The sequence below is a fragment of the Euleptes europaea genome, chromosome 21 (assembly GCF_029931775.1).
Source record: "Euleptes europaea isolate rEulEur1 chromosome 21, rEulEur1.hap1, whole genome shotgun sequence".
Taxonomy (NCBI): Eukaryota; Metazoa; Chordata; class Lepidosauria; order Squamata; family Sphaerodactylidae; genus Euleptes; species Euleptes europaea.
Genome location: NC_079332.1, coordinates 10928767 through 11214621, shown reverse-complemented (window position 1 = coordinate 11214621; position 285855 = coordinate 10928767). Strand labels below are relative to the sequence as shown.

The 285855-nt window shown below is 46.1% G+C and overlaps 10 protein-coding genes across 10 annotated transcripts; 6 read left to right on the top strand and 4 right to left on the bottom strand.

Annotated features, from left to right (window-relative positions):
• Positions 1-49842: 49842 nt before the first annotated feature.
• On the top strand, positions 49843-58136 carry LOC130492831 (parvalbumin beta-like). The gene is made up of 5 exons (XM_056866616.1): positions 49843-49862; positions 51362-51429; positions 53648-53780; positions 56474-56583; positions 58053-58136. Exons 1-5 carry the CDS (start codon positions 49843-49845, stop codon positions 58076-58078), a joined length of 357 nt encoding a protein of 118 aa, XP_056722594.1. The 3' UTR covers positions 58079-58136.
• A 3271-nt stretch (positions 58137-61407) lies between these two features.
• LOC130492767 (parvalbumin beta-like) lies at positions 61408-69037 on the top strand. The gene is made up of 5 exons (XM_056866550.1): positions 61408-61527; positions 62071-62138; positions 65470-65602; positions 67613-67722; positions 68455-69037. The coding sequence occupies exons 2-5, from the start codon at positions 62078-62080 to the stop codon at positions 68478-68480; spliced, it is 330 nt and encodes a 109-aa protein (XP_056722528.1). The 5' UTR covers positions 61408-61527; positions 62071-62077; the 3' UTR covers positions 68481-69037.
• A 6849-nt stretch (positions 69038-75886) lies between these two features.
• On the top strand, positions 75887-82208 carry OCM (oncomodulin). The gene is made up of 5 exons (XM_056866551.1): positions 75887-75934; positions 76532-76598; positions 79001-79133; positions 80763-80872; positions 82183-82208. The coding sequence occupies exons 2-5, from the start codon at positions 76538-76540 to the stop codon at positions 82206-82208; spliced, it is 330 nt and encodes a 109-aa protein (XP_056722529.1). The 5' UTR covers positions 75887-75934; positions 76532-76537.
• Positions 82209-90136: 7928 nt separating this feature from the next.
• Positions 90137-107403, top strand: CCZ1 (CCZ1 homolog, vacuolar protein trafficking and biogenesis associated). Its single transcript, XM_056866549.1, has 15 exons — positions 90137-90206; positions 92044-92141; positions 92501-92594; positions 93804-93878; positions 94626-94673; positions 95101-95184; positions 95939-96114; positions 98705-98786; positions 98904-98965; positions 99240-99351; positions 99628-99661; positions 101360-101477; positions 104603-104761; positions 105346-105473; positions 107120-107403. The coding sequence occupies exons 3-15, from the start codon at positions 92586-92588 to the stop codon at positions 107173-107175; spliced, it is 1143 nt and encodes a 380-aa protein (XP_056722527.1). The 5' UTR covers positions 90137-90206; positions 92044-92141; positions 92501-92585; the 3' UTR covers positions 107176-107403.
• Positions 107404-108435: 1032 nt separating this feature from the next.
• On the bottom strand, positions 108436-131764 carry LOC130492829 (radial spoke head 10 homolog B-like). The gene is made up of 20 exons (XM_056866615.1): positions 131526-131764; positions 129994-130069; positions 129737-129805; positions 128780-128953; positions 128247-128332; positions 126601-126721; positions 126282-126458; positions 124313-124454; positions 122540-122661; positions 121050-121239; positions 120600-120708; positions 120196-120275; positions 119942-120090; positions 118252-118359; positions 117955-118131; positions 116482-116616; positions 115416-115512; positions 114277-114411; positions 110594-110792; positions 108436-108643 (listed from the first exon to the last, which is right to left on the bottom strand). The coding sequence occupies exons 1-20, from the start codon at positions 131762-131764 to the stop codon at positions 108436-108438; spliced, it is 2793 nt and encodes a 930-aa protein (XP_056722593.1).
• Positions 131765-134799: 3035 nt separating this feature from the next.
• On the bottom strand, positions 134800-149487 carry PMS2 (PMS1 homolog 2, mismatch repair system component). The gene is made up of 15 exons (XM_056866202.1): positions 149451-149487; positions 147880-148019; positions 146766-146852; positions 146123-146225; positions 144331-144514; positions 143343-143510; positions 142860-142954; positions 141898-141997; positions 141610-141694; positions 140579-140731; positions 139078-139936; positions 138280-138447; positions 137462-137562; positions 135567-135736; positions 134800-134964 (listed from the first exon to the last, which is right to left on the bottom strand). Exons 1-15 carry the CDS (start codon positions 149471-149473, stop codon positions 134821-134823), a joined length of 2580 nt encoding a protein of 859 aa, XP_056722180.1. The 5' UTR covers positions 149474-149487; the 3' UTR covers positions 134800-134820.
• Positions 149488-149952: 465 nt separating this feature from the next.
• On the top strand, positions 149953-153252 carry AIMP2 (aminoacyl tRNA synthetase complex interacting multifunctional protein 2). Its single transcript, XM_056866316.1, has 4 exons — positions 149953-149974; positions 151686-151892; positions 152095-152326; positions 152867-153252. Exons 1-4 carry the CDS (start codon positions 149960-149962, stop codon positions 153250-153252), a joined length of 840 nt encoding a protein of 279 aa, XP_056722294.1. The 5' UTR covers positions 149953-149959.
• A 332-nt stretch (positions 153253-153584) lies between these two features.
• Positions 153585-179729, bottom strand: EIF2AK1 (eukaryotic translation initiation factor 2 alpha kinase 1). Its single transcript, XM_056866314.1, has 15 exons — positions 179621-179729; positions 176695-176853; positions 173338-173474; positions 171339-171370; positions 169774-169876; positions 169002-169082; positions 168107-168206; positions 167025-167082; positions 165422-165701; positions 163282-163387; positions 162567-162673; positions 157246-157366; positions 157037-157116; positions 155486-155719; positions 153585-153716 (listed from the first exon to the last, which is right to left on the bottom strand). Exons 1-15 carry the CDS (start codon positions 179727-179729, stop codon positions 153585-153587), a joined length of 1839 nt encoding a protein of 612 aa, XP_056722292.1.
• A 5304-nt stretch (positions 179730-185033) lies between these two features.
• On the top strand, positions 185034-211978 carry USP42 (ubiquitin specific peptidase 42). The gene is made up of 17 exons (XM_056866212.1): positions 185034-185095; positions 193431-193677; positions 194987-195187; positions 195395-195505; positions 196046-196148; positions 196272-196339; positions 196453-196523; positions 197755-197837; positions 198736-198847; positions 199254-199394; positions 202599-202699; positions 204324-204474; positions 205026-205778; positions 207313-207404; positions 209141-210619; positions 210862-211178; positions 211884-211978. The coding sequence occupies exons 2-17, from the start codon at positions 193440-193442 to the stop codon at positions 211976-211978; spliced, it is 4116 nt and encodes a 1371-aa protein (XP_056722190.1). The 5' UTR covers positions 185034-185095; positions 193431-193439.
• An 8843-nt stretch (positions 211979-220821) lies between these two features.
• On the bottom strand, positions 220822-273724 carry CYTH3 (cytohesin 3). The gene is made up of 13 exons (XM_056866614.1): positions 273700-273724; positions 244989-245071; positions 244597-244661; positions 243292-243358; positions 240542-240660; positions 236494-236574; positions 235292-235404; positions 233102-233250; positions 231664-231775; positions 223461-223537; positions 223281-223352; positions 221660-221814; positions 220822-220894 (listed from the first exon to the last, which is right to left on the bottom strand). The coding sequence occupies exons 1-13, from the start codon at positions 273722-273724 to the stop codon at positions 220822-220824; spliced, it is 1191 nt and encodes a 396-aa protein (XP_056722592.1).
• Between the last annotated feature and the right edge of the window lie 12131 nt (positions 273725-285855).

The window sequence follows — 285855 nt, the reverse complement described above, 5'->3', positions numbered from 1 at the left end:
CCATGTGAGTTATCTCGTATGGAGAAAAGTCCAGGGTTGCTATGCAGAGGCAGCCACGACAGTTTCCAAACCTGCCAAACTACTGCATCATGTAATTCCATAAATGTTATTACAGGTCAGTGAGCACGCAAGGGAAGCATCCTGTACATGACACAAACATTTAAACGCCAAACATTATCCCTGAAAAATTATAAACACAAGTAAAATATAATATCATGAGGATCTCACACCGCCTCCCTACACCAATTATGTTCTTCAGGGTCTAAACGAAGACATTTTCTGCTGGAAACTTGTGACAGCTTTCTCCCCCGTGCTCAGCAATGACTCAAAGACTTAGCATAGCTATCCTTAAAAATAGAAAATGGTTTGATAATTAATGTCAGTTGAAAACAGGTCCAAAATGTAAAGGTATGGGATTGTAGTCAGTAAGAGAGTGAGTTTGAAAGAACCTTTTTTAACTGAAATTATGGAAGTGGTGGAAATGAAAAATTAGCATGTTTTTTTTTTTAATTTTACAGTTTGTATTTTCATCAAATTACAAGAGGCAGATAAGCGACCACTTCTCTACCTGCCTCTCATGAGTAAGAATCACCTGCATGGGAACAGGGAGAGCATTTTCGAGAGTGGAAGAGAAGGGCCTCCCCCCTCCGCTTTTCACACCATCTATGTGCCACAAGCACATGTAGGTGGGCTAATTAGGTTGGGTGTGGGCTAGCAACATGTTATTCGAAACTGGACTACAAGAACCAGCCAAAGTTATAGCCCACTAATGCTTCATTCAGGAAACTGTTCTATAAGTGAAATAACTGTGGTGTAGTGGTTCAGAGCAGTGGACTCTAATTTGGAGAACCAGGTTTGATTCCCTGCTCTTCCACGAAGCTTACTGGGTGACCTTGCGCTATTCACAGTTCTCTCTGAACTCTTTCAGCCCTACTTACCTCACAAGGTGTCTGTTGTGGGGAGGGGAAGTGAAGGCGATTGTAAGCTACTTTGAGACTCCTTGTGGTAGAGAAAAGAGGGCTATAAAAACCAACTCTTCTTCTAGAGAGAAGGCTATGGCTCAGTGGTAGAACGGCATGCAGAAGGGTCCCAAGTTCAATCTTCGGCATCTCCAGTTAAAGGGACCAGGCAAAGAGGTGATGGGGAAAGACCTCTAGCCTGAGACCCTGGAGAGCCGCTGCCAGTCTGGGTAGACAATACTGACTTTGATGGACCAAGAGTCTGATTTAGTTTAAGGCGGCTTCATGTGTTCATGTGAGGCACTAGCCAATTTAGGAAGCTTAGTACAGTCCAGGGATTCACAGATCGTCAATTTGAGGTTACTGGACCAAATCAGACACCGTACTTGGTTGGTATAAAGCCTCTCCTACAACCCTTGCAAGTGACCTTCAGCAAATACCCTTCCCAGGATGTTTGGATTCAGTACACAGCCAAGAATCCAGCTCCCCACCTTTCCAGCTCCCAGTCCTGAAGACAGTAGGATAAGAGCGGCTCGGCATCCCTTAACCATGTCTGGACCCAGCCCAGGCTAAGATCTAGAACTCGCTTATTTCTCTTTTGGGCGGTCTGTGGTAGCCATAAAATTCTCCTCCAACACCACATTACAATGAACACAAGACAATATTAAAGGTAAAGGTCCCCTGTGCAAGCACCAGGTCATTCCTGACCCATGGGGTGACGTCACAGCCCGACGTTTCCAAGGCAGACTTTGTTTGCGGGGTGGTTTGCCAGTGCCTTCCCCAGTCATCTTCCCTTTACCCCCAGCAATAATATTAAGACACCTAGAAAAGTATCACAAGAAGGAAGGGAGCAAGCAGCTAGCCTTTGGCAAAGCAACCAATAAAGCCATCCTGCAATATGAGGTCCATGGAAGGAAAAGAAATAACAGAGTTTAAAGCACAGGAAAGTAGAGAGGCAGAGGGAAAGGGCTTGTAGGGACAATTTGGGGCTCTGCAACATAGAATAACAGTGCAATCTTAAAGGGAGCTACTCCAGTCTAAGCCTATTCATTTCTATGGGCTTAGACTGGGTTTACTCTCCATAAGCTTGCACTCTGAGCTACAAGCCCAAAATGCAAGCTTCAGTCAAGGAAGAACCCCAGAGGAATCTCAAAGCAAGGGGGGGGGGCACAGGAGTACATGAATGAACCACATAAATCGTGGATCTCAAGGAAGCCACTCAGCCCATCAAGGACTGCAGTGTGTGCAGAAGCAAAGCCTTACAGCATTCAGTCTGACACAAAGACGTCCCTTGCGCCCAAGAAAACATAAACCAACCCCCCCACACACACACACAGGAAAAAGCATCTTGGCTAACAGTGGAACTCATGAGTGCAGAAGTGACGAATTCCTTTCTGATGATGAAGATTTCAGACGCAATATTCAAGAAGGGAAAAGCCACGATGGAGCATCTCTACTGCTGTTTGGGTCCAGTGCCCATGTTTGGGTCCAGTGCCCATGCAGTTCACCTCACCCCTCCAAAAACCCACAGCTTTCTGATAGCACTAGTTTAGAATTCTTTAAGACCAGCCATTCTGTACATTTCCATCAGGCGAGGATACCTTTGCTCAGTCACTCCACCGACTCCGCCTTTGTACATTTCATCCACATCAACACAGTGTTTATTCCTCTTCCCACCCACTTCGATCTAGCTCTTTGCTCAACCATCACCTTATTTCCCAGATCCCTTTGTCTGGAGTGGGATTTCAAATTACGTGAGCCGTCAGGGGATGAGGGGCGGTGGTGGTAATTATTCCAGATGGACAGATTAGGAGAGTATAATGTTGTTTATGAAGGATCTGTTCCTCCACCTTCCAAGCACCCTTTCGGTGGCAGGCGCCATCTCCCTAATCTGCCTCCCACCGCCAACTCTTTCCCCAAGCAGAATTCCGAAGGGACACACGTGGGGCTCCATCCTCTGTTGGAAGTCGCACCATCGGACCGGAAAGCTCCATTTCCTAGCTCAGATGAACCGTCAATTGTGCTTTTTCTACGACGAAGCGCTCTGCCCAAGCTTAGAGGCTAGTACTTCCAGAGCTTTCTTCCATTCTTTATTCATGGCTACTAGTAAAAATGGCTACTAGTCATGATGCATACCTATTCTCTCCAGGATCTGAGGAGCATGCCTATCATATTAGGTGCTGTGGTACACAGGCAGGATGCTGCTGCAGACATCTTGCTTGTGGGCTTCCTAGAGGCACCTTGTTGGCAGTTGTGTGAACAGACTGCTGGACTTGAGGGGCCTTGGTCTGATCCAGCAGGGCTTTTCTAATGTTCTTATGTTGAGCAACTCTCCCCCTGCCCATAACCAAGGATGAACATTTGACCCTCTGGGCACGCTCTCAGAACACAATAAGGTGGATCAGTTAATAAATGTTAGTTTTTCGCAGTAATCCCTCCAGGGTATTTTGGTATTTTCTGTGACTCTAGCGCAGACATATCAGCTAGAAGATACTTTTGTTTTTCTATTCTCCATTAACTGTACACACAGTACCAAGAAAGGCTCAAAGTGCTTCTCGGTGTCACGTGAAAATGCCCTTTGGCCACCTGGCAGAAGCCTAACAGTTCAGATGAAGAAGTGGAGAGCCGCTGCGGTGGCTGCAAGGACTGCCAATGCTGGTCCAAATGCGGGCATCATGTTCCTTCCAGATGCCCACCAGGCAGAACTGCAGCCAGAGTAACTTCCCTTGCCAAACTCTGCACCTAATGAAATCCCATCTTCTACACTGCCCCTGAAGATCCTCCGTACTGAACCAACAGGGTGGTTAAGTTCGCCAAGTGAACATAAAGCACAGAGACGTGATGTCCTTATTCGTAAAGCAATTTTGGATAAAAACGGGGGTGGGGAGAAAGAAACTTTTAAAAAATAAGTTTTTGTTTTCAGGACACAGGCAGGTTAACAGCGTAGTTTCAAGACAAACTGTACTTCCTGTTTCCTTATTTACACAGCAGTTCAAAATGAAATTGAGGCAAAAACTACCGTCCAGGCACCGTATATTATGCTTCCCTCCCTGACCTGGATGGCTCAGGCTAGCCTGATCTTAGAAGCTGAGCAGGGTGCTGGCCCTGTTTAATAACTGGATGGGAGACCACCAAGGAATACCAGGGTTGCTGTGCAGAGGAAGGCAATGGCAAACCACTTCTGTTAGTCTCGTGCCTTCAAAACTCTCCTGGGTTGTCTTAAGTCAGCTGCAACTGGACAGCGCATTACACATACTTCTGTCGTGTACCTACATACCACCTGAACAATCTTAACTCAGACTGGGAGATCACCCTCATATGAAGGAAAGTAGACATGCTTTGCTGTTGACCTGTGGACATTTATATGTCTGTTTTGCTGTCCTGGTATCTAAGGCCTGGGTCATGTGCTGGCAGAATCGATACCACTTGAGGCTGCAGGTGATGGCCCTCCACCACGTGCTCCAAATGTTTCTCCATGTTAAAAAACAAATCCACACAAACAGAATCTAGTCCCACAGGAAGAAAGGTTCTAGTCCTTCTTGCTCCCTTGTAGTGCTTTGATTTTCGGTTCAGAGGGAATTTTTAAGCACAGAAGCATTTCAAAAGACGACCATCATCCTCCACCGGCAGTTTGAAGTGGAGCAACTTGAGAGCAGGAATTAGATCAGGGAAAGTGTGGGAAGCAGGTCACCTCCTCTCCCACCATGCCTCTTTCCCTGGTCCAGACACAGGAGTTCTGACCATGGACTTTGCAGAGTGGTGCCTGGCTTGGAACCATGGCAAACACAATACTTCTACTTCCTCATCTGCAATGTGGAGATACCTAGATCTTGTTCTTATTTTCAAAAAGCCTTGTTATCTGTTTTTCAATCTGCATACTTATAGAACAAAGAACCAGCGAGGTCCCAAAACCAGGCTCAAACCAGAGGCATACAGATTTGAAATCCAACTCAGCCATGAATTGCACTGGGTCACCTTGGGCCAGCCTCCCCCGATACCAACTTAGATCACAAGGATGTTGTGAGGAACAGAATAGAAAGAGAACAATTAACACACCTTACTGGTTAATTTGGGGCCAGTTGCTCTCCCTCAGCCTCATCTACCTCACAGGGTTGTTGTGAGGATCACATGTGGGAGAGACTACTTGGTGACTTGGGCCTAGCCATTCCTCCTAGACCTACCTTTCTTGCGAGGATCAGATGAGCAGGGGGAGAACCACAAAGCACACTGGGTGATTTCAGGCCAGCCACTCCTTCTCAGCCTAGCCTACATCACAGGGTTGTTGGTGTGAGGATCAAATAAGAGGCGAACCAGGAAGCACACTGGGCAACTTGGGGCCAGCCATTCCTTCTCAGCCCAGCCTACATAACAGGGTTGCTGTGAGGATCAAATGGGGGGGGGGGGGAACGACGACCAAGAAGCACACTGGGTAACTTGGGGCCAGCCATTCCTTCTAAACCTAGCCTATGTCACAGGGTTGTTGTGAGAATGAAATGGGGGGGGGGACCAGGAAGCACACTGGGTAACTTGGGGCACAGCCATTCCTTCTAAACCTAGCCTACCTCACAGGGTTGTTGTGAGAACCAAATGAGGGGGGGGGAACCAGGAAGTACACTGGGTAACTTGGGGCACAGCCATTCCTTCTCAGCCTAGCCTACCTCACAGGGTCGCTGCGAGGCCCCAAGGGGAGCGAAGCCAGGATAAAGCCAAGGGAGGGCAGACATAGGCGTGCGATGACGTCACGCGAGCCGGGCCTTTAACCCTTTCCGCCGCCCCCATGACAACGACCGACAGGCCCCGCTTCCTCCTCCTCCTCGCCCGGTCCACCCCTGGGCCTTACCTGCACCTGCTTGCGGAAGTGGGGCGGCCGCGCCGCCTCCCAGGAGCAGCAGGAAGAAGGCAAGGCGGGCGGCCAGCCCCAGGCCGGGCCGGAGGGGCGAGCCCCCCCGCCGCCGCCGCCTCCTCCCGCGCATGCCGCTGTCAAGCAGCGCCCGGCCGGCCGCCAGGGTCTCTCCCTCTCTCTGCCCGCTCCTCAACGCCGCCCTCCGCCAGGCCTCCCGGCGGCCGCCCTCAGCCCGCGCGGCTCAGCCGGCCCCCGCATCGGTCTCCCCGCCAGAAAGGGGGTGGTGGGCGGGCGGGGGGGGGGAGAGAAGCCCACCGCCGCGACGGCCGCTCGGACTCCCCCGCCGGTCACGCGCCCCGGCCGGCCGCATCGCCACGGGCGGCGGCGGCAGCCCCTCGCCTCGCCGCCATCTTCCGGGCTACCTGAGGAGGCGGGGCGGGGCCCGGCGGCGCAGTGACACCGGCCGGCAGCCAATCGGCGGCCGATCCGCTCCCCCGCAGAAGAAAAAGGGAGGCGGCGAGGAGAAACGGGGGGGGGGAAAGAGAGGAGGGAGAGAGGCAGCGCGCGACAGAGGGCGGGGCCGAGCCAGAGGGAGACGGATAAGCCGGGCGGACCAATCGGGTTCGCCCTCGGAGACCAGCGCAGAAAAGAGTTTGGCCAGGGATGCTCCAATTAACCCCCCCCCCCAATAAATCTCTCTTCTTTATTTTAAAAAATTCGACTTTTTTTTTTTAATTGGACTCTCTCTTTTCTTCTTTTAAAACACGGCATTCTGCAGAAGCTTTAATGAGCAGCCCAGGTCCAGCTTCTTCCCGATTTTTGTTTTAAATCATACATATAAAATTATATATAGACTAGCAGAGTAGTAGGCGAAGGGAATTAACTATATTAATATTGTCGTGCTTATTTGTGTATGTTTTACACAAATAAGCGTGGCAATATTAATATAGTTAATTCCCTTGCCCACCACCCTTATACTTATACACAGTATATACATATAATGATTTGATTGTAAGTATGTATTGCAATTAAATCGTTATATGTATATACTGTGTATAAGTATTAGAAAAGAGCAAGAGACCGGTAGCACCTTAAAGACTAACAAAATTTCCGGCAGGGTATGAGCTTTCGTAAGCCACTTGTATAAGTATGTGTATAAGTGTGACATTTATATTGTTATGTATGTATAATTCACATGTATGTATAAATAAACATTTTATATGATACTCTGCATCAGTATAGATAAAACAATATTTGGAATTTATAATATTTTGCATATGTATGTAAACGTGTATTACACTGACATATATGTATATATTGTTTATTATATATGTTATAATTATGTTGTATTATATATGTGTGTGTATTTCCTGAGGATGTGTACATACAAGAAAAAAACTTTACAAGTATAACACTTTCCATCAACATAGATATAAAATAATTCTTTACATTTATAAAGATGGGTTCATTCAATGTTTAGTCAGCGGAAGATGCTTGACAATGACAAGATATTCTTGAACTAGCCCCACCCAGATCAGTACAGGTTGAGTATCCCTTATCTGAACTGCTTGGGACCAGAAGTGGTCCGTATTTCGGGTCTTTCCATATATTGGAATATTTTCGAATTTTTGCATATACATAATGAGGTATCTTGGGGATGGGACCCAAATTCAGTTATGTTTTATATATACATACATAAACCTTTATTGGCAAAACAACAGTATTTTAAGTTTTATATACACTTTATAGCCTGCATGTAATTTTAAACAATATTTTTAATAAGTCTGTGCACATTAAACCATCAGAAAGCAAAGGTGTAACTATCTCACCAGAATACCTGTATCAGCCGTTCAACAAACCAACTAACAACGGAAGGCTTTCAGTCTTCACCTACGATGTAGTGTTCACTGTATTTTATTTTATTTTAGGTGAGGGGAAACACTGAAAGCAGGCAGCACGGATCTGCCTGCGTGCCGGCTTGAACGGTCCGGTTTTTGGATCAGTCCGGATAGGGGATAAGGAATACTCTACCTGTATTCTCATAAACCAGCCCGACAATTCAAGCCAAGCTGGTTATCAAACCATGGTGTGTGTGTGTTTGGTTCCTGATTTTCAGCCAGTCATTATCATCTGTAATTTGGAGGCGCTGTGCAGCAGTCAGAATATTGGACAAGGACTGGGGTGCCCAAGTCCAATCTTTACTCAGTCGAGAAGCTCACGAGATGTCCATGGGCCTCAGGGTCACCTACCTTGCTGGGTTGTTGTAAAAATCAAATGGAGGAGAGGAGAACCAAGTACAGGGCTTCCAAGAGGGGTGAGAAGGAACGCAAAATCCCAGGAGCCCTGATCACCCTGGGAAACTGCGTAACTAAGCAACGAGCAGCTATAAATCAGCATCCCCTTTATTCGGGGGAGAGAATGGAAAGTGGGCTCTGGTTGCTCTCTCATAGTCTAGCCTACCTCACAAGAATGTTGTGAAGAAGTTGGTTTTTATGCCCTGCTTTTCTCTACCATATGGAGTCTCAAAGTGGCTTACAATCTCCTTCCTTCCCCCCCCAAAGAACAGGCACTTTGTGAGGTAGGTGGGGCTGAGAAAGTTCAGAGAGAACTGTGACTAGCCTAAGCTCACCCTGGTGGCTCTATGTGTAGGGGTGGGGAAACCAACATGGTTCACCAGATTAGCGTCCGCTGCTCATGTGGAGTAGCGGGGAATCAAACCCGGTTCTCCAGATCAGAGTCCACCGCTCTTAACCACTACACCACGCTGGCTCTCAGGATAACATCAAGGCGGGCTGCGTACTGCCCTGGTCTCCTTGGAGAATGATATATAGCTAGGCATTGAGACCAGGCTGATGGGAAAGTTTGACACCTCTGAGGTTTGTTTCGTATGTATCTTGTATTCTGAAGCTTCTCCCTGGATTAGTCACACTCCAAGTCAAAGCAAGGACTGGTTTAAACCTGTTTATGCTGGCATGTGGCCTCCACGGTTTCTAAGGTGTGGGTCTGTTAAGAGACGATCTGCAGATGATGCATGAACAGAAGCGGCTCAGAATTCTTTTGGATATATGTGAGTGAATAGGTGGGTCGGCTGCCTGAGAGATGCCAAAAGACGTTTGCCTTTAACATCAAAACACTCCTTATACAACTAGGTAACCTTTAGAACCACAATGCGGTCGACAAATTAGATTCTTGGTTTCAATGTGAAGTTAAAAAACTACCTAATTGCATCAAAGGTTAGATAACAGCCCAGCGAGCACACAGATTCTTCCACAGACATTCAGGGATCAGCATGCAGGGACATTTCAGCACAGAATGATTATCTGCTTTACGTGGAAATCAGAGGACTTCTGCGCAATTTAGAAATGCTGTTGAATTTCTCTTACCTGCTGTTTTGGCCTGATAATCCCTGTCTGAATTTCACTTCTCCCTTGTATGACTCAAATCGGGGATTCTTCGTGTATGAATTTCCAAGGTTTGTCTGTGTATCAATAAATCAGCATTATACATTGAAATTATGTATACCATGTGTAATAAATTTCATATAAAAGCTGTACACCAGGCGTATGCAGTACAAACAAATTTACAAAACCAAAGTGAAATAAAATGAAATAGGGAACAAATTTCTCATCTAAAAAAAACAGGTAACCTGATGAAGAGCTCTGGATAACTCAAAACTTGTTTTACATAGTTTTGGGTGTGACTAATAAAGCATTACACAATTTTTTTGCTTTGGGAGTTTGCTGTGGACACAAGCAAGGTTTGAAACTTTTTAATAGGATGTTTGTGGACCACTATGATTGATTACTAGCCCATACTATTATATTTCAGTGTCAGACACATGCTGAAAGTGGATCATCCAAACTGCCTGCTGAAATGGAGAAATTCATTCATAATATCACACAAGAACATAAGAATAGCCCTGCTGGATCAGACCAAGGTCCATCAAGTCCAACAGTCTGTTCACACAGTGGCCAACCAGGTGCCTCTAGGAAGCCCACAAACAAGATGACTGCAGCAGCATTATCCTGTCTGGTCCACAGCACCTATTATAATAGGCATGCTCCTCTGATCCTGGCGAGAATAGGTATGCATCATGACTAGTAGCCATGGATAGCCCTCTCCTCCATGAACATGTCCACTCCCCTCTTCAAGCCTTCCAAGTTGGCAGCCATCACCACATCCTGGGACAGGGAGTTCCACCATTTAACAATGCATTGTGTGAAGAAATAATAACCTCTGTAAATTCCTTCTATTCCAAGTCAATATAGCAGCTGTCTCAAGAAGCCAAAAACAACCCCACTTTAATTTTGCTAGGGTCCTTGAATAATCCAGGAGTCAGATTTACAGCGCATTCCTAAAAGGAAAGCCTGTGCCGGGCTGAGGAGGCAAACTAGCGATGTTGCCTCCTAAGGGGGTTTCGGCACTGCCAAAACCTCCACCCGGTGCAAAAAACCCATGCAACCCTCATAGGGTTGCATGGGAGATACACCAGCAAAAAGCTGACGTATCTTGACAAAAACAAAAAGGGGCGTTCCCGAACCGAAATGGAACACCCCGGGAATGCCTCTCGGCTCACTGCCACAGCCTGTGCCAGTGGCTAGAGGCCAGTGGGAGGCTGCGGCGGCATCCAGGCCCAGCGCTGACGCAGCGGCGGCCAGGGGCGAGTGTCCGGGCCTGCACACCGGCACTGGGGCCACTCACGCCGGCGTGCGCCTTCTGGGGGGCGGCAGTGTGGGCCCCTGCGCCAGCTGAGGCCTTTGTTGGCCTCCTAAGGCCTTTGGGTTGGGCCGCCAGTGCATTTCAGGAATGCACTGTTAGGCTGAGTCCCAGCATCAAAAAGCCCCAGTTTGATCCCATTTGTGATGCCTGAATATAGACAGTCCATCAGCTGAGGTTTTCTGGTTGGCACTTCACTAAGGTTTCAAACAAGAGGTGAGATTAAAGTTTGACTGACAGCTCAGCCCCTTTGCTCCCACACTACACTGGCTTGCTCTTACTCCACAACTCTTGACACATGAGGCTGCCCTATACTGAATCAGTCCATCAGTATTGTCTACTTAGACTGGAAGTGGCTCTCCAGGGTCTCAGGCAGAGGTCTTTCTCATCACCTACTACCTGGCCTTTTCAACTGGAGATGCCGGGGACTGAACCTGGGACCTTCTGCATGCCAAGCAGATGCTCTACCACTGCACCAAGGTCACCCACTGGCACATATCCTGTTGTGCTCACATCTTCAGGGGGAAAAAACCCAAACAGCCTGTGCTGCAAAATCTATGCTTTGCATTTTGCTGTCAGCAAGTACAACCGATCCATCTTCCCCCCAGCTAGGTATGAAGTACAAAAACTGCAGGCTAAATACACTGTTCATAGTGCAGAAATAAAGAGGCTTTAAAGATGTCCAAATAAGTATATCTACTTAAACTCAAGGAAAAGCTGGGGGCGGTGGGAATGGATTGTACAAAAACTGGGTTATCTAACTGAACAGCTGCATGCTTCCTAATTATGCGATGCTATCACGGTCAAACTGCTTGTGCGTGGGAAGTGTTTTTTAAAAAATCTTTTTTTAGACTGGTTAAATGGATCAGCTCAGGGGAAGCAGCGTATTTTACTGCCTTTATATTAACTCCAGCACATTTCAGCACTGTTTTCTGTGGGAAATGAAAGCCCAGCATCTGAAACATGAAGGCAGTCTGGTGATAGTTGGTGTGGCATAGTGGTTAGTGAGATGGCCAGGAAATCGAGGACCCGGGTGCAGGTCCTCAGGCCTCCACGAAGCTTGCCAAGTGGTCTTGGGCTGGCCATTCTCTGTTTATCTTTACTATAATCTTATAATTAATTTTAATTTTATTATAAATATACCGTACATACGCAGACACCTTCTCTCTCTGAGACGAACTACAACTTAAGTTCCTAGTTTTACATCAAGAGATGAGATCATATACCCAAGAGTACAATGCTTGGCATTTATTACATCCCCCCCACACACCATAACTAGCTGGCAAATGCAACCCTAGAGGTAAATGACCTACCAAATATTAATTCTGAAATAGTTACATTCTATGATCTTTTCCTTAATCTCTTCTCCAGCACATTATTTGGGTTCCAGTATTTGCTAGAAGAAGAGTTGGTTTTTATATGCTGACTTTCTCTGCCACTTAAGGGAGACTCAAACCAGCTTACAATCACCTTCCCTTCCCCTCCCCACAACAGACGCCCTGTGAGGTGGGTGGGGCTGAGAGAGTGTGACTAGCCCAAGGTCACCCAGCTGGCTTCATGTGTAGGAGGGGGAAACAAATCCAGTTCACCGGATTAGCCTCCACTGCTCATGTGGAGGAGTGGGGAATCAAACCCAGTTCTCCAGATCAGACTCCAGATCAGACTGCTCCAAACCACCGCTCTTGACCACTACACCACGCTGGCTCCTCTGCGTTGATCAAAGGTCGCCATCTACGAAAAAGCTAATTTCATCCAGTTTTCCTTCTTCCATATGTGTTTGTATATGCTTGCACCATCGCACAACCATCCCATCATACTTTATACAACAGTTTTCCTTATTTATTTATTTTTACTATTTTGGAATCACTACTGCCTCCAAATTTGTGCTAGAGCCATCCATGCGGCAATTGTTAAATCCCTAACTAAATATATACTTTCTTAAATGCCTTGGAATTCTCTCCCAATAAATATACAGCCTACCTTTTTTTTTTTTTTTGCCCTGACCTGGATGCCTGATCTGATCAGATCTTGAAAGCTAAGAAGGGTCAGCCCTGGATAGTACTTGGATTGGAGACCACCAAGGAATTCCAATGTTGCTACGCAGAGGCTGACAGGCAATGGCAAACCACCTCTGCTCCTCTCTTGCCTTGAAAACCCTCCAGGGTCACCATGAGTTCATTGTGACTTGACAGCACTTCCCACCTCCATTTTAAAAAAAATGATATTCGGTGCAATTATGAGAACACTTCTTGGGAGTCTGCACCACTGAATAGACCTGAGTAGGATTTTGAGTACGCCTGCTTAGTATTGTCACTACGGCTGACCGTCGCTAATAGTCTAGCCCTCCAAACAGTTTCCTGGGACACCGCCACCAAGTCCCGCTCACCAGAAACACCATGGCACTCACTAGGAGGTCAAAAAATACTGCGGGAGTTCTGGACTCCAGCCTTTTAAGAAGCCCTCCTTGGCTTCAGAAGGTGGGGCTACAGGAAGGAGGGGGAGGGGGAGGGGCGGAGGAGGAGGAGCTGAGTTTTATATGCCAACTTTCTCTGCCACTTAAGGGAGAATCAAACCGGGTTACAATCTCCTTCCCTCCCCCTCCCCCTCAATAGACACCCTGTGAGGTAGGTGAGGCTGAGAGAGTTCAGAGAGAACTGGGACTAGCCCAAGGTCATCCAGCTGGCTTCGTGTGTAGGGGTGGGGAAACCAACCTGATGTAGGTGAGCCTGCCCCCACTCTTCCCCCCCCCCACTCACCCCACATCCCATTTAAGAGCTCAATGGGCTCTAGCAGTGCTCGGAAGGAGCAGTCAGCTGGGGCGCTATCCAAGGTTCTGCAGCTTTGCCTCCAGCCAAGCCGGATTCCTGGCTGGCAACAAATCCGCCCTTTAAGAGGGCGCTCCTGCATGAACACAAAGCTGCCCCTGTGCTCAGCACCTGGCTAGGACTGGAGACCCTTCCCTGATTCTTGTGATTTACTATTGCCTCCCGCCTCTCTTCTTTTTCTTGCTGCATCTTGCCCTTCCTTTTCTATCACCTTCCCACCCTCCTTTCCCCCTTTTTTTGGGTCTTTCTTCCAGTTACGGTGTAGTGGTTAAGAGTGGTGGTTCGGGGCGGTGGAGTCTGATCTGGAGAACCGGGTTTGATTCCCCACTCCTCCACATGAGCGGCGGAGGCTAATCTGGTGAACTGGATTTGTTTCCCCACTCCTACACACGAAGCCAGCTTGGGTGACCTTGGGCTAGTCACAGCTCTCGCAGCCCCACCTACCTCACAGGGTGCCTGTTGTGGGGAGGGGAAGGAGATTGTAAGCCGGTTTGATCCTTAAGTGGTAGAGAAAGTCGGCATATAAAAACCAACTCTTCTTCTACTACTACTACTATTACTACTATCTGCTATGTGTGCATGTGGGGATGCACATTAAGGGGGTGGGGGATGGACACCCTGGACCAACAGCTTGCTCACTGGAGGGGAGAGAATGCTTAGAATAACCCTTGCCATGCTTCTGCAAATGGGTTCTGGCACTTATGCTGAGCATACTTGCATAATGCCGCATGCCACTGCTTCATTCTTGTCCTTGTCCCCCCATGACATAGCTATATTACCATCTCCCACTTACACCCCTCTCTGCAAAACGTCACATGAAAGCCAATCCTTATGTCACTTAATGGAAATCCCGACCGTTTCCTCCGCCCGGACTACTCAGCATTCGAAGCACATATTTCATGTCAGTAGGATCTGTGTTACAGAGCCCAAAGGAATGCGTTCCTTGAAATCGTGCCATTTCGTTCCAATTCCATGGGGCAGGGGAACCACTGTCATGTAGAAAGCACGCACAGGGAAATCATGGAATGCACGTACACGAAAGAGCAAACCCTTAGGAATCTTAAGTATTGCAGAATAGCTTACAATAAGGTAGCTGACATGAACCTGCTTGCCACTGAATAGGTGATGTGAAAGTTCTACCTTGCTGCATTGCAACAGCTGATTCACGCTGGCACAGTTTCTTTTCCGAAGTCATCGCTCAAAATTCAAGGTGTCATCCCATAAATGAGTTCTGCACAGACCTCCATCGTGAGGCTACCACTCCAAAATTGCTGGGAAAGGGCCATGTCACCCCAAAGTCACTTCACATCATGGAAGAATCATAGAATCATAGAGTTGGAAGGGACCACCAGGGTCATCTATTCCAACCCCCTGCACAATGCAGGAAATTCACAACTACCTCCCCCCACACACACACACCCAGTGACCCCTACTCCACGCCCAGAAGATGACCAAGGTGCCCTCCCTCTCATCATCTGCCCAAGGTCATAGAATCAGCATTGCTGACAGATGAGCATCTAGCCGCTGCTTAAAAACTTCCAGGGAAGGAGAGCTCACCACCTCCCGAGGAAGCCTGTTCCACTGAGGAACCGCTCTAATGGTTAGAAAATTCTTCCTAATGTCTAGACGGAAACTCTTTTGATTTAATTTCAACCCGTTGGTTCTGGTCCGGCCTTCTGGGGCAACAGAAAAAAACTCAGCACCCTCCTCTATATGACAGCCCTTCAAGTACTTGAAGATGGTTATCATATCCCCTCTCAGTCTTCTCCTTTTCAGGCTAAGCATCTTTCAATTTTACACCCCCTCCCCCGTTTAGTGTTTACACCTCACGACCTTCTCCACACAAAGCATTTCTGAATCACTGAGTCATCACATGGATGTGAAAAAAACGTTCTTTATCATGAGGAAATTAATGCGATCTCATATGGGCTCGGTGCTACCTTGCTTCCATCCCTTCTCCTGTGACACTTTATCTTCTTCGTGTCCAATCTGGGTTGAGGAGAAGGAGAAGAAGGAGGAGAAACCACCCCACACCTTTCTCTACCTTTAACGAATCTCAAAGCAGCTTACAATCACCTTCCCTCCCCACAACAGACACCTTGTGAGGTAGGTGAGCTGAGAGAGTTCTGAAAGAACAGTGACTAGCCCAAGGTCACTCAGCTGGCTTCATGTGGAGGAGAGGGAAAACAAACCTGGATCACCAGATTAGGGTCCACCACTCATGTGGAGGAGTGGGGAATCAAACTTGGTTCTCCAAAGTAGAGTCAGTTGCTCTTAACCACTAAACCATGCTGGCTCTCAATTACTTCCCCAACACACACACACAGTTCACACACACACACACACACACACACACACACACACACACACACACACACACACACACAGTTCTTGTTGAAAAGAATTCTCCAGGATGGCATTTCTATAAACTGCACAAATCTTTTGAACAATGGAATAAAGGGCGCTTTTATAACAGGAACGTGATTGTAGCCTGTCCCTTTGCTTGTTGTATGTATTATCTGGCTCTTATTGCATTGTTTTCTATGTTAGTATTTCCATTTTTTTGCACTATGATATACCATGTTGGATGCTTTTTTTTTTTTTTTGCACTGGTTCTGATTTTTGTGATCTGAGTCGTACTGCGTTGTTCGTCATGTACCCTCATGCTGTTGGACTGCATCGTCTTACGCTGTGCAACCCGCCTCTCACCTCCGCAAGAAAGGCAGGCTGTAGATAAAGGAGACAAAACCAATCACTGTCAGTTCAGGAATGCTGGCAGCCAGCAAGAGAGAAAAGGAAGTAATCAATTAAGCTGAGGAGAAGAAACAAAAAAGAGGAAATGAGAAAAATATAGACGGGACAGTTGCGGGAAGAAGCGCGACCTTTGCTGAACAGGACTTACTGTTAGGTAAAAGGATCGGGAATCGGCAGTGCTTGTTCTGTTTTTTACAGGGAACGCAGCGCATTTATTTCATGCCAAGTGGGAACTACTGTTTTAATTTACATTGCAGCCAGCTGTGGAAAAAGAATGACTGAGCAGCACAAACCTATCCTAGAGTGCAAGCAGCCCATTAAAAATGTCTCCTTTGAGAGGTCAACACACACACACACAAAGTGTTTCTCCACAGTGCAGATGAACTCTGATAGCCATTATTTTGCATCCCATGTCAATGGCAAATGTGACTCAGTGGAAGGTGGTCAAAAGCCGCAGGGGCTAATAATAGAGCCCCTTTCACATCAGAAGGCCATTGTGAAGAAACGTCAAGCCGAAGGGAGGCAATACTGAGTTTCTAAAGATGTGAACTTAACCTGAAAGTGCTGAGAAAGTTGATTCCCGAAAGGAGCGGAGCTATTTCTGAAGGGAGGGGCGCGCCTGGCCTTGGATGACTCAGAAGGAAAAATTATTACTTTGAGAACCATGTCAAAGGCTCTTAAACTCCTCTTTGCTTCCTCCTGCCTGTCCTGTGTCTGGTTTGTTTGTTTTTTTACACCTCAGAGTCAACTGCGATAGACAGCCAGAAAGGGGGGAGAGAGAACAAGCGCCAAACGGAAGATGAGTTCTAACCTTTTGACAGAAGCCTAAATCTTTCCCCGAATAGAACATCACTTCCTCCACTTGAGCAGGTCGCTCCACAAGGGAATCCAGGGCCTGTTCCAAGATGCCACACGGCAGGGCTCCCCTCCCAGGTACAACCCTGAACCAGGTACAGAGGGCAGAGGACGGAGCAGGGAGGCAAGTAACAGGCGTGCCAATGAAGAGAGGAGGGCAGGGCAGGCCCAATTCTTTCAAGAGAGCTGATTTTCTCTGTTTTCTTCCGGGGTGTATGGAAAATAAGTATGATAAAATGAAATACAAGAGAGAGATCTGATGCTTTACTGCAGGGACAGTAGGAAAGGACGTGTGTTCCTCATTCATACAGTGCTGAGGTTTTTAATCTTCCCGCTACCAATCTGTAAATGATTTCAATTTAAGAGAGCCGGTGTGGTGTAGTGGTTGGATCATCAGGTCGGGACCTGAGTGATCCCAGTTCAAATCTTCACTCTGCCGTGTAAGTTTGCTGGGTGACTTGGGGTCCATCACTCTCTCTCTCTTTCTCAGCTTAAACCACCTCACAGGGGTGTTGCTGTGAAGATAAAATGAAGGTGGGGAGAATGATGTTGTAAGCCGCTTTGACTCCCCATTAGGGGGAGAAATGGGATATACATATATATGAAAAGAAACCAATCATATTTCCTGACCCCCTGCTTCTTCCTTCCTCTCTCTGAAAAGTGGGATTTGTGAAGAATTGATTGAAAGATTATGCAGTCATCTTTCAATAGTAATAGATAAAAGAAGGGCAGAATTCTGGAGTGCACCACTTTAAGATTGCATTAGCAGGAAGAGTCATAATTCTGCATGCTCCTCCTGTAAAAGAAAACCCATCCTGCCAGTAATAAACTTGCACAACACAGGGTAATGTTTCAAACAGCATCACAGGGCAAATACAAAAATACTGCATTCGGTCTCAATTTTTCCCTCTTCTCTGGAGTTTGCCGCCTTAATGGTTCCGGCTTTCCTGACCACAGTCTTTAAGGGCAGCCGCATCCAGAGGAAATCTGCCCACCAGCAAATATACTACTAGAGGCCCTGCGAACTGCAGTGCTCTGCCTTATTAGGTGAACGCTGTCTCTTATATATAGGAACTGATTTCACACCAGATCTTCTCCTTGCTGACTCTGAAAGAGTCCCGGTATCCCTCCAAGCGGTGGGGACATTTTCAGGCCCAGATGAGCCACTAGGTGGCGCTCTGCAGGCGTTCTGGTTAGAAGCAGCCTCTGGCAAAGGAGGACAGGTGGGCGGGGGGTGGGGGCTGAAATACATGAATATTTATGGTGTCTGCAAATGATGCCTGCCAACATTTGGCCAGATGAAAATAGGGTCAAGCTGACCACGCCCCAGTTCTCACACTCAAGATCACTGCTCAAGCTCCCTCCCCCACCATTCCAGCTCGCTGCTTCAATTCTGGAGTCATACACTCCAAACTGGCTCCTTGTTTTCCAGAAAGGGTCCCTAAATTCCATCCCTTACTAAATAGACGTCCCCTTTCTTGTCACAAACACGGCCTCTTGATGCTCTGTGCAGCACATGGCCCACTGCTTCACCTGCAGAGGTGTATTTTGGGTGGGGAAAGTCCCACGGGGCTCGGGCTGCCAACCTCCAAGTGGAGCCTGGAGATCTGCCAGAATTACAAGTAATCTCCAGATGACAAAAATCACTTCCCCTGGAGAAAATGGCTGCTTTGGAGGGTGGACTCAGTGTGGGAAGGGGCCATGCCTCAGTGGTAGAGCCTCTGCTTGGCATGCAGAAGGTCCCAGGTTCAATCCCCGGCATCTCCAGTTAAAGGGACCAGGCAGTAGGTGATGGGAACAGACCCCTGCCTGAGACCCTTGAGAGCTGCCGCCGGTCTGAGTAGACAATACTGACTTTGATGGACCAAGGGTCTGATTCAGCAGAAGGCAGCTTCATGTGTTCATGTGTCATTATACCCTGCTGAGGTCTCTCCCCTCCACAAACCCCACTTTTCTCAGGCTCGGTCCCCAGATAGCCAGGAATTTCCCAGTGCAGAGCTGGCAACCCTAGCATGGGCAATTGTAATTTACCTAAAACGCTGCTGAGTTTTAAATTGGCACAGTGCAAACCATTGCACGGCAAATGACAGCATACAGCAGGCGGGAGCCGAGCCCTCAGAAAGACTTCGTCTGGGGAAGGGCCTTAGGGAGTGCCCCCCTCCCTCGGAAGCACAACCATAGTCCAATCAAACAGAGCTGCCCTCTTCTAAGCCTTGAAAGGACTTAGAATGGTATAACACTGCTTACACTAATTGAAAGTCCCCAACCTGGAGAAGGGAGGCCATGCCCAGTGAAGTCATCCAGACCAGTGAGTTATGACTGAGGGGGCTTGAACCTGTGTAGGGTGACTCAGAAGGAAGTTCCAGTGAGTTCAATGGAGGGAGGGAGGTTTATTCCCAAACAAGGCCCGCTGGATCCTCATGTCCCCAGCTACACAGTGCTCAAGGGTCAAAACAAGGCGCAAGAACAAGAGAGCGGTTCTTTCTGCCAGCTTTTACAGTTGGGCCTTAAATAGGGTTCAAGAGGAACAGACATGGGTTTAAGCCCTTCACTCCTGCATAGGGTAGGGTGGCCAGATCCAGGTTGGGAAACTCCTAGAGATTTGGGGATGGAGCCTGGGGAGTACAGGGACCTCAGTGGGCTACAATGCCCCGGAGTCCACTCTCCAAAGCATCCGTTTCCTCCAGGGGAACTGAGCTCTGTATCTGGAGATGAGCTGTAACTCCAGGTCCCACCTGGAGGCTGGCATCGCTAGGAGGGAGGGACCTCAGTGGGACACAATGCCACAGAGCCCACACCCTCCAAAGCATCCGTTTCCTCCAGGGGAACTGATCTCTGCAGTCTGGAGATGAGCTGTAATTCCAGGGGATCCCCAGGTCCCACCTGGAAGCTGGTGACTCTACTCTTGCATGGGATAGCAAGCTGAAACACACACACACCCACTCACACATGGCACGCTAGTAAAGCCCTTTCAAGAAGAAAAAATAATGCGTGTGAAATAAGGGTACTGATCTCCCCCAGCCCCCTTAAAGGGCTAGCAGAGGCACAGGGTGGTGATAGCTGCTATTACCAAGACCATGCAGAGGTCTAGTGTGCTGTCGAGTCACAACCAACTCACGGCGACCCCCTGAAGTGCCACCTCATGGGGTGTTCCAGGCAAGAGAAGAGCAGAGGCAGTTTTTGCCACTGCCTGCCTCTGCACAGCAGCCCTGGTCTTCCCTGGCAGTCTCCCATCTAAGCACCTACGATGCTTAGCTTCTCAGCTGTAATGAGGGCAGGCTAATCTGGGCTACCAGGGCTGCTCATGCAGAGGGAGAAGGGGTAGAACCTTCCTCTGTCCTCTCTACGTTGCCGCAATTCGAATAAAGGACACACAGCACAGTCATTTTATAAGACTAACAAAGATCCGTGATCTCCGCACTTTAGCCCGAGCCTCGCATCTGTGTTCACACACTTTGCACACTTGTGCACCCAGGAGGACACACAAGAGGGGCAGCTCTTTACCAGGGACAGGGGGGCTCAAAAACAAGGGCCGTCCCTGGCAAACAGGGATTGTCTGGGCACACGTAAACCTTCTGATGCCACCAACAGATCCCCCTCCTAAATCCCAGTCACGTGAGGAATTGCCAGTTAGTTTTGTCCGTTCCCCCGACTGCAAATGGAGATAATCCAAGCCATCAATCTCTGGGGCTTTGAAAGGGAGTTACGTGGGATGGGATGCAACCCACCACACATCTGCAGTGGCATTTGCACACGCCGTCACAAACACACACACACACGCCCTTCCGAACACTTGCAGCTCAGGCACAACCAGATATTAGATTGCCCTTTCATGCAAAGCGGAAAGGCGAACCTGTTATATAGTTTTACAGGCACAGGCAGACTCAGATGAGGCATTTTAAAAGGGGCTCGTGGAAGTGCGATGATCTGATGTGTGCTATTTCCAAAACGTGTTCGTTCGAAGTTGGCTGAATAGGAGAATGCCCTACGAAAGACTAGATTATTTTTTCCCCCACTGGCATCAGTTACAGTGCCATTCTACGATTGAAACACACGTCAGTTGTACAGTTTGGAACACAGCTAGACTCAGAATGAGAGGAAATAGATCTCGTACTGCCCCAAGTATCGATCTCCGACAAGTCCAGTCTTGTCTAATAAAAAGGGACTTGGTACAAGTTGTGAAATATGTTTTTACCTTAGAAGCACATTCTCCAGCAACCTTCCTACACAGATAGGGAATATGGATTAAAAGTGGCTTAGGCAATGAGAATCTCTGGAACAACCTGGTTGTGATGAGGTACCCTCATTTATGTGTCTGCCTCATTCATATAAAGTTTGTGTGTGAGAGAGAGGCAGGCAGAAGAAGAGTTGGTTTTATATGCCGACCACTTAAGGAAGAATCAAACCGGCTTACAATCACCTTCCCTCCCCCTCCCCACAACAGACACCCTGTGAATAGGTGGGGCTGAGAGAACTCTGAGAGAGCTGTGACTAGCCCAAGGTCACCCAGCTGGCTTCATGTGGAGGAGTGGGGAATCAAACCCGGTTCTCCAGATCAGAGTCCACCACTCCAAACCACCGCTCTTAACCACTACACCATGCTGGCAGAGACACAGAGAGAGTATCTCATCTGTACAACCTTTTCTTCACCATGATTCCCAGGAGGCAATATGCATGCTCCAGCAGCATCAGGACGCAGTCGTTAACACAAGAAGCTGCAAAAGAACTCGGAAAAAGAGCATGCTCCCGAGGAGCCAACTGATGCCAAGCACGCTCCAAATTAAACCAGTCAAAATGGGTCTTCAGAATGCTTTCCCAGCTAGGGCACCAAGACATCCATAATACACTGTGGCTTAACAGAATTATATTATAACTGTGTGCCACCGAGTCACAACTGATTCTTGGCATCACCAGGACCTTGAGGTTTTCAAGGCAGGAGATGAGCAGAGGTGGTTTGCCGCTGCCTTCCTCTGCATATTCCTTGGTGGTTTCCCATCCAAGTACCAACCGAGGTGGTTTGCCATTGCCTGCCTCTGCATAGCGACCCTGGTATTCCTTGGTGGTTTCCCATACAAATACTAACCAGGGCCAATCCTGCTTAGCTTCCAGGCTCTGGCAAGATCAGGCTAGACTGGGCTACTGAGGCTTAAAGCTGACGTTGAATTGCTACGCTGCCCTGCCATGTCATCACTTCATCTTAGCTAGTGACTGAGCCAACCTGCTGCCGCAACTTGCTCCGGAACCAGGAATGGCTCCTAACCATTGTGCCAGTTCCAAACAACCACAGGAGTGTTGCTGGTACAAAGACAGTCCTTACATTGTGCGGCTTTCCAACCTCATGGTATCCTTGATGACGCCGATCGCATCAAGGAGAAGCACAGCGCCCTAAGCGTACGGTGCAGCACCGCAAAGGATGAATTGTGCCCCTAGATGGCAGCCCTCTGTAAGCCATCCTCATCGGAAGAGACGAGAGGCCAGTAATAGCGTTTAAAAGATAAACAATAAATGCAAAAATCAGCAAATGCAAACAGAACCACCGGAACGCAAGTGCCAGAATGGCATTGGTGCGGGGGGCACATTTTTCCTCCTTCTTGAAGTACAATCTCTTTGCCTGTGTGTGTGTATAATAACCACATGATCACGGAGAAATACATCTGTTCCTTGGAATACTGGTAGGGTATTCCAGAATGGTTCGCAACTCCTGCTGCAGTTAGCATTCAGCCCCTATAGAGATTGAGGCCATATAAGTACATAAGCAGAAGTCGCTGCACATCCTGGCCTAAACCAGAATGATGTTTGCATGTGTCTCCCAGTGAGCGAGGGATCCTATGTCTGCCTTAAAGAATGATTCATTTCAAAAGAATGCGGGTATCAAACTGCACGGATCTCTCCAGCTCCGCACCAGTAGCTGCTGGAATGTTGGTTTCTTGCTGATACGAATTTACACCCATGGGGGGGGGAGTGCCATTTTCATGCCTCACTTTGCACTGGATGATGTCCCAGTTACTCTGCTTACCATTATGCAACTTAACCCCAGGCAACCCAATACCGCAGGACAAAATTAGAATTGCACAAATGTGTTCGCACAGTCTGTTATCAGTCCGGAATAAATACTTTTTTTTCTCTCTGCAAGTCAGAGCAAACTCGCAAGACGTAGCTTACATTGCTATATACATGACACTTTTCCAAAACATATTTTTCTCCTCAGGGTTTCCTTAAAGGCCTTCAAATCAATTCCGGTAGCGCAGCCTGCAGATAAATCTAGTTATGATATCCTTTATGTCAAACTCCAGAGGTCATAAATCATTCGCAGCACAAACCCCGTCCCCTTCCAGCGGGATCTTCACCGAGGAAGGGGCAGAAAAACCAGCTTGCCACTCATGAGCAGAGTACCCCAAACCCATTCTAGACTATTTTTAATTGGACCCGGAGCCTGAAGCTATCAAACTATTCTTGACAACCAATGCCCGTCCACAGTCCAATCCTCCGTGAATATTGCAGCTTTTACAGAGCTCCATTTTTTCACCAATGTGAAGATGAACAAACTTGACCCCTGGTTTAGCATTTAAATCACGATTTCACATTTTTGTGTTGACAACTAGACCTTTGGGAACAAAATTATATATGTGCAATGCAAACATCAAGAAAAAAATGCAGAAATAGCTACTGTGTGCAGAATTCAGCTTGTTGGTAATCTCCATTTTTGATTTTGGTTTTTAAAGGGGAATGCTAGTCCTTACGGCCATGAAGATTAGTCTTGAAAATGTGTAATCCATACCTGCTGAACTGTCAGAAGCCATAGAGATGGCTGAATACGATTTTATATTGTGTATACAGCAGCAGTAATCAGTACGAGTCCAGAAAATTAGCCTATATTTGCTTAGTTTGCTTAACCCAGGTTGCAGAATTTATCTTTTCATGATGCGTCATTTGGCACAAGAAATAGCTTCAGTGGGTAGCCATGTTGGTCTGCAGTAGAAGAGCTAGATTCAAATCTAGTAGCACCTTTGAGACCAACATGATTTTCAGGGGATAAGCTTTCAAGAGTCAAGCTTTGGTCTTAGGGTGAGACCGGACTTGAACCTAGCTCTCAGCACAGAAGGAGTAGGAGAAGGAGGAGAAGGAGAAGGAGGAGAAGAAGAAGAGGAGGAGGAGGAGGAAGAGGAAGAAGAGTTGGTTTTTATATGTCGACTTTCTCTACCACTTAAGGCAGAATCAAACCGGCTTACAATCACCTTCCCTTCCCCTCCCCACGACAGACACCCTGTGAGGTAGGTGGGGCTGAGAGAGCATGACTTGCCCAAGGTCACCCAGCTGGCTTTGTGTGTAGGAGTGGGGAAACAAATCCAGTTCACCAGATTAGCCTCCACTGCTCATGTGGAGGAGTGGGGAATCAAACCCGGTTCTCCAGATCAGACTCCACCGCTCCAAACCACTGCTCTTAACCACTACACCACGCTGGCTCTCATAGATGTCATAGCCCTCCCATCTGCCCATTGGCTGAGCTGCTGCGATTTCTTAGAAGTCTTGGATCATGAGACAGTTAAGGGGTAAAGGAAGTTTGGGAGACCCTAGAATTTGAATTTCCAGGTAAGCAAGGACATTTTGTTAAATTAAGATGTATCATAATTGCATGGATGCTATTAAGTTCTTTAATGACACTCTGACAGCATGGATCAGCTGAATGATTTTGGAGTGTTCTCATTAAAAAAAACAAGCAATGCTTGCTGCTTATAGATCTAAAACATTTATACCCCATCTCCGTCTAAAGGTCTAACGGAGGCTCTTATATAAAAACAAAAACAGATTACATAAAAATAATAAAACTGTAAAAATTCCTTCCCCTAGATTTAACAGCCATTGGTTATTCATCTGCCATTTCACACTTTACAAAAAAGGGGGGAGATGAAAATTATTTTTTTCTTGACACTGTAGAGAAAAAGGTTGCCATGTCTCTCACACAATTCATTAAACTAGTTAAAGGAGAAAACAATGTCAAGAAAGCATGAAAATTAATGAGAAAAGGCTAGGACGTCAGTTGCCCATCTACTTCCCCAAAGAAGTAAGGTTTCAGATTGCCACCCTAATCCCATCCACAAAGAAGGCAGGCAAATCTCCCATACCAGGTGCCACTACGGAGAAGGCACCGTATCGCACAACCACCCGACACACCTCAGATAGTGAAGGGATGCAAAACACAGTCTCTGAAGATGATCTGAGTGAACAAGCAGATTCACATGTAAGCGACGCTCCAAATTTGGGATTAAAATACAGTTGCAGTAAAAGGCCAGCAAAGCAACAACCTGAGCACATGTTAAGAAAATGTGACGAGAGCCAGCATGGTGTGGTAGTTCAAACGACAAGGATCCAGGGGGCCTGGGTTCAAATCCCTGCTCTCCCCTGCCATGAGATTCACGGAGTGACCATGGGCCAGTCATTTTTTGTCAGCCAAGCCAACCTCGCAAGGTTACAGTGAGCACAAATATGGGATGGGGGGGGAACTATGTATGCCACCTGCAGCTTATTCTAGGAAGGGTTGGATTAAAAATGCATACTGTGACATAAGAACATAAGAAAGGCCCTGCTGGATCAGACCAAGGTCCATCAAGTCCAGCAGTCTGTTCACACAGTGGCCAACCAGGTGCCTCTAGGAAGGCCACAAGCAAGATGACTGCAGCAGCACCATCCTGCCTGTGTTCCACAGCACCTGATATCATAGGCATGCTCCTCTGATACTGGAGAGAATAGGCATGCATCATGACTAGTATCCATTTTTACTAGTAGCCATGAATAGCCCTATCCTCCATGTCCACTCCCCTCTTCAAGCCTTCCAAGTTGGCAGCCATCACCACATCCTGGGGCAGGGAGTTCCACAATTTATCTGTGCGTTGTGTGGAGAAATACGTCAGTGTGATCTACCTCACAGAAATGTTGTAAGGATAATAGGAGGGAGAATTGAACCATGTTTCACCACCCTGGGCCCGTTCATTCCCAAAGCAGCAGGCCAGATCTTGCAGGGACCGACGCTAAGGGAGAGGGCAAGCTGGCCTTTGATTTCCCTGGGGCAACGTCACCTGCTCGTGCGTATAATTTATAAGGGCTCGCCCTGCCGGTAAACCCTGGTTCTCACTGCCGCGAGCCCATGGCTCCGTCCAGAAGCAGTGGAATTTCCCTGGCTCGGGTCTGGGAACACTGTGGAGACGGAGCACCATATTTGTCCCTGAGGGAAACCTCATCTCACTCTGCAGCCTCATTCGCGGCCTGGGCAGCAGTGACCCAGCCAGCGCTCCTCAAGCGGACTTGCCAAAGAAGACTTCTAATTTTAGGCACGTCTCAAATGAAGGGAACCTTCCTTGCCTGGGAACCTCAAAGCTCCGTCAAGTGCAAGGGGCTTCCTGAGAGACAGCGGCGCAGAACACCCATCGTCCAACCCCCACCGCTCTCCCCGGGGTGGGAACACCATAACAATATGCTGAATGACGGCCAATTTGCAGCCTTTCAGCAATACCACCAAAAAGCAATGCTTGAGGGGAAGCCGAATCGCCCTGCCCAACGACAACGCCAGCCTCGAGCTTCTTTCTATCGTCCCAGAATCTCAAAGTTACCCGGGATTCAGTCTCCAGCAGCCATGTGGTGTAGTGGTTAAGAGCGGTGGTTTGGAGAGGTGGAGTCTGATCTGGAGAACCAGGTTTGATTCCCGACTCCTCCATATGAGCGGTGGAGGCTAATCTGGTGAACTGGATTTGTTTCCCCACTCCTATACACTAAGCCAGCTGGGTGACCTTGGGCTAATCACACTCTCTCAGCCCCACCTACCTCACAGGGTGTCTGTTGTGGGGAGGGGAAGGAAAGGTGATTGTAAGCCAGTTTGAGTCTCCCTTAAGTGGTAGAGAAAATCAGCATATAAAAGTCAACTCCTCCTCCTCTTCTTTTTCTGATTAGTTGGAGGTGGGGGGTTTAGAAACTTTAATTTCCAAGAGATCCAAAAGTCAAAAAGTGCTTCCTTTTTTTTCTCCCATTGGTGGGCGACAAAAAATTATTTAAAAGTGCACGTTAATTAAGCCAACTGGATCCACAGAGAGCCAGCGTGGTGTAGTGGTTAAGAGCGGCAGATTCTAATCTGGAGAACTGGGTTTGACTCCCCACTCCTCCATGTGAGCGGCAGACTACCATCTAACATCCTTTCCAACATCCTTTTCATGTGGAGTGGGGAAACCAACTTTGTTCTCCAGATTAGAGTCCGCTGCTCTTAACCACTATGTCATGCTGGCTCTGAACTCGAATCTGTTCTACTGCAGACCACCACGGCTACCCTCTGAAACTAATTAATCGAGTAATCCTAAACCATAAGCATCAATTTATTCAAGTAAGTTTATATAACACATAGGCTTTTAGATGAAACAAAAATAATTAAAATACAAGAGGAAAGGAATCTTCAGCACTTAAGGGAAAGTAGATATTAAATAATATTTTAAAATACCGAATCAAAATAGCCAGAGAAACGCAGGATATTTAACTGGGCACTGAATTAAAGGCAGTAGCTCGATTTTTTTTAGTGGAACCGAGATATATTTGGCAACTGCTAGAGAGATGTGAGTTTCGTTTCCAGACAGAAGACTATGTGATAGTCCTCCAAATGACTGGGAAGAGTTACAAGGGAAATAACCATGGAAGCTCTTAAACTGTCATGGAATTTGCTTTTAACACCTTTATAAGCACTGTTGACTTAAATGGACTTAAGACAGGTGTCACTCAGCTTAGGACTACAGTTGATACACTGTTTGGTTTGTACATTTAGTACCTGACTCCCCCCATATTGATTATTTAGCTTAAACGGATTTAAGATTCTGCTTAGGATGCACTGGGAATACAATGTGATTATTATACCCATGGAATTAGCACGGAATCCTACAGAGTACAAGGAGTCCGGTCTCCGCCCTGAAGAGCTTACCAATCTAAAAACCTGAGGGCAACAAAAGGAAGAAAATCAGCTGCCGGGACCAATGCAGGACAGGACATGCCTTCATTCTAGGAGCCAAGTCAGGTTCACTAGGGTGAGTGATGACGAGGTCTTTTTCAAGGCTTTCTGGGAAAAGAACGCTTTAAGGAGAGGGGCGGGATGTGAGAGAAGCTAAATAATGCACCAGGCAAGGGGGAACAGGTAGAGTCAAGTGAGAGATGAAGGGATTTATGGATGGCTTAGGGTGGTGCACCTCAGAAGGTGAAGGGCAGGTCATTGACTCTAATCTGGAGAACCGGGTTCGATTCCCCACTCCTCCACATGAGTGGCGGACACTAATGTGGTGTACCGGGTTGGTTTCCCCACTACTCCACATGAAGCCAGGTGAGTGACCTTGGGCTAGTCACAGTTCTCTCCGAGCTCTCTCAGCCTCACCTACCTCACAAGATGTCTGTGGTGGGGAGAGGAAGGGAAGGCGATTGTAAGCCAGGCTGATTCTCCTTAAAAGGTAGAGAAAGCTAGCATATAAAAACCAACTCCTTCTTCTTCTATTCCACACCACTCGCATGTATAAAACTCAGAATGGAATGTGGCACTGCAGGAATTTCATAGCATCGAGAATCTCTCCCACTAAAAAAGGAGTCCAGAGTTTGCGCCGGTTCATTGGTTGTGATAAAACTGCATCACCAACCTCAAGCAACTGGAGTTCACAAAGACCCATACAATAGGATGGAGTTCTAGAACTCCCATATCCCCAGTTTCTCTCTTGGACGCAAATGCCAAAAGCTATGGTCAGAACTCCTTTTTGTTTTTTTTGTTAAATATAGCCCTAAACTCTCGCTATGTGTGAAAAGTACGCGTCAGCTTGAACTGCATTGACAAGCATGTAACACGACACCTCCGTCAGATATCTACAAGTCACCATAACGCAATTTAGACTTATTTGGATGGGACCAGGCTTTGGTAGGGTTTTCATTACCGTGTTTTCCAGCTGTAATTAGAACAGGTTGATATTAAGCACAAACTGGTGTTCTGATACAGCTATTTTCCAGCTCTGCAAACAGAGCATGTTCCTTCTGTATGGGACAAACTGAAGCAAGCTCATTAGGAGGAGGTTATAAATGATGACTTTTAAAAAGCGCCACAAAGAGGCATAGGTAGGGGCTGCTAACCTTGTTGAACCTTTGAGAATCTTAAGAACAGGCAGTGGTTAGAGTGTGGGACTAGGAGCTCGGAAACGCTGATTTTAGTCCCTGCCCTGCCATGGAAACTTGCTGGGGGCTCAACCTAACCTACCTCATCTGGCTGTTGTGAGGATAAAATGGAAAGGGGGGAACGCTGTCAGGCACTCTGGGTTCCTATTTGGGTACAGATAAAGCGAATAAATACAAATAAGTAAAATGATGTGCCATGAAGGCTTAGGCCAATCGCAAAAAGTATTTATTGATTTAGAAGAAGAAAAAGGAGAAGAGTTGGTTTTTATATGCTGATTTTCTCTACCTTTTAAGGAGAATCAAACCGGCTTGCAATCTCATTCCCTTCCTCTCCCCACAACAGACACCCCGTGAGGTAGGTGGGGCTGAAAGAGCTCTAAGAGAGCTGTGGCTAGCCCAAGGTCACCAAGCTGCCTTCATGTGGAGGAGCAGGGAAACCAACCCGGTTCACCATATTAGAGTCCACCGCTCGTGTGGAGGAGTTGGGAATCAAACCCGGTTCTCCAGAGTCCAGCGGTCTTAACCACAACACCACACTTCATTTATACCCTGCTTTTCTCCCCAGTGGGGATGCAAAGCAACATACATTTCCCCCCTCACCTCCATTTTTATCCTCACAATAACCCTGAGAAGTAGATTAGGCTGAGAGCATGTGACTGGCCCAAGGTCACCCAGGTGAGCTTCCATGGCAGAGTGGGGATTTGAACCTGGGCCTCTCAGGACCCGGTCCAGCACTCTAACCACTACACCACACTGGGTCTTAGTGTTGGGAGGTTCCACAAAATGTTGGGAGACTCCAAAGTCAAGGGTGCTCCTCTGTCGGAGGCAGCCGTTTCCAAAAGGGTGCTCCCTGGTGACCCAAAGGTGATGCCTCCTGAGCTCTTCTGAAGAAGATTTTTCTGCACCAGTGTGGTAGCTGAAAGCCAAGATTGGCCTTTGGGGAAGAAGAAGCAAGTGTGTCCCAGGAAACACACCAGCACGCGCCAAGTTTCTCAAGGCTTGCAGCCTCCCACTGACTTCAGTGATGCTAAACTGGCTTAAATTTAGAAGGAGGAGGAGGAGGAGGAGGAGGAGGAGAGTTGGTTTTTATATGCTGACTTTCTCTACCACTTAAGGAAGAGTCAAACCAGCTTACAATCACCTTCCCTTCCCCTCCCCACAACAGACACCCTGTGAGGTAGGTGCGACTGAGAGAGCTGTGACTAGCCCAAGGTCCCCCAGCTGGCTCCATGTGCAGGAGTGGGGAAACCAACACGGTTCACTAGATTAGCGTCCGCCGCTCATGTGGAGGAGTGGGGAATCATTTGATATGAACAATGCACCAACGGCCTGAGCGGTAGAGTTAGACATGACTAGCTTAATCTGGGGTTGGGGGGTTAAATTTCATTGCACTGCAATGTGGCTTACTTCCAACCAAATGGATTTGGAATTGGGCTGTTGAGCTGTTCAGGTCTCCATAGTGGATAAGGTTGCCTATATCTTTTACTGAGGCTGCTTCTGCATCTTTAACAACAGCCTGATACTGATACAGAGAAACAGAACAGGGGAATCTTTTCTTGGCATGCACAGGAAGCAACAGCAAACATCAGGCTCTTTTTAAAGACACCAGAGCAGGACCATATGAAAACGTTGGCAATCGTAAACTGGCACACACGTGGTATAAGAGGCATGCATTATGTTGTCCAAAACCGTGCCTTTTTGGTAACAATACTTTACAAATATCCCACTGAACTTGACCAGGTTTATGTGAATTTCTCTGCAATACAGAAAGCAACAGCTGATCAATGATGCAAAGTTTGTTTGTTTTTAAAGTCCAAAATGACTGGGAGGAGGGCAGGTGACTGTTTAACGTTTGCACGGCAAAGTGAAAAAACAAGTCTATAAACCCACCCAGGTCTGAGAAGTTCCCTAAGAATGGTACTAAAGAAGGCATAGGGGATTTGGGTCAGCTGAGATACAGGATATCTGATCCTGCAGATCTGGGGTGGAATTTCCTTACTGGCTGAAACAGAAGAGCTTTCGCTGAATTGTCAGATTCATCAGATGGCTTGAAAAGGTCTTAAATTAAGCAGCAGAAAGAAACCTAGAGAGATTTTTTTTTGAAGGGGGGAGAGGGAGGCTAAAGGGTGGAGACAGGCGATTACATCAGGAAAGCATTAGTTAGGTCAAATCCATTTAAATTCTAAGTCAGCAGTTCTTACGTAAACGGAGGTTCTCCCCAAAATAGCCTCTGTGTACCAGTGAGATGCCGCCGCAAGGGTGAACATTTACTATCTTTTTTCCCCTCAGCCAGAGCGCAAGCACATCTGCCCTTTTAAACCTGCTGTGTGGGGAACGCTGGGGTTTTATTCTTGGGGAGGGGGAAAAGAGAATTAGTTTCCCTGTTGGCAACCTCGCTTTATAAAATGACGTAAGAGTGCAATTCCGCATGCAACTGGGCTTCTCAAATTCCGACAGAATTTGATCAACCTACCTCGCAGTCTAAGGGGGTGGGGGTGTAGATGGATGAAAATACGGGTGGAAGGGGAGAAGAAGAATTCTGCAGAGTGCCTGGGGAGTTTTCAGGCCTTTTGAGGAAACACCCCAAAGTGGGGCGTCCCCTCTAGAACATGTAAAGAAGTGCCTAAATTAGCGGTCTTCCCCTTTTTGTAATTTGATTATTGCTTACTCCTAGCCCGTACTTGTTGGACCTTAAAAAAAAAAGGTTGACCTGCAGTACACTGCCTATGCAGCCCAAGAGGTAAGGTCATTTAAGGGGAAACTAACCACCACCATCTCCAGGCTGTAACAGTTCGGATTCACTGATGTAAGGAAGAAAGGAAGAAAGCGGGGGAGTGGAGCCAACGGGGTTTCGGGAGGTACCAAGCACCAGAAGTCCTTGGAAAAAAGAGAAAAAAATAAAAGGATTAGAACCTGAGTAGCTTAGAAACCCATGAGAAAATGCCTTCGTGTGGCAGGGCTCCCTGTGAGGCTGCACCGACACCCAGTGAACACTAGGGGTCAATGGAGTTGCTGGGGCTTACCAAGGACCAAAAACACCCTTCCCCAGAACAACCCCCAGAGGTGGGGGGGAGAGAAGGAAGAGGGTTCGCGTGTATCAGGTTTAGAGCGACTCTGCATTAATGGGAAGGTGCAAAGCAATTGGAGCACAGCTTGCAAGATGGGCTGATGCTTTAGGCCTTGGGTGGGCATTTCTTTTCCGTGCCTTGAATCGCGAAGGACTGCTGCATCAGGGCTGCAATGTTGGTGTCCATTTCTAAGCTTTTTGCATGTTCAAAAAGGTCTACTCTTCTAGAGCCAGCGTGGTGTAGTGGTTAAGTGCAGTGGTTTGGAGGGTGGACGCTGATCCGGAGAACCGGGTTTGATTCTGTACCCTCCATATGAGCAGCAGGCGCTCATCTGGTGAACTGCATTTGTTTCCCCATTGCTCCACATGAAGCTAGTTGGATGACCTTGGGCTAGTCACACACTCTCAGCCTCATCTATCTCACAGGGTGTCTGTTGTGGGGAGAGGAAGGTGATTGTTAGCTGGTTTGATTCTTCCTTAGGTGGGAGAGAAAGTCAGCATATAAAAACCCACTCTTCTTCTTCTACCTGGGGGCAGATGTCAGTTCATATCTTATTGGTCTGAGTGAACCAGGAACCAACCATTCCAAATATTGGTTCTTGTAGGTTATCCGGGCTGTGTAACCGTGGTCTGTGTAACCGGTCTGTGTAACCGTGGTCTATATTACTCTTCCTACACACTTGACACTGAGAGACACTGTCCTTCAGTGTTACTCCTCTGAAGATGCCTGCCACAGCTGCTGGCAAAACGTCAGGAAAGAAAATACCAAGACCACGGTTACACAGTCCGGATAACCTACAAGAACCAATGAACTCTGATCGTGAAAGCCTTCGACAATATTCCAAATATTGTTCCACTGGGTTAGAGAAATTTGTTCACTCCCGTTCTACTTGGGCTTGGTTTTATCCTCTCATTACAACTTGGGGCACGTTGGTTGTGTTGCTTTTGTGAGATGCAAGACCATGCGCAGGGCAAGCGCATCAATCATCCCTTAGCTGAGGAGTTCTAAATTCTCACTGACAATCGTGGAAACCCGTGGGAAGATCAGCAAGAACCCAAGCCATAATACTACCAATGGTGGTGGGGAAAATACCATTGGTAGTATTATGGCGTAGATGACTTATGATTTTCAAGGCAAGAGACAAACAGAGTCGGCCCTGGATGGGAATAGCAGGGTCGCTATGCAGAGGAAGGCAGTGGCAAACCAGTTCTGTTAGTCTCTTGCCTTGAAAACCCTACTGGGTTGCCATAAGTTGGCTGCACCTTGACTGTACTTTACACACAGACAAAGGCACTGCTGGGGTCAAATCTGGACATTCACTGTAGTACTTTTGGTAGAAGAGACAAAAAAAGCTTGGAGAATAAAGAACAAAGAGCTGGTCGATGACGGCTAGGGAGAAATACTGTGGAGGACTTCAGTTCTCTCTTAAATGAGGGCACAAAGCTTTTGCTACGAGGCTACTGAAGGGTCATTGGTTGTGGTGCAATCTGCCTCTCTTCCTTGCACAATAACCAAGCCAAGATATATTAAACCTACCCCAGGATTGGCAGAATGGGAAAGAACACTCTCTGTTTGGAGCCTGGGACTTCCCTTCCATTGCATCAGAAGGTCCCTTTCTGTTGCATCAGAAGGAGCTGTCCCCTTGATGCATGGGGCTTGACTCATGGTACACAGGTGGCACGCACATATGCCACTTGGATGCCACTGTACACCAACCTCCCCCAGTTCAAGGGGCTCCAACCTCAACTGAAAACGAAACCTACAGCAACCAATCATTGTTTTGGCTGTATTGGTCTTTTCTAGCAAGACAAGGAAGAAGCGGAGAAGCACCCTCGCTAGCCTGTAGCCTTTTTTTCTTTTTTTAGTAGTGCTTTAGAGGGGGGGGGGTGTCCACCATCTGAAGCACGTAACGATCACTGAAGACAGAAGCTACAACAAATTAGCGTAATTAAAGCTATTTATAAGTGGTCAAGGAGGCAAGGGGAGGGTTAAAAATGCTCACCCGTAGGTTATTATTGGGTGATGTGCTATAGTCTGTGTTATGTGGTAAGTTCGACCATAATAGCTCCCTTCTTGGGCTCCTGCAGTCGAGTCATGGGACCAAAATGCCGCAGCCTCCATTAAGGAGGAAATGCGAGGAGTGGCTTAAACGAGTGTGTTCTGAACGAAAACAATGCACCGGCAACAGGCTTTGCGCGCAGAAAGATACAAGTGAGGCTTGCCTTTTGCCCACCCGTGGAGGAGGTAAACCCTGGCCTCTGCCCAATCCCCAACCCCTGAGAATTCAGGCGCCGGCGTACGGGGGGGGGCGGGGGGAAATGGCCTGAAAATGGCCTCTATAGTGACACTCTAGGAATTTTCCAATGTCTCTATGGTCTTTACCATAAAGATGAGGGGAATTTCCTAGTGTCACCTGGAAATGACATCAGATCTTCCCCAGGCACCACCCTCAAAATCTTCCAGCATTTTTCAAGGAAGCGCTGGCAACCCTACCCCAAGTCAAGCCCCTTGACATGAAGGCTAAGGAAGAACCCTATGCCCCAGACCTTGGAGAGCTATTGCTAATCAGAGTACATCCTTACTGGGTGAGATGGTCCAGTGGTTGAGCAGCTCTCAACATATTATGTGTTTAGCGATTGGCCCATAGTTCAGAGGCAGATTACCATGCAAAAGGTCCCAACTTTGATTCCTGGAGTCTCCAGAGAAAGGGTCTTTGGTAGCAGGTGTCAGGAATTCCTTTCTTTGCGTCAGACCCTAAAGAGTAATTGCTAGCCTAAATAGACCAAAAGGACTGGCTCAGTGTGGGCAACTAGATACTCACACCAAAGCAAAGGTGCTATCAAGAAAACAGAAGTGGGCATAACTGGTTAAAGGACCAAGATACTGTTATCTTTGTTTTTCACAAGGGGTTTAAAAAAAATTCAGTATCTTGTTCAGTCAGCTGCTGTCTTCCTTCCTGTGCTTCTCTCTGCACATTTGTTTCTGATGCCCCAGATGCCCCTTCTCATGATGCTCTCACAATGGGCATCTGGAATGTCCATGTCAGCAAAGTTAACAACCTTTGCAGTGACGATTCTGCCCGAGTGTCCAGTGTTTCTCCTGAGATAGAAACACAGCTGGTTTGTTTCCAAGGCGGCGGCATCCCATACATACCTATTTCTCAACATAAGACAGGAAACCCCTAAGTTCAGAAGCAGTCTACCCATGAACATCATGGGTTGGGGCAGGAGCAAAGGGAGGTTTAGCTTTTTGCCCTGCCTGCGGGTTTCCCAAAAGCGCTGGGCCAGCCACTCTTGGAAACAGAACATTAGATGGACCTCAAAGCTCTTAGAGCCCCGTGGCGCAGAGTGGTCAGCTGCAGTACTGCAGCCAAAAGCTCTGCTCACAGACTGAGTTCAATCCCTACGGAAGTCAGTTCCAGGTAGCTGGCTCAAGGTTGACTCAGCCTTCCATCCTTCTGAGGTCGTTAAAATTAGTACCCAGCTTGCTGGGGGTAAAATGTAAATGACTGGGGAAGGAAATGGCAAACCACCCCGTTTACTAGGCAGACTATGTCGTAAACGTCGGGATGTGACATCACCCCATGGGTAGTAATGACCCGGTGCTTGCACAAGGGACTACCTTTACCCTTTTTACCTTTTACAAGGCTCTTGGTGGTGGAAGGTGCTGTCGAGTTGCAGTCAAATTATGGCAACCCATCAGGCCCAAGACAAACAAAGGTGGTTTTCAAACTATTAATATTGTTCTGCTGGATTAGAGAAATCTGTCCACTCCCATTCTACTTGGGCTTGGTTTCCCCCCTTTCATTACAACTTGGGGCATGATGGTTGTGTTGCTTTTGTGAGATAAAAGACCATCCGTAGGGCAAGCACATCAATCATCCTTTAGCTGAGGAATTCTAAATTCTCAGTGACAAGCCTAGAGTTATGTCTCCACCTGTCCTGTCAATATAAAACCCTAGAACCCGTGGGAAGATCAGGAAGAACCCAACCCATAATACTCCCAAGGGTGGTGAGGGAAAGTGGCATCAAGGTGCAGCTGACTTATGGTGACTCCATAGGGTTTTCAAACAGACAAACAGGCAGTTTGCCATTGCCTGCCTCTGTGTAGCAACCCTTGACTTCCTTGGTGGTCTCCCATCCAAGTACTGACCAGGGCCGACCCTGCTTAACTTCCAAGATCTGATGAGATCAGGCTAGCCTGGGTCATCCAGGTTACGGCAGAGATTAACAGAGATGGTTTGCCATTGCCTTCCTTTGCGTAGCAACTCTGGACTTCCTTGGTGGTCTCCCATCCAAGTACTAACCAAGGCCGACCCTGCTTAACTTCCAAGATCTAATGAGTTCAGTCTAGACTGGGCCATCCAGGTCAGGGCCAAGGCTCTTACAGACTAAAAATACTTCTTCCCTTATTTGTTTTTCTTTCCCCCCCCCCACACAACAATGCAATCTTTGCCCTGGGAGGTCTTGTCATGTAATATAACAAATTATCACATGGAAACTTACGTCAATTGCATCTCGTTGAGGCTGGGGAGTCTTGCGGCGTCTTCTGCCTGCTGCCCGTAGAGGAGTCAACACTTTCAGCTTAAATCTGGGAGAAATTTAATACGAGTTCAGTCCTTTCCACACATCCAGCCACTCATCTTGTTTCATTTGCAAATATCATATGTATTCTCTTGGGCTAAAAATAGAGCCGGTTGACTACTTCGACAAGTTCACCCGACACCATTCCCCCACCCTTTGCGATGCTGAAATCTAAAATCTTTACATGCTACACAACTTTGAAAATATATACAGAGATATATAAGCTAGCTCAGGCCTGGTGAAGACTAGATCACTTCCTTTCACAGCCAAGACCACCACCAAGACAAGAAAATGGCCCTGTAGGTTTTTGAGGAGAAAGACACTGTAGAAACGCAGAATTATTAAAAGGAATGACTTCAGCTGTAGACTGGTACTAGGCGTTGAATATTTTTTTGACTAAGCCATGTAAAGAAATATTAGTTTGACGCTTCCAGTTGACGCTGTCAACAACCAAAGAATTAAAAACAGAAATTAAAGAAAACACATAACAATTAAATAAAGCATATGCAATTAAAACACATACTCAGGAAGGAGGGTCAGTGGGAGAATGCCAAATGAAACAGCTAAGTCTTTACCTGCTGGAGGAAGACAATGAAAGAGCGGGGCAAAGACAAATCTCCTTGAGGAAGGAATTCCATAATTTTGTTGCCATGACTGAGAAGGCCCTTTCTCAGGTTGCCACTCATTTCAACTCAGATGGCGAGGGAACCCAAAGAAGAGCCCCTGAAGATGACTGAATTGGTCGGGCAGGTTCATGTGGAAGTCAATGGCCATTACAACCCAGGTGAATGTTACAATCCCCCCACCCCCAAGACATCTCTTGAGCGTCAAGGGTAAATGGTAAGCCAGGGCTGGACTGAAGGAGAGGGAACATGTATTCTGTAATAGCTCCCTTCCTTTGGAGTTCTCTGTCAAGGGAACCCTGTCAGGCTAACTCATTGGCAAGTTTTTGAAAGCTGGTGAAGAACTATTTGATTCAATAGACCCCCTTGCATGGGACCCTACTAGGGCTGCAAGCGCAAGACAGGAAGTCACACAGCATCACAGTCATGTGACAGGAAGGCGACGAGCCAGCGTCTCTGAACATGCCTAAACTACAAGGAATCATCTCAACTGATACATGACTTTGCATGGTTGCCTTACTGCTCCTGTTAGCATTCGTGCCGGGCCTTTCTCTTCACAGGTACACCACCACTAACAAACCACCAGCAGCTTTAGAGGGGCACATGGCTCAGAAGACAAGGCTCTAGGCCACCTGAGGGTCCTGACCCACAGGATGAAGACCCCTTCTTGCATCTTGGCCTCAGTCCAAACAGGGGGGCCACATAGATGCTGTTGGCCTCTAGAAAACACTATTCATTGGATTTTTATACCATCTTCCCTCCAGAAAGCAGTCAAAGTCTTCATTTCTGTCAACTTAAATGTCCTTTCCTGCTTTTTGGCAGCTAAAATTGAAATTGAATTTAAATGTGCCCAGTTGTAACGCACTGTTTTAAAATGAGACCTGGTCTGCTTTTTTTTTTTTTTTTAAATCATGATTACACATTCCAAAAGCAATCAAGCAATAATAGTTTTGAAACAAATATTTAATAGGATATTTTCCAGCACCCCCCCACTCTGAATTTCCCAGTTTTCCCACTGGAAAAAAATGGGGGAAAGTCCTTGGAGAATAACTACGTGTTCCGTTTTTTTCTGCAGGCCTTCACATGGAATGCACATATATACAAGACAAGTTTATATCAGGTACAAAACCCCATACCTGCTAAAGCAGCCATATATAAAGTGATATTTTAGGCTATCACCCTGCCAAGATTGGCATCTATTTTTGTGCCAAAGATCCCACTGTAGCATCATCACCATGGAGGGCGGGTCTTGCCAATCACACAGGCAGCAAAACCGAGCCTTTCATGGATTTAAAAAAAAACCTTAAAAATATACTGGTGTGTCCACAAGAGACTTTGTCCAGCAAATTTACCAAAAAAACAAAACACCCTTTATAAGTGAACAAAAAAGCAAACATGTTTTTAAAGACGAAACCAGGTAGCTTGATGAGGACCAAGTGTACTCAGTAATGGTTCTTTTTATTTATGTACACTTGAGAAGCTACTATTTGGGCCAAGATATGTTTTTTTAAAATAAATGTTGGAATAAATATATATGAGAAGACAAAGAGACACTGGAAAAGACATGCCAGGAAAAGCTGAAGGCAGCAGGAAAAGGCAACAAGAGATAGATTGACTCTATAAAGGAAGCCACGACCCTCAATTTGCAAGACCTGAGCAAGGCTGTTAAGGATAGGACGTTCTGGTGGACATTGATTCATAGGGTCGCCATGAGTCAGAAGCAACTTGATGGCACTTAACACACACACACACACACACATTCCTGTATTTGTTTATATTTAAACTATTTTAAACTATAGATATTGAGCCCATATTTATATTGCCGTAACCTTCTTTGGTTCTTAATTAAATTGGGTTATTTCCCCTTTTTTTGCTTTAGTTGTGCTCCAGGAGGTACAGAATGTCAAGAAGCAGAGAGGTAAAGGGGAGCAACCCAGAAGAAGAAGGGGGTAATTGACCGAGGAGTTTTAAAACCTTGGAGGAGGAGAACCCTTCTGAATCCTCGCCCTTCGACAACTCCTCATGAGCCACCAAGCTGTTTCACTTACCCCAAAAATGAATGAAAGGCAGGTAACAGATTGCAATTGAGCAACTGAACAGTGTTAGATAAATTGCTTCCTGGAGGGGGATACTCTTCACCATTCCCACCGCCCTGCCCCATGCACTTGCTAGACATAATAACCATGTCGTCCCCTGGGCTGCACATATTCTCTGGTGGAATCCGCCGCTCAGTCCCCATCCTCAAGTGGAACCACCTGCCGCCGACATCTGTTCCTCTGCACCCCGCTTACAATTAGAGGGACGAGGGATCCTGTATCAGATATTGTCACGGTAACAACCTCAAACACGAGCCTTTGTCCGGGGGGGGGGGGCGGCCCGAGAAGTTATTTTAATGGCTAAATAGCTCGCTCGCTAATTCACATTTGTGCAGCTCAAGCAACGGCCAGTGTGGACTACATCAAGGAGCCTTTCTTCAACTTAAGAAACTATTCCATTGGAGGAAGAACCACTTAAGTTGGAGAAAGTCTCCTTGGAGGACAGTTGAATCCACCCAATTGTCTTCATTCGTGGTCCACTGTTTCCAAATAGCAATACAACACATTCCTATGTCAGTATACATAAAACAGAAGAACAGAGTTGTTTTTTATATGCCGACTTTTTCTCCCACTTAAGGAATAATCAAACCAGCTTACAATCACCTTCCCTTCCTCTCCCCACAACAAACACCCTGTGAGGTAGGTGGGCTGAGAGATCTCTAAGAGCTGCGACTAGCCCAAGGTCACCCATGTGGAGGAGTGGGGAAACCAACCTGGTTCACCAGATTAGCATCCGCTGCTCATGTGGGGGAGGAGTGGGGAATCAAACCCGGTTTTCCACTGCTCCAAACCACTACTCTTAACCACTACACCACGTTGGCAGGATCTTGTAGCCTGAATAGATCCTTAAAAACAACACCCACAAATGAAATTTCAACATTGCCAGTAAACTATAGCTGTCCCATTAAACAAAGAGCCTCTGATATTCCTTTTATAGATCAATTTCTAATAACCATAGCAGTTTTTAAAAATCACTAATTTTTTTCCCAGTTGAGTTGCCATAAACTGCCATAAAAGTATAAAACTATCTCGCCAACACTGGCTTGCCTTCGCCTAGTTAATAATAGGACATCTCTCTAAAATTGCCAGACTGTATGAGGAAATCTAAGGGCCAAAGGAGGTGGGAATGCTCATAGAAGGGAATGAGCCACAGGTGCCTAGGGGCCAATGCTAGAAGCCCCTGAGTCAAGACAGGGGAGCTGGACTGCTTGCTACTACATGACAATTTAAATATAGCAGGCGTTTCAGAAACTTGATGGAAAGAGGAAAATTAATGGGATACTATTATCCTAGGATATAAACACTATAGACAGGACAGGGAGAGACATGTTGGGGTGGGGGTTCGTCTGTCATCTTGCTTGCGGACTTCCTAGAGGCACCTGGTTGGCCACTTTGTGGACAGACTGCAGGACTTGGTGGTCTGATCCAGCAGGGCTGCTCTTATCTTCCTTCGTTCTCTCAATCCCTCCTTCCTTTCTTCCTTCTCTCCAGAATCAGAGGAGCATGCCTGTTCTATTAGGGGCTGTGGAAGACAGGCAGGACAATACTGCTGCAGTCGTCTTGTTTGTGGGCTTCCTAGAGGCACCTGGTTGGACACTGTGTGAACAGTGCTGGGCTTGATGGGCCTTGGTCAGAACCAGCAGGGCTGTTTTTATTTTCCCTCCCTCCCTCCTTCCTTCTCTCCAGTATTAGAGGAGCGTGCCTATTCTATTAGGTGCTGTGGAACACAGGCAGGACAATGCTGCTGCAGTCATCTTACTTGTGGGCTTCCTAGAGGCACCTGGTTGACCACTGTGTGAACAGACTGCTGGACTTTATGGGCCTTGGTCTGATCCAGCAGGGCTTTTCTGATGTTCTTATGAGCATGCCTATTCTATTAGGAACACAGGCAGGACAATACTGCTGCAGTCATCTTGTTTGTGGGCTGCACCTGGTTTGGCCGCTGTGTGTACAGAGTGCTGGACTTGATGGGCCTTGGTCTGATCCAGCATGGCTTTTCTTATGTTCTTCTTCTGTTCAATTCGCTTCTTGAAGCTCACAGGGCAAGAAGAAAATAGGGCATCCTGCCCCGTGTGCTGCGGGGAGGTTTCGCTAAACGCTGGGCTGTCTCAGCCAAACTGGAACAGGTGGCATCTCTAGTTGGCGGGCATGCTAATCTTAGCCAGAGCTGGGGAGAGGAGGGGGTGCAGCTGCAGGAATGTGCTTCCACAGCAGCTCCCGTGGCTTCTACTCAGAAGCCCCAAATAGGGCATCTTGCTCGGCACTTCGCCGTCTGACTCTTCCACCGTGCTCCCCTCACCGTGGCAACGCCGCCCGTCAGCCCACTGCACCTTGTCGAATCTGAGAATGAGAAGGTGCAGAAAAGAGCGACCAAAACGATGGGGGGGGGGGGTTTAGAGCAACTGCCCTACGAGGAGTGGCTGAAATGCTCAGGGGCTGTTTAGCTTGGGAAAGGAGGTGGTTAAGGGGAGACGTGATAGAGGTCTATAAAACTGTACGTGGGGTGGAGTGAACAGGAGAACCCCAGAATGCGGGTTCATCAGCTGAAGCTGGAGGGTGAGAGATTCAAAACAGACCAAAAGGAAGCATTTCTTCACACAACGCATAGTTGAATTGTGATGGCTGCCAGGATGTGGTGATGGCTGCCAACTTGGAAGGCTTGAAGAGGGGAGTGGACAGGTTCATAGAGAAGAGGGGTATCCATGGCTACTTATAATGATGCATACCCATTCTCTCCAGTATCAGAGGAACATGCCCATTATATTAGGTGCTGTGGAGCACAGGCAGGATAACACTGCTACAGTCATCTTGCTTGTGGGCTGCCTAGGGGCACCTAGTTGGCCACTGTGTGAACAGACTGCTGGACTTGATGGGCCCTGGTCTGATCCAGCAGGGCCTTTCTTATGTTCTTATGTAGATTCTGGGAGGAGGGAAGCTTTGATCAGAGGGAGGGGAAAGGTAGTCCTGTGCTACTTCTTGCGTTTTTTTTTCTACCATGTCTCTGTCACTGTCCCCAAAGTTGGCTGGAGGTTTTTGCGATCGCTTGAAAAACAAGGCACTGTTGGCTGGGGGTGGGATTCATGGCTGGTGAATGAACCAAAAGTAACTCAGAGATTTCAGGGTTGCAGTGCTAGCGGTGGGCCACTCAATCGGGCCTGGGACTGGCCAACTGTGCTCAACCTTGGCAGCTGCTTTTGCAGCTTTCCATCAGGCCGGCTAAGGCCTGGTCTGATACCCAAGCCCAAATGATGCAGTCGAATTCTCAAGTGGGAGAGCAAGTGGACTGGACCTCTTCAGACTACTGTAGGATTGTCAACCTCCAGGTGGTGGCTGCAGATCTCCCACTATTACGCCTGATCTCCAGGTGACAGAGATCAGTGCCCCTGGAGAAAATGGCCACTTTGGAAGGTGAACGCTATGGCATTATTAGCCAGTTTTAGCCAGAATCTGGAAAATGCGGGCAAAACATGCGCGGGGGTGGTGGGGGAGAGCGAGGTGACCTCTGAAGGGTGGAAAAGGCACGCATAATCCAATTACAATTTCAATTTCAATACCTTTATTGGCATACCCAGGCATGCATAATCAAAAGGAAGCCCAAAGCAGTTGGTGGGGGTGAACGCAGGGAAACGTCCCTGAATAAAAGGCCTCAGTCTCACATTCTCACCACTGTCGCACAAAGGCTCCCTGTAAGCTCTTCTCAATGCACATGTTCCACATCTTCTTGGAGTCGATTGCTTGCTTTAAAAAAGAAATATGAAAATATGTCACGCTTTAAGGGCAGGGACGGAAGTGCCAAACGGGACCCAACAGCTGTAAAAAAGAAAAAAAGATGCCAAGACCAAACATTTAAGTGCACCAGCTGTGCAGACAAAAATATCTTTAATTCCCAACATGTTTTGACCCCAACTTTTTGTCAAGGGAAGTTTGCTTCAACCAAGTTAATAACAAAAGACCACAGAAACAGAACAGTTCTGTTTTGAATCGTTTTAGAGGGCAGCTGTGCCAGGCTGCACCGGAACAACTAGAATCCAGTCCAGTAGCACCTTACAGACCAACAAGATTTGGGGGGTATCTGAGGAAGAGGAGGAGAAGACAACGACGAGTTGGTTTTTATATGCCGACTATCTCTACCAGTTAAGGGAGACTCAAACCGGCTTATAATCCCTTCCGCTCCCCACAACAGACACCCTGTGAGGTAGGTGGGGCTGAGAGAGCTCTAACAGAGCTGTGACTTGCCCAAGGTCACCCAGCTGGCTTCCTGTGTAGGAGCATGGAAACAAATCCAGTTCACCAGATTAGCCTCCGCCGCTCATGTGGAGGACCCCAGCACCTCCGTCACTGCACCCAGGTGCCAGGCCAAAACATTTTTCTTTACCCAGGCTTTTAACTGAATAAAGCCACTAGCAATAAAATGCTTGTGTGTGTGTTAAGTGCTGTCAGTCGCTTCCTCTTTTCCAGCTGCCCTCAACTTTTCCTAGCAATAAAATAAATAAAGACAAACAGTAGGAGGAATCAGCAATGAACCATTATAACAAACCAGATGATCCCCAAAATTCCAATGAACCTCAAATAAAATTTAAGCGCCCCCACAAAATCAATAACCAAATTAAAAAAAATAATCAACAATAAAATGTATCAACTGGAAAACATCAGCCGATTCAAACGCATTTCTCTGCATATTTCTGCTGCAGCCACACCGAAAAGGTAACACCTCCTGCCCTTAACTGCACCATTTTGCTAGAGTTCGATTCTTGTGATCCTTAAGGAAAAGAGCTGCTAACAAGGCAGCTAAAAATAAAACAGACTCTGTCCCAGCTTGGAGACGATATTTAAGAGGAGATGAAAGATGGCTCATACCAGGGAATAAACTCCTGGCTCTTTTTAAAAAAAATTTTTTGAAAACCAGCAGAACATTATAGTATTGCCACTGAGACGAACTATAGTTTTGCTAACGGCAAACAATTTTCAAACAATACCTTGTTTCATATTGGAAATTTAGTGACTTCCCAGGATAATGTCCCAAAATATGGCTATAAACAGATTTTTTATCTATCAGATTTTTATCCCCATCTTTCTTTCAGATGAGTGTGCAAAAGTATCCATAGGGTTCTTATTGATACTTTATTCCCTCAACAGCCCCGTGAAGTAGGGTTACACACACATGAAGATATGTAAAGCTGCCTTATACTAAATCAGACCCTTGGTCTTTCAAGGTCATTATGGTCTATTGGCAGCAGCTCTTTAGGGTCTCACGTAGAGATCTTTCATATCACCTACTACATGTTCCATTTGAACAGGAGATGCTGGGGATTGAACCTGGAACCTTCTGCATGACAAGCAGAGGCTCTTCCACTGAGCCTCAGCCCAAATTGCATGAGAGAAAGAGACTCATTAGACCAAGGTCAGTCAGTGAACTTCAGGGTAGAGTGGGGGGTTTCAACGTGGGATTCCCCCTAATACACATCTGATGACTAAACACTGCACCACACTGGCTGTTTTCTGACCAGTTCACTTAGAGGCAAGGAATCTGGGGAGCTAGGTACCCTCTTGGCAAAGCCAAGAGTCATGTCCGGTATCCTCATTTGCTATTTGTGGAGACAATCCTGTGTGATGCAAATCAAAGAGCCAGCGTGGTGTAGTGGTTATGAGAGAAGGTTTGGAGTAGTTGACTCTAATCTGGAGAACAGGGTTTGATTCCCCACTCCTCCACATGAAGCCAGATGAGTGACCTTTGGCTAGTCTCTTAGAGCTTTCTCAGCCCCACCAACCTAACAGGGTGTCTGTTGTGGGGAAGGGAAGGGAAGGTGATTGTAAGCTGGTTTGATTCTTCCTGAAGTGGTAGAGAAAATCGGTATATAAAAACCAACCCTTCTTCTCCTTCTCCTCCTCCTCTTCCTCCTCCTCCTCCTCCACCACCACCACCACCACCATCATCGACAAGACCCCCAGAGACTTGAAACAAGAACCTTATTATAATTAGTCCAGCCTAGGTCAGTGATGCTATCTGGAATTCTGTACATTGAGACATCATCAGACTCCTCTTTGAGTACAGAAGGAAACAGTGCCAACATCAGCCCTTGTGATTGGTCAGGCTTACTGCAAATAGTAGCACCTAGTCCACCAAGCAGAACTTTCTGCCTCCTGCACTTCAGGTCCAAAATTAAACCTCACATTAACAATCTCTCCCATTGCACAATCTGGGCGCACTTGTGCTAAAGCGAGAAACGTACTTCTGAGCCCCACGAGAGAAGGTCGCGTTTTATTGCAGCGCTGCGATTTCATAAGCCGCCAGCAAGAGATGATGCAGGCTTCTGCTTACAGACACCTCATCCTGAAAGAATCCAGCAATTCTTTGACAGTGCCATGAGATAGTTAAATGACTATCAGCACAAGGCCATCCAGATTAGCAGCCAACGCTACCTGGTCAACTGAAGACGTGCAAACAAACGAGCAAATGAGACTCACGAGAGGCCACCAAGATTAGCAGACAATGCTAAGCTGCCTTGTAAACTGATGCCAGGGGCTTCTGTTGACAAAAAGGCTCATCTAGGAATAAACCTGCTACCCTTGAGGGTGCCCTGGGACCTTTAAACACATGGGATTTCGACAAGGCCACCCAGATTAGTAGCTAATGCTAACAGAACATTGGTTTCTAGGACAGCCTAATGTGGACCCCAATTCAAAGTAGGGCTTGAAAACACCTTCTCTGTACTCCATTAAAGGCCCAATGGCAGCCTCCTAAATCCAATGCTTCTGTGCCTCTGTAATTTGGCATCCCTTGCAAATTTGGCACCCAAGACAAATACTTGCCCACTCTATGCAAAGGAGAGGGAAACCAGCAGTTGTTTCAGAGTGCCATGATGCCTAAGGGCAACCACCTTACACTTCCATCTGAAGAGACTGCCTCTCCACCACCTTCCAACAGGTTCTAATTGGGTTCCAGCGTACTCTGTCATTGTTATGGTCTCTTCTAGAATTTGGATGCGGAGTGCAACTCGGAGGCAACGAACAGTTGCCAGTTGTTTTTAAAAGAACTGCCGAGAAACAAAGCCCATTAGGACATTTATATAACTGTCGTTATTGGCATAGCCACGAATTGCTAGCAGATCACGTCATGCCTAGAGCAGCTCAATTACCGCCAAGAAAGAAGCCGGGTCGTCTGGCAGACGCAAGACTGCAAACACAGACAAGGAATCCCGGCCAGTCCACATCCCTTGATGCCTCGGCACTTGAGCATCATGCAGAATTATCATGACTATAAACCCTAAGTCTCTAGCCCAATTGCTCTGATGTCAAGCCTTGCCTGAAATTACAGCTGGCGCAAAATATCAAAAAATGCTTTGCAAACTCAAAGTTCGAAGGTATTTATTACGGTCCACAACCAGCAAATATAGTAAAAATGTAAAAAATTGGAACAATTAAAAATAATAATGGTACACATCAACCACAAATACAGATAAACGTAATATATTTAGCATATTAACACTCCTTAATGAATACTAAACATAAAATCATCCCAAGGATTTTAAAACCTGTATCGCTTTTTAAATTAAGAACACTTCTTAGTTTTTTTGAGGTTATAGACCTTGGCACAAAACCTGGCAATCCTTCATGTCGTTTGATGGTTTTTATCTGATAGGAGATATTCTATTTTGAATTTATTAAATATCCCTGGGAATCGTTCCAACAATGATTGGAATAGTTTCACTGCAAATTTTGTTGTATAAAGCACACTCCAGCAATATGAGCTCAGTTGATTCAATCTCTCTTTGTGGGCAAGCAAGAATAAGAGCCAAAGTTCATTTTATTTCTAGGTGATTTACAGATAGGTGTGCACTCCTTATTAGCTGGAAACAGGGAATCAGTCAAGAGATTCATAGATTAGCACACTCCTTATTAGCTGGAAACTTATGAATCAGTCAAGAGACTCAAAGATACTTGATAGAGGCAATAAGGAGTGCATCTGCAGCACAGACAGACTAGCTAGAACCATTACGCTGGGAAAGGCAATGGAAGTTGAAGGAAAAGGGATTGCACCACCTGCCCAACCCCACCAAAAAATGGCTAATAGGAGAAGCAAATTCGTTCTGAAAGATGTCACAGGAGAAGAAGATCAGAGAAAGGGAAAGAGGATATGGGGATAGCCATTCCAAACTCACACCCAGACTGGTAAAGTTTCTTCTTTGACTTAGCAGCCAGCCCACGTGGGACAGTTTTACCACAGCGGCCTAAAAAAACAACAACCCCAAAAAACCTGGAACATTTCACACAGTGAGGGAGACGCCGAGGGAGAGGGGGGGTCAACAGGGTAAGCTGAGGGAGTCCTGGGTTGGACTTATATCTTGGAATGAGAAACTAAAACAAACACCTCTTGCCTACAAAGGAATGCTTGGCAAGGCTGAAGACTCAAAGCCAGAGTTTTTGCACTTTCCTTTTCTTGGTTTACCTGACATACCGTACTTGATGCAGGTGTTTTTTAGTAATATGCCACCCTCTTCTCTGAGGCAGTTCAAGGTTCAGAATGGCGGTTTTGACCTCACAAAAATCTTAAAGAGGAAAGGCAGGGTGAAAAAGAGGGGTGTGTGTCAGACTCTGAACCTGATTAAATGAACATGGATTTCCCACACTCCAAGTGCAGCATGGCCCCTGAGCCGATAATGGCCCCTGAGGAGCTACAACTCCACCCCTCCCCACCCCTGTTGCAACCCCAGAAATGAAGAGGCAATATAGGGGACAGTCGTGGCTGTGGTAATGGGACGTCTCTATGTCCCATTTTGTAGGTGAGACCTGCATCTAGTGAAGAGAGGTGATGATCAGGGCTTTAGTCACTACTCCAAACTGCCTCTCCTGGATAGCCAGTAGCATAACGACCACCATATATATTTATCTTAAACATGGAGAAGGGCACACCATTCTGTTGTGTAACTTGCTGATCTTAGAAATGTCCCCCGCATCGGGGTACATTAGGATTACATTAGGGAGCCAGTGTGGTGTAGTGGTTAAGAGCAGCGGTCGCTAATATGGAGAACCGGGTTTGATCCCTGCTCCTCGACATGAAACCAGCTGGGTGACCTGGAGAATCTCTCCGAACTCTCTCAGCCCCACCTACCTCACAAGGTGTCTGTTGTGGGGAGAGGAAGGGAAGGAGATTCTAAACAGGTTTGATGCTTCTTTTTAAAAAGGTAGCAGAAATTGACATATAAAAGCCTCCTCCTCCTTCTTCACCACCAAGAGTTTCAGATACAAGCTTTTGAGAGTAAAAGTGTCTGACTAAGGGAGATTTCACTCTTGAAAGCTTATACCCTGAAGCTCTTTTTGGTCTCTAACATGGTACTACTGGACTTGAATCTTCTTCCACTTCTATGTGTTAACAGGGATTGGAGGGAAGACCACAGACAGATTCTGAGGAAAAGTCAATGCGGGCTGAACTAAGGACATGGAGACAACGTGCAGACAAACATCCGGCCATAGGCTATATGGCAAGAACTCAGCAATGAGTTCTTAAACTAGCTGTCAAAAGACGACTTCAGATGATGGAGAGCAAGGGCAGGATGGGGGGAGCAAATTTCAGTATTGTCTTACGGTATGGAACTTTCCTTCCCCTGGTGCCTATCGGCATATTGCCACCTAATTAAATAACATGTTTATCATGTCACCAGCCTTATCTCTTGTTAATGAAACCAATTGTCAAAGCCAAAGTAGCTACCACTCGCTGGAAAGGAAGTGTCCTAAATTTAAAAGGCTGTGGGTCCTGCTGTTTCAACAACAAAAATCCTAAATCATAGCAGAGGGATCTTCCCACGTTTCCACATCTAAGCCAGAAGCAACATTCAAGCAGCTGAATATTCAGCCCGAAGCTCTGGCATAGTCTGACTTGCAGCCAGAAGAGGTTCAGGGAGTTCCTTCTAAAAAAGCTGACATAGTTCTGGAATGCCCCCAGAGCTCCTGTCCCTTTACTGCCAGGAAAAGCGACAGGAAGCGGGCAAACGGCTTACTCCATAGGGTCAGCTGAGATGAAGCCAGGAAAACAAGGCAGCAAAATGGCACTAAGAGAGCCAGCCAGGTGTAGTGGCTGAGAGTGGCAGACTCTAATCCAGAGAACCAGGTTTGATTACCTACCCACTCCTCCACATGCAGCCTGTTGGTTGACCCGGGGCCAGTCACAGTTCTCTCTCAGCCCACGTGGAAGCAGGCCATGGCAAACCACCTCTGGCAAACCACCTCTGAATGTCTCCTGCCTTGAAAACTCTGTGGGGTCGCCATAAGTCAGCTGTGCCTTGACAGTGTACTAATGGTACTAATGGTACTAATGTCAAATAATCAGATCAGAGCTTGAGCACAGAAGCATGGCGGGTGGTAGGAGATGGTAACGCTCAGGCCTGGTTGAAGGGCCCACTGTCAGCATTGATACAATTGTAGGGTTACCAGGTCCCTCTTTGCTACTGCTGGGAGTTTTTTGGGGCAGAGCCTGAGGAGGGTGGATTTGGGGAGGGATTTCAATGCCATAGAGTCTAATTGCCAAAGCGGCTCTTTTCTCCAGCTGAACTGAACTCTATCAGCTGGAGATCAGCTGTAATAGTGGGCTAGTACCTGGAGGTTGGCAACCCTAGACAAGACTGGATGACACCCAGGACCAGACTAGGAAAACAGCAAGAACGCTGTTGGCAACCCTATACATTTGTGGTGCCAGCTGAGCTGTCTCTGGCTTAGAGCACCAGGTCAGACAGAGTGTGCTCCCCTGGAAAACTCGGGGGGGGGGGGTTCAAATTCAAATCATGGCCATCAAGTTGCAGCCACTGTGCATGAGCTCAATGCGCACTGGGTTAAGGAAGTCAAAAGATGAAGCGAGTCCAAAAGGTGGACCCAGAAGCTTGAGAAAAATTGCCTTGCTATCATGATGTGTAAGTATTACGTTGGTTCCCCCACCCAGGGGAGTGACTTTTCCTTTACATCGCAATTGCAATCCAAAACATTTTATGCAATTTATAAGAAATCATCTCAAAAATGAGTGAGAAACTGCCGTGTCTGCAAAAAGGATACACCCCCTCGACTACAGAGGCAAGAATTAACCTAAGTCTGGGCCAGTAGAAGAGTACTGAGACCATGGGAATGAGTACACATCAAACAGTTTGGGACACAACAGCCTACAAAATAAAGATGAAAGGAGGAAAATTAAAGGTACAAGTGCCCTGGGAAGCCTCCACAAGAGGCAGGAGAGCAACAATGAGAACACAAACCAGCAAGTTGGTGGTGAATACTGGGTTGCTTCTTTAGGGCTTAGAAGGAGGTGGATGCAATCCATATTCCCATGCGTGTAACGGTGCTTTGAATTGAAAGGGAGTTGATTTATCTCGTAGGATTGTTTGGCGAGTTAAACGGATTGCTTAGTGATCTGGTTTTGTAAACAGGAGGGAAATGTCATTTAAAAACGACTGAGACATGAGAATTGCGGGGGGTGGGGGAGAGATAAGATTCACTGACCCCAATTCTAACACGTATTGCTGCAGATCCATCCACTGAACCCGGTTGTGCAATGCGATCCTAAGCAGAGTTACACCCTTTCCACAAAAGGGTATAGCTCTTTTACTTCATTATATTGTCTAAGACCTCGTGTACATTCCTCTGGAAATATAAATATCTTTGTTCTCTCTGTTGCTGTCACTGCCGTCTCCCTCTGAACCGAGGGAAAAATCTCTGCCCCACCTGGCAGCTGCGGAACAACCAGGATCAACTTGAGCTCTGGAGGCTACCGCCACCTATCCTGAGAGCTCATGAATCATACATCTTCTCCTGAGAAAAAAAATGTCAAAAACTTTCCGGTTTGTCTTTATAACAAACTAATTCTCTCTCCCTCCTCCCCCATAGCTTCAACAAGGCTATGTCTGATATCTTCACGGATGAAGAAATGGCTGCTGGAATGGACAGCGCCAAAGGTAATGCCTGACTTGACAAAGGCTGTTACCGCACTTGTATTCCCAGCGATGTATTAACAGTTTGAAAATGTTATAAAAAATACTGTTCGCACTTTCTATGTATTCCCACCAATGTATTAAGAGTTTTAAAAGGTTATAAAAAATACTGTTCGCACTTTGTTTGGCCCCTTTAGATGTGAAGACGTTTTCCAACCATTTATAAGTCGTGGTATCCAAAAACCCTTTCAAAGCGATGTTTTTTATAACATTTTCAAACTGTTAATACATCGCTGGGAATACAAAGTGCAGTAACCCCCAAAGACTTCTGTTCCCCTGAGATAATGTCTCTGTAAACTTTCGCTGCATTCTTTTGTTCGTGGACCTGATCCCACAATGCTGGAGAGCGCTCTGCATCCTTTTGTTCATGGACTTGATCCCACAATCCTACTCCCCACCCCCAAGTTGACTTGAGAAATTTGACCTGCAGGTAAATTCTTCCCTGGAACTAAATAAGGTACTCAGAACCTAAGGGCCATTTCAGACACTATGATTCTCCTAAATAGGGGTAGTGGAAAGGGCTGTCAAGTCGCAGCTGACTTATAGCGACCCTAGAGGGTTTTCAAGACTAGAGAAGAACAGAGGTGGTATGCCATTGCCTGCCTCTGCGTAGCAACCCTGGTCTTCCTTGGTGGTCTTCCATCCCATCCCAGTACTAACCAGGGCTGACCTTGCTTAGCTTCTGGGATATGACGAGATCAAAAAGGAAAGAAAGTCGCACATAGATGATCAAATGCGACGAGGAGTGTGTTTTTTGCTACACGTACAACTGATGAACCCATGCTGGGAAACTGCAGCCCAGTGTGTTCGTGCAAGACCAGTGAGCTGAGTTTCCCAAGCGGGTCTTTTGCTTAGCTGCGAGCTATCCAGACACATTCCAAGGCAAGTGAGAGGCAGAGGTGGTTTGCCACTGCCTTCCTTGGCAAAGCCTGCCTTGGTGGTCCCCCATCCAAGTACCGACCCTGCTTAGCTTCCAAGATCTGACAAGACTGGGTGATACCATGCCACCTTCCCTCCTATAGGACATCCTACTCTCCAGATTATCAATGACAAGCCAATCTAAAGAGGAATATTTTTTATCCCCTCTGTGGAAATTTAGCCAAGAACTTTCTTTCCTTATGTCTCTCAGGAGGAAGTTCTAGAGGCACAGCCCCCAGCAATGGTTTGTAGCTTCCCCTCACTGCCCTATTACTCATCAGCCAGGTCTTTCAGGTGGTAGTGGAGACAGGTCCAAATGACTGCATTCACCTCTGTTTCCAAACGGGGAGCAGGCATTTCCTTCTGCTTCAATCTGCAACACCTCCTTTACTCCAACTTAAAGACTTTTTACAAAGTGCAGCCTTTGGAGCTTTTTCATCATATGCCCTGAGAATCAGCTTGTTCTTTCCACCACTACCCCGTCCTTTTTTGCTTTTTGTACTAAACATTTTGCCCAACAAAAAGTTCGGCCTGCCCTTTGCTCTAACACAGACATTCTCAGCCTCTCAAAACGATGACACCTTGATGCATGTTCAATGATTTGAAATCAATTGTGCGTTGCAAGACCTGTGTGACTGTTGAACTGCACACCCAGCTTCAAACTGAGTTCGAATTTATCATGCCTTTATGGGAGGGGAGCTCAGTCACTAAGCAAGTCTCTAACTCTCCTTTGAATCCAAGGATCAAGAAGAAGAGTTGGTTTGTATATGTCGACTTTTTTTACCACTTAAGGGAGAATCAAACCGGCTTACAATCCCCTTCCCTTCCCCTCCCCACAACAGACAGCATGTGAGGTAGGTGGGGCAGAGAGAGCTCTAAGAGCTGTGACTAGCCCAAGGTCACCCAGCTGGCTTCATGTGTAGGAGCGGGGAAACAAATCCAGTTCGCCAGATTAGCCTCCGCCACTCATGTGGGGGAGTGGGGAATCAAACCCGGTTCTCCAGATTAGAGTCCACCACTCCAAACCACCACACCACACTGGCTCTCTCAAGTACGACAAATGCTTACCCATGAAATCCTAAGCAGAGTTTACGTCTTTCTAAACCCATTAAAGTCAATGGTCGTAGAAGGATGTAACTCTACTTAGGATGACCCTGTAGATCACCCACATTATAAGATTGATAAGATGTTCTTTTTTGGTTATATCAACCTTCTTCGCTCCCAAGAATCCACCTGTTTTTCTTCTTTTCTGATCTAATTCCAGCTGCCAATTCCTTCAACCACAAGACCTTTTTTGCCAAAGTGGGCCTGAACAGCAAATCTAAGGAGCAACTGGCAAAAATGTTTGGAATCCTTGACTTGGACAAGAGTGGCTTCATTGAGGTGGATGAATTGAGGTGAGTTGTTGTTGTTGTTGTTTAATTGGTTGAATTGTAGTGTGGCCCGAAACACAGTTCTAGCCTTCTAAGTCTATTGATGGCTTAGAAGGGTGTAACTCCGCTAAGGATTGCACTGTCGATCTGCATACATTCTCTTATAAAAGTTCATTTAACAAGTCTTTGTTGTTAGAGGCTGAATACATTTTGGTGTAGGCATCATCCGAGGAAAGGCATTCTCCTTTCTCTCCCACACAGAAGAAAATGCCTCTTCCAAGTGGGTATCCGCAATCTGCAGTTTTTATAAGAGCTTACATTAAAAACAATATATATGTTTTAAATAGCCACTACTCAATTAATGGGGGTACTTATTAAAAATCTAACCAGATATTTTTTTGCAACCTTATAGTGCAGTCCTATGCAGTTACTCCAGTGTAAGCCCATTGATTTCAACAGTCACTCTGCACAGGACTGTTTCCTGTGCTGAAAATGTACTCCCCAAAACTCAATTGAATAGAAGTACTACAGGCAAGTCTCTTTCATGGAATCTGGTGATGGTATGTAACACAAACATTCAGCAGCCTAAAATGATATTCATGAAACAGTCCTCAGAGCAGACCATAAAACAATTTTTTTTACAGGCAAAAGGTTTTTGCTTGGTGCCCAGAAGAAAGTAAGGTAGGAGCCCGGTGAGAGTCACATTTGAGGGCAGTCCAAAAGTGTGGTGCCACTGCTAAAAAAATCCCCATCTCTGTATACTACCTGCCTTACCTTTGTGGGCAGGAACAAAGATGGCAGGCGTTCAGAAGAGGATGTGAACTGACAGGTTGCACAGTATATGTCATGGGTCAGCCCAAGGACAGTTTGAGAGGAGGCCACGCTCCAACAGCAAAACAAGTAAAAACTCCACAAACATATACAACTAATGTATATGGATAAACCATTCCAGCTCAACCTTCTCCATAACATGTTATTCCTGTATTTATAGGGAGATTTTTTTTAAATGATGTAGGCATTCAAACATGTAATCCCCACCCTCCTTGGCATTTTGAAGGGCTCGGTCCAGCAAAAGTTACATCACATGTTTGCATGTGGAATGCATCGCATAGAAATCAAGGCTTTATAAACTCGGTCAATAAAATAAAATAAAACAAGACTTGAAGAGATGGCAGCTCCTTTGCAGAGCGTACTTCAGAAAAGGAATATGCTCTGTGGCTCCTCAAAAGCCTAAACTGTAACTTCTAACATTTCCAACTAGGGTTGCCAGGTCCCTCTTCGCCACTGGTGGGAGGTTTTGGGGCGGAGAAGGGCGGGGTTTGGGGAGGGGAGGGACTTCAATGCCATAGAGTCCAATTGCCAAAGTGGCCATCTATCGGCTGGAGATCAGTTGTAATAGCAGGAGATCTCAAGCTAGTACCTGGAGGTTGGCAACCCTAGACAAGACTGGGTGACACCCAGGACCTGACTAGGAAAAGAGCAAGAACGACTCAGTCTACTCGGGGGGGGGGGGGGTTTGACTGATTTCACAAAAACTACAAGTAAAATATATATCCTGCAGAAATTTGAGTTATCTTTTCATCGGGGTAGAAGTACAGTGACACAGGGAGGACACATCCAACTAATGGATTCTATCTGGATACTCCCAGGGGAAGGGAAATCCTATTTTCCCCTCTTGCCTCAATGCCTGCTCTGTCTCCCCGACACACTACTGCCTCCAGTTCACCTCCCCACTCCACTGGCTCTGGTTCATTTTGTCCATGATCTCTTCTTGGAGCGGTGGACTCTGATCTGTAGAACCGGGTTTGATTCTCCACTCCTCCACATGAGTGGCGGAGGCTGATCTGGTGAGCTGGATTTGTTTCCCAACTCCTACACACAAAGCCAGCTGGGTGACCTTGGGCTAGTCACAGCTCTCTGAGCCTCACCTACCTCACAGGGTGTCAATTGTGGGGAGGGGAAGGGAAGGTGATTGTAAACCGGTTTGATTCTTCTTTAAGTGGTAGATAAAACTGACATATAAAACCCAACTACTACTCCTCTTCTTCTTCTTTTTGGCTGTCGACACCTGGCCACTGCTAGTCTTCGCGTGCCATTGTGGACTGTTCACCCAAAGGGCCCCCAGCCTCCAGAACATTGCAGATAAAGTGTTGGGGGGGGGGGAGGTTTCGCATCAAAATGAGCCCTTTTAAAAAGAAAGCTATTTACCCCCCTGCAAAGCAGGGGTTTCCTGGTTTTGCAGACTCCTACTTGACAGTCGCCCTGATCTGGATGGCCCACTCTTGTCAGATCTCGGAAGATAAGCAGGGTCAGCTATGGTTAGTATTTGGATCAGACACCACCAAGGAATACCAGGGTTACTATGCAGAGGAAGACAATGGCAAACCACCTCTATTAGTCTCTTGCCTTGAAAACCCCATAAGGGGTTGCCACAAGTCAGCTGCGACTTGATGGCGCTTTGCACACACACACACACAACAGTCATGGCTAGTCCTATTGTATGGATTTAGCTATACACACTGCGGGGCAGATACAATGATGTTTCTTTGTACCCACCCTGAGATACTGGAATAAGCTTTGTTTGCCTTGACCCATGGCACATAAACTTTTCTTGAACTAATGAGAAGTTCATTTTTCAGCAAAAAGAAGAACAGAATGTGTATTAGACCCTTGGTTTGCTGCCCTATCACTAATATGTCTCTTCTTCTTTTCTTTAGGAGATTCCTGCAGAATTTTAAGTCAGGTGCCAGGGATCTGAATGATAGGGAGATCAAGGAGTTCCTGAAAGCAGGTGACACCGATGGAGATGGCAAAATTGGAGTGGATGGTAAGGATCTTGAGTAAAATTGATACTTTATCTCATAAAACACTGGAATGCTCCTTTTAGTGTTTTGAGGAATCTATGGATTTTACCTGTTTTATCACATTTATTGTTCAGTACTTCTCAAAAGGATGTTATTCCCTTTCTGGTACTAGACAGTGATCTGAATATAATGTTATTGGTTGCTAAATTCCTGTCTTCATAGTTTCCTTTGGAAACTTATTCAGTACTCTTTTAGTCATTGCTCAACATCTATCGATCAGAGGAGTTCAGGAAAGGAGAGGAAAGGATCCAATCATAATTCAGCAGATTATCTTTAGGTAACCTTTATCTTGAGTATCCTCAGTCATCAGGGGTCTCTAACGTTGTACCTATAGGTGCCATGATGCCTACCAACACCTTTCCTGGTGCCCACCAAATGTTTTTAGGAAGTGGACAGGAATAGGTAGGGCTTTTGCCCAGCAAGGCTTCTGATTGGCTATTGGAGATTTGATTGGCTGTGCAGATGTCTTAAAGTGGTAGCTCACACCACAGTACAAGGATCTGCACTGTGTTACTAAAGTTAAGCTGTGGCAATCATGTTGTGGCTGACTGTGCCTCCTTTGTAAGCCATTTTGTGGCATCCATCTTGTTGCTGTGCCCACGTGCCAGGCCAAAATTCCAAATGTGCCCGCAGGCTCAAAAAGGTTGGGGACCTCTGCGCGATTCCCTCAGCAGTTAGTGGAATCTGGGAAATTCTGGGGAATCCTAGCAGCCCCAGAGATTTCTGCATTGGGGTAGTCTCTCAAAACATGCCCAGAGGCCACCTGCACAGATACAATGCAACCACATCACCTCATTACATCACCTGCACAATATGCACATATGGTGTCATCATATCGTATTGGTGCAGGAAGCCGGTGGTCACATACAGTGAACACTTAATGCATAGCAGAAACCTCACGAACCATTATGGAAAAGTGGCATAGTCCCCAGTTCACCCTGCAGCCACTGAATTGCACCCGTGGCAGGACTCAGTGGCACCTCTGAGTGGCATTTTGCCTCACTGAAAATAGTGAGGCTGCGCCAGCAAAAAGCAACGCTGTCCTCTCCGTCGGAGTACCCAGGGCGAAAGGGGTCAAGAAGCTCTCTCCTGCCAGCTTTGCCCCAGCCCGCTCCAGGAACGCCCCCCGGCACATCAGCACTGGGCTTTGCACTGGTGGGACACCGGCAGGAGGCCCAGCTGACATCCCTAGGTGGCACTGGGAAAATGGTGTCCGGGTCCCCCCGCCAGAATCTGTGCCACCCTGGACGGTGTAAGTGGCACAGGCACTGGCGCAGGGGGACGAACGCCGGCGCAGCCCCTTCCTGGCTTCCTAAGGACTTTTGTCCTTTTGGGTCAGGAATGGGCTGATTGTTAACTATATTTAAAATGCAAAAGTTGATCTTTCGAGATCCACCATAATGAAATCTGGGCTTTTCTTTTTCTTTCCTAGAGTTCAGGGTCCTGCTTGAAACTTAAAGAGATCAAGAGGAAGACCAAGCTAATTGTACTGCAAAAAACCCTTTCTTATCGCAAGACTACTGTTTATTTACACATTTTATACAGTGAAACAGCATTGACAATTGCCAGTATATCGTTTTGTATTGTTAGAGAAATGTGTTAACTCGCAATCCGCTGTTTGATCTTTATTGTTGTCTGATGTCATCACTAAAAGGCTTCTACATAAAACAGACAAAGTTGGAATCTAGAGTTGGAAGAACTCTAAACTTTATGTTTCATTTGCATTAGGAGCTATTAGGAATATTCAATAAATGTGGGTTTTCTAAAGAGATCTGTGGATACTTTCTCTTCAAGAGTTAACCAGCATCTATCTCCCTTCCAATCAAGGTGGAAATTGACATATAAAAACCAACTCTTTTGCTTATCCAGGGAAAGCGGTGGACTCTGGAGAACTGGGATTGATTCCCCACTCCTCCACCATGAGCGGCAGACTCTAATCTGGTGAACCCAGTTGGTTTCCCCACTCCTCCACATGAAACCAGCTGGGTGACCTTGGGCTAGTCACAGTTCTCTCCAAACTCTCTCAGCCCCAACTACCTCACAAGGTGTCTGTTGTGGGGAGAGGAAGGGAAGGAGATTGTAAGCCGGTTTGATTCTACTTTTAAAAAGGTAGAGAAAATCGACATATAAAAGCCAACTCTTCTTCCTCTTCTTCTTCCATGTGTTAAGAGGGATTGGAGGGAAGACACAGACAGATTTTAAGGCAAAGTCAAAGGACATGGAGGCAACGTGCAGACAAATATCAGGCCATAGGCTGTGAGGCAAGAACTCAGCAATGAGTTCTTAAACAGGCTGTCAAAAGATGACTTCAGATGATGGAGAGCAAGGGTGGGGTGGAGGGAGCAGATTTCAGTATTGTCTTATTGTATGGAACTTTCCTTCCTCTGGTGCCACCTATGGGCATATTGCCACCTGGTCACATAACTATTTGTTTACACAAGTGCTCTTAAAAAAAAAAGCTTCACCTTGAGGGTTCGTTTGGCCTCAGAAAAGAGACAAAGAATAGCAGTTAATTCCTGGAACTTTACAGGGGTTACGTACATCTGTAATGCCTGACGAAGCATTCCCCTGAAACTTGGGACCTGCAAGATTGTCTCTCCAAAGAGTACTGGCATAAGACCCAGTGTTTACCATGTCACCAGCCTTATCTCTTGTTAATTAAACCAATTGTCAAAGCCAAAATAACCTACGCTCGCTGGGAAGGAAGTGTCCTAAATGTATATGTCTGTATGTCCTGCTCTTTCAACAACAAAAATCCTAAATCATAGCAGAGGGATCTCCCCACGTTTCCACATCTAAGCCAGAGGCAACATTCACGCAGCTGAATATTCAGCCCGAAGCTCTGGCATGGTCTGACTTGCAGCCAGAAGAGGTACAGGGAGTTCCTTCTCAAAAAGCTGACATACTGCTGGCATGCCCCCAACGCTCCTTCTAACATGCGTACCAGTCCCTTTACTGCCAGAAAAAGCTGCAAGCAGGGAAGCGGGCAAACAGCTGAATCCATAGGGTCAGTTGAGATGAAGTCAGGAAAACAAGGCAGCGAAAAGGCACTAAGGGAGCCAGCCAGGTGTAGTGGCTGAGAGAGGCTGATCCTAATTCAGAGAACCGGGTTCGATTCCCCGCTCCTCCACAAGCAGCCTGTTGGTTGACCTGGGGCAGTCACAGTTCTCTCAGAACTCTCTCAGCCCACATGGAGGCAGGCCATGGCAAACCACCTCCAAACGTCTCTTTCCTTGAAAACCCTATGGGTTCCCTAGAAGTCAGCTGTTCCTTGACGGCACACACACACACACACACACACACAAATGGCACTAATGTCAAATGATCAGATCAGAGCTTGAGCACAGATTGCCAGGTCCCTCCTTGCTACTGGGGGAGGTTTTGGGGGCAGAGCCTGAGGGTCCAATGGCCAAAGCGGACATTTTCTCCCGCTGAACTGATCTCTATCAGCTGGAGATCAGTTGTAATAGCAGGAGACTTCCGGCTACTCTCTGGAGGTTGGCAACCCTAGACAAGACTGGGTGACACCCAGGACCAGACTAGGGAAACACCAAGAACGCTGTTGGCAACTCTATACATTTGTGGTGCCAGCTGAGCTGTCTCTGGCTTAGAGCACCAGGCCAGAGTGCGCTCCCCTGGAAAGCTCTGGGGGGGGGACTCTACCTTTAGGTTCCCCTCTCTCTCTTTCATTGCCCTCAAAAAACGTAGTGTCACCCCCGAAAAAAACTCAAATCCAAATCATGGCAGTCAAGTTGCAGCCACTGTGCACAAGCTCAATGAGTGAAACAGACTATTGGCTGTGGGAATGACTGTGGGAATGAATACACAACAACCAACTAGGGACACAAGCGACTATAAAAGAAAGAGGAAAGGAAGAAAATTAAAGGTAAAGTGCCCTGGGAAGCCTCCACATGAGACAGGAGAGCAACACGGAGGACAACACAAACCAACAAGCTGCAGGTGAATATTGCTGAGACCCTCCAGGTACAATAACTAGTTGGATTAACACATTCCAAAGGAGTGTGGTTTCAAAATGCGGGGTTGCTTCTTTTGGGCTTAGAAGGAGGTGAATGCAATCCATATTCCCATGCGCAAGGGTGCTTTGAATTGAAAGGGAGTTGATTTAACTCGTAGGATTGTTTGGCAAGTTAAACGGATTGCTTAGTGATCTGGTTTTATAAACGGGAGGGAAATATCATATAAAAATGACTGAGACATGAGAATGGGGGGGGGAGAGATATAAGATTAACTGCCCCCAATTATAACATGTACTGCTGCAGATCCATCCACTGAACACGGCTGTGCAATGCGATCCTAAGCAGAGTTACACCCTTTTCAGCCCACTGAGTTCAAAGGACTCTGCTTAGCATAATGGTTGTTACTCTCCCAGGGAGCATCACTGAGGACAACCGATTTGCTTGCCGGGTTAAAATAAAACACCTCCAGTTCTGCAGCGTACAATGTCTAATTTTGAACTCTTACCGTTTTCTCCGTTCGCAGAAAACTAGATGAAGTCAAAATGTTCAAAATGGTTTCATCTTTAAATTTGTAAAAATCCCATTAAAAAAAAACCTGGGGTGTCAGTAGGGGCTAGCAATTGGGGGGGGGGAGATTTTGTGTAGCTCTAGTTCTTCATTATATTGTCTAAGACCTCATGTACATTCCTCTGGGATATAAATATCAATTTGATTAGCTAGCAGGTCTTGTCAGCTACAGTATCTTATCCCCTGGGGCATTTCAGCAATGACGTGGCCACAGGACTTCTGTAAAAGGCATGGGGGGTCTTAACTCAATCCTATATAAGACAGGGTCTCTGCCCAGTGTGACTAGCCTAAGAGAAGAGCTCTCCTTAGATCTTTCTTTCTCTCTGCCCTTTCTCCTCCCAGCTTTGGAAAACAACTAACAAGGTGAGTTTAAGCCTTTCAGCCTTCGACAACTTAACCCCATAAAAATAGCCAACTGCTTCGAAAGCCTATCAAGATGCAAACAAGCTTGGTCGAGCAATAGAATTTTGTACCCGAATTTGGGGATTCTTTTTTTGCCTGCACAAAACTGGGAAGCCGACTTTGAGAGAACAGCATTTTAAAAAAAACAACCCAAAAAACAAATCCACTCCGTGACTATCCTGGTGGAGAAAAAAAAATCATCTGGGTGGACAAACAGGATTTTTTTTAAAGGAACAATGCTTACTGGTTCTGAGCAACAGCTGCCTTGCCTTGGACTGTAATCTTTGTTCTCTCTGCTGCTGTCTCCCTCTGAACCAAGGGGGGAAAATCTCTGCCCCTTCTGGCAGCTGTGGAACAACCAGGAACAACTTGAGCTCCGGCGGCCACCTATCCTGAGATCTCATGCATCATTCATCTGCTCCTTGGGGAAAAAATGTCATTAGCTCAATAACTTGCCTGTTTGTCTTTATAACAAACTAATTCTCTCTCCCTCCTCCCCCATAGCTTTGTCATGGCTTTTGCTGGTATCCTGACTGATGCAGAAATTGCTGCTGGACTGGACAGCTGCAAAGGTAATGCCTGACTTGACAAAGTCTTCTATTCCCCTGAGCTAATGTCTCTGTAAACTTTCTCTGCATTCTTTTGTTCATGGACCTGATCCCACAATGCTGGAGAATCAGAATGATTTCTTAACAGCTTTAGCCTATGGCCAAAGCAATAGAGAAAAACCAGTGCTTCGAACTTTAAAACTCCCCCAAAAAACTAAATATTAAAAAACAACCAATCCACAGCGCAACCAAATTACTAATATCAAACCCCATGGGTAGGAACTTAATTCTTTTCCAAATCTTTCCTGCAGTTAACATGCGCCTTCCTAAATAAACAGGAATCTTGTAACACCTTCATGGCTGGTGGTGGAAAGTGCTATCAAGTCGCAGCCAACTTATGGCGACCCCTAATAAGGTTTTATTTGAGCGTAAGTTCTCACTGCGTCAGATGAAACAGACTGACTTAGCTACCCTTCTGAAAATGTGCCAGCATTAAACATAAGAACATAAGAACATCAGACAAAATTGAAGAGGCAGATGTGTACAATCTTTTATCCAGATCTAGAGCTAAAATTTGGGTCTAATCTATTTGCGAGAGCCAATACACAAATAATTGGAGGCCATCCTCACCACAGTCCTAGAAACACACAAACTCTTAGGAGATGCCATAAAAACATTTATCCAGCACCAATTTGATGGGCAATGCCTATAATCTTGAGAAAATGCTCTTTTCAAAGGCCAGCATATTAAATCAGACAGATCATTTTCTATCATATTTAAGTGAAAGGAAGAAATGTTATATAAAAAGGTTTTTTTAATTACTGGATATAACTGTAACTCGTACGCAAATTTAACATGACCTCATATCTCCCTCCCCCCTTTCATGGCATACCAGGGGGAGAACTTAGTCTTGCCATTTGAGTAAATACAGTAATTAAAACAATCACTACCAAAACAGCTAGTGGAAAGCTGGGGTGGCATCAGTGAGTTCTGCAACTGGACTTTTCAGTTCTCTAGACTTCTGACATTCGCTTGGTGACTTCATGTTCTGTCTATGCTTTCCTGCAAAAAGAGTCTGCTATGCAGGACTCCGGCGTAGCTCCATAAACAGAGAAGCATGCACAAACTTAAATGGCTTCAGCTGAGTGGGGGTAAATTAGTGGTTTTGAACGTCCTTGTAGACCTCGCGCCTCCGTGAAAGCAACATTCCCAGAACTGTGGGAAGGCCAAATTATACCTGAAGGTTTGTTTGAGCGCACAAAGCGGTTTTACAGTGGGCCATGAGGCCTTTTCCTAGCCCATCGTTGTCTAATGTAACCTGGGCTCTCAGGCACAGAAAGGTCCTTCCTAACAACAACTTCCTGAGTTCCTTTAACTAGAGGTGTCAGGGATGGAAGCTGGGAATTCCACAGCCTGGTCCCCGAGTTTATACAAGCCTCAAAGTACAGAGAAAAGGTATTCTGTAGACAGCTGCAGGTGGGCAGCCATGTGGGCCTGTACTCGAAGAGCAAGATTCGAATCCAGTAGCACCCAACATTTCCAGGATATAACCTTTTGAGAGTTAAATCTCCCTTTGTCAGGTATTTCACAAAGGGAGCTTTGCCTCTTGAAAACTTCTACCCTGGAAAACGTTTTAGACTTTAAGGTGTTACTGGACTAAAACCTTGCTCTTTTGTAGACAGGCTATTTTATGCTCTTTAAATATCAGCATGCCATATGCAGAAGGAAGAAGTGAGGCATATTACAGGAAAGGTGCCTATAGGATTACAGTTAAGGAAAAATCCTGAGTCCTGGAGCATATTAGCTACACCATGCCTTCAACTAACTAGAAAAAAAAATAGTCAAGAAAGGTCACTCTCCCCACCCCCAAGTTGACTAGAGAAATTTGACCTGCGGGTAAATTCTTCCCTGGATCCAAATAAGGTAATCAGATCCTAAGGGCCATTTAAGACAACTGACACTATGATTCTCCTAAACGGGGGTAGTGGAAAGGGCTGTCAAGTCGCAGCTGACTTATAGCGACCCTAGGTTTTCAAGGCTACAGACGAACAGAGGTGGTTTGCCATTGCCTGCCTCTGCGTAGCAATCCTGGACTTCCTTGGTGGTCTTCCATCCCATCCCAGTACTAACCAGGGCTGACCTTGCTTAGCTTCTGAGATGTGACGAGATCAAAAAGGCAAGAAAGTCGCACATAGATTATCAAATGCGACGAGGAGTGTGTTTTTTGCTACACGTATAACTGATGAACCCATGCTGGGAAACTGCAGCCCAGTGTGTTCGTGCAAGACCAGTGAGCTGAGTTTCCCAAGCGGGTCTTTTGCTTAGCTGCGAGCTATCCAGACACATTCCAAGGCAAGTGAGAGGCAGAGGTGGTTTGCCACTGCCTTCCTTGGCAAAGCCTGCCTTGGTGGTCCCCCATCCAAGTACCGACCCTGCTTAGCTTCTGAGATCTGACAAGACTGGGTGATACCATGCCACCTTCCCTCCTATAGGACATTCTACTCTCCAGATTATCAATGACAAGCCAATCTAAAGAGGAATATTTTTTATCCCCTCTGTGGAAATTTAGCCGAGAACTTTCTTTCCTTATGTCTCTCAGGAGGAAGTTCTAGAGGCACAGCCCCCAACAATGGTTTGTTGCTTCCCCTCACTGTCCTATTACCCATCAGCCAGGACTTTGAGGTGGTAGTGGAGACAGGTCCAAATGACTGCTTTCACCCGTTTCCAAACGGTTAGCAGGCATTTCCTTCTGCTTCAATCTGCAACACCTCCTTTACTCCAACTTAAAGACTCTTTACAAACTGCAGCCTTTGGAGCTTTTTCATCATATGCCCTGAGAATCAGTTTGTCCTTTCCACCACTACCCCTTCCCTTCTTGCTTTTCGTACTGAACATTTTGCCCAACAAAGAGTGCTGAGGATTTCCAGCCTGCCCTCTGTTCTAACACAGACATTCTCAGCCTCTCCAAATGATAACACCAAGGTTATGTATGTTCAGTTATTTGAAATCAATTGTGTGCTGCAAGGCCTGTGTGATTGTTGGAACTGCACACCCAGCTTATAATTGAGTTTGTATTTATCATGACTTGGGGGGAGGGGTTCAGTCACTAAGCAAGTCTCTAACTCTCCTTTGAATCCAAGAATTAAGACGAATGCTTACCAGTGCAATCCTAATCAGAGTTTACATCTTTCTAACCCCACTGAAGTCAATGGTCTTAGAAGGGTGTAACTCTACTTAGGATGACCCTGTGGGTCACCCACATTATAAGATTGATAAGATGTTCTTTTTTGATTAAATCAACCTTCTTCACTCCCAAGAATCCACCTGTTTTTCTTCTTTTCTGATCTAATTCCAGCTGCCGATTCCTTCAACCACAAGACCTTTTTTGCCAAAGTGGGCCTGAACAGCAAATCTAAGGAGCAACTGGCAAAAGTGTTTGGAATCCTTGACCAGGACAAGAGTGGCTTCATTGAGGAGGATGAACTGAAGTGAGTTCATTGGTCTAATTGGTTGATTTGTAGTGCAGCCTGAAACACAGTTACAGCTTCTAAGTAAGACCATTGACGACTTAGAAGGGTGTAACTCTGCTCAGGATTGCACTGTCGATCTGCATACATTCTCTTATAAAAGTTTTTTTAAGTATTTATTGTTAGACGCTGAATACATTTTGCTGTAGGCATCATTAGAGGTAAGGAATTCTCCTTTCTCTCCAACACAGAAGAAGATGCCTCTTCCAAGAGGATACCCGCAATCTGCAGTTGTTATAAGAGCTTACATGAAAAACAATATATATGTTTTAAAAAGCCACTACTCAATTAATGGGGGTTACTTATTAAAAATTTAACCAGATTTTTTTTTTGCAACCTTAGAGTGCAATGCTATGCAGTTATTCTAGTGTAAGCCCACTGATTTCAATAGAGTCACTCTGCACAGGATTGCATTGCTATGCTGAAAATAAATACTCCCCAAAGTGGAGCTGAATACAAGTACTACGGGCAAGCCTCTTTAATGGAATATGGTGATGGTATTTAAAACAAACATTCAGCAGCCTAAAATGATATTTATAAAAGTCCTCAGGATCAGAGCAGACCATAAAACAATTTTTTTTACAGGTAAAAGGTTTTTGCTTGGTGTCTAGAAAAAAGTTAGGTAGGAGCCCGGTGAGCGTCAAGTTTGAGGGCATTCCAAAAGTGAGGGGCCACCCACTAAAAATCCCCATCTCTGTTCACTACCTGCCTTACCTTCATGGGCAGGGGCAAAGAGGATTTGAACTGGCAGATTGCACAGTACATGTCATGGGTCAGCCCCAGGACAGTATGAGAGGAGGCCACGCTCCAACGGCAAAAGAAGTAAAAACTTCACACACATACACAACTAATATATATGGAGAAACCATTCGGGCTCAGTCTTCTCCATAACATGTTATTGCTGTATGTATAGGGAGACATTTTTTTTATGATGTAGGTGTTCACACATGTAATCCCTGCCCCTGCTTGGCATTTGTCCAGCAAGTTACAGCACATGTTTGCTTGTGGAATGCATCGCACAGAAATCAGGGGTTTATAAACTTGGTAAAAAAAAAAAAAAAAACAGAATTGAAGAAATGGCGGTTCCTTTGCAGAGCAGGCTTTAGAAAAGGAAGACGCTCTGTGGCTCCACCACGGCCTAAACTGTAACTTCCGACATTTCCCACGCTCATCTTTTTATTAAAAATAAAATAAACATGATGGTTGACAATGGCAAGGATGCTTTTGCTTAGCAATGTTTTTAAAGACGAAAGCTGCCCAGCCACATTCCAAGTGTCATGCTTGTTTAATGTTTAAAAATGGTGCAAACCATCTCAAAACACTGCAACAAAAATCAGCTCAGGTCAACCGGAAACAACCATCACAAAACATACTACATACGCATGTATGTGCTGTGAAGTTGCAACTGACTTGCGGCCACCCCAGCAAGGGAGAAGCAAAGGTGGTTTGACACTGCCTTCCTTGGTAGACTGCCTTGGTGGTCCCCCACCCAAGTATTGACCCTGCTTAGCTTCCGAGATCTGGATGGCCCAGGCTAGGCCCAATCTTGTCAGATCTTGGAAGCTAAGCAGGGTCAGCTATGGTTAGTATTTGGATCAGAAACCACCAAGGAATGCCAGGGTTGCTATGCAGAGGAAGGCAATGGCAAACCATCTCTGTTAAGTCTCTTGTCTTGAAAACCCCATAAGGGGTCGCCACAAGTTGGCTGCGACTTGATGGCACTTTGCATACACACACAACAGTCATGGCTAGTCCTATTGTATGGATTTAGCTATCCACACGGTGGGGGCAGATATAGTGATGTTTCTTTGTGCCCACCCAGATACTGGAATAAGCTTTGTTTTTCTTAACTCATGGCGCGTAAACTTTTCTTGAACTAATGAGTTCATTTTTTCAGAAAAAAGAAGAACAGAATGTGTATTAGACCCTTGGTTTGCTGCCCTATCACTAATATGTCTCTTCTTTCTTTAGGAAATTCCTGCAGAATTTTAAGTCAGGTGCCAGGGATCTGACTGATAAGGAGACCAAGGAGTTCCTGAAAGCAGGTGACACCGATGGAGATGGCAAAATTGGAGTGGATGGTAAGGATCCTGGGTAAAATTGATACTTTATCCCATAAAACACTGGAATGCTCCTTTTATACTGTTTTTAAGAATCCATGGATTTTACCTGTTTTATCACATTTATTGTTCAGTACTTCTCAAAACGATGTTATTCCCTATCTGGTACTAGACAGTGATCTGAATATAATGTTATTGGTTGCTAAATTCCTGTCTGTCATAAGTTTCCTTTGGAAACTTATTTACCGTAGTACTCTTTCAGTCACTGCTCAACATCTATCGATCAGAGGAGCTCAGGAAAGGAGAGGAAAGGATCCAATCATAATTCAGCAGATTATCTTTAGGTAACCTTTATCTTGAGTATCCTCAGTCATCTGACTACATCTCAAACATCAGGGGTCTCTAACGTTGTACCTATAGGTGCCATGATGCCTACCAACACCTTTCCTGGTGCCCACCAAGTGTTTTTAGGAAATGGACAGGAATAGGTAGGGCTTTTGCCCAGCAAGGCTTCTGATTGGCTATTGGAGATTTGATTGGCTGTGCAGATGTCTTAAAGTGTTGCTTTGGCAGTAGCTCACACCACAGCACAAGGATCCACTGTGTTACTAAGCTGTGGCAACCATGTTGTGGCATCCATACTGTTGCTGTGTCCACTTCTGGAGGGAATCCATGTTAACTCTGTTTCAAATACAAAAGTCATCTTTCTAGATCCACAATAATGAAATCTGGGCTTTTCTTTTTCTTTTCTAGAGTTCGAGGTCCTGGTTAAAAGTTAAAGAGATCAAGAGGACGACCAAGCTAATTGTACTGTAAAACACCCTTTCTTATCGCAAGACTACTATTTATTTATACATTTTATACAGTGAAACGGCATTGACAGTTGCCAGCATATCGTTTCGTATTGTTAGAGAAATGTGTTAACTCACAATGCGCTGTTTGATCTTTATTATTGTCTGATGTCGTAATTAAAAGGGCTCTACATCAAACAGAGACAAAGTTGGAATCTAAGGAGAAGAACTCTGAACTTTATGTTTCATTTGCATTAGGCGCTATTAGGAATATTCAATAAATGTGGGTTTTCCAAAGAGATCTGTGGATACTTTCTCTTCAAGAGTTTACCAGCATCCATCTCCCTTCCAATCAAGGTGTATGAAACTTTCAAAGGAGAAGAAAAATCACATTGATTTTTGTTTATTGTTTAAACAAAAATGTTTAATGAGAATGTTTAAACTGGTCTTTGCCTTCAAATAACCAGCTTCATAAAATGCCTTGCTATTGTAACACCAGTGGAATTGTTCATTCATACATATAAAGTAACTTCATCATCCATGAATTCTAGGGTCATTCTTTACTCATACCACTTATTTTGTTGCTTTTTATTTTCACTTTTAATATGATGAATGAATATTTGATAACCAAATTGTGCTAATTCTCTGGCATGCTTTTGACACCTTAGTTCTTACATATCTGGAGTAAATGGGGGGAGGGCAAAGTCTTTTGAGACCGGAAAGGGGAAACATTACCAATTTCCCCCCCTCCCCCAGAGGTGACTACAACGGGAGATGGGTTGCCAAGTCAGATATGGAAGCACTTGAGCAATTCAACAAGTTGGTAATCACTACTTGCTCCTGGGAGTCTATTCTCAGGGCAGCTTGACTGTACAAGCAAACCCTAGCATTTACTTGGGGGGGGGGGGGCGGTTGTCCTGTTTTTAAGGAAGTCTGTGAGGACAGTAGGGAGTAGGTGATCTGGAGAAAACAGGAAGCACAAATTGCTTCTGCTCCCTGCTCCCCCTCGCCTCTGATAGTCCCACCTCTCATTTGTGCTTCCGATTCTTTGCCACCTCTCAAGGAAGAACTTTTACATTTCCCTGCCAGCGCTGGGGAACAGGCAAAAATTTCCACTCTGGATGTTCCTAATGATTGAAGAAGACCCCTAGGCAAGCCACCTGAGCAAAACCAAAAACTATGGTGAATCCGAAGGGATGGGTCTCAAGAAGGGACTTTCACATACTTTCAGGGAACTTCCCCCCCCCCAGAATCCTTTGCATGTGGCTGGCATAACAACTCAGTCTGGACATTCAATGTGCTCAACTCCATACCAGAAATTTTGTTAGTCTTTAAGGTGCTACTAGGAGCCCCGTGGAGCAGACTGTTAAGCTGCAGTACTGCAGTCAAAAGCTCTGCTCACGACCTGAGTTCGATCCCGATGGAAGTCGGTTTCAGGTAGCCGGCTCAAGGTTGACTCAGCCTTCCATCCTTCCAAGGTCGGTGAAATGAGTACCCAGCTTGCTGGGGGTAAAGGGAAGATGACTGGGGAAGGCACTGGCAAACCACCCCGCAAACAAAGTCTGCCTTGGAAACGTCAGGATGTGATGTCACCCCATGGGTCAGGAATGACCTGGTGCTTGCACAGGGGACCTTTACCTTTTTAAGGTGCTACTGGACTCTTGCTCTTTTCTACTGCTACAGACAAACACGGCTACCCATTGTGAGCAACTTCCTGTGCTAGGTCAAACAAACATTGTTCAGTATGCAATCTTCCCTTTCCCAACTGTGAATCTGTCAGCACAGGGTTCAAATTTACCTTGCAACGTTTTTTCCATGTGGGGTACAAAGAACACAGTGTGTGCAATTTTATACCCTTGTAATTTGTTGTACATAGGCATTAGCACCAGAGCAGTGCGCACCCGAGTGATAGAGCACAAATCCAGAATACATTCACACATTATAGATGCCCCATTGGTTACCCACGACATCGAGAAAGGACCCCCACAGATATCTGTTTTTTGTATTATGGTGCCTTAAAAAATCTGGACATAACCAAATCAAGTCTAAACAGACCAGAATGATCATAATGGAGGGGGGAACAAGCCACGAAGCAGAACTGGCAACCACATCCCTGGTTTAACAGGCGTACCTTCCTGTTTTGCTTCTGGACTTATCGCTATCAATGTAAGGCGAGTCAGTGTAAAAAAGCATGGAAAAAATGAGGGATCGCAGAGTAAAGTACAAACCAGAAACACAATACACCGTGATAAAAAAACTCACACAGTTATTTACTATGCCTAAGACTGAATGTGTAACAAACAAATGTCTACAAGAATAACAAAACGTGGCCAAATAGTAAATAGCAAAAATGTCTACAGAAGTAAAACAAAATGTTAACAGTAGTAGGGTACTGGAATCTGGATGTAATGAGCCGGCACTTAATTCTTAATATACTCAAGGAGTATCCTAAGACGTGAAAAGGGAGCTCTACCTGTCTAACTGTTGATGAAGATTTGAAAAAAGGCAGGAGCACAAATTGGCAAGAGCTAACGCTGACTGGGCTGCCAAGAAATGTTTGCTGAGTCAAGGTTACAGGGCAGAAGGAAGAGTTTGCAGTTCCATCCTTTATGTTTTAGGCTTCTGCAAGCATGTTTTACCTAGCTACATAAAATGTCATCTCTGTATTGACAATCAGAGCCCTTGAGAGGATGGAAGTCAGGGGAAAGGCCTCAGGACCCACCTATTCAGGGGCTGGCTCCTCTTTCCCTCTTCCCTGAGCAGTTTGAACACAAGAACACATGAAGCTCCTTACACTGAATCAGAGCCTTGGTCCATCAAAGTCACTATTGTCTACTCAGATCGGCAGCAGCTCTCCAGGGTCTCAGGGTGCCTTTGGACATGATGGTCCACATTTTTACTGGTCCCATCCACATAGGCCCCAATTTCTTTGCTTTAGGCCCTGCTTCCCCCCCTCCCTATTACTGAAGGGATTTGGGGGAGCTTTTAAAAAATTGACAGATTGCTGTAACATCATAATGACATAACAAACTACTGTTCCCACCTTTCACTTATTGGAGACCTCTGCTCTAGCCTTTCTCGTTGTGAAGTTAAAAGGGACAATGTCCCAATTCTTTGTCTCCCCTATACACTCACACAGACCCTTCCTTGGGGGTCCTTGCCTTATTTCCATCTAATCAAGAACAGACAAAGCACCATATGAGTTAGACCTCTGGCCTATCAACCCCGGTGGTGTCTGAGTGGCAGGAACTCTCCCAAGTCTGGGGAAAAGGTCCTTCTCAGACTGATAACAAGGAGATACCAGGGACCTTGTATGTGTCAAGCACATGTGTGCTACCTCTGGGCAGTTAACGTTAAAGAAATAGTTAGATTAAAAAGGTAGTAGAATTCCTTCCTGTGAATCAACACCACCTATCTCTGAGCTATGGGCATGGTGTAATAAAGACAAGGCTGGAGTTTGCCGTCTTAATTATTTTAAGATGACAATTGAGAGCACCGGAACCCTAGAAGATGAGCCAGTAACAATATACAGGGCTGGAGTCCTTCACTTTATCCACCGCTTTTAGCAAACGCAAGAGACATTTCCCCCCCTAAACCTTCAATCATCCTCTAACCTTTTGGGCAGAGTTATTGTTAAAATAACAGAGAAAAACCTGAATAATTCAGCGGCACAAAGATCACCCTCCCTGATTATGCTGCTGACAGCCACCAGAAGCATCTTAGACAATTGCCTGCAGCGTCCAGGTCACGAGATAGTGTTACTGGGTCACCGGTGACACCTGACAATCTGTTTAATGATCATCATGGAGTATATCGAATGGTAGCTGCGGACTCACCTTGAGCCACTTTGAAGTTGCAAGCCATTCTGGGACACAAAGCAGACAAGATGCTGGGTGATCCGCCGACGGGTCTTGGGGGTAAATTACTAGTATTTCCGCAATCGTGGACCCCCTTCCCCCAATTCACAACAGGGCCCTGGCCCTGAAGGAGGATGGCTTAATGAGAGCCAGCTGGATGACAGCCAGCATGATGTGGTGGTTAAGTGTGGTGGACTCTAATCTGGAGAACCGGGTTTAATTCCCCACTCCTCCACATGAGCGGCAGACGCTAATCTGGAAAACCGGGTTGGTTTCCCCACTCCCACTCACATGAAGCCAGCTTGGTGACCTTTGGCCAGTTGCAGTTCTCGCCAAACTCTCTCAGTCCCACCTACCTCACAAGGTGTCTGCTGTACGGAGAGGAAGGGAAGGAGATTGTAAACTGGTTTGATTCTTCCTTAAGTGGTAGAAAGTTGGCATATAAAAACCAACTCTTATTATTGTTATTATTCCCCTTCCTTCCTCTCTGTTGGTGTTTTCTCAACCTCGAATCATGTCTGAGAGATGATATTTCCCCTCTTCACCGTGTATCTGTACATCTCCCCCAATGAGGCAGTCCATTTAGGGAAAACGGCACAGTGGGAAAAGGTCACCTAGCACCTGGCCTGAATCAGGAAGGCTCTCAGCTGCTATTTATCAATTAAAAATGCTCAGAAAATTCATTTGTGGTTCTCCCATCATCTCCTCTAGTTTGCTCCCCCAACTTATAGAGGCTCTCCAAGCTCAATTTAAGATTCTGATTATTGCCTTTAAAGCCTTTCATGCCCCTCCTTGTAGGTCTTCTAGGAGCATCTGATTGACCACTTTATGAAACAGGACTAGGTGGGCTACTGGTCTGGCCCATGTTCTCTGCACCTTACTACACTGTTGCACCGGAACATACGGAAAACATCATTTAGAAAAGAGGCATTTCCATTCAGTCCTAGTAAAACGCTATGCATTAAAACCACATGCAACTTGATGGGGTAATTTCGGAGCCAGCATGGTGTAGTGGTTAAGAGCGGTGGTGTAGAGCAGCGGAGTCTGATCTGGAGAACTGGGTTTGATTCCCCACTCCTCCACATGAGCGGCGGAGACTAATCTGGTGAACTGGATTTGTTTCCCCACTCCTACACATGAAGCCAGCTGGATGACCTTGGGCTGTCACAGGTCTCTCAGCCCCACCTACCTCACAGGGTGTCTATTTTGGGAAGGGGAAGGGAAGGTGATTGTATGTCAGTTTGAGTCTTCCTTAAGTGGTAGAGAAAGTTGGCATATAAAAACCAACTTCTTCTTGCTCAGGTTTAACGTCTCAGTCCAAAGAAAATGCTACCATCTAAAGTGCCACATCTCCTGATGTGTTCTCTGGTATTTTAAGAATGGCCCTGTGGACTAGGGAAAAGGTCCAGCGAGTTCAAGCATCCTGTTTCCTAGAGTGGCCAACTGGGTGCTTCCAGGAAATCCACAAGCAGGGCATGAACACCACAAGTGGTGTAGGCATCTGAAGCTGCCATAATCAAACCTTTGGCCCAGCTAGCACTGCAGAGTGCCAGACACCAGGGGTCCTTCCCAGTCGAACCACCAGACCAGAGATCCTTTTCAATGAGGAGATGGCAAAGCTGGAACCTGGAACCTTCTGCACTCAAAGGACATGCTGAGCTATAGCTTCTTAACCAGTTTTTTTGTGTGTGTCTTGTTTAACCTCCCATGAACACATGAAGCTGCCTTATACTGAATCAGACCTTTGGTCCATCAAAGTACTGTCTACTCAGAATGGCAGCGACTCTCCAGGGTCTCAGACAGAGGTCTTTCACATCACCTACTTGCCTAGTCCCTTTAACTGGAGATGCCGGGGATTGAACCTGGGACCTTCTACATGCCAAGCAGAGGCTCTACCCCTGAGCCACAGCCCCTCTCCTCTTTCTTGATTCTGTGGGTGGTGGTTCATGGTCACTCTTAATTGGTGGAACCTCGTTGAAGACAAACTGGGCAGATGACATTTGACACCATGGAAATGTAGAACAAGTGATTTCAGATTTAGGCTTATGTGAACCCCTCTGCCCCTGTCCCCCAATTAACATGCCAAGTTCCAGCATGGTCATTAAAACCCCTCTTAGAAAGGGGAGCTTATTTACCCCCACGATTATTTCATTCATTCTAACTAAAGCAGACAGGTAGCAACGCTTCAGATGAAGACTCTCGTTAATGAATTAATAAATGCCAGTAACTGTAGATTGCCTCTTGTATCGCTATACAGTGGCATGGGCCTTCGCTCTGAAATCCAGTTCGTTTTTTGTAACCAACCTTTCAGCCAGGATTAGTATCACTTGGGGTCTCAGTTTTCTTTTTCAAACATTCAAGGATACCATCCTGAGCAGCCAGCGACTGGCTACGTCACCTTTATCATATTTTTAAGTGATTGTAGCATCTCTTGGTTATGTGGCTCTCTTCACTTATTGAAGTGTTTCCAAATACATGGAGAGAGGGATCAGGTGGGCTGTGGGAATGCCCACAAGGGAAGGGCATTCCAAAGGCGAGGTGCCACCACTGAAAAAGCCCCGTCTTTGGTGGCCACCCATCTTACTTCTACACAACCACACAACGTCATTTGCAATAGTTTTCCTGCTCTTGCCTTCCTGTAATTAAGGAAGTGGCTTCCAGATGAGGACATGGCGCTTAGTGAGGAAAGTTCATCCTAAAAAAAGAATATCAGGCCTTTTATACATAGGTTGTTTCCATCGCGACCCCCCCAACTATGTCGGGTCTTTGTTTTCATTATACACATCTTTTCCGACCTTTAGAAGTCACTTCGCTCCTTCCCCGCATTTCCCCCATGTTTCCTGCATGCTGTTTCTGACGGCATCCAGAAAACGCAGGGAAAATGTGGGGAGAGAGCGAGGTGACTTCTAAACGTCGGAAAAGATGTGCATAATGAACATGAAGCCCCGAAGTAGTGGGGGGATCGCTATGGAAACAACCCATGCATAAAAGGCCTCAGGCTTGCTTCTATTTTACTGACAGCTTCTCTGTCAGGCCGACACCATTGCCGTTAGGTGTCTTTCTCCTCCATCTTCCTGCAAAAAGGCGCAGAACAAGAGAAATAAAACCAGCTTTCTAATTCCACACACCAATTACCTGTTGCAAACTCAGCCTTCATTTGGGACCGGGAAAAAACCAGAGAACCTGCACCGGACTTTAACTTGATGGCCCAGGCCAAAGCTTAATTAAAGGAAGGGACATTACTTTGTCAGGACAGGAGAGTCGGCAGCTCTCTTTAATGTACTCCTTGGGTATAAATAGAAGTGTGGGGGGGGAAACCCAGTTCATTAGTTAAGCAAGACATCTGAGCGGTGTCTCAAATGGAGCATCTAATCCATGAAAAGGTAACCCAAGCAGCCCCTGTCACCTTTAGAATCCTATATAAGTTAGGCAGATAAGTCCGAGCCAGAGGTACCATCCCGCTTGATAACTATTCAGCTCTTTAAAAAAAATCCCCCCTCTGCCCTACCTGAGAAACCCATAAAGGTGAGCAGCCGGCATAAGAGTTTAAAGGGCAGAAACATCTGTGGCCAGGCTGAACAGGTAGTAAGTATAACAGCTGCCTCTCTCAGAAGATGGAGCTATTGTATTATATGTAATATTTAATCTGTGATGAGCTATTTACCTATTATTCTCTTCCCTGTTTGGGGAAACCATCAAGGTGAGAGCAGACAGATTAAAGGACGAAAGCACCTGTGAAGACACCTGTCTCTCTAGGATGGATCTACTGACCTCTTATTTCTCTGGATACCGCTGGACACTGGAATGGTTCTTTGTTTTAGTGGAAACATTCTATCCTTCAATTTTTCAACTTGGATGCTCTCCCCCACAATTTGCTATTTCTCTGTGAAGTCCCCCCCTCCCGTATACCTACAAAATATGGCATTGCTCTAACTACTTTCCTTTTGCACAGAGAGAATACATCAAAATATTTCATATTTCTATTTCACTGTAACTGATTTTGAAAGCCTTGTAAAAGACAGAGGTTTGGATGCAAGGCAGTTTTAGCGGAAAGAAGAGACAACCAGAGCTAGCTCCAAGACAGATATTCACCTCTTCCCCTCCCTTCCCTGTGACGGAAGAAGCGCCTCTTGGTCAGCCGCCTGCATAAGCACCTTGTGTTTGATTTTTCTTCCTGCGCAGGTTAATATGAGCATCACCGATATCCTGAGCCCTTCGGATATTGCCGCTGCCCTCAGAGACTGCCAAGGTAAGAACACCAGGCGAACTGACCTAACAGATGCTTGGCTGGATTAGAGGAAAGGTCCATTTAGTCCAGAAGTTTGTTTTCACCAGTGGTCCGCTGTATGTCTGTGAGAAACTCATAAGCGGGTCATGACAGCTGAGGGCCATTCCTTGCCTACCCCTCCGAAGATGGAGCGTCCCTTTTTCTAGCTACCATGGACAGATAACGACGAGTCCTTTCCTTCATTTATTTATGGCATTTCCCCCCCAAAGCAGTCTGCATGGTCCCCTCCTTCCTCCGTTTCATCTTTACAACAGCCCTGCAAGGTAGGTTGCTGAGAAAGAGAGAATGATTGGCCTAGTGGGTTTCTTGGAGAGCTGGGATTTCAATTTGGACTCCCCAATCCTAACCAGTAAGCCACGACTGCATGGATGCGTCTAATGCTTTTTCGAGAGACATGAAAGTCAGTCGCCAAAGCCACATACTGTGGTTCCATGGTCCATAACCTAATTATTCAAAGCATGAAAAATGCCTCCTTTATGTACCCTGAACCAATGGCTCTCTGGGTTCACCTGTTTCCAGAAAGAGAGTAATTTCTCTTTATGCACTCTCTTTGCATCATTTAGAATTTTTCTATAGTGCCCTGAGGTCTCCCTAAGGAACAAACTAGACCGTGTGGAGCCCACAGATCATCCTGTGCCTTTTGAAGAAAGATTTCAGTTTTTAAGAGTTGGGATTTAGGTTGGGGCTGTCAAAGGAGGAGAAAAGGGGTTTAATCCTTTCACCCTGACTCTGTCCCCCCTACCCGACGACAGGTACTTGCCGGGCAGCATAGAGTCTGGTTTCAAAACCATGCAGGGGTGGTAGTGCTAAACTCTCTCCCCTCTCAGCCCGTTCCTGAAAATTGGGTCCTCACAGCTGAAATTACATGTGTGTGCGTGTGTTAAGTGCCGTGACTCATGGCGACCCTATGAATCAATGACTTCCAAAACGTCCTATCCTGAACAGCCTTGCTCAGGTCTTGCAAACTGAGGGTTGTGGCTTCCTTTATTGAGTCAATCCATCTCTTGTTGGGTCTTCCTCTTTTTCTGCTGCCCTCAACTTTTCCTAGCATGATTGTCTTTTCCAGTGACTCTTGTCTTCTCATATAAATTACATGGATTACCTCAAAAGTCATTTCCTTCCCAAGCAGAAAACTCAACATTTAGTATTTCTGCATAGGGAAGCTAGGTCATCAGCCAAGAGCCAGCCGCTGATAAGGGCTATTGAATTGCAAGTAGCTGTTTTGCCCCACCAGAAAAAAAAATCCAAATGCAGCAGTAGTGTGATACCTGCTACTAGGGCCACTAAAAGGTCACAAAATAGCGAGCAAGCTTCTGAATTTTCCCCAAAACATCCAGCCTTAAGATGAGGTCCAGAGAACCTGAAAATTTTCTCATTTACTTTGTGACATTTTAGTTGACTTTAATAAAAGAGATTGACAACTTTCATATAAACCATATTTTAAAAAAATTCTCCTCTCATACCTATATGATTGTGTTGAGTCTACACATGCTATACAGGTTAAAAAGCTGTAATTTTCAGTGTATTAGAACATTCCAGGGAGGGGGGGGGCAATGCATTTTCTAGTGTAAGAGAGACATTAAACTCCTAGGAAGAGAATCGTGCTACTGGTTATGTTTCTCAGTACAGGAGAAGGGCATGTTGCTTCTTCGGGGGTGGGGGTGTCTATATAGCAGCATGGCCAAAGCAGTCCCCAGAGCAATGCTAGATCCTCCTGAATAAATGTAGGCGAAATGCGTAGGAGCAGTGTAACTGAATGAATATTTTTCCTTCCCACTGCACCATTGTTCTTTCGCTATGTTTCTCGGTGACAAATAAATTATACCTGACTAACAGCATTAAAGTCACTCTTGTTCACAGGATATGTAACCATCAGATCCACAGCCACGTTTCTGGGGACCACCGTTCCATTTAAAAATAACTATTTTCTAATTCACGTGCCCTGCTAAACACAGTTACACTTCTTGCAGATGCCACTTTGTCTAATAAAGTAAAAAAGACACTTGAATCTGAATACAATTTAACCCCTCATCTCTCATTGATTCATATCACTCAATGGTTTGCACTTGAACACCGATAAACTACTGCGCTGGAAGTGATGTCAGGTGATGAAAGTCGGATCTGTTTGAACGGTAAGAGCTATTTCACACATGCAAGAAATCTCGGTCACCCAGTGATAAAAAATTTATGCGCAACAACAAAAAATCTAAACATCACTTTTGAGCACACACCCATAAACACACTATTTATGAGAACAAGCGTAAAAGCATTGAAGGTCAGATGCCTAAGCGAAAAAGAAGTAGCTGTCATCTGTTCCCCAAGCTACAAGGTAACAGCAACTTTTTCTTTTTTTTTCTGTCTAGCTCCAGATAGTTTCAGCCACAAAAAATTCTTTCAGATCAGTGGAATGGCCAAAAAGAGTGGCAACCAAGTAAAAGAAATCTTCCGGATCCTAGATAATGATCAAAGCGGCTTCATTGAGGAAGATGAACTCAAGTGAGTTTTTAAAAAATATTATTATTATTGATTTGGTTTTGTCTCTTCTGTCCTTCAAAATGGGTTTAGGACTAAACTAGAAGAAATTGCAAGAAACCATGGATGGATCTCCTATGCTTGCCTGTTTGTTTAGCAGCTGGGGATGTAGCTTAGATGGGAGGGGCTCAAATGATGAAGGTCATGGATCTCCACTTGTCGTTAAAGGCAAATTATGTATGTAGCCCCAAAATGGATTGGGAACATGTGGGGATGGGGGCATCAAAACTACAATCCCTGCACTAATAACCTTCTGAAAGAAAAAAAAGGATGCTTTTTCTTTAAGTGTGTGCATGTGTATATGTGTGTGTGTTTATATGTGTGTATGCATGTACGTATGTGGTGGTGGAAAGTGTAGTCAAGTCACAACTGACTCATGGTGACCCAATAGGGTTTGCAAGGCAAGAGATGGTTTTGCCATTGCCTGCCTCTGTGTATTAACCCTGGACGTCCTTGGTGGTCTTCCATCCTAGTACTAACCAGGGCTGACCCTGCTTAACTTCCAACTGTGTGTGTGTGTGTGTGTGTGTGTGTGTGTAGGCTTTTTCCTTTAAAATGTATAATATGCATTCCTTTAACAGCAGCACAGGGAGGCCAGTTTGATTAGCAAAACTGAGCAGGGAAAGAGGACTTAACATCCTCTTCCCCTCCTGATCTGAATCAGGGGCAGTGCATACATAATATGCCCTTTGGAAGCCAATGGAGATTGATGCACCTGGTTAGTTGTGTTTGTTTAAGCTTGGGGGAGAATGTGAGCAGACCTCTTTTCACTGTCTGTCAAAACCCAATGTTTACAAGGAGATAGCTTTAGCAACAGAAGGCAAAATGTGTTTGTTTTGATTTGCAATCCATTATGTGATGTGCAACATCATTTCTTTAATCCTTTTTTGGGCCAGGACTTAATTATTCATATTTTCCTTTTAGATATTTTCCTTTTAGATATTTTCCTTTTAGATAGAGAGATAGCGAGAAAGTCAGACAGACAGACAGACATATTCACAGTTCTACCAAAGAACAAGCAGCAAAATATAATTCAGGTCTCATCATCGAAACTTGGAGAGTCCATCAAGCCCCCACCCAATGACTCCGTGATCTGGAATTTGATGTTCTTTAAATGAGCATTCGACATTTTTGCCATTAGACCACACCGGTTCTCAAAAACGAGCACAGGAAGACGGTGGCATAACTATACTGCAGCAGTTACTCCCACTCCATATGGAATCCTAGTACTTGCTGTTGGAGAGCTGAGATTTTGTCAATATCTCTCCAAATGGCAATTCCCACAGTTCCCCAGAGGAAGCCATGACCAACAATAATAAATAATAATAATAATATGATACAGGTTTGTAGTGTAGAGACTGCCCATTGTACATTCTATCGGGATTCTGTTTCTTAAACTTTCCAGGAGAAAAATGGGATCTATTTATTGTAGGTTCAAAAATACTTTGGACGCATCTTATATTGGACCAGCTGAGGCTAGCAAGCTTTTGTGTTGCACTGGATTCTTGTCTGGGCAGACAACTTCTTAGCCGATTGATAACACCCAACATCACAATCTTTCCCAGCCAGATGTAATCGTTTTCTCCTCTCCAGATTTTTCCTCCAGAGGTTTGAGTCTGGAGCCAGAGTGTTAACAGCGGCAGAAACCAAAACGTTTTTGGCAGCAGCAGACCATGATGGAGATGGAAAAATTGGGGCTGAAGGTATGGAACCTAGCTGATTTTCAATTGCCCACTAAAAGTTACTCCGCTTCGTCCTTTCCTGACCCCCGCTGCGACAGGAGAGCCAGGGAGGGCAGCGGGAGGCTGGCTGACCCTCTGCAAGCTGAGCTCCCAAGCACAATACCCCATTCAGCCCACTATACAGATTGGCCTCCACCTCAGGGAACCTAAAAAGTTTCATTCACTGTCCCTCCAGGAGAACAGCCTGCAATGCCTAGCCAGGTGGGGCTCTTCTCTGCAGCCTAAACAGCACTGTGCTTTTCTGTTCTGTTCTGAACAGGCCAGGAGAGAAAGCACAATAACCCACAGAATGTTTTCCCTTGGCTTGAGAGTTGCCAGCCTCCAGGTGGGGCCTGGATTTCTCCTGGAACTAGTTATTTGAGCTGAATGTGCCAGTTTTACAATAGACATGACCAGAAAGGCAGCGTTAAGATAGCAAGAAAGCTGAAACCGGGCTCCAGAAAAGGAAGGATTGACTCTAGATAAGAGAGTTTAACTTTTCCTGTTCTCTCAAGGCCTTTGCCTAGAAGATGTCTGCTAAGTATTAACAGTGCCTTCTTAAGCAGCACGACCCCTTTCCACGTCTACTGAAGTCAACAAACTTGCAAGGGTGTAGTTCTGTTTGGGACGGCGTTGTTAGATACTTTTGTTTGTTTGTTTGCTGGTTTTGCCCCCCTTTGCCCACACAGCTGCCCTGGAAAGGCACCTGTAGGGCTGCCAACTCCAGGTTGGGAAATACCTGGAGATTTTGGGAGTGGAGCCTGAAGAGTTTGGAGAGGGGAGGGACTTCAGTGCCATAGAGTCCAATTGCCAAAGCAGCTGTTTTATCTGGGGGAACCAATTTCTATCGCCTTGAGATCAGCTGTAATAGCGGGAGATCTCCAGCCACGACCTGGAAGTTGGCAACACTACTCATTTGCCATAACAGGGAAACTGCATTCCCTGTCAAGCCAGACAGCCTCAAAGGGAAGAAAATTAAGCAGGAATCCAGTGACACCTTAGAGACTAACAGTGCCATCCTAAGCAGCGTGGAACCCTCCTATGAATTTTGACTTCATTGCCCCTAGAAAGGTATAACTCTGCTTAGGATGGCACTTAAAACGTTTCCCAACGTAAGCTTTATGTATGCATAGCCACATTTCAATGCAGCTAAACTACTGAAGGGCCAGATTGCCTTTTATAAATATATGACTGTGCCAAAAGGTTTATTTCTTTTCTGACTAGTATAAGCAGCCGCCTGTATGAGTTCAGTTCACCTTGCAAATCATCTTTCCCCTCCCGCTTTGGTGTAGAATTCCAGGAAATGGTGCACTCCTAAAAGGCGCTGGAAATGACCAGGCGTGACGAAACAACTGACGCATCTCTAGGAGACCCTTCTCCCAAACCTTGTAAACCCAGGAATCTCTCGTTACCCCCTTTTTTTTTTTGCCTTGACCGTGTGTTACTGGTTTATAGATTTCAGTGAGGAACCACGACCGCACTAGTCAATGCATGCAATGTCATACTAGTCTAGATCTCTGATAACCATCTTAGTAACTGTTGAATTGGAAAATAAATAAATAAACGGATGTTTCTCACTGCGTTCTTGTGGCAGAGTATATCCTTTCTTGTAAGAAGAAGAGTTAGTTTTGATATGCCAACTTTCTCTACCACTTAAGGGAGAATCAAACCGGCTTACAATCACCTTCCCTTCCCCTCCCCACAACAGACACCCTGTGAGGGAGGTGGGGCTGAGAGAGCTCTAAGAGAGCTGTGACTAGCCCAAGGTCACCCAGCTGGCTTCACGTGGAGGAGTGAAGAATTTTGAATATGCCATACCCGGAAGGGCCTGTCCTTGCTCTTCTGGCTCTATTGATTCATTAGCTCATGCCCTCTTGGAATGCCGCTTTTATGAGGAACTTAGATCACATTATATCTTTCCCCTTTTAACATATAAATCTAATGCCTCTGGGTCTGACATAATGGCTTTTTTATTAAGTGACAGGGATCCCAAGGCTACATTGTCAGTGGCAAGATTTATTTCAGTCCTTATATCCCTCCAACATTAGATCTAAAATTACGCTGCTCAAGATCAATGGATCAAGGAGCTTCTAAGGGATAAAGGAATAAAGGAAAGATAGCAATCGCATAACATATTGTAAAAAGCAACAACACAAGAAACAGCTCTCCGTGAGCAATGTCCCTTCATCTGCCATTTACAGGCATTTGCCAACCTGTACATGAACCCTCATGGAAGGCAAGAGAGCTAGACCCCTACTATGCTGCCTGGAGAAGAGACGGCATCGAGAGATGATGATGGATAATCATATGCTTTTTGTTCCCTTTGCACTTGCTGACTGGACCATGGCTGGAAAGATATTAGCAGTGCCACCCTTCTAAGCGACCTTCTAAGCCCAGACGGATACAGCTCTGCTTAAACTATCACAATGATTACAACTCTTAAAAACATGATAAAGAATCTCTTCAAAAGACCACTTCCTTGCCATTTCAAGGATCAAATGTTTGCTCTTTCCTCTTTAGAATGTGTTTATAGGGGAAAACACTTTATAGCCATATATCATTCATAACCATTACAGATTTCAAAATTCCCCTGAAACCTACGACAGTGAAAGTAGAGGGGACGGGATATTCATGTAACTTTCTGCAAACCTTTCTGGCATTCCTGTTCCTCGTTCTGGACATGTGGGACTCGCAAATGACAAGAAGGTTCTGTTTATCGGGCTCACTGAACACGCTGACCAATGTTTCCTAAAACACATAATATGCCATACTAGAGTCAAATAAAAAATACTCAACATTTAAGATAAAGTAAGATACATTTATAAAATTCTGCATATATATGGTGGTAGAAAAGAGCAAGAGTCCAGTAGCACCTTAAGGACTAACAAAATTTCTGGCAGGGTCTTGTGAGCCACAGCTCACTTTTTCATAGGGTTGCCAGGTCTCTCTTCACCACCGGCAGGAGGTTTTTTGGGCAGAGCCTGATGAGGGCGGGTTTTGGAGAGGGGAGGGACTTCAATGCCATAGTCCAATTGCCAAAGCGGCCATTTTCTCCAGGGGAACTGATCTCTATCGGCTGGAGATCAGTTGTAATAGCAGATTACAAGCTAGTACCTGGAGGTTGGCAACCCTACTTCTTCAGTTCACTTTGTGACTCACGAAAGCTCACACCCTGCCAGAAATGTTGTAACTCTTTAAGGTGCTACTGGACTCTTGCTCTTTTCTACTGCTAGTGACAGACTAACACAGCCACCCATCGTGATATATATGGTGGAACTGTCATAAGTTAGAATATGGTTATTCAAAGATGGTAGGAATTCTGCCCACCCACAACTCTAAATTCTGGCCCCTCATCACCTTCCCAGTCCCGGGTAGCTCAGGCCAAGCCAAAGATTGCAGCCTTGTAAATTGACTGCATCATATAATATAGGTTTTTAGTGTTCCTATTTATTTGCCTAATTTATGCCCCACCTTTCTCTCCGATGGGAACCCAAAGTGGCTTACATCATTGCCTTATCCTCACAACAACCCTGTGAGGTAGTTTAAGCTGAAAGTGTGTGACTGGCCCAAGGTCCCCCAACAAGCTTCCATGGCAGAGCTGGGATTCAAACCTGTATCTCCCAGAGTCTAGTCCTCTAAAAACAAAATTTTACCCTCTTTTGTGCCACTTGTCTGGATACTGTTACTGTGAAACAGAAAGCGGAAATGGCTGATTTTATGTTATATTTGCGTTCCAGCCAAAATAGCCTTTACACTATATGCCCATTTAATATGCTACAGAATGTAAATTTAGAGAAATCTGGGAACATTCAAAGACACCTGGTGGAATATCAGGTATTATATGAGGATGATAAGGGAGAAAATTCAGTATAAGGCAGCTTCATGGGTTCATGTGCTCAGTATGACCACCCTGCTTGGGAGGGGCTGTGGCTCAGTGGTAGAGCATCTGCTTGGCATGCAGAAGGTCCCAGGTTCAATCCCTGGCATCTCCAGTTAAAGGGACTAGGCAAGTAGGTGATGTGAAAGACCCCTGTCTGAGACCCTGGAGAGTCCCTGCCAGTCTGAGTAGACCATACTGCCTTTGATGGACCAAGGGTCTGATTCAGTAGACGGCTGTGTCATGTATTCATGTGTTCAAAATAACACCTTTAAAAACTGGGTTGGAGTAAACAGCAGAGGGTGTAAAATGCTTTGCACGCACTTTCCTGACTCAGTCTCTAGCATCACCAATCTAAAGAATATCAGGTGGTGAGACTGAGAAAGTAATCTGTCTGAGGTCTTGGAGTGTATAAAAACTCGTAATCCTGCCATAGGTAGAAAAGGGGGCCAGGGTTGGGCGAGGGACCTCCTGAAAGAGAAGCGATATTAAATTGCTCCAGCACTGCTAAAAGCAGCACTAAAACTGCTGAGGATAATTTCACTTTTCCTCACCCTTTCAGGCTACAGGCTGTCGATGGACTAACTATTTGACCAGTCAGCTGTATGTTTACAGCTGTCAACACCCAGAGTGATTTATGACTGGGGGTGGGCGGGGTGTTTTTTTTTTATCTCTGGTATTCTGTAAATGGCCCTGACCTGGATGGCCCAGGCTAGCCCGATCTTGTCAGATCTCAGAAGCTAAGGAGGGTCATCCCAGGATGGGAGACCCTTGAGGAAGTCCATGGTTGCTACATAGAGGAAGTCAATGGAAAACTACCTCTGTTCGCCTCTTGTCTTGAAACCCCTACAGGGTTGCCATAAGTCAGCTACAACTTGACGGCACTTTCCTGTAAATGATGAAAATGCTGGAAACACAGCCAGCCAACTTTAAAAGCACAGTGCCCTTTAAAGCACAGTGCCCTGTTTACTAAAATATTCCTATTCTGTTTACTAAAATATTCCTAAATATTCCTGTGCCTTCACAAAAACTGAACTGTAATAATTCCAGAGGGGTAGCTGTGTTAATCTGTTGCTGCAAAATCAAGCCAAACTCCAGTGGCACCATAATGTCTAACGAATTCACCCCAACAATTCTAGCAGAAGCTTTTGTAACTTAGAGCTCACATAATTTACATACAAGTACAGATGCATACATTTCAGAAGCTAAGCAGGGTGGGTACTTGGGAGACCACCAAGGAAAGGTTTGCAGAGGAAGGCACCAGAAAACCACCTCTGCTTCTCACTTGCCTTGAAAGCCCCTTGCTGAGGTTGCCACAAGTTGGCTGTGACTTGATGACACTTACATACACACGTATGGATGCACCGCCAATGCATCTGATGAAGTGAGCTTTGACTAATGAAAACATAATTTGGTCCGGGATAAATTAATTCTTTAAAGTGCCACAGAACTTCTTTTTTTTATTTTACCAAATGGGAGAACACTGATACCGGCCTTCATTCTGCACAGGGTTCATCCACTTCCTTGTTTAATTTTAAATACATTTGACAAGCACTTTAATTTTGTGTAATGAGAGGGCTCAGAATCAAATTTCAAGCCAGGGACCTATCTAATGTCGTTCCACAAATGCCAAGGTGTGGTGTTACTATGCACACAATTAAGAAAATGGGATGAAATTGCAACCTCAATCATACTTCCCTTGGGATCTGTTAATATGTATATCAGGATTATAATAATCCATCTAATGCTTTATAACCGTTTGTAACAGTGGCTGGGCCCTCAGGGGTGTGGGGCTTTCAGATAACATTCTTTATTACCATTTAGTAATGCCCTTTGGCCTGGCATTTACTCAGCTGTTCCTACGTTCCTGGGACTAACTCCGGCCAACCCTGCTACCTGCCCAGTGAAGGTTCCAGACACTACCTTATCTGGTGTCTCAATCTCCTCAACGTCTCCATGGGAGTTGCCCTGACATCCCTTCCAAAGTCTGTGGTCTGTTCCAGTTCAAAATCATTCATCATTCGCAGCATGATCGGTACTTGGGAATCAAGGCTGGATCTATACCTGCAACAGGAGGAGGCAGAGGAGCGGGTTGTATCACTTCAGACTACCAGTAGGGGGACAGGTGCCATTTTTAACTGAAAAGGAAATCTCCCAACAAGTAAAAAAGTAGCAATTCCCACAGGAAGATTCCAGCAGTTTGTAGTTTTCTATTTGTGAGTTCTTTTAATGCAAGGGAGCATCAAGAAATTAGAGTCTTCTCATGTGCAATCAAGTGATTCAGTACTCTTGCCACTCCTCTAGTGTGAGACCCCATTGAAAGCATCACTGTACATTATATTTATCTTAGATTAATGCAAATGCAAAAAGGGTGTTTGTTCGTTTCATTGAAGTATAGTGAACAATCATAGGCCCTCCTGTAATATCTTACCAGCACACACTTCTCTAGATGTGAGAGGCAGTGTGGCATAGCAGATAGTATTGGACGAGGATCCTGGGAGACCCAGGTTCGAATCCCCACATCTACAACTCAGCTCACTTGGTGACCCTGGGCCTGTCACAAAATTTGTCCCACCTCACGGGGTTGTCATTGTGAGAAAATGGAGGGGGGAGAAGAATGTTCTAAGCTGCTCTGAATCCCAACTGGGGAGAAAAGTAGGAGAGAAAGAACGAAAGAACGAAAGAAAGAAAAGCAAAAATGTAAGCAGGCCTATTGTACATGTTTGTTCATTTACAAGACAAATAAGAAATGTAAGATTGTTAAGGGCAGCCAAAAAGAGCAAGAGGCCAGTAGCACCTTAAAAGGTAAAGGTCCCCTGTGCAAGCACCGGGTCATTCCTGACCCATGGGATGACGTCACATCCCAACGTTTCCTAGGCAGACTTTTTTTACAGGGTGGTTCGCCAGTGCCTTCCCCAGTCATCTTCCCTTTACCCCCAGCAAGCTGGGTACTCATTTGACCGTCCTCGGAAGGATGGAAGGCTGAGTCAACCTTGAGCCAGCTACCTGAAACCAACTTCTGCCAGGATCGAACTCAAGTCGTGAGCAGAGCTTGGACTGCAGTACTGCAGTTTACCACTCTGCGCCACGGGGCTCATTTAGTAGCACCTTAAAGACTCACAAAATTTCTGGTGTGAGCTTTCGTCAGCCACAGCTCCCTTCTTCAGATGTTCTTATGAGGGCAGAAAGGTGTAACAAAAGAGGCCAGAGTACAGCCATCTTGAGGAAAAGATTAAATTAGCATAACCTCAGCACTTTCTGTCTTTGTTCTTTGCTTGCTGGGAAAAATATGCGCTGGCTGGCATGCTGATCTAAAATTGAACAAGCTTACAAATTTTTGTAAATAAAACACTTATTAAACACTTCGTAAAAAAAACCGCTTATTATTATTAAATGTTTGGTTTGACCCACTACCAGGTCGGGCTGGATGCGCCCCACCTAATTTACCTCCACAGGGTTATAGTGAGGGAGGAAATGGAGAGGGGAGAAAGGTGTTAAGTCGCTTTTGGGTCCCTGGTGGTATAAAACGATGAAGGAAACAAAAATAAAAATAAAAACTGACATATTTATACAAGGGTTCTTTCCCCTTGGCTTAAACACTTTCCCTGACCAACCAGACCAAGTTTCTGGCTAAGAAGCTGCTGATGAAAAAACTGGTTTACACTCCCGACGGCTAAATTCTGCCCCGCAGCTATTAAAACACGTCGTACCCTGACAGGATAAGAGTCACAGAAATACAGTATTACTCAAAATATTAAGGGGGGGGGGGTCACACCAAGTTTATCTAAACTTTTATTCACACATGTAATATGTAATTTGTGTGTGTTAAGTGCCGTCAAGTCACTTCTGACTTATGGCGACCCTATCAATTGTGTGTGTATGTTAAGTGCCGTCAAGTCGCTTCCAACTCATGACAACCCTATGAATGAAAGTCCTCCAAAATGTCCAATCTTTTGACAGCCTTGCTCAGATCTTGCAAACTGAAGGCCGTGGCTTCCTTTATTGAGTCCATCCATCTCTTGTTGGGTCTTCCTCTTTTCCTGCTGCCCTCAACTTTTTTTTAGTCATTTTATGTAATTTTTAGGCTTAGATTATTTGCGGTAGCCGTAGTAGCTTTTGTGGTGGTTTTCCTCATTATCTGTTGTGGCTGTTTGTTTGTCTTTTGCTGGTCAGTGGCTGTATAAATAAAAATATTATTATTACTACTCTCAGTGGGTAGCCGTGTTAGTCTGTCTGCAGTAGTAGAAAAGAGCAAGAGTCCAGTAGCACCTTAAAGACTAACAAAAATATTTTCTGGCAGGGTGTGAGCTTCCGTGAGCCACAGCTCACTTCTTCATATACAGCTACAATGTCTCTGTATGTCAGCTGTATCTGAAGAAGTGAGCTGTGGCTCACGAAAGCTCATACCCTGCCAGAAAATATTTTTGTTAGTCTTTAAGGAGCTACTGGACTCTTGCCCTTTTCTACTACAGAAAATATTTTTGTTAGTCTTTAAGGTGCTACTGGATTCTTGCTCTTTTCTACTACAGAAAATATTTTTGTTAGTCTTTAAGGTGCTATGGGACTCTTGCTCTTTTCTACTATAGAAAATATTTTTGTTAGTCTTTAAGGTGCTATGGGACTCTTGCTCTTTTCTACTACAGAAAATATTTTTGTTAGTCTTTAAGGTGCTATGGGACTCTTGCTTTTTTCTACTATAGAAAATATTTTTGTTAGTCTTTAAGGTGCTGCTGGATTCTTGCCCTTTTCTACTATAGAAAATATTTTTGTTAGTCTTTAAGGTGCTACGGGACTCTTGCCCTTTTCTACTGTTATTACTACTATTACTATTAAAATTTTTTGTCTCGTTTTACGTTTACTACCCGCCCTGAGCCTGGCTTCGGTCGGGAGTGGGGGGGGTGTGTGTGTGAGAGGGCGGGACTATAAATTGAAATAAGGAATAAATAACAACAAATGCGGCCCGGCCTCTTCGGGTCCCCGAATGAGGGAGAGAAAAAGCAGGGCACGAAGATGCGTATGTTAAAACACAATATATCCGTGTGAGGGTGGCTTCTCTTCCCACCCACCCCCAGGCCGCCCCGGGGCGGCGTCCCTGAGGCGAAGGCCCCGCCGCCGGGGCCTCCGCTCCGCCTCACGGGCCGCCCCCGCGAGGGGAGGGAGGGAGGAGGCCTCCCCTCCGGGAGGAGCCACGCAGGCCCTCCTCGCCGGCCGCGTCAGGAAGAGCCGGCGGGGCGGAGAAAGAGGCCGGGCCCGGGGAACCGTTGGGCCGCTCGGCGCCGCTCCCTCCCCCCCCCCCGCGCCGCCGATGGTGCCGGGCGGGCTGAGGCGCTTTTCCCTTCCGGGCCCAGGATGGCGGCGGCGGGAGGTGGGCCGGAGAAGGCGCCGGCCTTGCTCAGCTTCTTCGTCTACAACCCGCGGCTGGGGCCCAGGGAAGGAGAGGTAAACGCCGGGCCTGGTGTGGAGAGGCCGCGCCGCCTCCTCCTCCTCCTCGCCCGGCCGCGGCGTTGCTGGCACCGCACCTGGGGTGTTTTGGGCCGCGGGAGCCGCGGCGTTTCCTGCCCAGAGCGGCGTTTCCGGTGTCGCCCAGGTTTTGCACCTGTTTGCCCCGTCGGCCTCCCTCCTTCCCTCGCGCGCCCGTTGGCCGTTGGGGCCCGGGCGGTTTTGCCTTGGGCGTTTGCCCCTCTCTAGATGCCCCTCTCTAGATGCCTGGTTGGCCCAGGCCCGCCGGATCTTGTCAGAAGCTAAGCAGGTCTATCCAATCTTGGATCCATCCCTCCATTAAAATCCCCCATCCAGATCATTTTTTTCTTCATGCCAAATTATTATAAAACATTTTTTGATTAATATTAGGTGCACAGATACCAACTAGCAAAATTTTTTGGAAACCACTTACAATTTCTACCAAGAGGATCCTCCCATCATTATCTTCATATAAAATCTTAGGTTCTAGTGTTAAAGGGATATACATAGCCATGCCATTTTTTTTCCTTTTCATTGCATGATGTAAATGATTTACCCAGATTTGTTTGTTTGAAGCCCAGGGTTGCTATACAGAGGAAGGCGCTGGCAAAACCACCTCTGTTAGTCTCTTGCCCTTGAAAACCCCATAAGGCAGGGGTGTCGAACTCATTTGCCCTGACCTGGTTGGCCCAGGCTAGCCTGATCTCGTCAGATCTCAGAAGCTAAGCAGGGTCGGCCCTGGTTAGTATTTGGATGGGAGACCGCCAAGGAAGTCCAGGGTTGCTGTACAGAGGAAGGCGCTGGCAAAACCACCTCTGTTAGTCTCTTGCCCTGAAAACCCCAAAAAGGGGTCGCCATAAGTCAGCTGTGACTTGAAGGCACTTTACACACACACACACACACACACATGCACATTTTCCCCATCCACATTCTCATAACTCAAAAATAAGCCCCCGCCCCCCCTGCAGAGTTTTGGGCAAATTCGGACGGGCAAAATGTGCATCGAGAGAGGGGCAAATATCCAAGGCAAAACCTCCCTTACATCAATGGCCATTGATGCATGGGAGGTTTTGCTGCTCTCTAGATACACGTTTTCCCCATCCAAATTCTCAAAGCTGGACAATAAGCCCCACCCCCGCCCATGCAGAGTTTCGAGATTTCAGATGGGGAAAATGTGCATCCAGAGAGCGGCAGATCCAAGGCAAAACCACCCATGCATCAATGGCCGCAGTCCACCTTTCTCCCTCTGTGGGAATCAAAAGGCGGGTTTGCAAAGGTGGTTGAAAGGTGTGGCAAAGGTGTTTGGCCAAACAGGAAGCGCATTACAAAACATGGTTGAAACCCCCCCCCCCCCGAAAATTAGAATCATACCATGAAAGTGATAGGTCGAATAAAAAGCAGTATATTCCTGGCGCTTTCACGCATGCTGAATAATGTGCTTTCTCAATCCACTTTCAGCGCACTTTAGCGATTGTTTGTGAGTTTGCCATTTCACACCTGGGCACTTTCACACATGCTGAATAATGCACTTTCAATCCACTTTCAATGCACTGTGTGAAAAGGCAAAATCCACTTGAAAACAATCATTAGAATACACTGAAAGTGGATTGAAAGTGCATTATTCGGCATGTGTGAAAGTGCCCTCAATGTTATAAAGTCATAATAGCACAGGGAAGATAACAAGAGGGAAACATATTGTGTGTTTGTGACATCACATGACTACTGGAAGATGTGACCGTGGTCTCTTAGCCCATTCAGACCAATAATTTGCAAGGACTGTGGCTGCACAGGTGACCAGTCACATTTCTCATTTCAGGAAGAAAAGAAGATTCTTTTTTATTATCCAAATGAAGTAGAAAAAAATGAGAAAATCAGAAGTGTCGGATTATGTGAAGCGATCGTCCAGTTCACGAGGTAACAAACCCTTCTGTTTGCGTAGTGCATTATCACTTCTTTGTGTCGGTAAGTGCCGTCAAGTCGCACCTGGCTTATGGTGACCCTGGCAAAGGGCTTTCAAGGCAAGCGAGAAGTGGAGGGGGTTTGCCATTGGCTTCCTCGCGGTCTCCCATCCAAGTACTGACCCTGCTCAGCTTCTGAGATCTGACAAGATCAGGCTAGCCTGGGCCACCTTCCCTCTGCACTTATTTAAGAGAACTTTGCATAGGCAGTGCTCCATCTAGATAACCCAGGAACAATTTTTGTTGTCGACTAAATGTTTGATGATGCTCGTGTGTCCCAAATGTTCACTCATATGCTTTTTCTTTTCTTTTCAGGACCTTTAGTCCTTTGAAACCAGCGAAGTCCTTGCATACCCAGAAGAACAGACAGTTCTTCAATGAGCCTGAAGAAAATTTCTGGATGGTTATGGTATATATGCACAAATGAAGGATCTTATCCTGTTAAGCCTTTCTATGGGGACTTCTTAAAGCAGCTTTGGATATTCTAGAGAAGCACATATTTACTTCCTTTGGATAAGACTGGAAGCATGGATAGAATGTGCCTAAGTCAGCTTCTTCAGGATTACCAAACCAGTTGCCAGTCTGCAAAGGACTTTTTACACATTTTTTTAAATTTATCCTTTGCAATATAATTCTCCGCTGTGAGAAACTCCAGGAGGGGAAGTGGTATTTGAAGGCTGCAGCCAAGCCTAGCAAAAATTCCTTATGGTGCCTCTCTTGTACATTTTTATCCTTCCCTTCCTCCAAGGAACACCGGGCATGGTTGTGCACTCCCATTTTACCCTCACAACAATCCTGCAAGGTAGGTTAAGCCAAGGGAGAATAACCAGCCCAAGATCACCCCCCAAGCTTCCATGGCAGAGTGGGAATTTGAACATGGGGCTCCCAGATCCTAGTCCAACACTAACCATTACTCCACTCCAGCTCTCTTACTTAGTGACAGGGACAAAATTGGTGTTTAGTGACATATTTACTAGGAACTAAAGCCCCATTGGATTCACTTCCCAATTCAAGAAGGAAAGAAGAGCTGTGGGTCATCAGCAGAGCACCTGCTTGGTATGCCGAAGGTCCCAGGTTCAATCCCTGGCATCTCCAGTTAAAAGGACCAGGCAATAGGTCATGTGAAAGACCTCCCCTTGAGACCCATGGAGAGCTGCTGCCAGTCTGAGTAGACAATACTGACCTTGGAGCAAGGGTCTGACTCAGTATAAGGCAGCTTTATGTGTTCATGTAGTTTAAATTTGGGCTGTTAGAGATTTTATTACTGTATTATTTTGTGTATTTCATTCCCCTCATTGTTTTGTTAATCACCTTGCGTCCTGAAGACAGACAGGTGTCAGCCACACTCTAGGCCAGTGGTTCCCAACCTTTTTTGCTCCATTCCCCCCTTTCACCATTGTTCAGAATATAACTCCCCCCTTCCCAAAATAGTCTAACTAAAAAAAACCCAAACTACAATTTTACAGATTGTACATAATCTACAGGACATCACAATTTGCTGAATAGTGGTCCCAATGTCCCCCCTAGAACCCTAAAATCCCCCCAGGGGGGAATTCCCCCCTTCTTGAGAACCCATGCTCTAAACGAACAAGTAATGCCCATTTGTTCCATTTCCAAGGTTGTGCGGAATCCTGCGATAGGAAAACAGAAAGATGGCAAACCAACCATTGAGTATCAAGAAGAAGAGTTACTGGTAAGGATCAGCAATTCTGTCCTAGTTATTTCAGTGGTAGTTAATGAAGGCAACGATGGTAGACATTCCCTTTTGGCTTGGTAAAACAGCCTTGTTCAGGTAACAGATGGAAAAAATGGGAGCATTGTGTTCATGGAACTGTGTTTACCAAAGTTGGTACATGGAGAATGCAATTAATTCGGCTAAAAAGATAATTTAATAACCATCTTCTGGGGGGCAGGATCATTGTTTAAGTCTGAATGCAGACTAGATACAAGAATGAGCTTTCTTAACATCTTAGAGACCAACAAGATTTTCAGGATATAAGATTTCAAGAGCTCCCTTAGTCCAACACAGCTACCCTCTGAAACTTTCTTAACTCAATTGAGTGAGCAAATGTTAACAGTGGTTAGATAACAGCATCATAGCACTCTTTATTTATCAAACAAAGGTTTCCCCCCCCAACAAAAATGTTGCTTTCCAAAATGGAAAAAAAATAGTAAATAACGATACAGTGGTAGTTTGCTGCTAAGTATTTCACGCAAGCCACAAAGTTAATTTTTCTGTGGAACCAAATGGGGATTTCCAATAAGTTTTTAGGGGAAAAATCAGAGCGCGCGTTCCACATTTACAAATCGAGACTAGTGACATAGTACATAGCCACAAAAATAGAGCTTAAGAACAGGTTTGTAGCTCTCAGATGTACATGACGTAATACAAAAAGATCTATGCAATGGTTGTGATTCTTTCATTCTTGGTATTTTACAGGACAAGGTGTACAGTTCAGTGTTACAGCAGTGTTACAACATGTACAAGGTAAGGCCAATCTAATCCCTCCCCCCTCTTCCTTTTACTTCCTTATGTTGGGGTGGCTGAAGAGACGTTCACACCTCCATAATTAAACCAGATCCAATACGGAGTACCCTTCTCATCCAAATGTTGCCCAGTAAGCATTTTCTTATGTTCATATCCAAAATATAGGTGCAGTTAAGGGGTTTGCCATGCTTAGTGGGCATTTTGACTTTTCATTAGATTGTCAGCTCCTTCCAAATTTCGTATCACAAACTGCATTGGAAAGCATTTAAAAGTTTCAGTGGTACCTCCGGCATCACTCATTTAACAAATAACTGGGTTATAATAGAGCAGAACCAAAATTTTAAGCAAAACAGCAGACTGCAAATCTGGGTTTGGCGAACAAGTTGACGCAGTTGGCCTGAGCTCACCTTTTTGTCTTTGTCTTTAGCTTTTTAACGGCACTTTCCAGAAAGCCATGGAAGATGGAGGCGTGAAAGTTCTAAAAGAGAGATTAGAGAAATTCTTCCATCGGGTAAGTTTTCCCTATCTAGGGAGCAACACAGTGTTAGATGAGTTTGTTCAGCAATGAAAGTACCATAAACCTGAGCGGTGATTTTCAAACCCTGGCAATCCTCAGAAGAGCTGGGGCAGCTTTTTCTTTGAACAGAGTCTTTAGAAGTGGCCCCTGAATCTGAGCATTTCCCTGTTCTTAGTTCAGTTTTTAAACTGTAGCTTTAAAGAAGAATCATAGAGTTGGAAGGGACCACTGGGGTCTAACCACCTGCACAATGCAGAAAATTCACAACTACCCCCCCACAACCCCACTGACCCCTACTCCATGCCCAGAAGATGCCCATTAAAAACCCTCCAGGATTCCTGGCTAATCTGGCCCAGAGGAAAATTTCTTCCTGACCCCCAAGTGGTGACCTGCATTACCCTGGGCATGTAAGAGAAGGCCACGAGAGCCAAACACTGGCGCAACCCTTCCTGCCCTCCCTTGTTGGTCAGAGAATCTCATCTGCCAGAGAAGACTTCCCACCACAGAAGAAATTAACATCTAACCAGTGCGTCAGGAGTGTAGCCACTACCACAGGAGAAAATAGGGGGCCTTTCTAAGAATGCAAATAAAGATGATAATGATAATAATAATAATAAAATGGTGAGGTGCCATCACATAGGGAAACACACCAGAATATCTGTTGTGAAAGTCAGTTGGGATCGTCCTGTGTTTTGATGTGGAGGCTATCATGTCACCTCAAAACCCCTTCCCTGTCTTAATCCTGCAGTACCTTCAGACGCTTCATTTACAGTCGTGCGACTTGCTGGATGTTTTTTCTGGAATCAGCTTCTTTCCTTTGGATAAGATGACTTATTTGAGGATCCAGTCGTTCATCAATAAGATGGAGGAAAGCCTGAGCATCGTCAAATACACGGCCTTTCTCTACAACGACCAGCTCATCTGGTAGGTGACTGGGAGCAAACGCGATGGACATTTTAAATTAATGGCTGCTTGTTGGCGTGGGGGGGGGGGGGTTGGTTCACACACCTGGTGAGGTGCCAGGACGAATTTGGCTCCTGCATTTCTGTTTGCTAAATTACATTAAAGGAAAGACCAACGTTTGCCTTTTCTCTAGAGAAATGCTCTAGACCAAGACGTTTGGATCAGGGGCCTTTTAATCCGGTACACTGATTTTGGCCTGTGGCCACCGAGTCTCCCTTGGTTGTTTTGTTAGGGCCAGAAACAGAGTAAAATAAAGCCTGTCTGATCAGAAACATGAAGTATGTATAGCAGAGCCAGCGTGGTGTAGTGGTTAAGAGCAGTGGTTTGGAGTGGTGGAGTCTGATCAGGAGACCCTGGTTTGATTCCCCACTCCTCCACATGAGCGGCAGAGACTAATTTGGTGAACTGGATTTGTTTCCCCACTCCTACACACGAACCCAGCTGGGTGACCTCGGGCTAGTCTTTCAGCCCCAGCTACCTCACAGGGTGTCTGTTGTGGGGAGGGGAAGGGAAGGTGATTGTAAGCTGGTTTGATTCTCCCTTAAGGAGTAGAGAAAGTCGGCATATGAAAACCAACTCTCCTCCTCCTCCACTATCATGGCCTCAGTCACCAGGTTTGTTTTTGGGAGGGGGACTCCAGAACAACACCAGTAAATGTGGGATGTATTCCCCCCCCCCCGGCATGCTGACTAATCGGTGAGCCAACCTGTTCCAGGCTCTGGAGTTCTGAAACTTGTAAGAGAACCCTCTTTTTGGAGAGACCTCCGTGTCGACGATGTTGCTTTGGGCAACGCACAAAAGGAACGTTCCGACACAACGTTCGGCTCCTTGTTAAGGATAACCTGAAAGTTTCTGCAACAAGATAGATCCCTGAAGCCAGGCAAATTTCTGGCAGAGGCGGCCAGTCATCAGTGCTGTTACGAAGCTGGAGTACAACAGCAAGAGATATGGAAACTTGTGTTTTCCATTTTAATCCTCGACCCTAACGCCCACGATAATTCTTCAGCATTTATAATTGTAAAAGTACAAGATAAATCATGCCCCCCCGGATCGGAAGAGGGGCCTGTTTTCTAGCTAACCGTGACTTCATTGAGAGAAAACGTTGCGTTTTTTAAAACAGAAACAAAGGAAGTATCTGCACTCTGCAGCATCACTGCAATTTTAAACCCGAGCGCTGCTCTTCAGCTGTGTTTGGTTTCAGGGTGTTTACTGACACGGCACAGCTGCGGAGGGGCGTCCGGTTTCATTCGAGAGAAGAGTTTCCTATTCAAAAAAGTGATTAAGAAGTTGAGCGAGGGGGAATGCGCTCAAAGATTAAGGCAAGAAGTAATCTACAGCTGGCTGCATAAAACAGTTAGAAAAAACAGCAGAGGAGTATTAAAATAAAAAAGGCTTCAAATTGGGATATGTTTTTCAAAGTTCTAGACCTCGTGCATACCTGTGGTCAGCTTGCAATGTTATCCTCATTTGATCTGGGGGGTTTTGCTCACGAAAACCTATATGGGAAAACTAGAACAAAGCTTTGAATTTATTCGTATTCATCCTGAATATGAGAAAAGCCCTGCTGGATCAGACCGAGGCCCATCAAGTCCAGCAGTCTGTTCATACACTGGCCAACCAGGTGCTTCTAGGACGCCCACAAACAAGGCGACTGCAGCAGCATTCTCTTGCCTGTGTTCCACCGCACCTAATATCATAGGCATGCTCCTCTGGCATTGGAGAGAATAGCAGTTCTGATGGCCCTTGCCTAAAGTTGGCAAATAGAAAGAAATCTGTATTAAGGGCGAGAATGGGGACAACAGACAAGTGGGATACCCGATGCTCAGAGGACAGGTCTTTCTTTCATGCCTGAGTTCAACTTTCTCCATGACCGTTCACAAGCGCAGGAACCACTCTGGTGGCTGGCAAGTAGTTTAAATGTCCTGTATGAATGAAAACCCACACTGCTAGCTCTCAAACATGAGACCTGTGCGCTGGCAAGAGACTGGCGGTTTGTGGGTCTTGTCTCAGATTGGTGGCTGAAAGTGCCGTCAAGTCACAGCCGACTTAATGGTGACCCTGTAGGGTTTTCAAGGCAAGAGGCGTTGGAGGTGTGGTTTGCCATTGCCTGCCTCCGCGTAGGCTGAGAGAGTTTGGAGAGAACTGTGACTGGCCCAAGGTCACCCAGCAGGCTTCACGTGGAGGAGCAGGGAATTGAACCCCGTTCTCCAGATTAGAGTCCGCCTCTCTTAACCACTGCACCATGCTGGCTCTTTATCTCAGATTGCTTGATTATATGCCATTAATTTAGTTAATGATGCATCAGTGAAGGTGGAGGGGCCATTGCGCTCAGTGCTGCATGCAGAAGGGCCCCAGGTTCAGTGCCTGGCATGACCTCCTAGAAGGGTTTCTCATAAGAAAACCCCTTGGCCACTGTCAGTCCAAGAGGAATGGATTGCACTAGGTGGGCTGGTAGATGGACGTGAACTCGCATGGGTCCCTCTGTAATTAGCAAATGTCCCTTTGAATGTTCTTGTCAGCATGTGCTTTAATTACTCCTTTCAAATTCCAGGAGTGGATTGGAGCAAGATGACATGAGAATTCTATACAAATATCTCACCACGTCTCTGTTTCCAAGGCACATAGAGCCAGAGGTGAGTCACACGGCTTGTCCTTTTGAGGGTGAAAGCCGTTTTTGTTTCCTGTCTTCTCAGCTGTTCTTCCCAGGGAGAAAAGGGGGGCATCTCCTTAAGCTTCCCCTTTCGTTTCAGTTGGCAGGCAGAGATTCGCCAATACATGCGGAAATACCAGGAAATCTTCAGCACTATGGAAGGTAAGCTCGATTCATTTGTGTATGGGTTCTAAGCCTTGCTTACGGGAGCTGTTGTCCAAAGATAAAATTGATTCTCTCCATTCAGCATTTTGACATGGCTGGCACAGTCTGAAGCGCTTTACCAAAGGCTGGAGTGAAAAGCAAGGGTTGCTGGTGGATAACCCGAGGGCTTTGGTGGGGGTGGTGTCTGCCAGAACAAGAATGAACATTTGAGGCGGAGGCTTAAGGTCTGCTCTCTTGCTCTGGATAGAAAGCCTGATCTTTCTCCTTTTAGGTTTCTCACTGGACCTCTGAATGTCAATGACCCAGAAGCAAAATGCAGATTTCCCAAAATATTTGTAAACACAGAGGATACTTACGAAGAGCTTCATTTGATTGTTTATAAGGTAGCTGCCAAATTTGCTGTCCGCTTTCCAGATTTTGAGTGGCGTTCTTATACGTATAAATCTGCCTAGAGCACAGGAATTCAGGTTGCCCACTGGCTTAGAGTGGAACAACTCTAGCGGAGATTGCTGTTGGTCCTTTAAAGAGCCACAAGATTTCGTGTGGTGTTTACTGCAACAATCTGAGCCATAATTTCCGACAGTCAAAAGTGTCGCTGAAAAAAGAGAATAGAGGGTTCTTTTTTTAAAAAAAATTGTAAATGTTTTCATCTCTTTCAGGCTATGAGTGCAGCCGTCTGTTTTATGATTGACGGTGAGTATCACGTTAATCTCCAAAACCACCGAGGGGATTTAACTCTAGTGCTAGGCAAATCACTTTGTTTGAACATTATTCACCTCTGCCTACCCCTGAAGTTAAGGCAGGTGCGGGCCCTTGGACACGCTCTGATATTTTAAATGAAAGTTTGCTTTGAACAGCTTTCAGTGTCAGTGACACAGGGAAAAAAATAACATTTTGGCCGTCAGCTTTTGGAAAATACACACGAAGCTGCCTTCTGCTGAATCAGACCCTTGGTCCATCAGAGTCAGTATTGTCTACTCAGACTGGCAGTGGCTCTCCAGGGTCTCAGGCAGGGGTCTTTCACACCACCTACTCGCCTAGTCCCTTTAACTGGAGATGCCGGGGATTGAACCTGGGACCTTCTGCATGCCAAGCAGATGCCCTACCACTGAGCATAGCCCAATAGTATGCCTGTTGTGTAGTAGGCAAGACCATGTAACTCCCAGGCAAGCAAGTGTAGTACAACTGGGGGGGGGGGAGTTTCGATTCAGGACCCTTCTTTGCTGTCTCCCTGCTCTGCTGGTTTTCTACATGCTAGAAAGAGCCCCGTGGCACAGAGTGGTAAGTTGCGGTACTGCAATCCAAACTCTGCTCACGACCTGAGTTCGACCCCGACGGAAGTCAGTTTCAGGTAGCTGGCTCAAGGTTGACTCAGCCTTCCATCCTTCCGAGGTTGTTAAATGAGTACCCAACTTGCTGGGGGTAAAGGGGAGATGACTGGGGAAGGCACTGGCAAACCACCCCGTAAACAAAGTCTGCCTAGTAAACATTGGGATGTGATGTCACCCCATGGGTCAGGAATGACCCAGTGCTTGCACAGGGGACCTTTACCTTTTTAGAAGTTTTGTACGGAGGGAAGCATTAGAATGAAAACATTATTTCCCCCACCTGCAGCCTGAAGTAATAACTATATATCATACTTCCCAGGATTCTACCGCCTAATTTTGCCATGTGCCCAGATAGGGCGTAACAGGATCCTTGGGGAAGGTGAAACTTACCAGATATACATTTTTACAACTAGAGTCTAGTAGCACCTTATAGACCGACAAGATTTTCAGGGTATAAGAAGAAGAGTTGGTTTTTATATGCCGACTTTCTCTACCACTTAAGGAAGAATCAAACCAGCTTACAATCACCTTCCCTTCCCCACAACAGACACCCTGTGAGGTAGGGTAGGGCTGAGAGACCTCTGAGAGAGCTCTTAGAGAACTGTGACTAGCCCAAGGCCACCCAGCTGGCCTTGTGGGCATCAGGAAACCAACCTGGTTCACCTGATTAGAGTCTGCCGCTCATGTAAAGGAGCGGGGAATCAAACTCAGTTCTCCAGATTAGAGTCCACCGCTCTTAACCACTACACAACGCTGGCTTTTGAGAGTCAAAGCTCCCTGAAAATCTTGTTGGGTCTCTAAGGCTACTGGGCTCACATCTAACTCCTCTACTGCAGATCAATACAGCTATCCTTTGAAGCTTTTTTTTTTTTTTTACAGAAGTTCTATGAAAGTTGCAAACTGGTAAACTCCTGGGTAGAAAGGAATGGGATAATCTGCTCCATTATTGTAAACATTTTGTGTGTTTTTGAGTTTTGTTTTATTTAAGTCTCCAAATGGTTCGTGCCTGTTGCGGTCTTGGGGAGAAAACGTTCTCACTGTCCCTTTTCAAACTCCTCCACAGCCTCTATCCAGCCAACATTGGAGTTTTGCCGTAAACTGGACAGCGTCGTTGGGCCCCAGCTCACAGTATTAGCTTCGGATATATGCGAACAATATAACATCAACAAAAGAATTGCGGGGTTCGTACTGTATTTTCTTTTTCATTGGGGGTATAAAACATACTTTTAAATAGTACCAGTGAGAACTAGATTAATTCATGCCACCAAGACTAGATTAATTCATGCCATCGTATTCCCTATTACTATGTATGTGTGTGAAAGCTGGACAGTGAAGAAAGCTGATAGGAAGAAAATAGATTCCTTTGAAATGTGGCGTTGGAGGAGAGTGTTATGGATTCCGTGGGCTGCCAAAAAAACAAATCAGTGGGTTATAGATCAAATCAAGCCTGAACTGACCCTAGAAGCTAAAATGACTAAACTGAGGCTGTCATATTTTGGTCATGTCATGAGACGACAAGAGTCACTGGAAAAGACAGTCATGCTAGGAAAAGTTGAGGGCAGCAGGAAAAGAGGAAGACCCAACAAGAGATGGATTGACTCAACAAAGGAAGCTGTGGACTTCACTTTGAAAGATCTGAGCAAGGCTGTCAAAGACAGGACATTTTGGAGGACTTTCATTCATAGGGTCTCCATGAGTTGGAAGCGACTTGACGGCACTTAACACACACACACACACACAGTGAGAACTTGTTTTAAAAGAGTGTTATCTTTGTCGGCAGTATGCATATTATATGCCTAACAAGTGGATGTGGTAGTTCCTTATACCTGACCATTCTCCAGGATCAGAGGAGCATGCCTATTATGTTAGGTGCTGTGGAACACAGGATGCTGCAGTTGTCTTGTTTGTGGGCTTCCTAGAGGCACCTGGTTGGCCACTGTGTGGACAGACTGCTGAACTTGATGGGCCTGGGTCTGATCCAGCAGGGCTTTTCTCATACTCTCAGGCGGTGATGGCTACCATCTTGGAAGGCTTAAAGAGAGGAGTGGACATGTTCATGGAGGAGAGGGCTATCCATGGCTACTAGTCAAAACGGATACTAGTCATGATGTATACCTATTTTCTCCAGGATCAGAGGAGCAGGACTATGATATTAGGTGCTGTGGAACACAGGCAGAATTCATGCTGCTGCAGCCGTCTTGCTTGTGGGCTTCTGAGAGGCACCTGGTTGGCCCCTGTGTGAACAGACTGCTGGACTTGATGGGCCTTGGTCTGATCCAGCAGGATTCTTATGTTCTTATATATTGTTTCACCAGGAAGTGGCCAGGGCTTAAAGGGGCAGGAAGCCAGACTCCCATGTTGTCCAGCAGCCCCCTGTCCACTGAGGTCCTACTCTGCTCCCTCCTCCTCCTGCCCCCGTTAAACGAGAAGTGGAGACAAGCCATTTAATTGCAGGTTGGCCCGTACCAGACATCTGCAAGATTGATCATAGCGTTAAGACTGACACACACACTTCTCTGCCAGGATGGCTCATACGGTTAGATTGCTTGGTTGGTTTCGTTCTTCTCTCAGGTCTGGTGGCAAACAGATCCAAGGCCCTGGGAGAAAGCCAGGCCGCAGAGGTCTACGTTGTCCTGTCAGGTCTCCAAGGTATGTCCCCCCCCCCCCAACACGCACAGGGAGCAAAAAAGCCCAAGGAAAGAACACGCGGCAGCACACACTCTGCATGATGAAGCAGTGCCACTGGTTGAGGGGGCATGCAGTCTCCACTGGTGTCGTGCGGCACGGATTGGAAAGTTGACAGAGGCATTAGGGCTGAGGTTGGTGCCTTGACTGCTGGCCGGTCTAGCAGAAACTAGGATGAGGGAGAGGCCGGGCCTTCCCCTAGAGAGACCTGCTTCCCATTGGGATTAGTCAGACACAGTCAGTGATGATACAGCAGCTGTGTTTACCCTAAGAGGATTCCAGAATGCTGAAACCCCTTTGCCCAACGTGCTCAGCCCTGCCACCTTGTTATTAAATAAGATGTTTTGTAATTTAGGATAAGGATTAATATTTTGCATTTCTAACGGGGCATCGATTGATGCGTCTTATCTCAAGCTGGCTTGCTGAAGCGAAGCGCTTGTGCCTTCCAAGGGGCTGGAGCCCTCAGCTCATTTTCTGTGGTGCCAGCAGCTTAAGGTGACAAAGCTTATCTGATTAAGCCCGCCTTAAACTTTAATGTGGTGGTATCCTGAGAACCTGATACAGCTTCTCTCAGCGCTAATGGAGCCGGGTAGATGTAAGAGGGGGCAAGTTAGCCCGATAAGAGGCTTGAAGTGTTGCGTGACATTTGTTTCAAAAGGAAGAACTGAGTTCCAAAGGTCAAAGTGCCTGAAAATTTCCAGTGCTTGTTGCAGACAACCACAAGCCGGGGATAAAAGTTTGTAAAATGATCCTGAGAGCTTTAGAAGAAGAAGAAGAGTTGGTTTATATATGCCGACTTTCTCTACCGCTTAAGGCAGAATCAAACCGGCTTACAAGCGCCTTTCCTTCCCCTTCCCACAACAGACACCTTATGAGGTGGGTGAGGCTGAGAGAGCTGTGACTAGCCCAAGGTCACCCAGCTGGCTTCGTGTGTAGGAGTGGGGAAACAAATCCAGCTCACCAGATTAGCCTCTGCCGCTCACGTGGAGGAGTGGGGGAATCAAACCCGGGTTCTCCAGATCAGACTCCAACCGCTCCAAACCACCGCTCTTAACCACTACACCACGCTGGCTTTTTGAACACCAAGGGGTCTGGCTTCTCGAATAAGGCCTTTTCTTTCTAGAGTTTTCTGGTGGTAATCTTAACGAGTAATCCTCACAGCACCTGGCTTTGTTCTCTCGCTTAGAAGGGCCTCTCAAAACGTTTGCCTGAAAGAAAGGGCCGCTTCGGAGTCAGCCCGTCAAAAACGGGAACATCTCTGAAGTCAACTCGACTGAGGTTATGCAGCACCGAAGGCCATGTTATAGAAAGGAGTCATGGAATTGTAGGAGTGACGTCACATCGTTTCTGGCTCAGCAGGGCCTGGGATCTGGTCACTTGCTCTTTGTAGTTGATTCTGAAGTAGCATCACTCCATAATCAGTGGCTTTATCAGTGGTCGATGTTTTTGATGGCTGGCAGAGGGAAAAATCTTTTACCCCTGGCTTAGCGCGAGCTTTAGCATGGTAAGAAGCCTCATTACTGACTCGATTCAGGTTACCTCCAATTAATGAACTATTTTCTTCTCCCCGATTGTGCTTCCCTACCCCTTTACCGTTTCCTTCCCCTTGCTGACTTTCTAGGTCAGAGAAGGAGCCCCAGTTTAAATTTATCTACTTCAACCACATGAACCTGGCTGAAAAAAGTACGATCCACATGAGGAGAACGCCCAACATCTCGCTCGCATCCGTTCACCCTGACTTGATGAAGATTCTCGGAGACATCAACAGTGACTTTACGAGGTGACCTGCGTTCTTTTCCTTTATGGGAAAATGATCAAATTCAACCACGCCTATCAGAACCATGGCTCAGTGTTAGAGCATCTGCTTGGCATGCAGAAGGTCCCAGGTTCAATCCTCAGCATCTCCAGTTAAAGGGACTAGGCAAGTGGGTGATGGGAAAGACCCTGGAGAGCCCCTGCCAGTCAGAGTAGACAATACTGACTTGGATGGACCGAGGGTCTGATTCAGTATAAGGCAGCTTTATGTGTTCATTTGTAAGATGGGGCGGGGTGGAATCCGAAAGCATGCACCAAGCCATGATCCATTCGCCGGTTTCTTTCCTGTTACGTTCTGAAAGCGTCATGTAGTCACTGCCTTTGCCTGAGTTTATTCCTTCTTGGAAGAAAGAACAGCACATGGCCCAAATTTAACTCCATATTGACAGCAAAATGACACAAAGTTCAGACTGTGCAAAACAGTGAAGACAATTTCCTGTAACTATCTAACTACACGATACAACAATAAAACGTGCAAACACAACAATACAATACAATTCCTGGGCATGCCATCCTAAGAGCCGCGTTTGACAAACCGTTCTCTTGCAGAGTTGATGACGATGAGGAAATCATCGTCAAGGCCATGAGCGACTACTGGATAGTGGGCAAGAAATCCGATCAACGGGAACTATACGTGATTTTGAATCAGAAAAATGCCAACCTGATTGAAGTGAATGGTAAGAAGCGACTGGAATGACCAAAGCACCCAGGGGGGTTGGCCGAGAGCAGTTGTTCCCCCCCCCCGAAGAAAGGTGGTAAAGATTGAACTTCTGAATAAGCACAATTTTTTGTAGTCATCTGACCCAAGACTAGATTAACACATGGGAAGTTCAGAATTGTAGAGGTGGTGGTGGTGGGGTCTTACCGTTTTTAGCAGGGCCCCAGCCAGTCTGTGTGCCGTTTTGGGAATCCATTTCTGGTTAAAATTCTTCCGCTTCCTAGATTAAAATAAAAACATAGAGCCGGACTATTCCGTGAAAAGGAACTAGCGAGACACAGAGGTTTGGAACTAGAGGGGTAATTACCTCAGATAAAATGGAGGAGAGGAGAATGATATAAGCCTCTTTGAGGTCTCATTGGGGAGAAAGGCAGGGTGTTAATGAAGTTAAATAAATTTAAGAATCTTTTATAGTGGATCAGAAATTCAAAAGGATTAAGATCACGGCGCTTTCTCTGCATTAATCTTTTTGGGGTAAATGACGAAACCTGTTTATTTCACAAAGCATGTTGTATGCCTTTTTTTGAACTACCGCAAAGGCACAGGGAAACGTTCCTGGGGAATTCAAGGAGGCTCAAGGTGGCTTTTTAAACAAAGGCAGTTCTCAAATTTCTTAATTCTTTAAGAAGACCTGTAGTTAAGACTTTTTTTGGGTGGGGGGAACGCTGTGGAGAATACAACTCTTCTACAACTCTAGTAATTTCAGCAATAGCCTCACTTCACCACAACGCGCATTATAGTATCCGGAGGAGTGCTCATAAAAACAAGCAATTCCTGAAAAAAAAGCTGCATTTAGAAGGTTGGTTTTTATATGCCGACTTTCTCTACTACTTAAGAATCAAACTGGCTTACAATCACCTTCCCCTCCCCACAACAGACACCCTGTGAGGTAGGTGGGGCTGAGAGAGCTCTAAGAGAGTTGTGACTAGCCCAAGGTCACCCAGCTGGCTTCATGTGTAGGAGTGGGGAAACAAATCCATTACACCAGATTAGCCTCTGCCACTCATGTTGAAGAGCGGGGAATCAAACCCAGTTCTCTAGACCAGAGTCCACCGCTCCAAACCGCTACACCACGCTGGTAGTGAACTCTCGCTCCTAACTCAAGTAGGAATGTCGATCACAGTACGGTGGGCTAGCATGCCTCTGCTCACCTTAGGAAAACAGCCTCCAAGGGAGGGACCCAGTCTAGAAGGCAACAGGAATAGCGATTCCTGGCCGAGAGATAATACTGACAGCCTTGATATGAACTCACCTGTTTTGGTTGGCAGAAAGGCGTTCCCACGATGAACTGGTTTTTGGGACATACTTGAGAGTAGTGCCATTAGCTTCAGAGAAAATATTCTGGGATGGTTTGGAAACTACGGCCAAGGTGTAGCTTATAATTGGAATAATGTTGACTGATAGAATTATTGTAGTCCTTTTCAAAATAGTAAATATCTTCTTCAGATTTCAGTAGTAATTGCAGTGCCATTGTCTAAAGCTGGACAATTCTCAGCAGTGAAAGTCAGTATGTTCTTACGGCCATAAATATTTTGCAGTGCTTGGTTCCTCTTTTATCATTGGGCGTTGAGATCACAAAGCACCTTTTCTTCTCTTGTTTTGCAGAAGAAGTCAAGAAACTCTGTGCAACACAGTTCAACAACATCTTCTTCTTAGACTGATCTGCCAAGGGCCAGCTCTTCCGCAGGTGGCTCGAAAATGTCCAAAAAGCATTTTTGTTTACACTGACAGGTTTATTAGTCATATCATTGACTGGAACAATGACAATAGTAAAGCAATACTTGCTTTGTAAGGATCTAATTTCTACCAAAAGCTGTAAAAATTCTCCGATCATCCCATTTTTAGATTTTAAAGTATTTATGTGCAAATTAATTAAAGCCCGAAGGAATTAAACACGCGCCATTCCATTTCTCTGATATTTATGTGAATATTTTACTGGAATAATAAAATGTGTAATTGTTACAACTTTAAGGGTTTTTCCTCTTCTTTTCTTTACTCCTGAGCAAAAGGAGATGTAATGAGCCCCCCCGGGGGGGGGGCCTGCCACACAGATATGCAGAGTTGGTCACAACTCCCACAGGCCTGCTTTTGCCTAATCCTGGGCTACATATGTCTATTTGGGGAGGAAGGGAAGATTGGATAGTCTTTCCTTATGGCAGGAAGGTTCAGTTCGGTGATCCCAAGTCAGGAGGATCATCATATGATCAGTTTCCCCCACATTAGCAGTTACGGTCCTCCACCATTTCAGAAAACGACCGTTAGCACGATCCTTTCAGTGCCGTGGTTGTAACGCTCTCGGTAAGATGCCGGTGGGCTCTCGTCCCAGACAGTTACTGAGGTTGCTTGATTTTGCGAACAAAGCAACATTTTACACATTTACTGGCAAACATGTAATTCTGCCCAGATTACCCGGCAAAAGCCTTGGCCGGATTTTCTGGGCCTTTGCTGCCCACCCCCAACCACAAAAAAAATAGACACTTTACTTAGATTAAAGCAGAAGGATACCAAATTAGGGTCTCAGGAGTTTCTTTTAATTTGATATGTATGAATTGTTTCTGTGGACATGACCTAAACATGCATAAGCCTCCAAGATGGTTGCAGCATTGCTAAAACCAAGATGCACTGTTTTAAATGTTGAAAGTGTGTGGGGGGGGGGATCCTGGTATAAACATCTGGTCTCATTCCTACATATTTTACTCACAAATCAACGTGAAACTCCAGTCCCTTTTATCTCAACTTCTCAACCTGAGGCTTTTGGTTACCTGCAGATCCACAAGGTTACTCAACACCGGCTGCTCTCAAAATTGATCAGCCCTGTGTTCACAGCTTCATAAAAACAATTCGTTGCCAACAAGTAGTGTGAAGCACCCATACTGCAACGCTGGGATCCGTAAAAGGGATTTTTGACAGGCGCATGGCTGTTATTTTTTCTTTTTCTTCCCTGAAGCAGCAGTTTTGCTCGGCTGGACCTGGGGCGAAATGGGAGATTCTTCCTTTGGCGGAGACTGCAGCTGGACCGATCCCTCTTCTGCCTCTCTGCTCATGCTTTCTTCGAGCTCCAGGGCGGCTTTTTCGGCAGCAGCTTCTTCTAGCTTTTTAGCCTCTTCTGCTTCCCACATGGCATAAAGCCTGTGGGGGAAACAAAAAGGGAAAGGCAGGAAAAAAACAGTTAAAAAAAAGAAAAGATATTCAACCTCTGGCTTATCTGACTAAAAGGGGGGGAAGCATGACAAAATGCAACCGTTTCAGCCCTAAAACAACAAATCCCTAAACAATCATCCACACCAATTCTTTAGCATGACAGAACCAAAAGTGTCTATCACAAAAACTATCAAGGGCCCAGAGACTCCATTTATCTCCTAGGTACATCATAGGTATGATACATCACAGGTATGATGCAGACGTATTCTCTCCAGGATCAGAGGAGCATGCCTATTATATGAAGTGCTGTGGAACACAGGCAGGATAATGCTGCTGCAGTCGCCTTGCTTGTGGGCTTCCTGGAGCCACCTGGTTGGCCCCTGTGTTAGCAGACTGCTAGACTTGATGGACCTTGGTCTGATCCAGCAGGGCTTTTCTTATATTCTTATGTAAGACAACCCGCTCTTTTTCTTGATGGCACTCCGGGAAAAAAATCACTAGTCTTCCTTTCAAGTAGCGTATTAAAATGCGCTGTTGCGCTGGGATGTGCCTGTACATTTTGTACGTGTGTTTTCCTTACAGTGAGGGAGGAGAGAAACCTAGCCAAGGTGTTGTTGATGCCAGAAGTTACAGTGAGCCTATGGTGGGGACCACTGCAGGTTCCATTACACCAAAGATGCAAATGCAAGGAATAGCACCGAACGCAGGAAGCTACTTTGTGCCTAGCGGGGGCGCCTGGCCCATCTAGCTCAATGCCATCATGTCTGTTGGGCAGAGATGGGTCTTTCCAAGGACTTCCAGAGAGTCCTTTATGCATGGCTGTTTCCCTCGCCGTCACCCCTCCGATGACTTCAAGTCTTTGAATTGTGCATGCCATTTCTGACTGTCAGAGGCCGCCTCCTTCTCCCCCTGCCTTTCCCCGTGTTTTCAAATTCGAGATAAAACAGGTCCCTCGAAACGCGGGGAAACAAGGGGAGAGCGAGGCGGCCTCTGACGGTTGGAAACGGGATGCATAATCCAAACAAAAGCCCAAAGTAGTCGGAGGGGTGACAGCGAGTGAAACAGCCATGCCTAGAAGAAGAAGAGTTGGTTTCTACATGCCAACTTTCTCTACCACTTAAGGATCAAACCAGCTTACAATCATCTCCCCTTCCCCTTAACAGACACCCTGTGAGGTAGGTGGGGCTGAGAGAGTGTGACTAGCCCAAGGTCACCCAGCTGGCTTCATGTGTAGGAGTGGGGAAACAAACCCGGTTCACCAGATTAGCCTCTGCCGCTCATGTGGAGGAGTGGGGAATCGAACCCGGTTCTCCAGATCAGACTCCACAGCTCCTAACCAAACCACTACCCCATGCTGGCTCCCTGAGAGCCTTTCCATGAAGATGGGGCACAGACTGAATCCGGAGCAATCTGCACACAAAGCAAACACTTTAAGCCCTGAGCTACAAGTAGCTTCAAGGTAATCATAGAGTTGGAAGGGATCCCCAGGGTCATCTAGTCCAACCCCCTGCCCAATGCAGGAAATTCACAACCACCTCCCCCCCGCACATCCCAGTGACCCTCTACTCATGCCCAGAAGATGGCCAAGGTGCCCTCCCTCTCATCATCTGCTTAAGGTCATAGAATCAGCATTGCAGACAGACGGCCATCCAACCTATTGTTAAAAACCTCCAGGGAAGGAGAGCCCACCATCTCCCGAGGAAGCCTGTTCCACTGAGGAACCGTTCTAATATTCGCCGACTTTTATTTAAATAACAAGATTCAAGTCCAGCGGCACCTCAAAGGCCGACAAGATGTCGACAAATCAAAGCCGGCAGAGACCGAAAGAGCCTGCTCCCTGCCGATGGCCCCTGGAAGCCGTCCCAAGTGAAGTCTCCAGAGATTCGAACCTCCAGAGGTTCGAACCCCTCGTGGGTCGCGAAGGGGCCATCGACTCACCGGGCTTCCTCCTCCTCCTCCTGGATCTTCCTTTGCGCCGCCAGCTCCGCGTCCCGCACCCGGTTGTCCAAAATGGTCTCCTTCACGACTTGCAAGTGCTTGTAGCTCGCGAAGAATTTCCTCACAAAGAAGACATAGATGCGGCTCATCCACAGGCTGAGCTGGGCCTTCTGGTCCTCTTTGGCCTTTTCCAGTTTTTCTGTCCAACGAGAACAAATCAAACATTAAAAAAAAAAAAAAACCCAGCGACAACAGGAATTCCGCTCTGCGGTTCAAACGCAGTGAGGTTTCAGAGGGTTTAACAGACAGTTTATATCAGTGATGGCGAACCTTTTAGAGACCGAGTGCCCAAACTGCAACCCCAAACCCACTTATTTACCGCAAAGTGCCAACACGGCAATTCAACCTGAATACTGAGGTTATCCCCTCTTAAAGGCATCTAGGCTAGATGCCATCACCACATCATGTGGCAAGGAGTTCCACAGGTTAATTACATGCTGGGTAAGTGGGTGTCCCTCTTTCAGTAGGGGATTTCACTGAAAGGTGGGAGGCGCCGCAAAGCCCGCGCTGTGGCCCGACTGCTCTGCTCCCCTCCAGCTATGCCACGCTGTGAGCTATGCTCCCCTCCAACCTAGCTCCTCTCCAACCCCACCACGGGAATCACCTTCGCTTCAGACTCAACAGGCTGCCATCCGCGCCACACCCTCACGCCACATGTGAGCCGCCCTGCCGCATGTGACGGGAGGGAGGAAGCGCTCCCATTGGGCTGCTGGGCAGAACACATGAACACATGAAACTGCCTTATACTGAATCAGACCCTTGGTCCATCAAAGTCAGTATTGTCTACTCAGACCGGCAGCGGCTCTCCAGGGTCTCAGGCAGGGGTCTTCCACATCACCTACCTGCCTAGTCCCTTTAACTGGAGATGCCGGGGATTGAACCTAGGACCTTCTGCATGCCAAGCAGAGGCTCTACCACTGAGCAACGGCCCTCAGGCGCGCGTGGAGAGGGGGAGGCAGCCCGGCCCCACGTCCCTCTGGCTTTCTAGTAACTAACTCAGGCGAACTCTGTGCGGGGGTGATGGCGCGCATGACCACAGAGAGGGCTCTGAGTGCTCCCTCTGGCACGCGTGCCATAGGTTCGCCACCACTGGTTTATATCCTGGAAACATTGAAGTGGAAAAGGCAAAAATGTTATGTTCCTTTTTCCCCCTACTGACGGAAGCTACTGTAGGATACCCTTTTCTCTGTTCTTCTGCTGCCCTCTTGTGAGTACAAACCCACATTTCAAGGAGGCTAAGGACGGTAGACTTCACACTCTTCTGTCGATCACACCCTGAAACATCTTTTCCTCTCCCCCTGCCAGTTTCTGTATTGACATTCAACCCAAATAAAATTCCCAGCGGTCTTAAAAGATTCAGATTTCTGGACAGACCACAAAAAAAAAGAACTTCGCACATAATTTTCTTGTGAAAATAAACAGATCTTGTAGCACCTGGGGAGGGGCCATGGCACAGTGGTAGAGAATCTGCTTGGCAAGCAGAAGGTCCCAGGTTCAATCCCTGGCAACTCCAGTTAAAGGGACCGGGCAAGTAGATGATGTGAAAGACCCTTGCCTGAGACCCTGGAGAGCTGCTGCCGGTCTGAGTAGACAATACTGACTTTGATGGACTGAGGGTCTGATTCAGTGTAAGGCAGCTTCGTCTGTTCATGGCTTTACTTCTGTTCTGGGGAGGGGCCATGGCTCAGTGGTAGAGCCTCTGCTTAGCATGCAGAAAGGTCCCAGGTTCAATCCCCGGCATCTCCAGTTAAAGGGACCAGGCAAGTAGGTGATGTGAAAGACTTTTGCCTGAGTCCCTGGAGAGCCGCTGCCAGTCTGAGCAGATGATACTGACTTGGATGGACCGAAGGTCTGATTCAGTATAAGGCAGCTTTCATGTGTTCACCTTAAAGACTGGGTGTTGGAAAGTGCTATCAAGTCGCAGCCAACTATTATGGGTAGCCCGTAGGGTTTTCAAGGCGAGAGACAAGGAGAGGTAGTTTTGCCATGGTCTGCCTCTGCGTAGCAACCCTGGACTTCCTTGGTGGTCTCCAGTCCGAGTACTAACCAGAGCCGACCCTGCTTAGCTTCAGAGACCTGATAAGATTGTGCTAGCTTGGGCTATCCAGATCAGGGCAAGAGATGTTCAGAGGTGGTTTCCCATGGCCTGCCTCTGCGTAGCAACCCTGGACTTCCTCGGTGGTCTCCCGTCCGAGTACTAACCAGAGCCGACCTTGCTTAGCTTCTGAGATCTGATGAGGCTGGGCTAATGTGGGCCACGCAGGTCAGGGCGACAAGAGATGGGTGGTGGAAAGCGCTGTCAAGTAGTAGCCGACTTACGCTGAAACCTGTAGGGTTTTCAAGGCAAGAGCCGTTCGGAGGTGGCCGGCCATTGCCTGCCTCTGCTGAGAAAGTTCTGAGAGAACCGTGACTGGCCCAAGGTCACCCAGCTGGCTTCACGTGGAGGAGCGGGGAATCGAACCCGGTTCTCCAGATTAGAGTCCGCCACTCTTAGCCACAGCACCATTTCTTTAATTGGATGATTGTCATAAGAATATAAGAAAGGCCATGCTGGATCAGACCAAGGTCCATCAACAGTGGCCGACCAGGTGCCTCTAGGAAGCCCACAAACAAGGCGACTGCAGCAGCATTATCCTGCCTGTGTTCCACAGCACCTATTAAAACAGGCATGCTCCTCTGATCCTGGCAAGAAGGAAGAAAGGAAGGAGGAATGGAGAGAAGGAAGGAAGGAAGATAAGAGCAGCGCTGCTGGATCAGACCAAGGCCCATCAAGTCCAGCAGTCTGTTCCCACAGTGGCCAACCAGGTGCCTCTAGGAAGCCCACAACAAGACCACTGCAGCGGCATTATCCTGCCTGTATTCCACAGCACATAACCTAATAGGCATGCTCCTCTGATCCTGGAGAGAAGGAAGGAAGAAGGGAAGGAGGGAGGGAGAGAGGGAGGGAAAGAAGATAAGAAAAGTCCTGCTGGATCAGACCAAGGCCCACCAAGTCCAGCAGTCTGTTTACACAGTGGCCAACCAGGTGCCTCTAGGAAGCCCACAAACAAGACCACTGCAGCAGCATTATCTTGCCTGTGTTCCAAAGCATGTAATATAATAAGCATGCTCTTCTGATACTAGAGAAGGAAGGAAGGCGGGAAGGAGGGATGGAGGGAAGGAAGGAAGAACAGCCCTGCTGGATCAGACCAAGGCCCATCAAGTCCAGCAGTCTGTTCACACAGTGGCCAACCAGGGGCCTCTAGGAAGCCCAAGAGCAAGACGATTGCAGCAGCATTATCTTGCCTGAATTCCACAGCACCTAATAGAATAGGCATGCTCCTCTGATACTGAAGAGAACTGGTATGCATCATAAGAACATAAGAAAGGCCCTGCTGGATCTGACCCAGGCCCATCAAGTCCAGCAATTTGTTCACACAGTGGCCAACCAGGTGCCTCTAGGAAGCCCACAAACAAGACAACTGCAGCAGCATTGTCCTGCCTGTGTGCCAAAGCACCTGATATCATAGGCCCACTGCTCTGATCCTGGAAAGAATGTCCAAAGATATTCATGTGCAAGCAGAGCGAGGTGGCCTTCAGTGATGAACCAGAGACTGTCCCTGCCTTCGCAGCCATATTCTCACCAGCTAATTCTTTCAGGGGAGTGCTGAGAAGGGGGCTGTGCTCCTCCTGCAAGTCTGGCAGAGTCTGAGATCCCGCTTCCTCTTTGTCATCTGCGGGCATCACGTCGGAGGTGAAGGTGACATTCAGAACTGTGACTGAAGGAGAAGTGGGGGGAAATGGCAAAGTCGATGAACTGGTCTCCCCAGGCTCATTTTCATTTAAAAGTCTAAAACAAAAGTTGAGGTGGGGAGGGCAGCGGCAGGGCATTCTCACCCCCCGATACGCCAGGGTATAATTTTCATTGAAGGGAGCTTTGACTCTTGAAACCTTATATCTTTAAGGTGCCACTGGACTCGAATTCTGCTTCTACTGCAGACCAACACAGCTACCCACCTAAAACTATCTTCTTCAAAGAAGCAGTTACTGATATATTGTATAGTTCCACCCCATTAAGAAAAGCAGCCCCTCCCAATAGACATGCACACCCATACCCACAGTCTACTCTATATAACGTATTCCTTTTAGAAGAAGAGGAGGAGCAGTTGGTTTTTATATGCCGACTTTCTCTACCACTTAAGGGAGAATCAAACCGGCTTACAATCACCTTCCCTTCCCCTCCCAACAGCAGGCACCCTGTGAGGTAGGTGGGGCTGAGAGAGCTCTAAGACAGCTGTGACTTGCCCAAGGTCACCCAGCTGGCTTCATGTGTAGGAGTTGGGAAACCAACTCGTTTCACCAGATTAGCCTCTGCCGCTCATGTGGAGCAGTGGGGAATCAAACCCAGTTCTCCAGATCAGAGTCCACCGCTCCAAACCACTGCTCTTAACCACTACACCACACTGACTCTCTTTTAGTAAAGTTGTGCGTGGCTATCACTCTTTGTATTTTTCCAAAGAAGGATTGCCACGGCTCGATATTAAAAAAGAAGTAATAAACAAAACAGTGATAAGCTAGCTTTCTGTATGCGAGCAGTCTGTATAAGGCAGGTGTTTTAGTCCTGCGATCCACCTGTCATTCTGGTGCAGAAAGGTACGTGTTTGTTTGGGGGGGGGGGTTGTTGTTCAGCCCCGCCCTTTCCTTGCTGATGTTTGCAACCGCCATACAAGCCCTTAGCACCCACGGGCACACAACGACCGAAGCGAGAAGGTTTGATACTAACCAGTTTGACTTGCTTGTGAGTCTGCTCTCTCTCTCGGGGAGGTTTTTGAACTGCGCCGAGACACTTTCCCCTCTTTGTCACCGTCCTTGGCTTTTCCCTTCCATGGAAACGGGAAAAGGGGAAATCGTACAAATTGGGGACTGGCCAAGTCAACTGTTCATTTACGGGTGTTTTTTGTTGTTGTTGTAAAACACAGTGATTAAACAAATGACTGTTCTTAGTTCTTAGGACTGCCCTGTCGACAGGGAGCCCTACATTTCTCCACAATAAGAACATAAGGAGCGCCCTGCTGGACCAGGCCAAAGCCCATCTGGTCCAGCGGTCTGTTCACAACAGTGGCCAACCAGATGCTTCTAGGAAGCCCACAAGCAAGACCACTGCAGTAGCATTATCCTGCCTGTGTTCCATTCACCTAATCTAACAGGCATGCTCATCTGATACAGGAAGGAAGGAAGGAAGGAAGGAAGGAAGGAAGGAAGGAAGGAAGGAAGGAAGGAAGGAAGGAAGGAAGGAAGGAAGGAAGGAAGGAAGGAAGGAAGGAAGGAAGACAGACACAGACAGACAGACAGACAGACAAGAAAAGCCATGGACCAAGGCCCATCAAGTCCAGCAGAATGTTCACACAGTGGCCAACCAGGTGCCTCTAGGAAGCCCACAAACAAGATGATTGCAGCAGCATTTATGCTGCCTGTGTTCCACAGTACTTAATATAATAAGCATGAGCCTCTGATCCTGGAAAAAACAGGTATGCATCATGACTTGTTGCCATTTTTACTATTTTTACTAGTAGCCATGAACATCTTCCATGAACATGTCCACTCCCCTCTTAAAGCCTTCCAAGTTGGCAGCCATCACCACATCCTGGGGCTATGCTAATTCGAATTAATACTTCCCTGGCACTGGTACTTCTGAGAGGAGATCTGAACCCAGACCTCCCTAGATCTGAGCCCTCATACTTTTATGCTCTAGACCACAGTGACAGCCAAATCCGAGAGTTTCCTTCCTTTCTTTTGGTTTGCTACCTCACAGGGAAGAGAGGGCGGATAGGTTGATCGGCCCCACCAACCTTGGTCTTCGCCTTTGAAACGTCAACAAAATGCACAATCTTGCTTGCGGAAGACTTGCCGCTAACGAGGCCAAGGGCCGTGTCCCCGGTTTCGTGGCTTGCTTCGCCACTGCTTGTACTTCTGGTTTGAAATGACTGAGGAGGGCAGGGGAAAAGAGAAAGCAGGTGTTCAGGGATACACTGCCTCCAGACATGGAGGTTCTCTTTAGCAGTCAACAGACCCATCCCCTCCATGAATTTGTCTAGACCCCATTTTGACACCGTCTTCGCTAGTGGTCCTCACTGCATCCAGTGGCCACAAGTTAGCCTCGTGAGTTACATGGGGGGGGGGAGAACTTAAGTGTCTTTTGTCTGTCCTGCTGCCTCAAAGTTAGTTTGCGTTATATTTGCAGCCACCTGACCGGGGGTGGGGGGGAGAGGCAGGACAGATTCAGATTTATTAATACGGCATATGCCAATAAAACAATTACACAAATATTTGAGATAAAAGCAATAAACACTTAACTGTATCAAAAATAAAACAATTCCTATCTTAAAATAAAACATTAATTGAGACACTTTGTGGTTTGGAACTATTAAGAGTTGGTTTTTATATGCTGATTTTCTCTACCACTTAAGGAAGAATCAAACCGGCTTACAATCACCTTCCCTTCCCCTCCCCCCAACAGATGCCCTGTGAGGTGGTTGGGGCTGAGAGAGCTCTAAGAGATCTGTGATTAGCCCAAGGTCACCCAGCTGGCCTTATGTACAGGAGTGGGGTCCATCACTCCAAACCACCGCTCTTAACCGCTACACCACGCTGGCCCTACACTCAACCTTGCAAGGCGGACGTTTGATCACCAGCGATCAAACGTCCGCCTTGCAAGGTTGAGTGTAGGGCCAGCGCGGTTACCAAAATTTAGCCACCTGCTTTAACCTCTGAGAGTTCCCCATAAAAGGTTCTTAATTCTTACTTCGGATCTCACTGCAGTTTTACTAAGGAGGGGAGAAATCAACTTACGGCGGTCCTCTTCGTAGAAGGTACACCTAAACAAAACATGCCCCGCGGTCTCAATTTCTCCTGATTTGCACGGACACCCCCATTCTGTTCTTGGTAGCTGCTTGTACCTTCCTTCCAGATGCGCTGAAGGTAAGGTGGAGCTCTTCGTGAGCGTTAAAGCTTTCCTTTGCTTATTTAAATAGGACAGATATTCCACCGATGCTAGAATATATCTATTTCTAACTGGGGCCAAATAAGCCAGGGAACTCATAAGCTCTAGTTGTCGGGCAGGACAGATTGTGGAAAGGTGAACGGCGGGCAAAAGGGGAAGGAATCCAACTCCCCTCACTGGCCTGCTGTGCCTACTCTTCCATCAGACTTCAGTTCCCATTTCTGCTTCATTGGGATGGACCCACATTTAAGGAGTCAGGCCTATCATAGCCGCTCCTAAAATCTGGCCCTCAAAGCAACACAGCTGACCACAGAGAGTTTACCTGACGAGAGGACAACTCCTGAGGTGGAGGAGAACCCTTGACTCCTTCGGGGTAGTCGCCCGGCTGGCCATGGCTTCCCCGCTGACTGGTCAGTTCCACTTGCTGCTTCAACATTTCGTCGGTAATGTACAGCGGGGCGCAGTCAAGGAGGGCGTCGAAAAACTCAAGGAAAACGAGCTGGAGGAAAAAGCAAGGCGTTGTTTCAAGCTACTGCACTGCGTCGGCTGTTCTTATTACTGCCTCAGCCATTTACAACGCTGTGAGCCGTTCTGCGTTCTTCCTATTGAACGAACGTACCTCTTTCTCTAAATTGGTTTCTTCTCCTTCCCGGACGCAGGGACTGTCTTTCGCCAGTATATCCACAATTTTGGTAGCGGTTAATTGCTTGCTTACGAGTCTTACATCCTGGAGATTTGAATTATATACCTTATTAGCATAATGCACACACAGACATATAGCATTTCGCATTCTCCATATTTTTCTTCCCTCAGATGAAACACACATGTTGGAGGTCCTCTTTGAGTACTAACAAGGCATCGACAAAGGGAAGGCACATCTGGTGACCACAACCTCCATCCACACTTTATATCATCATGTGTCTCATTCTAAACGTGGTCCCAGAGTGCGGATCACATGAACACATAAGCAGCCATCTACTGAATCAGACCCTTGGGCCCTCAAAGTCAGTATTGTCTACTCAGACTGGCAGCGGCTCTCCAGGGTTTCAGGCAGGGGTCTTTCACATCACCTACCTGCCTAGTCCCTTTACGTGGAGATGCCAGGGATTGAACCTGAGAACCTTCTGCCTGCCAAGCAGAGGCACTACCACTGAGCCACGGCCCCTTCCCAGAACATAAGTAAAGCCATGAACACAGGGTCTCAGGCAGAGATCTTTCACATCACCTACTTGCCTAGTCCCTTTAACTGGAGATGCCAGGGATTGAAACTGGGACCCTACTGCATGCCAAGCAGAGGCTCTACCACTGAGCCACGGCCCCTCCCCAGAACATAAGTAAAGCCATGAACACATGAAGCTGCCTTCTACTGAATCACACCCTTGGTCCATCAAAGTCAGTATTGTCTACTCAGACTAGCAGCCAGATCCAGGTTGGGAAACTCCTGGAAATTTGCAGGTGGAGCCTGGAGAGGACAGGGACCTCAGTGTGGTACAATGCCAAAGAGTCCACCCTTCAAAGTATCAATTTTCTCCAGGAGAATTTATCTCTAAACCTCACTCTAGACCAGTGGTTCCCAAACTTTTCAGGGCTACCGCCCCCTTGGTTCCACAAACTCAACCCCAGAGCCCCCTACCCTACCCTATAAAAAGGCATTATTCAAAATAGGGGTTTGCATGACGCACTAAAGCAGATAATAACAATAAAATTTTAAAACAGTGACAATTGCACATCTATTCAAAATCAAATTAAAAAAAATTTTAGTTGAAATTTATTCAACAAAACTGATGAAATATTGTCGAAGGCTTTCACGGTCAGAGTTCATTGGTTCTTGCAGGTTATCCGGGCTGTGTAACCGTGGTCTTGGTATCTTCTTTCCTGATGTTTCGCCCGCAGCTGTGGCAGGCATCTTCAGAGGAGTAACACTGAAGAGAGACACTGTCCTTCAGTGTTACTCCTCTGAAGATGCCTGCCACAGCTGCGGGCGAAACGTCAGGAAAGAAAATACCAAGACTACGGTTACACAGCCCGGATAACCTACAAGAACCAAAAAACTGATGAACTTGATCCAATGGTACCAGCTCTTCAAAGTCTGGAAAAAAATTCTGATAGTTTCCACCAAATTTGCCAGCAAGGTGCCATAGCTTGATCTAGTGTACATTAGTGAACAATACAGTTGAAGGGGCCCACCTCTAGCGCCCCCTTGCTGCCCTCTTGCCTCTTAGTGCCCCCCTAGGTAATCCCACTGCCCCCCAGGGGGTGGTACTGCCCGCTTTGGGAACCACTGCTCTAAACCATTAAGACCCCCTTACTTTCAGCATCCAGAGGAAATGCCTCATTTTCATAGTAGGCTCGTAAGGGGCTAAGGAATTCGGTCTGCAGAAAGCTTGGTAAATCTCCCAGCACTTGTCAATGTAATTGACAGCATAGACCGTTTCTTGTCGGTCGCTGAACAAAACGCCTGTAGGGAAGAGTAGTGAGGAAGCAGAGAATTTTTTTTTTTTAAATGTCTGTAACTACTTGAGAAATCTGGAAGAAGCATGCAAGGGAGGCGGACACATTCTACCTTTTATTTGACAGGCGTTGGGGAGGATGTTCTTCGTCATCATTTTGGAGAAGCACTTGAACAGACGGGGACTCATATCGCTGGGGGGCGGGGAAACACAGAAGAGAAAAAGCACAATCGCTTTTAAGGTCCGCTCGATCTGATGCGGCCGCCATCTTGGATCTCCAGAGAGAGTCTTTAGAGATCGAGAACAAGAAAGAAGCAGGAAAGGTTTTGGGGGCAGGGAAGATGGTAGAAGTAGAAATAGATAGCTGTAGATATATAGATAGGTGTAGGTGTAGAAAGAGTCCTAATGCACAGCTAGGTAAGCTAAACTAACAGCAGGCTGGCTGCAACAATGCTCTCCCCAGCAAGGCAGGAGAAGAACTGGAAGCTTAGGGCGATTCCCACACAAACCCACTCACCCAAACTCTTTGTGATAGATGTGGAACGACAAATAGATCAGGTAGGTCAAAAACATTCGAAGCAGCAGCGTCTCGTAAGGGGAGTGAATCTCTTCCAGAGAAGATTTATCTGCAAATGCAAGAAGGACAAAAAGGGGGCCAAAGGCATAAATCAAAAAGGATTCACGGTGGCTGAGAAAGGACAAAAAATACTTTCCTTTCCTTTTATCCCTTAGAAGCTCCTTGATCCATTGATCTTGAGCAGAGTAATTTTAAATCTAAAATTTTAGGGATATAAGGACTGAAATAAATCTTGCCACTGACAATGTAGCCTTGGGATCCCTGTCACTTAATAAAAAAGGCATTATATCGAACACAGAGGCATTAGATTTATATATTAAAAGGGGAAAGATATAACGTGATCGGTTCCTCATAAAAGCGGCGAACAATCCGCACATGGGGACTACGCACCGTTCAGGATCCGATCCATGTCGGCAAGGGTCACGTTGCAATGATGGAGCCGGCAGTCCTTCAAGAACCGCCAGAACTGAAGCTTGGTCATCAGGAAGGTGTTGTCGAGAGAGTGGTCATACCCTAGGCTGCTGTAGAAGGTGTAGATTTTCCTCAGTTCCGAGATATGCCTCAGCACGGCGAACTCCGTCTGAAGAAAGCAGGGAACGAAATCCAATCAAGCGTCACCATCGCTAGCCAGTCAGACAGAGGGGGTTTGGGAACTTGAACCGGGGGCATCGCAGGCTTAACGTTCTAGGCTGTCCCAGCCTAGGAAGTGCCTAGGAACTTTGGGTACTCTTCAAATGCAGAAAGGAATAGGGTTGTTTGGCACCCCCAGGCTCTGAGATGGGGAGTGCTATGAAGTCTTTGAATTACCCAGATCTGGTAAGTACTAGGAGAGTGTTCATCTGCTCTCAGTTGAGAAACAGAGTACTGCTTTCTGCCCGTCGATCTTTAAGCTCTGCAGCTCTGGCTCTAGCCATAGCTCTAATCCCCTTGTGAAGTCCCAGCAACGGACAGCAGAGATTCCAGGTTGGATTCACCGTTCTGCATCTTTATATTTCTTCACACAATGCATAGTTAAATGGTGGAACTCCCTGCCCCAGAATGTGGTGATGGCTGCCAACTTGGAAGGCTTTAAGAGGGTGAGTGGACGTGTTCATGGAGGAGAGGGCTATCCATGGCTACTAGTTAAAATGGATACTAGTCATGATGCATACCTATCCTCTCCTGGATGAGAGGAGCATGTCTATGATATTAGGTGCTGTGGAACACAGGCAGGATGGTGGTGCTGCAATTGCCTTGTTTGTGGGCTTCCTAGAGGCATCTGGTTGGCCACTGTGTGAACAGACTGCTGGACTTGATGGGCCTTGGTCTGATCCAGCAGGGCTTTTCTTATGTTCTTATTATCTGCTTTGTGCCCCGAAACACAGCCACAAATGGTGCAAAATAGCCCTTTTATAAATCAGAACTCCTTTATGCACGTTACCAAATATACCCTATTGTATCAATTCTTTTCCAAAGAACAGCAGGAAAATTGGCCTCTGTGGGCTTCAGTATAACTTTCCCAGTATTTGAAAAAAGTTAACCAGCTCGCCTTTACCTTTGGTCCCTTCTGAGCCATATATAACTACTAACTTTTGGCTTTCCTCTATTTTTAACTTTTAACGCTCTCCCTCCCTCCCTCCCTCTTCGGCATGTGTGAGTGAAGTGCCATCAAGTCGCAGCAGACTTCTGGTGACCCCAGCAAGGGGTGTTCAAGGCAAGTGAGAAGCAGAGGTGGTTGGCCATTGCCTTCCTCTTCCTTGGAGGTCTCCCTTCCTTGGCGGTCTCCCTTCCAAGCACTGACCCTGCTTAGCTTCTGATATCTGACGAGATCAAGCTGTATCATGCTGCCTTCCCCTCCTCCCATTCAGTACCAGATTTTTTAAAAATTGCAAGCAATTTACCTGTTTGATTTCCTCCTCCCTGTCCTTTTCTGGAAATATACCCAACAAGGTCGAAATGTCTATTTCTATGGTCGATCCTTGCACAGGCAAACGTCCTGGGCCATTGACCACTTTGACACTTTCTTCACAATGGGGAAAAACAAACAAACAACCAAACAAACAAAAAACGCAATTGATTCATTTGTCATTTTCCAAAAAACACACATCCTAAAACAGACGATGGAATCATGCAAGAAATGCCTTTCGGCAGCACATTTGTAAAGCCAACTACTGTATTCCCTTCTGGGAAGAGGTGATCTGACTACAGTTAGCCACGTATTCGTTGCCTCCAAGCTTTACTACCACAGTGCTGTGTACACGGGACCACCCATGTTCACAAACTGGTACAGAAAGCACCTGCCAGTACGCTGACTCGACCACACCATTTTGTGCCACTACGGAAACATTTTCACTATTTGCCAAGTGAGGTTTCTGGGCACAAGTGAAAACCCTGGAATGAAGCCTTAAAGGGTTTGGGATCAAGCCATCTGCAGAACTGCATCCTTTTCCAGGAGCCCCATCATGGGAGGTCTCTGAAGCTCCCTCCCCTAAAATGATCAGGGGACTAGAGCAACTGCCCTATGAGGAGCGGTTAAAAAGCTTAGGGCTGTTTAGCTTGGAAAGGAGGCGGTTAAGGGGAGACATGATGGAGACCTATAAAATTATGCTTGGTGTGGAGAAAGTGGTCAGGGAGAAGCTTTTCTCCCTCTCTCATAATACTAGAATACAGGGTCACCTGCTGAAGCTGCAGGGTAACAGATTCAAAACAGATAAAGTATTTATTCATACAACACATAGTTAAATGGTGGCACTCCCTGCCCCAGGTTGTGGTGATGGCTGCCAACTTGGAAGGCTTTAAGGGGGGAGTGGACATGTTCATGGAGGAGAGGGCTATTCATGGATACTAGTCAAAATGGATACTAGTCATGATGCATGCTTATTTTCTCCAGGATCAGAGGAGCATGCCTATTCTATTAGGTGCTATGGAACACAGGCAGGATAATGCTGCTGTAGTCATCTTGTTTGGGGGCTTCCTAGAGGCACCTGGTTGGCCACTGTGTGGACTTGATGGGCCTTGGTCTGATCCAGCAGGGCCTTTCTTATGTTTTTAAAAGACCTGCCTGGTGCCATCATTATTATTCCTTAGCATCAAGCCGAGCCCATCCTTCTCAACAGAATGTTAAATTACAAATTGGGAGAAAAAATGGCTGCCATTCAGCCAACTCTGACCGGCGTCTCCTCTCCAGGGTCTTGGTCCAAGGACTTTCACACCACCAGCTACATGACCCTTTTAACCAGAGCTGGCGGGGATAGAACCTGGGACCTTCTGCATGCAAAGCAGACGTTCTGCTAGGGTTGCCAACTGCCAGGTAGTAGCAGGAGATCTCCTGCTAATTCAACTGATCTCCAGCCGATAGAGATCAGATCACCTGGAGAAAAAGGGCCGCTTTGGCAATTGAACTCTATGACATTGAAGTCCCTCCCCTCCCCAAACCCCACCTTCTTCAGGCTCCGCCCCCAAAATCTCCCACCGGTTGAGAAGAGGGACCTGGCAATCCTACGTTCTGCCCACTGAGCCACAGCAAAGAATGCTAGGCCTGGCTTTGCCAATGCTCTTATTATTTCCATATGTGTTTCACCAATAAATCATGGACAAATAGGTTCTCCCTCTATAAGTTACTGGGGTTAGTATATACCCATTTTTAGCCTCCGGACGCAATTCAATCCACTCACCGGTGCCAAAGGGACTTGGAGTGCAAAAGTTGCTCAGGTTCTGCATGTTTGTGTCGTCTATCTGAAAAGCTGGGAACTCTGCGATACGGTCATCTATAAATTCACCTTCGTACACACGCCCATTCTTGAACACAAGCTTACCCTGGAGAGAGAAGCAAAAAGCAAAACACAGTTCGAACCTACAGTCTGCTTTACAGATGGCCCCTATTTGCGTTGCGCAGTGAAGCAAGGCACCGTTTACTACTGAATCATTTAAATCCTGTATTAAAAATATCTTCGATTCCTCACTCCTCTACATGAAGCCTGCTGGGTGACCTTGGGCCAGTCACAGTTCTCTCCAAACTCTCTGAGCCCATGTAGAGACAGGCAATGGCGAACCACCTCTGAATGTCTCTCATCTTGAAAAACCCTACAGGGGTTGCCATAAGCCAGCTGTGACTTGACAGCACACACACACATTAAAAATATACATAATAAGCAATTAATTGAAGAAAGCTTCACGTTTTCAAAGGCTCCAGTAAACATAAAAGAGTTTAATGACCTCCAAATAAGGGAATACGTGAAGCTGCCTTCTACTGAATCAGACCCTTGGCCCATCAAAGTCAGTATTGTCTACTCAGACCAGCAGCGGCTCTCCAGGGTCTCAGGCAGAGGTCTTTCACATCACCTACTTGCCTAGATCTTTTAACTGGAGATGTTGGGGGTTGAACCTTTGACCTTCTGTAGGCCAAGCGCAGATGCACTACCACTCAGCCACGGCCCCCTCCAGCCCCTCCCCTACCAGGAAGCCCTGGTATGAACTGCTGAGCAGTGAACTAAATTGTTTGACACTTTCTGCAATTAACTGCTCATTACGGACTAGGATTTGGGAGACCCAGGTTCGGGTTCGAATTCCCACTCTGCCATGGAAGGTTGCTGGGTGGCCTTGGGCCAGTCGCATGCTCTCAGCCTTGCCCCTGGCAAGTATTTGGATGGAAGACCTCCCAGGAATACCAGGATTGCTATGCGGAGGCAAGCAATGGCAAAAGCACCTCTGTTAGTCTCTTGCCTTGAAAACCCTATGGGGTCATCATGAGTCAGCTGGGACTTGATGGTAAAAAAAAATGCTAAGTTTTGCTCTAGTACTTTGCACTGCAGTGTGGTTTGTTTGCTCAGGTCTCGGAGTCGTTCCAGCCGGGGGCCCGATTCTTGGACACTCTAGTCGGTGATGGAATGTTGGGAGAGTTGAACTGAATGCTGGGAACTGGCCACACGCACACACATAAACACATGATAGAAGGCAGCAACCATGTGTTGGGAAATGCTGCCACTTTTTCTAGAGGTTTATCTGGAAGATCTGTATCTCACATAGGGATGCTGGTAGAAGAAGAAGAGTTGGTTTTTATATGCCGACTTTCTCTACCACTTAAGGGAGACTCAAACCGGCTTACAATCACCTTCCCTTTCCCTCCCCACAACAGACACCCTGTGAGGTAGGTGGGGCTGGGAAAATGTGACTAGCCCAAGGTCACCCAGCTGGCTTCATGCGGAGGAGTGAGGAAACCAACCTGGTTCACCAGATTAGACTCTGCTGCTCATGTGGAGGAGTGGGGAATCGAACCCCCCACCAGCCTTGAAAATCACCTTTCTATCAAAACATCATCTTCCTGCTGACCCCTGGGTGGTTTTAATACTGATGGGAGATTCAGACCCAGAAATAACTAGAGGTGTCGCCAAATATTTGACAATAGTGCTGTCTTTAAAGACACAATAAAGTTTAATTATGTGCTGAACAGAGATATTATCAATGCACTGTTTCTACTGATCCCTTTTAAGCTATTTATGTATTGTTATATTAGTAATTTAAAAATTATTTATGAATCCCAAGATTTTAAGGTTGTTGCGCTCAAGATCTTTGGTTAGATGAGCTTGAAACAGAAGGAAAGAAAAATCGCCTTTCTAACCATCGACAATTCAACGGCTTTCTTACCATGCCGTGCTTTTTATTGAAAACCCACTCTCCGTCGTACATGGCTCCGCTGGCAAAGAAGAATTTCCCATGACCGTGGCGGTCGCCTTGTACAACATCTCCGACATACTCGTTCCTTAAGGGATACTGTGACCCAGGTATTCTCTTCAGGTACCAAGTGTGAGTACCGAACCCATGCTGAAAAAGACATTTTAAAAGATATATATATATCGGGAGACCTTTTCAGAGTGCTCAAATTAGATGTCAAATTAGATGTCCCTCCCCAATGGAGATGCCCGTACTGGATGTTTACCAAGCTGTTTCAAAATTTGAGCCCTACCTGTGTTCCATCCACCCACTGTCCGGTGTATTCCTGATTTGTTGTCAGCCACCTCATCCGTCCTTCACCATGGCGCACGTCTCTCTCCCATTGGCCTTCGTACATATTGCCAGATTTGTAGCTATTTGGGAAACAAATCAACAAGAAAGCCAACCGTACAATAGGACAATATTATCAGTCTTGAAGAAGACGACTTTTAAATAGATCAATGGTAGTTTTATGTACGAATGTTTTCATTTCTTTTCAATTCAGCCAAAGGAGCAAAAGGGTTAAACAGACCCGCTGCCCAAAAATGTTAAGAGTTACTATTAAAGCTACGCATGATCTCACTTTCTGACAGTTTGCAGTTGGCCCCGCCTCCTTTGGCAGCCATTTTGTGGTTGCACCCAACACACTGACAGAATTTTAAAGGTCCCTGCAGGCCAAAAAGCGTTGGGGACCCCTGAAGGTGTTGCTCATGGCATGCTTGATGTGATCAGAGTAGAGTTGCTGGGTCTCCTCTGGCCACTGGCAGGGGATGGGGAATGTAGGCTTGCCAGATCCAGGATGCAAAACTACTGGAGATTTGGGAATGGAACCTGGGGAAGGCAGAGACCTCAGTGGGGTACAATGCCTCAGAGTCCACCCTCCGAAGCATCCGTATTCTCCATGGAGAACTTGTTGGGAATTAGACAGCGAGTTTTGTCTAAGTCAGGACAACAAAACTAGTTAAATGTATTTATTTGTTTGCATAGTCACAGGGAACCGTGCTGGCCACTTAGCCAGTGTTATTTGGTCAGTTGGTCCTGTGACATTCTGCTGCATTCCAAGAAGCGGCAGTTAAACTGCCGTTTAAGTAGTTGAGACAGACTGGCTATGTATAAACACATATTCCTCAAGCTATAAGCGACATGACAGTTGTAATTTTGTATCCCATGTTTAAGTAAAAGTAAAGGTCCCCTGTGCAAGCACCGGGTCATTCCTGACCCATGGGGTGACGTCACATCCCGACGTTTCCAAGGCAGACTATGTTTATGGGGTGGTTTGCCAGTGCCTTCCCGTCATCTTCCCTTTACCACCCAGCAAGCTGGGTACTCATTTCACCGACCTCAGAAGGATGGAAGGCTGAGTCAACCTTGAGCCGGCGACCTGAAACCGACTTCCGTCGGGATCGAACTCAGGTCGTGAGCAGAGCTTTTGGCTGCAGTACTGCAGCTTAACACTCTGCGCCACGGGGCTCCTCATCCCATGTTTACCCTCCCTATAATAAGTAAACATTTATTCAGTTAAAAGAAAGCTACTTGTTCAGAGTCCTTTGTGTGTGTGTGTGAACCATAATCCACAAGATCACGATCTTTTCGCATTTAAACTCAACAGAACTGATCTCTGTTGTCTGGAGATGAGCTGTAATTCCAGGGGATCCCCAGGTCCCACCTGGAGGCTGGCATCCCTGCATCAGAGGTCTAGGTTCACATGAAGCTCTGTTCTGTTGTCCTGCCTCTTTTCCTCACAGGATTGTTATGAGAAATGGAGAGGGGGGGGAATATATACTAATCAGAGGAAGGGTGGAATTCCAACATACTAATAATCAGAAGAGATTAGTTTCCTACAGTTACAAGTTCAAAAACACAACAAAAAAGGAGGGTCCGGGGGGGACGGGGACTTACCATCTTATCCCCCATCCACTTTTGACATTGTTTACAAAGTCGCCTTCGTACCAAGAAGTGCCTTCCCGGTTGTAATAAACGGTGCCCTAAAAGCAAATTGCATGAAGAAGAAGTAGTGTTGGTTTTTATATGCCGACTTTCTCTACCACAAGGAAGAATCAAACCGGCTTACAATCGCCTTCCCTTCCCCTCCCCACAACAGACACCCTGTGAGGCAGGTGGAACTGAGAGCTGTGACTGGCCCAAGGTCACCCAGCAGGCTTCGTGTGTAGGAGTGGGGAAACAAATCCAGTTCACCAGATTAGCCTCCGCCGCTCATGTGGAGGAATGGGGAATCGAACCCGGTTCTCCAGATCAGAGCCCACTGCTCCAAACCACTGCTCTTAACCACTACACCACTTCAATGAACCAGTGCTTAGGCACCAACATTTTAAAAAATCATTTCACGCATGCCAAATGCACAGCTGCCATCCCTGACCCTGACGTGTTTCCTCCACATAACCCCGACGCTTCATCCGGCATGGTTTGGTTACCTTGCCGTGCCTTTTGCCTTTGAACCACTGGCCAACATACGAAACGGGGTGGGTGCCGCACTTGTACATGCCGAAGCCGTGCCTGATGCCGCTCTTCACGTTGCCTTCGTAGACACTGCCGTCGGGCCAAGTGTAACTGCCCTGATCCATCTGCACATTCTTCACAAAGTTTCCCTGAAGGGATGAATGGACCAAATATAGGCTCGCTGCTAAAACGAATAGGGCCGTTCTGTTTTGCCTGGGATAGGAGCCCAGCGACCTGCTCCTTGTCCCTCGACATAAACTTCGGCCGCACTCTCTCCACTTGCCACCATTCTCTCTGATAAGGAGGAAGAGGGAAGGAAGGGGTAGAATCAAGAGCAGAGACAGAAAGTCCACTCAAGGGAAAGTCAGGCCGGAAAAAGGCAGTGGAAAAAATGGACAGGAAGACAACAAAGAGGTAGTTAGATAAAGTAGAGTAAAATAGGCTATAAAGAAGAAGAAAGGATTTGCTGCAGAGCTAACACCTAATACTGCTTCTCCCTCTGAGGCAGGAGGAGAACTGGAAGTCAGAGGATAGTCCTAGCCCAGGGGAAGATGAAGATGAAGATGTTCTCCAAGATCAGGAGGAGGAGAAGAAGAGTTGGGGTGTTTTATATGCCAACTTTCTCTACCACTTAAGGAAGAATCAAACTGAATTACAATCACCTTCCCTTCCCCTCCCCACTACAGACACCCTGTGAGGTAGGTGGGGCTGAGAGAGCTCTAAGAGAGCTGTGGCTAGCCCAAGGTCACCCAGCTGGCTTCATGTGTAGGAGTGGGGAAATCAACACGGTTCACCAGATTAGCCTCTGCCGCTCATGTGGAGGAGTGGGGAAATCAAACCCAGTTCTCCAGCTTAGAGTACACTGCTCCAAACCACCGCCCTTAACCCCTATGTGTCATGCCAACTCAGCTCCCTGTCATGCCAACTCTTACCTCGTACTTCACTCCGTCAGCCCATGTATAAGTTCCTCGTCCATGCATGAGGCCTTCTGAAAACATGCCCTTCAAAATGAGAAACAAGCTCAAAAAAATTTTTGTTCTGCGCTTTGGGCAATGTCCCCGCCCCCAATCCCCACAGAATGGGAAAAGTCATCACATGACACCATTTCCTCGTTCCAAGGGATTAAACTAGACCACTACACTGTCAAGGGTACTCCCCACATATCCAAAGATCCCAGCATCATACTCACTTGGTATACATTTCCTCCTTGGAATTTTGCTAGTCCTTCTCCCTCATATAACCCACGGACTTTTTCTCCTTCGTAGCTACGGAGAAAACAAGCTAAAGATAAAATCTAACAGTGATTAAATCCACGCATTTATTTATTTTTCTTAGATTTATATCCCGCCCTTTCTTGACTGCAGTAAACAAAATACTTGTGAACACAGATAAGGAACATTAATTGTAAAAGCACCTTTTCTTATGGCAAGGCCGTGGGACGATGGTTCATTCAGCAAAAAAAATTTTACTTGTGCAGTTCTCACAATGCTCTCTTCGACCCCAACAACTTTCCCTGATGCTAAAATGCTCCAAGCAGTCTCTTATATGTGAGTACTAGCAGCAGGAGAAGGTCTGGAAAGAACCTTTACTTATTCATTCAAGCTATATCCTTTCCTTTATCCCTTAGAAGCTCCTTGATCCACTGATCTTGAGCAACATAAATCTAATGTTTGAGGGATATAAGGGCTGAAATAAATCTTGCCACTGACAATGAAGCCTTGGGATCCCTGTCACGTAATAAAAAAGCCATTATGTCAGAGACAGAGGCATTAGATTTATATGTTAAAAGGGGAGAGATATAACGTGATCGAAGTTCCTCATAAAAGCGGCATTTCAAGAGGGCATGAGCTAATGAATCAATAGAGCCAGAAGAGCAAGGACAGGCCCTTCCGGGTATGGCATATTCAAAATTCTGCTTTGCATGACCCGAGATTGCTATCTAGTATGTTATATACCCTGACCTGGATGGCCCAGGCTAGCCTGATCTCAGAAGCATAAAAGCGGCATTCCAAGAGGGCATGAGCTAATGAATCAGTAGAGCCAGAAGAGCAAGGACAGGTCCTGTCTGGGTATGGTATATTAAAAATTCTACCCTGCATAACCACAGAGGGGTTAGCATTCAGTCTAGCTAAACAGAAGGCTAGAAAGATGAGGAGTTGTCAGATAGTAAGTATAAGCGGGCAAACCGCGTGGTGGTGGTATTCCGAAAAACTGAGATGAACAAATGCGGCGAACACAAAAAGTAGTGCTGTTATAATCGAGCTCTTTAATGCGCTTTTCAAGAGATATCCTGTCTTTCTTCCCTAAACCTCAAGGCAGAGTACAAGGGGTTTTCTCCCATCCTGCCATCAGATGGAGACAAATTTCCTTTGCTTAAGCAAGGTGGCCGAATGAAGCTTTATCACCAGTTGAAGCATCCAACCAACTAGGCTCTGAAGGACCTCCATTCAGATCTCCCACTCTGCCGGGAAGCTCGCAGGCTGACCTCGGGCCAACCGTTCTCCCTCTCTCAGCCTACCTCACAGGACTGTTGCAAGGATACATCGGAGAATCCTAAAACAATATATGCTGCTTCGAGCTCCGCCCAGGAAGGGCGGGGATTTTTAAAAGGACTGAGCAGATGCAATAAATACCCGTTTTTCGAGCAGCACATGTGAATTTGGTCTTAGGGAGCGACCCACAGACAGCAGTCTTGGATTCTAAGTAGGTTTCCAGTTTTACCTTTCTACGATGAGCCGGGTGAGGATGGGCTCTTCGTACTCCACGGGTTCGGGGGGCGGTGGCTCCTCACAGGGTTTGGGCTCTTCATGGGGCACGACGACCACCTGCGGCTCCTCCACCTGGCCGCCACCCGCCAACGAGTGCAAAGAAAGAGCAGACTCCCGAACAGGTTCGTGGGCAACGGCCAAGGTGGCGCCTTTCTCTCCCTTCTTGCCGTTCTTCTTCTTTTCTTTGCCCATGGCCGCTGCTAAAACGGGGCCAAGATCAAGGTTTCTTGCAGTCTTACGGCTCAAGCAGGGAAAGAGGGGGGGAAAGAGAGATAATAACAACGCTTCAAGCAAAATTTAACCCTGCTAACATAGGTAAAATTCCACACGTTTGGAAGAGAGACACTGCCACCCACCCCGCAGAATTTTCTCTCTGGCTGCCAGAAGGGTGCCCTTCTCGGGCATGGAAATGTTTACAGCCGTCCCTTACTTATAGAAGCTAAAAAAAGTACTACTAGACAGCCTTATTTTTTGAATTGCTGCAGGCTTCCTGGGCCCAGAGCACAGTTGACAGCGGCAGCAACGGTCACCGTAGCAACCACAGTCACAGCCAGGGAAGGGAACTCGAGAGCACCCATTTTGTTTTTAAAGGGTCCGTCCCCCTATTACCTGCCTCTCCATAAAATTAGATTAATTCTTCTTGATTAGCAGTGAAAGGCTCAAGTCCTAACACCCTCCTCCCGCCCCATATAGCTTCACACAGAGGGAGGGAAATGTGAACATTTAGATTTGTTTTTACACCACTGCAGACCTGTCTTAAAAGTGCTAAGGAAATCAGTATAGCTTGTTAGCATCCCATTAAGCTCCGAGGGAGCAAGGTTCAAAATCCTACTCAGCTGTGGAAGATCACTAGGGACCTCTTTCTCTCAGTCTAACCTATAGGGTTGCCAACCTCCAGGTAATCCTAAAAACACACAGAAAATCACTAACATGAAATTAGCTCTATAATGGGAATCAAAAATGCAAGAGTACCATATGTTCAATGTCAATTTTCCGAAAATGGTGTTTCACTGTAATATTACAATCATATATATTAGCAAAGGTAAGTATGCATTCAACCAAAGGTTCTAATACTAATATTATTATACAAATTTTGTCTTTTTACAGGAACAACATTCCTTGTATTCAACGCATGTCAGGTTGAAGAGGAAGACTGCCGTTTATGTCCTTATGCCTTCATCAGTTCCTCTTCAATTACATATATTCATTCTTAGACTATCATCTATGGCCTGCAGCCTTTAGGTTGGTACAGTCTCCTATAAGATAGGTACTAGTCCTACTGCCTCAACACGCTAGTTTCATGTGATATACAGCATAATGGTAATAGCTGGAGATCTCCCGCTATTACAACTGATCTCCCACCGACAGAGATCAGATCACCTGGAGAAAATGGCAGCTTTGGTGATTGGACTCTATGACATCGAAGTCCCTCCCCTCCCCAAACCCCGCCCTCCTCAGGCTCTGCCACAAAAACCTCCTGCCGGTGGCAAACAGGGACCTGGCAAACCTACTAACCTATCTCACAGGTTTGTTGTTGTTGTGAGGATAAATAGAGACAAGGGGAGAACAATCAGGTAAATTGCTTTGGGTCGCCGTGAGGAGGAAAACCCGGATATAACTATCTACATAAATAAAACTATCACCTGTTTCAGCTATTGCAAATGGTGTGGATTGACTTAGCAATGCCTCGGATTCCTTAGATCAGCAAACTAGAGAAACTGCATTGTCCCAGATTACTACCATGGTATCTGTACTTCTATTCATTATATTTGAATTTGACACAGTAACATCCTTCTGCCATTTCATAGCCCTTTAACGGTGCTGTGTAAATTCTTCACATATAAATGCTTTGCCAGCCACAACCCCCTCCTTGCGTCTGACAAAGTAGACTCTAGCCTACCAAAAAAAAACAAAAAACCTGTTTTGCCTTGATGGTGCCAGGAGACTCCCATTTATTTTGGCGACAACAGACCAACACAGCTTTCTCTCTGAGTGACTGGTGAATTACAACTAATAATGAAGCTCAAGACTATGCATTCTCCGGGACTTAATAGAGATCTGGGATTCCTGTCTCATTACAATGCTGATTTCTCCACGCCTACCACCCCTCTGCATATCACACCTAATCCAATCACGCCTGCTAAGGTCATTTACTTGCTTTTGACATTTACATTGCCGTTGTGTGTCAAATTAATTCTTTGCAACTTTAAAATAGATGGACTTACATTCTAGCGGTATCTGAAGAAGTGAACTGTGGCTCATGAAAGCTCATACCTTGCCACAAATTGTGTTAGTCTTTAAGGTGCTACTGGACTCTTACACTTTTCTCTCTAGAAATCACTGATCTTGCACACTTGAATTTTGCACAGAAACACCACATACACAGTATCTCTTTTATTGCTCATCCTTTTAACCCTACAATGTTTCCATCTGTAAACCTGCATTTCACATTTCTATTATGTACGCTGAGCTCCCTTCAGTACAGCCGATGAAACAGGTCCACCCATGCATGTGATGCAATAAATCTGTTAGCCGTCAAAGCGCCACAAGACTCCTCACTGATCCTTGTGAGCCAAGGCAAGTTGCAGCTGAGGGAAAGGAGCTCGGCAGCACTCTGCGTATGTTCAGAGGCACTGACCTTTGCTTTGAAGTGCTTATAGCACAGAACAAGCAGGATAATGCATTCTATGCAGAGAAACCATTTAATGAGAACTCAAAGAACTTCCATGTAAACTTTTTTATTTATAGTTTTTTTATAAAATTAAAAAAGCACACACATGCACACAACACTATCCATGCGAGAAGGATGAATTTACACGTCATTTCCAGTACAGATGATTCGATAGGAGAAAATAACTTACATCTTGTTATGTACCGCATCGGACCTGCTCCGGTCTCGGTGACAAATGGACCCATCCTTAACAGTTTGGTCATGCTCAGCTGGCTGTCAGATTTCGAGAGGACGACAAAGCTTTCAGAAGGGGAGTGTGCCTACATCCCCCTACCCCAGAATTTTGGGACAAGAGTCTGGAGCACAGAAGAGCTATTCTTCCAGCTGAGAAGACCGGGGGCAGAACATTAATCAGTCACACATACCTCTGCATGCCCATTTGAGGATCCGGCTGCCTTTATAATAAAGCTGATTTAAAAAAAATAGCTGACAAAATGGCTTGGGGAAATGTTCCTGATCAACTGGAATTTTAGAAGTCACAGTGAAATAATTTTTTTAAAGTGCGTATAAGGGCTTGCTATTCTTGAGAAACCAGATCTAGGTTGGCTATGTGCCTTATGGTTGGCCTTCCATGCGGACAGTTCCAAGGATGCTCAATCTCACCCATGTGGGTGACCAGTTTCTTCATCTCCTTTACATTCAGTGCTGTTCCAATCATGACCTAGGGAAGGGGCGGAATTGTAACAAAAAAACACAAAACTTAATGATTTTATCAACTTCTTCCATTTTGCTGGTTTGTGCGCATTGTACCTTTGTATCCTGACTCTTCTTTACAAAGCCCCTCCCACCTTCTGACTGGGATATAAGGACTCAGCGATCGCCATTCCTACTTGTATCTGATGAAGAGAGCTTTGATTCTCGAAACCTTATACCCTGAAAATCTTGTCGGTCTCTAAGATATTACTGGACTCGAATCTACTTTAATCTTTAAAGTTACCTCTACTTGACCTGCTGGAGAACATAAGAACATAAGAAAAGCCCTGCTGGATCAGACCTAGGTCCACCAAGTCCAGCAGTCTGTTCACCCAGTGGCCAACTAGGTGCCTCTAGGCAGCCCACAAACAAGACGACTGCAGCAGCAGCGTCCGATGCTGCCAGTCTGAGTTGACAATACGAATTTTGACAGACCAGTGGTCTGATTCATTATAAGGCAGATTCATATGTTCAAATGACTGTGAGTTATTTAAACATCCTACAAATACAAGATAGAGGCACATGACACCGTACAGTCTATTCATGCACTGATATTACTGTGATACTTACCGACTTTCTACACGCTCGAGAAGCAAACATCTGCCTCACTCGGGAAGGCCTACACATCACACCGGGGCAATCGCTCAACATGAAGATCAGCTCCTCTATATCTTGTGGGCCAAAAGTCCAGTTTTTGCTTGTTGGTAACGAAACGAGCTTTACTCTTTGGCTTACAGGTGCTGGAAGATTTTGAAAGGATTGTTTTAATAGCGGATTTATCAAATAAGGACATGCTTGAATATGGAAACTTATGAAACATTAGATGTTTATATGTTAATGCAGGACAGTTCAAACTCATTGCTAAAATCTGAACGTTCAGGATATGATTAACTTATAAATTTAGGATTTGCACAAGCATTTGTCTTTGGACACTTACTTGGAATATTGTGTGTGTGTAAAGTGCCTTCAAGTTGCAGCCGGTCTCTTCACGGCAAGAGACTAACAGAGGTGGTTTGCCACCTCTGCACAGCAACCCTGGTATTCCTTGGTGGTCTCCCATCCAAATACTAACCAGGGATGACCCTGCTTAGCTTCTGAGATCTGACGAGATCAGGCTAGCCTGGGCCATCCAGGTCAGGGCACTTGGAATATTAGCTGCCTTTTATACCATTTATTTGATTTTTTCCATTGCCACTCACCCAAACGGTCTCATGGCAACTTACAACATTAAAACAGTATAAATGAGTTTAAAATAACATAAAAGCAGACAACAAATATACAATATTAACATTAAAATGTTAAAACTATTAAAATATGTGGCTAGCACCATATCACTAACAAAACAACCCAAACGTGTGGATTACAGTCCAAAGCCCAGCCTAAAGGATTCGCCCTTGCATGCCCTGTGGAAACTAAACAAGTTTGGCAGGGCACGGGTGTCATCAGAGAGTGCATTCCACAGGGCAGGGGCCACAACTGAGAAGGCCTTTCTCCTGATGACAGCTAACCAAGCCACCGTGGGGCTGGGCACTTGCAAGAGGCCCCTAGAGGATGATTGACAAGAGTGTGGGGGGTTGTATAAAGCAGTATGGTGCTTATAACCACTGCTTCAGTAATTCGGGGGGGAACAGAACTGACATATCTGGAAACCAAGTCCTATGAGGAAAGGTTGAAGGAGCTGGGGATGTTTAGCTTGAAGAGGAGAAGACTGAGAGGGGATATGAGAACCATCTTCAAGTAATTGAAGGGCTGTCATAGAGAGGAGGGTGCCGAGTTGTTTTCTGTTGCCCCAGAAGGTCGGACCAGAACCAATGGGTTGAAATTAAATCAAAAGAGTTTCCATCTAGACATTAGGAAGCATTTTCTAACAAAGCGGTTCCTCAGTGGAACAGGCTTCCTCAGGAGGTGGTGAGCGCTCCTTCCCTGGAGGTTTTTAAGCAGAGGCTAGATGGCCATCTGTCAGCAATGCTGATTCTATGACTGTGGGCAGATCGTGAGAGGGAGGGCACCTTGGCCATCTTCTGGGCATGGAGTAGGGGTCACTGGGGGTCTGGGGGGGAGGTGGTTGTGAATTTCCTGCCTTGTGCAGGGGGTTGGACTAGATGACCCTGGTGGTCCCAACTCTATGATTCTAAACAGCAGCTGTTGAATCTGTGAACATCGGTCTGAACCACATAAAATTTTAATTGTTAGAAATGAAAAGGTATCAAAGCCACTTAAACAGAAAAACATTTTGTTGTTTTGTTTCAGGTGGAAATATGAATTTGGTCAACAGGATCTGAGGGGATTGACACAGTTACTAAAACGTTATACTGCCTTGGATTACAATGAAGGAGAAATCTAAATAGAAGCTGATACTAAAAATTAAATCGATGCCGACACCTAAATAAAATCTCTAAGCACCGTATACGGCATATAAAAGTTTGCCTCCTGTCCAACTTTAAAACAACTGGGCGGAGACATACCTCCTTCATCAATGACAAAATCAAATCCATTTTTTCTGAAAATCTCCAGGTTTTCCACCAACACACTTTCATTGAAAGCAGTTAAATTCAGGTTCTGAGGTCTGAAAAAGTAAGAAAGGGGGGGGGGAATGCATATACGGCCAAAATTTCATTGAGCGACAAAGGAAAGGTCGGCTTAAATGGGCTTGACCAAGTCCACATCCTTTCTTTAGGCATATCTTGACACGAGCTCACCCACCCCAGAAGGATTAACCAGCAATCTGTAACACACTTCAGGGTGAAATATTTCCTAACAAGTTCCTCATTATCAACATACACCCTTCATTTATCAACATACAGGAGAGCCAGTGTGGTGTAGTGGTTAAGAGCAGTGGTTTGGAGCAGTGGACTCTGATCTGGAGAACCGGATTTGATTCCCAACTCCTCCACATGAGCGGCGGAGGCTAATCTGGTGAACTGGATTTGTTTCCCCACTCCTCCACATGAAGCCAGCTGGGTGACCTTGGACAAGTCACACCTCTCTCAGCCCCACCAACCACACAGGGTGTCTGTTGTGGGGAGGGGAAGGGAAGGTAACTGTAAGCTGATTTGATTCTTCCTTAAGTGGTAGAGAAAGTCGGCATATAAAAACCAACTCTTCTTCTTCTTGTGACCATCCTCGGTTGGATCCAGACTACATTGGTAATTCCCACCAATTCTCTCTTCTTGCAGCAGACTCCCTTTTCTCCAGGGGAGGGGGTTATCTGTTCCCGGGGGTCCCCTAAATGTATTGGTCTCTTGCTTACCTCACACTCTTCATCCGCCTAGTATCTACTTACGCAATTAGTTTCTGCCCTTGTAGAACGGTATGCTGCTGCAACATCTCAAAGTTGTACTTCTCGTCTGAAGCATGCTGGTCAATGATGAAGAGGTCAGAGTTCAATTTAGCTATTATAAATCCTAAATTGAACTGGCCGACGATGTCCATTTTCTCAAACATCTCTTTACTGTGTACAAATTTTTAAGAAATGAGCAGGTTAGAGTTTTGCGTGCTGGGGCAAGATTTCATCTTCTGCTTAGTAGGAAATATTTCAGAAAATTTGACATTATAAAAAAATCATGATCCTCTGGACAAGGAAGAAGTATTGAAAAGGGAACATATTAAGAAGTATTGAAAAGGGAACATGTTTTTATGTATGCTGTTCAAACAAACTGTAGTACAGCATGGAGTTGTGGTTTAAGTGTCGGACCAGGATCTGGGAAACCCAGGTTCCACTAATATGTTTGCAGCCGTGAAACAAGACTGCTGTTCAACAGCCAGTGCGCAATTTCTTTGGAAGTGACAGCAAACGTTTGGCAGGCAGAGAGGACAAACCCCTTTCGATTGCCATTGGCTTAGCTCACAGAGGAGCTGGACATCCTAGAGATACACAGCTGCATGCCAACAGGTATTAGGGAGACAACAGAATTAGAATGTTAGGTCTGTGAGCAACATCTGTTAATTTAAATTCCAATCTGTTAATTTACACTCCATGGATTCTCTTTCCAACAGTGGACTGCATGCATTCTTAGTAACAATGGTTCAGAATCACCAAGCTATTTTGCTAACAGAAGCACTGAAAAGACCCCGCAAATACCTTATTTCTTTTCTCAATTCATCCTCTGCGGATTTGTTTTCTCCAGGGCTAATTTTTGCCCTGAATTTTCTGTAATTCAGCGCTGCCGCCTTCTCCTGTTGCCGCAGGATTAGCTTCTTCACCCTGTCCGTCAACGAACTCATAGAGAACTCCAGCGTCACGGTTTTCTTTTCAACTTCCAAAGGGACGTCGTACTGTGACAAAACGGCACCGTTCTGAGCATCCGTCCCCTCTAACAAACTTCCTATCGGTGACAGAGATGGAGCGATCTTCTGTCGTTTCGCATCTGGGGAAGAACAGTCGACCTCCTGGGCTAATTTATGCTCTTTGCTTTGGTCCCCGTCACATTTTGACCTCTGTGTTTGTCCTCTAGTTTCAAGATCTTCCCTTGGAATTTCTTCTTTGGAAACATGGGATTCTTCATTAGGGGAACTGACTGCACTTTCACCACTGAAACAGCTACTGAGCTCAAGGGTGCTCAAACCCACATCGGATTCCACAGAGCTGCTGCCGCATCCGGAATCCATCTCTTCTGTGAATTTCTTGACATTTCTCTGGGAAAGCAGGGACTTGCTCGAATTGGTTTCAGAGCCTCCTGTAGATTTCTTCCCAGAGCTGGTCTCCTTATTCGGGGATCCCGAAACTCTGAAAAAAGTCAGTAGCTTTCTCGGCTCGGGGAATCTGTGCTGCTGCTTGTCATTTTCAAAACTCTGAACTCTGGCGTCTGTCTCCTGACGGAGAGAAAAAGACTCTCTAAGCTTGGCTACAGTCATTGCACATTTTGGATTTGGAGACGAGGAACTGCGCGTTTCCAAGCCAGGCACTTCTGTCTCCTCTTGAAGGGCCGGCTTAAAGTTTCCTAAGAAAGAAAGAACAACTTTTAGGTATATTTTTTAAAAAAATTAGCTCGAAAGCATAACCCAAGACTCTGAAAAAGATTCAGATCCTTAATTTGAAAAAAAAAGAGTAGTAAGCTGTGAAAATGTATCTTTACATTTTTATATGTCCTGTCCTTCAAAGAGCTCAGGGCTTTGTGTACACACAGGTCTCCACTGCCCTTATTTTATCCTTACCATACCCCTGCGTGTATTTTATCCTTACCATACCCCTGCGTGTATGTACAGCCAGGGCAGTGTAGTGGTTACGAGCACTGGACTCTAATCTGGAGAACCGGGTTTGATTCCCCACTCCTCTACATGAGTGGTGGACTCTGATCTGAAGAACCAGGTTTGATTCCTCACTCCTCCACATGAAGCCTGCCACATGAAAGCCATTGAATGAGGAAAGGAGCCAAATTGGTATATTTTAATCTTACGACTTTTAAGGGTTTTATATATTTTTTAAGTTGTTGTAATTTTGTCTAGATTGTAAAGGCCTATGGCCATGCACAACAAACATGACTGACTGACCTAGATGATTAAAAAAAACCCCACAGGGCTGACTGAAGTTTAAATATTAATAAGGAGAAACATTTTGTTTCCATTTCTTCTGCCGTTCCTACCTTCGGCATCCGGCAGCTTCTGATTGATGACAAGCTTGTTCACACTGCTACCAAACATCCCCATCAAAGAAGTTTTCAGAACTGCCAACAGAAGTTTCTCTTCCTGAAGCAATATTTGCCTTTTGTCGGGCGTCACGTTGATGTCGATGCTTCCTAAAGCACAGGAAAAGGCAGCTTTATTTTCTTCTTTCGACTAAAAAAAAAAAGCTTTCTAATCCAAAGACATTATTTCCTTACAGACAGTACAATCCTAAACAGAGTTATACCCTTCTAAACCAAATCACTTTGATGGATTTAGGAGGGTGTAATTCTGCTTAGAGAGCCAGTGTGGTGTAGTGGTCAAGGTGTTGGACTAGCACCCGGGAAACCCAGGTTCAAATCCCCAGTTGAGCCATGGAAGCTTGCTGGGTGGGTGACCTTGGGCCAGTTACGCACTCTCAGCCCTGACCCTTGGATGGGAGACCTCCGAGGAATACCAGGGTCATAATACGGAGTAAGGCAATGGCAAACCACCTCCAAAGATGAAAACCCTACAGGGTCGCCATAAGTCAGCTGTGACTTGACGGCACTTTACACACGCACACAATTCTGCTTAGGATATCACTGAGAAAATATCAAGTGAGTTGTGAGGTTACTTTACTCACTGCCACCGCGTCAACTCTGAATGCTGGCCCTGCTTCTTCCTGCACTAAACTGTTCAGAAGTAAAAGCAGCAGAAGAGAAACAAATAAGGATATTTGCAGTAAATTCTGTCTGAAAGACTGCTCTCGCTTGGTACAGAAATCAATTTCTGAATGTTAACATTTTCTCGTCAACATTGTTTGTTTTAAGATTAACATCCTGGAGATGTTAATCACAAGGTCAAGCAAAAAAATAAAGCATGCATTTATTTGGAAGGAAGAACCACTGGAATCTGTACGATTCAGTTAAGGTAGTTAGAGTCGGTGTTGATCCAAAAATTGCTGTTCCACGGCATAGATAACATTATGGACTCCTGCAAGTATTTCCCCAGAGAAACGTTGCTCACTCACCAGACTCTGCACATATATTAAGAACAATAAAGGGATACTGGTGTCTATTATACATGTGGTACACTTCATTCACAACTTTGGAAACCTGCCCAGAGAAGAAAAGAAAAAAGGTAACACAGGCAGATTACTGTGTGTTTGTAACAATCCAGTGTTGGAAAAACAAATTATTTGTCTGCCCTTCCACTTCTAGGGCATTGTAGAAGGCAAGACCAAGGGGATGTTGTTGGGAGGGGACCCTTACATTAGTTAACTTTTAAGAAATAATAACTTCAGTAAGGAAAATCTTACTTTTGTTGGGTCACATGGCCTCTGGTTAATAAAGAAGAACTGTCGGTCTGTCGTACTCCTCCCGACGCCGTGATCACAACGGGAAACGAAGCCTGTTATACTGTTGAAAGTTGATACGTTCACAAGAAACTTCAAGGGAGGAATGCACAAAGACACAGGGCTCAAACTTTACTGCAGCGCCCCTTCCCTGATCAATTAAAGAACTGTCAACGTTCCTTACCTTTTTAAAAAAAAATTACTTTGAAAAATTATTCACAGGTTTTAATCACATAAATATACTAAGCCTGAAACAAGTTAAGCTACAACTTCTAGCAACACGATGTGAATACAGTAAAAACTACATACACATGGATCTCAGTGACAATAGTAAAAACCACTAAGCACTGTTTTGTCACAACCATTCACAATAAAGTTTAACGACAAAGAGAGAAAAACATGGTGCTGCTCGTACTAATTTTTAAATTGTATATAGATGAAGCTTAGTTTGGCTTTGCTTTTGTTTGAATCAACATTTAAATCAGAGGATAGCAAAAAGAAGGGAGCCTCTTTTCCTGAAAGTTAAAGGTACAGGAAAGGTTTTCCATTCCCTTTAAGTACGGTGAAACTTTATCTGCTGCCATAATATCCCGTATTCTATTAATCCATGTTTGAACAGATGGAATGTTTAAAGGCAGGCAGAGAATTATTCTGTTGATCTACTTGCCCTTAAACGATGGATGAATGTTACAAAATGTATCCTCTGTCTTGCTGTATTCTCTAAATGGACCCTGGATGGAAATGCACAAAGGAGATCGGGACAACTTAAACCTTGGATTTTTTTTCATCACTTAACAGTGCAATCCTAAGCAAATTTACACCCTTCTACATTCATAGATTTAGAAGGGTGTAACTCTGCGTAGGACTGCATTGATAAAACATCAGAGAGCTGTTCTGATATTGTTGCCTTAAGACCGCCAACTTACGTATAGAGATTGGCTGGCATATCAGAAGTCAAGCCGTACTCTTCACAGATGGCTTCACTAGCAGGCAGCTGAACAAAAGGAATCAAGCTTTGCAGCTGGGGAGAAAAAACAAAACCATGGTTTGGAGAAAACCCCAAAAAAAGCGTATTACCTTCTGTTTTCTGATTCCTTTACCTGCTCTACTTGGATGGGAGACCACCAAGGAACACCAGGGTTGTCATGCAGAGAGGAAGGCAATGGCAAATCACCTCTGTTCACCTCTTGCCTTGAAAACCCTACAGGGTCGCCATGTCGGCTGCAACTTGATGGTGCTATATACACACACAAATGCAAGAGTGATACCATGCAAAAAATCTGAAACTAAAAGCCTATGCAAAAAAAATCTGCTACTAAAAGCCTATTTCTCTCTAGTCACTGTGTAGAATTAGATCAAACATGTTATGAAGACTTCCCTCTAATAATTAATTTTGCAATCAACAGTACCTGTTTTTGACCAAATATCGCCCCAATGTTTTCCTTTAAGGACGAACTCCCGCCGGTGCCCACCACAAGCTGTTTCTTGCCTTGGCCAACCTGATTCGTGCAGCTGATTCGAACACCCGTCGAAATGATACAATACGCTTGCAACACCTGAACCATTTTTGCATACTCCTAGCAAAAAACAAAAAGACCAGGTATTCCTTTCTAGTAATAAACCTTAAAAAGGGGAAGGTTCTACTTAAGCGTATTAAAAACAACAACACGATTTGTCTTCATTGCCAGTTCCACCCACACGAAGCACCTTTGCCGTTGCTGTTTAGCAGCCAACTTGATCACCCAGAACGCTTCACACACTGAGAACACTATAACCTCGTATCTTTGGGACTGCCTCTCCTTGTATACTCCCCAAAAGACACTGAGATTGTCGGACGAGAACCTTCTTGTGGTCCCTGGCCCTAAGAGCATGCGGCTTTCCTTGACAAGAGGAAAGGGCTTTTTGGCCCTTGCTTCGGCCTGGTGGAATGCTCTGCCTGGTAACATCAGGGCCCTGTGGGACCGGAAAGAGTTACGCAGGGCCTGTAAGACAGAGCTTTTCCACCAGGCCCACAACTGAGGACAGCTGCAGATACCATCTTCACTGGCCTGCCCCCCTTCCCCCCTCTTTGAATATGGGTAAACAATATGCTCGGAACGGGACCCACTTGTATGGCGCTCAAAGTTCATTTAGTAATTTATGCGCCATCTTTACTGTAGGGTCTTGGGATTTTTACTGCTGATTTTATTAGTGATTTTTTCAGTTATTAATTGCATGTGATGTTTTAAATGATGTTACCCGCCCTGAGCCAGCTTGCTGGGGAGGGAGGGCTACAAATCCAAAAATAAAATAAACAATAAATAAATAAATAGAGCTAGTGTTCTACACTGGTGTAAAGGGTGAGCTGTGGACTATGAAGTCTCCAGTCTTGAGCTCATCAGGGAGCCATAGCCATACCTTTTTTATGTTGCGCTGAAATTCCTTATGCCGCACCGGCAGGGGGTAAAACAACTGCTGCACGCTGACGCTCGTCCCCTGCTGTCGAGGGCAAGGGGCCCTCGAGGTGATCTTCCCACCGTGATCGAACACAAGACGCGTCCCGACCTTTGCAGACTTGTGACAAGTCAAAATAGAAACGTCGCTGGGGGGAAATAATGAAATAAGCAGGCGTTATGAGGGAATAAAAGCAAACTTTTTTTTCCTCCCGTTTCCCCATGAAGCCAATACGCAGGACTATTCGCACTCACCAGGCTAAAAACGTATGCAAACATTTAAGATTCCTCTGCATGAAGCAGATGCGGGGGAGGGGGGGAGCATCTAGAGGTACATTAGTTACACAAATATCCAAAGGGGAGGTCAGAGGTAACTGTTCTGTACTGTCAAGTTTAGCTTAGCGTTATGTGTTTTCTGTTCTTTTTCCTTAGATCTGTACATAAGAACACAAGAAAAGCCCTGCTGGAGGTAGTTTTGATTTCCTGCATTGTGCAGGGGGTTGGACTAGATGACCCTGGTGGTCCCTTCCAACTCTTTGATTCTATGATTCTATAAACCTTACAAGGCGCTTCACAAACATAAGAAAGGCCCAGCTGGATCAGACCAAGGTCCATCAAGTCCAGCAGTCTGTTCACACCGAGGGCAACCAGGTGCCTCTAGGAAGCCCACAAGCAAGTCAAATGCAGCAGCATTAACCTGCCTGTGTTCCACAGCACCTAGTTTCATAGGCATGCTTCTCAGATACTGGAAAGAATAGGTATGCATCATGACCAGCATCAGTTTTAACTAGTAGCCATGAATACCCCTCTCCTCCATAAACATGTCCACACTCCATAAACATGTCTTCTGCAACTCATGGAGAGACAAATAATACAATCTTGGGGTGGGCAAGACTATTATTTGGTGGGGAAAGCTTCCTTCCGTTGCTGCATCAATCCAGTGCAGCCCCTCCGAACACATAGACACCTCTTAAATCATTTCATTTCCATGTCTTTCAAAACCTTCCACTAACCGTCTTATGAGACACACCTTTCCAGGCATCTTTTATGAGCTGCAGTCTCACAACAGATGCCATGCCGTCAATTATCACTTTCCATAAAAATCCTTTCTTCCTACATACTTTTAGCTTTCCTTTTTCCACCACACTTCAAGCCTTCCAAGCTGGCAGCCATCACCACCTCCTGGGGCAGGGAGTTCCACAGTTTAACTCTGCGTTAACCAGTAGGCTAGACAGGTTAATCTACAGCAATAAAGTCTTTTCCTGTTTAAGAGAGCAAACTGTGACTCAACTCCTACTAGTGGGCCTTAGATCACTCGCTCACACTTAAGACATACTAAACATGCACAACAAAGAGGAACACACGAAACATGCACATACGAAACATGCATGTAAGCACACATAGACCCCAGGATGGGTTTATGACATGGTGTCGTGGCTGGAGTGTCCGACTAGGACATGGGAGACCTGGGTTCGAATGTCTGCTCGACAATGGAAGTTTGCTGGGTGAGCTTGGGCCACTTGCGCACTCTTAACCTAACCTACCTCACAGGGTTGCTGTGAGGATATAAAAGCAAGAGGAGAATATTGTGACTTGCTTTGAGTCCTCGTTTCGCAGAAAGGTGGTGTATGAATGAAGAAAATTAAAAAAAAAATCCACATTCTGTCCACAGAATGGCCATCCCCAAATAAGAACTGTTTCATACAAAGCACAAGGAAGGGACTTGTTGCCAAGACATAAACCAAAATAACACTTACCTTAATGCACACAGAGAGCTGAGAGCTTCACCTCGAAAACCAAATGTTTCAACATGTATAAGATCAGAGAAGTCTTGTATCTTGGAAGTATAATGCTTTAGAGCTAGAAAATAATATTTAGAGTCGGAAAATGAAATAAGACCATTCCAAATTACTATACGATATTTTATACATTTTATTTTATACTTGGAAGAAGAAGAAATTGGTAACAATTCACCAATTTATCATTGCTTTATTTGTTTCTCTTTGAAATCTGCTTTAAGATTATCTAGGATTTAGGATGCTATATTATATATGCATTTCCTAGCAGGTAAGTCAGCATTCTGAAGTTACTGAATATTCAGCATGTCTGCCGCCTTCCAGCTAAGCACAGCTCACTCACCACAACAGCCCAACCCAGCCATACAATCCAAAAAAGTTGAAAGTTCTTGAGAGAAATTTTATTTACATAGATTTCTATAATGTCTAAAAACAGCATCTGAGGCAGCTTGCAAGTACTGGAAACAAACAGTGCAAAGATGATGAAAAGGAGGCAGCGACAAGCCAAAGGCAAATCAGTAAAGGATCATAAACATCGTACAAAGTACAGACTATGCCCTTCAGTCTCCAACAGATTTGCACGCATAAAGCAAGTTCAACATACTCAAGCCTGCAAAGTTTTCTTCTCCCACGCCGCAGCCATTATCAGAAACTTCAATAAGTTCTGTCCCGTATTCTTTAAGCTTCACTTCTACAAATTATAGAAAAATGTTAATAAATCAAAGAGCTTTCATGTAAAAGAAAACGACAAAGGGCAGTATTTTTGTAAATAGCTTAGATCTCACAATAGCCCACTGTACTTTGTTCATTTATTTATTTGATTTTTAGGCTGCCCTTTCCCAACCAGGTCAGGCTCAGAGTGGCTCATAACCATTTAAAACAATTTAAAACCGATCCACAATTTAGAATTAAACTATACACATAGTAAAATCCAGGCACCTTCAGACCATAGCAGCAACAATATGGTAATAATGATAATAATAACAGTAACAGTAATAACAATACCGGGAATCATCATAGAGGGAAAACGGAATAAACATAATCCAATAAACGATAGAGAAACAAAAATTCAATAATAAAGGAAGGGGGGGAGAAGGGACGGGGAGAGGAGGAAGAAGAAGAGTTGGTTTTTATATGCCAACTTTCTCTACCACTTAAAGAAGAATCAAACCGGCTTACAATCTCCTCCCAGATACCCAGTGAGGTAGGTTGGGCTGTGAGAGTGTGACTAGCCCAAGGTCACCCAGCTGGCTTCATGTAGAGCAGTGGGGAAACGAACCTGGTTCACCAGATTAGCCTCCACCACTCAGGTAGAGGAGTGGGGAATCAAACCCGGTTCTCCAGATCAGAGTCCACCGCTCCAAACCACCCCTCTTAACCACTACACCACGCTGGCGTAGGAAAAAGGAAACGCCAGCCAGATGGAGACCACACTGTCCTTAACCATATGTCTGGCAAAACAGCTCAGTTTTGCAGGCCCTGCAGAACTTCTACAGGTCTCGGTTCAGGTTTACACATATGCTTAACTTTCAAAGTGTATGCTGGCTTATTCTTGGTCAAGAGTGTTTTCGATTGCTTCTGTCCTGCTTTTTATTTGGGAAGCCAGCCATTCTGAAGCCCTCCCTCTTCCTTCCGTGAAAAACCCAACAAAGAAAAGCTAGGTAAAAATGCCAACAGGGCTGCTCAGGTGCAGTCAGAAAACAACAGAGCGAGCTTACCAACGCTGGTAGCACCAGCATCTAGGCTGTTTTCCACCAGCTCTTTCACCGCAGTACTCAAATTCAGCACCACCTGCCCTGAACAGATCCGGTGGACCGATTTATGGTCTATTGGCTTGATCGCTTTAGCAGACTGAGCACTTTAAATGAAAACACACAGACAAAGAGTTAGCTCTCCAATACACCCCTCTTTCGGTGATTGTGTACCAACTTAGCTGAGACAATGAGCAGGATGCTATCATTCCATCCACTTTTGACGCATTCCTCTAGCGCAGAGGTTTCCAAACTGTGCTCCGTGGAGCACTTGGTGCTCCGCGAAACATCTCCTAGTGCTCCGTGAAGAGATTGGAAAGAAAAATACTACTATTCGCTTTAGTATATAGGTGCTAGGTGAAAATTAGTGCTCCGTGACTCAAAATGTTTGGGAACCTCTGCTCTAGTATAAGAAACCTTCCACTGGCAGAAGAGTCCCTTGCAGCAACATAAGTCCAATTGAACATAGCGGGTCTTCCTTCTGGGTGGACATGCTTTATTTATTTATTTACTTCATTTACACGGATATACTAAAACAAACAATAAGACTGCCCATTGTCTGGGCCTGGAAGAACAGCCCCCAGCATGGAACGACAGTCTCCGGGGGTAGCATAAGTGTCCTGCAACTGGAACGACAGCCCCCAGAGTAGAATGACGGTCCTTCAAACCAGATAAACTGCTCTGGGCCTGGAATGATGGCCCCTGAGACTGGAATCAGTGGTCTTGGACTGGAAAGACCACAGAGTGGAATGGTGGTGTTTGGGAGAAGCACAAGTGTTCTGAAACTGGAATGACAGCCCACAGAGTGGAATGACAGTCATTGGAACCGGTTACATGCTTTGAGCCTGGAATGATGGCCCCCTGGACTGGAATCAGTGGTCTTGGACTGGAATGGCAGCCCCCAGGGAGTAGGGAATTGTTCTGGGACTGGAAAGACCCTAGAGTGGGTCTCAGGGAGAAGCACAAGTGTTCTGCAACTGGAATGACATCCCCCAGAGTGGAGTGACAGTCCTTAGAGCCAGATAAGCTGCTCTGGGCCTGGAAGAACCGGCCACAAGGTGGAATGGCGGCCCCTGGGAGTAGCAGAGGTGTTCCAGGACTGGAAACACAGCTCCCGGGATGGAATGACGATCCCTGAAACCAGAAAAACTGCTCTGGGCGTTCCCGCCCCAGAGCAGGTTATTCGGTCTCAGGGGGTGTCATTCTACTCTGAGTCCTGTCATTCCAGTCCCAGAGCGCTGGTTCTGTTCCCAGGGGCCATTAACTTTTGTTATAATCGTCAGAGGCCGCAATATTTTTTTAAAATTTATTATTATTATGTTCCCAGGGGCCATAATTCAAGTTGCAGGGGAGGGAGGGGGAAGTGACCAGTGACCAAAAAAAGGCGGGTATTGTATTCTCACCCTCCTTGCTACTAAAGGCATTTTTAAAAATGCAATATACAAAATTTTGGCCTTTTCCACCCAACCTCTTACCACACAGACGTACAAAAAAGCTTTATTCGGGGGGGGGGGAGAGGTAAAGCAAGAGTCTCTCACCCAGAAGTCTCTCCCGCCTCCATGAAGCCCCCCGCTGACAGACTTCCCCCCACCTCTGAGGGAGTGCGCGCACTGCCTTGTGGGTAAGCGCATCTTTCCCGTCGCCGCCAAAAAGGACATCTTTTCGAACCCCTCACCCTCTCATTGGCCAACGGTCTCCTCCAATCAGAGGCGAGGGGGTTCATTTATGTATATTTGGTTCTGCCGGCCGGAGAAACCGTCGCGGTTGTCATTGACGGTTCCCCCACCAACACACTCTCTCTCTCTCTCCCTTCGACCAATGGGAGTCCGGGGCCTCAAGCGACGCCCCGCCTCCAAGCCCGGCCGAAACCAATAAGGGCGGGCGACGTCCCGCCAATCGGAACACCAGACCCCGGCGCGGAGGGCGGGCGGGAGAACGCTCCCCGTCCAATGGGGGGCGGCGCGAGCGGCCCCGAGTCAGGTGAAGGCCAGTCCAGTCAGGGACGGGGAAGAGGAGGGGCGGCCCGTTCGCGCCCCTCTCCGCCACGATGCCCATGTATAAGGTGAGGCCCTTTCAAGAGGGGCCCGACTTGGCCGCGCTGGCCGACCACCTCCCCGTTTGCATGTACCAGGTGCGCAACGTGCACCGCCGCACCTCGTCGCCCCAGGTACGAGCTGGGCCGGGGAGCCTTCTGACGGTTGGGGGACGGGGGTGGGGGTGGGGCGAGGCCCCGCCCTTCCTCGCGCAGCCCGGATCGGGAGCGAAGAAAGTGAAAGCGTGGCGGTGCGGGGCCGCCCAACGTTCGCCGGATCTGCGCACGCGCAAGGGAAAGGGACCGCGAGCTCGGCGGGTCGCTCGCGCCCCGTCAAACCCTTTTAGAGGGCAGCCGTGTGGGTCTATAGTGGATCAGCTAGATTTGCGTCATGGCGGGGGGGGGGCTTGATTTTTCATGCGTCACCTGCTTAACTGCTTCTTTTCACCGTCCCCAAAACCTTGTCACCGCCTATGTGACACTTCCCTATGGAATCTTAAGAGTTGGAAGGGGACCACCAGGGTCATCTAGTCCAACCCCCTGCACCATGCAGGAACTATTCACAACTACCTTCCCCCCACCCCCAGTGACCCCTACTCCATGCCCAGAAGATGCCCAAGAGGCCCTCCCTCTCATCATCTGCCTAAGGTTATAGTCTTAGATGTTGGTCTATAGTGGATCGGCTAGATTTGAGTCAGGGGGGCTAAATTTTTTCATGTGTCACCTGCTAATTGCTTCTTTGTACTGTCCCCAGAACCTTGTCACCACATATATGACACTTCCCTATAGAATCTTAAGAGTTGGAAGGGGACCTCCAAGGTCATCTAGTCCAACCCCCTGCACCATGCAGGAAATTCACAACTACCTTCCCCCCACCCCACCCCCAGTGACCCCTACTCCATGCCCAGGAGATGGCCAAGATGCCCTCCCTCTCATCATGCGCCTAAGGTTATAGCCTTAGATGTTGGTCTATAGTGGATCAGCTAGATTTGAGTCAGGGGGGCTAAATTTTTTCATGTGTCACCCGCTAATTGCTTCTTTGCACTGTCCCCAGAACCTCGTCACCACATATATGACACTTCCCTATAGAATCTTAAGAGTTGGAAGGGACCACCAGGGTCATCTAGTCCAACCTCCTGCACAATGCAGGAAATTCATAACTGGCCCCCCACACCCACAGTGACCCCTACTCCATGCCCAGATGTCCAAGATGTCCTCCCTCTCATCATCTGCCCAAGGTCATAGAATCAGCATTGCTGACAGGTGGCCATCTAGCCTCTGCTTGTATATGTAGTCTAACTAGGGTTGCCAGCTTCGGATTGGGAAATACCTGGAGATTTGGGGGGGCGGAGCCTGAGGAGGGCAGGGTTTGGGGAGGGACTTCAATGTAATGGCAGCCCCTGGGAGTAGACGTGTTCTGGGGCTGGAATGACATCCCCCAGAGTAGAATGAGAGTCCTTAGAACCAGATAAACTGTTCTGGGCCTGGAAGAACCACCCAAGTTGGGTTGTCAGGTCCGTCTTCGCCACCAGTGGGAGGTTTTGGGGGCAGGGTTTGGGGAGGGACCTCAATGCCATAGAGTCCAATTGCCAAAGTGGCCATTTTCTCCAGGGGAACTGCTCTCTATCGGCTGGAGATCAGTTGTAATAGTGGGAGATCTCCAGCCACCACCTGGAGGCTGGCAACCCTAATTCTAACCTGAACAAGGAAACGCCTGAGTGAATTGTACCTTCCATTTTAGGATGAGGTCGATCCGTCACTGCAGGCCCTTGAGTCCCGCCAAGAGGAGATCTTGAAACGTTTGTATGAATTGAAAGCAGCTGTGGACGGGCTCTCGAAGATGATTCAGACCCCGGATGCTGACTTTGACGCGACAAACATCATCCAGGCAGAGGAACATGCTCCGTTAAGTGCCAACGCGGCTGCCCTGGATAGCTTACTTGGAAAGGCAAGTCCTGATGAACCTTGTGTTGAAAGCATGATTTCTGACTAATTAGTGGTCTTCTAACGTAGAGTTTTCTGGGATCAGGCTGTCGGCAATCTTGCCACAGTTTGACGCAAGTGTGGTCATGTTTTTGATGTATGGAAAGTCCTAAAAGGATGACGGTGGCTTCAACAAGCTTGCCAATTTTCTGATGCTTTTGATGCAGGACTATGGTGCGCTGAAGGATATTGTGATCAACGCAAACCCCTCGCTACCTCCGCTGTCCCTGTTGGTCCTCCACAGCCTGCTGTGTGAGCGCTACAAGATATTGTCTGCTGTCCACACACACTCGTCGGTGAAGCATGTGCCAGAACACCTCCTGAAATGCTTTGGGGAGCAGACGAAGAAGCAATCGCGTCACCAGTATCAGTTGGGCTTTACGCTAATTTGGAAAGATGGTAAGTATAGCGTGTTACTTCCTCATAACTGTTAGAAGAACTAAAATTAGGTGGCACAGAACTTATTGAAAATATTGTCAGTATAGGCATCTGGCTTTTATTGCTGTTTTTTGAGGGGGGGTTACACTTAATTTTTTTAATTTTGTGTTTTTAGTGTTTTCACACATTTAAAGTGTCTTGACTGGGATAGAAACGAAACTATTTTTTATAGAAAACTTGGGCCACTCTTTTTGCTGGTCACCGAGTGAGGAATTGAGTCTTAATTCCGCACCCCTCCGTTCTGAGGTTAGAGAAATTAAGTGTCTATATACATAAACTAAATAAGGCATTAATACATTTATACTTTCCAAGTAATTCCTTGGTTCCATTGTTGTAAACAGTTTTGAGGAAAAAGTAGGCTATAAAACTAGACAGGTTCAAAAGTTACCAAGGAATTACATTCTACAGAGTTGGCGTTTTGAATGGGCTGCAAATGTGTAATGGCACATACCTTAAAGAGATTGCTACCCTTTTCTAAAACTGCAACAATGATTATTTCAGTACTGAAGCCCCAGATGAAATTCAGCGTTCAAACCATGTGTCCCATAGAAGGAGAAGGGAACATCGCCAGATTCTTGTTCTCTTTGCTCGGCCAAAAGCACAATGCTGTGACAGCCACTCTGATTGATAGCTGGGTCGATACATCCATCTTCCAGCTGAAAGAAGGGAGCGGCAAAGAGAGGGCCGCGGTTCTGCGATCCATGAACACAGCCCTCGGCAAGACATCCTGGCTGGTGGGAAGTGAACTTACCGTCGCGGACGTTGTGGCCTGGTGTGCGCTGCGGCAGACAGAAAGCACCAACGCTGTCCCCGCCAACGTGCAGAAATGGCTCAAGTCTTGTGAGAATCTGGCACCTTTCAACTCTGTTCTCAGGCTGCTAAAATAAAGCTATAGTCTCCACAAAGGAAGAGGCTTCAACTGTTTTCTCTTTCAGCTTACGGGTGTGGGCCTTGACTGTAACACTTGTGTGGATAACATTTTAAATCAGTCTAAAAGATCATAGGCCAATAAAAATAACAGAATTGGCTTTTTTGAAGTTAATGTGTTGTTGGTAAGAGCAGAGTTTGGGGCTTGGGAGCATTTACTGAGCTCATACCATCACCCGATGCTTTCTGACAAAGGCAAAAACCATGCATGATAACTTCATAGATTAATTTTTTAATTAAAAAAGACATTTCACAGAATGTATAAATATAAATTTTCCATGTAGCAACTACCCTAAACAGGAGAGCCGGGGTTCTTGATTCTGTCTCTCTCTTCTCTTTCCTGTAAAAGCAGCTTCACTTTCTCCCTCAGTAATCTGATTTCTTCCTCCTGCTGCATCACCTTCTGCTGTAAACTACAAATAACCTGAAAGCAAAATTCACAGATACCATTACTATGCCTGCATATTATCAAAAACCCTCCCGACATCTTGTACAAAAAGACAGTGTCTGTTTTTAGTTTTTTGAAAACCATTGACTGGACTCCCCCAAAAGAAACACTAGTTTTGCTTCCTAAGGAACGTTTATTACGAGAATGCTACTTTGGTTTCTTCCCTTAAATCCACCGTGGGCAGAGGGGCAGAGAAGCGCCTAACCTACTTAGATAAAAGTTATGATGAAGCTGAAATGTCCAGACTCTGCCCTTTAAAAAAGACTATACTGTGTTTTGCCATTTAAACCCATTCTACCCAAGACATTTCCTGTTTTCAATCTGGCTTTGAAATTGCCTGTTCTATCAGCCTGCAACTGGAATTTCTTCAAGGCTGCTTATAGTCATGTCAGAAATATGTGTGTGTACAGTGCCGTCAAATCGCAGCCGACTTATGGCGACCCCTTTTTTTGGGGGGGGGGGGTTTCATGGCAAGAAAAAAACACACACCAAGAGTTCTAGTTCAAAAATAAACTAAACCAAGGGCACACGATCACATTTGGTTGTATACAATCAACTGTGTCACAAACCAACAACAAAAAGCTTTTTAAAAACTAATAATACTTTTTCCTGTTTATTTTAGGCTAGCTTTTTAAAAATAGGCAATCGACAAACTGATAGAAAAGGCTGAAGTGTGGTTTGTTAGTAGAAAGGTTTTTGCACCATAGTTTATAAAATAAATGTGACGAAAACTTTTTAAAGTTTTCACGCTATAAATATATATGATCATATATATATGATCACGCTATTAAAAGGCCACAGTAACAAAATTTAGTTTCAACAAGCGAATGTCAGGTAGAAAAATAACGCAGTGCACTCCCCCACCCTATGAGTTAACAAACAGAAAAGAAGAGAGTTTAAGAATGAATAAGGCTTGGCTTCCTGTCCTGAAAAACTCCAGACTAACAAAGACTACAGTTCACAATAGCCATACAAATTAGCTTTGGATTCCACAGGTTAACAGATCACTTCAGGATACAATGGTTCCACATTAACACACCACACCCTAATCAGCACATTACCTTGATACCTACAGGACAATGATTAGTACATTACCTTTGATACTTTTGCAGGACAATGACTCAGCTCAAATCCAACCCCCTTCTGACTATATATATTACTCTTCCAACACACTTTGACACTGAGAGACACTGGCTGTTACCGCACTAGGTATTCCCAGCGAAGTAGCAAGAGTTTGGAAATGTTATAAAAAATTCTGTTTGCACTTTCAATATATTCCCACCGATTTATTAAGAGTTTGAAACTTATAAAAAATACTGTTCATACTTTGTTTGGCCCCTTTAGCTGTGAAGACGTCTTCCAAACATTTTTTAGCCGTGGCATCCAAAAAACCTTTTAAAGCCATGTTTTTTATAACACTTTCAAACTCTTGATACATCACTGGGAATACCTAGTGCGGTAACAGCCACTGTCCTTCAGTGTTACTCCTCTGAAGATGCCTGCCACAGCTGCTGGCGAAACGTCAGGAAAGAAAATACCAAGACCACGGTCACACAACCCGGATAACCTACAAGAACTGATGAGCTTTTGTTGTGTTCAGACAACAGTTGAGAATCAGCCTACGGCCTGACCCCTCTCTGGCCCAGAAATTGACACTGTTAGGAAAGGGAGGCCCTACTGCAGTTAATGTCAGTCAGAAAGGGTCTTCACTTTATATAAGCCATGAGAGACAAGCTAAAACTTACGTTCGCTGTATTGTGGAAGACTTCACTTTCAAGAAGTTGACCAGCAGTTGGTCTCTGAGAGGATACTTTACTGGTTAACAGCTTAACGTATTTGGCCTGTACTGGCCATTTTCCGCTGAAAGAGACAGGGATGTGACCATTCCTCAAACCCATCAAAACTTCAGTGCGTTCCATTTGTGTCCCGAAAGGCTGGAAGAGTTCTAGCAGGATCACACCGACGCTGTACATGTCTGACTAGAGGCCAAAAGAAAAGCTCAGCGTTAGTACTTAAAAGCCAAGCCTGTCGGACTGACTATCAAATACTGGGATGGATTAAAACAAAGCTATTTGAAAGGCAATGTGGCATATTCTAAGAGCTGGATAACTTGTTCAAACAGAACTGTTTGAAACACAGTGACCTGGGGCCCAGTGAAAGGAAGGCAGAAACACAAGCACAAATGAAGTTCTGATGAATGCGTGTTCTGCAATTTTTTTGCTTATTTCCTAGTGCAATCCATCTGGTGCAAGTACATGTTACATACATGGCATTCAGTCAATGGCTGATTTCACTTGGGCGCAGAAAAACAAACCCTGAACTGGCAAAATCTAAATCAGATCGGAATATATGTAAATGACGCTTTTCTGTCAGGTGGTATGAAGCAGAATACCGGTGGAGAAAGGAGGAATATATGAAGTTGGGATCAAGAAATCATGGTCGGATGGTGGAGGAAGGAATTCTAGAGGATTCCTCCCTTGGGAGAAGGAAACCATGGTAGTATCTAAGCCATTGCCCTTTAAATAGAAGATCCCTTCTTCCAACAGAACAGCCCCCTCCTCCAATGGAAGATTCCTCACTTCATGGGAGGGAACCACTAGATTCAACCCCTCCTTTATTCATAGCACATTTCAAATCTATCTGGTACATTTTTATCTCACCTTGCCCATAAGAGATAAAACAAGGGAAATCTCACAAATCCTCTCAATGTTTGAAGAACAAAATAATAATGTCTAAAATAAGGCAGCAGATCTGCTTAAAACAGTTCAAGAGTGGCGAGTTTTCCTGCATATGTGCGCAACTTTGCTTAGCCTTCTAGCTAACAGAACGGGATCTGCACTTTTCCAACCAAGGCTCTTCTGGGGATCATGGGACCTGCTTGTACAAAAGCCAAGGAGGGTGCACTGTGGAGGTAAATAGATTGACAGCCAGTGAAAATGCTGGCTGAATCGAACCTGAATTTTCGCACATCCGTATGGCTCTGTAGGCTCTTCTAAATCGATTCACTCTGCACAAGAGCTGGGTGGACAATTTCTGTTGCAGACCCCTGGATGGCCCCCCATTCTAACACAGACCCTTGGATTGCCTCCACACCATCACCACACAGTTCCTGAGGTTCTGCCCACCACCGGAAACTGCGTTTCAGGGAACACAGGGCTACAGAATGAAGGCAAGTCAGAAAAGTCCACCTGACCCAATACTTTGGATTCCACCTACAATATGGTGCAACAGAGTTACGACAAGCAAAATTAGGAAAAAAAAGATTTTTAAAGAGCCGAAGATTTGGGTGGCGTTACCTTGAAGTCATATTGACTGCCTTGCAGTTGCTCAGGTGATGCGTATAAGCAAGTACCCACTCCAGAAGTATGTATTAGGCCTAGGGAAAGATTCAGAATCACTGAGATGTGACATTTCATTTTCTTAAACACACAGCTTCTGGTAACATCTGGAACACAACAGTGCCAATGGCCAGCAGAAAACCCTCCCTCTTTGCATCACTAATTACCTGTCATCTCCTTCGCATTTTGCGAGGGGCGTGTCTCCTTCTGGATAATATCTTTACAGGCTAGCCCAAAATCTCCTATTTTCACATGGTGGTCAGGTCCATGGAGAAAGATATTTCTGGGCTATGAAAACAGAAGGGAAATACATTTGATATAACTGGATATTTAAAAAAATATAATTTAAAATATTGGGTAGTCCCCCCTTTCCTGCTTTGGATGAGTTTCAGCTAGTTATAAAAACCAAGCTACGTTATCAGCAGCCCCAATATGTTATTTGGTGGTACCACTTTCCAAAAGTAAGGTCCAGGTTGTGAACCATGTGCCAACTGTGTTCCTTGACGTTCCGTCTCCCAGTCTAGTGAGACACAGCGCAAACCTGGATGTATATAGTGGGGTCAGCTGCCTTGTGCACCCAGACAGTTGAAGCTGCTTTATACTGAATCAGACCCTTGGTCCATCAAAGTCAGTACTGTCTACTCAGGCAAGCAGTGGCTCTCCGGGGTCTCAGGTTGAGGTCTTTCACATCATCTACTTGCCTAGTCCCTTTAACTGCAGATACCGGGGATTGAACCTGGGACCTGCTGCATGCCAAACAGATGCTCTACCACTGAGCCATAGCCTCTCCCTTAAAAAGGGAGGGTCGATACATTTTATTAAAAAACAAACATGGAACCTGTACAGAGAAGCAAAGTGTACGCCTCTTCTGGGGAGCCTGCCCTATGCCAAAAGAGGCAGTTTAGATCTTTGCAGTCAGGACAGATGCCCATGAGAACCAGACTGGGGCCTGCCCCTTTTCTCTGCCCACAGCAGCGACCTGGCCAGTTTTTTAGTCAATTCCAGAACCAGCCGCTTTGTGACATCACAGAGAATCATAAGTGCAGGATTCCAGGTTTTCACATTTGCTCCCGTGTTAAGAGGTCTCAGCTGGGCAACTGGTTCTTCTCCGATGGGAAATCTGATCTGTCCTGGCAGAAAGACACATCCATCTGTACCCCAAGAGAACGGCACATGTGAAGATATACTGGAAGTGTTTTCTCAAGTCATAAGGAACCGTGACATCTGCAACCTCAAAAGGTCACTCCGTCACTGCCCAAATGATGTCAAGGTAGGCTTCTGTCTAAAAGGGCAAATTTGGGGTGGGGGAGATGACTGAGAGGGGCACATGATATAGACTAATGATATAAAAACATGCAGAGGGGGGCAGAGAGAGTACATAGAACTTTTTCTCCCTCTCCCAAGATACCACAATTTGAGGACAGCCCAAGACGCAAATGAAGCAAAACATTTTAAATGGGTTTACGGTTATTTCAAAGGGGACTCGAAGGCTCCTTTGGCAAGAAAAGGTGGGGTTAAAAACAAAACCGATGTACAAATGAATATATTCAAAAGAGTGGCAGGAAATGGAGGAGGGCCCTTGAGAAAAATGAGCCTCAGCACATCGAGGGATGAGAAATACCAGTTTTGAAAACTGACTTGATTATCAGAAGCCTTTAAAATGGGTAGAAGAGTAATATGACTGAAATAAACATCTCAGCACATGGTCTGAAGAAGACAAGGCCATCAGAGCTAAACTGCACACATCATCCCTGTATTATAAGGTTTTTTTTTTAAACTAACTTTTCCAAACTCTATACAGGGGGGCTCTGCTACTCCTCCTCTTCTAGCAAACGAACTGGGAGCAGACATCAGTGTGAACTGCGGACCACACCACCATGTAGATTCTGAAACAAGGTAACATTTCACTGTACAAACCACAATTTATCCGGACATTCAAAAGGTCCCCTGCTGTAGAGGTAGGTGAGAGGCTGAGAGTTTGTGACTGGCCCGAGGTCATCCAGCAAGCTTCCATGGCAGAGCGAGGGTTCGAACCTGATTATCCCAGTTCCTAGTCCGACACTAACCACTACACCATGCTGGCTGGCAATGGCTTGGGAGTCACCCCAAGTGACCCCTACTCCATGCCCAGAAGATGGCCAAGATGCCCTCCCTCTTATGATGTGCCTAAGGTCATAGAATCAGAATGGCTGACAGATGGCCATCTAGCTTCTGCTTAGAAACCTCCAGGGAAGGAGAGCTCACCACCTCCTGAGGAAGCCTGTTCCACTGAGGAACTGCCTTGAAATAGCTGCCACTGGAGAAAAGTGCCGGCCTCATGCCAGGGATGGAAGTAGACAGGCTTGTCTGGTTGCCTCTAAGTGCAAATATACCCTGGCCTGGATGGCCCAGGCTGCTCCACTCTAGTCAAATCTCCGAAGCTAAGCAGGGTCAGCCCTGATTGGCACCTGGATGGGAGACCACTGAGGAAGTCCACGGTTGCTACGCAGAGGCAGACAATGGAAAACCCACCTCTGTTCCTCTTTTGCCTTGAGAACCCCACTGGGTTGGCTGCAACTTGATGGGGCTTCCACCACCAAGTGCCAATGTGGTTTGCTGAGAATCACAGAGTGAGTACCCAGCGGGGGGGAAATATAGGTGATATTACTCCCCCCCCCTTAATGACTTAAAAGATACCATTTGACATATTCATTTAAGAAAGTGAACCACTGGGGAGGGAGGAAAGAATTCTAAGGGGAAAGAACTCAAAGAGAACCAGAACATCATTCCTGACTTAAAGCTTTAGAAAAGAGAGCCAGCGTGGTGTAGTGGTTAAGGGCGGTGGTTTGGAGCGGTAGACTCTAGTCTGGAGAACTGGGTTTGACTCCCCACTCCTTCACAGGAGCGGCGGAGGCTAATCTGGTGTACTGGATTTGTTTCCCCACTCCTACACAGGAAGCCAGCTGGGTGACCTTGGACTAGTCACAGCTCTCTAGGAGCTCTCTCAGCCACACCTACCTCACAGGGTGTCAGTTGTGGGGAGGGAAAGGGAAGGCGATTGTAAGCCGTTTTGATTCTCCCTTAAGTGGGAGAGAAAGTCGGCATATAAAAACCAACTCTTCTTCCAGATTACCATGGTTGGGGGAGTGGTATAGGAATGCTTCTTATCTATTCATCTAATGAATTTATTTAAGCTCCCAAATCATGAAATGATTGACCCAAGGAGGACTGCTACTGCTAACATCCTGTTATATTACAGATGGAAAAAGAAGCACGTAGGGTTTCACTGCCAGATATGTCCCTTCCCGGCTATGCAAGGAAACGCATGCCACCTCGCGAACGTACCTGAGAGACTCGACCACGGAAACAGGGAAGCGTGGCTTCCTGAGAGCCACCCCCCGTGCCTGCTTAAAGTGCGGTATCATTCCGCTTTCAATCTCCTGCATGAATGCGTACGCCTTCAAACCTTCAATATTATACCATTCTTTGTGCGCGATGGAATAGACATTGATGAAACGGACATGTCTGGCCTGACAGCTCTCCACCTAGCTTCCAAAACCCTCAGAAAAAAGGCAATTAAAATGCTACTCTGTTGTGGAGCCAACATCAACCTTGCAGACCCAAAGACCGGAAGAGCAGCACTTCATTTTGCCACCCAGACTTCATCGTCCAAAGGGGGTGTCACCTTAGCGGCAGGTGCGGAATGTATCGAGCTACTGTTGCGGAATAGGGCGGATGTGCGCACGCGAGACAGAAACGGGAAGGAAGCTATTCATTTTGCTTGCCAAGGGGCCAGAGAAGATCTAGTTACCCTCCTGCTAGATTACGGGGCGGACGTCAACTCACTGACAAACCTACAAGAGTCTCCGCTTTTCCTGTTCCTTGAAGAAAAGAAGAATCTAAGACAGGCCCGGTTACTGGATAAGCTGCTCAGCCTGTCGTACCCTATGAAATTAACTAACTCTGAAGATAGTCTACCCACAGGCCTTATTTTTCCATGTGCCAGAAGACTGAGAGGTACGCTCCTGAAAATGGCTTCGGATGTCTTGCCCCTGCAGGAAATCTGCAAATTCAACATCAGGAAAATATACGGAGAAAAAATGAAACCCTGGCTGGAAATGAAGCTTCCAACCAACTTGTGGAAGTCCATATACATTGAACAAGAATTCACATATGGTTCAAAAATGAAGGCTTTCAATGAATGTGCGGACACACATTCAGGATTGCCCCGCTAGCCAAGAACAGGCCACCGTGAAACTGTCCTAAGCACACCAAAAATAAATTTGAGATTTGGCTTTGCACTCTGAAATGACCTACTCTGTTGAGCAATTATTTCTGTCATAGGCACATAGAAACGTTTACTGAAGGAGAATACAAAGAAAGGTAGCAAAGGAACAGAAATATCAGCCCAATATAAGGGGAGTGCCGCCCTGACCTGGATAGCCCGGGTTAGCCCAATCTTGTCAGATCTCAGAGGCTAAGCAGGGTCAGCCCTGGTTAGTACTTGGATGAGAAATCACCAAAGGAAGTCCAGGGTTGCTACACAGAGGCAGGCAATGGCAAACCACTTCTGTTTGTCCCTTGCCTTGAAAACCCTGCGGGGTTGCTATGAATCAGCTGTGACTTGACGGCCCTTTCCACCACCCTAGGGAGGAATGTATACACTGGCACCTCTTTATTTAATGTTAAGCTCTCTCTTTCTACGTCAAAATCTGCCTTCAAAGTTTGAGTAACCGGCTGTAGTTCAAGAGAGGAGAATAGTATGATCTGCAGGGCACATGTAAGCCTCCCAGCGTCAAGAGGTTCAGTCAATTGGTGCCCACGGGGCTTAAACAGAGACATATATATCTTGCACTTTTAAACATTTACTCAAAACACTTCCTACTATCAACAACAAACCGTTAGATTGTAAAAAGTATTATCTTGCCAGAGATAAGTATAGGTCTAGAAGTGGGGTCCTAAAGCAAGAGATAGTTGCAAAGCTATTGGAACTGATCCAAATGTAACCCTCGCAGTAGCAAATTTTTTATCAATGGCCTTTAATGATACTTTTTACTAACTAGATACCTTAGATTTTGTGTTTTTGTATTTCTGTATGTTTGGTTACTTCTGTATTACAAAATTTATTGATTTGTTTTGCTCATGGCCTGTTGGTCCGCGAGCACATGAAAGAGAATAAAGGAAAGGAATAAAGCAAAAATAGAGGGGGGGACATATTTGCTGCCCTGAACTCCTTGAAGGAGAGGAAGCATAAAAAATGTGACAGATAGCTCTGAGCTCATCCAGGATGAAAGGCCGCATGACATGCAATACATAAATACTTCCACTGTAAAAGCAAATTATACTTAATATGTGCAAAGCGTCCTTATGGTGAATATATTAATTTGCACACCTTACTACTTCCATGAATTCGCTGTGAGCATAGTGGCAGAATTTGGAAATGAATTTTGCTTTTGCGAGGAGAGGCTTGCCGAATTCAAAATGGGTCTGGAAGGACTATGTCACTCACTTTAATGTCCCGGTGAAGGATTCCCATGCTGTGGATATAATACACTCCTTCTAGCAGCTCTTGGAAGATTTTCAGTGTCCAGTTAACGTCCACGTGCTGATAAGGATCTATGACAAAAGACAATTTCAGTATTTACTCCAATGAAAGACAGGGTTTTTCCCAAGTATGCCGCTGCCCCGTGGCGCAGAGTGTTAAGCTGAAGTACTGCAGTCAAAAGCTCTGCTCACGACCTGAGTTCGATCCCGACGGAAGTCGGTTTCAGGTCGCCGGCTCAAGGTTGACTCAGCCTTCCATCCTTCCAAGGTCGGTAAAATGAAGACCCGGCTTGCTGGGGGTAAAGGGAAGATGACTGGGGAAGGCACTGGCAAACCACCCTGCAAACAAAGTCTGCCTTGGAAACGTCGGGATGTGACGTCACCCCATGGGTCAGGAATGACCCGATGCTTGCACAGGGGACCTTTACCTTTTTTTTATGCCGCTGCCAGTCTGAGTAGACAAGACTGACCCGGATGGACCCATGGTCTGATTCGAGATAAGGCAGACTCAGGACCAGGGTCACAGTAATTTAGTAAAAAAAAGACAGGGCCGTTTAAGAAAACTCCCCTGGACAGCTACCTAGAGGAGATCACTTAAAATTGAAAAATGAACAACCCACATTACTTCATGATACGCAGCCAAACATGTTTTCAAAGGTGACTAACTGCTTGAAGCTCACCAGAAGTCTCTGTTCTCAGGCACCTTTTGTTTCTGTCAGCAATCCAGTCGCACAAGGAGGTTTGACACAGTTGCATCTGTATGTGAAGCATCAGGTGGTATTCCATCTGAGAAGACAACGTCAACACAAGGGATTTGAGTTGGCTTCTGGGAGGATGCGTACATCTGTAAATGTTGCTATCTGCAGGGCAGTGGAATGGGATGTGTGTGTGTGTGTGTCTGTAACCTGCACTTGGACTGAGGTTGAGATAACTGGATGGGCAGCAGAGGCAGTCTTGGCTGTTGCCCCTGGCTGAGCCAATAATGCCAGGAGGGTGAGTAAAAGGTGGGAGTCTTCCCCCCACAGCAGGCTGGTGACCAGCCCCACAGAGGGAATGGCCAGGACAGGAAGGGAATGATGTCAGATGGGTGTGAGGTTGAAGGAGGGGAACAAAAACCCAACTGGGCCAAGCTGAGTAAAACCTCCCTGCAGTTCAGGGTGATGAGAGACAAGTTGAGTATCCTGAGGATCCTTATCCGGACATCCAGACTGATCTGAAAACCGGACCTTTGAAGCCGGCATGCGGGCATTACTCACTCACAGGCCCTTGGCAGTGCCACTGATGGTTCAAAGTACACAACATTATTAAAAATATTGTTTAAAATTACATTCAGGCTATGTGCATAAAGTATATATAAAACATACATGAATTTCGTGTTCAGACTTGGGTCCTGTCCCCAAGATATCTCATTATGTATATGCAAAAATTCCAAAATGTTCAAAAATATGGAAAGATCCAAAATATGGACCACTTCTAGTCCCAAGCAGTACGGATAAGAGATACTCAACCTGTCGAGCGTTAGAGGTCCCTCACAAGGAGCCTCTGGGAGGCAGAAGGTGTGACATGCCTCCTCCGACGGGGAGGGGCCGTGGCTCAGTGGCAAAGCGTCTGCTTGGCATGCAGAAGGTCCCAGGTTCCCTCCCCGGCATCTCCAGTTAGGGACTAGGCAGGTGGGTGATGTGAAAGACCCCTGCCTGAGACCCAGGAGAACCGCTGCCAGTCTGAGTAGACAGTACTGACTTTGATGGCCAAGGGTCTGATTCAGTAGAAGGCAGCTTCATGCGTTCATATGTTCAAGAGTGGACCCCTCACAAATCTCTTCAGACAAAAACCCCATTCATTGTCCTACGTGGTTATCTTAAAAGGACCCGACGCCAACCAGCATCATGCACTCATCTAGAATTTGCTCACAGTAGCAAAGATTCGTTTGTCACTCCTAAACGACAACCACAGAGGGTTCCCCTGCCTTAAAGAACAGGGATTGTGGGAGTCATGGCCAAACTGAGCGGGTACGCTCAACTGAGAAGCCAAGTAAGGAAAGAAGAAGACAACTTTAAAATACTGGACGCCATTTGCATGATGCTGTAACGGAACAACCCAGACGAGCCCGAGCTTGTCAGAGCTTGGAAGCTGAGCAGGGTCAGGCCTGGTCGGTACTTGGATGGAAGGGCACCAAGGAAGCCTGGGGTTGCTACTTGGAGGAAAGCAATGGCAAAACCACCTCTGCTGATCCACCCTGAAAACTCTATGAAAGGTCACTATAAGTCGGCTGCGACATAACGGCCCTTAATTATATTATTGTAGTGTTGATGATAAGACTGACATTTTAACTTTAATAAATTTGTAGTTAAAAAGGGGGGGAACCTTGCATAAATCCTATCACTACACAGCGTGGTATAGTGGTTAAGAGCGGTGGTTTGGAGTGGTGGATTCTGATCTGGAGAACCGTGTTTGATTCCCCACTCCTTCACATGAGCGGCGGACTCTAATCTGGTGAACCGGGTTGGTTTCCCCACTCCACCACAAGAAGCCAGCTGGGTGACCTTGGGGCCAGTCACAGCTCTCTTCAAGCTCTCTCAGCCCCACCTACCTCACAGGGTGTCGGTTGTGGGGAGGGGAAGGTGATTGTGAGCCAGTTTGAGTCTCCCTTAAGTGGTAGAGAAAGGCGGCATATAAAAACCAACTCTTCTTCTTCCTCCTTTTCTATCTGCACGAAACATCCTATCTTTAGAAAAACAGCTACATGTTTGCCTTGGTTCCACTACCTGAGCCAAGTTTGTCTGAAACTACTTTGCCAGGAAGTAACAGACCTGCATTTACCTCGCATTGCCCTTGCAAAGACAGATCCATCTGGGAAAATTCTTCTTGGCTTGCACCAACTCCATTTCTACCTCGAGGGTAGCGAGGGAGTGCAGATGGAGGATGGTCCACACAAAGCAATCTACTGGCAGCCCCACTGGTACTGCTGCTGTCGTAGGAGTCGGCAGAGACTTCCCGCGCATTCGTTTTACTCCCTTCTTCATCCCGACCGACGGAATCGTCAGGGTCAGCAAAGATGATAGAACTGCTCTCTTCCATCTCTTCAACACTGCAATGATCTCTGCAAGACGAAAAAACAGCAGAAAACAGAGGCGTTCTTCTTCTAACGCCAATAAAACGGTCAAGTTGTTAGAGGCTGAACTGTGATGTCCTCCTGTATTGTTTAAGAGGGCTTTTTACACAGGAAATAGGGCGTTGAAATGGTTCAGAAAGATGCTTGGACAAGGGGGTTAAAGACTATGGACTATGCTAGTAAGTAGGATCCAACTGTGTTATTTCTGGCATTACTGAACATGTCAGTGTCAATACTTTTGCTTTCCTTCAGCTCTGTTTAAATTTTCTGATTTCTACAATTCAAATCCTATCACATTGCGTATTGGGACACCCCATCCTGTTGATTTTATTGACTTACTCTGTGTACTCCGCCCCTTTCCCAGTGAGAAAGTTGAACTAAGAACATAAGAACATAAGAAAGGCCCTGCTGGATCAGACCAAGGCCCATCAAGTCCAGCAGTCTGTTCACACAGTGGTCAACCAGGTGCCTCTAGGAAGCCCACAAACAAGACGACTGCAGCAGCATTGTCCTGCCTGTGTTCCACAGCACCTAATAGGCATGCTCCTCTGATACTAGAGAGAACAGGCATGCATCATGACTAGTATCCATTCTAACTAGTAGCCATGAATACTCCTCTCCTCCATGAATATGTCCACTCCCCTCTTAAAGCCCTCAAAGCTGGCATAAATAAATAAATAAATACTTCTTGTGCCAGTGAAATTTGGAAGGAGCAGCTTTTTCCATGAGAAGATGCTTTTATAAATGAGATGCTTCCAACCATTTGTCCCTGCTGTCGCACAACGTTATATCACACGACTGAGTTTCCTCCCAAAGAGGAATGCAAAACATTTGACCCACACTAAGAATTCTGGGAGATCCTGAAAACTTTGGTGTGTTATTTTTCTCCAAATAAGCTACCAACGTGCACCACCTGGTCTTTGCTTTCTTGTGGCTTTCTATCTTGCTGGGCTTAAACCAGCTGTTAAATACTTCAATAAATTAACCTATATTTGTATTCCACAAGGAAAATAACTCGGCACTCAGTTGAGGTCTATTCATGCAGCGGGTTTAGGTGTGAGACACCCGAGGTGGCCATAACAGGACTGCTCTACTTCAGAGTGTAAGTGTGGGCAACACTAGTTATGAATGCACCCCATTTTTTAAAAAAATGCTTTCTCCCAAGTAAACAGAAGGCGGCACAGGACTGGTATAAAAATACATCCTTGTGATTATAAACCAAGACCAATTTGCCAATATTTTGGGTTATTTTTTTTTTGGGGGGGGGGAAGCCTGACAAAAACAGTTCTTGTCACATACTAAGCCACATACTTAGTACTTCCTGGTTCAGAAGTCATTTTCAGCGATGGCCACTCCAAGGTTCTCTCAGCTGCAAACAAACACAGAAACATGAAACTCTTAATGAAGACAGGAGAACCATGCCTTAAATTCCTTCCTTCAAATGCCTTATGAAGGTATTCAAAGCCTACGTGCCATCAAAGAACTCAGTTGCCCCCTACCCAACACCCCCCCCGCCACGTTCCCAGGGGGTAATGAAAGACCTTTGTGCCTTGAGAGTCACACAGAAGAGAAGCCCATAGTCTTGTCTTCTCTGACTGGTAGCAGCTCTCCAGGGCCTCAGGTGGGGGTGTCTCTCATGTCACCTACGACCTGATCCTTAGAACTAGAGACGCTGCCTGGGACTGAACCTGGGACCTTGAGAATGCAAAGAAGATGCTCCACCACTGAGTTCACGCCGTCAAGACCTGAAGACTACCTATGTCTAAAAAAAACCCTAATTGATTGTGGTATGCTCATCCAACCCCTATCAAATCAAATTAATCCAGTCAACTGACCAATGACATGCCAAACACATCAAAATTTCCAGACTCAATAGTTTTGCACCGTAGAATCACAGACTGTCCGTACAAATAAAGGTGTAAGATCAATAAAAACAACCCGATTAAGATTATCACCTTAAAATTGATAAAATTGCAAAATATTTTAACGATCATTCTCTAATAAAGTTCTGCGTATTTTAACAGCAACAGTGCAGAACTTGGCAACTTGGAGCGCAACCTGAGGGTCTTCTCCTAACAGGAGCTTCTTTGCCAAAAGCTCAACTGATTCTTCAGGGAATTTACCACGCAGGGGGGGAAATAAGTTTTGACCTGACTTCGAAGTCATCCAACACCTAAATAAAAGCACATTTTGTGTTCTTTCAGTCTCTTCCCTGATGCTTATTCAACGCTAAATCTGTCTGTTGGCACAGGCTAGCATCGGCGCCATGTTCCATGAGCTTCTTTTCAATTATGATCCCTTTTCCTGGATCGCTTACCAGGCGAGGCAGGTCTTCCTCAGGGTACGAGCTGCATCCAGCAGGACATGCTAAGATGGCGAAGGGGCGCACTCACCTTTGAGGCCGCCTGGCTGAACGTGTTCCATCCAAGCAGTGTGATACCCCACAATATTCAGGTGCTGCAGCTCAGCCAAGACCTTAACTTCTCGTAGCACCTACCAAAAAAAAAAAAAGGACCACAGAGTGCATCCGGGTCTTCTCGCCAGCTGTCAGAACTTCTGACAGATGAAGCAAACTTGTTCAAAATGAAATTGGGAGGCACATGTTGCTCCCGAGAAAAGGTTTCTTCTTCGAGTGGACAAAGAGTGGAATTCTTGGCCACAAAAGGAGAAACTGGGCAGGCCACATGGGCCCCTGCAGGGCTTCTGATTGGCCACTGGAGATCTGATAGCTTTGCAGATTAAAGTAACATTTCAGCGGCAGCTGCCCCCATAGTGATGGTTTTATTCCCTCCCGCTCTCTTTCCCAATGTATTTTTTAAAATTACCCCTCTTTCCCCCTGCCCTCAGGCTTCCTCTGTGTATGTGGCTCAGTCTCCTGCGGCAGCCAAGTTCTCATTGTGCCCACCCCTCTGTGTCAGAACTCCAAAGGTGTCCACAGGCTCAGATTCCTGCTCTGAATGATTGCAATCAAAACTAAGATGCGGCAGAATTACTTTCCTCCAGTGGAAGCCAACTTAAAAAGAGGCAAGACCAGAGCAGTAAATCACACAGAGATGCAACAGGCAGCCTCTGCACGTCAATGCTTTTGGCTCACAAAGATTAACTTTTAACTCCTTGCCCAGCAAGCCATGTTTGTGGCAGAACGCAGAGGTATGCCTTATGGAAACAAATACCTCTTGATACCACATTGTGGATGTGTGATGATTTTAAAGCTAGCCATTTTTTTTTATAACGGCAAATAGATATAAGAAGTCCAGTTCTCCACTACTTCACATAATAAACACATACCTTCATGCAATCGGTTTTGGTTGCCTTCTTAATAAGGATTTTTTTAATTGCGTAGAACTGACCATCCAGCTTGTTCCTGACCTGAAAAGGGATATTTCTCCATGAGTCAGTTAGGTACAGCAAAATTTCAGAGGCGTCTAAAATGCGGGGAAGGGCCAGCTGACAACCTGCCTGCAGTACCCATCCTGCGACAAGTTTTTGGTGTCATTCAGATGCAGCAACAAAGTACAGTTCATCCCTATGTTAGCCGAGCTGGGAAGGCTTTGTGCAATCCCACTCTCCTCTGCAGTGAACTAATTAAGTAGCTCGGTGGCAAACCGCAGTTTGTTAGTTACGACTGCACCCCTTCCCTACAAACTAGGATTCCAAACAAAGATTAAACCATGAGTTAGAACTGTGGTTTGTAAAGAAAAGTGCAAACCGTTATTTGCACAGAGGACATAATAAACTCTCTTTCTTTTTGAAGTGAAAGCTAATCAGAGTGCTGGATAGGAGAGAGCTCATGAGTCTGAAGTTCGCCTCTAAGCTCGTGCCCACAATTACAAACCGCTGTCTCTTATTATGTCTAATCCAAACCTTTATCTGGTCCCCGTCGCTGTCTGTACAGCATTCCCTAAGCATGCACACAAAAACCTACCCTTGCTCAAACTGGAGAGAAAGGGACATTCTGTTACTTTAAGGAGAAAACCTGTGAAGTAACTTCCTTACTCTCCCTTTCAACAGCAAAACGTAATACAAAGCTGCTGGGAGGGGGAATTTCTTTTTAAATTACCTTGTACACTGTCCCGTACCCTCCTTTTCCTAGCCTTGAAATCTCGTCAAATTCATTGATGTACCGAGATGTTTGTGCTTCAAAGAGAACTTCTTTTTCACTGCTTTAAAGGGGGGGAAAGAAGTACATGTTATCACTTGTAGGAATCAATGTACCATGCCAGAAATGCAAGTCAACACATAGGGCTTTCCTTCTGCGGGTGGAGAAAGCAGTTAGCAATGGCAAAACTGAGCCAAGAGAAGGAGGGGAAAGGATTAAGGGGCTGCTTCCTTCTCCCCTCTCCTTCCCCTTTCTCAATCATGCTTTCTGAGGCTGCTTTTGTTAAAAAAAAAAAATATTACTGGAAACAAGAATCATACAACTACCCAAAATCCCAGACAGAGGTACTGTAAAAATATTCCCTAGAAAGCAGCAGAGCAAACAAATGTCCAGATTTAGAACTGCTCTACAATATTGTATACTTAGTCAATACAGTAGGGGTGAAAGGCAGACCTAGTACAACATTATACCTAAATTAAAGTTTATAAGATGGACCATATTTGAAGTATGGACGCCAACTTAGAGTAACTCACATTCTGATGAGTGTCATTGTTCGTTACATACGTAATACAGGGAAACCATCTTTTTAAGTAGTTTGAATTTGCTTTTGCATCCTCCGAGGCTCTGATCTGTGATGATATTTTATCCATTATCATTAACTTCCACACTTTGGAGTACCATTGTATCAATGTTAGGATGGATTTCTTTTTCCAAAACAATGCTAGAAAACTGCTGCCAAAATCAAGATTAAAGTAAGCTCCTTCTTACATACGTCTTCATGTTGGTCATCATGTAGATGTAACAATACATAAGGTAGTACCGGGTTCAATTTATACAAAACAATTTTTTCTATTTCAGAAATAATTTTTCCCCAGAATTCTTTGATTCTAGGACATGTCCACCAACAGTGAGCAAAGTCTGCTTTCCCCCCTGCACCTTTTCCAACATTTATTTGGATATGTCTGTTTTATCTTATGTAGCCTGTCAGGCGTCATGTACCACCTGCTCATAAACTGGTACCAAACCATCCTTTTAATCGTGATAAAAACCACTTCGTCACAGATATTAACCAATGCTACTGCCAATTACTATTTAAATTAGTAAGCCTTCGTATGTGTGTGTGGACATGGAAGGAAGAAAGACCTCTTGTTTGGAATTCTCTTCCACTGAAAGAACGCCAAAGGTGAAATCTTTTTCCAAACGAAGCAAGGTAGTTTCAACAGTCTGAACGTTGGTGTCCAGGGTGAGAGTAGAATTTTCTGTACCAGTCCTCGGATCAACTCCCCATTCTTTGGACATTCAAATATTTCTCTGAATCTTAATGCTAGTGATTAAAGGGATTGTTGTTGACACTGTTCCCCCCGCCCAAATCTATTAGAAATGCCTTTTAATAAATGTAAATGGCTTTTTGGCTCCAAGTCCGATATCGATCACCATTTCATATTTGTAAATACAGACTTTTTTTTGTGAGGGGGGGGGAACAATGTAATTATTTCAAACGTTTGTCACAGCTCTCAAAAACGTACCTGTTTGTTTGGGGATCGCCGCTGCCAAACTCCTACAAAACATAATTTTTAAAAAAACGCTCTTTATGAAAACAAATGGCACAGTCTAATTTCTGACAGTACAAAATGTTCAAAAAAACCAGTTACTGTTTGTTCCCTTATGTCATGAAATTAAACTTTCTGGCCACAGCTCTAAATCAGCAGACTAAAACTAAAACGACACAGCGGAGGGGAAAAACAGCAGTCAGCTGCACTTAAATATGACATTTTAATAATTACACAGCACACTTTTTCTAATTGCTCAGAGGTCTTTGCAATATATTATTTAGGTGACAGCGAATTGAAAGCCACAAAGTGATTCAAGGAAACCATTTTTGGAAGGGGGGCTACAGAAGCACCCATCAGCCAAAGCCCGCTGTACTGGGAGGAATTGGGGTGGGGGAGGAATTGGCTGCCAGTTGATGCAATGGCGGCCCTGAGCAAGGACAGCTATAAAAAAGGGATTGGACAGATTCATGGAGGGCAGATCCATCAACGACTACCACACACGATGGCTAAAGGGAACCTCCAGAGGCAGTAAACCTCTGAACACTAGTCCAGGGAGGCAGCCTCAAGGGAAGGCCTTGGCCTCTGTGCTGTTTGTTGGTAGGCTGAGCATATGTACCATTTTGAATGGGACAGTCCCATTTTTATCATATTTCCCGGCCGTCCCATCTTTTTAATTAAAATGTGAATTTTGTCCCGTTTTACACCTCATTACACTTCCAATATTTGTTTCCTTTGGTTCTGACATTTCTTATGCTGCATGCAGGCATGGCTAGGTAAATTCTCATAGAAAAAGTGCTCCGATCGGGTTACGCTAATATTACATAACCCCTGTCCCGTTTTCGCCATCCCAACGTCCTGTTTTTGTCTTTAGGAAATATGGTCAGCCTATTTGTTGGCCTTCCGTTGACAACAAATTGGGGGGGGGGGGACTCAACTCAAAAGAAACAGATCAGATAACCAAAAGGGTTAAGTAAACAATTACAAAACAGGCCAACGTATGGAATAAGAAGTGTACTGCTGCATTAATCCAAAAACACAATCCATGTAATACCTTTTATTAGGACCACCCCAGAGACACATAACAGCATGCGAGTCTTCGAGTTCCCCCGAGCTCTTCATCATGCCAGACGCAGACGTTACAAAATTTTAAAAGAGGAGGAAAAGCAGGTTTCAAGCAGATTTTCCTCTTGTTTTACTCTTTCTTATTCAGGCCAGAGGTTACAAAATAAAAGTGGGGAGTTCGAAAGCTTGGGCACTGTTGTGTTACTGGACTGGTCCTAATAAAAGATATTACACCGACTTCGTTTTTGGTCTGTGTGTGTGTGTCTCCGTCCTAATAAAAGATATTACACCGACTTTTTTTTTGGCCTGTGTGTGTGTGTGTGTGTGTGTGTGTGTGTGTGTGTGTGTGTGTGTGTGTGTGTGAAGTGCCATCAAGTCACAGCTGACTTATGGCGATCCTGTAGGGTTTTCAAGGCAAGAGACTTACAGAGGTGGTTTGCCATTGCCTTCCTCTGCATAGTGATCCTGGAACTCCTTGGTGGTCTCCCATCCAAATACCAACCAGGGCTGACCCTGCTTAGCTTCCGAGATCTGATGAGATCAGGCTAGCCTGGCCCATCCAGGTCAGGGAAGAGACATACAGAGGTGGTTCTCCATTGCCTGCCTCTGCATAGCAACCCTGGGCTTCCTTGGAGGTCTCCCATCCAAATACTGACCAGGGCCGGTGCTGCTTAGCTTCTGACGAGATCAGGCTAGCCTGGGCCACTCAGGTCAGGGTGCAAACAACTTGACTGCTACACTAAACAAAACCAACAATCCCCCCTCCCCGCCAAGCACTGACTCCTCCAGGATTCTTTGATCCCTGTAACAACACAATTGAAAGCCCACAGAGATTCATCTCCCGTACCTTGCAGCCCACGTAACATTTTTATGCCAGTCAAAGGGACAGAGGGAGGACAGGTGAGCTTACCCCAATGAGTATTTGCTGATTGGCTGCCTTCATTAACTGAGTAATGGCCCGATTGTGCTGCAGCCTCAAGCTGCTGAATTCATCGCAGGAGGCGAAAGAGGAAAGCAAGCCCATTCGAGTAAACGTCTTGCACAGCACTGTGGGGAAGCGGAAAGAGGGGGGGGGGGAAACGCTTTAAAGAAAATCCAGTGCCTGAACTTCAGACAGCATCCATACGAAATAAAACACTGCTCCTTATTTTGCAGCATTGTTCATTGCGCTGGCCAGAGGATAGGACTCGCAATAATGAGTTTAAATTGCGGGCAATAATGATTTTAAATTGCGGGTGGAAAGGTACCAGCTGGCTATTAGGAAAACTTTTTTTTACAGTAAGAGTTGTTCAGCAGTGGAACTGGCTACCTAGGGAGGTGGTGAGCTCCCCTTCACTGGCAGTCTTTAAGCAGAGGCTGGACAAACACTTGTCAGGGATGCCCTAGGCTGATCCTGCATTGAGAAGGGGGTTGGACTAGATAGCCTGTATTGCCCCCTTCCAACTCTATGACTCTATGACCAGTGACAAGAGCTGTCTGCCGTTAACTAGGGCAATGGTTCATTTTAACCATTTCTGGCAGACATACACAAACACTCGCTTCACCCAGTGTAGTTCACCCAACTGTACAAACATGTTGGCTCAGTTCAGACCAAGCACGAAACCACGGTTTATTTCAATGGTAGTTCGTCTGGACTGCAGACAATTCAAAGCCTGGTTTGCCTCCACAAATGTTGGTTTTGCTCACACCCCAGCCTCACCCTCAGAAGCCTGCCTGATGTCCCATCTGGGTGGTTCTACAGCTGCCAGTCTGAGTAGACAATACTGACTTGGATGGACCACGGGTCTGATTCAGTATAAAGCATTCTTGTGTATTCACGGCTATACTTATGTTCTGGGGAGGGGCCGTGGCTCAGTGGTAGAGCCTCTGCTTGGCATGCAGAAGGTCCCGGGTTCAATCCCTGGCATCTCCAGTTAAAGGGACCAGGCAAGTAGGTGATGTGAAAGACCTCTGCCTGAGATCCTGGAGGGCCGCTGCCAGTCTGAGTAGACACTACTGACTTTGATGGACCAAGGGTCTGATTCAGTAGAAGGCAGCTTCACGTGTTCATGTGAGTACTTAGGACAAGTGCAGAGATAAATGGCTGTAATTAAAACAGTGTTGTTAAATGTTAAGGCTATTAGTCCAGCTGTGGTCCAGGTTCATTCAGCAGCACCAGCCATTGTGAGGTAGGCAGGAATCCACAACCAATGATATGTAAGATACTTTCCTGCTTGCACAGAGTACCGAGAACTGTAGATATACCGACAGTTGCCATTGGTCAGATACTTTGACCAGTAAACAAAGGAGACTAGATAGGGTCAGAATATAGGTGATTGGACAGCCAAGAGAGCAAAACACAACAGCTTGGAGGTGGTTGTGGTTGTGGTTGTTGTGTCCTTTCTGTTTGCTCCGGCACAGAAATTCGCTGAAGTGTTGTACGCCTGTGTTATACAAACAGCATAACTTGGCTATTTCTTTCTTCAGTATTGTACTTAAGTACTGTAGAGTCAGACACAGTAAGACAAAGACTGTCTTCGTTTTGTAACCACCAGGCAGTTTTTTTGGTCTTAACTTGGATCAACTGGGGAGAAAACAAGTCAGAGGATTGAAGACTTGTTCAAGTCACCCAGACTGTCACATGTCCGATCATCTTATGTAAGTACAATGAAATATTTAGCTGGGGGGGATTATGAAGAAGAATAAGAGTTGATTTATATATTCCGACTTTCTCTACCACTTAAGGGAGACTCAAAGCGGCTTACAATCACCTTCCCTTCCCCTTAACAGACACCCTGTGAGGTAGGTGGGGCTGAGAGAGTGTGACTAGCCCAAGGTCACCCAGCTGGCTTCGTGTGTAGGAGTGGGGAGACAAACCCAGTCCACCAGATTGGCCTCCGCTGCTCCTGTGGAGGAGTGGGGGATTGAACCCGGTTCTCCAGATCAGACTCCACCGCTCCAAACCACCGCTCTTAACCACTACACCATGCTGGCTCTTATGTCTATGATCCTGTGCGGACAGAACTTCAAAGTGTGGCATGGTACAATTGTTTAGGTTCTGGTGATAAAAAGGAGCAAGGTAAAACCTATATCAATATAACACTACTGAATTGCCAATGTAAAAAAAGCACACCAGGGAAACCTGCCTTGTGGAAGCTGCGTCACTATTGCACTGTATCAGCAACCCCAGCAGCAAGTGGGAAACTGCACAAGCCTGCCCTTGGTGCGGAAAACGCCCAACACAGGCTCAACTCAAGCTCTGCACTGAGAGCGATATTACATCCACTTTTTCCAGATATTGGAAAAGATCAGGTTACAATTCCTCTCTGATGAAGAACGTCTTCCCTCCCAGACACCCACACGGAGGCAAAAGATCTGAAACGTAAGCACACGCAGAATCCAAGAACAACAACAAAAAATGTCCATTTACTCCAACATGTCCCCTCTTAAATTCGGTTTACAGGTTAAATATGGGAATTACAGCAGTACTTTGATACACTTGAGGATCCCCTTCAATGAAGGGCATTTATGCTCGCTAGGCTTAATGCCCTTCCTTCGGAGGTACTAAATGGTAGGTTTAAAAACACCCCCTTTGAGAAAAGATTATGTGTATGTGGCTTGAGTCAACAAGATATGCTACAGCATATAATCATAAATTGTCATCTGCACGACGGCCCTCGTAAGAAAACAATTCTACCCTTCATTGATAAAATGAAATCTAGCCAAGAATCCTCAGTATGCCGGTTTTTAATGAACGATTCACATCATTCACCCGAAGTGACATCAAGGGTGGCGGAATTTCTGTTGGAAGTTGTCAAGACTAGGACCAAAGTTTAAACTATATTTAAACTGGAAATGTATGGACAGAGAATTTTGTGCACTGCTTATGTTATGATTCTGAGTATATGCCAATAAAGGTCGATCGATCGATTGAATCCAACATGTTTAAGTCTGTATTAATTTCCCAGATAAAAAATCAGGGTGCGGTGTGGGGGGTTAATAGCTGCATAATCTGGCCTTAAATGTATTATATTTTACATGTGCATGCCCTATTAGAAGGAGTCAGCACCACACGGGTATATCGGAGGTTAAACAGGTCTGCCAGGTGAATGGCGCAGGATCACATCCACAGTATCCCATAGGGAGGGAGGTGATTCAGGAACATACAGTTAATTTAACACACAGTGACAATTCAGTTGTCGCACTTTGGGAACTGGTCACAACCCAACCCCCCCCCAACCCCCCGATAACCCACATCCCATCACAATCAAGCTGCATGCTTACTGACATTGAAACAAACGCCTGGAGCGCGTAGGGTCTTGTGCGTACACATGGCAAAGATGTTCGAGCACGGAGACAAGCAGAAGCTGGTTGGCAACAGAGGATGTGAAATTCAGGAACTTTTTAGAACCGTTCACCACCCGGAACTCTGTAGGCAAATCGGATTCTGCAATGAAAAAGCCCAAAATTACAAGCTTGTAAAGTCACTATACAACAACCAACAGCTTTTCTTGCAGCAGAAACTTGTTTGTTTGTTTGTTTAACAGTGTTTGACTTGGCTGGCTGTTAACATTTGCTACAATACAGGTAGAGTATCCCTTATCCGGACATCCCGTATCCGGGCTGATCTGAAAACCAGACCCTTCAAGCTGGCATGCAGGCAGATTCGATTCACAATAAATTATTCATCTCACCTAAAAAAATAAAATACAGTGTACACTGCATCGTAGGTGGAGACTGAAAGCCTGCTGTTGTTAGTTAGTTTGTTGTTGCTCTTGTTTAACAGTTGATAACAGGTATTCTGGCGAGACAGTTACACCTTTACCTTCTGATGGTTCAATGTACACAGTATTATTAAAAAAAATTGTTTAAAATTACAATAGGCAAAAATCCCAAAATATCCCACTATACAAAAAGATCCAAAATACAGACCACTTCTGGTCCCAAGCAGTCAGGATAAGGGATATTCAACCTGTATTGCACGGGTTCATTCATTTATTTAATTAGATTTATAGCTCGCCCTTTCCTGACTACAGCCAGGCTCAGGACGGCTAACAACAGATATAAACAATCAAAATACATACTATAAACATTTAAAACCTTAAAGTTCAGTAGGTGCCATAACAATAACACAACGATGGGGACAGCCAAACAAGGAGGAACTGAGAAGGGGAGGAAAAGCAAACCAACGGCCAAAACCAAAGAATAAAAACAAAAATAAATGCAGAAGCAGAGTAGGGAGGCCAGCTATGGAGTTATTGGTTTATTTGAAAAAGAGGATACAGGTGGTTGTCTTGGCTTGATTCACAAAGTGTTTCATTTGAAGTTTTAACATTTAGATATCCTGTTGTTGTATGCGGCGCGCTGGAGGGGGTCTAGTGATTCCGAATTTTTAATTTATTTATATTGATTGGTTTGGCACTAAGCTATCTGGATAAATGTTTATGTGAAGGGCAGGATAATTTTATAAATACAAAAAAGTTAACCTGACACCACTGGGACTCCCACTTGGATGAAGTACAAGAGAGAATCACACACGCATACAAATGGCGCATACAAATGGTACTTGGAGCCCAAGTACCCCAATGTATTATCTATCTGTGAAGATGACACCATGGCCTTCCCCCAAACCAATAGCTCCCAAAAAATGTTCTCGTGTGCTGCTACTGACACACTTTGCTAGCTTGGGATCAGTGTAACAAGACTGTTTTGAAATCAGCATGGCGTCGGAATGATAAAGAACATATCTGGACAGGTGCAGTGGGGAAAGGCAGATGATGAAATTATCCAGCACAGAAAGAAAAAAGTCATGCGACAGGCCACGGGGAGGAGTGATTAAACTGTCCCCTAGCTGCCGCAAGGTGAAGAACTAACTGCGTGTGTGGTTCAGATTTGCAAATTCTTCTGTTTGTAAGGCTTGGATCACAAACTTAAATTTAGGTTCACTAATTGTTGCTTTGAAAGAGCAATGTTCTGAAAGGGGGGGGGGCTGGGGATACCACGGCTAGCTCCCAGCTCCTGTTCTACCAAAATAACCATCACAACTCACACACGCACACTGCACAGGTACTACTCCTGAGCAGACCGAACCCAAATTCCCTGCCCCCTTGCACGAACTCAACAGGAATTACTCCTGAGCAGACAAAATCCTTTTTTTAAAAACCCACTTGGAACCGATAGGATTTGCTCCCAAGCAAGGCTATTGTGGGATGTGAACCTCACATCCCACCACCCCTTTTAAAACGGGAGTTTCCTGCCCCCCACCATTTACTTTCATGCCCCCCAGCATTTACCTTCATGCCCCCTATTACCTTCATGCCCCCTCAGCATTTACCTTCATGCCCCCTATAATTTTACCTTCATGCCCCCCAGCATATAGATTCATGCCCCCCAACATTTACCTTCATGCCCCCCTATAATTTACCTTCATGCCCCCAGCATATAGATTTATGCCCCCCAACATTTACCTTCATGCCCCCCTATAATTTACCTTCATGCCCCCCTATAATTTACCTTCATGCCCCCCTATAATTTACCTTCATGCCCCCCTATAATTTACCTTCAGGACCCCCTATAATTTACCTCCATGCCCCCTTATAATTTACCTTCATGCCCCCTATAATTTTACCTTCATGCCCCCAGCATATAAATTCATGCCCCCTATAATTTACCTTCATGCCCCCCAGCATTTACCTTTATGCCCCCCTTATAATTTACCTTCAGGGACCCCTTATAATTTACCTTCATGCCCCCCTTATAATTTACCTTCAGGGACCCCTTATAATTTTACCTTCAGGCCCCCCAGCATTTACCTTTATGCCCCCCTTATAATTTACCTTCAGGCCCCCCCTATAATTTATCTTCAGACCCCCCTATAATTTACCTTCAGCCCCCCCCTATAATTTACCTTCATGCCCCCCAGCATTTACCTTTATGCCCCCCTTATAAATTACCTTCAGGGCCCCTATAATTTTACCTTCAGGCCCCCCTTATAATTTACCTTCATGCCCCCCAGCATTTACCTTCATGCCCCCCCCAAATTTACCTTCAGGCCCCCCCTATAATTTACCTTCAGCCCCCCCTATAATTTACCTTCAGACCCCCCCAGCATTTACCTTCAGCCCCCCCTTATAATTTACACACACACCGGGGGGGGGGAAACGCGCCCTTTCCGCCCTTCCCCCCCCCCCCAACGACCACCACGCCAAACCCACCATCGTATTGCGGCTCCGTCCCCTCGTCTTCGGGGAACTCGATGGCTGGGGCCGGGGGAGAAGAAGGAGGAGGAGGAGGAGGAGGAGGAGGTCGGCCCCGTCTCTCCATGATGGCCGCGCTCTGCCCTCGCCACCGGCCCCGGCCCTCAGCGGCAGCGGGGAAAGGGGGCGGGGCGGCCGAGGCGCCGCTAGGCCCCAGCCCGGCCTCTGACGGGAGAAGGACGCCTCAGCTGCGCCCCCTTGGCGCCGCGGAGGGGAACAACGTCAGCGGCCCCTCGACAGCCGTCTGACGCAGCCGGGAGCGCGCGCGTTCAAACACGCGCGCGCGGCCCTCAATCACGCCCCAGGCGCCGCGCGAATAAACTAAAAGCTACAGCTGTAGAACGTGTAATAACCATCGGGACGTATAACATTGTCACGCATCATGACTTGAAATTAGAACTGCATTAGGAGGCTGAAAATAAAAGCTCCGCGCTAAAGGTATATACTAACACACAATAAGGGAAATTAGGACTGCATTAGTCAGACACAAATGATGCTTATTTGTGGCAAAACTTACAGGTGCAATAATTATAATACCAAAAGAATAACACTAAGTAAGGCATTTTTGTTCCTTTGTTTTATGCTCAAGGCTTGTATGAACAGTGGTAGGTAGGTAGGCAGGCAGATAGATAGATGATAGATAGATAGATGATAGATAGATAGATAGATGAGAGGCTGGCTGGCTGGCTGGCTGGCTAGATAGATAGATAGATAGATGAGAGAGTGGCTGGCTGGATAGATAGATAGATGGGAGAGAGAGATGGATGAGAGAGAGAGTGGCTGGCTGGCTGGATGAGAGAATGGATCGATCGATAGATAGATAAATGGGAGAGAGAGATGGATGACAGAGAGAGAGTGGATGGATAGATAGATGATAGAGAGAGAGATGGATGATAGATAGATATTAGATAGATAGATGATAGAGAGGCAGGCAGGCAGGCAAATAGATAGTCTTTGAACTGTTACCAGGCTGCTTCAATATATTGTCTTCCTTTAAAATAAAGACCCACACTAATGATATACTAACACATAATAACTAAAATTAGGACTGCATTAGAACTGTTACCAGGCTGTTTCAGTATATTGTCTTCCTTTAAAATAAAGATCCACCCTAAAAATATACTAACATGTAATAACTAAAATTAAGACTGCATTAGAACTGTTACCAGGCTGTTTCGATATATTGTCTTCCTTTAAAATAAAGATCCACCCTAAAGATTTACTAACATATAACTAAAATTAGGACTGCATTAGAACTGTTACCAGGCTGTTTCGATATATGATCTTTCTTTTACACAAAGATCCGCACTAAAGATACAGATGAGTACCCTATTAATAATGTGCTAATCTTGCTATCATATCTGTATTCTGAACTGCCGCTTTTATACTGGTCTGGATCAAATCTGTTACCCTCAATGGTAGTTTTGAAGTTGTGCTGTCAAGCCACAACCGACTCATGTTGACCCCATCCGTGAGGCTTTCTTGGCCAGAGATGAACAGGGGTGGTTTGCCATTGCCTGCCTCTGTATAGCAACCCCAATCTTTCTTGGTAGTCTCCCATTCAAGTACTAACCCATGGCCATAGTTTTAGCTGGTGCGATAGTCTACTGCTTTTTTAATTATTTTATTTATTGTCTATTTCATTTTTCTTTTTAGTTTAAAAACTGATTTTCAGGTTAACTGTCTCAGGTGATAAGTTTGGATGGGAGCTATTTATTCTAAACAAATAACAGTGCGCTCCTAAGGAAAGTGACATCCTTCTGAGGCTGTTGACATCAATGGACGTAGGGCATAACTCCGCTTAGGACCGCACTGCTAATAAATGATTGCCCTGACGCCCGATCGTGTAATTTTGGGTCTGCGTTCCTGTATCCAACAAAGAAAAGATGGCCACCGACGTGTATTTCCCTAGCAAATCTAAGGCAAGCAGTATGTGCCACCCAGTAGCTGTCAATCATCTGTACCAAGCTGATGGTGCCAGGGGTTTCTCTGGGGAGTGTTCAGTGTGAGAAATCAGCTGATAGCAAACTGGGAAGGGACTAATTAGAACATGCCTTTTGCAGGTCCTGGTGACTGAACGTTGCCGCTAATGACTTGTGCCTTTTCATGATTCATTATAGAGATTCAGCACGGGTACAATGGTTCACCTTGATCTCTCGCTCAACAGCTTTTCTTCTTCACTTTGACTTTCTAAGGGAGGTTTAAGTCCCCCCAATCAGAACCCTTCAGCTTTCAAACAGCGTGGCTGCCAGGAGCTATTTTTAGCCACTTAGAAGCGCTGCAATTTGAAAGGTCTGGATTTTTCTATACCTGAAAAGGAACGTTCCAAAGATCAAAATCACTAAGGTTTTTTCCCCCCCCTTCCTCTGGGAGCGAGGCTCTTGTGTGGTGGTTGTAAAATTTTGGGCCAGCGATAGTGTTTGGTTCAGCGGGAACTCCTTTATCTGTCCTAGTCATCAGGCCCGGTACGTTTCCACGTTCTCCGTGCCCTCACAGTTTGGTAGTGGCCTTTTCGGGATAATGGTAGAGATTTCTCTTTCAAAACCGTTTGAGCCTCAAAAGAAAAAAATGAGTACCAGCTCTTTACTCGTTTTGCTGGATTCTGTAAGGGAGAACAAGCTGGTTATATTTGAAATGGCGGGGGGGATTCCAACCGCTCTGCTCTGGGAATGCTAAAAGATGCAAGCACCAAGAAATGTTAGCGGTGGTCGCTAAATCTATTAAACTGCTACACAGCACTGGGTGGGGGTGGGGAGAATTAGATATTGTGTACAACTGGAGATTGTTTTAAAAGTTGGAAGATAAAATGTGACACAGAAATTCAACGTGAACAAGCCTCCGATAATCCAAATTATGTTACAAAATAAGCCTTGTCCCACTGACTTGGAAATAAGTTTGTTTGAAACCAGTTGCATTTATTGCCACGCAATTGGGAATGTGACCCAAAGTTTCCATAATAATTATAAACTCGGAATTGTAAATAAAACTACTAATATTAGGTGCATGCCCCAATTTCTTGGGGTCATGGCCAGGGATGCCAGCTCCCGGGATCAGGGCGGGTAACAAATCAATACAAAATTAAACGAGACCATAAAATATCAAACATTCTAAAGGATTGATACAAACGTTACAAAATAGTAGAAACTAGTTCTGCATGCAAATGCAGCAAATGCAACAAATGCCTTTGCATGCAGAACTCATTTCTAATATTTTGTAACGTTTGTATCAATTCTTTAGAACATTTGTATCCATCTTGAGCTGCATCAGTTTTGATGTCACAATACATTTAGGTTTAGTCATAGTCAGGCAATAGAATATTTGTTGTGATTGATTCTGTTTAATAAAAATATAAAATTGAATACACAGTAAGTGATTGATGTTATTGAATGAGCCTACCTGCTAACATATTTTTTACAACCTCCAGGTAGTAGTTGGAGATCTCCTGCTATTACAACTGATCTCCAGGAAATAGAGATCAGTTCACCTGGAGAAAATGGCCACTTTGGCAATTGGACTCTATGGCATTGAAGTCCCTCCCCTCCCCAAACCCCACCCTACTCAGGCTCCACCCTCAAAATCTCCAGGTATTTCCCAACCCGGAGCTTGCAACTCTATTAATAACTGAAGGTAGGGGTAGGGAGGCCAGCACAGATGACAACTTAAATGTAGGCCTGGTGGAATAACTCCGTCTTGCGGGCCCTACAGAACTCTTTAGAGTCCTGCAGGGCCCAGATGTCACCAGGAAGGGGGTTCCACCAAGCCGGGACCACGGCCGAAAAAGCCCTGGCCCTTGTTGAGGTCAGCTGCACATTTCTTGGGCCCTTCATTATCATAGATAATGGTGATTTTCCAAGAATTTTCTGTTCGACTGCAGTAACACCAAGCACGCTCATGCTATGCTTCCATGGTCTTCTGAACCACGAAGAAACATGTGAATGTCAATTAGCATAGCCATGATTTCTCTTGTGGTTTGGTCAATGATATGTATGTTTGACATTACCAGAGTGCGTTTTTTAAAAATTCTTATTGTATATTGTTTGTATTGGAAACCTGCTTCAGGCCTATTTTATGGAAGAAGCTGCAAGTGAACTGATCTCTATCGGTCGGGTTGCCAACCTCCAGGTACTAACTGGAGATCTGCTATTACAACTGATCTCCAGCCAAAAGAGATCACTTCACCTGGAGAAAATGGCTGCTTTGACAATTGGACTCTATGGCATTGAAGTCCCTCCCCTCTCCTCCCCAAACCCCACCATCCTCAGGCCCCGCCCCCCAAAAACCGGTGGCGAAGAGGGTACCCGGCAACTCTGTTGGCTGGAGATCAGCTGTAATAGCGGGAGATCTCCAGCCACCACCTGGAGGTTGGCAGCCCTGGGCTGCTGCAAGGATAAAATGGAGGGAGGAGAAGCAACCACAGTTGCTCCCGCCTTTGGGGGGAAATATAAACATATATATATATATATATATATATATATATATATATATATATATATATAAAATTTTTCAATAATTGCTATACATCTCATTTGACAATACATCCTATACACCAATCTTTGAATCGATAAAAAATTAAAGAATTGTTAGGTGTATGTCTACAGTATTAAATATAATTATAATTGACTTCCCCACCGACTTCCTCCATCCCTACAAATATCTGGTATCTCAAAATATTGTCGAAGGTATCTCCTTTGTATTAATATTTTCTAATCCTTATAAGTCATTATTTTAATATTATACTTTCCCCTTGTTTAATACATTTCGATAAGCAATAATCATATAATATTAATAATAAAGGGAGAGAAAAGAATAAGATCATTTAAAAAATGGAAACAGACATAACAAAACAAATATGTGTGTGTGTGTGTATATGATATATGTATATATATATGTGTGTGTGTATGTATATATATATGTGTGTGTAGATATATGTATATATATACATACACACACACACACACATACACATATACACACACATATACATATATACATATTCAGAAACAAAGCTCTACCAAGGTCGCCATTTAGCCTCCCTTTTCGAGAGAAATGCTAAATTTTATTTTATTTTTAGTAATTTATTGACGGCCCCTGAGGCTGCGGCGCCGCCTGCGCCTCCCCTCTCCCCTCGCCCTTTGGCGACGGCCCCTGCCACGCCCCCTCCTTCTCCTCCTCCCCCTTTTCAAACCTCCGCAGCGGTTGCGGAGCCGGCGGCGCCCCCTAGCGGCGCGCGGCGGGGGCGGCCGGGCAGGGGCGGCGCTGGTCCCTGCGTGACCCGGGAGCCGCGCCGGCCGCGGGGCCCCGGATGCAGGAGGCCGGGCGGAGCGGGGGACGTCATTGTTCCCCGACACGGGCGAAGCAGGAGCTGGAGGGAGGGGGGAGGAGGAGGAGGAGCGGCCGGGCTGAGACCAAGGGGACCCGGCAGCGCCGAGCCAGGTAGGCTGTGGGGGTGGGGGGGTGGGAGATCGGGAGGCGGGGGGGTGGGGGAGGAGAGCCCCCCCGCCGAGGGGGGAGCGCTGCCTTCCTCCCCGCCGCCGCCTCCTCTTCCCGCTAGGCCCATGCGTGGCCCCGCCCCGCCCCCCTCGCTGCCCTTCTTTCAGGCCCTTCACCCGGGGTGACCCTCCCCCCCCAGGCCTGCGGCACCCCCCACCCCCCAAAAAACAGATCATCCCCCCCTCCCTCAATGACAGGAGGCCTGGTCCTTCAGCAGCAGCGAATGGGAGGGAAGGGTTTGCTGCTGCTGCTTCCCCCCCCTCCCACCACCGGGAGTGGGGGGGGGGGCTTAGAGGCCTGCTTTGATTTAGGGGATGGGAGGGTTCGTTTCCACCACCACCCCTTTCAAATGTTGGGGAGGGGTGTGCGTCTGCTTTCCCCTCCCCAGAAAAAGGGAGTGGGCTCGGGTCCCTTGTTTAATTTAGGAAGCATAAGAAAAGCCATTCTGGAGAGGGGGAGGGTCTGCTTCTTCTCCCCCCCCCGTCCCCAAAGAAAAAAGGGGAGTTGGAAGCAATGTTGGGGAGGGAGGCCTTGTTTAATTTGGGAGAGGGGAGGGTCTGCTTCCCCCGCCCAAAGAAAAAAGGGGGAGTTGGAGGCCTTGTTTAATGTTGGGGAGGGGGTGTCTGTTTTCCCCTCCCCAGAAAAAGAGAGGGGTCTTGGAGGCCTTGTTTAAGAACGTAAGAAAAACCAAACTGAGAGGGGAGGGTCTGCTTCTCCCCACCCCAAAACAAAAAAGGGGGAGTTGGAAGCAATGTTTAATGTGGGACGGGCTTCTTCTCCCGCCCCCAACAAAAGGAGGGGGTTGGAGGCCTTGTTTAATTTGGGGTGGGGATCTGCTTCTTCCCCCCCTCTCCCCAAAAAAGGGAAGGGGGAGTTGGAGGCCTTGTTTCATTTCCACCCAGACACATATGTGCACTCTCCCCTCCTTCAGTTATGTCATTTGCCTCCTTGCTTCCAGGGCAGGCTGATGCTGGAACAACATGTGGGTGTCACTGGGTTCCACTCGCGTGCAAAGTGGGGTGGGTGCCTGCCTACCAAAAAGAGGGCGATGTTGGAATTATGTCTTTAGAGCGCCTTTAAAAACGCCACAGGACACCCTCTGCGCCGTTTGATGAAGTGGGCCTCTCTTGTAGGCTAGAATTGACGCTGGGATAAAAGCCCTGTCAGTTTTTAGGATGCTGTTCCATTCCCTGGCATCTGTGGGTGTGGGATCTAGTCCGCAACAGTTTGTGCAGAAATAAAATGGTTGCGTTTTGGCGGTGCCACGCGGTTCACACGTGTCACATAGGTGGGTGCGCGCATCCGTAAACACAGATATGCATGTAAATAGTGGTCTGTATACACAAACAAGATTATAAATAGCGGTCTATATACACAAACAAGATTATGAAATGGGAAGGCTACTTTTCCAGACACTTGCTTGAGATGGGTCACAGGAAAGTAGTACAACAAAATCATCTCCCCACCCCCGTTCTTTCATCCAGCATGACCCCCCCCAGGCCTTAGTCTCCTCAGACCCCCCTCTCCAGTATTCACTTGTATATGGATGTCTATAATGCAGGTACCTTGGCACAAGCAATGGAAGGGGGCCCTGATAGTTACCCACTGTATGAAACAGAGCACTGGACTTGATAGACCACCGGTCTGACCCAACAGGCACCTCTAAAGCATGCAGAAATGCGAGCATATGAATGTTTGTATACTCATATAGCAACACACTGGTTTGTATATGTCTGATGCATCTGCACACAAATACAGATGCATGTGTACAGACATTTGTCTAGGCACACACTAACTCATGCAATGGCATAGGAACTTGTGTGACACGTGTGTGTGTGTGTGTGTGTGTGTATGAGTATTTGTGCAATATCTCCTTTTTTCAGTGTACTATACAAAAATATTTTTGCACCACTTCCCCCCTCCCCATACTATTTAAAAACTTCGGAACTATTTCCCCCATCCTCAAGTTTTAGCTTTGGGAGAAGATGATTCCAGAAGTCCATCCGCGCTAGTTTGTTGCTATAAACAAAGAAGAAGCAGGGGTCTTGGGGGACCTTAAAAATTAACAGTATTTTAGTATAAACTTGTTTGTGGATGAGAGGCCACGTCTTCAGATGCTGTGGGGTGGGCTTTTGTCCACCAGAGCTCACGCTGGGGAGGGATGTCAAAATGTAAGATGCCACAAGGCTCCTGTGAACTTTGGGAGAGGGCATTTTATTTTCTTGTCATTGCCCCCCAATACAAATGTCTAGCGAATACATGCAGAGCCTGTTGTGTGTGGGAGAATGCGCCTTCCCTTCTCCTGTTTGTCAGGCTGGTGAAGATTACCTTACTCCCTGTTCTTTGTTTGATTCCCACATGTTATGCATACATTCACTTGCCTCCTCTTGTCCCGTCCCCACCAGGAGTGAGCTACCATGTCTATTATTATTCCTTGCGTTTTGATCTCCGTCTGTTTTAAGCCCCCCCCCTTTTTAAACTTTTGCTGTTCCTTCTCTACCCTTTCCCCTTCCTTGTCCCTTCCCTTGTGTGTTGGGTTTTTGTTGTGGGGCGGGGGGAGAGAGAGAGAGAGAGAGAGAGAGGAGTCTTCTGCCATTCTCTTATAGTGTTACTTCCCTAGCTTGGTTGCTATGGACACTGCCTCTCAAACGAGTGATTCTTTTACAGTCTCTCTTCTCTTCCCTCCTCGCCCCCCCACATCTGGGAAATCAAGCCGTAATGTGACCGGGGGTGGGTGGGGGGTGGGATAGAAGTTGTGGCTTGTCCCCTTGTAGTTTCTCCGCCTTTTCCTGCCCGTTTGCCTTTCCTCGTCCCAAACTTCCCTCGTCAAAAGAGATGTTTCCACGGCACCTATCACTGAGTTTTGTGATCAGTCTTGGCTCCGGCACAAATGTTTTCTGGACACCGAGTGGCTCTGAATGGGAACAGGGTGGTGACACAATAGATTCCTAGGTGCAAGAGTTGGGGAAAGCCTATCAGTATGCATCTTCAGTTCCCGGGCAGGATCCTCCCTCCCCAGGGAGAGATGCATCAAACCCTCCTACCCTTGGCAATGTTACTTTCCAGGAGGGAAGTCGGATCTCTTACAGATATTACATGCTCTGACTGGTTGCCACACACACACCCGCAACCCCTAAGCCTCTTTTGTAGGCTGTCGAGTGACCCGGAAACCTGCATGGGTCTCCCTTAGCATAAACGCTGCCTGGAAAGTATAAAATTACAAACACAAGCGTGTTTTGTAAGGCGCTCTTTGAAAATGCGCAGCCATCCCCAGGCAGGTAAATTGCTTGTTTGGGACGAGGGCGGAATGAAGTGTGTTTAACGCGACCAGTTTAACTTCGTTGGAATGGACCGTAATGAAGCTAAATGAAAGGCTTACGACCAGCAATGGGGCTAGAAGCAGAATAAATCAGTCAAAGACAGAGGCGGGGTGGGGTTCGATACAGTAAGGCTGAATTTATGATTAAAAATCTGCTGGAGGTAGGTTGTTCCCATTGTTAAATTTCTGCTCCCTAAAATAAAACAGAGAGAGAATGGATGTTTGCTTTTACAGTAAGGAGCATTCTTACGAGTTCAGGCCTCAGAATTTCTTCAGAAGAGACTGAAAATTGGACAGTTACTTGTTGCTCAATGGGAATGAAGCTAAAGAATGAACTGGAGCTATTTATCATCCCGTCTGTGAGGTGATTCATAAAGGATTGCATTCTCTCCTGTGGCTCTAAAGCCCTGTGCCTCTGTTAACAGGAAATAAAAGTGCTCATTAAACGTGTGAAGGGTTATCGACTAAATAAAAGGTGCTGGAAAGTCCCATTACCTTTTCCCTGCTTCTCCTAGTTTCCTCCTCTTCATCTGTACAGGTCTCTGTTCTTATCTTTTCTCTCAGATTGTCTGGCTCAGGGCACAGTAGCTCACTTCCCATCGCGCGTTCTCAGAAGGTCCCGGGCAAAGCTGGGTATCAAAATGACTGCCCTTACCTGGGATGCTTTTGTTGACTCTGAGCCGGTTTGCGCATGGTCTCAACGTGTCGATGTCAGGCCCCACGTCTCCACTGGGACATCCCACCTTCAATCGGCGTTGCCAAGGACGAGCCAACACCTGAGAAATGCAGAGGTTTTCACTTGAGCTGCTCAAATGACAAGAGCCAGTTCCAGAGGTTAAACAGTTGCTCCTCACCTGGGCCCGTTCCCCGATGACCACCTCCACTTGCTTCAACCCAGGCTCCCCGTCTGCACAATAATATAATAAATAAATAAAAATAATATAATAAAACCACAATAATATAATAAATTCCGTATAATTTCATACAATAAATTCCAACTCCATAAAACAAAATGATACCCTGAATACAATTATGCATTGTAAGCTGCCTTGAGACATGTGGAAAGGCAAGATTTATTATGCTTCGACAAATAAATGTGAGATCTGTGTGCAGGATGGCTCAGGCTACCAGGCGTGCGTTCCTTGGCTTGGTCCAGGGTTTGGCTCTGCCTCCCCGCTGCTTTTGCTCCGGGGGGGGGGGGTTGCTGGAGGTTGGTGGGCCTACTCAGGGGGAGTTGATTTAGTTAGAATATTTTTATGCCACCTCTCCGGGGAACCACAGCCCCTCCACTAAAGGCATTAGACAAATTAGACAATTCAAGGAGCCAGTGTGGTGTTGTTGTTAAGAGCATTGGTTTAGAGCGGTGAAGTCTGATCTGGAGAACCGGGTTCAATTCCCCATTCCTCCACATGAGCTGTGGATGCTAATCTGGTGAACTGGATTGGTTTCCCCACTCCTCCACAAGAAGCCAGCTGGGTGACCTTAGGCTAGTCACATTATCTCAGCCCCACATACCTCACAGGGTGTCTGTTGTGGGAAAGGGATGGCGATTGTAAGCAGGTTTGAGTCTCCCTTAAGTGGTAGAGAAAGTCGGCATATAAAAATCAACTCCTCCTCCTATTATTATTATTATTGATGATGGGTCTATGACGGCTTCTAGCTATGATAGTTCATGGGAACCTCTGAGTTCAGAGACAGTGTATCTTTGGGTTCTGCTTTTTGTGGGGCAGAGGGCTGGTAATTTCATGCTTTGCTGGTGGGCTTCCCATCTGGCTAGAGAGGGTGCTGGACGATATGAATCCTTGGCCTGAGGGGGGAGGGCTGCCTTCAGATTCCTCTTGGCTCGCTTGCTCAAGTCACCTAAGGTAAATTGCTACGCAAGTGCCTGACTGCCCCTCCATGTGTTTAACTGGATTGTGGCTTGCTGTGTTCTGGCTCTGGTAGACTGACGCACATAAGAACATAAAAAAAGCCCTGCTGGATCAGACCAAGGCCCATCCAGTCCAGCAGTCTGTTCACACAGTGGCCTACCAGGTGCCTCTAGGAAGCCCACAAGACGACTGCAGCAGCATTATCCCGCCTGTGTCCACAGCACCTGATATAGGCGTGGAGCTGATAGTTCTGTTTAGCAGCAGGTGACTGGATTAGATTTAGGTCCTTCCCAATTACTGGCAAGCAGCGGCGTGCGAGGGGGGTGGGCTTGGAACTTCTGAATCCTTCAAGTTTTGCTATTGAGGTCGATTCCCTCTTACTGTAGAAGACAGACAGAATTGCCGATCAGGGAGGCGTTCATTCTTGGAGGGTGCCTGTGAGCCTCCCCACTTGAATGAATGGCCACTCCGCAGCAGTGGGACTTGGTGAGCGGCACCCTGCTGTGGCGCACAAACTATCGGGGTTTCTTGCAAGACGTACAGTGCGATCTGAAGCAGAGGTGCACCCCGCTAAGCCCATTGACTTCCGTCACCCCAGAAAGGTGTAACTCCGCTACAGGGTGCGCTGGTGAATATCGACATGTGTTGTTGGCAAAGTGTTCAGCGGTTAAAGTCAAAGCACAGCTGGATTGGGGTGGGGCTGTTGATATTACTAGATCTGTCAGCAGCCTCCAATGTGGTCGACTGTGATCTTTTAGACCACCACCTTGCTGACATCGGGATTCGGGGCTCAGTCCTTCAGTGGCTGGGTTCTTTTCTCCGTGGTCGGGGACAGAGAGTGACGCTTAGGGAAGAGGTGTCGCAGTGGCACCCTCTGGCGTGTGGGGTGCCTCAAGGTGCGATCCTCTCCCCTGTGTCGTTTAACATATATATGCATCCTCTTGCCCAGCTTGTCTGGAGTTTCGGGCTGGTGTGTCATCATTACGCTGATGACACCCAGCTTTATCTGCTGATGGACGGCCGTCCGGACTGTGCCTCGGACACAGGTGCTTGGATGCTGTGACTGGGTGAACACATGAAGCTGCCTTATACTGAATCTGACCCTTGGCCCATCAAAATCAGTATAGTTTACTCAGACCAGAAGTGCCTCTCCAGGGTCTCAGGCAGAGGTCTTTGACATCACCTACCTGTCTGGTCCCTTTAACTGGAGATGCCGGGGATTGAACCTGGGCCCCTTCTGCATGCCAAGCAGATGCTCTACCACTGAGCCACAGCCCCTCCCCTTGTTTAGGAAGGAAAACGATATCCCTTCTCCCTTTCCCCGCTCTTTACCTGGATTTACACTCCATCTTTTGATAGCTGCTCTTATCTGAGCAGATGTTGGCTCCCGAGTTGGCTTGCTTCAGGCACCTCTGGAAGGTTGTGCTTTGGCATCGTGCTTTTGGGCTGTAGGTTACCCAGAGTCCAACTTCCTTTGGCTGCATTCTTCCCCTGTATAAACAAATCTGTCAGGAGATTGTGCCTGCCCAGTGCTTCAGCTAGGTGACTTGCAATTGAATTCCTGCCTCGCAGACTTTGTAACTGACTCCTTTGTCAACTGCCTGTGTCTTCCCCCCACACACACACACACCAAGTTGTACTTTTTTCCTGGTTAATGAGAGAGAGGATTATGTTAAAGAAGGGCTCCCCCTTTCATCACTGTTTGGAACAAAGAACAGCCAGACGCATGCAGGAAATGAGTAAAACGCTGAGCATGTTTGAGCGCCAGCGCGGAGATGTGTTTTCCCAGTCTGATTTCGTTACGCTATTGGGGCAGCATGGGTAATTTGAGCTGTGCCATTCTGAAAAGGAAACCTGATTTAATAAGCACTTCTGAGAACGCGTGGCTGACGGAAGCTGTGAAATTTGCTTTATTTAATCTCGCAGTTGTAAAGCGTCTCCCACGTTCGCCTTAAGGGCTACCATTTTGTAGCCCTTGTGGTGATCCAAGCTGTAGAGGGGCTTCTACGGGGTGAACCCTCACAGAGGGGGCTTAGAGGGGTTTGAGATACCACAGAGGAGCCAGCGGTCCCCTACATTAGAAACCTTGGCTATTCCATTTGATGTGCTCTCTTAGCAGAAGGGCAACTAGGTTACTTCAGGTTCTCAATCCCACCCTTTTTGGCAGCCTGAAATAAATGTATTGAGAGGACAGGGATCTGGATGCTGTTGTGCAGATTCGCTATTTTTATTAAGAAACTAAAAATCTGACCTTGAGATCCTGGGGGAAAGAATCGCATATTGATGGGAAATACGCATAGGTTTCTTCTTGGATGATGGGGGACAAAAAGGGAAATGAAATTAACAAGACTGTGGATGGGGTGCCAGCAGAAATTATGTGGGAATCCTTTCTGAGACGCCTGACCCTTACGGCTGGCTTGTACAAGCATTACAAGTAGTCCGGCGGTGCAATCTGGTAGCTTGCAGGAGGAAAGAAGATGATGCAGTGGGGGGGGGGGAGAACTTTGTTTAAAAACAGAGCATATGTCACTAAAAAATGAACATTTCCCCCCTGCCACTTGTATCAGTGCAATTCATAACACTAGTGCCCTGGGTACAAAGATCTTTGTAAACTGTGTTTTACAGAAGAGTGCTTGCCTTCTAAAGCCCGAAGAATCCCATTCTTTTCTTCTCTGGGTTTCTTTCAGGGCCAAACACCCCTGTCTCCAGCCACCTTACAAATTAAGGTCGTCCCCCAAAGCTCTTTCCAAACCTTCAGTGCGGTAGAAGGAGTTTTGAGCAGGCTTATGCTTTGCAATTCAAGTAGAAATGGGGGTCGCAGTCGTTAAAATACAAGGCATAGTTAGGCAAGGGGTGGTTAGTGTCACTTAAGCTCTCTCTACGTGGGACTGGTGGCTGCGTTGCCAGAGAACAACACGGCAGAGGCGTTGCTGCGTTGTTTATGCTTGAGAAAGGCGCTTTTTATTTTTTGCGACTGAGCCTAATGGAAAAGAATAACTGCTTATCTTCGCCATTTGGTAAACCGAGTTGACCTTGCTTTGCCACCCGTCAAAAAGATGTTTCTCCCCCCTCCCTTTTCTTTTTACAGAGATGAACAATGACCATAGTTGACAAAGCATCTGAGTCCTCCAACCCTTCGGCCTGTCAGAAGCAGCCTTTCGGCTCCCTGGTGCCGGCTTCTGTAGATATGGATGCAGGCGCTGCGGGGTGGGGCGCTGTGTCTTCTCTCGAAGCTCCGAAACACAAGATCTCCTTGGGACCAGTGCCGGGAGCTGCCGTTTATTCCAATTCATCCGTTCCGGATAAATCCAAGCCCTCCGCTCAGAAAGAGCCGTGTAAGTTCTCCCTACCCCACCCCCCCATTTATAGAACTCACGCACAAACTTTTGGGATGCTTCTGGTAATAAGAGCCCCGTGGCGCAGAGTGGTCAGCTGCAGTACTGCAGTCCAAGCTCTGCTCACGACCTGAGTTCGATCCTGTCGGAAGTTGGTTTCAGGTAGCCGGCTCGAGGTTGACTCAGCCTTCCATCCTTCCGAGGTCGGTAAAATTAGTACCCAGCTTGCTGGGGGTCAAATGTAGATGACTGAGAAGGCACTGGCAAACCACCCCGTCAACATAGTCTGCCTAGCAAATGTCAGGAAGTGACGTCACCCCATGTGCCAGAAATGACCCTGTGCTTGCACAGGGGACCTTTACCTTTTACCTCCTGGTAATAGTTGTGTGCGGGAGTTCCTTCTGCAGATGAGCATTTCTCTTGTTTGTCATTTTAAATGCTGAAGGCTCGATGAGGAACATTGCATAGTGCATTAAAGGACCACAGTGCACAGCCTGACTGATCTTCATTCTGACCCGTGTACCATACAAGGTTCCCATCCAGGGGGAAGTTGTGCCAAAGTCGTGCTTTGAATCAGTGAGATAAATTATCTTCAGCCTCTCCTCCATTGGGCCATCTCTGATTCTGTGCAGCTGCATCTATGGGGTCATTCTCCCTGGAGGATTTAGGAGTGTAGGAGCAGCCTGTCCCGTGTCTCTTTAGTAAGCTCAGCAACCATAGATCTTAGCTGAGCAAGTTAAATCCGTCATAGAAACTTGTACCGCTCATATAAGGAAGCAAGCCAGCGTGGTGTAGCTGTTTGGAGCGGTGGGCTCTGATCTGGAGAACTGGGTTTGATTCCCCACTCCTCCACGTGAGTGGCAGAGGCTAATCTGGTGAACTGGATTTGTTTCCCCACTCCTACACATGAAGCCAGCTGGGTGACCTTGGGCTAGTCACAGCTCTCTTCGAGCTCTCTCAGCCCCATCTACCTCATAGGGCATCTGTTGTGGGGAGGGGAAGGGAAGGTGATTGTAAGCTGGTTTGATTCTTCTGTGGTAGAGAAAGTCGGCATATAAAAACCGACTCTTCTTCTTCTTTTGAACATTGTGCAAGTTATCAGGGTGCTTGCCATAAATTACTCAGAATGAGGAAACTGCAAGGACAAAAAACATGGAAGTATCTGCATTTGTTTTTCTGGGCTGGTTTCTAGATTGCTCTTTTGTAAAAGAACCACTCCTTATAGGATGGTATTGAAAAGCTGTCTGAGGATCTGCTCGGTCCCGATTTTAATGATTCTCAGTGTCTTTTGAACATGTGTCTTTGGCAGCTCTCAGCGATGGCATTGCACCACCGCAGAAAGTCCTCTTTCCGGCAGAGAAGGTGTGCCTGAAATGGCAAAAAACGCACCGGGTGGGAGCTGGTCTCCAGAACCTCGGCAACACGTGTTTCCTAAACTCCGCCCTGCAGTGTCTGACCTACACGGCCCCTCTGGCCAACTACATGCTCTCCCATGAACACTCCAAAACCTGTGAGTACCTCTCTGCATCCGGGGCGCCTTTCTTTGAGCATGTGAGGTTTGCTGCAAAAAGCATAGATTCAAATGCGGGTGAGTGGAAGAGGAGAGGGAGGAGCCAGCCCAAGATGGAATGGTTTTGCTTGGTTTTGTTTGCAATGCGTGGTCTTCCTTTGCCCCAAGGATTTGTGGGGTGATGATTTGGGATGTTCTTCCGTTCAGGTCACGAGCAAGGCTTCTGTATGATGTGCACCATGCAATCGCATATCACCCAAGCCCTTTCCAACTCCGGCAACATCATCAAACCGATGGCCGTCATCAACGACCTCAGACGTAAGCCTAGTGAACTTCTTTAAAAAAAAAAATCTGGGTTTTGGGGCGGGGGACGTCATTGATGCTTAAAGTGAGATCTTCATACACCTGATAAAAGGAAGTATTTCTTCACACAACACATAGTTACATTGTGGAACTCCCTGCCCCAGGATGTGGTGATGGTTGCCAGCTTGGAAGGCTTTAAGGGGAGTGGACATGTTCATGGAGGAGAGGGGTATTCATGGCTACTAGTTAAAATGGATACTAGTCATGATGCATACCTATTCTCTCCAGGATCAGAGGAGCATGCCAGATATATTAGGTGCTGTGGAATGCAGGCAGGATGGTGCTGTTGCAGTCTTCTTGCTTGTGGGCTTCCTAGAGGCACCTGGTTGGCCACTGTGTGAACAGACTGCTGGACTTGATGGGCCTTGGGGGCCCATCCAGCATGGCTTTTCTTATGTTCTTATGTTCGTGTCAATTTTCTTTGTTAGGCGTCAACGCTATTTTTTTATGTAGATTGACATGTCAGGCTAAATGTCATCTCCTACACTTGCATAGGGATAGCAAAGCATTTCCGGTTCGGAAACCAGGAAGACGCGCACGAATTCCTTCGCTATACTGTCGACGCTATGCAGAAAGCATGTCTGAACGGAAGCAACAAGTGAGTTGTGAGCAGAATTCCCGTGCGGGTTTTTTTTTTTTTAACCCTTGTCCCCTGAATGTAAACTGAACGTCAGGCCTTTGCCTTTTAAGTAATCCACCTCTTTCTGTAACCTGCTTCCAGGTTGGACAGGCACTCACAAGCCACTACACTCATTTATCAAATATTTGGAGGATACCTGAGATCTAGAGGTATGGTTTTTCAATGTCTTTCCCCCCTTAGACTGCGTTGGGTGTAGACTGCCGCGGGACGGTCCGTTCTTAACTGCTTTGCCCTGTGCTAAACACCTCTGTTTTCATTTCAGTAAAGTGCATGAACTGCAAAGGGGTTTCCGATACTTTTGATCCCTACCTGGATATTCCATTGGAGATAAAGGTATGAGAACTTGTGATTGTGAGGGGGCAAGTGACTAAAACGCCATTCATGGGAGCGTAAGTTCATTGAGGGGGGGAATATTTTGGAGTGACTCTTATTTTGAACTCTAAACCAAAATGTAGGAATCCATTCTTTCCCATTTCGATAAAGTCTTTAAGACTTTACTGCATGTATGAAAATGGTAAGAATGGTAAATATTGCTCGTTGCTAAGGCTGTGTTCATCTTTGCGACCAAAATATGATGTTGTGGTGGAAAGTGCTGTCAAGTTGCAGCCCATTTAGGGTGAGCCCGGAGGGTTTTGAAAGCAAGAGACGTTCAGAGGTGGTTTGCCATTGCCTGCCTCTGCATCACGACCCTGGACTTCCATGGTGGTCTCCCAACCAAATACTGACCACAGCCAACCCTGCTTCGCTTCTGAGATCTGACTAGCCTGTGCTATCCAGGTCAGGGCAAGATACGCTGCCTCCCTTTAGAACTGGGGAAATAACTTTATGGTGTTTGTGGGGGAGGGCGTTGGGAGGACGTAAAGGAGGTGTTTATGGATCTGGTGCAGTGTTCTTGGACGTCCTGATGACTTTTAATCGTTTGGGTATTGGGAAAAGTAGCAGGTCTAGCAGCCCAGACTAGCCTGATCTTGTCCCAGTTCAGAAGCTGAGCAAGGCTATTACTTGGATGGGAAACCACCAAGGAAGACTGGGGCTGCTAGGCAGAGGAAGGCAACGGCAAACCACCTCTGAACATCTCTTCCCTGGAAAACCCCACAAGGTGGAACTTTATGGGGTCGCCATGAGTTAGTTGCACACTTTACCTTACGTTGGGAAAAAAATAAAGGTAGTCCCCTGTGCAAGCACTGGGCCATTACTGACCCATGGGGTGACATCACGTCCAAAATTTCCTAGGCAGACTTTGTTTATGGGGTGGTTTGCCAGTACCTTTCCCAGTCATCTTCCCTTTACCCCCAAGCAAGCTGGGTACTCATTTTACTGACCTCGGAAAGATGGAAGGCTGAGTCAACCTCGAGCCGACTACCTGAAACCGACTTCTGTCGGGATTGAACTCAGGTTGGTAGCAGAGCTTGGACTGCAGTCCTGCAGGTTACCACTCTGCGCCATAGGGGTTCCCTTTTTAAAGGAAGCCCTGGAGATACTACTGTGAATCAGCCTTTAAAAAACTTGTGGAACTCACGGCTTGTTTCTTTCTTTCTCTCTGTCTCTCTCTTTATTTTTTTAGACAGCTCAAAGTGTTAACAAAGCCCTGGAGCAGTTTGTCAAACCAGAACAACTGGATGGCGAAAATGCTTATAAATGTAGCAAGTAAGAAGGAAACAAATCTCTGTTTGATCCGTCTGATTTGATCCCGTGTGTCTTGCAAAGTTTTCGAAAGAATCTGGCTTGCGTTTGATCCGTGCCAGGCAAAAGAGCATACGCTGGCATTATGGATCACTCATGAGTCATTTGAGATGGTATAGTACAACGTGTGCTCTCTTGCTTTGGATTTTTCTTTTATGGATTTAGAAAATTTGTATGCCTCCTTTCCAGATCAGCTTGAGGCAGCTCACTATAACAAAACCAAGAAGACAGACAATAAACACATCCCATCCATAAAAGCATATCACTAGAAGTCAATAACATAAATAAACCAAGTCTGGGCTTAAAGGCACATAAAACAGCAAAGTCTAAAATGCTATTGATAAAGTAGTCCTCAGGACATACAAAAAAAAATGGAACTCCTTAGTTAAAAGCCTGAGTAAAGAGGAATGTTTTGACACAGCGTGCAAAGGAAAGTAGGTGCCAGATGACCCTCAAAGGATGAGGGCATTCCAGAGGTGAGATGCCACCACCAAAAAAGCCCTGTCTCTTGACACCGCCTTCCTGACCTCTGCAGGCACAGAGAGCAGGGCTTGAGAAGAGGATCTGAACTGGTGGGCTGGATAAGTACCCCAGCCCCAAGACATCTAAGGCCTTAGAGATAAGAACCAGCACTTTAAATTGTGCCTGGAAACAGATCTTTCAAATGCAAGCCATTTTCGTTTTCTCCTTCTAGAAGCTCCTGTCGCAAAACGATGCGATAAATTTATGAAAGCCCAAAACTTGGATCTGTGCTGATTTCCGGCAACAGCACACTGTAATTCGAGCTTCAGGGAATTGGAGGAACGTTTGGGGGAAAATAGCCCTGGAAGGTGATCGTTGTGCCATCTGCTCTCTGTTGTAGGTGTAAAAAGATGGTTCCTGCCTCAAAGAGATTCACGATCCATCGGTCTTCAAATGTTCTCACCCTGTCCCTGAAACGGTTCGCAAATTTCAGCGGCGGGAAAATCACGAAGGTAACAAGACTTGAGTACCACAATGAGATCTGTTAGATTTCGTAGCACCAGACGGGCACATGAAGCACGTAAAACTGTGCTGTGCGACTCTGGTGCCCGGGTGTAGGAAAGAAAAGATGGTGGTTCATCAGCAGCGCTCTTGGATTCCCTTTCTGTCGGTCACAACCAAGTCCCTTGGCATTGAAAACAAATTTTTGGCCTCGCTATGCATGCTTTCAAGAGCCGTTTTTCCCAGTTCTTTGTTCCGTGGTTTAGCGAACTGTGGAAAACAGTATTGTGCCTGGATTGTCCCTTTTTTACACTGCACGTAGCTTTCATTTATCTCGATTTTTAATTAGATGAGAAGTGAATTATTCCTTCTGCTGAAAGCATTTCTGGAAATGAGCGCCTCTCATTTGTGTTGCAGGAAGTGAAATATCCCGAATATTTGGATATCCGCCCGTACATGTCCCAGCCAAACGGAGAGCCAATTATTTATGTGTTATATGCAGTCCTGGTACACACTGGCTTCAGCTGCCATGCAGGTCATTACTACTGCTACATCAAGGTAAATTTTCTCTCTCTGGCCGTAAAACTTCTGTGGGATTGAACCCCCATTGTGTTACTGGCAGTTCTAGTGTGGGGTGCTGCTGCTCCGAGAGAGAAGAGATTCCTGATTTAACTGCACTGTCGGTACAAACTTTATTTTTATTCCAACCTTCCTTTCAAATAGCTCAGAGCAGGACACCTGAACACATGGTCCATCAAAGTCAATATTGTCCACTCAGACTGGCAGCAGCTCTCCAGGGTCTCAGGCGGGGGTCTTTCACATCACCTACCTGCCTGGTTCCTTTAACTGCTGCAGTCTTGTTTATGAGCTTCCTAGAGGCACCTGGTTGGCCACCATGTGAACAGTCTGCTGGACTTGATGGGCCTTGGTCTGATCCAGCAGGGCTTTCCTTATGTTCTTGGGTTCCAGTTTTGAGGTAATGGGGGTGTGGCCAAGATACTAGATACTAGAATTTTAAGTGATTATACTCATCATTTTTGTTTTTGATGTCTGTAAGCCGCTTTGAATCCTGTGTTGCAGGAGAAAGGCAGCATATAAATATGCTAAATCAATCAATCAATTAGTGGGCAGGGTGTTTTCCTTTTAATTATGGTGAGAAATTCAATTAAGGCTGTGCATCTAAAGCCGACTGATACTGAAGCTGCTGGTTTAGCCGTACGGACTATGCACATTTTGGGGGTCAGTTGCCTTGTGCACCCAGACGGTTGAACACATGAAGCTGCCTTATACTGAATCAGACCCTTGGTCCATCGAAGTCAGTATTGTCTACTCAGACCAGCAGCGGCTCTCCAGGGTCTCAGGCAGGGGTCTTTCACATCACCTACCTGCCTAGTCCCTTTAACTGGAGATGCCAGGGACTGAACCTAGGACCTTCTGCATGCCAAGCAGATGCTCTACCACTGAGCCACAGCCCGTGCCCATCTCCATTTTTTCGCCGCCATGGGGGTGGATCCTTACCCCTATCCTCTGGCTGAACCGAGCAAAGTTTGAAGCCTTCCTCCAGCCGAAAGAGCCTCCCTGCTATTTAATTGGCTCTTCCGTTAGAGGACAACTCCTTGGGGGGGTTAACTCCCCCTCAATAACAAAACCAAAACTGAAAGAAGAACGGGGGGAACTTCAACCTAGAAAAATCATGTAACCAAGGTTGACAAAAAGCCTGATGACAGAATGGATACTAATGGGTTCCATACGATAAATCAACAAAACTTTAAGAACATAAGAACAGCCCTGCTTGATCAGACCAAGGCCCATCAAGTCCAGCCATCTGTTCACACAGGGGCCAACCAGGTGCCTCTAGGAAGCCCCCAAACAAGATGACTGCAGCAGCATTGTCCTGCCTATGTTCCAAAGCACCTAATATATTTGGCATGCTCCTCTGATCCTGGGGAGAATGGGTATCCATCATGACTAGTATCCATTTTTACTAGTAGCCATGGATACCCCTCTGCTCCATGAACACGTCCACTTCCCTCTCAAAGCCTTTCAGGTTGGCAGGCATCACCACATCCTGGGGCAGGGAATTGCACAATTTAACTATGCGCTGTGTGAAGAAATACTTCCCTTTTATCTGTTTTGAATCTGTCCCCCTCCAGCTTCAGCAGATGGTATTACGAGAGAGGGAGAAAAGCGTCTCCCTGCCCGCTCTCTTCATACCACGCTTAATTTTACAGACCTCTATCATGTCTCCCCTTGACCGCCTTCTTTCCAAGCTAAACCGCCCAAATACCTTAAAAATAGTAAAAAAAAAGATTTCATTGTACCGTGCCATGTCAACATTCCAAATGTGCCCCACAGGCTCAAAAAGGTTGAGGACCCCCGATAGTACAAACGTGTTCTGTACCTTCCTTCCACTAGATGGCAGTCTCTATTTGGGCCAAGGGTAGAAAGTCTTTTTTTTTCTTTCCTTGAGTGAAAATGGGATGGGGGGGAAGGAGAAGAAACTGGTTCCTACCAACAGTGGTTTTTTGCTTCACAGCTACTGTTCCCTGGCTGCTAAGCCTGCTCTAGGTTTGGAGCTGGGGGTCCGTACGCTTCCCTCGCGGGCTTCAGATATTGGCTGCCTTGACGCTTACTAACGCCTGCCTATGACAGTAAATGTCACAGTGCTATGAAATGCCCATATAAACATCCAATAGAAGAAGAATTCATTTATTTGTTTAGCCGTAGGCCGTTACAAAATATCCTTACATATGTACAAAAAGCCAAAAAAAGGGATAAAATTGCATCAATATACATTGCCTGGATAAAAACGATTTCATACAAAATCTCTATTAAAGATCGCACTCATTTGCTTTCCTATACAAAAATTTTCTTTAAAGCTTCAAGAGCTCTAATCTTCCTGGCCGCAATAGCAAATTGAGACATTCTGAAGGTGACATGCGAATCAGAGTCAGAGAGTTAAAAAACACACCAATTTATCGATTTCAGAACAAAAATTTACTCCCTTCAAAATTCCATCCAAGGATTTGGCTCCAGGCTCACTATACAACGGACATAATAGCACATAATGAAAAATGTCCTCCGGTGATAATGATCCACAGATGCATGTGCGATGTTCCTTTGGGATTTTATTATACCGCCCTGTCAGAAAGGCTGAAGGCATGGTTTAAAATCTTAGGGAGGTGAAAGCCACCCTAAGGTTCTGAGATATATAAACATCCAATAACAAATCTTGCAAGCCAGTGACTAAACAAAGTCAAATGAAGGTCTAAATGATGTAAAGTCCAAAGATGAAAATATATCTACTGATCTCCCAGCAAATTTGAAATCAGGATCCTGGACTGGATTGCAATTCATGTTAATTACATGTCCATCTACGTCCTTTTTACAAGGATCCGGTATTCACACCTGTTTCGCCATTTCTTCTTCAGAGAATTAAACGATGGACCTTATTTGGACCTTAGTATACTGGTTCCTATTTCCAAACTGAACTCACATGTTCTCATAGCATTGTGACATTTATTGTGATAATCTATCGCACAATACAGATATTAACCGTCATCTAACTCTATATATGGTTTATTGTTAGCCATGGTTGCTGCAAATTTGTTTGAACTTTCTCGACGGCATGAAAATTTGGTTTTAGTACTAATGCCTATCCGGCAGTACCTTGCCAGGGTCGCCATAACTGTACACCCAACGCTGCAAAAAGTTACAACTAATTTAAGACGGCGGTTCCCTTTTCTCCTCCCATTTCTGCAGGCCAGCAACGGGCAGTGGTACCAGATGAACGATTCCATTGTCTCAAACAGTGACATACGATCTGTTCTGAATCAGCAAGCTTATGTGCTTTTTTATATCAGGTAACGTCAAACGCTCCAGACTTTTGCGGCAGCTAGCTAAGGAGTCGGCTCTTTGTTAGTCTTTGTAAAAGCGATTTTGCGTAAATGTTAGCATATCAAAACTTCAATTGTGGCCCTGTATATATCTGTAAGATGATCTCTGCAGTTAGGAGTCCAGTATTCTAGTATTTATATCCTGTCTCTCCCCCCAAAGCAGCTTCCATCATTCACCTCTTCCCTAGTTATCCTCCCAACAACCCTGTGAGGTAGATTAGGCTGAGTGTCTGTGATGGGCTCAAGGTCACCCAGCAAGCTTCCTTGGCAGAGTGGGGATTTGAACCTGGGTCTCCCAGATCTTAGTGTGACACTAACCCAGGGGTGTCGAACTAAATTGTTACAAGGGCTGGCTATGACATAAATGTCACTGGGCCGGGCCATGCCTCACCAGCCCAGATCGAGAGTGGAGGGGGGGGGGGTGGCTCGTGGGCCGGATAAGAGCTCTCAAGGGGCCAGATACGGCCCACGGCCTTATGTTTGACACCCCTGCTCTAACCTCTAATCCGCACTGGGTCTTCTGGATGCAAAGACCCTTCCACTGTAAATAACAAAAACCCGTCTAATCAGTTTAATGCTTTCTGGCAAGAAGAAGAGTTGGTTTTTATATGCCGACTTTCTCTGCCACTTAAGGAAGAATCAAACCGGCTTACAATCGCCTTCCTTTCCCCTCCCCACAACAGACACCCTGTGAGGTAGGTGGGGCTGAGAGAGTGTGACTAGCCCAAGGTCACCCAGCTGGCTTCATGTGGAGGAGTGGGGGAATCAAACCCGGTTCTCCAGATCAGAGTCTGCAGCTCCAAACCACCGCTCTTAACCACTACACCACACTGGCGGTTAAAAAATGCTTGTCATAAATCTTATTGAGCTTGTGGTTCAGGTATCACGTTACAGATTGTGTCTCAGTGCTTTGTTCACGTAATTCTGAAAAACTGCAAATCATTCCACCACCACCTCCGCACGCTCCTTCGGCTGTGGTCAACTGCCAGAGCAACTAGGAGGGTTTCGCTTTAGAGCAAAGCCGATATCTGCAGGAGTGTTGAGCCTGGAAGTGGGCAGTCCATACTGTGATAACTGTATTGTACTGTGAGAGCCAGCATGGTGTACTGGTTAAGAGTGGTGGTTTGGAGCGGTGGAGTCTGATCTGGAGAACCAGGTTGGATTCCCCACTCCTCTACATGAGCGGCAGAGGCTAATCTGGTGAACTGGATTTGTTTCCACACTCCTCCACACGAAGCCAGCTGGTTGACCTTGGGCTAGTCACAGCTCTCTTAGAGCTCTCTCAGCCCCACCTGCCTCACAGGGTGTCTGTTGTGGGGAGGGGAAGGGAAGGCGATTGTAAGCCGGTTTGATTCTTCCTTAAGTGGCAGAGAAAGTCGGCATATAAAAACCAACTCTTCTCCTTGGTTTTCTCTCTGGGTCAGGCCTAGCCTACCTCACAGGGTGGCTGAGGTTAAACCATTCTGATCTTGGAAGAAAATTAAGGCAGGGGGAGAGGGAGATCTAACAGTGCTGTTGGAGAGCACCACCGAAGTTCCAGGATGACTGCAGAGTTTGGTTAACACAGGTCGTTTGTGATGTTCTCGGCCAGGTCCCACGATGTGAAGAACGGCGGCGAACACATGCATTCCGCTCACGCCCCTGGGCAGTCTTCTCCCCGGCCAGTGATCAACCAGCGGGTGGTGAACAAGCAAACGGCACCAGGTTTTATTGGGCCGCAGCTCCCGCCACACCTGATGAAGGTAATCCTCTCTTCTGAACACATGAAGCTGCCTTCTACTGAATCAGACCTTTGGTCCATCAAAGTCAGTATTATCTACTCAGACTGGCAGCAGCTCTCCAGGGTCTCAGGCAGAGGTCTTTCACATCACCTACTTTCCTAGTCCCTTTAACTGGAGATGCCGGGGATTGAACCTGGGTCCTTCTGCATGCCAAGCAGAGGCTCTACCACTGAGCCACAGCCCCTCCCCTTAACACGGTGGTACAAAGCAAGGCAACCAGCAGGCCGGGGTTTTACCCACAGCCTTGCTTCCTAAACACCACAATGCTACGCAGAGCTGCTCCAGCCTGGAAATAAATTTATTAGATTGCTGCCCTTGAGGGGTCGCATCCAAGGCCGGGGATTTGCGGATGGGGAGGAACCCGTGTAATGCTGAGCTTTGACTTCGTGTTATGTATGAATGGAACAAGGGGGTCATGTTTTCTTTTTTTTAAAAAGCCTAACAAAATTGGAATGTTGTCCATTTTTCCTGCCTTCCCAAAGTCGTCATCTTTTTTTCTTAAATAATTGCAGAATACAAATCACCTGAATGGAACTGGATCACTGAAGGAAACGCCCAGCAGTTCTGTGGCCAGCCCTAGTAATGTGCCCCTCAACAGACCGTCCTCCGCCCCCCAGGCCACCTCCCTCCCAAACTGGACGATTAACAGGCCGCCGGCGACGACCACTCCTGACCCTTCGAAAAAGCAGAAAATAACCATCAGTATTAACAAGCTGTCCGCTCGCCAAACCACCTCTCACAACAGCTGCTTGGCGGAGAACCCCAGCAAGCCGGCCCCATCCTCAACTGTTTCCAACCCTTCCGCGGTGCAGTCTACCTCAAGCGCGTCCGCCGTCTCGGCTGCTAACAGGACTCCCAAGCCGCCACCGCCCCCCGGCGAAACGTGTTCCACACCAGTGGTGAACGGCAAGCCCAAGCTGAACCCGAGCACCTTGGTCCCGTACGGAGCTGAATCTTCGGAAGACTCCGATGAGGAGCCCAAGGGGCTGGTGATGGAAAATGGCCACTCCAAGCCTTTCAACGGCATCCCGACAGGAAGCGCGGCTGGTGCATCGGAAAGCTCTTGTGCATCCTGTCACAGTGCTGAAGAGGAGGTGGCGCCACCGCCACGCGAGCCACCCAAAAACGTCGCTGTCAATGGTGCTATTAGTGTCGATGAGGCTCCGAAAGAAAACGGGCTGCCCCCCGAGGAAGCCGCTTGCCAAGTCAAGCCGGTGAAATCTGCAGAAAATCCATTCTCGAAAGCCAACGGATTGCATGGGAAAGTGAGTTTCGTTTCTGCTGTGGTTCCTTTGGCAGGCTCTCTGAGTTCCTTGTAAGAAAGGATGGGCGCACAAGAAACCACGCTTTCTAGCATTAATTCCTCCCCCACCCTTTTTTCGTTTGTGAGGGTGGCTTCTAGGGAGATGGTTCCAGGACATACGGGCTCGGAAACCTGAGGAACTTGTGTCAGGTGTGCGGCTATCAATACAGTGGTCTGTTTATCCAGGGGGAAGAAAGGAGACCTTTAACAGAGCCAGCGTGGTATAGTGGTTAAGGGCAGTGGTTTGGAGCGGTGGACTCTGATGTGGAGAACTGGGTTTGTTTCCCCACTCCTACACACAAAGCCAGCTGGTTGACCTTGGGCTAGTCACAGCTGTCTCAGCCCTACCTACCTCACAGGGTGTCTGTTGTGGGGAGGGGAAGGTGATTGTAAGCCGGTTTCATTCTCCCTTAAGTGGTAGAGAAAGTCGGCATATAAAAACCAACTCTTCTTTTTTAGACAGTTGCTGTGTCTGTCTGACCTACCTCCGAGTATTTTCACATGGTTAAAAATAGAGGGAACGGGTAGATAGAACTGTGCACACTGGCCTGAGCTCCTCAGAGGACAGGTGGGGTAGAAATGGGAGGAAAGAAATGTGGGGAAGTTGTGTAGTTGCGTCTGCACACACCTTATTTGTGCAGGCGGCAGGTCATAATGTTCAGGATGGTTCTGAGTGGTGTGAAGCACAGCCCATGGGATTCTGTGGTGACTCTCGGGCATTGAAGAAGGAAGAAGAAGAGTTGGTTTTTATATGCTGACTTTCTCTACCACTTAAGGGAGACTCAAACCGGCCTACAATCATCTTTCCCTCCCCACAACAGACACCCTGTGAGGTAGGTGGGGCTGAGAGAGCTCTAAGCGAGCTGTGACTAGCCCAAGATCACCCAGCTGGCTTCGTGTGTAGGACTGGGGAAACAAATCCAGTTCACCAGATTAGCCTCCGCCGCTCATGTGGAGAGGCGGGGATCAAACCCGGTTCTCCAGATCAGAGTCCGCCGCTCCAAACCACCGCTCTTAACCACTACACCACGTTGGCTCTGTATGAGCATGGTTCTGTATTGTACCTGCACCCTCACGGAGTCTGCTGAGCACTGACTGGGTTCTTCGCTTAACTAATAGTTCGCACTGTGTGTTGCCGTAAGTAGGCTCTCCTGCCATGTAATTTTTGCTTTCGGTTAACGCATCACGTTAAAGTTAAAGCTGGGCTTCCGCACGTCAAATCCTATCGCGTTTTCTATTGGATGTTTCACCTTGACTGACTGTACTCAGACGGCGTGATCTGCCTTGAGTCCCATTGAGAAAGGCGGACTGTAAATAACGTCAATATGTAACATGGTTTCGCTTCCCAGTGGGAGCCTGGGTTTGACCGTTGCGGGTTGTGCAAAACCGTGGTGGCGTCCATATGCTTTGCTCTTGGCAGGATTCTGCAGCATGCCATCTTCGATAGTTTGCTTTGGTTCTGCATGTCCATTAACCCTTTCTGATTTTACCGATAGGGACCACCCACCGCTTTGCCCCCGGTCCCCGAAGACAGGGTCTTGGACTCCTTCAGATACAATCAACTGAAAACATCACCAGAAGAAACAAGGTACAACAATATTGCCTTTTCCAAATGCATTTTCATTAGAAAGGGTGTTAGAAGACTACGCAAGGGCTTCAGAAGTCTACGTGGAACACTGTCCAGCTGTGCTTTCGTCATCTGGTACGGTTTCATAGTTTCATATCCATTTTTTTTAACGCTTACTGGAAAACTTGGGGAAAAACATCTCTGCAAGGGCCACTTGGCACTTCAGCCCATATTTTTCGGTGCCCTTCTCTGCTCAGGATGCACGCAAGGTCACCCCCTCCCAGAAATTTTTTCCTCTCGACCTGCAGCGCACGTTCGAATACATTTTGGTTTGTCAGGAAGGCTAAATGTCACTTGAAGCCAGGGCGTAGTTGGCTGCCTTTAAGATACAATTTAAGGTGCACTTTAGCACTGAGGGGCTCTAAGCTTCTCTGAAACATGACCCTTTTAAATCCTCATAGGGGAAAAAAATCTTAGATGAGAAATTGTCATTGTTGGGCTTCTCGCAGGATATGTTATTAGATCTTGGAAAAACTGAAGGTTTCACCAAAATTAAAAAGCGCATTAAAGAGCTCGATTATAACAGCACTACTTTTCATGCTCGCCGCGTTTGTTCATCTCAGTTTTTTGGAACACCACCACCACGCGGTTTGCCCGCTTATACTTACTATTTGATAACTCCTCGTCTTTCTAGAGCCTTCTGTTTAGCTAGACTGAATGCTAACCCCTCTATGGTTATGCAGGGCAGGATTTTGAATACACCATACCCAGACAGGACCTGTCCTTGCTTTTCTGGCTCTGTTGATTCATTAGCTCATGCCAACCTTGAGCCAGCTATCTGAAACAGACTTCCGTCGGGATTGAACTCAGGTTGTGAGCAGAGCTTGGACTGCAGTAATGCAGCTTACCACTCTGCGCCATGGGGATCTTCTTGGCACTCTTGCCTATATGTAGTGGATGTCTTAAAGTTTACGCCACTTGCTATGCATCTCCCTTCCTGACTACCGTTAAGAAAGCTTAATTTTCTTGATTTGAGTCCAGTGGTCCCTTAAAGACCGACGAGATTTTCAGGGTATAAGCGTCAGAGATCAAAGGAAGCTTTGACTGAAAACCTTATTCCCTGGAGATATTGAAGAAGGGTTTTTTCTCTACCTTTAAGGAGTCTCAAACCGGCTTGCAATCACCTTCTCTTTCTCTCCCCACAACAGACACCCTGTGAGGTAGGTGGGGCCGAGAGAGAGAACTGTGACTAGCCCAAGGTCACCCAGCAGGGTGCATGTGGAGGGAGTGGGGAATCAAACCCGGTTCACCAGATTAGAGTCCGCTGCTCATGTGGAGGAGTGGGGAATGAAACCTGGTTCTCCAAATTAGAATCCACCGCTCTTAACCACTACCCCACGCCGTTGGTCTTTAAGGTGTTACTGGGACTCAAGTCTTGCTCTTCTGCGAGAGGATAGGACTCACAATAATGGGTTTAAATTGCGGGCGGAAAGGTACCGGCTGGATATTAGGAAAAAAATTTTTTAACGGTAAGCATTGTTTGACAGTGGAATCAGCTACCTAGGGAGGTGGTGAGCTCCCCCTCACTGGCAGTCTTCAAGCAGAGGCTGGACAAACAGTTGTCAGGATGCTCTAGGCTGATCCTGCATTAAGCAGGGGGTTGGAATAGATGGGCTGTATGGCCACTTCCAACTCTATGATTCGGTGCAGCAGACCAACATGGCTACCCACCTGATATTTAATTTTCTTGTGTGCAGTGCAAGCGGAAAAGAGAAAACCTCTGAAGAGGACAGCTGTTTGGAATCCTCGGGCGATGCTGGTAAGAGAATTCCCTGCGACAAGGCTGTCAAGATCCTCACCAACCTTCTCGGCAGCGTCCAGGATCCCCCAGCTCCTTCCGACCCCGTTTCTACCAAAGTCGACTCCTGTGAAAGTGTTGCTGCAGAAACGCTAAACTCGCATCTCGATAGCAGCGGGCAGTGTGACCCTCCGTTAAAGTCCCTTGAAGCAGAAGTGGAATTCCCTATAGAAGGTGACCCAGAGGATCACCCAGCAAAAACAAGAGGACCAAAAGAAGGGTCCGCTACTTTGAAAAAGAGCCCCGTGCACGTCAGAGGGACCCCTGAGGAAGTAGAAAAACCAGCTCAGAGCCCTTTTGGAAAGTCTGATGCCGAGTGCCGTCCCATCAAGGCAGTTGCTCTGAATGGGGTAGAGAAAAGCCAAGAAGCGCAGAACAGCGTGAAGAATGCTGTGGACGCCCCACTTCCGGAGGAGGCTTCCACCACCAGGCTTGACACGGGCACAGGGAACCAGAGTCCGAAGGACGGGGATGGGCACGAAGGTCTCGGAGAAAACGCGGAAAGGCCGGAGCCAAAGCCCCATTCCCCGCTGAAGGAGAAAGTTTGCTCTTCCAAAAAAACGGACAGAGAGCACTACCGCGGCAAGAGGGAGTGCTCGGAAAGCGAAGAGCGGGAGGCCAGCCACGGCCAGATGGACGGGCATCACCACAAGAAAAGGCGTTCCTACAGCAGAGAGCAAACGAAGCAGGAGTATTCGAGAAGAGAGTACTACAATGGAAACAAGTACCGGTTCCCCTCGAGCCCTGAACCTGGGCGAAGTTTAGGGAAGTACCCGCATTCCAGATCTCGCAGTAGAGGGAAAACAGATCTCGAAAGGAGCCGGTATTGCCCCTGGAAAGGGGAGCCATCGTGGGGCAGAATGAATTATCATCAAGATACCCCAAGGAGATGGGAAAAATACCGACCCAACAACTACTATTATTCTTCCCACATAGCGAGGAGAAGCCAGGATAGAAAATTCTGTCATGATGAGAGGGACTATAGCAAATCAAGTCACATTTACAGTAAACCGTATAGAGATTATTCTCACAAAAGCAGATGGACTTACGACCCAGCAGCGAAGGAAAGAGAGAGATACCATGACGGCAGTTCGAAAGCGGACGTGTACCGCTGTCCAGTTCCCTCCCAGCACCCGGAGAAATATCCCCACGGGAGAGAGGTGCCCCTGGCGGAGGAGCACGGTTTGCATCCAGCAGCTGAACATCTGAAGGAGAGGAAAAGGAAATCCCCCAGTCTGGAGGGCAGCGACAGCAACCCCGAAAAGAAATGCCGGCGGAGCTCGCCAAGTGAACCTCTTGAGGAGCAGAAAAGCCGAAAGCGCAAGAAGTCAAAGAAGAAGAAAAAGTCAAAAGATAAACACAGAGAGCGAGATTACAGGTCAGTGGCCAGAGAAAGCCCCCCCGGCTCTTCCATAAATGTCTTTTTCTTTCATTTGCTTGTCATAGGGTGGGGCAGGCGGGAACACTCTTGAAGCTGCCTTCTTACCGAGACAGACCCTTGGTCTATCCGGGTCACAGTAGCCTGCTCTTAACTGGCAGCAGCTCTCTGGGGAAGGCAAGTGGGGTGTTTAGCATCACCCCGTAGATTTTCCTGTTAACCTTGCTCCCGTTTTTCTTCAGGCATCACCAGGACTTGGATCCCTCCGCGTCGGGCTCCGAGGCGGAGGCCCACAAACACAAGAAGAAGAAGAAGAAAAAGAAGAAGCGTGCCAAAAGATCGGAAAGCTGCGACGGGCCTCTGGCGCCCCGCCTCCCGAAGCCGACCGGCGCGGAAGCCGGCGGCCTCAAGACTTGGGATATGGCCAAAGCATTATCGGGGGATTGTCAGAAAAGCGGCGGCCAGCCCCGAGACGGAGCGGCTGCGGCCTGCTGGAAATCAAAATGTGTAGAAGGTGGAGACACAGGAGGCTACTGCTTCACTACAGATCACCATGTTGGTAAGAGACTGGGACACCCTATGGGTGAAGAGGAGAGAGAGTCAGTGGAAACCCCCCGCCCCCCGGAAGATTGCCTCTCCACCTATAAGACAACCCTTTCTCTTCCCAGTCCTCTAAGGCAGGGCTTCTTAAATTTTTTCCACTCGTTCAAGAAAGTTTTATGCGACCCCCGGTGTATAGGTATATAAAATAGGTATACAAATCAAAACATTTACCGATAATAAATCATAAAGAAATTTATTTTAAAACAATTCTTTGGTATAATGTTACCATTTATTTTTGCCAACCCACCCCCCGCATTGTTATGCGACCCCATATGGGGTCACGGCCCACAGTTTAAGCTTTGCTCAAAGGCATGACCGAGTTTGGGCACCTGGGTCTCTGGAGAGGCAGCATACACTTTTACTGAATACAACAACACACACACGAGAGTGCAATGTCTTTTATTAGGACCAACCGAAAGGTAACAAAGCGCTGAAATTGTCAGGACAGCAGAGAGGGAGGAGCTCGGTGGGACTGTGCTGCAAACTTGGTTTGTTCCTAAACTATAGCAGAGGAGTGGCTGGAGTAAGTGCTGCCAGAAGCTGTGGAGGAGAAGGACATTTTACAGAGCCCGATTCAGACAACCCTCCGGATACCACCTGCTTGTTGGGAATTCATTATTATTATTATTTTGGTTCAACGTGAACGTTTACTGTGTTTCAGCTGCTACGGAGGCACCTTTTCATAAAGACCGCAGCTGGACAGTCCCTAAGTCTTCAAACAATGACTTTCCATATAAAGAGGAAACAAGATGGTAAGCGTGGTAATTGTTTTATTGAGGCACAAAACAGGCCAAGCTCGTCGGGAACATTATTATTAGTATTTTTAACTGGAGATGCTTCACCCACCCTCCCTGCCAGCCTCTCAGTGGTTAACTGGATGCCTGTAGACTGATAAATCTTCCCGTGATGGCAGAGTTATTTAAGCTGGTTTGCGGAAGGCTCCTTCTCATGTAATAGCAATATTCATAAAGCACTTCGGTGGCCTGATGCCCGTGGAACGTAGTCGGCCTTGAGCAAGAGCGCTCTTTGTAAGCTTGTATGCCCAGTCTCTTTCTCATAGAATCATGGAGTTGGAAGGGACCACCAGGGTCATCTAGTCCAACCCCCTGTACAATGCAGGAATTTCACACCTACCTCCAACTGCCCTAGGAGTGGTGGTTAAAATGCTTACGGCTGTTGAGCTTGGAAAGAAGGCAGTCAAGGGGAGACATGATAGAGGTCTATAAAACTATGCATGGTATGGAGTGAGTGGACAGGGAGAAGCTTTTCTCTCTCTCATAATACTAGAATGTGGGATCATCTGCTGAAGTTGGAGGGTGGGAGATTCAAAACATAAAAGGAAGTATTTCTTCACACAACGCATAGTTAAATTGTGGAACTCCCTGCCCCAGGATGTAGTGATAACTGCCAACTTGGAAGGCTTTAAGAGGGGAGTGGACATGTTCATGGAGGAGAGGGGTATTCATGGCTACTGTTCAAAATGGATACTAGGTCATGATGCATACCTATTATCTCCAGGATCAGAGGAGCATGCCCATTATATTAGGTGTTGTGGAACACAGGCAGGAGAATGTGGCTTCAGTCGTCTTGTTTGTGGGCTTCCTAGAGGCACCTGGTTGGCCACTGTGTGAACAGACTACTGGACTTTGGTCTGATCCAGCTGGGCCTTTCTTATGTTCGTGAAGCGCCTTGTAAGATTTATAGAATCAGAGTTGGAAGGGACCACCAGGGTCATCTAGTCCAATCCCCTGCACAATGCAGGAAATTCAAAACTACCTGCCCCCCACACCCCCAGTGACCCCTACTCCATGCCCAGAAGATGGCCAAGGTGCCCTCCCTCTCATCATCTGCTTAAGGTCATAGAATCAGCATTGCTGACAGATGGCCATTTAGCCTCTGCTTAAAAACCTCCAGGGAAGGAGAGTTCGAAGAGGCCCCACGCATTATGTGCAAACTGGATTCACACTTGGCAGGGAGTTTTCTCTTTTGAGAAGAAATCCCTCCATTGCAGAGTGCCATTAACCAGACAACGGCATTTCGTGATAGCTTTACATGCTGCACGGGTGCCAGGGATGCAGATTTGGCTAGTGAATAGAAAAGAATAATCTTCCTAGTCAAGATAGATACATTTCCCTCTCATGGCTGGTGTCCACGGATGTAATCTGAAGCTCAGCATGTGCCATCTCTCAATTAAAAACAAAACTGTTTCTTTTCTAGGTGAGCAAAGAGAGATCCTTCCAGGAAATTCTCGCTAGTTACAGGTAACTTGTTTTCAGGATCTTAACAGTTCCTAACTGGGATGGAGAGCAGGGTACTTGAAGGGTTAGCCCTCTCTTAGGGGACGTGCTGTGGCTCAGTGGTAGAGTATCTGCTTGGCATGCAGAAGGTCCAGGTTCAGTCCCGGCATCTCCAGTAAAAGCGACCAGGCAAGTAGGTGATGTGAAAGGCTTCTGCCTGAGAGCCACTTCCGGTCTGAGTAGACAATACTGACTTTGATGGACCAAGGGTCTGATTCAGTAGAAGGCAGCTTCATGTGTTCATGTATGAACAAATTTAGAGAGTCCTCTCGGGGCCCGCTCTGCCCCTTTCTCCCCGCCCCCCTTTCTGAAGCAAGGCAGGTGTCCGTCACAAAGCGGGCTTTCTCCGACAGCCGGTTATGGAAGGCCCTGCCTTTCAAGTTTCAGGCACCAGGTGGAAGCTTTTCTTGGCCCCGGAGAAATGTCCCGTCCTCGACATTTTTTAAAATTGTGTTTAACAAGCAACTGGGTCGCTGAGTTAACTGTTCTTGACTGTACTGCGCACCAAAAAAAATTTTTTATGTGGTCTTGTCACTGTTTTGTAATAACTTTTTCTTTTGAGAAACAGCTAATAAATGCCTCAAATAAATCCTGCCACATCTATGCTCATGGCGCTCATGCACAGAAGGGGTCCAGACCACCAGCGCTAGGCAGTTTGTTGTGACTGGCGAGGGTCAGTGCCCAGAGTGGCAATCGCTACAACTTGCCACTGGGTGGCATCCTGATTTACCCAGCACCCTTTTGCCCTTCTCCAAGGTGGCGTGTGTGGTTTTTTGGTTTGTTTTTTAAACTGGAGATGCTTCCCCCACCCTCCCTGCCAGCCTCTCAGTGGTTAACTGGATGCCTGTTAGACTGATAAATCTTCCCGTGATGGCAGAGTTACTCAAGCTGGTTTGCGGAAGGCTTCTGCTCATATAGTAGCAGGTCTCACAATATTCCTAAAGCACTCCTGTGGCCTGATGCCCGTGGAACGCAAGTCAGCCTTGAGCGAGAGAGCTTTGTACATTTGCGTGCCCAATCGCCTTCTCGCATTGAAAGTTCCACCTTTGTTCAGTTTGGGTGCTAGTCGTGCATCTGAACCAGCGCGTTTGCAAGGCAAATGCATACCGTCCCCTTCCTGACTCAGATAGCGACCATAATCCAACTAGGATGTGTGTAGAACCGGCAGCCTTGGTTTCCATGGGTGATTTACTCAGCACCCTTTCGCCCCTCTCCAAGGCAGCATGCGTGGTTCCCCCAATCTCTTCCATTTGATTACCACAGCCCTTTGAGGTAGGCCAGGGCCATCTAGTGAGTTTCATGGCAAATGGGAGTTTGAACCTGGGTCTCATCTCCCTGGTTCCCGTCCAACGCTCTAACCACTGGGCCACGCTGACACGGAACCGCCTCACGCTTTGAGACAAATAAGTACCTTTATCAAGCATGTTGGTTTCCCCAAGGAATAATGGGTCACCCTTTTCCTTGCCTTTCAGATTGCCTGCCGGAACCCCGTCTCACCACTGCTTGCAGTATATTTATAAACCGGAAGGGAAAAAAATATAAACTCTTTCCCATTCATAATTGGTGCTTCAAAGAAATACTGTACAGGATTTATCGTCGAAGAACTTTTTTTTTTTAGTTTTTACCTTGAGACTTTTTTTTAAAAAAAACAACGATTTCCTGCAATCCAAAAAATAGAAACTTTCTACAACTGCTGGACGTTGTAAAAAAAAACAAAAAAAAACTAACAAACAAATTACCTTGTAAATATCACAAGTGAAAATTTAATGCCCTGGAATAGAACATCTCAAATGCTGCTTATTTACCGACTCAGGTCGATTGCGTTGTTCACGTGACGTTACTCCAAGTGTGCATATCTGGAGCAGGAGGCGAGGAAACCACGGACTTATCAAGCTGCAAACCGATATAGTCTATTTAATTTAAAGACTTATTTAAAAAAGAAAAAACGGAACAATTTCGCTAACAATTAGGATTTTTTGCAAGAGCTCTTTCATCTGTTTCCTGTGATGTCTGGTACTAGAAACTCCACTGTTTTGTTCTTTCCTCCTGGATCTGAGATTTGAAGCAGATATTCTGGTCTTGGATACTGACGTGTGCCGTTCAAACTCTTACCAGTTTTGGAATGTATCTCTTCCCTCGACATGCCCATCATCTGTGTATACCTTCCACTTGTTTTTATTGCATTTTTTAATAGTGTTGCATCTTCCAATGGGTCTCAGTTGTCTGGTTCTTCTCCCTTTTTAAGTTTCTAGTTACAGACACGTTCATACTGTGATTTAATTTTGTTTGTTTTTTTATTATGAAATGCTATCAAACTGTGATATACTTAATTCACTGGTCCCTGCATCAGGAGACAGAGTGGGGAAACTGTATTAAATACAGTTCATCTGAATAATCTGTCTGGTTTATATACAAACTGTGTTGTTCAGAAGTGTCTAAAGTTTGACCTGTTTTTTTTTTAAAGATTAAAAAAGCACTTGCCCCACATGTAAATACATGGCATGTAAAATTTATATAGTATATAAATACAGCAAGTCAAAAAAAACCCTGCCAACCTTTGCTCAGTGTATCCTCAGTTTTTAATGTCTAGGCGGCATAAGATGGTCTTGTAGGAGCATACAGAAACAGCTCTGTGGAAGCGCCTTGAAAATTGTGTGACAGGTTTTCCGCGCCGATGATCTCAGGGTATTTCACAGCTCAGCAAGGTGTGACTTGGGTTCACAGCACGGAAGCGCTGGCTAGCATGTGACACGGTAGCTTGTGAAATTTCACAAGCGCTATCGCCTTGGCTGGCTCAGGGAACAAACAGCCAATACCTGGCTGGTTAACAGGTCCGAGGATTGCTGAAGGCTAGACCCAAGGTGCATGAAATCATTGTTCGGGTACACAGCAAAGCTATGGCTTTCCGTCTAGACTGCAAGCTTGTGAAGTTAGATACCCATGAAGAACGTGGTTTTGCCTACCAGGGTCAAGACCATTGCAAAGAGAAGGGTGAAATCTTAATTACAAGAAGGATTGGATGGGGGCTGTGGAAACAAGAACTGCCTTCTGCTCGCCCCCCCACTAAGTATTGTTGCATTGGCAACCTGCATTTTGACAGTGGTAATAGATAAATTGCCCCCATCCTGCAACCTAGGTTTTCTACCCACTTTCAAATCCAGTTTACACACAAAGGCAGCCTTCTCTGGAGGTAATGTCATTATTACAACGTGCTTAACTTCAGCAAGAGAGAGTAAGACATACCCATTCTCCAAGCGGTGCTTCTGTTCCGAATACACGTATGGGGCAGATTCCATGTTCACTGAGCAAATTCTCCTGGGCCTCTGCGATTCTGGAGAAAAGCATCTGAGGCATCTTTACGCTTTCTTGTTTGTTTTAAAAAGAGCAACAGTTGTATGTACAACTCTTATTTTTATTTTTTTGAGGATATGACCTCAAGCAGTGTTATCTTGATAACTAATACTTCCACTGGATTTTAACAGCCATTTCACATATTTTGTATAACATGGATGAATAATACAGGATTTTTTTTTCATGCAATCCACTGGCATACAAGAGGTCACAAACCAAACATCAGCACATAGCTGTACAGTATGCACATTTTTTACCTTAAGTTTAACTGTCAAATAGAAACATTCTCTGAGAAAACACATAGAAAAAGAAAAACCGTAAGCTACGAGCTAGCTTGCGGCAGCCGGCCTGGATAGTGTGGAGAAGACACAAGAGCTCCCTGCAATGCGGGAACCAGCTATGGGCGGGATACACACACTCACCCTCCCTGGCCCTAACCACAGTTCATATCAGTGAGCAGTTCAGCCTGTGAGATGGGTACAACTGCCAAGGGAAAGGCGCATGTATTTCTGAGGCTGGCTCTATTAGGGAGCCATTGGTAAGCCTGCCCCAAGATCTAAGCAACTTACTTACCGTCCAGCCAAACAAATTGACCAAGACATGTACTAAAACATACTTTTTTTTAACGCGAAGCACTGGCAATGCTGCTCAATTTGTAGAGATCTGATTCTGTACCACCCATGTCAAAGCAACAAAAGTCTCTCTCTCGAGTTCTCTTCGGCTCAGCACCCGTCAGGCCGGCTGAGCTTAAAGTGCCATTGTTTCTCTTTCCCGCTCGAGCCGGAGTTCCTCGAGCATGGGGCAAAAGGCAACCAAGGTAGAAAAGAAAATAGGAAACGGAGAAGTATCCGCTTATGTACTGTTCGAAAGGACTGTATGCCAAGAGGGTACTCCTGGGATGCCTCTTGTCAGAGCAGAGTAGTGGGACGACCACCTTTCACTTCACCGAAGATCCTCTTTATGGGGAGCAGGCACAACATCCACTGTCAAAAGGAAGGAATGGTACGGGAGGACCTGCCCCCGACACCACTTGCCTTGGTCTGAACGCAGCCCCCTCCCCAAAAGCTAATCCTCCTCACTGCCTGCCTTTGCGAGGGAGAATAGGAAAAGCGCTGCTCCTTAAGAGCAAAAAAGCGATGCTGAAGGGGGGGGAGGGGCTCTTACATCTTCCCAAGAAAAGAAACAGCACCATGGATAGCCACAGCTTTCACAAGCCATAATGTTCCCACAAATTATCTAGTTCTGCTTTTGGAAGGGAGGGGGGGAAACCCTGTCACATTAGCAGGCTGACATCCCTGCTAATGATACATATGAACAGCGGCAACTGCAAATCTGTAATTCTCCACTTTGGCAGGAAGCCTATTGAGGGGCATCTATCCACCTTCTTTGAGAAGGGAATGGATGAACACCCCCCCTCCCACAGTCATACAAGGGTACCAAACCACAACTCAGTACACTGCTGCCCACGGTACGCACAGCTTCAGCATGGCAAGATGGCAGGAACGGTCTCTGTGCTTGGCAAAGCGTTGCTCCTGGGAACCGGAGCCTGCATCAGGCCACGACCCTCTGGGGGCACTGCCCAAGTGCTGGCAGATCCAGAACGTCAGAGACCCGCACACCAAGAATGCAGCCCTCTCTCCTCTTGATTCACGTCAGTTTGTCCCTGCGTAAAAACCTCCAGTCCCTGCCCCACGCCTAAGGAATACATCAGCACGCTTCTGGCCCTAGAAGCCCAATGAGGATTGGACGCGAAATCGTACTGCATAGGCAGGCGAGTCTCCCTGAATTACACACAGCAGAACCTCACATTTACTGTCGGCGTTTCAGGAATTTGAAAGCATTCTGATGCTTCTAAAACAAAAGCATTCACCCCTCTTAAGAAGGGCGGCCATAACAACCACTGTACTATTTGCGTTCTAGGATGTGCACATGATCCCTGAATCCATCGACACCTCCCCCCACCACCCCACTCAGAACACTGGCAATCCCCACATCAGTTCATGCGCAAACTACCCCCCCACACTCACACACACCTGTTGGCAGCCCCGCAACAACTGCTGCCTCTGAACGAGCCAATAACATCAACAGTTGGTTATGAGCTAAAACATACAGCGACTCCGTTGCACATATAAACACTACAAGAATATGTGAAGTTTTGTAGGGAAATACAACACAAAGTCTTTCTTTTTTTTAAGGCTTTTTCCTTCATTCTTACAGACGCACCCAAAAATGGAACTGATTATTTTGTTTTAAGGGGACGTAGAAACCACGAGAAGAGATGTAAGGCTCTGCTTTATGTGGAGTTAGACCATCAGTCCCCCTTCAGGTTGATCGTTTACAACTGGCAGTCGGTTCCAGTCTAACTCATGGAGGTCTCCAGTAGAGAACTTTTCCCAGTCCTGAGAATCGGGCATGGAAAATGCCAGGAAATCCGCAGGTATCCAGAGCAGAGACAAAATCATCTTTTGAGCTGGACCTTCCCCTAGCAGTGCAGTTGAGTTTTCTGGAATTCTGCTTTACTTAATCGTTCCTTATTTTGTGCCCGTCGTGTTTGCTGTTATATACCCTAGTTTCTAGGCAAGAGCACACACACACACAAAACTTCTACTGAAAAGGCCACATGTGAATCACGATGGCACAGCTCTGGAGGCTGTAGCTTGCATTTCAATAGAGGGGAAAGTAAGCCCTCTGTTTCTAACTGCCCTAACCAGCAATTTGCCCACCTTTTCATTAATCCAGACTTAATGATTAGCACAGATTCGAGGGTGGGTTTTTTTGTGTTTTTTTTTTTTGCAAAATGGCATCAAAGAAAACTTGGATTTCTGATCTCAGCCACTCTCTTCTGTCTCTCTCAACAAAATGATAATCTTACACAGACAGGCATATATATTTTTTGGCTTATTCCCAGAAAAACAACAACCAAAATATTGTCGAAGGCTTTCACGGTCAGAGTTCATTGGTTCTTGTAGGTTATCTGGGCTGTGTGACCAAGACCACGGTCACACAGCCCGGATAACCTACAAGAACCAAACAACCAAAATCTTGCTTATTTCTTCTTCGCACAGCAATAAATAAGGACAGTTTAAGCTGAGCATTCTGAAGAACGTTTGGGGCTTCGTACACCAGTCTTCCTGGGAGATTCTAGAAAGCAGATTTGCATAACGGTCTTGACAGTCATTATGGGACTGCAAGGTACATTTCTGTAAAAACAAGATTGGATCAAACTGGGAAAGACTAGGCCTCTAGCCTGCGGAGAAGGAAAACAGCACATTGCCACAGTATCTAAAAACAAAGGTAAGCAACATTGATACTACCGGAGGCCCTGCTTGTCCCTGTTTTAAGTCGTACAGAGCTCCGTACTTTCAGTGCATATCCCGGCTTTACAAAGAAGAGGTCACCTCAGCTAGACAGCTGCCAGACCCGAAGAAAACAAGCGTCATCCTTCTGTGCATCCGTGGCGGGACGTGGGGCTTCAGCGGCAGCGTGAGAGACCGGGTAATGGCTGGGTACAAAACAACCAAGGTTCAAACTCCTCTGCATTGCGAAGGCTGAGAGTAAAAATGTTTTTGCATACAGGGAAGGGCCCGCCGGGGAAATCCGCGTACCGCGAACGTTCTCATTCAGCAACACGTTCCCCATCCCCTGCAAAGGCCCCGGAAGAGGCACGGCACACATGCCGCCCATCTCCCCGCATCTCCTGATTCAGTAAAAACATCACGACACACAAAACTGCATATAAGGCTTCCTGGGGGGGTTGGTTTCGTCTCTGGTTCATGACGAAAAAAACTGAAAGCATCCTCCAGCATCCTGTGGAATATAACAAACGGCCATGGAAAGGGGAAGATGCAGCGAGGCCGTGACTCTGTTCCCCGATACAGGTATTGGTTTTGTTGACGCATTTGCAATTTGGGCTGCGGCAGGTCCTCAGGGAGTCCCCCCACCCCAGCGGTGCTATTTTTTGTTGGCAATTCTCCTCTTCCGGGTTGCCAGCATGTCATAGAATGGGTCCTTGCTGATGCTTGCTCTGGCAGAAGAGAAGAGATCCGTTAGCAGGCTGGCCAGACACACACTGCTGCACTGAGAGTCCATTTAGGAATGTCATGACAAACCACCGCTGGTGCTAACCACAGTTTGGGTTCTAAACTAGCACTGGGAGAGCTCTTTTTTGTTTGTTTGTTTTGCCCCAGTTGAAGAGTTGCTTTTTGCAAGCGTTTCTTGCGCATGCTTGGAGAGGAGGGGAAGGAAACTGCAAGCATTCTTTCATATTTGTTTCGAACTAAGTTTAAAATTTGGCTGTCCTTTCTCTTTGCTTCTGAAGGGAAAGATGCCGGTTCCCCAGCCTCTAATTTACTGCCCATAGACTTCCTACATTAAATAAATATCCCACACCCTGGATAAAACAGGCAAAAGACGCGTTCTGAGAAGTGGATACTGTGTTATCTGCTGTCAAAAAGATCGGTCAATTGTGTGAGAATCGTGGCAATTTTTCTCTTTATAGTGCCAGGGAAAAATTAAATTTCATCTCCCCTTTTTAAAGTGTGAAGTGGTTGATGGATAACCAGAGGGATGTTAAATCTAGGGAAAGGACTTCCTGCATTAAAAAATAATTCAAAACTGACAGTCCCACACACAGGCTACCGGGGCCAACTTCATGGCAAAAGACAAGAGACACAACATAGCAGGGACCGGCAGAGTTCTCCCTAAATTGCGGAGAACCTTTTGGGTCAGCTCTGACAATTTTACGCACGCGCCGCTCCCTTTCCTTGCACGAAGCTGCATTTCTACTCACTTGATGGACTTGATCCACTCCTCTTTCTCCTCGGGGGTGGGGGCAGAGATCCTGTAAACCACATGGTTGCCTTCGACCACCCGGCCGTCCGCTTCCGTCTTGCAGGCTTTAATGACTTGGCCCTTGTGGCTGGGGTTGTAGAGCTCAAAACAGTTCTGGGGGGCAAACAAGCCGAGACGGAGGCAGCAACGCATCAGCCCTGCCGAAACCACGTATGAGGGAAACCCACCCAGTGCTTCACAAGCCCACCCATCCTATACCCAAGCCAGACTGCCTGGATACAGCTTGACGTAACCTAATCACCCCCACCCCCTCATAATCTACCAGCTAACGATCAGCCAGGAATAAGGCTAGGCCAGATGACTTTTGCCTGGCTGGATATTTCTCCTTCACTTCCCCATGCTGCCGAATGAAGTACATTATGCTCATGAGCTCATACTATATGTGTGTGTAAAGTGCTGTCAAGTCACAGCCGACTTATGGCGATCCCATAGGGTTTTCAAGGCCGGAGACAAACACAGGTGGTTTGCCAGTGCCTGCCTCTGCGTCGTGACCCTGGACTTCCTTGGTGGTCTCCCATCCAAGTACCAACCAATGCCGACCCTGCTTAGCTTCTGAGATCTGACAAGATCAGGCTAACCCGGGCCATCCAAGTCAGGCTGAACATTATATCTTGTATGAATTGATCTTCAGGGTTCTTTTTTACTTCTCCTGTTGGGGAATATTTGATGGCTGGGAACTCTTTACTATGATTTTCCTTCTCTGTTAAAAATGAACAGAAGTTTTTCGTTGTTGTTTTTTAAATGGGTTAAGATACAAAACCATGTGTTTTGTTGCAGAGAACATATTAGGGACGAGAGACACAGGAAAGCACTTAAGCGACACTTGCTTTCTTAGTGGAATATGTCCCTAATATCTGTGTGTAAAGTACAGTCAAGTCGCAGCCGACTTATGGCAACCCATTTTGGGGTTTTCATGGCAAGAGACTAACAGAGGTGGTTTACCAGTGCCTTCCTCTGCACAGCAACCCTGGTATTCCTTGGTGGTCTCCCATCCAAATACTAACCAGGGCTGACCTTGCTTAGCTTCTGAGATCTGACGAGATCAGGCTAGCCTGGGCCATCCAGGTCAGGGCCCCTAATATCTAAGTTCTCTCAAATGATATTCATGATCATTAGATATTCATTAAATTCAAAGTTTCAAAATCTTTGAAAAATATGATTTTCTTAAGCAAGGGCATGGTGGTGACACAAAGCGCCGTCAAGTTGCAACTGACTTATGGTGATGCATCATGGGTTTTCAAGGCAAGAGAGAGATGATTTGCCCTTGCCTGCCGCTGCACAGCAACCCTGGACTTCCTTGGTGGTCTCCCATCCAAGTACTATCCAGGGCTGGCCTTGTCTAGCTTCTGAGAGCTGGCTAGCCTGAGCTATCCAGGTCAGGGCAAGCAAGGGTATGTTCTTATGCAAATCCGCCCTGAGCCTGGCTCGCTGGGTGATGAGGGGGGGTTATAAATTTGAAAATAAATAAACAAATCCGGATTATTTCAACTGAGCATCCAAAAGTAGAGGTTCCTGGGAGAATAATACATGGACAGAGGAGTCAAGACAGGATGTCTTACTGGTTTTCGTGGATCCTCAACTTCTCTTATGCTGAGGTTTTCCAAAGGGATAATTCCTCGGGGTTCTTTGTCCTAAAGAGTCAAGGAAAGACATTGTTGAGTAAACAGCCTTGAGTTATATTAACTTGGAAGTTATATTGTGATTTGCACTTTAAAAAAAAAAGGGAAAAAAAGACTCACTGTTGTGTATTCAAAGTAATACAGGCAGTTATCTGTCAGGATAAACCATCTCCTTTTCCACGTTTTTACTCTTCCTCCTGAAAGACATAAGCCAGCCCTGAGTTATGCCAGCTTTGCCACCCGAGTTCTGTGCTCCAGGCCAACGAAAGAGATGGTAGTTCGGTTACCTTGTTACTACGTTAAGTGGTTAGGCTCACCGGAAGATTGCTTAAGAGCTCGGATGGAAATGGACAGGTGAGCCAAGCATGAATGAATTGGAGGGTTACCGGGAAACCGTTCCTGACCTTCAGTCTATGTCACAAGGCAAAGCTGCCAATGTACCATTCACCACCAACTGTATCTGAAATGGGAATTTTCTGTCCCTCTCCTACACTACCATGCCAGAAACTCATGCATAACTCCAAGGAACAACCGATTCAGACCGGGGGCGAACGTTAGTGACAGTACCCATGCATAAATGACCCAGGTCTTTGAAGACTGGGAAAGGTCATCAATATCTCATTGGTGTAGTGCTAGGCATGTATTTGTCCCGAAACATGGGCCCACAGAATGCTGCTCTGAAGGACGGTGCCAGTCTGAATTCTCCCTCGCATTAGACCTATTCACCGAGTAGATCTCTCCAGCTGAGAAACTGGGGGTGGCTTTTCGCATTCCTTCTTAAAGAGAATCCAGAGAGCGGCTCCCGGTCAGGCCAGCTTCTGAAGACAGACAGATGCGTATTTGGAGAAACTCCCCTTTCTGCACAAGATGAGTCACAGTACGACCCCTCGGAGCTGCCCGGAAGATATTATTTGTTTCCAAAAGGTACAGCAACGGGCAACACACGTTATTAAACCTTAACATTACAGGATGAAACAAACTGAACCGGCAAGAACGGTTCATCTCTGCCTAATTTGTGGAAGCCAAAGTGAATGTGCTTGACATCAAAGATCAGCGCTCTATTCCCCAGCACCTCCCAGGCGTCTTGAGAGAAAAACAAATGCGAGAAAGTTCTCAGGCTGAGACTTGATGTGGTAAACCACTGACCCCAACTTCCCTTCCCCACCCACGTCAGGCTTCACTGAGCTTTCATCTGCAACCTTATAGTATCAGTCGTCAGCAAGGCGCTAAGATAAAACCTCACTAGGCTATTTTTCAACAGCACGTTTCCAGCAGCTGTCAAAACGCCATCACAACACCATCAACTTGCAGTGATTTGCCCAGATAGCAATAAAACTGGTTGAAACCGACAGGCAATAAAGAGATCGAACCGATTTATCATGCCAATCTCGATTCACATACCCAGCCACGCTCTTCCACATAAGAAGCTTTTAAGCTGCCTGTGTTTAAAGCCTACAAACTGTGGCTCAATTCAGACAATGTAACAAGCTACAATCAACTGTGGTGCAGCCCTGGTAATGTCTAGATTAGATTACTGCAGTGTGCTCTGCGTGGGGTGCCCTTGAAGACTGTCCAGAAGCTTCAGCTGGTGCAGAATGCGGTGACCAGAATGTTGACTGGAGTGGGTGGTAGGCTCCATATCACTCCAGTCTTGTTCCAACTATTCTGGCTCCCAACTTGCTTCCAGGACCAATTCAAGGTGCTGCTATTGACCTTTAAAGCCCTATATGGCTTGAGGCCAAAAGAGATAATGACTACTTACTCTAATGTCATCCTACCCAACCACTCCAGTCATCTTTGGAGGCCCTGCTTCAAGCGGCTCCCGCCACCTGAGGCTAGATGGGCAGCAATCCAAGCAAGAGCCTTCTCAGTTGTGGGACTGGAACTTTGGAACTCCCTCCCCAGGGAGATCTGTCTCCATTATCGTCTTCTGCCAGCGGGTGAAGACTTTTAAAAAATTCATTTGGTGTTCCCTCACTAACTCTTATTAGCCCTCTTCTCTGGCTGCGTTTTTGTACGTATTTTGTCTAATTGTCTCAGAATATTTTATAAATATTTTTTATTTTAAATGCTGTTTTTTAATGTTTTAATGTTTGCTGCCTTGGGAACCCTGAGTTGGATCGAAAGGCAGCATGTAAATGCTTTAGATACAATAAACAAACTTGGACTTGTCTGGAGATGCCTGCATTGATCTGGTAGCAAACCATAATCTGACAAGCCATGTTGGAAGGCAGGTTTGCAAACCACAGCTTGTGCTAACTGTGGTTTGGCATGATGTCTGAATTTTGCTTTGACCAAAACTCTACCTGATGGAGGAGTGCCAAGAGTAGACAAAAGACAAAAGCAGGCTAGCCTGTATAGTTGGGGAGGGGCTGTGGCTCAGTGGTAGAGCCTCTGCTTGGCATGCAGAAGGTCCCAGGTTCAATCCCCGGCATCTCCAGTTAAAGGGACTAGGCAAGCAGGTGATGTGAAAGACCTCTGCCTGAGACCCTGGAGAGCCGCTGTCAGTCTAAGTAGACAATACTGACTTTGATAGACCAAGGGTCTGATTCAGTATAAGGCAGCTTCATGTGTTCACACTACCATTTGGGTTCTAAACTGCAATTAGTACAAACCACGGTTTGGCTTGATTTCTGCAATGAGCCATGGTTTGTCTCACTGATACAGTCGGTCTGTTTTCACTGTATTTGCTATTTGAGAAAAAAATCTGTATCTACCAAGAACCTTGTTTGAAGAAAAAGAAGAAGAGTTGGTTTTTATACGCTGACTTTCTCTACCACTTAAGGAAGAATAAAACTGGCTTACAATCACCTTCCCTTCCCCTCTCCACAACAGATACCCTGTGAGGTAGGTGGGGTGAGAGAGCTCTAAGAGAGCTGTAGCTAGCTCCAGGTCACCCAGCTGGCATTGCCAACCATAATTACAGTTCAGACTCAAGCACTGTTTGTTTTCACTGGGGAACACAATCTTACAATTTAGTCAGTGTGCACGGCTGGGCACATTTGCAGATTTGAGGAGGGATAATTGTACGTCCGCCTGAATGCATCAATTTAGGCCATCTAAAATATAAAAGCTATCACACAAAAGCAGCTGGGTTGGACTGGCAGCCTTCAAATCGGTTTGCAAAGCCAAAGTTCAGCTCCATTTGGCCACAATAAAGATCAGAATGCTTCTCGGTTAAAAAAAAAAGTGTCCTTCCTTCACTACAACTGGTATCATTCATCCGGACTGGGGGAGAAAGAGACAGCTTGCCAGCCTGATCTTGTAAATCTCAGAAGCTAAATAGGGTCACCCATGGTAAGTACTTGAATGGGAGACTGCCAAGGAAGCCCAAGATTGCTACGCAGAAGCAGGCAACGGCAAATCACCTCTGTTCGTCTATTGCCTTGAAAAATCTCATTAGGGGGTCGCCGTACGTCAGCTGCGACTTGACTGCAGTTTCCAACACCAGCCCCACTGAAGCCTGCGTTCGCATTAGTTAGTTTACAATCCTTGGATCTGTCCTCACCATCACCCTCAGATTAGAAGAACCATCATACATGCCAATATAAAGTGGAAGTAGGGTTGCCAACCTCCAGGTGGTGGCTGTACATCTCCTGCTACTACAGCTGATCTCCGGGTGACAGAGATCAGTTCCACTGGAGAAAATGACCACTTTGGCAATTTAACTTTGGCACTGAAATCCCTCCCCCTCTCCAAACCCTACCCTCCTCAGGCTCCACCCCCCAAAATCTCCAGGTATTTCCCAACCCGGAGCTGGCAACCCTAAGTGGAAAGGATGAAGAAGATCTCCAGTCTTCTGGACTACCTCTCAGTGCTTTGAATGCATGGTCCAAAGGGAGGCTAAATCCTACAGAGGGAAGGGCTTCCAAAAAACCAAGCAAATCACAAATGCATTTACATGCTCGTTACTAGCATCAAGGGCCAGCAAATTGCCTGATCCAAGTTCAATGCTGTTGTCAGCTACTGGTAATCAGATTGCAGATACGGCTCCTAATAATGTCAAAACACAGACCTGATGTCTCTGCCGTTGGTTGCGTCACAACCCGGGCACTGTCCATTTACCAGTTGCTAAATCTATTAGGCACTCCCTTCCCAGCATAAGCTGATCTTGTTACTAAGCGCAGTGAACATCAGACGCTCATTAGACAGTCCGGTCTGCCCAAGGATTAATCATCGTAAACGAATCACGCTGCTCAATCCAAGGCCCGGACTTCAAATCATCTGAAACTCTTTCCCTCCATCGGGAAGGCTTTTTTGCTCATTCTTCACAATGAACTAAGGAGGATCCTCAAAAGCTACAGAACAATGGCAGGAATAGGATGGGCAGCCTGCAGTGTTATCTGTTGGTATGCAGGGTAAACCAATAAAATATTATATTATTTTCAATACTATTCTAAATGCAAAAAATACCCCCCCAGGGATAACACTGGAGTAATGCAATGCTGTCCTTATATAATGTTCACATGCCTTTCCCCTCTTAGTTTTACACAGAACTGTGTTTCAAAGTCTTGGAGAGAGAAAACCAAAATGCTAAATCCTTTTTAAATTGAGTGCAGTCAAGTGGTGGAGAAAGAGGAAGTTCAGAGATCAGACAGACAAGATCATAGAATCATAGAGTTGGAAGGGACCAACAGGGCTATCTAGTCCAATCCCCTGCACACTACAGGAAATTTAAAAAGAAATCCTCCAGGATCCCTGGCCAATCTGGCAAAGGGAGTTTTTAGTGTCAAACATGGAGAGGAGCCAGATCTCTTGGAGCCTGACCCTGGCTTCTTAACAAACCCAATAAGCTATCGGCGGCTTGATCAGACTCCTATGCAAATCAATAGCAGAGACTATTAACTTGAATCGGAGCCAGGAAATGTCATCGACACACTGGTGAGAAACAGGGGGCAAAGCCAGGCTCATGAATCCAAGACCAGACAAGGCGAATGACTGTCCAGGCAGAATTAGCCACGTCATTGCCGACTCAAGAAAGAAGGTTTGGCTTCAGGTCCCCGGTGTGGCAGTAATTAACCGGGGAACTTCCCTGCTGCGGAATCACAGCCGGCTGCTTTTCTAGGTCCCCAAAGGAAACCGTGGAGCCGAGTTGCCACTGACGGATCTCTGCGTCTCATCCCCCAACATGACAAGCAGAAAAGACCTTATGCTCTCAGGGTTTGCTGAGACGTACGCCCACGCTCAAAACTCCGGGACTTGGTGGCCTAAAGCTGCTATCTGGTGGAAGGCCATTTTGGGCAGCTGGTTCCTACTTTCACAGGGCTCTGCCCCAAAGGAGAGGACGTTCCGCCTTTTAGAAGAGCAACATATCCCTGGACAGAGGACTCCCCCGACAAGCCCTGAAATAGGTGTGCACTGTCTTCTTATCTGGCACAGAGCTGAAAGCAGCTTGTTTTAGCGTTTACATTCGCGCTCACCCCAAATCTTGCGAGGGATAAGAAACTGCACTAACTGGAAACCAATAAAGGCAGGGGAGGCACATAAAACTTTGCAGCACAGCATAAAAGAAAACAAGGACTAGGGAAAAGCAGCCTTCCTTTATAGGTCATCTGATTAAAAAGGCCAGCATCTGACTCAAAGGAGGTCACAATCTGCTGCGTAGGTCCAACGTAAAACCCCGAAAACAAAAACCTCGTAGTACCTTTCATTAGGATCGGCCAGAAATAACACAAAACGGTATGCAAACGGAAGCTGTCCTCACATCAAAGAGTGGTTGTAAAAGGCACACCAAGGGTTGTGATGGGAAAAATATGGCAGATCAGATAGCAATTAATGTTTATTTAGATAATTAGAGGTGTTTAGACTGCCAAAGGAAGACCTATTCTTGCATAATTAAGACGTTGAAAAAGCATTCTCTTCCTAGCAGGGTGTTCTTTTAATCCACTGAGGAATGCTTAAAATGCCAGATACGGAATACTGATGACTCCACCTCCTCACATCCTAACTTACACAGCTCAATCGGTCCCTCTTCAATAAGCCTTGGAGACAGCAAAAAAAAAAAAAAAAAAAAACCCAGATACTCAAAACGACCATATTTACTTTCTGGACAGAAAAGGAAATAATTAAAGCCAGGCCTCAGTTATTTACAACGAACGTTTTAGAGCCCAGATTGTTTAGCTGAGCTACAGCCAGCAGACGCTGCTATTAGAAGTGGGGGGAGGAATCTAATCCTAGAGCGGAAGAACTGAGCCCTCAGATTCGTCGCCGGTGAGATCTTTGTCCAGCTGCAACGTCTACCAGGGAGGGAAAGAAAAGGAGGGGGGGATTTGATTTCAACCACCACTTGGCCCATAACTAATCCTTATGCAGTGCCTACAACTCACCCACCACAAATAAACTCAAAAGTCTGAGGCTCCTGGAAAGATCTTTCTGGCAAGCGTTCCCCAGCCTACAGTCAACTGGCAAACCTGGCCTTCTCGAGAGAGTCGGGTTTTAGCTGCATGATGTAAAAACCAGAGGCTGTACTCTTCAAAAACATAATCCCACCAGTGTGCTGATTTCCAAGCCTTAGAGCTTGGATGTCAAACATAAGGCCTGTGGGCTGGATCCGGCCCCTTGAGAGCTCTTATCCAGCCCGCGAGCCAGCCGAGGCAGCCACCGCCCTACTCTCGATCTGGGCTGGTGAGGCATGGTGCTCAGCTCTTGTGGCCCTTCCTTACATGCCCAGGGTAATGCTGATCGCCACTTTGGGGTCAGGAAGGAATTCTCCTCCAGGCCAGAGTGGCTAGAGATCCCGGAGGGTTTTGTTTTTTTTGCCACCTTCTGGACATGGAGCAGGGTTCATTGGGGGAATGATGGGGTTGTTGTGAATTTCCTACATTGCACAGGGGGTTGGACTGTGTTCCTTCTAGCTCTGTGTTTCTATGTTTTATTTACTTATTTTTTTTGCTGTGAGAGCATCCCAGAGCTTTTCTTCCGATGTGACTCTGCATTATCACCATAAACCCCGTGTATCAGATGGTCAAACTGCTAAACGAACCCATTTCTGCCAAGATTAAATCCTGCCATACATCTTCGCTTTTGTCTTACTATTGAAAGAGACTGACATGACGGAAGTATGACCAAAGCAGGAAGACCTCCTTTGATTGGTCAAATGTTGTTGAAGTCATTCGGTGTGGGGGGGGAATATCAAGAATAGGACAGAAGGCAAAGTGATTTCAACCAGAAAGATGGATCGACACCAGAAGTCACAGATGTGTGGAAAACAAGGGCCCTGTGCTCGACTCGCGTGCTCTGCAGGGATCGACCCACGTAGAAAAAGCCCGTGGGGTACTTCGAAGTGGTAGGTGGTGAGCCGTGAAGCATTTCAAGTCGGTGAACAAACTCACTAACAAAGGGAACCAGCCGAATCCCACAGGCTTCTCTTGAAGTTAGTGATATTAAATGACAAGCACAGTAATCCCACCGACGTGGGAATTTTTTTTAAAAAGGGGGGGGACGGAAGGAGGAAGGATAAAAGTGGGGAGGGGGAAATGGAAGAACAAGCAACAGAACAAGAGAGAGGCTAGAAAAGCCGTCAGGTACGTACCTCCTAACGCAGAATAAGCAGAAACAGCCAGTCACAGAACAGAAAGGTGAGAGGTCATAGGCCATAAGGAAAACAAGAAGGCACATTTAAAAAAAAACACTCGTTTCAAAAATCATAGCCAAAAAATCAAACCAAAAACAGAAACACGCAAGTATGGAAAATGAAATAAAAGACGTACAGGAATAACCTTTGGGAGAACGTTTCAGGTGGGTGGCCGTGTTGGTCTGCAGTTAGAAGAGCAAGATTTGAGTCCAGCGGCGCCTTACAGACCAATGAGATTTCCAGAGTATAAACTTTTGAGAGTCACAGCTCCCTGATGATATCTGATGAAAGGGGCTTGGACTCCCGGAAGCTTATACCCTGGAAATCTTATTGGTCTTGAAAGCACCACTAGACTCGAATCTTGCTCTTTGGAGAAAAAGAAACAGAATAATTGCTTTTTTTTGTTTTGCATGTGTGCAGAAATCCTAGCAGCAAAGCTAATATTACAGCAGTCTTGGGAACGGTTTCAAACAAATGGAACTGTTCTTTTATCTGGCATGCGTCCGTACGAGGAGGCAGGAATCCCTCCTCTCAGGTTTCAGCCCCAAAATGCCAGAATCAAACTCCGTTCAATGCTGCTAACTCTGGAGTCAATAAAAAAGTCGTTATATAAAAGAATCCCGATTGGCAACACTTTTGAAGTGAGCGTTTGGCGCAGATGTGAATGCACGTTTCATTACAACAGATTTGTATAAACTCAGCAGCAAACAAATGCAAAGTCAGGAGGGAAGATTCCCCTCTCTTACTGACCTAATTTCAGCAGCCAACCTTCTCGGTCTGGGTTAAAAAACGTATGGGTTAAATCATTCCCATCATCCTCTGGAATTTTAAAGGGCTCGTTTTTAATGCTTTCGTATAGATTCTGAAAGAAAACAGAAGAAGGAAGGAGAAAGTTCAACAACGTCTGCGTAACAGATTCTGGATGAAGAACAAATATCTTGAAGGGAAACTGGCGTCGATTCTTCTATGAGAAAGAATTTGCATGGCCATGTTTGCAGACTTTTTTATTTTGTTAACTCATCTTAGGCTAGATGTGCGCACGTTAGCCCATCAGATGCTCTGGTTCACCAAAGCTTATGCTGGAATCAATTTTGTTAGACTTCAAGGTGCCACGGTTTTATTTTGCTGCTACGGACTAACCCAGGTACCCACTTGGAATAATCGTATCATGAGAAAGCCAAGGTGCCCCTGGGGTTCATTCACACAGCAACCAACTAGGGGCAGGTGTCATGTCTGAACCAAGCCATGGAAGCGTCTTATTGGCAAGATGCAATGCCTTAGACTCAGCCAAGACGCAAGGGCGATACAATAAAATTATTGCAGAAGAACAAAAATGTGCATTCTGTCCAGATTAAGTACACCCCCTAGCCTATATTGTTTTAGCAGGTCCACAAAATAATACTGCATGAAGTCAGGGAGGGGCCATGGCTCAGTAGTAAAGAATCTTCTTGGCATGCAGAAGGTCCCACGTTCAATCCCCGGCATCTCCAGTTAAAGGGACAAGGCAGGTAGGTGATGTGAAAGGCCCATGCCTGAGACCCTGGAGAGCTGCTGCCGGTCTGAGTAGACAATACTGACTTTGATGGACCAAGGGTCTGACTCAGTAGAAGGCAGCTTCATGTGTGTTTGTGACTAAATATATCACTCCCTGGATAAAACAGCTAAAGACACTTTCTGAGAAGTGGATACTGTGTTGTCTGCTGTCAAGTAGATCAGTCAATTGCATGAGAGATGTGGCAACTTTTCTCTTTATAGTGTCAAGGAAAAATTAAATTTCATTTCCCTCTTTTTAAAGTGTGAAATGATAGATGAATAGTCAACGGCTGTTAAACCTAGGGAAAAAAAGGAAAAGACCTAGGTCTCCAGCTGATGGTAGGTGGGACAACCAGCAACCTGAGGAGCACAGTTGGCACACGGGGATGTAGGGGAAGAGTCAGTTCTTTAGACACGCAGGTCCTAAGCCAGGAAGTGCGGCTGGGTGAAGAACCGTCTGAGACGAGGGATGCATTAGGAAAGAGCAGGCCCCTCTTTGAACACACTGCGCAAGGAGACAGTAGATCCTTCTTCCTCCGTGACCATCTGCTGAGCTGGTTCCCACAGAGACTGGTGCCAGAACTGAAGGATTTGTTCCTTGGTCCCGCAACAAAGCGAGAGGGCAACCGACTCCGCCGTTTTTAAAGCAGCTTACCCGCAGCAATTCCTCCGGGAGGTCACCGCCCTCATTGATGCCGCAGTTCATAGATATAAACCGCTCCACCGTTGGCTTATCTCTGACGTTGTGGTTGTGTAGGCTAGTGTTTAACATGATGATGGCAAAAGATAGCACATAGCACGTATCTGAAAAACATCAAAAGCAGAATAATTAGCACTGCATCACTCTGCGCAAAACACGCAAGGTAAGGAGAAATCCTTTTCCCTTTCCTATTACTGTTCAGCAAAAAAGAAAAAGAGAACCTGGACTTTAGAGGTGACCCTCTGAACTTTGAACAATAATTCTGATATTGTGAAAGGGGGGGGGGGTTCAGTTGAATGCATTCAGATCATTACTTTCACAAACTGCACTTCTGAATTACCAAAAATTTATTCTGGTCATCGTTAAATAAATATTGCAAGCGATAATGCAGACTAGGCTACAGGCGAGAAGAGTCAGTGTGGTGCAGAGAGCCATGACCAGTGAGGATCCAGATTCAAATTTTGACCTTACCATGAAGCTCACTTTAGCCCAATCACTCTCTCTCAGCCTACCCTACCTCACAGGGTTGTTGAGAAGACTAAACAGGAAGAACCGCATGTGTTTGTGAGCTTCCTTGGAGGAAGGATGGGATAAAAATGTGGCGGATTTGTGAAGGGTGTCTTATAATTTAACCCCTCTCCTCCAGGCCATTGAAAGAAATTGGGGCAGCACACCCATACACAGGGAGAAGAGTCTGTTTTTTTATACCCCGATTTTTTTCTATCTTTAAGGAGTCTCAAAGCGACTTACAATTCCCTTCCTCTTTCCACAACAGACATCTTGTGAGGTAGGTGGGGCTGAGGGAGAGAACTGTGACTAGCCCAAGGTCACCCAGCTGGCTTCATGTGTAGGAGTGGGGAAACCAACCTAGTTCACCAGATCAGCCTCCGCTGCTCATGTGGAGGAGTGGGGAATCAAACCCGGTTCTCCAGATCAGAGTCCACCACTCCAAACCACCACCCTTAATCACTACACCACACTGCAGTCACTTAAGTAAAGGTAAAGGTCCCCTGTGCAAGCACCGGGTCATTCCTGACCCATGGGGTGATGTTACAGCCTGACTTTTTCTAGGCACACTTTGTTTACGGGGTGGTTTGCCAGTGCCTTCCCCAGTCATCTTCCCTTTACCCCCAGCAAGCTGGGTACTCATTTTACCAACCTCGGAAGGATGGAAGGCTAAGTCAACCTTGAGCCGGCTACCTGAAACCAACTTCCATTGGGATCTAACTCAGTGTGAGCTCTAGTCCTGTGGCCCCCTTAAACAAACTTCAGCAGGGTACCAATCCACAAAAGCAGTTTTATTGGGTAGAATCGACAGGTTTCAGAAGCCATATTCAAAAGGACACTAGTAAGGGTCAAAGGCAAGGTACATAGCATATATGGAAGAGCAAAAGGAGATAACTGGTTACCCAGGCAACCCCCCCCTCCAAAAGGCAGGAAGGAGTACTTGGCGATTCCCACAGTATGGGAATCTATGAAGACTAAACACGGGGCATAGACTGGCCTTGGACAGAACAGCACAACAGCACCTGGAAGCAGCACAATCGCACTGCCGCATACCATCCTCATGGCCTGTTCCTGACAATCAGGTCTTGAGCAGAGCTTGGACTGCAGTACTGCAGCTGACCACTCTGTGCCATGGGGCTCCTCTAAGTCACTTAAGGAAGACTCAAACCAGCTTACAATCACCTTCCCTTCCCCACCCCACAACAGACACCCTGTGAGGTAGGCAGGCTGAGAGAGCTGTAACTCGCCCAAGGTCACCCAGCTGGTTTCATGTGGAGGAACGGGGAATCAAACCCAGTTCTCCAGATTAGAGTCCACCGGTCCTAACCACACTACACCATACACATTACCCACAAGCGAATTTGGCAGGTGATACTTTCCCTCCAAAGACATTTCTTAATTCTTTGCACTGTGTTAGCAAAACAGAAATATAGCACAGGCTGCACTTGAGGCACAGCTAAAAACAGTGTTCTTGTGGAGAAAGGAACCTTCTGTCCTCCTTGAGGGCTTTCGCGAAGGCATCCGATTGGCCACTACTGGACAAGGTGATCTTCCGGGGCACTCCAGAGGGGCCCTTCTTACATTATTAATTTCACCCAACCATAATGACACATTACAAACAACAACATCACCACTCACCTGTAGACTGAAAGACTCCAGGGTTACAAAGGCAATAGCGTGCAGCGAAAGCTTCCATCATACGATCAATCTTTTGCGCCTCTCCTGGAAGCCTGAAACTCCACAGGAACTGCCTACAAAGATGATAATGATGAAGTTAGTTTTTATATGCCAACTTTCTCTACCACTTAAGGAAGAATCAAACCAGCTTACAATCGCCTTTCCCTTTCCCTCCCCACAACAGACACCCTGTGAGGTAGGTGGGGCTGGGAAAGCTTGGAGAGAGCTGTGACTAGTCCAAGGTCACCCAGCTGGCTTCATGTAGAGGAGTGGGGAAACCAACATGGTTCACCAGATTAGCCTCCGCCACTCATGTGGAAGAGTGGGGAATCAAAACCGGTTCTCCAGATCAGCATCCACCGCTCCAAACCATAGCTCTTAATCACTACACCACGCTGGCTCTCAGCATACTCAACGTACGCAACTTGTGTGTCAGATTAGACCCATGGCAGCATTTTTTTTCTAACTCGCCAGTAACAAGCTTATCCTGATCAGAAATCACATATCTCTGTATCATACGGTGTTTTCCCCCAAACAGAACCAGCAGCCTAGCAAAGTAGCAGAAGAGCTTTTTGGTGGCTTTCACAAGAAATGGACACCCCTTGCTCCTCCGAAGGGAGAGTAGATGCCCCAGCAGACGCAAAAGAGGACCCAACTCTGCCTCGTTTTGCCTCATTGTAGCGCTAGCCATCTCTGACCTGACTAGCCCAGACTGCCCTGATCTCGGCAAATCCCTGAAGCTACGTAAGTTCAGCACTGGTTAGTACTTGGACGGGAGACCACCAAGAAAGTCTAGGGTTGCTACGCAGAGGCCGGCAATGGCAAACGAGCTCTGAATGCCTCTTGCCTTGAAAGCCCTGTGGGGTCACCATAAGCCAACGGCAAGTTTTTTTTAAAAAAAAGAGCTGGCCACAGATGTTCCCATTGTTAGAGGATACGCAGTGTGGAACCTGCCAACGTTTTGAGATTGGTCCAGCTCACGTGGCAGCCGTTTTGTGGTGCCGCCACCCATTATCCTTTCCCCACAATTCCGGAAGTGCCCATGGTCTCAACAAGGTTGGGGACCCCCCAGCCTAATGCATCTGTGGCTTGTGCTGGGAGCAACTACAAAAGCTTAAAGAAAAGGTTTTTTAAAAAAATAAAATAAGGTTACGGGTGCTTACCTTAAGGCTTGGACGAGATTGAGATCAGCAAACTCATGGAGTTCAACAAAAGCTTGAAGTACTTTAATATTAAAATCATCCCTGCGGAGGAGGAAACAACCCGGAAATATCAATTTCCTCGTTCTGATTCTCTTAGCCCATCCAAGTTTCAAGACTGGGTGCTTGCATGAAGGGAAAACTGTCACTAGCCCAAGGTCACCCAGCTGGCTTTATGTGGAGGAGTGGGGAAACCAACCCAGTTGACCAGATTAACGCCCACCCCTCACGTGGACGGGGGGAATCAAACCTGGTTCTCCAGATTAGAGTCCACCGCTCCAAACCACCACTCTTAACCACTATACCACGCTGGTGCACAGAAGAGGACTGATCTTTTTTTTTTACTGTTACAGATTTTACTCTCCTGTTCCAAAAAGCACTGCATGTATTTTACCATCTATGCACATTCGAATTTTTGAAAGAGAAAATGCAAATTAAGTAATTGCTGTGGTTCAGCAACAACGCGAACTTTGACACCATCAGACACAATCGGCGTAATCCCTCGGCTGTGTTTTAAACTCATCATCAAATGAAAACGTCACAGATCGGTTTCTTCCCCAATAACCGGCAGGCAGGCTTCTGTGGCGAAGATTTGCCCTTTGTCACTCGCTAAGTGAACACAACAAACCTTTTCAAGTCTTTTAATTAATATGTTGGTGAGGGGAAAACCCCACTAATTACATAGGATGTGAGCAAGTTCTTTTTTTGTATAACTACTATGGGAGTGCTTGCCAAGGGAAAATAAGGACAGAGAGATGCATAACAGCCCTTTTCCCTTCTTCTTAATAGAAGGACACAAAGGAAATAATTAATGTTACTAATGCAGACCACCAAAACTCAGAAGAAGAAGAAGAAGAGTTGGTTTTTATATGCCAACGTTCTCTATCTCTTAAGGAAGAATCAAACCGGTTTACAATCTCCTTCCTTTCCCCTCCCCACAACAGACACCCTGTGAGGTAGGTGGGGCTGAGGGAGAGAACTGTGACTAGCCCAAGGTCACCCAGCTGGCTTCATGTGGAGGAGTGGGGAAACCAACCCAGATCAGACTCCACCGCTCCAAACCACCGCTCTTAACCACTATACCATGCTGCAGTGAGGACTTTCATTATACAGATCTCTCTGGGACAGAGGTTGATGGAAGTTTCTTGCCGGAATCCAGTGGGGCCTTGAAGACCCCACTCAGGTGGGTCACGGAGTCCCACCTGCTGCGTCACGAGCCCCTCGAGAGCCGTCTTACAAAGTGGTTTAATGTTAATCGATGCGGGATTCCTGCATTTCGGGGAGGGGGAAGTCTGACTTTGCCAGTGCGCCCCCAGTTTAGAAGCAAGTTCGGAGAAGCACAGTAACTTTAGAAGTGGGTCCCACTTCAATGTCTGAGAACCACTAAACCAGGATACAGTCAGTGAGAATATTTCATAAACTTTCGTCTTTTTACTTAACCTTTTAATTATTTTAAAAAAAACTTATTGGGGAGATCAGCTTCAAGTGTTCTGAGTATTTAAGAAGTGAAATCTTGCTAAGCTTTGTTTTATAGTTTAACTGCTTTACTAATGTCTTATAAAAACACAAATAATATTTAAAGGGGCTTGGGCCACGCATCCTGAAAACAGGTACGCAAGGACAGCTTACACTCCAGAGCCTCTTGGAAAGATGCTGAACAGGACAGTATAAGAACATAAGAAAGGCTCTGCTGGATCAGACCAAGGCCCACCAAGTCCAGCAGCCTGTTCACACATTGGCCTCTAGAAAGCCCACAAACAAGGCGACTGCAGCAGCATTTATCCTGCCTGTGTTCCACAGCACCTAAGATAACAGGCATACTCATTTGATCCGGGAGGGAGGGAGGGAGGGAAGGAAGGAAGGAAGGATAAGAAAAGCCCTACTGGATCAGACCAAGGCCCATCAAGTCCAGCAGTCTGTTCACACAGTGGCCAACCAGGTGCCTCTAGGAAGCCCACAAACAAGATGATTGCAGCAGCATTGTCCTGCCTGTGTTCCACGGCACCTAATATAATAGGCCTGCTGCTCTGATCCTGGGGAGAATGAGTATGCATCATGACTAGTATCTATTTTGACTAGTAGCCATGGATAGCCCTCTCCTCCATTAACATGTCCACTCCCCTCTTCAAGCCTTCAAGTTGGCAGCCATCACCACAGGCAGGGAGTTCCACAATTTCACTATGCGTTGTACCGTGTGGACAGTACCGTGTGGCTTAAGTAGGAAGAGCGCAAAGGGAAGTGGATAAACAGGTTCTCAATAAAGCTCTAAGAGAGCAATTGAAGTTGTACATCAGTCACAGCTGTATTTTGTTTAAAATCAAGCTTAAAACTGGACTAGCCGCCATACCATTATTAATGTCATTTGTTCACATTAAGATCTAAGACCGTCCCCCTCCCAGGGCCTGCCTAAGCTATTTATTACCAACAAAGGGTTGTTCAGCGAGGGCAACATTAAACAAATAGAAATTACTATTATTAGGCCAACCAGTACCCTTGCTAATAGCTAACAATTATGCGGCCAGCTGCCTGCTAAGATCAGGAAGCTCTTTTCTCTGGGCTCAACATTAATAACCGATGCAATTACCAGGATCTAATTCCAAGATTTAGTTCCAAGATTTAGCACCACCAGAACACAAACATTGATTTCTCCAAATTACATACGCACAACGTATCACATCTCCTCGGCCAAAGGAAGAAGAGCGAAGATGCATCGCGACTTATTTTTAAAATCATCCACTACTGAAAAGCAGCCCTCGCCAATCCACATACATTCTCCATAGATTTTGCTCTTCCATATCCCACCCTTAAGTGTCTCTGGTGGGAGGACAGAGATGCTACCCAGGAAAGACAACACTCTTTTGGTGCTCACAAGGTCTCACCTCAAGGTTCAGGAGAGGAGGGATAAAACATTTTAAATAAACTAAATTTGCCTCTGTAGTAGGGTTGCCAGGTCTTTCTTCGCCACCGGTGGGAGGTTTTTGGAGAGGAGCCTGAGGAGGGCGGGGTTTGGTGAGGGGAGGGACTTTAATGCCATAGAGTCCAATGGCCAAAGTGGCCATTTTCTCCTGAGGAACTGATCTCTATTGGCTGGAGATCAGTTGTAATAGCAGGAGATCTCCAGCTAGTACCTGGAGGTTGGCAACCCTACTGTGTAGAGAGACATGCTGGATTGGTGAACTCGGCCGCAGCCTTAATGCTTAGGACAAGAACCCTACCTGGAACACTCTTCTTGCCGTCCGCAGGGAGGCCTTATATTGTTATCCAAAGATCTAAAAACATGGCTGTCTCCTCACTTTATCTTCACACTAACCCTGCAGGGCAGGTTAGCTTAGGAGCTGGATGAAGACCACCCAGTGAACTAAAGGGCTGAGTGGGGAAGGGAACACCCCCCCACCCCATATTCTAACTACTACAGGGCTGCTCGTGCCTGCTTTCCACATCCCAGGGGTCCCCAACCCTTTTGAACCTGCGGGCACACTTGGAATTCTGAAAGAGGGTGGTGGGCGCAACTACAAAACAGCTGCCGCAGGAGGTGAAGCCGATCGCAAAATGTCAGGGAGCGGGATTATACATAACTCTCACAGTAACTTTTCAACAATTAGGGCAGAAGCTCTGTTTTAACAGCCAATAGGTCGGTCCCCTTTTCCCAGCGGCTTCGCAGCTGCAAATCAGGGGAGCTAGACAGCATCTGCCATTTCTTTATCAATTGTAAAAGATATAATGCGGCCCGAGAAAAATGGATTACTAAATATATAAATATATTCAGAAATGGGGACTCATCGAAAAACAGGAACTTGTAGTTAAACTATTAGTAGACATTACTCTGGCAGTTGCAAAATTTATGTCTATGGCATTAAAGGATACTCCTAAATTTTAAACTTTGTGGCTTTTATGCCCTTGTAGCCAAGCAAGCTTCTTATACAGCCAAAGAAGGAAAGAGAAGGAAAGTAAAAAAAATAAGATTCCCCACCTCTGATTTAATATGAATGCACCTGGGCTGGTCTCTGCTTACCTTTCGCCGAGATAATCTCCAATTACAGTTTTATTTAGTCCTTCCCCTTTATAAAGGAATTTTGCAATGTCTTCCGGGGTGTTCTGCAAGAGGTCGTTTTCTATGAGAAACTGGATTCCCTGGGGAGGAGGAAAGGGATTTAGTAGTTTGCCCTCATCCTGAAAATTTGTTACCGCTAATATTAATACACAAAAGGTAACGTATTGCTCTTGGGAACACTTTGTCCACGTGGCGGCAATGCCCTGCCACAAACAGCAGGCGTTTTGGCTAAACTTCCACAAAAATACCCCAAGAGCACGGTTCAGTGACAAAACTAGGCCGCTCCAAGACCTCCATCCCCAGATCAGGTCAGATGACAGACTGAACATTGGGGAGAGAAGACAGCGACGTGAGCGAGAACCCCCCAGCTCAGTGGTCCCATCCACGCTTTGCAAGCAGCAGGTTTTCCAGTTCAGTTCTCCAGCATCTCCAATCAAAAGGAACTCAGGCCTAAACCCTTGGAGAGTTACTGCCAGCCAGAGGAGGCAATGCTGCCTTAACCAACGGGTCTAATTTTGGCAGATTCATGGGAGACTGAAAAGTGTAAAGGCCCTCAAGTGGAAAGGTGAGGGTTAGGGTTGCCAACCTCCAGGTACTAGCTGCAGATCTCCCGCTATTACAACTGATCTCCAGCCGATAAGAGATCAGTTCCCCTGGAGAAAATGGCCGCTTTGGCAACTGGGCTCTATGGCATTGAAATCCCTCCCCAATCCCTGCCCTCCTCAGGCTCTGCCCAAAAAAACTCTCGCCGGTGGCGAAGAGGGACCTGGCAACTCTACATGAGGGTGCTGGATGATCCATTAAAAACAAAAACAAAACAGCCCATGGAGCCCACCAATCCTGCAAACGTAAAGCCCTGCAGCCTGCAAGTCAGGGGCAAAGAGATGCATTCGCCCTGTGCAAGCTGCCTGCCCTACAGCCCGAGGTCATCCTGTGCACCTCAAGCAGAAAAAGGACAATATTTAGAGGATCTTGACCTTCTGCAACAGAATACTTATTTCCTGCTAAGGGCAATCCGCTCAGCGACCGCTGCTTACTTTTAGCAGGGTAAACCCATTGCCATTTTATCACTCTGGGGAGCTATTTTTAGACTAGGAAGCTGCATTCTCCTCCTTTTAGAATAGCTTCACCATTCCTCACCCCACCCCAAAAACCCCTTCACTGAATGTCCAGCTAGAGCATGAATGCTGGCATCCAGGGTCTCTGTTTAAGCTGCATGCTTTTCATCGCTAAAGGCAGCAACGCTGGCCCGCCCTATTTCCATCCAAACCATCAGGAGGACCATGGAGCTACCGAATTAGTTGCAATCTGAAATCCCATTATCGAATCCTTTTTTTTCCGTCTTTGTTCTTCTGAAGTGATCTAAGTCTGATGGAAGCCCGCTTTCTGGAAATCCAGATGCTGCATGAAAAAGAGGTTTCCTTTCTTGGAAACCAAGTGGAAAAGAACTACTGGGGGTGCGGGTGGGGGGGGGGGAGAGACTCCAGACACATTTTGGATTTAAGAGCAAAAAGAAAGACCACAGAGTTAAAAAAAACAGCTAGATAAGAGGAAGAATATTTTTACGGGCAAGCAGAATATTCATATATACAGGTGATGCCGTCTTTCAGGCCTAATGAGGATAAAGCAACTGCAGGTTACTACAGGTTGAGTATCCCTCATCTGGAATGCTTGGGACCAGAAGTGTTCTGTATTTCAGATCATTCCGTATTTTGAATATTTGCATATACATAATGAGATATTTTGGGGATGGAACCCAAGCCTAAACACGAAATTCATTTATGTTTTATATACACTTTATACGCATAGCCTGAATGTAATTTTAAACAATATTTTCAATAATATTGGGTACACTGAACCATCAGAAAGCAACTCGGCATGCTGCTGGAGGCCTGACAGTAATGACTGCATGTCGGCTCAAAATGTCAGTGTTTCGGATCTTTCCGTCTTTTGGATGTCCAGATAAGGAGGTGTTGTGGCTCAGTGATTAGAGCACTTGCTTGGCATTCAGAAGGTCCCAGGTTCAATTCCCGGCATCTCCAGTTAAAGGGACCAGGCAAGTAGGTGATGTGAAAGACCTCCACCTGAGACCCTGGAGAGCCGCTGCCAGTCAGAGTAGACAATACTGACTTTGATGGACCAAGGGTCTGATTCAGTGTAAGGCAGCTTCATGTGTTTAAGGGATATTAAAGATGGCACATGCAAACAGCAAGCACAGTTACAGTCAATAGGCAACAGGACACACACACACACACACACACACACACAGAGAGAGAGAGTCTAAAACCCACACACTCCAAGAAAGACCATCCTTCTGAGGTCCAGCACAAACTTGAAAGCACAGGCTGTTGTTGAATATTATGCTTCACGGAAGCATATCTTTATGCACTCCCCCCGCCCAAGGGACAAAAACACACACACAAAATGTACCTTTATGTGTTAGCTAACTGACCACAAGGATTCACTCTGCCGCACAGGTAAGCGGAACAAGCAAGAATTAAATTATTGCTGCTCCTACAGGACAAATGTTTGGGGATCGTCCGCTCACAGCTCTGCACAAAGTTACACGTTGTGGTCAGCTTGTAGCATAAGCCTTTGATGCACACGCAGGCCCACTTTCACAAGGCGCTACTACACTCATGGCCTATATCTGCTGACAATACAGGACTTCAGCAAGAAGTTTAAGGCCTTCAGTACACAAAACAGCTTACCTTTTTCGGATCCATGTTGAACTTTTTTCGCCCCATCGCTATTTGCTTGTTCCTCTGTGACGTTTTGCTGTTTGGTTTTGTTTCAAAGGTGTGGAGGAGAAAAACAACAACACAGTCATGCAGAAAAGTCTGGTTACAATTTTTAAAAGACATTTTCATAGTGAATGTAATTTACATATTAAAAAGTGCCGCATGGGTGTGGCTTACAAAGGAAAAGGGGGCAGTTCTTTTTGGGGGGTAAAAATTCAAATTTTACTTCAGGTTGCTGTAAACTGCATTTTTAAAAGCCATTATTATGCCCCATCAGAGCAGGGATGATTAAAGAGGATACAGTTCAGGGCTTTAAACCCACAAACCAGTTTAACGGGATTATTTCAAGTCGGGCCAATTTGACAGGGCAGTTCCTTTGAGCTGCTCTGGCGGGCACAGTAAGGATTCAAGGCTGCTCTTACACCGGTGTAATGCCACCGCCGAGGGTGTTGCCCTGACAAAGTGACCCAAAGGAGGGCATCACAGTCACAGCCCAGGTAAGGAAGCCTCCTAAGGTTTTCCAAATACTTGCCTGTTTCATAACACCTTACGTTTTCAGGGACAAATAAATAAAATAATAAAATAAAAACGTCCGTTTTATTTTTAGCAACAAGAGAGTTTCGAAGCCATTTTTAACATAGGACTAGACTTTGATGCACAATATTCTAATGGGGTGACGTTCTATTTTCACAGAAGTTGTAACAAGGGTTGCCAACCTCCAGGTGGCGGCTGGATCTCCAGGTGGCAGAGATCAGTTCTTCTGGAGAAAATGGCTGCTTTGGAAATTGGACTCTATGGCATGAAAGTCCCTCCCCTCTCCAAACCCCGTCCTCCTCAGGCTCCACCCCCAAAATCTCCATGTATTTCCCAACATGGAGATGGCAAACCTAGTTGTAACTAGCCAGAGACGTTCCAGACAAGCCCAGTGCAAATTAAATCAGTCCCAGCATGCCCTTCTGCTGTGCTGATAGGATTTCCCATGCAACACATGACGCCACAGACCGTAACGCTGTACTACATCATCACCCTAAACATTCAATCGCTGAATTACCAGTTTTCTATTGTGTGCAGAAGCACTTCACCGTCACCGAACAGTGGATTAAATCACAAATTTATTCCTTACCAACAATGCACTGGCTACAAAAACTGAGACTCTGACAAGGACCAGGGTTTCAGCTGCAACCGCCAGGCTAATTTTCGCACAAAGTGTTCAGAAACAGCAAGGACCGGGACTCCAGTTTCCCGTAAAATACAGACACGGCTAAGGCAACTTACCATTCCTCCACGCTTGTCAAGTTATCGATTTCCGTCATAACCTCTGCTATTTCGAATTTTAGCCTCTGCCAAAAGGAAGAGATGATTGTAAGTCCGTGCTAAAGCGGCTTTTCCTAAAAGATTCCAATTTCCCCCGAGTATCCGTTTCCTTATGCATCTAGCAGTCAAAAGGAGTCACCCATCTGATGTGACTCCTTGTAGCAGCATTGCGTTACGGGGACACAACCCACCAGGCCATTGTGTACGCCTTATCTTAAAAGCAGTTACTACAAGGAGTCTCTTCTGGCTGTACTGTACAGCTGTAGGCATCACGCAAGACACAGCAGTTTGCGGTCATGTGGATTTCACAGCAACAAACCTCTTGAATGATCAATAATCAAAAAAGTTATTACCTCAATATCATCGATTAATTCCTTTTTTCTACGACGAATATTCAACAGCTCTTCTCTCTCCTCTGTAGAAAGGTCATCAGGCACTGGTGGGGGGGAAAAACAGAACACCAAACAATTAAATATAATTGATTTAGACTCTGGTACACTGTGTTCTACCAATAAAGGCCTTATTGACTATTATGTGGCTCGCACCAAGCAAGGAAAGATTGCCTTGGCGACTGTCTTTCGGGAGAACAGCCATGCAAAGCCACAGAGTCAAAATTAACTAACAAATGCAATTCTCTCTCATTGGGGGGGGGGGGGCTGAATAAGGATTACGGGAAGTCCTCTCGCTACAAAAACTAGAGCCGCCAACTAACAGATTGAAACGACGCATATTAAAAACACATTTTAAAAACCATTAAAACCCAAACAAAAAACGCATCATTCAAACCAGGTTTTGATGCTTGGGTTTAACTCTGAAAGACAAGCAAAGAGGCTTAGCCAGAAAGCAGGCAAGCAGAGGCAACTGTTTCGAAGAACGATGAAGGTTGAAGAACTGGTGAAAGATGACAAATCGCATCAAGATTACGTTCTCACGGAAGAATGGAAGACGTACAAATATTTATACCCTCAGGTCCTTAGGTAAGCAGGTGCCGGGAAAGCCCTTCTTCTGCTGGAGGCCCTGCCTGTCAGGTAAATAACACTGAGCGAGATGGACTAAAAGATGGCTTTTGATATTCTCACACTTGGCTGAACTCCTGTTTATGATGAATGGCAAGCAGGTCGCTGAAAGGAACACGGTGCCCGCCATCACAAGGGTCCTATCTGGTTCAAAGAACTGTCTGCCGATGCTACCCAGTTGGCTCAATCGAGACCCATCACATGGTGGTAAGATAAAACCCTTTTTTAAAAAACCTCAAAACTGTGTCTTATGAAGACATTCTTCTCCAATCCCATGTGTACACAATTCTCCCATGAATTCCTTATCCAGCTTTCCTAATTTAAAAGGAGGAGGGGTTTTACATTACAGAGAGCCTACAATTTCCCTGCAACTTGAATTCACAAAAATAAATCACCCTTTCAGCGAATACGCAGGAAGATTTCCCCAAGAATTAAGAAGAAGAGATGGTTTTTATACCCTGCTTTTCTCTACCGAAAGGAGTCTCAAAGTGGCTTACACATTCCTTCCCTTCCCCTCCCCACAACAGGCACCTTGTGAGGTAGGTGGGGCTGAGAGAGTTTGGAGGGAACTGTGACTAGCCCAAGGTCACCCAGCAGGCTGCATGTGGAGGAGTGGGGAATTGAACCCAGTTCTCCAGATTAGAGTCCGCCACTCTTAACTGCTACACCATGCTGGCTCTGATAATGTATTGAAAATAAATGGCCCCTCATGTGCAAAGTGGGCTACCTTTGCACCCACAGCTTTCTTCTACCTGCCAACCATACTTTTATCCTAACCACTCCCCTCTCAGGGTGGCATTCATGGTTATCTTCCCTGCACATCGCCTGGAGCATTCAGTAAAAGCTGCTGAAGATTCAAGCACAAGATGCCCAACGCGCCAACTCTTCTACTCGTCTCCTGCGTGGTCAGAGGTCTAGTCATTTGGGACGGGGAGTTTTCCCCTAGTCTCACAGTAAACACCTTCAGGCTGTTTCCGCGTCTCATTTTTCCACACAGAACCACAACAGCTCAACACTCAGCGATGCTTTTCTTCAATCAAGCACGCACTGCCGTGAGCAATTTGGAAACTCTTCGTTTACTTTGAAGGGGGGGGAACGCTAAGGGAGCCCGAGCTTCAAACACAGGGAAAGGCGGAAGCAATTTAGCAAGATTAAATTGTTCTGCACCATGTGAAAGTGTGGCAAATGAAGTTGTCACGAACAGCAAGTGTTTTCACTTATCTAAAATATACACACATTTGACAAACTGGAGAGGAACAAGGAACAAAGCTAAGCTCCTAAAAACTAAACGTTTCTCTGTTTTCCCTTCCCACCCAGTCTCCCGACTCCATGTATTTTTTTTCTAACGGAAAAGCTTATCCTAAGACCTAGTATGTTCTGGCCTAAAGTATTCATAATACTTTCTGGGTTGGATCCTACCAGCTTTTCCCATTGATCTCATCAAATTTCCTCCTCCTCACTGCAACCTAGGTCCTGCATAACTTTTGTACACACGGATCCCCTGATCCATAGCACAGCCTTTCTGGAGGTCAGTCTGAGGAAAAGTTGGTGAGATCCAACCTTTTATTTGATACTCTTAATGGCAACATCAATGATACTCAAGCCATGTAAAAAAAAATCCCAAAGACAAAACCTAGACAATAGAGGGGTCTTCTCAAGCCCTAGACGCAGTGGTTCCCAAAGTGGGCAGTACCACCCTCTGGGGGGCGGTGGGATTACCTAGGGGGCACTAAGGGGCAAGGGGGCAGCAGGGGGCACTAGAGGTGGGCCCCTTCGATTGTGTTTTGGATAGGGTAGGGGGCGCTGGGGTTGAGTTTGTGGAACCAAGGGGGTGGTGGGGCCGAAAAGTTTGGGAACCACTGCCCTAGAGGAATGTGGGGAGACATGCAACACTGTTGAGGAAGCATTAAAAACTCCCTGCCAGATTCAACTCTGGTTCTATGCTGAAGGAAGGATATAAGAACATGGTTTGACCAGGATAGAACTACCAAGTGTAAATGGGCTTAATTGATCTTGGGTAATGCTTGTCACAGTCAAAACAGTCACCTCCATCCCCTTCGCGAGAGAGACAGTCCTTTAAAAAAACACACACCCAAAAACCCAGACATCAGACAACTTTGCATGGAGATAAGGTGCTCAGTCACTAAGCTCCTTGGCAGCCTGCAGCGCTAATCTTAAATACACTACAGGGAAGCACATTTTCTTTGTTGGATTATTTATGAAATTGCAAATACTGGAAAGAACAAAAGGACAAACAAGCGAGTCTGATATAGACTTTTACAGGACGTTTCCTTCAATAGAAGAGCGTTGCAGAGGGTAGTCGTGTTCATTGGCAGTAGAACAGCTAGATTCGAGCCCTGTAGCACCCTAGAGACCAACAAGATTTTTGGCTGTCAAAAGCTTATACCCCAAAAAACTTGTTGCTACTGGTTAACAGAAGTGGTGACTCAAGGACATTCAGATTTTAACTGCATTTGTAGACAGAGAAAGGACACAATCCTTCATGAAGGTTTCGGGTCTGTTACCGGTCCCACCCTTCCTCAGTGCTTCCAACAACACATTTCTAAATGCCCAAATAATCCCCCCCACAAAAAAAAACTGTCATGCTCCTGAAGACAGGCTCTGTGAGAATACTTCCTCAAGCAGCATTATAGCCCTAGTTGCTTTTTAAACGAAGACCAAAATGTACACAAACATGGATTTCCGCACAGAAGCAATGCCCTTGACAATTAAACAGTTTAAATTTTTTTTGGGAAGAACAATTTAATTATCTTCCAGCCGTCTAAAGTCTTTCAAGCATCTTTGCAGTTCGCTATTTCTAAGCGGGAAGTACACAGATGGCAAAAGGTTATGGGTGTTATTTCAAAGAGAGAAAACAAGAGACACCTTCCTGCCCTTGGCAACAGGCGTTTTCAGCTCACAAATGAGCCAGCGGCTGGAGCAGATACCTTGATGTCATTGCGATATGGTTATATAAGAGCAAAGTTTCCATCTCTTTTCATGCCAGGAACCTTCACAAAAAAGGTTATTAGCTAGGACAAACAGAAGGGGTTTGTTTCAATTCCGTACCAGACAAGAAAATGCAAAATCTGTTAGGTAATCATAAAAGTCTTGCTAGCGAAGGATATTTCCACTCCAAGAAGGACCACCTTCCTAACCAGCTCTCTTAATTCTTCCTTTTTCCTTAAATGAGCTTTGGGTGGTGTAAGGACTAACAAATAGCATGTGTAGCACAATCCCCAATAGATGTACCATTCAGTGGGTGAGATTCAGAGAATGACATCTGGAGCTCTTGTTGCAAAAGTGCAGGACTGGCCCAAGGTCGCCTGGCAAACTTCCATGGCAGAGTAGGGCATTCGAACTTGGGTACCCCGGATCCTAGTCTGACAGTACAACCACCACCCACACTGACTCTAATAAAGTGGGCCTGCTCTTGCTTGATTTAATATTTTGGGCAACGCACTCCTCAAACTTGATTTTTGCTTACTGCCTGCTTGCATTTGTCTTGCCCAAGTTTCAGTTGCTGCTGATTTCCTCACTTGAGCAAGACTTCCCCCTTTTAAAGGAAACCTCCTCGCATTTTATGGCTTCCTCAATCCTCTCTATTAACCAGAATGACATCCTCTAGGGCTTGTTCATACTTTTCCTAATCTGTGTATTACCCAAGCCATTTTCTCTTTTAACATTATCGTTTTATTTCTATTAAAAGGTTTAGAATTTAGAGCCCAGGATGGAAAAGGTCACAGAGCGTGGACAGTTAGCAAAGTTGCTCCCATACTACCAAGTGCAAGACCCCCACCAGTGTGGTGTAGTGGTTAAGAGCGCTGGTTTGGAGCGGCGGCCTCTAATCTGGAGAACCGGGTTCGATTCCCTACTCTTCCACATGAGCGGCAGAGGCTAATCTGGTGAACCGGGTTGGTTTCCCCACTCCTTCACATGAAGCCAGCTGGGTGACCCTGGGCTAGTCACAGCTCTCTTAGAGCTCTCTCAGGCCCACATACTTCACAGGGTGTCTGTTGTGGGGAGGAGAAGGGAAGGTGATTATGAGCCGGTTTGAGTCTTCCTTAAGTGGTAGAGAAAGGGGGTTACCGCACTTGTATTCCCAGCGATGTATTAAGAGTTTGAAAATGTTCTAAAAAATACTGTTCGCACTTTCTATGTATTCCCAGCGATGTATTAGGAGTTTGAAAACGTTATAAAAAATACTGTTCGAGGGTTCCGGTGGAGAGGACACAGGAGGCTTCTTATCACAGCTCCGCAAGTTTTTTTTTTTTTAAATACTGTTCGCACTTTGTTTGGCCCCTTTAGCTGTGAAGACGTTTTCCAACCGTTTACAAGCCGTGGTATCCAAAAACCCTTTTAAAGCGATGTTTTTAAGAACATTTTCAAACTCTTAATACATCGCTGGGAATACAAAGTGCGGTAACCCCCAAAGTCAGCATATATAAAAAAACAACTGCAGCAGTCAGTCAGTCTGGTCTGCAGCAGGAGGGAGGAGGCCTAGAACAGGGGGTCCCCAATCCTTTTGAGCCTGTGGGCACCTTTAGAATTCTGACCAGAGTGGTGGGCGCAGCCACAAACGGCCGCTGCAGGGTTCTACAGCATTATGCCCCACGGAAGTCCCTCCCCTCCCCAAACCCCACCCTCCTCAGGCCCCACCCCCCCAAAATCTCCCGGTTTTTCCCAAATTGGAGCTGGCAATCCTACCCCCAGCTCATTCATGTATCCACCAAGCCATCATTTGCCATAATGTGCGAACCCAGCTGTTCAGTCTTGAGGCACCAACACATTTACCATGGCACACGCTTCTTTGAGCCACAGCCCACTTGGCCAGAAGCGTGCCGTAATAACCTACACAGAGTGATGAAAAAATTGTTGCTTCTCAAATGAGGCCCAAAAAGTTAAGCAACTTAAAAAACAACAACCCAGCAGCGGCCACTACTTCACAAAAGCACAAAGGAATGCTGAGACAGCGTGGTGTGGTGGTTAGGAGTGGTGGACTCTAATCTGGAGAATCGGGTTTGATTCCCCGCTCCTCCACATGGGTGGCGGTCTCTAACCTGGTGAACTGGGTTGGTTTCCCCACTCCTCCACGTGAAGCCAGCTGGGTGACCTTGGGCTAGCCACAGCTCCCTCAGAGCTCTCTCAGCCACACCTACCTCGCCAGGTGTCTGTTGTGAGGAGAGGAAGGGAAGGAGATTGTAAGCCGGTTTGATTCTCCTTAAAAGGTAGAGAAAATTGGCATATAAAAACCAGCTCCTCCTCCTCCTCTTTTTTTTGGCTTGCGTTTCTATTACAATGGTTTTAAATAACCTCCACATGCCTCCTCCACACGCCCGCCGCCCTTTAAATGCAACAGACAAACCCTGGAAGCCTGCTGGGTGACCTTGAGCCAGCCACACAATCTCAGCCTATCCTACCTCTCAGGGTGGTGGTTGTAAAACAAGGATAAAACGGCAAAGAGGAGAACGGTGCTGAAGGCTGCTCTCAGGAGAAAAGTGCAGTACCAATATCTAAACAAATAAATAACATATAGCATAGCGCAAACTGACTGTATAAACAAGCTGTTCCATGATTACGCTGGGAATTGAAGATAGCGGAAGAGTGTAGCGGGAAATAACTCCAGTGGCTTTGCAGGGACACAGAAGTATGGGCTCAGGGCCCATCTCCCCCTAACTCACCCCTAGTCCACATATACTGGCAACACTCTCCAACTTCGGTCCCACATCTGATTTCCTGGGCTGCGAGTACCAGTGAGCGCTCAGAACAGAGAAGGTATGGCCACAACCACACAAAAGAAAGCAAACTGCATTTAGAAGGTACCCACTTCGGCCAGATTCCCACATTTCCTGTTTAGAATCAAAGCGCTGGACTGAGCGCAGGAGGATGCTGTGAGAAAGCTGCCTGTTGAAACGGTGCCCCTCCCCACTCCACCCTCAAGTTTTCCTTTTCCAGCGGATGAACCTCACTTACTTCTGCCTCCTCGAACGTATGTTCTGGATTATGCCCAGGTCATTTGTTCCCTGAAACTCGACAGCTATTTATTAAGCACCCCTCTAGGCAAGACACAGATCTGCAACTAACCGAGAATTTAAGTGGTTCTTCCACACATGTGAGATAAAGAAAAAAAGGAAAACGAGGGAAAGCAGGAAGAAGAGACCATTAAGTGATAACGTGGCTCTCCTGACGACCTCAAGGCTTGTGTGTTACTTAGCAAATGTTTGCTTAGCTCTTTAACATGAAGATAAAAGCACAGTAAGATTTTTGTTACAACTTCTTAATTACCTCGCTGACACAAGAATAAAAAAACATGCATTTAAACGAAGGTAATGCATATTTTCTATTCTTGTCCCCTCTTCCCACATCACGTACCATTAGCTGCTACCAAGGTAGCAAAGCGTGATGTATTGTCTCATGTTGGAATTTATATTGCGAACACAAAAAGGGCTTCTTCAAGCAAAACACATAGTCTTTTAGCCAAGCTGGTTGGCAGAACAAGGGCTGGGGCTCGAACCCAGTAGCACTTTGGAGACCCACAAGATTTTTGGAGTATAAGCTTTTGACAGTTGAACACACATGAAGCTGCCTTCTACTGAATCAGACCCTTGGTCCATCAAAGTCAGTATTGTCTTCTCAGAATGGCAGCGGCTCTCCAGGGTCTCAGGCAGAGGTCTTTCACATCACCTACTTGCCTAGTCCTTTTAACTGGAGATGCCGGGGATTGAACCTGGGACCTTCTGCATACCAAGCAGAGGCTCTATCACTGAGCCACAGCCCCTCCAAAGTTTTTAACATGAAGTCCCCTTATACTGGATCAGACCATCAGTCTATCAAGGCTGGTATTGTCTACTCAGACTGGCAGCAGCTCTCCAGGGTCTCAGGAAGAGGTCTTTCACTTCACCTTCTACTGCAGACCAACACGGCTACCCTAAGTTAGGGTTGTCCCACTGCTTCTGTAAACCAATACACCCACTTCAAAATTTCTAGTGCTTCACATTAGAAAGACACCAGCTTTCTTTAAGTTGAACCCATATTATTCAATTCAGTTATGGTTCTGTGGCCTACAGGCAGGCTCTCCAAGGAGAAAGCAGTCCTGTAGAGGTGAGGAAAGGTATCTCATCAACCCAGTTTCCTCCCCTTGATAGAACATCTGCTTCCTCCAACTCTCCCATGTCAGGTCCAGAATGAGACCAGCACATGGAGTTACAAGATGGCTCAGGCTACACAGCATTGTTTTACTAGTCACAACTACAGGAATCTAGATTCCATCGGGGTTGGCTGGGTAACACCCAGACCCACAATCTATTCACTGGGTATTTCCCTCGCCCAACTTTTCTCCCCTTTCATTTTGAAAGAAGCCCAATAGCAATACTTCTAATTTCCCTCTCATGAAATATAAATGGGGGGGGGGTCATTAACATTGTAATAGTTAAAAGAGATTACAGCATCCAGGCAAAACACATCCTTGTTTTTCAAACACCCTCCAGCTATTCTTGAAGTGTCAGATCACCAAAGAATGATATGTCAGAACAAAGAAATAATAATTTTGCTCTGCTAACTATGCGACTAAAGTTCCGTTTGAGGAAAGGTTTGCCCCCCCCCTTGAAAGTAGGAGCTGACTCATTGACATAAATGCAGAGATCACGGTGATGGGAAAGGCAATCACTTAAAATGTTTAATACATGGAGTGCTTCAGATTTCCAGTATGAATTTACGATGCTCTGAGCTGTTTTTATTAAGGGGCATTTTGCATCTATGCCAACGTGGGTGTATCACTGGTATAATGAATACACAGGTCTGCCCTTATAATTGGAAATCCTAATCGGCACAAAACGCTGCAACCGGGCTATTGGACACTAAGTGGAATCCGTGTAGAACTCCACTTATGCAGATACTCCATTTGTTTCCCATCAGGTGCTGGGTTCAATTCAAGGTTCTAGCTACCACCTATGAAGACCTTAAAGGCACCGGCAACCCTAACTGCAGACCAACATGGCTACCTTGCTAAAAAACAATTTCCCAAATGGGCTTGTCAAGAAACTGCTCTCTGAGGAACAAGAGAAATGGGCCGTAGGACACGGCACTGCAGCAATGAGGAGAAATGGGCTAAAAACAACTGTGGCTCTCTCTTCTGTGGAAGCAAGCCACAAGTGGAAGGTGGAGAAAGAATTTTTTTTTTTACCTGATTCTCCTCATTGCTGCAGCAGCCCATCGTGCAATGCATTTCGCTTGTGCAGCTCTCCTGATCCCCGGAGAGAAGCTTTGGGACAAACAGCGGGCTGCTCGGGAAAAGGTGCATCCAGTCGTTCAGGTAGACCTCCAACACTTTCTAACTGGATCTGCTCTTCGCGTTCTGTCCTGGAGTCACCTACATCAAACTTTATGTTACCTGCTTTGCCTATCCATCAAATTCGGGAGTGTCCTCACCCGCTCTGAATGGATTCATTACTCTTTTGATTGGATCTCGTTTTAAACTGGGTTCTCTTTCTAACACCTTCCCCCCACACCCCTGTGGATTGCAGGCCTTTAATATAAATTCATCCGCTTTATGAATGTGCATTTCATGCATCTGATGAGCTCTGACTCACAGAAGCTTACGCTGGAATAAATCTGGTCAGCCTCCAAGCATTATTGGACTCCTGTTTTATTTTGCTGCTACCTACTTGGGATTAGGTCTGTCACTTACATGTCCTTTCCTCTCTAATGTCTGAAAAGCCTTCTTCATCAATAAACAATTGGAATCTGCTTGTGTACTTCAGCACTACAAAGAGCTCTTTAAATTAATTTATTTTGGGATCTACTACTGCACCTCTACTTGGAAACAGTAGAGGTAATCAGTCCACTAATTCTGTGAAAAGTCCGTTTGAAACTTCCTGCCAAATCTTGTATACCGACTTGAGGGGACATCATGGGGAAAAAGAGGTTTAAATATACTAAAGAAAGAAAGAACCCAAGCTGCCCAAGGTACAAACAAGAATCTATTATTAGGAAAATATCAGATTTACCAAAAGCACATTAAAAAACATCCATTGGCCTCCCAAAATTGGAAGATCAACTATATGGCTATAACAATACAAAACATACACAGAAAAGAAAGTGAAAAATGAGAACGGAGAAAACACGGTTCTGTGCCAAGCTTTTTTTCAAGCAAAGGAACCAAGAAAATGCAAATGTTCACATATCTGGGCATGCAAGATTCAAATATCACATAATAAATTCTACAGTGAAGAGAAAGTGGATGAGTTAAGCAGTAAAATCCTTATTCATCCACTCCCAGAATAAATTTTGGAGTATCCCAGCTGAGCATTCTGCTTTATTAAGCAGAATTGAATTCTTTTCAATGCATATAACTTTTTATTTAATGTGCATTAGTACACACCACTAAGTTACTAGTACCATATGTTAACAAGAAGGGGCAGGGCTTACTCAAGAGATTCAGTTTTGGTTTCTGATATGTTTAACCAAAAAAAATAACTTGAATCCACTCAGAAACATTGATTGGCCATAAATGAGACCGAGTTTCCCCCCAGTAAAATTAAGAGAACTGTGCATGGTTATAGGCACATTTTCTTTCCTCTCAGTAAATTGCCTTTAATCTGGTTCCCACAGGACTCCACCATTTTCCATAGCATCTTGTTTCTCTTCTGTATGCTCCTTCTCCCAGACACTTTCATCTCTGCAGCTCAGAACTTGCACAATCGTTTGAGTCATATGGAAAACTGGAATGTGCTCCGGTTTTACAAATGGAAATTTAGTTTTAATAATTAAAAATGTTAATGCTTCATCTGGCAGTAGTATGTGTTAACACTTAAGCAGACCTTAAAAATCACTATGAACTCATTGAGTAATTAGGTTTTAGCATCCAAAGGCATTAGTTCTTTTGGTCTCATAGGTAAAACATAGAATGTACAGATTCTAGACACCTCAGAGGAGGATAGTTTCAGAGGGTAGCTGCGTCGATCTGCAGTAGAACAGCCAGTTTCGAGTTTAGTAGTACCTTAAGAACATAAGAAAAGCCATGCTGGATCAATCCAAGGTCCATCAAGTCCAGCAGTCTGTTCACACAGGGGCCAACCAGGTGGCTCCAGGAAGCCCAAGACGACTGCAGAAGCATTGACCTGCCTGTGTTCCACAGCACCTAATATAATAGGCATGCTCCTCTGATCCTGGAGAGAATAGGTATGCATCATGACTAGTACCCATATTGACTAGTAGCCATGAATAGCCCTACCCTCCATGAACATGTCCACTCCCCTCTTAAAGCCTTTCAAATTGGCAGCCATCACTACATCCTGGGGCAGGGAGTTCCACAATTTAACTATGCGTTCTGTGAATAAATACTTCCTTTTATCAGTTTTGAATCTCTCACCCTCCAGCTTCAGCAGATGATCTTGTGTTCTAGTATTATGAGAGAGGGACCAAAAAGATTGTCGGGTTACAAGCTTTCAAGAGTCAAAGCGGATGAAGGGAGTGTTGACTCTTGAAAACTGATACCCCCCCCAAAAAAAATACTTGTTGGTGTCTAAGGTGCTACTAGACTTGAATCTAGCTGTACCAGAGGAGTTTGTGCAAGTTTACTAGCCCCACCGCTGCTCACACCTGTGCATGATGGCCCCACTTAATCCATGCACATTGAGAGCATGAAAGCACATTGCCACTGTGTGTACAAGCTTCATGCTCAACACGGGGATAGAGCTTTTGACTTTCAATAAAGTAGCTAGCAAGATATTTTAAGAAAGCAGTGCTGGAATAAACGCAAGGGCAGAGTGCGGTGACAATTCCGTACAATATTCCTCACCAGACTGAACAGGCTCACAGATGGCACTGTTTCCGTAGCAGTGAATGGAAACTCAACGCGACAGCTTGCCCAGACCCACAGAATTCAAAGCGCTTCATGACTGCATGTGCTCTCTCCTAATCTAGAACATCTCAAGATGAAGCCCAGAGATGGCTAAAGAAACCCATCAGCTGACAGCAAGGATAAAGAAAACATGAAGCTTGAGTAGCAGAAGGCCGTTCATTCTTCACAGCTTTACAGCTGCAGTTTACTTATACTGCATCGTCCTCCAGGGATTGTCCCCAAGAGAAACTTCAGGGCAGTGTGGAAAAGCAACTCCATTTCCCGCTTGCTGTGCGGCTCTCCTGAGAACGAAAGCGGTTTCCCCAGGACTATGATGCATTTCCCCAGTACAGGGCACATTTCCTCCCCTTTCCTGAGAACTAGCATGAAGCAGTTGGCTCAGACCCAGACAACTCAGGCTAGAATACACATAAATTTCAGTACCTTTATTGGCATACCATGAGATAAACAAAATAAAGAAATCCTCCTCAGAGACAGGAAGGAAAGGTAGTTAGGGAATGGAGATGATCTCTAACCCACTGCCGGGGAGGGGGGTTTCTGTGTGAGCGGCAGTGTTACACAGTGGTTATAGAGTCGGACTAGGTTCTGAGAGACAAAGGTTTGAACCCCAAATCTGTTATAGGAGCTTGCTGGGTGACCTCGGAACAGTCACAGGCTCTCAGCCTAACTTTCCTCATTAAGGATAAAATGCAGCAGAGGAGGACAATGTAAGCTGCACTGGGGAGAACTTTTCCTACATTTTAATCAATTTATTTACCCACCACATAAAGCCAAGCTCTTGCAATTGTGCCCCATAAACTCAAGCATGTCTTTTCTGAAATTGAGCTTTAAACACTAGAGAAGCTTTTTTTTTTGGTAAGGAAGTAAAAAAGAATTACCACAGAAAGCCAAGAGGAAGTAATCAGCTCCATATGGACATTTAAATATAACACTGTGAATGAATATGTGTGCCAAATCCACCCACACACAGCTCCAGAGATGTTTTGAGAATTACACCTAATTCATTTTGATTACTAGTTTTATCCAGTATATCACTGAATCATAAAAGCGTTTTTTAATCCATTAGTCTTCTGACTCAGGTAAAAATGTAATAATAGTTATTCTAAGAACTACATAAATATGGTCATGGGTTCTTGTGAAATCACATAAAAACTTCACACAGAGGCTTTGTATATTCGGGACTTTAAAATGCCACCTGCCTTTGAAAATAACCGTTTGCTAAACTTTGCTAAACCGTTTGCCACCACGCAAGTCCTTAGAATATACGTGTACGACACCCTACAACATACAATTTGAGTCCAGTAACACCTTAAAGGCCCTGACCTAGATGGCCTAGGCTAGAGCAATCTCATTAGATCTTGGAAACTAAGCGGGGTCAGCCCTGCATAATCCTTGGATGGGAGACCACCAAGGAAGTCCACGGTGGCTATCCAGAGGCAGGCATTGGCAAACCACCTCTGAACATCTCTTGCCCTGATCTGGATAGCCTAGGCTAGCACAGTCTTATCTGATCTCTGAAGCTAAGCAGGGTCAGCCTTGGTTAGTCGTTCGATGGGAGACCACCAAGGAATTCCAGGCTGGCAACGCAAAGGCAGACAATGGCAAACCACTTCTGAACATCTGTTGCCTTGATCTGGATAGCCCAAGCTAGCACAATCTTATCAGGTCTCTGAAGCTAAGCAGGGTCAGCACTGGTTAGTCCTTGGATGGGAAACCACCAAGGAAGTCCAGGGTTGTGACTCAGAGGCAGGCAATGGCAAACCACCGCTGAATATCTGTTGCCCTGATGCCCAGTCTAGCACCATCTCATCATATCTCAGAAGCTAAGCAGGGTCAGTGCTTAGGACCACTAAGGAAGGCTCTGCAGAAGAAGGCAATGGCAGACCACCTCCACTTCTCACTTGCCTTGCAAGTCCCTTGCTGGGGTTGCCAGAAGTCAGTTGTGACTCGATGGCATTTACACACGAAGAGCCAAGAAAACAAACTGGCCAGCTGTCTATAAATTTAACACAGAAACAAGATACAGCTTGCAGTATTCACCCTTGTCCTCAGCTTAGAGGTAAGCCACTCAAAAGAAAAGAGTAAGGCTATCAAAGCTGACAACATATGTTGAGGTGCCCCAGGGGGAAATAAAACTGGAGAAGGAAGATGAACAACAACTTGACTGATCCCCAATGCTAACCCATCAGTGTGTTTCACTCTCCTTCCTGGCCCAATCAAAACTGGATCTGGAAATGGTTAAAGGAGAGGTCTGAGCCTCCCTGGGTTGATTTATTCATGCCTCTGTCCTATTTTGAGAGTCACAGGCAAAATGATCAGAGATATTTTGATTTGCAATTCACTTTCAAAAAATACTTGAATGCAAGCACAGCATATATACTGACTGCATAACAAACTATTCCATTCCACCAGACAAATAAACCAGTTCCACATGTTCTTTCTTGACATGCCTTTCTAAACCATCTACAGCAAGCTGGAGGAGGCAAAATATAAGCAACTAGAAAGACCAACCCAACAGATTCAATGAGAGAAGATCCAAGGTCTAGAGAATCTTCCCTGGCTACTGGATTAATCGCTGGATCTAGTTCATCATCACCCAAGTAAGTGACAAGCCTTACTGATCAATGTTAGAAAGAATTATGGAGTCCAAAGTTCTAAATGCATTAGGTTTTCTTTTAAGATTCAAGAAGAACCCCCCCTTTCATGTATGCATGCTTCTTCTGAGAGGAAAGGAACAACACTCTTCCAACTCTGCAGTACACTCTATTTCCTCTTTGCCAACATCTGCTGATCTCTTATCCTATTGCATGTGTTGCTATGAAACAGACAAGCATCAACAACAACTTCCTCTAAAGCAAGCTGTACTCAGGCACCATATATTTTATGCAGACACACCCGCCTTTCCTAGCTACATTTTCACAAAAGGTGTCTTTTCATTTTGGCAAATCTGAATGACAGAATGCTTTTCTCACACAGTGAGGGCAAGATCACACAAACGTGTCAACGTCTGTACTACCAGCAGTCTTAAGATTTGTCAGAGACCGCTTTGCCTTATGGTCTAGGGGCCAGGTCTGCCAACATGGTGTAGTGGTTAAGAGCGGTGGTTTGGAGTGATGGACTCAGATCTGGTGAACCAGGTTTGATTCCCCCCACTCCTACACATAAGTAACGGACGCTAATCTGGTGAACTGGATTTGTTTCCCTGCTCCTACACAAAGCCAGCTGGGTGACCTTGGGCTAGTCACAGCTCTCTTAGAGCTCTCTCAGCCCCACCTCCCTCACAGGGTGTCTGTTGTGGGAAGGGGGAGGGAAGGTGATTGTAAGCCGGTTTGAGTCTCCCTTAAGAGGTACTGAAAGTCGGCATATAAAAACCAGCTCTTCTTCTTCTTCTTCAATACACTGGCGGACTCATTTATATTTGAAGTAACTATCTTGAGTAAATAGCTATAAAGCTCCACTATTTAGAAAAGGATGCTCCTCGCTGTATTCTGTCTCGTCAATTTTCCCTGCAGGTCTTCTGACTCTCTATGCTGCCAAGATCTATATTTTTAACAGACCACATCTCTTATCTATTAAAAATCTGTATCCTGCCTTTTCATCCAAGATGTCCACGGTTGGCAGACAGTAATAGCAGCGGTGATTGAAAATTCAGATACTCCCTTTCCAGGATGGGAAAGGACTTATGCATCACTTCTAACTTCAGATGGCTTGGCAGACAACCTGAAAAAGTCTAAGTGCCAGAATGAAATCAAAAGGCCAGCCCCACCAACATAATTCACAAATCAATTTTTAAACAGATGCATACTCCGTTACAGGATGGACCTACCTACTTGATTCAGGAGGATGTTTAGAGCAAGCACCTTAACAGAGCTCCAGGACATCATATGCCTTTCTAGCCCTTTAGAGAGCGTGCTTTTGAAATGCTACAGATGAACTTCACAGATTATGTCTGCTAGAATGAGGTCTCTTCTCTTATACAGCCAAGGTCAATATCTCAGCTCCAAACATCTCTTAGATTTCCTTGGCTGCTTGGCTGGCTCTGCCTCTTCCTCAGGCCCTAACGGGCATCTCAAAAAGGGATCAACACCCCAGTTTTTCTATGCTGTAATATCACACAGCAATCTGTATGAATGTATAGTTCTTTAGAACTTCGAGACATGGGAGACAGCTTGCAATCTGGCAGGCAAAAGTCATTTGAGGTGCCTGCTGGAATGAGGAAACAGACTGTCGGCTCCAAGGAGAAAATACATGCAAAGGCTAGTGGCAGAATACATAAGACGTGCTTGGGACTTCTTGAATGTACCGCTGCGTTGTTGAAGAATCTAGACACGATCCTTGACAATCACTACTCTGAAATGGGGCATTGCTCTAACACACAGAATTAACATTTCGAACAGCAGGTGGGGGTTCAGAGCAGCTTAAGATTCTACAGGTTCCACAAAAGGGATGCTTGTCCCAGCTGTGCCACAGAAACTCTGGCTTCTGGACCCAACAAACAACCATCGGGTTCATCAGCTGCAGCCATTTACAACCCTGAAAGCTGATGCAGTTCAGCGGTACCAGAGCTGCCCTCCGTTAGGCAGCTGGGGACACACCAAGAAAAGGATCTGACTGGATTCCCTTCATGGGAGCATGGGGCACCCGGCCTCTGCCTGTTTTGCCCAAAATGACCAAAACCAGGGGAAGGTGAGACACTGTGCTTTATGTACCCTTGGTCACATGCTCACCTTAGCAATACCCACAAACTCCTGGGAAGGCATTTTAACAACCAAACCAGTGCTACTAGTTTATACTGCTCTTTTAATTAGTAGTGTCCTTCGAGAGTTTACTCCTGTTGTAGAAACCACGCTGTGATTTCAGCCTAAAGGTGACCTATTTTACAGATGGGGCACAGAAGCTGAGAAAGTTGAGACAGCCCCACAATACTGTACTAACGGCTGCTATCCCATGTGAAACTGGATTTCTGGAGCAGATGTCAGGATGTGACCCACTGATAGGCCCAAGGATCACATCTGCAACTCTAGACTGAAACAAGTTGGATGGTTTTTTAAACATGGCCAGCTCCTTTTTTATTAAACTGCAGCACTGGGAATTATAAAAAGCAAAAATACTTTTCTAGATGTACAAGCCATTAGCTAGTCACTAAAACATTTGAAAAAAAATACCTGGAGGATACAAGAGACCGTGAATAAGTTAGAAAGACATACCTTCACGTTAAGAGTTCTGCGGAAAATTAATAATGTTCTGATATCCTCATACAGAGCACAAGATTAATTTCTACAATTACATGTTCTAAATGTTTTCAAAGCCCTCTTACCGTAACATTGATGACTAATTTGTTCTTTCACAGTCAGAATCCCAGTGTGCAAAAACTGTCCTTACTAGCAACGCTTTTCATCCTGCACCCAAAAAACTGTCCCTCAGTTCTCGATTCATTATTTGAGAACATCAAATACATCTACATTAATTAGTTACAGAAAGATTGCATGGCCTATAGCCTGAAGGTTGTTACTGGGTCACATTAGTTAGAAACATGAGAAGATGAGTTCTGAGGACTAAACATAGAGATGCTGAAAATGCAGCTGTTTATAAATCAATATATCAACCTCTCAACCAGGCCAGATAAGACTGCATCTTCAGACATCCTGAGCAGATATCTCATGAAAGAAGAAGAGTTGGTTTTTATATGCCGACTTTCTCTACCACTTAAGGGAGACTCAAACCGGCTTACAATCACCTTCCCTTCCCCTTCCCACAACAGTGAGGTAGGTGGGGCTGAGAGAGCTCTAACAGAGCTGTGGCTTGCCCAAGGTCACCCAGATGGCTTTGAGTGTTGGAGCGGGGAAACAAACCCAGTTCACCAGATTAGCCTCCGCCGCTCATGTGGAGGAGTGGGGGGAATCAAACCCGGTTCCCCAGATCTGAGTCCACCACTCCAAACCACCACTCTTAACCACTACACCACTACATAAGCAAGGGTATTCCTACCTTGTCGCCTCCCCCTTTCACAAGTGTGTAACCCTTTGTGAATTCAATGTGGACACATAGTTTGAGAGCCAACATGGGGCAGGGGTTGGGCTAAGATCTGGGTTACCCAGGTTCGAATCCCCACTCTGCCATGGAAGCTTGGGTCAATCGTACACTCTCAGCCTATTATTTCCAGGATCACAGGAACATGCCTACTATATTAGGTGCTGTGAAACACACACAGGATAATGCTGCTGCATTGTGGGGCTTCCTAGAGACACCTGGTTGGCCACTCTGTGTGAACAGACTGCTGGACTTGATGGACCTTGGTCTGATCCAGCATGGCTTTTCTTATGAGGATAAAATGGAGGAGATGAAAACAATTTAAAGCCCCTTCCAGGTCCCCACTGAGGAGTAAGCTGGAGTATTAATGAAGTAAATAAATAAATACAGAGATGGATTAATATGCTTTTAAGATCTGGTGCAGTTATGCTTGTAGATCTATTTTAAAAAACTCTGGAATCTTTGTACTGTAGGTTTTAAGAATCTCCAAAAAGGAATTAAATAAATGCAACACAGATGTTCGCTGGGGGAAAGAAAACACATAAGAATGTTTTTTACTTCATAGCAACCAAACAGGTCAAGCCATTTCCTCCCTTGTATAAATCTCAGAGGACCACAAAAAACACATGGCTTTCTAGCGGATTGTGTGGGTCTGAAACCAGTAAGAGGAAGCGCTGCAGTCCAAAGGTTTGCAGCACCAAGTTCGTTTGTTTTTTAAAACAAAGCATCTGTTGGATTTAAACCCATGTCAGCATCTAAGTGAAGTAAGAACGCAATGTACAGAATAACAAATGCTGTAGAAAGTCTGAACAAGAGAAAGTCCACAAGAGAAAGTGCTCAAAAATAGAACATGCCAAAGTTTAAGCAGCCAATACAAACTTTTTTCCTTGATCCAGTGTGCGCATTTTACATAAGGCTCCAATTACCCAATTATTCTAGGAGGAATTCTGCCTCCAGGAATTCCAGACAAGCATTCAGGGTTGTCTGCAACTGAAGCAGCTGCTAAATATTGATTGTCTGTAACCTGCACACCCACATACCTTCCTCTTGCTGTACTATACACCCAAACGTAGCAGTGAGACCACAATTTCGAAAGACACTTGGCCGCATGCTGATGAGTACACATCAGTAGTTCCACAGAACAACATCCCACGCAGCCTTAGAACTGTGGCATTTCCCATCTGAAGCCACCATGGGGTTTTTGACAAAAATAAGACCAAAGCAGAACTGCAGAAAACTACCTCTGCCTGCGTTTACTCTAGTGCAGTGTGACGGCAGCCTGTAGCACTGCTTAGGATTAGTGATTTGCAGATGACAGCCTCAGTGTTCACATAGTTTTAAATGGCTGAAACAACAACTGGAGAAAGATGGCTGCGTTTCACCAACCTGCATTTCACTAACCAGTGTGGGGTAGTGGTTAAGAGTGGTGGTTAGGAGCAGCGGACTCTAATCTGGAGAACCAGATTTGATTCCCCACTCCTCCACATGAGCGGCGGACGCTAATCTGGTGAACTTGGTTGGTTCCCCACTCCTACACATGAAGCCAGCTGGGTGACCTGGGGCTAGTCACAGTTCTGTTAGAGCTCTCTCAGCCCCACTTACCTCACAGGTTGTCTGCTGTGGGTAGGGGAAGGGAAGGTGATTGTAAACCGGTTTGATCCTTCCATAAGCGGTAGAGAAAGTCAGCATATAAAAACCAACTCTTCTTCTAACCCTCCCCCCCGAAGGACACTACCTTTTGCTGATAACTATCCGTTGGTGGTCCCCGGCCCTAAGAGTGTGCGGCTGTCCTCAACAAGAGCTAGGGCCTTCTCGGCCCTGGATCCAGCCTGGTGGAATTCTCTTCCTAGTAACATCAGGGCCCTGTGGGACCTTAAAGAGTTCCGCAGGGACTGTAAAACAGAGTTATTCCTCTAGGCCTACAACTGACGGCAGCTGCGGGTATCATATATGCTGGCCTCCCTACCCACCTCTTCTTCCTTGTGATTTGTTCATTCATGAACTAGAGGGGGTCCTACTTGCTTGCTGTGTTCTCAGCAGGTACTGTATTAAATTGAGTGCCATCTATGGTTTTAATAGTCGTGGAGGATTATGGTATGCTTTTATGAACTAAATGTCTTGTTGATATATGCGTAGGTAGGAAGGCACTGGCAAACCACCTCTGTTAGTCTCTTGCCATGAAAACCCCCAAAAGGGGTCACCATAAGTCGGCTGCGACTTGACGGCACTTTACACACACACACACATGATTATATGTTGATTTTAATGTTTTTACCTGCCCTGAGCCTGGTCTTGGATGGGCAGGGCGGGCACCAAATTTATATAATAAATAAATAAATAAATAACCCGCCTATTCATTTTATGGAGAACAACAGGAAGGAGAGAAAAATAACACATCTTATAATCAAAACTGTAGGTTAGTTGATAGATTCAACATATTTTCTTATTGTTGATATATTTTAAGCGTGGAATTTTGCGTTTATTAGATCAAAGTACCGTCTGGCACAACGGAATCTGTCCTTGAGACGGGCAGTAGCTCATGATCACCCCACAATCTCATCCCCCCCCCGAAAAGAAAAAAAAGATATCCAGACCTGCTATTCAAAATCACCAGGAGATGTCAGAAATTAGACTCAACACACAAAATACACAAACACTGAAAACCAAATATAAAGTCTCCAGTAACCAAAAGCCATAAAACAACGATCATCTGCAGCACTTCCATTATTCCATTTGATAAATGAAACAAATCCGGTGCTTTTATGAAAAGATTCCACTGGTTAAAATTTATATCATTTTATATCATTAAGTGCTGAGTTGCTGTTGTCCACCTTATTCTATTCCAACCAGGTCTAAGGCACAATTAAAAAAAAAAAATGCTATAATGCTACCGCACAATTCTATCTGCAGTTCATACCCTTCTGTGATACTGAACATGACATTTCCAGGCCACGGACTTCACACATATTCCCTTCAAAGCGACTTTAAAGAAATCCAAACATTTACAATGTGGCCTTTATGGCTTCTTTATCAGTAAGAAATTAGACAGCAAAATTTGCAACCCACCACCTTATTACTAGGGATGGAACTACTGGCACATGTCTGAGTGGACATATGCCCAAGACACATAAATAATAATATCATGATTGGCAGTCACAAAGAACACAGGCTCCGAAGAACTGGAAGAGCCAGAGATTATTTCTCCCACTCCAAAGAGTCACTCCCAAAACCAGGACTGATGCACACATTTTTGGAACTTAAGACTACAGAAGCTGACTTGTCTCAGCCTAACTAAGCCTGTGTGGCTTTCCATCCCTGCATTAAAAATGCTCATCTTAAAAACAAAGGGAGGGGAGAATAAAGAACAGAAAATAATTCTTGGAAGGAAAAATACTGAAAGGTCCTGATAATACAGCTCATTCATAAGCAGCACTTCCACTGATTTTAAAAAGAGATTATGAACCAGCTGCAATTTCGACTCTATGAGAGGGGAGCTATAAATGGAGCTTTAGTGATATAAGAGATAACTAATGCTGTATTATGACATGAACTGGTATTCAAGAAGAGTTCCTCCCAAAACTCTCACAATTTCAACCCAACAGCCAGCCCCCTATCAAAAGACATAGTGGATGCCAGAATCTTCGTTGGCAGTACGAAGCCCCCTGTGATTAATGAGAAGCCACGAATGAACTGAAGCTACAGAAAAAGATGAGAATTCAAGCGAAGGAAATGAACAGAGAAATCAGTCCCATGCCAGAGTTCATTCACTGCAAAGATCCTTGTAACTAAAAAGCAGAAGATTAAATAACACATTGGCATTTCAACCTTAAGACCATTACATGAAAGCAAGTCTCAGTGAAATATATGAGATAAAGCTCTGTATGGGAACTGACTTGGTAGAAGTCACATATAACGCTGTTTTAAAGACATGTCCTCCCCTGAAGTTTTATACTAAGAGTCTTCCAAGAGTTGACAATATGGACTAAACCTTTAGAAGGCATTTCTATTCTAAAAAGAAAAAATAATCACCTCTTTGACAGTTATGTCAGTGTGCCTTCAGGCAATTATTTACTCATCAGACCAGACAATTGGCTGTTAACTTATTTAGGGCCCAATGTTCACATGTTGGCCTTTACCCCTGTCAAGTCACAGCCAACGTACGGTGACCCCAGAGGGTTTTCAAGGCAAGAGACTTTCAGAGGTGGTTTGCCATTGCCTACCTCTGCAATAGCGACCCTAAGACTTCCTTGGTGGGCTCCCATCCAAGTTCTAACCAAGGCTGACCCTACTTAGCTTCTGAGATCTGATGAGATCCGGGCTAGCCCACCGAGAAGTAATGCCAGTATTGTGTCATATGGCAGTATTTTAATATATTGTTTCCTGTTTTGTTATTTTCACTAAATATTCATTTCCATTTTACAAGAAATCTGACACAAAACCGAGCCATTAGGCATTACCTGAAGAATACTCCCTCGCTGGCCCATCAGAATGCAAAGTTAATCCTGTACGAAAGCTACGCCAGGTCTTTGGGATTGGCTTGCTTATGTAAAAACTACCTGACAATGCAAGAATGCCAGCGGTATGACCACAACTGCCTTTCGACTCATGCCAATATCTTCCCACAGGAGCGGAGAAGTCTGACAAAACGCACACGTACAGAGATCTGGGTGCCAGATCTCTGGCATACTTTCTCTAAGGCATACCACTCTCTGAAGTTGTTATACATTTAAGAATACTATGAGTATCAAGTAGAACACTTTCACTTGCAGGGATATCAGAAAAGAAGAAAACCACAAATTTAGTCCACATTCATCAGTAAGCAGCATAATGAGGTTGAATTTATATGTATTCCATCTTCGCATTGTCAGTGAAGGACAAAAAAGGAAATTGTGTGGATTTTAATTTCCTTTGAGAGGAGGGAAGTGGCAGAAAACTTCCTTCCCATCTGCAGGAAAAACTACTCCCAGTGTGATTTTACTTTGCTTTTTTTCTTTTCATTTTTTTTAAGTCAATGCAACTAAGTGTGAGAATCTCTGGTCTACAGAACTAAAACACAGAGAGAGATAAGTAAAAGCTGGCATGCGAAAGGAAGCGGGATAACAAAAACCTTGATTCCACAGTGCATGAGGCTGCAAATGTGAACTAAGCATTCTGATTTTGACATGAAAGGAAACCACATTAAAATAGCAATAACTTTTTTGGAACGAACAGTACCTGCTACCAGCTAGATCCATAAGAACGTGCACAAACGTTCAACGTGAAAAGCTTGTTTGTAATGTACAAAGGGAAACATGTGCAGAGCCATGCAAAACGCATGTGATGTGGGGCCACCCCGTGACATTTCCGTGGGACATTACAAAGTGCCACCAGCAGTTGAACTTGCTGGTACCAAACTCATCTTCTTGCTCCTTAGTGATTCCTTTTTTCAAACTTTCTAGAGATCTTTCAGCAACAGAACAGGTGAAGGTCCCAGTATAACATACACACAACTGCAGCAGCTCGAAGACTGAAAGAAGAGAAAGACAGGTGTAACTGCCGCTTAGATTTTTTTTTTAACTTTTGTGTTCATTTAATTCGTCGTTAACCCTTTGGGACTCTCCTGTGCATTCATACTAAATAGGGTCAGGCTCAAACTCTTGCGACCCTCCAGAGGAAGGAGCTTGAAAAAATGGGGAGCAACCACCAGAAACACCCTCCCTCTAGGACCTTATCATTCATAACCCACAAAAGGCAGTATCAACAGGCCGTCATGAGAGACATAAAGAAGATTAGCTAAGCTAATTGAATATGGAACCACTTGAACCCAGGTTTGAAACCTCACTCTGTTGTGGAAGCTTGCTGGGTTGCCTGGGGCCTGCCACACACTCTCAGGCTAACCAACCTCGCAGGGTGGTTGCGAGGATAAAATGTAGGAGGGGAAAAGGGTGTAAACTTTTTTGGGTCCCCCATTAGGGAGAAAGGCAGGGGGGGGGATGAAGTAAATACACAAATGATTGGTAAGCATACACTGTATCACATTGAAATTAGTTTTCAATATGAAAAGTCCAACTTTGTTCATTTGGGGGCTGCTTATTCAGTATTTCTCTCCTCTCCCCCCACCCCCAGTGTCCATTCTGTGGAAAACAGGACAAACCAAAAGAGTTTGCACAAATGTTCTTTTTAAAGTAATAGCATCACACTTAATGATGACTAAAGAGTTCATGAAACAATGGCTGAGAAATTTTAATGACAGTATTGCTTGTTTAAAGAATGTGTTGCTATCACTTGATTCATCCCTGGCATTCTCCCCTCTTGTCAAGATAAACATACCACACCCACTAAGTTTCAGTGCTCCAGCTTCCGACTCTGGCGCAAGCAGTCGCAATAGTTGTACTGCTTGCTCATTCCTCTTCTATCCAGGACTTTACATATTTATATGGCAACAAATGCATTCAGCAACCCAGATTAAAGACTTTTGGTTTATTCTAAAGACTTTCTTGATTAGGAGCTTCACAGTGAAATGGCCAAAATATTACCCATGACCTTGAAAACCTACAAAAACTTCACCCACACGCAGCAGCACGTCAGAGCCGAAATAAAACCAATCACTTTTCTGACAGTCAGACTGGAAGGTCAAGTTATGGGGGCGCCCCTTATAACTCAACATCCTGGAAAGGTCAAACAACCTGCACTGAAAGATGCTGCAGCAGCCACATCCTGGCTTTGTGAGAGGTGCATTTACAAACATTTAAGAGACTGTTTGAGGAACTGCAGGCCTTTGTTTAGAGAGTTCCTCAACTTTCTAAACAAAGCAGGGCATTTCAAACTCCACAGAAGAGGATCACCCTCTTTTCCTTAAGCACATGCAAGACTTCAGACAAGCAGGGAGGGCGGCAGCAGCTCAGGGAACACACGACGATTTCACGGTGTCACCAAAGAGCAACTAACAATTTGCTGCCCGCATTAACACCACTGGCATGAAATCTATCTTTTGAAAGCACCCACTGTATTCAACCCCCCCCCCGTGCCTTCTCATTTTTTGAAGACTGGTTGTCTTTCCAAGCCCTTTCTGTAGGATCCTTATGACCAGGCCTCATCTTATATTAATAAATCGATTACCACTGACACAACCCCTGAACACTGTGCATTCATTTTTCATCTTCCAGAAACAGTTGACCTTTTAGGGGGAGTTTGGGGGGAGGGAGATCCATGCGTTAGAGTAGACCCCACAGTATAAAGTTCTCTATTGTCCTCGACAGCGAATGAAGCAATCCTAGTAAAGAACAGTGTCCCTACGTTAGAAATTAGCACAAGCGGGCTGCGCTCTTGGTTGCCTTGGCAAGGAGATCAACCCCGCTCCACAGGCAACAAACACTCTTCTTCATAAAGGGGCCTGAAAATTACTCAATGCTAATGCATTATACTCCCGTCTCTTTCTCAGTCCCCCCGCCCCCATCCTGAAAGGCATTGATAAATATGTGAAAAGGCAATCCGTAGGCGATGGTGCGGGGGCCGGGAAAAGAGAGCGCATGAATGAGGAGGCTGTGTGCAGTTACGAGACAAGGCGCAAATGTTGGGAGTTATGCCCCAAACTGAGTGGGGAATAAGGGAGCGTGTGTGTGTAAAGTGCCTTCAAGTCGCAGCCGACTTATGGCAACCCCTTTTGGGGGGGGGTGTTTAATGATGCAACTGAATTTAAGCGAGGAAAAAGAAGAAGAGGAAGAAGAGTTGGTTTTTATATGCCAACTTTCTCTACCACTTAAGGGAGAATAAAACCGGCTTACAGACACCTTCCCTTCCCCTCCCCGCAACAGACACCCTGTGAGATAGGTGGGGCTGAGAGAGCTGTGACTAGCCCAAGGTCACCCAGCTGGCTTCATGTCTAGGAGTGGGGAAACAAACCAAGTTCACCAGATTAGCCTCCGCCGCTCATGTGGAGGAGTGGGGAATCAAACCTGGTTCTCCAGATCAGAGTCCCACCGCGCCAAACCACCGCACTTGACCACTACACCACGCTAAAGTAACCGCTGCAGACAAAAAGAAGCCTGGGTTGTAATGACCATGGAGCAAAAGATCAGTTCTACATAGTTGTATGTTATGATAGTCACATGTCTTTGGAACACATAAAGGGACACATCCAGAGAATTGTAGAGAAAAGTCTTGTGTTTGTGATGGAGAGGGTGGCACTTTTTTCATGCCACAAATGAAGCAGGTATCCTTCACCATACGTTGCTAGCCACTCATGAATGCCAGCCCTGTGGGGAAACAGCACAATCCTGAACCACTCAGTTCAGAAAACCCCGTTCAGATTCTGACATCCGGCTACATTCTGTGCAGAAAAACCAGAAGGAAACTGTAGCCGCCAAGGCCGGCAGGAGAGCCGTCTGACCTGTGTCATTCAAGAGGACATGGGGCGTGTAAGATCACTTTTTAATCTTAAAAGGATTAACCAAATGTCAGTCAGACGGGCCCTCCTTTCCTGGATTCTTTAACAGCAAGTTTTTAAAAAAAAAAATCAATTTCAACAGGCGAAGTGAGGACTCCAACCCTCATTAAGTGCTGGCAAGCACGAAAGAAGAAACAGGCTGGTACGTGGAGCGCACGAGTGTGACTTCATGCCTGTGGAACGTGTCACAAACAGGACCAAGGACAGGACAGAACCCCTGACAGTTCCCCAAAAGGGTGTTGGAGCTCCGCATTGCGCTAGGTGAAAGGTCTCAGTTCCTTAGCTCAGTTCCCATTCAGTTCAAATGCGCTGCAAGGGCGCACGGGAAGCAAACAAGCATTGGCACCAGAGACTGACTTTTTCACGTGTTTAGAGGCAGCGGGGAAATAAAGAGGTGCGCTCCAAGCAGCAGGAACACACAGTTTAACCCCCCCCCAAAAAAGAGTATTAACTGCTTAGCAGCCAGCATTTACAATATTTCTAAACAGTGCAGCGTAATGGTTAGAGTGTTGGTCCAGGGCTGGGCAGATCCAGGTTCAAATCCCCATTTGCTGAGAGCTTTACTGGGTGACCCTGGGCCAGTCACTCTCAGCCTAATCTACCTCGTAGGGTTGTTGTGAGGATAAAAAAAGGAGGAGGGGAGAGAAGCATGTATGCGTCTCGGAAGAAGGGTGGGGTTTTAAACGTGCTAAATACACTTTGGCAGTATCCTAGGCAGCCTGTCGAACAAGGAGTCTCACAAAAACTTAAAAATAATCCCCAGGGTGCCGGCTCTTCAGCATCCACAACATTTTGAGGCAGACTTTCCCAACAAAAGTTCCACATTCCAAAAAATAAAAAAACGCATAAAGGTGCCAACGCTTTGGCACTCACCATATTTACAGCCGGCTCTTAACAAAAATAATACAACGCCACAAAAAATATACTTCCAGGAATTTGAACAGTGTAAAAGAAAGCGTTCCTACAGCCTTTGCACGCAAAAGTTCCGCATTCCAAGAAAATAATAATAAAAATGCAGAAAGGTGCCAACGCTTTGGCACCCACAATATTTACAGACAGCTCTTAAAAAAATAATTTAAAAAATCCCCACCGAAAGTATATTTCCAGACATCTGAACAGCTTAAAAAAACAACAACCCACAGTGCAGTTTACAAGAAGAAAACTCAGGAGGGGAAAAGAGAAAAAAGCCATCCTGGCCCAGATCATGTTGGAGGGGGGGGAAATGGGCACAGAGAGGGGAAATGGGGCAGGAGGGGAAAAGTGGGCACGGAGGGAAAAAGTGGGCAAGAGGAGGGAAAGTGGGAACGGAGAGGGGAAATGGGCAAGGGGAGGGGGAAAAGTGGGCAAGGGGAGGGGGAAAAGTGGGCAAGGGGAGGGGGAAAAGTGGGCAAGGGGAGGGGGGAAGTGGGCAAGGAGGGGGGAAAGTGGGCAAGGGGAGGGGGGGAAAGTAGGCAAGGAGGGGGAAAAGTGAGCAAGGAGGGTGGAAAGTGGGCGAGGAGGGGGGAAAGTGGGCGAGGAGGGGGGAAGTGGGCGAGGAGGGGGAAAAGTGGGCGAGGAGGGGGAAAAGTGGGCGAGGAGGGGGGAAAGTGGGCGAGGAGGGGGGAAAGTGGGTGAGGAGGGGGGAAAGTGGGCGAGGAGGGGGGAAAGTGGGCGAGGGGAGGGGGGAAAGTGGGCAAGGGGAGGGGGGAAAGTGGGCAAGGGGAGGGGGGAAAGTGGGCAAGGGGAGGGGGGAAAGTGGGCAAGGGGAGGGGGGAAAGTGGGCAAGGAGGGGGAAAAGTGAGCAAGGAGGGGGAAAAGTGAGCAAGGAGGGGGAAAAGTGAGCGAGGAGGGGGGAAAGTGGGCGAGGAGGGGGGAAAGTGGGCGAGGAGGGGGGAAAGTGGGCGAGGAGGGGGAAAAGTGGGCAAGGAGGGGGGAAAGTGAGCAAGGAGGGGGAAAAGTGAGCAAGGAGGGGGGAAAGTGAGCAAGGAGGGGGGAAAGTGGGCGAGGAGGGGGGAAAGTGGGCAAGGGGAGGGGGGAAAGTGGGCAAGGAGGGGGAAAAGTGAGCAAGGAGGGGGGAAAGTGGGCGAGGAGGGGGGAAAGTGGGCGAGGAGGGGGGAAAGTGGGCGAGGAGGGGGGAAAGTGGGCGAGGAGGGGGGGAAAGTGAGCAAGGAGGGGGGAAAGTGAGCAAGGAGGGGGGAAAGTGGGCGAGGAGGGGGGAAAGTGGGCAAGGGGAGGGGGGAAAGTGGGCAAGGAGGGGGAAAAGTGAGCGAGGAGGGGGGAAAGTGAGCGAGGAGGAGGGAAAGTGAGCGAGGAGGGGGGAAAGTGGGCGAGGAGGGGGGAAAGTGGGCGAGGAGGGGGGAAAGTGGGCGAGGAGGGGGGAAAGTGGGCAAGTGGGCAAGGAGGGGGGAAAGTGGGCGAGGAGGGGGGAAAGTGGGCGAGGAGGGGGGAAAGTGGGCGAGGAGGGGGGAAAGTGGGCGAGGAGGGGGGAAAGTGGGCGAGGAGGGGGGAAAGTGGGCGAGGAGGGGGGAAAGTCTAAAGGAGGGAATGGGAACAGGGTCGGTGGGTGGGTGCGGGGGAGAGAACTCTGCACGCACTCAGGGGCACTCTCGCCACACACACACACCCCAGCAGCTTTCGGCTTGCCCGTCCTTCTCGGCTGTCTTTGGGGGGGGGTCCTCACCGTCCCCCCCCCATCCCTCCCCACGCCGCCTCCTCCTCCTCCTCCTCGCCCTCCTCAGCCCCAACCGGCTCACCGCTGCCGCCGCCTTCCTCGTCCATGGCGCCTCCGGCCGAGGCGGCCCCTTCCTCGGCGGCGCCGGGGCTCCCTTCCCTCCCGCGGCCGCCTTTCTCCTCAGAGAAGCGGCCGCCTCAGCCGCCGCCGCCGCTCCTCACGTGACCCGCGCCGAGCAGCAGCGGGGGGGGAGGCGGGGGAAAAACACACGCACGCGCGTGCGCGCCGGGCCTGAGGGGAGGGCGTCGAGCCCCCCCCGGGGGCCTCCTCAGGCCGCCCCCTCACACGGCCAGAGAGAGGGGGGGGGGAGAGAGAGAGAGAGAGAGAGAGAGAGAGAGAGAGGCCTCCGCCCGCCACCCATTTAGAGTAGAATCAGAGTTGGAAGGGACCCCCAGGGTCATCTAGTCCAACCCCCTGCACAAGGCAGGACATTCACAACTACCTCCCCCCCTCCACACCCCTGGACCCCTACTCCATGTCCAGAAGAGGGCCAAGGTGCCCTCCCTCTCATGAACTGCCTAAGGTCATAGAATCAGCATGGCTGACAGATGGCCATCGAGCCTCTGCTTCAAAACCTCCTGGGAAGGAGAGCTCACCACCTCCCGAGGAGGCCTGTTCCACCGAGGAACCGCTCTGACTGTTCTTCCTAATGTCTAGACGGAAACTCTTCTGATTTAATTTCAACCCACTGGTTCTGGTCCGACCTTCTGGGGCAACAGAAAGCAGATTTGCCCCATTCGGGACCCTTTCCTTTTGGCGCGCGGACGGCCATCAGGGAAAGGGGCGCGAAACAGAAGTGGGGTGTAGCGTGCATGGTGTAGTGGTTAAGAGTGGTGGTTTGGAGCAGTGGACTCTGATCAGGAGAACCAGGTTTGATTCCCCGCTCCTCCACATGAGCGGTGGAGGCTAATCTGGTGAACTGGGTTTGTTTCCCCGCTCCTCCACATGCAGCCAGCTGGGTGACCTTGGGCTAGTCACAGCTCTCTCAGCCTCACCTACCTTCCAGGGTGTCTGTTGTGGGGAAGGGAAGGGAAGGTGACTAAGCCGGTTTGAGTCTCCCTTAAGTGGTAGAGAAAGTCAGCATATAAAAACCAACTCTTCTTCTTCTTCTGGCTAGGAAACCCAGGGTCAGATCCCCCAGTCTGCTGTGGAAGCTCACTGGGTAACCTTTGGGACATTAAAAAAATTACATTAAAAGAAAGAAACTAATACAGGTTGACAGGCCAGAACCACAATCCAAACGTGTTCCGGCCCCCTGGCCTTTGTCAGTGGTCTAATAAAATCACTTATTAAAATCACTTAGTATACATAATGCAACAGGTATGACAACATTAAAAATGGGGCTCAAATGCCTTTGGATTGCGGTTTCAGTCTATCAGCCTGTATCAGTTGCCATTTGTGCTTTCTTTTAATGTAATTTTTAAAATGTTTTTAATAGTGACATTAAGGGTAAAATGGTAAAGGTCCCCAGTGCAAGCACCGGGTCATTCCTGACCCATGGGGTGACGTCACATCCCGACGAAGTCTGTTTAAGTTCTTTTTCTACATGACTGAACACATAAGAAATCTTGGTGACCTAGAATTTAAAAAACGAGGTAGGTTTCCCCCCCGTGCCAGTTTTCTCTTTCAAGGCACATATAATTCATCTTCTCTGCTGTATCAAATAGATACTCAAATGGATATATAAGGCTCTTGATGTATGAAATATAAAAGCAGTTTTAAGAGGTTTTTAAAAATGTTTTCTGCGATATGAAAGGAGTGTCTTCTGTAGGGCCGCGGAAGAGCAAAGTTGAATGTTTCTCGCTGCTGCGTTGTAGATTCTCTTCTCTTCAGTCTGCTTTTTCATCCACGCTTGACCTGTGTGGAATTTATGAATCCCTGAAGGGAAAAAGGGGCCATTTCCTCTGTCTAGCAGATAGATTTTAATGGTTAAATCGGCATTGCTGGCATTTTATGCATAAACCTGCTTTCTGTTTATTCTGGGAAAGGGTTACCCCCCCCCCCCGTGTTCGAAACAGTTTTGCCCCATCTTTTATTGTACAGAAGGGAGCTTACTGGCCTTCTGTAGTGCTGCCCCCGCCCCAGACTTTGCCTTTCCTCTGCAAGAGGAATTTGGCCGGCATTCCCAATACCACTGAACATTTTGGCAACGGCTTTCGCAGGGCCCCTCAAGCCAGCCGTATGAATTAATCATCATAAATCCTGCGCGTTTCTAAATGAATCTCTCTGCTGCATTCACAAAGAAATCTGCACATGGCAATTGTCGGATCAGTTTGACAATAGGCTTTCAGTCCAGTCACAAAGTAGTTCCCCACCCTGAAAAAGTTATGTAGAATCAGGGCCAGCGTACTGGTTGGAGGGCCAGACTAGGATAGGAGAGACCCGAGTTCAAATCCCTACTGGGCTACGATGCTCATTCATCAGACCGTCAATCCCTCTCAGCCTAGCTGACCTCACATTGTCTGGGAGGATAAGATGGGGAAAACCTTGCAAGTCAATCCGAGTGGGGGGTAAAGCTTAAAACTTACGGGACGACTTTGGGTCAGTTGTTCTTTCTCTGGCTAACCTATCTCACATGGTAAGGCAAAGGTAAAGGTAGTCCCCTGTGCAAGCATTGGGTCATTCCTGACCCATGAGGTGACGTCACATCCTGACATTTACTAGGCAGACTATGTTTACAGGGTGGTTTGCCAGTGCCTTCCCCAGTCATCTACACTTTACCCCCAGCAAGCTGGGTACTGATTTTACCAACCTCAGAAGGATGGAAGGCTGAGTCGACCTCGACCCGGCTACCTGAAACTGACTCCTGCCGGGATCAAACTCAGGTCATGAGTAGAGCTTTTGACTGCAGTACTGCAACTTACCACTCTGCGCCATGGGGCTCTCATCTCACATGGTAGTTGCGGGGATATAAACAAGAAGGGGGAGCCACGTCTGTGGCCCTGAAGAATGGCAGACTAAAAATGTAATGGATAGAGAATAAGACACATTTGCCACATTAGTATTCTAACCATTACCCAAAGAGGAGAAAGGCAATTCTGCAGAGGCCTTTGGGTAAAACAACATTGGAGATTTTAAAGGGCTTCTGTACTAGATTATTTATTTACAGAGGTACAAACAGAGCTTAGTGGAAGCAAGTGGTCTTCTCTGCAGGCAGCACAATGCGGCTTCAGGTCCTTCAAAGCAACTGGGCAGAGGCCTGCTCTGTCTCTCCCCCTCTCCCACTTCCCTAAGCCGCTTCAAAGGCAGCTAACTCCACTAAGGACAGTCAGCTATCTCTGCATATTTCTATTTTTGCCCAAATTCAAAACTGTTTCTGTCTCTTCTCCAGGTGGGTGTGACATCCCACAGAGAAAAAAAAACGCCAAGCGATTATGGACCATTAAGCCCTTTCCTTAAGTCCCTGATCACACACCCTCCCACTAAGTTTGTCAGCCTTCCTTTGTAAAGGTAAAGGTAGCCCCCTGTGCAAGCACCGCGTCATTACTGACCCATGGGGTGACATCACATCCCACAACACCGCTATATAGGGCAAATGTGACTTTTTAGAATGGATTTTTCCCCCCAAGAGAACATTAGAACATAGCAGTGAATTTTTAATGCTATAGCGTTAGCTAGTTCAATAACAGTAAGGTGGACACAGGACTCAGTTTGCAGCACGCAACGAAATAATATTCAAAGATTATGAAGCAGGCCATACCTACTACCACTACTACACTACGTCAATGCTTTAAGTGACGAAATTATACTTCCAAGTACGAGAATCTAAGCGTTAAGAACACGACGAGAATCTAAGTGTTAAGAAACTGATGGCTAAAAATGAAACAAAGAGCAAATTAACGGGATTCCCCCTCCTCCATCAGCCCAATATCTATTTTAACCTGTACTGGAAGAGTTATGGATATGCGAGGGGAGAGAACGATGAAAAACGCAGCTGTGGCATGAAAAACAAACAAAAAAACAGTAAGACAATGGGAGGAAATAGCTTCAGATTTTGAAATCTTTCACGCACTTAAGGTGCAGCTGACAACTAAATCAGACGTACTGGGGAAATAATACCGATAAAAGCACGATAACATCACGTGGGGGTGGTTTTGTGGTTTTTTTTGTAAAAAAGGGTTTAATGTAAAAAAAAAAGACAATCTTTATTTAGAATTCTAAAGCGGATAAGCCCAGCATTTTACTTTCAAGCTTAAATCGCTTGACATGCATTTTGAGAAGGCCGACGACGGCTTCGTTACCAAACGCTTCCGCGAGCTGCAAAGGCGTCAACCTTCCAACGGGACTTTCTACATCGGCTGCAGCATTCAACAGTAAATAGCAAATCCCCAGCTGCCCTAAACAAAGCAAAACAAAACCAGAGAGAAAGACATTTGTACCGGCAAGGAAGAAAAACTTCTTTTCCTGCGATATCATGAAGCCACATAATGTCAAGCCACACTATTATGTAGCATGGTATTATCTACTCTGAATGGTGATGGCTCTCAGGGATTTCCCTGGCCCTATTAGTGATCCTTTCAATTGGAGATAAGAGCAACCCTGGACTTCCTTGGTGGTCTCCCATCCAAGGTCTAACCAGGGCCGACCCTGCTCAGCTTCTGAGATCTGACAAGACTGGAATAGCCTGGGTCATCCAGGCCAGGGCTACTCCAGTCTAGGCCCACTGAAATCAATGCACTTCCATCTCTCTGTAGAGGAGATCTTAAGTATGCTGCCCTCAGCTGTTCAGAGGAGGGATAGAATAAAAAAAGTATTAATTACTACAATAGTAAATAATAATAATAATAATAATAATAATAATAATGTAATAATTAGTGGTATGTAATAATAATAGTTGGTTTTTATAACCCAGTTTTTCTCTACCATTAAGGAGTCTTAAACCGCCTTACAATCACCTTCCCCTCCCCACAACAGACACCTTGTGAGGTAGGTGGGACTGAGAGAGTTTGGAGAGAACTGTGACTGGCCCAAGGTCACCCAGCAGGCTTCATGTGGAGGAGTGGGGTATCGAACCCGTTTCTCCAGATTAGAGTCCGCTGCTCTTAACCAGTACACCATGCTGGCTACCACACACATAGATATACAGGAACACACAATTCAGTACATTTCAAGGCCTCTGACAAATTAGTTAGTTTGTCTGTACCACCACAACTGGCTTAAGGAACCAATCCCTGTTTTGTTTAGAATATTTAGATATCCGCCTTTCTCCCAAGCTTCTCATGCGTCATGCGCTTCTCTCTACCACTACACTACGGGAGGGGCTGTGGCTCAGTGGTACAGCATCTGCTTGGCATGCAGAAGGTCCCAGGTTCAATCCCTGGCATCTCCAATTAAAGGGACTAGGCAAGGAGGTGATGTGAAAGACCCCTGCCGGAGACCCTGGAGAGCAGCTGCCGGTTTGAGTAGACAATACTGACTTTGATGGACCCAGGGTCTGATTTAGCAGAGGGAAGTTTCATGTGTTCAACTGCAACATGGATTTTAAGTGCAGAACCATCCTAAAGCCGGAAAAACAGCTCATGATTTTACCATAAACGATAGCGAGGTGCAGTGGAGTGGCTCCGTCACACTGTGGGTTGGGGACGTTCACGTTAATTCCAGGGTAATGCAAGAGCAACGAGACAAGGTGCATTTTCCCAGTGTTCACTGCAGCATGAAGTGGCGTGTTCCCATTTTCGGCTGCCTGGTTTACATCAGGTATGGGAAGAGTCTAGAAGAAAAACAGCAGACGGTGATAATACCACACACACACATGATTTTATTTTACAATAAAACAGCAATGCCTTGTATGCGATCCTAACAAATTCCTCCAGGAATGCTCAGTGGGCAGAGCTCATATTTAGCATACATCATACATCATGTCCTAGGATTGGATCCTGGCATCTCAAGCTATAGGATCACAGGGAGCTAGATCAGGAAGGGTCTCTCTTGAGATCCCGAAGAACCACTGCCAGAGAGAGCAGCAAATTTGGGGCTATACAGACTGGTAGTCAGACTTGGTATAAAGTAACTTGAATATATAATATTGCCTTTTATCAACGGATGGCCACAAAAGAAGAAGAAGAGTTGGTTTTTTTATGCCGGCTTTCTCTACCACTTTCTCTACCACAGCTTACAATCACCTTCCCTTCGCCTCCCCACAACAGACCTCACAGGTGGGGCTGAGAGAGCTCTAACAGAGCTGCAACTTGCCCAAGGTCAGCCAGAGCTGGCTTCATGTGTAGGAGCGTGGAAACAAATCCAGTTCACCAGATTAGCCTCTGCCACTCATGTGGAGGAGCTGGGAATCAAACCCGGTTCTCCAGATCAGAGTCCACAAACCACCACTCTTAACCACTACACCATGCTGGCTGCCCACTGCACTTAAAGGCCTCTGTTTCCACTCTGATGCCACAAGCGCAAGCTAAGTCCTCTTTGTCCTGTACCATGTTCCTATCCCCGTCACTCACACCTCCCAAAGAAAACGTCAGGGTTTCCCTCGCCCCGCTGCCTGAACGAATCGAAGCTGAGATTAGTCTGCTTCTATTAAAGACAGTTAAAACTCCACGAGGAACTGGACAGCAGTCCCTCAGGCACGCAGACTCCCTGCGCTACAGAGCAAATAATGAAGCTCTCTGTAATATTTCCATAATGTTTTCTTAACTAAATAGACAAACACCCTTAAGGACCATCGGCAGTATTGGAGGGAAGATATAAGAAGGTCCCTATAGCAGAAAGGCTTTGCCCTTGTGGGTCAGGGGATATAGAAACTTCAGAACATGTCTTGATCCGCTGTTCATTCTACCAGGAAGTCCGCACAAGGGTTCTTTCCCCGTGGCTTAACATTTTCCCTGACCAACCAGACGTGTTTCTGACTAAGAAGCTCTTAACTGATGAAAAATCACAGCTTACACTCCTGACTGCTAAATTCTGCGCTGCAGCTATTAAAATATGTCGTACCCTGACAGGATAAGAGTAACAGAAATATTTTATTACTCAAAATATTAAGGGGGTCACACCAAGTTATACGATGTTTATATAAATTTTATTCATACATGTAATATGTAATTTTTAGGCTTAGATTATTTGTAGTAGCAGTAGTAGCTGTTGTTGTGGTTTTCTTATTATCTGTTGTGGCTGTTGTTTTTTTTGCTGGTCAGTGACCGCATTAATAAATTATGATTAACACCCTTAAGGTATATTACACTTATATTGAAGGTGTATTATATTTCACATTTTGTATTTTTACGTGTACACCAAAAATCTAAAACGTGGGATTTGAAAGACACACGTTTGGAAACACAGATTATCAGGCACAGGGGGCGGAGAACACAGAAAAGACTTGTGGCAGTCAGCATTTTCCAATGACAGATCTTTGGATGGCATCCATCGTGGAGCTACGCTGGAGTTGCTACATTCCCCATTCCCCTCCTCGCCTTTCCACCCATCTCTTGCTTCTTGCAGAACGATGCCTGGGAAAACGGTTCCCGTGTGCCAAAAGGATTGAGCGACCCTATAATTACCACCCTCCCTGAAACAGAGGCGGAAGGTTCTCAGAGCAAGATGAAAGGAAGAACCTCCTTCGCGCCCTTCCCAGACTGAAACTGCCTGGCCGGCACATGTGAGAGAAGGAGGTGGTAGAATTGGATCGCATCTCTCAAGACTACAGGGGGTGGATTTGTGCTTTGGAGACTCCTTTGTCAAAAAAATAATAATAATCAGAGCACCTCCACACAAGCAGTAAACTAGCACGGCCAGGAAAATAGTTCTTAACCCCCACACTCTTTGCTTGCTGTGTACATTTCCCATTTGCAGGAAGTTTCTTCTTTTTTCAAAAACTAACAAACATAGGGGAGCATTACAAAATGTAAGCTCTGCCCCCCACCCAAACAATCTGAAGTAGTGTGGTTCATCCCCTGCCTGTGCCGAAATGTGACCAAATGACACTTCACCCTAGTGAGTGGTGTAAAAAGTGACCCCTTGAGCAGCCTGGACAGCCTGTCTTAACCTCAGCTTGGTAGTTAAGCAGGGTTGGCATTGTGCAGGAGGTTGGAATAGATGATCTTGGAGGTCCCTTCCATCTCTAAATTTCTATGCTGTCTCATGTTGGGTCTTCCTCTTTTCCTGCCGCCTTCAACTTTTCCTAGCATTATTGTCTTTTCTAGTGACTCTTGTCTTCTCATAATGTGACCAAAGTACAATGCCTCAGTTTAGTCATTTTAGCTTCTAGGGAGAGTTCAGGCTTAATTAAGAACACCTTGTAATTACTATAAGAGTCACACGAGAGCAGATCCAGTCGACGTGATCTAGTGAACAGAACACCTCCAACTGGACTCAGCAAAGGGAATATTTAGAACCCCTTGCTCAGCTGTGCATACCTTATTTCCCAGGGTTATTGTGAAGATAAAACCAGGGATAAGGTAAAGGTAAAGGCCCCCTGTGCAAGCACCAGGTCATTCCTGACCCATGGGGTGACAGCACATCCCGACGTTTACTAGGCAGACTTTGTTTACAGGGTGGTTTGCCAGTGACTTCCCCAGTCATCTTCCCTTTACCGACCTCGGAAGGATGGAAGGCTGAGTCAACCTTGAGACGGTGACCTGAAACCGACTTCCATCAGGATCGAACTCAGGTCGTGAGCAGAGCTTGGACTGCAGTACTGCAGCTTACCACTCTGCACCACGAGGCTCCTCCAAAAAACCAGGGGTAGGGGGAAGGGAAACCACATGCATTGATGTCAGTTCCTTATTTTTTATTTCAACAAAAATAAATTTGGAAGCATGGATGAAAGCAAGCAGGTACACAGGGCAGGTAAGAAAGCAGACAATGTTGTACCCTCTCATCCCCTGTTTTCAGCTTCCCCCCTCTCCCCGGAAATACTGGTAAGAAAGTTTAAATTACTTTAACCCATTTGGAAGTATAAGGTGGCAGCCTCAATCTATAAAAATCGGCCCCATCAATTTAATAGTTTTACATTACCTCAATTTAGAAGAAACCTTTTTGTTAATCTAAAGGCTAAATGTAATGGATCTTTGATGCAACTGACCATTTCAAGGAAATAATCCAGAATCTTAGCCTGATCGTAGACGGCTGCTAAAAATAACAGATTTCGGTTCTTTTCGTCAACCACCCCGAGGTCGAGCTGCTGGTTTCTAACAAGATAATCCAAGACATCTGCGTATCCCAGCTGAACGCTCTGCAGGGCTCTGAGAAGGGGAAGGGGGGGGGGAAGCAGAATATGTTGGGTTAAAGCTGCTCGAACGCAAAGGTTGAACTATTGATTATTTGTGCCAGACTGACAGGCAGTGGTTATTTCCCCAAACAATAGCCAGCACCCAAAGAATTGTGCAATTAATGCTTTCAACTTGTGCTTGTTAAAGAACACACTCCCTTCTCCCCAACCCCCAGCCTCCCCTCCAACAAGGGTATTCTAGCATCAGTTTGCGACACGGCTGTCCAAAGTCCCAGATACAGCTGGCAAGGGAATCACTGAGCAACCTTGCTGCGGTCAGCGCCTACGCAGGAGATCTCCTAGAAATCCCACGTTTGCTGATTTGAAGTCCAGGGAAGTCAGTGGGCTTAGATTTCTGCTTAAGGCGGCTACTAAGTTCCTTGATGAAAAGGATGGTATATAAAGAAGAAGAGCTGGTTTTATATGCCGACTTTCTCCACCACTTAGGGAAGAATCAAACCAGCTTACACTCACCTTCACCTCCCCACACAATTCCTACTGTCTTTCGGCAGAGCATTGATACTAGTTACATTTTTAAAAAACTATTTTTATGAATTTTTATAACATCATACAATTGGGAAAGGTCTGTATTAGACCCCAAAAAGGATAAGACAATAAATCATGGAAGAAACTTGAAGGGTCAACCCAACTGCCATAGCTGATAGATTCAACCAACTCTAGTTAACAGCTTAACATAGAGGTATCGGAATGGGTGCTTGTTTTCAGGGGAGGGGTAGGAATAAATGGTAAAAGGCAAGAGGAAATAAATGCATGCATGTCCTTCAGGGACATACTCCAAATCTAGTAAGGCTTTGATTCATTTATTTTGAAAACTTCCATGCCATCTCTCCAGGGAACCTGCACAAAGGTGGCTTCTACACATGAAATGAAAAGGAATAAAGGAAATAAGGGCATCTACACTAGCAGTGCAACTCCATATTTGTTGAACGTGATACCCAACATGGTTCCCCAACCTTTGCCCAGCCATAGTCATCCGATGGGTTAGTTTATATCAGTGCCTTTGTCATGGCGCAAATAAAGTTTTTTAAAAAAATCTGTAAAAGCACCTAAAGCCATTTGACCTAAGACCTCTAGCAACAGAAATCTATGCAGAATTTTTTCCCTAAGTTGCATCTCTTTTTAAAAATAAATTCCTGCACCATGCTATTAGCAAAGAATAGCTTCATTTTCACCTCCTTTTCCAATTGACAAAACATACAAAGCCAATTTAATCCAACGACCTGATTTAGAACAGTGGTATTTATAGTTCTGCTTGACAATGGGTAGAATTGAAGCTGCCAAACGGATGGATGGGAGGCAGAATGGCCTCATTCATTTTAAATGGAACTATTGACAAAAAGAAGGCAATTTCAAAATCAATTATGGCTTTGCTATTATAGACCAGGCTTGTACACAGCCATTTTGCCTAGTCTCCTGTGGTGAGTATGAATAGCCTCCTGGTGACCAAGCGAGAAAGCTTTTTCCACATTAGAAGAGACTTCATTCTCTTATTCTATCCATGCAATGTCTGCCAAACTACTAATATATGAAAGCACTGGTAGGGTAGGTGACCCCAAACGCTTGCAGACTAGCAGTTTTTATTAACTTCTCTGCTTGTGTAACAGACTTGGAAAGATGTCCACATGACAAGAATGAAGCCTTCTAAGTGTGGTTCGACCAAAACGGGATGGCAGTGCAGAGGCAGGGCACATGCTTTCCACACCAAACATTCTAGGTTCCAAAGTACAAGGATCTCGGCAAAGGGGTTGAGAAAGACCGTTCTCTTCCTGAAAATGGAGAGCCGTTGTCTGCAGGCATAGACAGATGGATCAACGCTCTGCATTCGATATAAGGCAATTTCGTACAGTCGGTAAAAAAAAGCTGCTCTTTTCGTACTGAACATGGGCTACTTGCTGCAGCCCTGACGCATACGCTGACTCCTTCTCTACACAGGGAATCCTAGGCACGCACAACAGAGAATCCCTATGGGCACATGAAACATTCTTCACCATGGACAAGAGGAGGAAATTTCCCCTTCTGTGGAAATTTAGATCCTTCCTATTAATCTGCCACTGTTTCACTTTGTATTTTCTTCCAGGGAAGCAACAGCTTCTTGCTCCCAACAGGATGTATGATGCAAGTTGATGTAATGATGGAGCAACAATTGGAGCCAGTGCGGTGTAGTGGTTAAGAGCGGTGGGCTCCGGAGAACCGGGTTTGATTCCCCACTCCTCCACATGAACGGCAGATGCTAATCTGGTGAACCGGGTTGGTTTCCCCACTCCTACCCACAAAGCCAGCTGGGTGATCTTGGGCTAGTCACGGTTCTATTAAGAGCTCTCTCAGCCCCACCAATCTCACAGGGTGTCTGTTGTGGGGAGGGGAAGGGAAGGTGATTGCCAGCCGGTTTGATTCTGCCTTAAGTGGTAGAGAAAGTCAGCATATAAAAACCAACTCTTCATCTTCTTCCATGTCTAGCTATACACAGCATGCTTGGCTATACTGTCTTGAGGCAGCTTTCACGGGTGACCAACAGCTAATCCGTGGGGGGGGGGGGAAGCTATCTGGAATATCCTGGAATTAAATCAAACCAAGTAGCTGGATGCAAGAACACTGAACCATATCGGCATCCTTGTGCGTGTGGTGAAAAGTACCATCAAGTCCCAGCTGATGTATGGTGACCCCATAGGGTTTTCAAGGCAAGAGACGTTGAAAGGTGGTTTGCCATTGCCTGCCTCTGCGTGGCCTGAGTTCTGAGAGAACTGTGACTGGCCCAAGGTCACCCAGCAGGCTTCACATGGAGGAGTGGGGAATTGAACTCGGTTCTCCAGATAACAGTCTGCCGCTCTTAACCACTACACCCACGCAGGCTCTGTATTTCGGTGCATGCCTCCCTTGAAATCTCCCAACCCAAGAGAAATTTTATATAAGAAATATTACAGAAACAAGGTGCCTTCTCAACTGGTC

Bases quoted from the DNA above. Each gene is read 5' to 3' on its own strand.
- PMS2 (XM_056866202.1), bottom strand. From the start codon at position 149,473: ATGGAGGCGGGAGAGACTTCTGG. The intron at 146,853-147,879 runs GTAAGCTCGCTC...TATAATTTGTAG, and splicing joins TGCTGGTGCTACCAGCGTTG to AAGTGAAGCTTAAAGAATAC. The intron at 140,732-141,609 runs GTGAGTGAGCAA...CCTGTGCTTTAG, and splicing joins TAATATATGTGCAGAGTCTG to GAAGCATCGACATCAACGTG.
- EIF2AK1 (XM_056866314.1), bottom strand. From the start codon at position 179,729: ATGGAGAGACGGGGCCGACCTCCTCCTCCTCCTCCTCCTCCTCCTTCT. The intron at 157,117-157,245 runs GTAATTAGTGAT...ATCTTTCCCTAG, and splicing joins AAATGCGAAGGAGATGACAG to GCCTAATACATACTTCTGGA. The intron at 155,720-157,036 runs GTAACGCCACCC...TTTGGCCTCTAG, and splicing joins GCAGTCAATATGACTTCAAG to TCAGACATGTACAGCGTCGG.
- USP42 (XM_056866212.1), top strand. From the start codon at position 193,440: ATGACCATAGTTGACAAAGCATCTGAGTCCTCCAACCCTTCGGCCTGT. The intron at 195,506-196,045 runs GTAAGCCTAGTG...ACACTTGCATAG, and splicing joins CGTCATCAACGACCTCAGAC to GGATAGCAAAGCATTTCCGG. The intron at 198,848-199,253 runs GTAACAAGACTT...TTTGTGTTGCAG, and splicing joins GCGGCGGGAAAATCACGAAG to GAAGTGAAATATCCCGAATA.
- CYTH3 (XM_056866614.1), bottom strand. From the start codon at position 273,724: ATGGACGAGGAAGGCGGCGGCAGCG. The intron at 223,353-223,460 runs GTGAGTCTTTTT...TTGACTCTTTAG, and splicing joins ATTACTTTGAATACACAACA to GACAAAGAACCCCGAGGAAT. The intron at 221,815-223,280 runs GTAAGACATCCT...TTTGCCCCCCAG, and splicing joins TTGAGGATCCACGAAAACCA to AACTGTTTTGAGCTCTACAA.
- CCZ1 (XM_056866549.1), top strand. The intron at 95,185-95,938 runs GTAAGTTTTCCC...TTAATCCTGCAG, and splicing joins TAGAGAAATTCTTCCATCGG to TACCTTCAGACGCTTCATTT. The intron at 98,966-99,239 runs GTAAGCTCGATT...TTCTCCTTTTAG, and splicing joins AATCTTCAGCACTATGGAAG to GTTTCTCACTGGACCTCTGA.
- AIMP2 (XM_056866316.1), top strand. The intron at 151,893-152,094 runs GCAAGTCCTGAT...CTTTTGATGCAG, and splicing joins TGGATAGCTTACTTGGAAAG to GACTATGGTGCGCTGAAGGA. The intron at 152,327-152,866 runs GTAAGTATAGCG...TGATTATTTCAG, and splicing joins TACGCTAATTTGGAAAGATG to TACTGAAGCCCCAGATGAAA.
- LOC130492829 (XM_056866615.1), bottom strand. From the start codon at position 131,764: ATGGGCAAAGAAAAGAAGAAGAACGGCAAGAAGGGAGAGAAAGGCGCC. The intron at 120,709-121,049 runs GTGCGTAGTCCC...TTGCATTTGCAG, and splicing joins CATGGATCGGATCCTGAACG to ATAAATCTTCTCTGGAAGAG. The intron at 108,644-110,593 runs GTGAGTCGATGG...TTTCCCCCACAG, and splicing joins GAGGAGGAGGAGGAAGCCCG to GCTTTATGCCATGTGGGAAG.
- LOC130492767 (XM_056866550.1), top strand. From the start codon at position 62,078: ATGGCTTTTGCTGGTATCCTGACTGATGCAGAAATTGCTGCTGGACTG. The intron at 62,139-65,469 runs GTAATGCCTGAC...ATCTAATTCCAG, and splicing joins TGGACTGGACAGCTGCAAAG to CTGCCGATTCCTTCAACCAC. The intron at 65,603-67,612 runs GTGAGTTCATTG...TTCTTTCTTTAG, and splicing joins ATTGAGGAGGATGAACTGAA to GAAATTCCTGCAGAATTTTA.
- LOC130492831 (XM_056866616.1), top strand. From the start codon at position 49,843: ATGGCGGGTGGTAGGAGATG. The intron at 51,430-53,647 runs GTAATGCCTGAC...ATCTAATTCCAG, and splicing joins TGGAATGGACAGCGCCAAAG to CTGCCAATTCCTTCAACCAC. The intron at 56,584-58,052 runs GTAAGGATCTTG...TTTCTTTCCTAG, and splicing joins TGGCAAAATTGGAGTGGATG to AGTTCAGGGTCCTGCTTGAA.
- OCM (XM_056866551.1), top strand. From the start codon at position 76,538: ATGAGCATCACCGATATCCTGAGCCCTTCGGATATTGCCGCTGCCCTC. The intron at 79,134-80,762 runs GTGAGTTTTTAA...TCTCCTCTCCAG, and splicing joins ATTGAGGAAGATGAACTCAA to ATTTTTCCTCCAGAGGTTTG. The intron at 80,873-82,182 runs GTATGGAACCTA...GCTTTGGTGTAG, and splicing joins TGGAAAAATTGGGGCTGAAG to AATTCCAGGAAATGGTGCAC.